Source organism: Vulpes vulpes, unplaced genomic scaffold (genome assembly GCF_048418805.1).
Source record: "Vulpes vulpes isolate BD-2025 unplaced genomic scaffold, VulVul3 u000000663, whole genome shotgun sequence".
Lineage (NCBI taxonomy): Eukaryota > Metazoa > Chordata > Mammalia > Carnivora > Canidae > Vulpes > Vulpes vulpes.
In genome coordinates, this window is record NW_027325794.1 from 183,830 (window position 1) to 447,242 (window position 263,413).

Below are 263,413 nucleotides of genomic sequence, written 5' to 3' on the forward strand. Positions count from 1 at the left end.
AGGGAGAGGGTCCCCAGCTCACAGAGATGCACTCTGTCTGCCATTCAGATGTATGGGACACAGTGCGTCCCACCAGACTGCCTTTGTCATGGGTCACCCCAAACCCGACCCAGTACTCCCCTACTGAGTTCCCAAGACACATGATCCAAATATAAGCAAGGCTTTGCTGCTTGGCAGAGGCAGAGCAGAAGAGAGCGGGTCCGGGGAGAAAGTAAACTTTAAATAGCAAAGCACATGTGATGCCTACACACATAATATCTCCTACTACTATGTCATTGATATGTGAAGAAAACAAGACAAGCCATCACACGTATTTGCCTCTTCTCTCTGATTTCACAACACCCTCCCCCACCTCAGTCTCCAAAGCAGCAGGTGTAACACGGCTGTTCCCGGAACCATCTTTCATTGATTCCCACCGGAGTGTAGTTCCCAACCTGGAGAGTCTTCACCCTCACTACTGCAGTCAAAAATACTCTCCACCCCCCAATCTTTAGGGACACAAGCATGAGCAGCAGGTTATTAGAGAGAGGGGCTCCCCTGTTGCTGCTACTCCAGCTGAGGCCAGGCTCGCTCACCCAGCATCACCCGCTCTTCCTTTGGGTCCTCATCCTTCCTGGGCTCTGGGAACTAGAGCCCTTCAACAGGACAGTGACCACAGTTGCAAACCTTCAGTGACAGAAAGGATCCCCCTTCACCTGGCACTTCCCCATCTCCATGAGATCATGACAGCTCTCATCTGCACACGGATCCACCTGAGATCCCAGCTCTGATGGACACACGCTGGGCTAGGTGGGGTCCAGGTGCAGCCCCTGTGCAGGATCACAGCCATTGCTCAGGGGAGCCATCTGTGGTAATAGAAATCTCCTCTGACTCACTGAATACGGTAGCCTCTGGCACATAACTATCGGGCACTTGAAATGTGGCTAGTGTGACTGATGGATTAACATGCTTCAATTTATGTATATTTAATGAATTGAACTAATTCATTAATTAGTTATAAACAGGCACATCTGGCTAGCGGCTATTCTCCTGGAAAGTGCAGCTCTAGGATCCAAAGATAAGGGAGATGTCATGTCCCTGCCGTGGGGGTTCCCACAGAGGAGTTTGCTGGCCTGATCTGATTGTTATTTGTAGATTGTCCTTGGGCAAGGAGAAGGGTGGGGCAAGACGGCAGAAGAGTAGGGTCCCCCAAGTCACGTGTCCCCACCAAATTACCTAGGTAACTTTCAAATCATCCTGAAAACCTACAAATTCGCCCTGGGATTTAAAGAGAGAACAGCTGGAACGCTACAGAGAGAAGAGCTCGGGCTTCTAACAAGTACAACTTGCTTTTAGCTACTCTGCAGTGAGCAAAATGACTAGAAAGAAGAACTCACCACAAGAGAAAGAATCAGACAGTCCTCCCTCCCACAGAGTAACAGAATTTGGATTACAGTTCAATGTCAGAAAGCCAATTTAGAAGCACAATTATAAAGCTACTGATGGCTCTGGAAAAAAGCATAAAGGATTCAAAAGACTTCAGGACTACAGAATTTAGATCTAATCAGGCCGAATTTTAAAAAATCAATTAAATGAGGTGCATGCAATCCAAACTGCAGGTCCTCACGACAAGGGTTAATGAGGTAGAAGAACAAGTGAGTGACATAGAAGACAAGTTGATGGGAAGGCAGGAAGCTGAGGAAACAATACAAAAACAATTAAAACATCATGAGGAAAGGTTAAGAGAAATAAATGTAAGCCTCAGAAGGAAAAATCTATGTAAACTTGGGGTTCCAGAGAGCGCTGACTGGAACAGAGGACCAGAAAGCGTATTTTAACAAATCATAGGCGAGAACTTCCTGAATTTGGGGAGGGAAACAGGCATTCAGATCAGGGAGATAGAGGTCCCCCCCTAAAATCAATAAAAACAGTTCAACACCCTGACATTTAATAGTGAAACTTGCAAATTCCAAAGATAAACAAAAGATCCTTAAGGCAACAAGAGAAAAGAGATCCCTAACTTATATGGTGAGAAGTATTAGGTTAACAGCAGACCTCTTCACAGAGACATGGGAGGCCAAAAAGGGCTGGCAAGATATACTCAGGGTCCTAAATGAGAAGAACATACAGCCAAGAATCCTTTATCCAGCAAGGCGCTCATTCAGAATAGAAGGAGACATAAGGAGCTTCCAAGATAGGCAGAAACTGAAAGGATTTCAGTGACCACCAAGCCGGCTCTGCAAGAAATATTAAGGGGGACCCTATAAAAGAAAGAGGAAGTCCAAAGAAATAATCCACAAAAACAGGGACTGAATAGGTATTATGATGACACTAAATTCATATCTTTCAATAGTAACTCTGAATGTAAATGGGCTTAATGATCCCATCAAAAGATGCAGGGTTTTAGACTGGATACAAAAAGCAAGACCCATCTCTTTGCTGTCTACAAGAGACTCAGTTTAGACATAAAACAAAAGGTTAGAGGGATCCCTGGGTGGCGCAGAGGTTTGGCGCCTGCCTTTGGCCCAGGACGCGATCCTGGAGAGCCGGGATCGAATCCCACATCGGGCTCCCGGTGCATGGAGCCTGTTTCTCCCCCTGCCTGTGTCTCTGCCTGTTTCTCTCTGTCTGTATGACTATCATAAATAAATAAAAATTAAAAAAAAACAAAAACAAAAACAAAAGGTTAGAGAACCATTTACCACACAAATGGTCCTCAAAAGAAAACAGGGATAGCCATCCTTATATCAGATAAATTAAAGTTTATCCCAAACACTGGAGTAAGAGATGAAGAGGGACACTATATCATACTTAAAGGATCTATCCAACCAGAGGACTTAACAATCATAAATATGTATGCCCCTAATGTGGGAGCTGCCAAGAATATCAATCAGTTAATAACCAAAGTTAAGACATACTTAGATAATGATACTTACACTGGGAGATTTCAACACATGCTTTCTGTAAATGACAGATCTCCTAAACACAACATCTCCAAAGACAAAATAGCTTAAAATAACACACTGGACCAGATGGATTTCCAGATATTTACAGAAATTTACATCCAAACGCAATTGAATACACATTCTTCTCAAGTGCACATAGAACTTTCTCCAGAATAGACCACATACTGGGTCACAAATCAGGTCTTAACCGATACCAAAAGATTGAGATGATCCCTTGCATATTTTCAGACCATACTGCTTTGAAACTAGAACTAAATCACAAGAAGAAATTTGGAAGAAATTCAAACAGGTGGACATTAAAGACCATCCTGCTAAAAGATGAAAGGGTTAACCAGGAAATTAGAGAAGAATTAAAAAGATTCATGGAAACTAATGAGAATAAAGATACAACTGTTCAAAATCTTTGGGATACAGCAAATGCAGTCCTGAGAGGGAAATACATCACAATAAAAGCATCCATCCAAAAACTGGAAAGCACTCAAATACAAAAGCTAACCTTGCACCTAAAGGAACTGGACAAAGTAGAGTAAATAAAACCTACACACAGCACAAGAAGAGAGTTAATAAAGATTTGAGCAGAACTCAATGAAATAGAGACCAGAAGAAATGTGGAACAGATAAACAAAACCAGGAGTTATTTCTTTAAAGAATTAATAAGATAGATAAGCCATTATCCAACCTTATTAAAAACAGAAAAGACACAAATTAATAAAATCACAAATGAAAAAGGGGACAGCACCACCAATACCAAAGAAATACACTGATTTTTTAATTTTTTTAAAAAAATTTTTTTTATTTTATTTACTCATGAGAGATACAGAGCGAGGGAGAGAGAGGCAGAGGGAGAAGCAGGCTCGATGCAGGGAGCCCTGTATGGGACTCAATCCCAGGTCTCCAGGAACAAAGACCTGGGCTTCAGTCAGCAATAAAAACGCTGTGCCACCAGGGCTACACTGATTTTAAAAACATATAATGAGCAACGTAGAAGAAATTACCAAAACTGGAACAGGAAGAATAGAAAACCTGAACAGGCCAATAACCAGGGGGGAAATTGAAGCAGTCATCAAAAACCTCCCAAGACACAAAAATCCAGGGCCAGATGGCTTCCCAGGGGAATTCTATCAAACGTTTAAAGAAGAAACCATACCCATTCTACTAAAGCCGTTCAGAAAGACAGAAAGAGGTGGTATACTTCCAAACTTGCTCTATGAGGCCAGCATCACCATAATTCCAAAACCAAAGACCCCACCAAAAAGGAGAATTAGAGATCAATATCCCTGATGAACACAGATGCAAAAATTCTCAACAAGATACTAGCCAGTACCATCCAAGAGTACATTAAGAAGATTATTCACCATGACCAAGGGGGATTTATCCCTGGGATGCAAGGCAGGTTCAACACTTGTAAAGGAATCAATGTGGTAGATTATATCAACAAGAGAAAAACAGGAATAATATGATCCTCTCAATAGATGCAGAGAAAGCATTTGACAAAATACATCATCCATTCCTGATCAAAACTCTTGAGAGTGTAGGGATACAGGGAACATTCCTCAGCATCTTAAAAGCCATCTACGAAAAGCCCACAGCAAATATCGTTCTCAATGGGGAAACACCAGGAACCTTTCCCCTAAGATCAAGAACACGACAGGGATGTCCACTCTCACCAATTCTATTCAAAAGAGTATTAGTCCTAGCCTCAGCAATCATACAACAACAGATAACATGCATTATTGGCAAAGAAGAAGTCAAACTTGCCCTCTTCACAGATGACATGATACTGTACATAGAAAACCCAAAAAACTCCACTCGAAGATTGCTAGAACTCATAAAAATTTGGCAGTATGGCAGGATACAGAATCAATGCCCAAAATCAGTTGCATTTCTATACACTAACAATGAGACTGAAGAAAGAGAAATTAAGGAGTCAATATGATGTACAATTGCACCCAAAGCATAAGATACCTAGGAAGACCCTAACCAAAGAGGTGAAGGATCTATACCCTAAACACTACAGAACGCTCCTGAAGGAAATGGAGGAAGGCACAAAGAGACGGAAAAATACTCCGTGCTCATGAGGGTTGGAGGAACGAATACTGTGAAAATGTCTATGCGACCCAGGGCAATTTACACATTTCATGCAATCCCTATCAAGATACCATGGACTTTTTTCAGGGAGTTGGAACAAACCATCTTAAGATTTGTGTGGAACCGGAAAAGACCCCAAATAGCCAGGGGACTATTCAAAATGAAGACCACAGCTGGGGGCATCACAATGCCAGATTTCAGGTTCTACTACAAAGCTGTGGCCGTCCAGACAGTGTGGTAGTGGCACAAAAACAGACCCATAGATCAATGGAAACGAACAGCGAATCCAGAAGTGGACCCTCAACTTTACGGTCAACTGATATGCGACAAAGCAGGAAAGACTACGCACTGGAGAAAAGACTGTCTCTTCAATAAATGGTGCTGGGAACATTGGACATCCACATGCAGAAGAAGGAAACCGGACCATTCTCTGACACCACACACAAAGATAGACTCAAAATGGATGAAAGATCTAAATGTGAGACAAGAATCCATCCCAGTCCTCGAGGCGAACGCGGGCAACAGGTTTTTCAACTTGGCCACAGCAACGTCTCACAACATACATCCGCGAGGGCAAGAGAAACAAAAGCAACAATGAAGTATTGGGACTTCATCCAGATCGAAAGCTCCTGCACAGGAAAAGAAACAGTCCACAAAGGTAAAAGACAACCTACAGAACGGGAGAAGATACTTGCAAACGACCGCTCAGACAAAGGGCTGGTGTCCCAGATCTATAAAGAACATACTCAACTCAAGAGCAGAGAAACAAACAATCCGATCGTGAAACGGGCAAAAGACCCGAACAGAAATCTCACAGGGGAAGAGAGAGACACGGCCAACAAGCACATGAGAACATGCCCCGCATCGCTGGCCATCAGGGAACTACCGATCCAAACCCAAATGATGAGATACCACCTCACACCAGTGGGAATGGGGAAAAGTCACAAGACAGGAAACCACAAATGTTGGAGAGGATGCGGACAAAGGGGAACCCTCTTGCACTGTAGGTGGGAATGTGAACTGGTGCAGCCACTCTAGAAAACTGTGTGGATGGAGGTTCCTCAAAGAGTTAAAAATAGATCTTCCCTACGGTCCAGCAATTGCACTGCTGGGGATTTACCCCAAAGGTGCAGATGCAGTGGAATGCGGGGACACCTGCACCCCGATGTTTATGGAGGCAATGTCCACAATAGCCAAACTGTGGAGGGAGCCTCGGGGTCCATCGAGAGATGAATGGATAAAGATGTGGTCCACGGCTACAAGGGAATATTACTCAGCCATGAGAAACCACAAATACCCACCATTTGCTCCGACAGGACGGACCTGGAGGGATTATGCTGAGTGAAATAAGTGCATCGGAAAAGGACAAACTTGATATGGTCTCATTCCTTTGGGGAATATAAAACCTAGTGAAAGGGAATAAAGGGAATGGAGAAAATGAGGGAAAATATCAGTGAGGGTGACAAAACGGGAGACACACCGAACTCTGGGAACTGAACAAGGGGTAGTGGAAGGGGAGGTGGGCGGGCGGTTGGGGTGACCGGGTGATGGGCACTGATAGGGGCACTTGGCGGGATGAGCACTGGGTGTTATGCTATATGCTGGCAAATTGAACTCCAATACAAAAATGTAAAAACAGAAAACATTTTGCTAATATTTAACATGGACTAGTATGTCCAAATGTTAGCTCACAACCCCTCCCATGAAATCTGACCAAATTAGAGTTCTCAATGCGATTTCACAATTTTGGCCACAAACTAATGACTGACCTTTTAAGTTAAAATGTGGACACATGAAACATAAAGAATACGGCTTAGGAGGTTTGTCTTAACAATGGCACATGAGCAAAACTGAATAATGATTCTGTTTTGTGCGTGTGGAGAGAGCAAAAGAGCAAGTGTAAGGAGCAGAGGGGCAGAGGGAAAGGAAGAGAGAATACGAAGCAGGCTCCATGCTGAATATGGGAGAATCTGATGACCTTGTCGTCATGACCAGAGCTGAAACCCAGGAGGCAGAGACTTAGCTGACAGAAACACCCAGGTGCCCCTAGGACAAGATTTCTTGAGGCTATTATTTAATGAATCAATTTTCATGTTACCCTCTGGGCTTTCATCCGTTGGCTGAACTTTTCTGTTATGGAAGATGGCAAATAGCTTTGGCCGTGATCCTGGGCAGGTGTACCCAGGTTGTCTGCTTGATTTCTGTTGCATCGTATTCTCAGCAGCTCCTGGGAAATAAATGGACATAGAAAGAGCTGTTGACTGACAGGTTGTTGTTAGAAGAGCCTCGAAAATTAAGGAGTCAATCCCATTTACAATTGCACCCAAAAGCATAAGATACCTAGGAAGAAACCTAACCAAAGCGGTAAAGGATCTCTACCCTAAACACCACAGAAGGTTCCTGAAAGATATTGAGGAAGGCATAAAGAGGCACAGCTCCCCGTCTGCCCCCCCTCCATGCTTCTCCCTGAGGCCCCGCTTGCTGGGGCTCCGTGCTATCCTGAGCTAGGGCCCTTCCTGTCTTGTCTTGTTAGAAGCCGCCCGCCCCCACCGCCCCCCCCCCCAGCTTCTCTCTTTCTTTGTATCCACCTTCTACCTTTTTAGAAGGGAAAACCCTTCTCTTTAACTCTCAGGTCGCATTGGTAGGTGTCCAGGATGACTGGAAATTTATCTAGGTGGGTTGGCGGATCGGGGGAGTTGAGGACTCTACTCTCTGGCCTTCTTCCCCCTGTTGTCTCCTTTTTGTTTTAAAGCCCTTTCTGCGGATCCCTGGGTGGCTCAGCTGTTCAGCGCCTTCATTTGGCCCAGGGCGTGATCCTGGAGTCCCAGGATCGACTCCCATGTTGGGCTCCAGGCATGGAGCTTGCTTCTCCCTCCTCCTGTGTCTCTGCCTCTCTCTCTCTCTAGGACTATCATAAAGCAGTAGGACTATCAGCAGCAGTATGAGTTTTAGGTAAGACTTTTGTTATACTGTTGGAACTGCAATTAGTGGATGAGAAGGGCTCATACGTACTTAGCTAGTACCGGGCCATCTCTACACCATACTACTGTCTTCTCCACACAATTCCATAACTGCCTCAAAAAAGGAAAGGATATGCCAAACTTTTCTCTTGCTATGAAAAAGTTTTTTTTTTTTTAAGATTTATTTATTTATTCATGATACACATGGGGGCGGGGGCGTGCAGAGACACAGGCAGAGGGAGAAGCAGGCTCCATGCCGGGAGCCCAATGCGGGACCCGATCCCGGAATTCCAGGATCACGCCCTGGGCAAAAGGCAGGCACCAAACTGCTGAGCCACCCAGGGATCCCCTGAAAAAGTTTTAATTGAAAACCAGGATTCTGGGCTGAATACAGCTTCAGCAGATTCCCCATTAAATTAGAAGGGGTTTTTCATTTAAGTCCTAGTGTTGATATGTCACTATGCTCTGTCACTTTGAAAAGCGATAGTGCTTTGTTATCAGCACTGAGCCCTGACAGGCTTTTGATGTAGACTTAGACTAAAATAGATTGCCAGAATGATGAAGGCGCTGCTTACCTTCTAACACCTCCAGGCTGTGGATGTGGGCAAAGGTGCTGACCTATTGCTCTGTCCAGCCCAGTGGGTTTGATCATCTCCAGCTGAATATTTTCACATTTTAGATTGTAAGTTGAAATTGTAGAAGGGTTGATAGGTTTTCAACAGAAGCATGAATGTTACTGATAGCATATGATTTATGCCATCTAGAGACTTAATTTCTTAGGCAAATTGTTAATAATTAATTCTTGCCCTTTAACTTATACATTCTATTTAGAAAGTCTTTAAAGAAAGAAAACCGTACTTGGTGAGTTATAGAGGAAGTTGGCCTGCCAAAAAACATAGTCATTCCTTGAATTAAACACCATGTGCCAACCTTCTGCCAAGCACTGAGTTAGGTGTTGCAAACAGAAAGACAATTAAGAGTACCCGTCCTCAAGCAGAGAGATATATACAGAGGTAGATACTTATAAAATAATGCAGCAAGTGAAATATTATGCATAGAATATTACTGAAGCACAAAAAGCAATTATCTTGATATCTCTTAGGAAACAGGTAACAGAAATAGTGCATGTGTAACCAGTATCCTTGTTCCTAATGACCAGATCAGCACATTCAATGTATAGCTGAATGTTTAGATTGATATGACATTACCTTTCTTGGCTAGGAACAAGATTTCTCTTAGGAGAGGCTGAACACGCATATTCAAATAGAGTTTGCTATCAGAAAAGTGGAAAGGTTTTTGAGGGCTCAGAATTAGTATTTCTTCTTACATTTGCCACCCCACCCCCAGACACGCACACAGTTTAACTCTCTGTACACCATAGTGTCCCATGCCTTTCTGCTGTTGGCCATATAGAAAATAAATACTTTTTGAAAAAGCTTTGCTCTATAACATTTCCAGGCTCCTTCATGTGGGCTCACTTTTCTACTCAGCATGTTTCTCTACATTAAACTCTGGTAGATATGATAAGCAAGTAGCTAAAGAGCATTTAAAAGAGTTTACACTGTGAATGGAAAAATACAGATTTTACTGCCTTTGTTGCCTTTTAAAACTAAACCTCTTCTTGAATGTATTTGTATAGGATTTTCATAGCCCTCCCCTCTGGAGCAATGTTTTAGCAATGCTGCTCTGAGTTTTAATCACTGGATATTTGTTTTTTTCTTCCACACTAATTTCAAATCACAAACTAACATTCAAATTGAAAACAGTAATAGGTTTACAGTCTTTCAATTTACTTTTAACTTCATGCTATCTAAAAAAAAAAAAAAAACTTCATGCTATCTTTTCAGAGCATCTGATCAAGTTTAACACCATTGGATAGTTTAAAACTCAGTTTGCAGTAATCCACAGCCCTCAGAAATATTTGACTTCTACCTAAAAGTAAATAAAGGTAAAAAGTCTCTACATCTTCAATAAAAGTTTTCAAAAATGAATCAGCCACATGTTTTGAGTCCCATCTCTGTGAGCAAATTTCCAGAATAAATCATTTCTGGGCTTGGCTGAATTCCAGAGCACTGCAGGTCTCAGTCCAGAGGGCTGCATATATATGCAGATTGGCCATTCAAAGTTAAGGAAATACCTGCTTTCTATATTTATAGATGCTGCCACTTATATTTTGCATTTTATATGATCATTTCCTTGTCTACCTTAAACTATTAAGTTCATGAGTATGGGAATCTCTTCATTGTATTTCCAGCCATAGCTCACTCAGTACCTAGACCAACAGTAGGCACTCAAGGAATACCTGCTAAATCGCCAAATCCCGTGTTTAGGACTGTGAGTGAATAATGGGAACAGAGTTGTACTCAGATGTTAAAGATGACTTCGTATATATTGATCCCTAGATATATGAAGTCAAAAATAACAACAATAAGGAGGGCTTAGATAACTAAAAGTGTTCCTAGAGTAGTATAGCAAATAGGTTCCAGGGAGCTTCATGGACGCTTTCCCCTACCTCACTTATTAACTGGCATTAAGGTAGGAATGTATAGCACAATGCTTCCTTTAAGCAACAAACTTTCAGAAGTATTGCTCCAAGACACAACTCACATAGCAAATAAAGTATAATGTCTTAGAATGGTCTTTAGGACCTGAATTTCTAATTGAGATCTTGTTTTAACATTTTCCTAACTCACACACACACACACACACACACACACAAACAGGGCATATGCAATATATACTTCTGTGTGTGTAGGTATATATATAAGAAATAGCAATGCTATCTATATACAATTGATACATATACTAATATATATGAGTAACTATATATTTATACATTATATAAGTAACATGTTTGTAATATTTAAATATTACATATGTGATATCTATGTAATACAAACTTATTTATTATAGAAGTCATAACTAAGTTATTAAGCTGTTATCCCTTTTGACAATAAATATCATCTCTCTTGGTCTTACTTACTCTCTATTTCCCAGTTGGGCTTTTAGGCATTTGATGGTGAGAGAATGAGTTAATTTTACCTCTCTAAACAAAGCCAACTGGGAAATGGCTTGGATGCCACCATGGAGGTAATAGAAGATGCCCAATTTTGGTAAATAAAAAACATGTGACTAGATGTCTCCTCATTATTTCAATATTGTATAAATAATACTCTTAAAAATATCAAACAGATCATAAGAATATCTGATAATATTTCAACTCCAATTTTATAGAGAAACACAAATTGTAGCTGTCAGAATGATCCTCTTTCCTAAGCAAAACAACTAACGTAGCAACAAGGTGTATGAGGAGATCAGCAATTTATAAAAGGACTACCTTTTGCTTCTAGTTTTAAATTCTTCACTGGGTCAAACTGTGACTTCATGGCTACTTATTTAATGTGTGTTTGTGTGCATAGGTCTGTGTTTTCTTTCCAGTTATGTTGCCAGTTTATTCAGCAATTTTACCATTTTGACAAAGCTTATGGATTTAAGACGTTTTATAGCAGAATTATTTATTATGAACAAAGTTTCATCTTAATAAAGATGTACTTGTATGGACAAGTACATTTTAATTTTTTCAAGATACATTAATGAAAAAATATTCTGGATCTGTTTTCATTCTTTCTTTTATTCTACACTCCTTCCCCACAAAAAAGTATGCACATATACATAATTATTTTTTACATAATTATTAAGACAAAATTAATATGATTCAGTCAGAGTTCAGGTATGACATTTGTTAATTCATATGGCTAGTGCTCGAAAGGAAATATTACTTATATAAAGGTAGTCTTATAGGGCTAAGCAACAAAAGAAAACCGAATTGAATATGGCAAATAACATGGAATTAAGTACTGTTTCAAGCGTAATTTTTTTTTAAATGTGGTCATTCTGCACTGTTATTCATTCTGTTCAAAGAAAAAGCAACCTTGAGTAATGTATTTTTAAAATCAGCAACTTAATTAGAGGAAAATTTTTAAACAGGCAAAACAAAACAAAACACCCAGAGTATGAAAATCAAAACAGGAAATTATGTTACAATAAGAGGTAATCAAATCATTCCTTTAAGAAGCGTAGAGGCGGCGGCCAAATGGCAGCGCCTGAGGAGCCGGATATAACCCAGGAGCAGACAGAGAAACTGCTGCAGTTTCAGGATCTAACTGGCATAGCAACTATGGATCAATGCTGCCATCCCTTGGAACAGCATTACTGGGACATAGAGGCTGCTGTACAGGACCGATTGAATGAACAAGAGGGTGTGCCAGATGTTTTCAACCCACCTCCATCCTGACCCCTGCAAGTTAATACAGTTGAGCACAGGCTCTACAGTTAGGCTATTGCAAGACCACAGCCAAGGGGGCTGCCTGGATGGGGTTATTACTTAATAATGCTTCCATTCCGATTTACCTACACAATACTTGATATATTTAGGTTTGCCCCTCGCAGCTGGGTCACTGACCCCGTTGGGGACATTGTTTCATTTATGCTCTCTTTTGAAGAGAAATATGGGAGGGCACACCCTGCCTTCCACCAGGGAACGTACAGCCAGGCACTTAACGATGCCAAGCGGGAGCTTTGGTTGCTTTTGGTTTGTCTTCATGGAGATGATCCCCAGGACTCCGATGAGTTCTGTTGCAACACACTCTGGGCCCTGAAGTTACTTCCCTAATAAACACTAGGATGCTTCGCTGGGCATGCTCCGCAAATAAACCTGAGGGATATAGGGTCTTGCAGGGTTTAGGAGGGAACACCTATCCATTCCTGGCCTTGATTATGCTGAAGGATCAGAGAACGACTGCAGTGGGACCCGATGACCTTATTAACCAGCTGACATGTATCATGGATGCAAACCAGACTTACCTCGTGTCAGAACGCCTTGAAAGGGAAGAACGAAATCAGACCCAGGTCCTGCGACAACAGAAAGACGAGGCCTATCTGGCCTCTCTCAGGGCTGACCAGGAGAAGGAAAGGAAGACACGGGAGGAGCCAGAGCTGAAGGGGCGCAAGGAGGAGGAGGAGGTGCAACAGCAAAAGTTGGCAGAGGAGAGAGGTGCGCGGAATCTACAAGAGGAAAAGGAGGGGAAGCTGGAGTATCTGCCCCCAGAGCCTTCCCCTGATGACCCTGAAAGTGTCAAGATCATTTTCAAATTAGCCAATGATTCTCGAGTAGAGAGATGATTCCACTTTTCACAGTCTCTAACAGTAATCCATGACTACTTCTTCTCCTTGAAAGAAAGCCCTGAAAAGTTTCAGATTGAAGCCAACTTTCCCCGGCGGGTGCTGCCTTGCATCCCTTCAGAGGAGTGGCCCAACACCCCCACACTTCAGGAGGCCAGACTTAGCCACACAGAAGTTCTCTGTTCAGGACCTGAAAGATGAATGACATTTTTCTTCCCTCTCCCCTCCTAATCCCTAAACGAAATGGAGAAACAAACAAACAAACAAAAACCGAGAGAGAAATTCATATTATTATTATAATACAATATTTTTTTTAAGATTGCTGTATCCTAAGGGAGGATCAGAAACCATGCAGCCCAAAAGAGTCACCACCTGTGTGTGTGTGTGCGAAGGTCAGCAGTGAACGTTCCCACTGGCAAGCCCACCCTTCCCTACTGCCTCTGCACCACACACCTTCCAAAGAAAGGTCGAAGGACTTCGACCCAGTCATTGTCCCAACTGGGGAAGGGGACATTCCCACTAGTTCTCATTCATCCTTGCTTTTATGAAAAATAAAAGTGGAAAAAAACATCTATCAACCAGCTACTACTGCAGCATCTCCTGACGACTTGCTTCTCCCACCACCAGAGAAGAGGCACAGAAGAGAGATGTTCCTTGAACTTCCCACATTTTATGAATAACTTCTAAATGTTTTTTGTTGCTTTGTAATGACCAAAGGAATGAGACTGACAATGTTGTGCCCCTAAGTAATAAGCAGGTCAGCACAAGGTGGGTGCAGCCCAAAATAGTCAGTCCTGCTCTGCTTGTCCAGGGGTAGGGGGTTTTGTTAAATTTCCTGAGTCCCACAACATAGCTGGGTTTTTTTTTTTTTAACTTTATTTGATAAAGAGCCAATTCTTAAGCCCATGAATTCATGCTCTGGGCTCCTTAGCCCACAAGAGTGTAATAAAGGTGACCTGGGCTGGTTTGTGCTTATTTTTGCCATTGTCCCTCTCACATTCCTAGAGAGGTTGTTCTTTTTGGTCCAACTCTTGCTGTCCTTTCTTACCATCTATGCGCCTCGCTTGGAGTATTGGGAGAAATCTGGAGTTCATTGCCCCACAAAGTCTCTGTACCGATATCCCCATATATGCAGTGTGAACTCTGTGTATACTCATTAACTGCAGTTGTCCCTTGGAATCTGTACTAGATGGTTACTATACAATCTGAACCAAAGGATAGCAGCTCTTCATTCCTCTTCTGATGTGTACGTGCTCTTCCTGCCCAGCCCCGAGTGTTCCTGAATTGCCAATCTTGGTGCCTTATCAAAGGACTAGCAGGGTCAATGGTAGAACCAGCAGAACCCCATGATGGTGCCCTGCCTGTATCAGTGGGAGAAGTGGGTGGTGGTGGTGGTGGTGGTGGTTCAAGGATAGAACTAGAAACCTTGAAGGGAGCCAAGACAGAACTCCAGGTGTGTGTAAACTGCTGGAAGGTACAGTTAGTTTCTGATATAGCCACCTGCTGGAGGCAGGTTTTAATCCTCTCCCTCTATTGCTGTTTTGAGGTAATAGGGGTTTTTTAACCTCTGGATGGATGTCCCTTCTTTGGTTGAGTTTATGGTAATGGGTACATGGGTCATGCCATGTATTATTAACAGATGTCAGCATGAGCTGGCAAATATTCCAAAGTGTTCTATAGCTAGACTGGTGCAGACTTGTAACACAGCAACCTACTGAAGTAACTGGAGCCTAGCATGCTTTGAGGCCAGGCTTCATATCAAGATAAAACATAACGTGGTAGATTTGCAGTCTCCAAAGGCTTTCTCTCTTGCTTCCCTAAAATCTAAGGGCAACTCTTTCTCTTTTAGGTAGCAGTGATGTACGTGGCTTCTCCTCTGCATCCCACAGTGGTTGGGGTAAACATGGGTAAGGGACAGAATAAGGAACCTCACAAGGCACCACCTAGGGAGCCCGGGAATTACCCAGTGGTCTTGGCACAGATGTCTAAAACACCATCTCTAGGAAAATTTAATTTAATTCTGCTCCTCGCTGCCGATTATTCCATTTTGTTTACTGCTGCCTCAAGGCCAGATGAGTGGGAAGTCACTGTCTATTGGCATGAAAGGTAACTGGAATGGATACCAGGATAAAGCATGTTCTCTATTCAGCCTTATGTGAAGTCTGCTTCATGCTTACAACCATGCAAAGAGGAATTTTCCCACATAACTTTGAGTCTCCCTCCCTGTCAAACTCATAGCTATTTCCCCGGCAGTACACAGAAGGGCAGGATATTAAGGGCCTTCTCTAGGTTGGGTATTGTTTTGGGTGTTTTGCCCACACATCTTTGGGAAGTTGTAAAACTTTTTCCTTAATTCAGTCTGCATCTTATTCTACAACGTGCACGTTATGTCTCTTGGCCTTTCAATACTTGTTCAGGGAAGGAGGTCAGATGCCAGACTGTTAAGAAAAAGTGTATGTCGGTACGGTTCTTGGGATGGCCTACCCATTTACTTTAGGTTTCAGGAAGTTTTATCTGAAGCACATGTTCCTTCCTAGTCCATGTGGAAACAAGCCTGCTTTGCTCAGACCCCATTCCTGTCTCCTTACCGTAGGGCTGCTGCATAGGTGTCATCTCCCTTCCTCCTCCAGGAAGGATGCACATTTTGTCACTTAAAGCCAGTACAATCTGTTACTCCCAAGGACCTCGGAACTCCATGGGACCTGCAAGGGAGAAAATACTGAGAAGCCGATGATCTGCAAGGATTCGCTCATTTCCAGATCACCTCCGGGTTATTTCAGCTGTTTATCAAACAGCAAGCCATCAGCCTTAAAAAAAAAAAAAAAAAAAAAAAAAAAAACACTTGTTTCAAGTTCTCTTCTGCATCCCAAAACTGACGTTGTAGATTCAACTGAATGACATGGGAAATGACCAAGCAAAGACACCCAGTTGGAGTCCGTTGAATTTCTGCAGTTAGTGGGGCATTTCTGGTCTTTTCTTCCACTTCTGCAGAATTTCCTGCAGCAAATACTTCTTTTGTCCTTGCTTGCCTCCACTGTGATGTTTGGATAAAAAATGATCAGAGAATATCTCTTAAAAAATAATAAGGAACCTAGAATCTTCAGCTGAGCAGTCATTATGAAAATTGCTAATGGTGCCAAGGCCAAGGAAAGAGTTTCAGAAAATGACTGTGGGAGGAAAGAGTGATAACCCCCAGAATGCAAAATCAGGGGAGTATTACCTGGTGCTTGAACAAGGAGCTCCACTTTGCAACTGTTTCCTTTTTTTTTTTTTTTTTTAGGACTTGTGAGGAATGCAGCAAACAGGAAATCCCTCCACAAAAGATGCAGTGTCCCAACTTGGTACTGCGCCTGAATAGTTTACGTGATAATTTACTGAAGAAATCTAGTGTACTTTAAATTTTTTTCATAAAAGTTCCCATTGTGTTGTAGGTTAACATTAAATGTTTTATACAAAAAAATCATTTTTAATCATTAATGATTAAATCATTCTGGTAAAAGATTAATATCAATGTAGTATGAATAAGCCCATTATAAATAGCATGTTGTCTGAAAATGGAAAGAAGAGTTTAGATACATGAACCTGAAAGTCATCACTAGAAACCATTAAGATACCTAGAATTTTCATCTGAATTCACTCATTCTTAATTGATCATTTATCTATCACCAGTAGGTTGGACTTTTGTGGGGTTTGGGATAAAAAAAGAAAAAAGAAAAAAAACCAAACTCTCCTTAAGTAACTTTCATTCAATCAAGATAAAGAAAAAATATAAACAGGTAATAGCAACATTCTCTATCTGTATACAAAATGCTTATAGATGCTACTTATTTATTATATGCCCATGTCAGAATTTGTTTTTTTTTAATTTTTTTTAATTTTTATTTATTTATGATAGTCACACAGAGAGAGAGAGAGAGGCAGAGACATAGGCAGAGGGAGAAGCAGGCTCCATGCACCGGGAGCCCGACGTGGGATTCGATCCTGGGTCTCCAGGATTGCGCCCTGGGTGTAAGGAAGGCGCTAAACCACTGCGCCACCCAGGGTTCCCCCATGTCAGAATTTGTATACATAAACCAAGTCAGGGATGCTGGCCACCTCTTTGAAGTTTTTCACCATTTTACCCAACTCTTCATTCTTGTTTGATAGTTATTAAACACCTGAGGGGAAGAATCTAGTAAAACCAAAATATTTAAATAGTCACACAATGGTCATTTTGACAGAGATGTTGCTGGTCATAAACCAGTCATGTGGGGATCCCTGGATGGCTCAGCGGTTTAGTGCCTGCCCTTGGCCTAGGGCGTGGTCCTGGAGTCCCGGGATCGAGTCCTGCGTCGGGCTCCTGGCATGGAGCCTGCTTCTCCCTCTGCCTGTGTCTCCGCCTCTCTCTCTCTTGTCTCTGTCTCTGTCTCTAATGAATAAATAAAATCTTAAAAAATAAATAAATAAACCAGTCATGTGAATTACACCAAGTTATTTTGCAGCTGATTATACAGCTGTAAGTACTTCTTTTAGTGATTGCATCAAGAGTACTAATATATACATCTGGATTGGAAGACTGAGATGCAGTATTGAGGTGGAAGGCTTATTTGAAATCCATCTGCTATGGATTTTAACTTCACCAGGGTGGTAAAATGATCTGAACCACATAATCTACTCTAGTATCTTCTCCTAGTTTCATAGGGAACAGCAGGAGAGATACAAAGTTGCGAGAAATCCAAAGTTGGAAACCTTTTCATGTAGTGTTCCTGAATCTCAAGGAAATCCAGCTTATTAGTTTCAAAAGATTCAGCCACTACTGCATCTGTGCTTCCATCTGGGTGGGGACCTAACTGAAATGTGATTCCATGTTGGAAACCAGTATACAGAAAAGTCAGTTCCCAGCTTCAGAGGAGATTGGCAGAATACAGTTTGGATCCAGGTTCAGTAAGTACAATTTGCTAGTTTATTTTAGTTTCCAAAGCCATCCAACTTTCATTTGCCCTGGCTCTTGATTTTTTAGAAACTTGGCAATAGAATGATCTTATTAAATAGATCCTCCCCTCATATAAGCATCTTCAGATTGAAAGGCCACATAAATTTTGTTTTTCAATTCTAAACGCATACAAGATTTTTATCTGTCCCATTATGGATCAGACTTACCTTTCGTTTCTCCCTAGCTCTCCTGTATTTTTTTCTGTATTCATTTAGATTTAATTTTTTTAAGGCAAGAACCATGTATAAGGTGACTTATTCATGTTCAAAATCTTAGTACTTAATACAAAATCTGGCATATAGTCATTAATCAATAGCATTATAGTTAAGAATACATATTATGAGGAAAACATTTTCTATTAACATAGATTACTTTTCAGGCCTATCATATATGACATATATATGTATATACACATGTATACACATATCTGTGATACATATCTCTCTATATGTTACAGTAATAATTGGTATGTGAAGTTGTACCTGCACATATATATATAATCTCTATCAGATTCCCTAGCCATAATATCAACACAGCAAAGAATACATCTTAATAGAAAGATTTATGATTAGTAAATTAAACAGAGAATGGCAATATGACCCAGCAATTTCACTCCTAGGTATCTGCTCAAAAGAATGAAAACTATTACTCAAACAAAAAATTGTATGTAGATGTTCATAGCAAAATTCACAATAGCCAAAAGGTAGAAAGGATGCAAATATCCACCAACTGAGGAACAGATAAACAGAATGTGACATAATACATACAAAGAATATTATTCAGCCATAGAAATAATGAAGTCCTAGCACATGCTACAACACGGATCAAGCTTGAAAACTTTATAATGAGGGAAAGAAACCAGTCATAAAAGTTACATATTATATGATTCCATTTATATCAAAAATCCACCCTGACACATACATAGAGACAGGAAGAAGATCTGTGGTTGCCAGGGGCTGGGCTGGGCACGAAGTGATGGGAAGATAATAGTTGGTTTCTTTCGGGGTTGATAGAAATGTTTGGAGCTAGATAGAAGTGATGGTTTTCACACATTGTGAATGTAAAGTAAATGCTAAATTTCACATTTGAAAGTGGTTAAAATGGTAAATTGTATGTGTATTTTACCATAACAAAAATATTTGTGCCAGAATTGCTGTTTAATCAAACTACATTTTAAAAATTAAAAATCTTGAATTCATTATTTTTTTCTAGAATTATATAGCAGTTATAGCTCACCTGACTTACTTGACTAAAATCATCTTTTTTTTTTATTTTTATTTATTTATGATAGTCACAGAGAGAGAGAGGCAGAGACACAGGCAGAGGGAGAAGCAGGCTCCATGCACCGGGAGCCCGAAGTGGGATTCGATCCTGGGTCTCCAGGATCGCGCCCTGGGCCAAAGGCAGGCGCCAAACCGCTGCGCCACCCAGGGTTCCCTTCTTTTTTTTTTTTTAAGGAAACTTCAGTCTATTGAAATCTCTGTTCTCTATCGATGAAAATATATCAAAATCATTAATTACTTTAGTTCAAATGATTGATTGTTATCCATAGTTCACCTACTCTTTTCTTTTCCATTATAATAACTAATTCAATGCTGTTCCTTTGAGAAAAAGGCAGGTTTTTTTAAATTAAATACTGAAAATCTAAATATTTTTGTGGATACAATTAATTTTTTCAAAGAAAATTATTTTAAAAGTTTTACCTGCCATTGCTTTGTAGTTCATAATCATTAGAATTCATAACATAATCATTACTTTACTGTCTTATGTCACTGGATAGAGATCATCAATATGTAAATTATATATATAATAGATGGAGTTATAAACACTAAAAGTATCGAGTCAATGGAATAATATTACGAAGGAGAGATGATGTTGAAATTATGGTGGTGTAGATGAGCTTCACTGAAAAATATAAACTTTCACATGCATCTAGAAAAATTGATAGGATTTGATAGTTTACCATAGCAGGAGAGAATGATGAACATTCCAGGTGTCCAGGCAAGACAGAAGATGCTTCAGGATTTCAATATCTCCATTGTAAATGATTGAAAATGCCTTGCCACTATTTCCCAGCGTGTAACTGCATCCACTCATACGTGTCCTGTACACTCTGGGATGAGAGATCTTTCTAAAAGACAAATCTATTTGGCCTAATAATTACAATAGCATGCATTTATGCAGTGGTTACTTTGTCCCAGACACTGTTGTGTCTTCACAGTTAAACACTTAATCATCATAACAATTGTGCAAGATTTTTCCTTACCCTGTCAAAATACTTATAAATATTACAAGAAAATCAGATTCTGAATCCTACCATGAGCTGCCTGTATCTTCTGACTCAATGTTCAAACCAAATGACTCAAATACAAGAGAAACAGTAACTTATCCAATTATCTAATAGGTACTTACTGAATGCCACGTCCTCTCACCCCTCCATATGTCTTTGTCTGTGTGATGTCTGTGGACTCAAATGTTCCCTACTACCTTCTTATTTCCTCTGCCTTTTGTATGAATGTACATTCCCTCTCACCTTTGAGCAGTATTCTCTGATGTAAAAATAGTTACACTTTGTTTTTATGCCCAGGTTTTGGCTATTATTTATAAAGCTGTGTTAAAGATTCAAATATAGTTCTTTGTGTAAACATATATTTTCATTTTTGTTGGGTAAGTGCCTATAAGAGGAATTGCTGGATCATTAGGAAAGTCAAGTTTAACTTTCTGAGAAACTGCCAAACCACTCTCCAAAGTGCAGTGGCACATTTCATTTCTTACAATCATTTTGTCCCTCATCTTCAACAAAACTTAGTATTATTGGTTTTATTAATTTCAGCCATTCTGCTGAGCATGTAGTGCTATCATATGTGATCTGGTTTGTGTTTTCCTAATGACTAATGATGTTGAGCGTCCTTTCCTGTGTATTTTCCGTTCGTTTATCTTCTATGGTGAAATGTATGATAAAATCAAAACCCCATTTTAATTAAGTTACTTGGTTTCATACTAAGGAGTAGTAAGTTTATTTAGATATTCAACTTACATGTCCTTTATCACATATATGTGTTACAAATATTTCACTTGAATTTACAACCCTGAGGTCAGGAGTCCCTCGCTCCACTGACTGAGCCAGCCAGGCTCCGTAGCCTGCTTTACTTTTTTATACTACTTTGGACTCTTATTTTTCCTGAATCTGTGTGTATATACTTTTTAGCAACTTGGGAAAATTCTGGCTATTTGTTATTCAAATATTTTGTTCTTACTCTGTGTCCTTCATTTTCTAGCAATCCAATTACATGAATGTATGCTCTGTTAATATACCAAGTCCTTTGTTTTTAAGCTTGGTAAGAAAAGTCTTGGGAAATTTTTATACTTAATTTAGCTTCAAAACTAAGGCAGTATCCTGAGGACTCTACTTAATGCCCTGTGGATCACTAGATCTTTCCACACTGGCAAGTGGACACATGAGTTATCCTCAGCCCTGTGAGAGCTCCAGGAACTTTTCTACTCCTTTCCTGTAGCTCTTTCCAAGGCTTCTGGTATTTTCTTCTCATGAAATGTACAGAGCAATACTCAGTGACAGAATTGGGAGATTCTTTGAGGTTTTACAGAGTTGTGTGTCTCTGCAACTACCCACTCCGCTCTCTTATTCTGACCTGTCAAATCTAGTTTTCTTGACTGCTCCCAAAATTTGGTCTCTATCTCTGCAACTTGGCAAGATGGCTTGATTCCATTACAGCTAACCCTCCTTTGTTGTTTGGTACAATTGAAGGGCTCATCTTTTTTGTGGTTCACTTATGCCAGGGGTCATAGTCCTATGTTGCTTGTTGTCCAGTATTTGAAAAATGTTACTTATGTTTTGTCTGCTGTCTAATTGTTTAACACAGAAGAGGTTTTTTTGTTTTGTTTTGTTTTGTTTTGTTTTTGTTATTTCCTCCTAACCAAGGTTGAAGTTCTAGTCCAATTCCACATGTTGAGTTTAAGGAATTGATGAAACATATAGCAAGGTGTCAAAACAGGCAAACATGGCCTTAGAAAGGAGCTTATTTTTATATTAAATTTCCCAATTATTTTTTAAGTATAAAATTGAAAGTAGAGAAATAAGTGATTCATTGGGAATTACTATATATTATATTCAAAAAGCAGAAGACTAAAGATGTAATTCTTGGGGAGTCATATGTAAGAGAAGAAAGATTTATAAAAGTAAAGTTATATGTTAAATAAAAGCAGACACAATTTTAAGAAATTTGGAGTTATTCTGAAAATTGATTGGTACTTAAAGGAAGAACCATGTTCTGATGTTTTCCCCTAAAATTTCAGCAAGTTCTAAAAAAAAATAAACATAAAAATAAAATAAAATTTCAGCAAGTTCTTGATTGAAAAATTTTAAAGGGATATTATTTTCCAATGAAATGACAGTTGGTATCAGACATTTGTGCCTGCTGACAAGACAGTGACATGGTATCACAACAAGTGCCTACGATTCAAATGGTGTCTAGACAGGAGGGATCATTTTAAACTTCTTATTTTTCACTGTCATCAAATTCTGTACCATACATTTTCTTTTATGCACAGTGATTAGACATAGATTTTACATAAAAGGAACATAGAGGGGACAATACTGTTGTATACTGTAAATAATTAGAGGAGTCAGTTTATTTAAGTAGATTGTTCAAGTTAAGTAGATGTTCAAGAGTATAGTCTATAGCTCTCTCATGAAGATAAAATCAAAACACTGAACTGTGACTTAATTCTTTGATATATACATGTACACATGCGTGCATATGTAAATGATTGAGATATGATACCAAATTAAATCATCTGTCAATCTAAAATAATTCTAGTAGACTAATTTATTGACTATTCTATTTCACTTCGCTTGATAAATATTGTTAGAGTTGTAAAACTAGAACCTTTAGTTTTATAATTACATTAAAATATATCCTTGACTCTATCTTTGATTGGTAGTTCCCTGGGAGATGAAGGAATTTTGTGATAAAAATATAAGTGAACATCTGAATTTAAAGAAACTTGTGGATTTCTAGAGAATTATAAATTATCCTTAAATTACCAAACTTTAAGTGATCAGAAATCATATAGAGCTAATCATGTCAGCTATTCTGAAAAAGTTGAATAATTTCCTAGTTAAGCCCATTTGGAAATGCACAGAGAAAAAATTTTAAATGCTTTAAATAATTTATTATATCTTTTCGGAAAGAAATTTCTGGGGTAAGTACAGTACATTTCAAAGACATAAGAATCATAAACATGAGTGGGAAATATCAGAAAGGGAGACAGAACATGAGAGACTCCTAACTCTGGGAAACGAACAAGGGGTGGTAGAATGGGAGGTGGGCAAGGGGTGGGGGTGACTGGGTGACGGGCACTGAGCGGGACACTTGATGGGATGAGCACTGGGTGTTATGCTATATGTGGGCAAATTGAACACCAATAAAAAATAAATAAACAAATAAAAAACAAAGACATAAGAATCAAATGATCACGTCTTTACTAATTTATTTTGGCATTAAAACCATGTTCATTGTGCGGAATCAGAAAAGACCCCGAATAGCCAGGGGAATTTTAAAAAAGAAAACCATAGCTGGGGGCATCACAATGCCAGATTTCAGGTTGTACTACAAAGCTGTGGTCATCAAGACAGTGTGGTACTGGCACAAAAATAGACACATAGATCAATGGAACAGAATAGAGAACCCAGAAGTGGACCCTGAAATGTATGGTCATCTAATATTCGATAAAGGAGGAAAGACTATCCATTGGAAGAAAGACAGTCTCTTCAATAAATGGTGTTCAATTTACCAACATACAGAAAAAAATTGGGAAAATTGGGAAAAAAGTTGGGAAAATTGGACATCTACATGCAGAAGAATGAAACTGGACCACTCTCTTTCACCATACACAAAGATAAACTCAAAATGGATGAGAGATCTAAATGTGAGACAAGAGTCCATCAAAATCCTAGAGGAGAACACAGGCAACACCCTTTTTGAACTCGGCCACAGTAACTTCTTGCAAGATACATCAACAAAGGCAAAAGAAACAAAAGCAAAAATGAACTATTGGGACTTCATCAAGATAAGAAGCTTTTGCACAGCAAAGGATACAGTAAAAAAAACTAAAAGACAACCTACAGAATGGGAGAGGATATTTGCAAACGACATATCAGATAAAGGGCTAGTTTCCAAAATCTATAAAGAACTTATTAAACTCAACACCAAAGAAACAAACAATCCAATCATGAAATGGGCAAAAGACATGAAGAGAAATCTCACAGAGCAAGACATGGACATGGCCAACATGCACATGAGAAAATGCTCTGCATCACTTGCCATCAGGGAAATACAAATCAAAACCACAATGAGATACCACCTCACACCAGTGAGAATGGGGAAAATTAACAAGGCAGGAAACAACAAATGTTGGAGAGGATGCGGAGAAAAGGGAACCCTCTTACACTGTTGGTGGGAATGTGAACTGGTGCAGCCACTCTGGAAAACTGTGTGGAGGTTCCTCAAAGAGTTAAAAATAGACCTGCCCTACGACCCAGCAATTGCACTGTTGGGGATTTACCCCAAAGATTCAGATGCAACGAAACGTCGGGACACCTGCACCCCGATGTTTCTATCAGCAATGGCCACAATAGCCAAACTGTGGAAGGAGCCTCGGTGTCCATCGAAAGATGAATGGATAAAGAAGATGTGGTTTATGTATACAATGGAATATTACTCAGCTATTAGAAACGACAAATACCCACCATTTGCTTCAACGTGGATGGAACTGGAGGGTATTATGCTGAGTGAAATAAGTCAATCGGAGAAGGACAAGCAGTGTATGTTCTCATTCATTTGGGGAATATAAATAATAGTGAAAGGGAATATAAAGGAAGGGAGAAGAAATGTTGGGAAATATCAGGAAGGGAGACAGAACATAAAGACTCCTAACTCGGGGAAACGAACTAGGGGTGGTGGAAGGGGGGAGGAGGGCGGGTGTTGGAGGGGAATGGGTGACGGGCACTGAGGTGGACACTTGACGGGATGAGCACTGGGTGTTTTTCTGTATGTTGGTAAATTGAACACCAATAAAAATTAATTTAAAAAAAAACATGTTCAATTATGGATCAACTTTCTATACATATTCCTAAGAACTATCCATCATTCCACAAGTTTAGATTAACTTTTAGTAAAATATATACAAAGAAACTGTAGTCTGTATTTTAAAGTTTTTTCCCCAAACCTATAGTAATTTTATTTATGAAGCAAAAATAAAACATTTATCTTTAAATTAAATAGCGTCATAATACCAACATTTTGGGAAGCACTTTATTCTTAATCTACGTAGGACTGGAATAAACATAAACTGTGACCTACTGTATCTTAACCCCTGAGAAACTCATATCCGCATGTACCCAAATGTATGTATAATTTTCAGAAAAGCATTGTTCAAAATAGTTTGACAGTAGGGAGTAATATCCAAACATTTTTCAACAACAGAATGCATAGAGTGTGGTATTATCATTACAATATTATAATTAAGACCTATAACAATAATTTAACCACAACCACACTCAAGAACATAACTGCATCTTATGATAAATTGTGATAAAGATGTAAGACATAGAAATACATATAATGTGATTTTTGGGGGGTAGTTAAGAACAGGTAAATCTAAACTTCATTCTTTGGGATGTACACCTGATAGTAAAACAAACAGAATAAGGAAATTATTACTAAGTTATGATAGGGTTCTTGCAGAATGATGGAAAGTGATTGCTTGAGGGTTTCTTGAGTAAGGCAATGTTCTTTTTCTTGGCCTAGATGTTGTTTATAGGATCACATACATTTTAATTGTTTGCTAAACAATTGTTTGTCAAAGCTGTGTTTGATGCACTTGTGTCTAATAACAAAAAAATTTTAAATATAAAATTTCAGAAATGACCGACCTAACAATATTTGGTATATAACAGGTTTTCAAGCTCTTTACAAGTTTCTGTACAAATGACTTTTTCTCTATGTCAGTTTTATCATTTGCTATGTAAATACTAAGTATCCTCTTCATATTTCTAAGCAGATTAATCTATGATTTAATCTTTTTATTTGAACAAACTTTGTTTAACCGGTGCAGCCCTGTCAATTTCCCCATATGTTGCTTTCATATTTCACTATGAACAATTTATCCCTCTCAAGTTAATATGGAAAAACATGGATTTTATTGATGATACATCTTGTGTTTAATTGTGAAGCACCACTGTGACTAATGAGACTTGTGTTCTTGTTATTTACTTGTAATTTATTAAGATCTGTCTTTGGAAAGGGGCAAATAGAACACATTATGTTGTTGATGACAATATTTGATAGTCAATAATCATTACCTGATTAAAATATAAGAATCAGGGATGGGATACTTATATCTTTTGTAAGTAAAAGCAGGAATATAGGCTGCAGAGAGAAAAAGGACAGAAAATCCAGGCCTATGAGATACTTGGAGATGGATGTCTGAGAGATCCAGATACCCAGATTCACAAAAAACAGTGACATATGGATTATGTGCCATATGTAATTTCTGAAAGAATTCCTATCTACTAAGTATCAATCCAAAAAGCAGTAATTGATGAATAGGATTGAAGTTCTTTCAATAGCCTGCTTTAAATATAGATGGTATAAAATCTGTTTCGTGAGAAACAAGATAATCTGATAGAAAACTAGCTATATGATATTAAGTAAATGGTTCTTATTTCTTCATATAAAAAGCACGTTACCGCCATGTAAAGCAAGTGATTCTTAGGTTGAAAACCTCAACATGCCTGGTTCTTGATGTACAGAATCCTTTCTGCATGAAAGAAAGACCTTGGATCTTTTGGGGTTTTTATTTGAGGATTCCAGTGTTCAGTATATTAGGAGAAAGTCTACCAGTGTAGCTGACGCAATAAGTTCACAATCTCATGTAGGCAGCTGCATCTCTGGGATGGCCAGCCCCAGGCTAATTGCCAACCAAGCAAAGAGTTCATTTTTGCCTGCGTTCTTCCAATGAGGATACAACTAGAATGAGTGCTGGTGTTGGGGGAGGCTAAACTCCACATCTACGCATCTTAGGTTCTCCCCGGGGGGACTCATTACCAAGAGGATATCATCAAAAGAAAAAATTTATAAAGGTTTGCAGTGCACATCACACCGAAGAAATCAAAAATAAAGAGGAACTCAAAGCAGCAGCTTAAAACTGCCGGCTTTATAGCGTCTTCAGCAAAGAACAATAATACATTTGTAGAAAAAATGATAGCCTAAAGAAAAGCAATTTTAGACTATCAAGGGCGGCATACTGGAAAGGTAAATATATGGGAAGACATTAACACTAAGATTTGTTTCTGGATTCCTCTTCCCAAAAATATATATACATATATATTTTGGGGTGGCATATCCCAGCTTCCTTCACAAGGCTTTATGCCTCGCTCTAAGGAATCCCTGCTGAGCCAAGCTCTAGTTATTGGTATTTGAGTTAAATTACAGTTATAGGTGGAATGGGTTTATGAGTCATTTCATTAGAATGTTTTCAAAAGATGTGCCCTTAGTCTCTTCTTTGACCAAAAGTGTGTGCAGAAGCCCCATCCTCTAAGGGATTGTACAGAATGTCTGAAGCTGTATAGAGTTGGGGTGTTTTTCCCCCCTCCTGAGGAAAGCAAGATTACTCTTTAACAGTTAAAAGCGTTGTTCCTATTAGGGATAATGTAACACCACGTCATCCTTCCTATATAGTACAATCATTATGCATACACTATAAAAACAGACTGCATGGTGACTAATTTTCAAATAAACCCATAGACTAAATCACAGCATATATAAATCATTTCTATCTCAACTGCTCACTTAAACCTGAACAAATTTTCTGGAAGCATGTTAATTTTCCTATGATACTCCTTAATATTTCTTGCAGAGCTGGTTTGGTGGTCACATATTCTTGCAGTTTCTGCCTATCTTGGAAGCTCTTTATCTCTCCTTCTATTCTGAATGAGAGCCTTGCTGGATAGAGTTTTCTTGCCTGCATGTTCTTCTCATCTAGGACCCTGAATCAATCCCGCCAGCCCTTTCTGGCCTCCCAGGTCTCTGAGGAGAGGTCTGCTATTAATGTAACAATTCTCCCCATATTCGTTAAGAATCTGCTGCCTCTATCTACTTTACAGATTTTCTCTTTTTCTATAGAATTTGCAAGTTTCACTATTAAGTGTTGAGGTGTTGAACGGTTTTTATTGATTTGGGGGGAGGACCACTCTATCTCCTGGGTCTGAGTGCCTATTCCCCTCCTGAATTAGGGAAGCTCTCAGCTTGGATTTGTTTAAATATGCTTTCTGGCCCTCTGTCCTTCTGGGTGCTCTCTGGAACCCCAGTGATACGTAATTCTTCCTTCTGAAGCTGTCATGTATTTCCCTTAACCTTTCCTCGTGGTCCTTTCATTGTTTTTCTCTGTTTTCCTCAGCTTCCTTCCTTGCCATCAAGGAGTCTTCTGTGTTGCTCATTCTTTCTTCCAGCACCTTATGCCTTGCCATTAGGACCCCCAATTTGGATTGCACCTCATTTAATTGATTTTTAACTTCAGCCTGATGAGATCTTAATTCTGCAGTTGTGAAGCCTCCACCCGCCCCGGGGGGAGGCAGGACCTCGGCCGTGTCCCCCGGGCCCTGGGCTCCGGGGCCTGTGCTGCCTGCACCGCGCTCCCGGGGCCTTGGCGGGCGCCCGAAGGCAGCAGGTGCAGCGCCCCGCCCGCCCGGAGCCCCCGCCTGCCCCCCTGCTTCTCCCTGAGGCCCCGCCGCCTGCGGCTCCAGCGCTGTCCCGAGCTGGGCCCGCGGGCCTGGGGCGCTCTGCCCCGGGCGTGCCTCGTCTGCTAGTGACCCCAGGAACCTGGGGGCTCCGCCGCCCCTCCTGGGGTTCAGCCCGACACCCCTCCTCTCCGGGGCTGGGCTCTAGGGGCGCCCAGGCTTTCCCGCCAGGCTGGAGCCATCTCCTCTGGCCTGCAGCTCCCCACCCCCCCACCTGCCCCAGGCTTCTTCCTTCCTTTCCCTTTCCCTTTCCTTTTCCCTTTCCCTTTCCCTTTCCCTTTCCTTTTCCCTTTCCCTTTCCCTTTCCCTTTCCCTTTCCTTTTCCCTTTCCCTTTCCCTTTCCTTTTCCCCCTTTCCTCCTTTCCCCTTTTCCCCCTTTCTCCTTTTCCCCCTTTCCCCCTTTCCCCCTTTCCCCTTTTCCCCCTTTCCCCCTTTCTCCCTTTTCCCCTTTCCCTTTCTCCCTTTCCCTTTCCCCCTTCCTGTCTTGTCTTGTTAGAAGCCAAAACTTTTCTCTCTGTAGAGTTCCGGCTGTTCTCTCTTTAAATCTCAGGTCACATTCGTAGGTGTTCAGGATGGTTTGGAAGTTCTGTAGGGAAGTTGGGGACCTGGTGAGGTGAGGACCCTACTCCTCCATCTTCATAAATCCCCTCTTTCAGGGTATTTGAAAGACTGCTTTGTCTTGTCCTCCAAATGGTGCCTCGTAAAGTCTGTACGCATATTTCAATGTAATTAAAAAATAGAGCCTTTTCCAGTAGCTGTTAAAAAGAACATCTCAGTTATTTTGTATCAAAGGCAATTTCATGCACTTTTTTTTTTTATAAACTGCTTATTCAGTCAGCATTTTCCAGTGCTCCTGAGAGGGCAGTGAGGTGCCAAGTGATTGGCCTATAAAGCTGCTGGCTAAGGACAAAGTTTCTGCTTGCACTCCGGACAAGTGTCTGGCGCAAAAGCAGATTCCATGGGGATGGATGTGGGGCTGGCCAGGCCGGCCACTGATGTGGGGTGGGCTCTTGTTCAGAGGGGTTTCCAGGTCCCATTCCCCCTTTCTGGTGACCAATGACTGAAATACCCTTTGGATTGTTGGACAGTCCTAACTTTCCTAACTCCAGCGACCTCAACTTAGTTTTACTTAATAGCTGGTGTTTAATATTGTCCTTTGTGGTTTTATGTTTCCTCCCTTTTTTTATTGTATAAGACTCATGGCTTTCACATCCGTTTCCATGTAGAGGAACTCCAGCTGGCGACTAGACTGCGGGCAACCTCACTGAAGGAGAGAAAGCATTTTGGGGGCATTTTTCGAGACCATGTGGTGGATACCCGACAGTACTTGGAACATGTTAGAGAGTCCACGACAGGTATGCTGGCCATTAACGACCCAGCCTGAGGGAATTGTTCACGTGAAACCTGTGCATGTTTGTGTTTAAGAGTGTGTGTAAAACTTCATCCCATCACTGTGAGTGGAGGTAACCTCCCAATCTGCTTACGTTGTTGTAATGGCACCTGATTTTGCAGAAACAGAGACTATTAGAGAGTCCTAGATGGACTCTCCATTTTTCTCTTCCTTTTATAGCCACTAAGACAGAATGACCCAGCTCTTTGAATGCACTGAGACTTTAGATAAAAGAAACCTAAGCATAATTACAACATTTACATTATTCTGGCTCCCCACCCACTCCCCCTGTTGGAAGCCTTGTGTTAGAGATCTTTCTTCTGATCTCTTGTTAAATATTTTAATCTTCTGTTTTAACTCTCTAAATGTCTGCTTGAGTGAGGACTCCTCTAAATGGATGATACATACTCTGGACATCAGCTGTATGTAAATGTTTATGTGTTTGGTGGTTAATATCCTTGTTTGGCCTAACTTTGGCTTTCAGTATTGGGATGTCCACATTATTTAGGTACAGTCAGTCTGCTTGTTTCATTATTGACACGTGAATTCATTTTTGCAGGCACGCTGGGTAGACCTGTAAAGCTATTCACAAACCATTTCCGAGTGACGTCCCGCCCCCAGCAGGTCACATATAAGTACAACATTGACTACATGCCAGACATCGAGGATGGAAAAGTTCGTTCAGAATTGCTTTTGCAGCATAAAGCATTTATTGGAGAGTGCCATATATTTGATGGGAGCTCTTTATTATTACCTCACAAGCTACTGTTGCCGGTTAAGTACTGTTATTGGATGTTTTCTTTTTAAATTTTATTTACTTGATAGAGCAAGAGAGAATGAGCAAGAGGGCGGAGGAACAGGGAGAAGCAGTCTCCCCACTGAGCAGGGAGCACAACTCGGGGCTCAATCCCAGGACCTGGGATCACTACCTGAGCCAAAGGCAGATGCTTAACAAATTGAACCACCCAGTCACCCTAGACATTTTCTTGACCTTTGTTCTCTTCCTCTCACATCTTCACTGTTTTAAAGCAAATACCATTTTTGTACAACGATTTGAGGAGACCTGAAGATCTCTTGCCCATGGGATTTGTAACACCCACGTGCCATGTGTGCTTATCACTGATGTTCCCTCCTGCCTCATGTCAGTGCTTTTTTTTATGTCAGTGCTTAAAATGAATCTGAGAGCAAAATATATACATGTTTTTACATTTTCAAAGGCAAATATGGGTCAAGTGCTGATGAAGTATTGAATAGTTTTTATCTTTCAGCAAAAACATTAGAAGGACTTAATATTTTTTCAATAAACATCTATTTACCAAATGGATAATCTACAGGAGCTCATTTAAGTTAAAAAAAAGTAGTTGTAAATGTTTAATTCTGACTCCTCACTTTAGCCTTATAAGTCTTGTATTGTCCCTGCATGTGTCACACTGGTGTGTTTTATACCCAGGTGACCTATTGATTTGTGGTTCAATAATGAGCTTATTGTCTTCGGAAGGACTGCTAGACCCTCTTGTTTTTTCTTTATCTCAGAAAACGGAATTGGTCAGCCTACTGAAAAACCAGGTTGTGAAGCTGACCATTGAATTCATCAGCGAACTCTCACCCAACTCACCAGACTGCTTACGCTATTACAACATTCTCTTTAGAAGGTGTGTTTATAAGCTTTAGTTTCCTTGAGATATGACTGTGTTCATGTGTCAGTGGCATTGAACATAGACATTTGCTCCTAGAATTTCATGTTCTTGACACCTCCTCATCCTGAGAGGGCAACGGATCTTGGGGATGAAATGGGACTTGACCCTCACCTAGACATGCTTAAGTTCTGTGGCCTATCCTCAGTATTCTCCCTGCCTACCCCCATATCCTGTGCCTGGACCTGCCTGGAAGGAGGAGCATACATCGAGTATGCATGCCTATGCATATTTCTCCCTAGAGCAAATGCACTGGTTTTTTATTTTGTAGTAACAGTGGTGGACAAATATCCCAAATTGGAGGCACATCATCTGCAAAAGATGTTTTGGTTCATTTCTGGGAATGGAGGATATCCTAATGGTCTTTCCATGACAGTTTGTTGTATATAAGGGAAAGGAGGGGAAAACAGAGGATAAATGGACCTTAATATCTACCTCACAATATAATTTACTTGTACCAGGTACATCTGTTTATTATGTGTAATACAAAGTTGCTGGCAGATTTTTCCCCCTAATGTATCCTCATGTGTATTACCAAATGCTTAATATTCATACTATTTCAACAAAACTTATTCTTCAATTTTTAGAATTTTGAAGCAGATGAATTTGAAGCAAGTTGGTCGCAACTATTATAACAAGCAAGAGGCCACTGAGTTCTTCGATCACAAGTTGGTATAAAATAGTTTCATGTAATGTTTGTAATGTATACATCTAAATCCCATAGATTCTCACATGCATACATATGTAGGTATATATGTGTAAGCCTGTGGTTGATGATAAAATGGTTTAACAAAAATTAGGTATAACTAGCACAGCAGGTAAATCTCTATTGGAAAGGTCCTTCAAAAGACCATTTCTTATTAAAAATAAGAGATGAAACGGCTTGACTCTCAAGTGCCTTTTTAGGGCCCTGTGACACTTGCTCTATACTCAGAGCTTGGAGTTTGATAATCCCATCTAACGTGTTCTATTTGCAGGCTGGTCATCTGGCCTGGATACGTTACTTCTATTCTTGAGTATGAAACCAGCATTACCCTCTGTGCTGATGTGAACCATAAACTGCTCCGAATGCAAACAGCTTATGATTTAATAACAGGTCTTCGTGATCCACAAACCAGAAAGGAAGATGTTGAGCAAGTTTCTAAAGAATTAATCGGGTCAATTGTTTTTACACTGTAAGTCTGCTTAAAAAAAAAAAAACAACAACAAACCTATCCCATTACTTTGATCACCACCCCCACCCCGAGAAGATGTTCCCATAGTTCTCAAACCACTCAGTAGTTAAAGTTCAGAAGCTGACCTGGCATGGCAATGGCCAAGTCAGTCCATGCTTTTCTCATCTAGGTCTATTGCATGAGAGAGGGATACGTGTCATTTGTAGACTTCGCTGTTCTTAATTCCTAATGCTGATCCAGTCATCTTGTGGAACCCTGTCCTGCACATAACAGAATATATTCCTTCCAAATTTCTTTTGCTTTGTGTCTAACTAGTTAAAAAAAAATCAGGGCTTAATTAGATAGAACCTATGGGCAAATTTCCACTTGAAGTTAGTTTTTTGCTCTCCCTTTAAACCAGACACTTTGAGTGTGGATTGAAAGTTGTTTAGCAACATCATCTTAAGAGTAAAGTTGAGGACTTTTGCTCCCTAATTTCAAAACATATAAAGCTAGTAATCAAGACAGTGGCAAAAGGACAGATGAAAAGATTGATGGAATAGAATTGAGTCCCAAAGTCAGTTTATAGTCAGTTTCTTTTTTTCAACAAGAGTGTCAAGACAGTTTAGAGAAGGAATACTCTTTCAGCAAATATTGCTGTGACCACTGGGTATCCACCTGGCCCTTCCTGACACAATATACAAAATTAACTCCAATTTCACTCCAAGATAAACTCAAAATAGACCTCAATGTAAGTGTTAAAAGTTTAAAAGTCTTTGAAGAAACTATAGGAGTAAATCTTCTTTAGGTGAGCAAAACCCTTATAGGACACCAACAGAGAAGGGATGACAAAAGAAAAGTATAAATTGTACTTCATCAAATTAAACACGTTTGTTCTTCAAAGTCAAAAGTGAAAAACAATGGATAGAAAGGTGATTTGCAATTGTTTTCTCTCAATCTCCTAACTTGCATCTATTTAAGTAAAGAACAGGTACAAGTCAAAAGATAACTTTTAAAAAATGGGTAAAGGATCTGAATCAACATTTCTCTGAACAAAATATAAAAATGATCCATAATCACATGAAAATATACTCAATGTTATTAGCCATGAGGGAAATGCAGAGTAAAACCACAGTGAAATAGCACTTCGTACCCACTAGGATGGCTAAAATTAAGAAAGCAGATACTAAATGTTGGCAAGGATGTGAAAAATCAGAACCAACCCTCAAACGTTGCTGGTATAAATGTGAAATGGTATGATCTCCTTGGAAAACAGTATGGCACTTCCTCAACATGCTAAATATAGTGTGGCTATGTGATCCAGCAGTTCTATTCCTGGTTATGTACCCAAGAAAAATGAAAACTTATGGCCAATGTACCAATTTTGTAGACCTGACAGCATTATTCATAATAGCTTAAGAGTGTAAACAACTTGAATGTTCATCCGCTGAAACATATATCCCATTATAGATATGCTATGTTTTTATTTGGCAATAAGTAGGAATTAAGTACAAGTATATGCTATAGCAGGAATGAATCTCGAAAGACATTATGCTGAGTGGGAGAAGGCAGTCAGGAAGGGTCACATATCGTATGACTCAATTCCTATGCAACAGGTCAGGTAGGCAAACGTATAGGATGGACTTTAAACTAGCAGTTATCTAAGGACTGGGGAAGTTGAGTGGACATGAGGAGTGACTGCTCGTGGTTGTGGTGTTTGGGTTGTGTTGAAGAGTGTACAACTCGGTGAATATATTGAATATAATAAAGCTGATATATCCTGCAATTACCTGTAGGATTTAAAGCCTATTAATTCTTGCCTGATCCCATGCTATGAATACATTAGGAATAATACCATATATTGTGAATATTCCACAGGTATAACAACAAAACCTATAGGGTGGATGCTATTAATTGGGAGGATAATCCCAGAACCAAATTTAAGAAATCAGGTGGTGCTGAAATCACCTTTGTAGACTACTACAGGGAGGTATGCAATCTTTTATTTCAGTATGTCTAAATATTTTTTCTTATTTAATCAAATATGTCTCCTATGTATAACTGATAGTCACATGTTAGATCATAAGTCAAAATCTATATATTACAGGGTTTCTCTTGGAGGGTATTATAACTTACATGAATTTGTCCATGTATTTGGGTACCTTGTATATATGTTACATAATTAGAATGGCTCCAATAAGACCTCTTTAATGAGTCTTGGACATGGCTATGATAGTTTTAAACATGTTGATGGATTGGTGGGTTGAAAATAAAATATGGCAAAATTTCAGATATGAGGACTTCACCTATGTAGAAGTTTCAGCTCTCTAGGACTTGGTTCAAAATGAAAAAGTGAAAAATTACTATCAGAAATTATGTCATTTGTGTGCTAAATCTCATAACTCATGGATTCCTCAACCTTTTTTTTTTATTTTTTTATTTTTATTTTTTTTTAAAATTTATTTATGATAGTCAGAGAGAGAGAGAGAGGCAGAGACATAGGCAGAGGGAGAAGCAGGCTCCATGCACCGGGAGCCCGATGTGGGATTCGATCCCGGGTCTCCAGGATCGCGCCCTGGGCCAAAGGCAGGCGCCAAACCGCTGCGCCACCCAGGGATCCCGGATTCCTCAATCTTTATTCACAAAGAAACAAGTAAACTTCATGAACAAAGATGCACTAGGTGGTGAGGTTGGTTCTCTAGCTTTGGCAGTTAAGAGAGAATTCAAGGAGTTAGAGATATTTATAGCAAACGGAAAGAACTTAGAAAAGTATAAGCTGGGGTTTTTTTTTCTCTAAATTTTATTAGGAATCCAAAACCTAGCTACTTGGAAGCACTGAGAGTACACAGCCATTCAAGGGTATGGTGCTATTATGGCATCATCCCCACTTGTGCTCCACGCTTAGTACTTACTTGTTTAACCTGAAAGCATGTAATGAGTGCTCATTATACAACTTGGGTATACATTGGTAAGACTACTGAGTTCTCTGTTCTTAAGGAACTTGCATCCTTGTAGCAGGAAGAGAGATGGCAGACAAGAAGAAAGCATGTATTGGGGGAAATCTATGCAGATAATCAAGAGGTGTTATGGAGAATGTCTGGTGGCTTAGACTGCTGGTCATAGAAAGCTCTGAGTAGCTGGCATGTGACTGTCAGAAAGGAGCAAGCTGTGTGCAGATTGGTGAGAAGAATTGTCTCTTACACCACTTTCAGGATGGGCATGATGTATCCAGATCCCAAACAAGGCTAGAGTGTCCTGTCAAGAAATAAACCCAGTTGTGGGTGGGACGTGTACAGGGTTGCAGGATATGACGTCAGAGGAGGACGTGGGAGCCACACTGTATAAAGTTCTATCCACCTACACACATTGGATTTTACCGTTAAGTGAGACTATACAGATAGATGAAATGGGGCACTTTATTTTACAGATGTGGGTCTAATGTACAGGGAATGTATGGGTACAGGGAATATGCGGGTAAAAAGGGAGGCAGGGACACCAGTAGGGAGGTGCTTAAGTCTACTTAGATCAGTGATAATGGTAACCTGGATTAGAAAGGGAATGGATGGGGCAGACAAGAGGACTTTTGATGGCTCAAATGTAGTGAGTAATGGTAAGAGGAGTCTCTGGCTTTATCTGAGGAAGTGAGTGGAGGCTGGCATCACTTATTGCAATGGGAGATTCTGTGTGAGGAGCTGGCTTGGGGATTGTTGGGTTGACATAGCCTATGATGGAGTTGCAGACAGGGATATCAGGCTGATATTTGCTTGATCATTCTCCAGATTTTACTTCAAAAGTCATTGGTTTAGGTGACCTTTGAAATGACTTGAGTAGTCTTGGGATGTCCTGGTGGGAACTCAGTATAATAACAGATGGCAATCTAGTTGTATTGTCATGAGATCTAGAAAAATCCTGAAATCCATAGATGAGCCCTTAAAAGGAAAGCACAATCCTGGCTTGCAGAAAAGCTTTCATAGTAATGCAAAGTGGGACAAGGAAATTCCTGTGGAGATGCAGAAGTTGGTGTTGTAGGAGATCCCTATGGGATATCACAGGACAGCCATGAGAATTAATAGTGTGTTGCTCAAAGTTCTCGACAGAACAGCTTGTACAAAGGCTGTGCTAGTCTCAGTGGTGGGAGTGGTGATTGAGGCCCTAAAATGATGCCATGATTCCGCACACATGTATATACATATACTTGCACAAGCTCCTGCCTTAAGACTCTAGAAGCAGGGGAACGGAGGTGAATCCCAGCTGCCTTTCAAATAACTACAGAGAATTAAAAGTAGTAGTTCAGCTCCAGAGGTAAAGCACCATGAACACTGGATTTGAAGTCTTCTTGTCTCTGGAACTCCTTTGACATTCTCAAGATATTTAACCAATCCCACCAGAATTCATGTGGCTAACTGGTGACTGATGAGGATCTCACTGGTCAGCATGGAAGGATCTATGACAGACCATCACTTTATGTGGGAGAGGAAAGGCACTTTATTGTACAGGAATTGCAGCCTAGGGATAGGAGCTTCTGGATAAATGTCTTGGCAAATGCCTTTTCCTGGCGGAAAAGTTTCGATGATGCAGGAGGCATGTTTGGAATAGCTGTAGTATTGCAGCTGCAAGGAGTGACCAGGTTTGTCGTCCCCCATTAATGTGGGAATCCTCTTCAAAGTTCTTAATTACATCCTTAATTTTTTAAGGCAGTACTATAGTGAGAAATATGTAATTCAAGGCTTGGTCCTGCATTTACCTATAGCAAGTCAAAGAAGGCTGGTACAGTGACCCCAACACAATGTTTATGAGAGTCTTGTTCTCCTGGGCCATGTGTGCTTACAAGGAAAAAAGAGGTCATCCCTGGGACATCTAAATTAAGAGACTATTAAGAGTATCTTTAACGTGTTCTTAAACTTGGGGAAATAGTCTTCCTAGCACACCCCTGGGCCTCTGTTGGTGATCCAGACTTTTTTGTACCTATTTAGGTGACTTGACTAGGCTTTGCTGACAGTCACACCAGTGTTCTTTCTCACCTCTTTTGAGCAGCAGTATAATACAGAGGTTACTGACCTAACTCAGCCACTGTTGATCAGCAAAGGCAAATGGAAAAAGAGCCAACAGGACACACCCCATAAGCCTATAATGCTGGTTCCTGAGCTATGCTACCTGACAGGTACTTCAGATTTATGCAGTCCTCATAGAAGACCACCCCTTTCAAGCCCCAGATGTTATGATGTAGAAGTACATGCTTTTCACAGTACTCCATAATGACCCAGAGCTGTGTTCTCTCCATTGGCTCTTCCTCTTCCAGATAAAATCATCAAGGCTTCTTCACATACATATTTATTTTTGCTTGTTTAGCTATATCTTCTTAACTTTTTAAAGGTCTATCAGATAAAATGCGAAAAGACTACAGGGTGATGAGAGACTTGGCTCTTCATATGAGGTTGGATCCAGAAAGAAGGCAGCACGAATTACGGAAACTGATGAATACTATACAAACGTAAGTCCTATTCTTCTCTCTGTGTCTTTGTGTGTGTGTCCTGAAGATGAGACCCGTGCAGAACTCTTGATATCTCAGATTCTCCAACTAAAAAACAACAGGTTGGAAGAAAACGACCTCTTGTGGGAACAACTCTATTTGTTCCATTGATGCAAAGTTAGAGGAGGTCTGGAGGGGAAGAACAAAATAGAAAGACCCTAAGCACAAATGTGAGAGTAAGGACATGATTTCAGAGTACTAGAAACCCTCTCTCTGCAACATGTCAATACAGAAGACAAACAACAAGGCATCTTAGATTAACTAGAATTTTGCAAATGGATCATCATTTTTGCTTATTTCCTTTGGTTCTATTCTGTGGAAATATTTTAACTTTCAGAAATAGGGAGGTACAACGGGAACTTCAACTCTGGGATTTGAAATTTGATACCAACTTCGTGTCCTTCTCGGGAAGGATCTTGAAAGAAGTAAGAATTTTTCAAGGAAGAAGAGCGGTAAGACAGCTTCAAAATGGTCATGTTCTAGTTACTCTTGCAGTCATTTGGGGCCAAATGAATAATAATGCAGAGGACCTAAGTCAGGTCAGTAACTCACTGCTCTCTCTTCTTGGGCTGTTTGTCCTTTCTCTAGGGGAGAGCGAGCAGGTGTTCAGTTAGAAAGCATGTAACATCCTTGGCATATAGTAAACTCTATAGTTTACCATGTTTGGAGTTGTGGACATCTCTCGTGGCAAAACAATCTGCCAAGTATATCCTTAAGAGTCAAATAGCTAGAATCCAAACAATCCAGAGTAACCCATGATAGAATCCCAGTATTACTTACCACTATCTTAAGGGAAGAGTATGTAATTCAGTTATGACCAAAGTTTAAAATTGTAACGTTTCAGTAGGAAGTAGCAAGAATTTGCAATAGAAAGGCTCTTTGTCGGTATTTCTTTAAAAATTGAAGTCTTATACTATGTCTTCCAGTTTGACTCCCATCCACAGTTTGCAGATTGGTCGAGAGAGACCAGAAGTGGACCCTTACTCAATGTGAAGTCACTAGATCATTGGCTAATACTCTATCCTACGAGAAATTATGGAGCGGCCTCATCCTTAGTACAGAGTCTACGGAAAGTCACACCCACCATGGGCACAGCTATGAGAGAGGCAAAAATGTAAGTAGAGCTGAAATTAAGATCTATAACAACCGATCTTCAAATCGGAGGTAAAGTGGAGTCAGATTATATTAAATTATAGGAATTGGTCACTGTATTAAAACCCTGGAGGTTTGTAAACAAAAAAGCCTAATCTATTCCAATTAACTGTAAAATAGGCTTTGGGGATATATAGTTTGTGGCTATTGGGATACATGCTGAGGAAGCCAAACATTGAACTTATTTTTGTTTTAAGAACAAACTTATCAGGGTACTTGGGTGGCTCAGTCAGTTAAGCATCTGACTCTTGGTTTTGGCTCAGATCCAGCTGGGTGCTCAGTGGAGAGTATGCTTAAGATTCACTCTCTGCCCCTCCCCTTATGTGTGCATTTTACCCCTACGCAAATAAGCTCAGGAGTTATGGAAACTGTCTGATGTACAGGCAGCAGGGCAAGATTTCTAACACGTGCTCAGACCTCCAACAGGACATGGGGTCATAAGAAAGAGCAATTACTGTTTGGTTGCTTTCTAACTATAATGGAAGATCCTCAAAGTATTATTTCTAACATGATGATGCTTCTAGGAAGATTTTTTGGGGATAATCCTCAATCAGACTAGGGAAATTCCTTTCTCATTTTAAAAATTTCTTTTCACATGAATGAATGTGGAATTCTATCAAATGCATTTTGTACTTTTTTTTTTTTACATTTAATCTGCAATTATTTTTCCTATAATTCACCACACTAACTGTTTCTTTTTCTGAAGATTGCATTTCAGGCTTACTGTCACCCTAGGCCCATGGTATTCTACTTTTTTTTTTATGATTTTTAATTTACTTATCTGATAGAGAATGAGAGCTATCACAGGAGGAGAGAAAGAGAAAGAGGCACTGAGCAGGGAGCCTGATATTCTAATATCATTGCTACTTTCAAGTTATTCTTTGGTTTTTGAACGTATATGATTTAATGATTTTACTCTGTCAATGGGACACCTGAGTGGCTCAGCGGTTTAGCTCTCGCTCAAATAAGTAAATCTTTCATGACCATTAGTTAAAAGTAGTTTTTTTTTTTTTTTAACATTGTACCTTGTTTTTATGTGGTGCTCCATTGGCTGCATAAAACGTTTGTTACATACTTAACTTTTGAATACAGATGATATATACTTATTTTCTAGGCTTGAAGTAAGTGATACAGTCCAGTCCTATACAACCGTCTTAGAAAATCATGTTTCCTCCAAAACACAGATGGTAAGTTTCTATTTGATAGCACTTCCTTTTTTTTTTTAAGATTTTATTTATTTATTCATACAGATGCAGATAGAGAGAGGCAGAGACACAGGCAGAGGGAGAAGCAGGCTCCATGCAGAGAGCACGACGTGGGACTCGATCCAGGGTCTCCAGGATCACACCCTGGGCTGCAGGCGGTGCTAAACCGTTACACCACCGGGGCTGCCCCCACCCTTTTTTTTTTTTTTTTACAAAGATTTTATTTATTCATGAAAGAGACAGGAGAGACAGAAGCAGGCTCCATGCAGGGAGCCCGATGTAGGACTCCAGGATCATGCCCTGGGCCAAAGGCAGGTGCTAAACCGCTGAGCCACTCAGGTGTCCCATTGACAGCAGCTTCCTGTCTTACCTTGTAGTGTTATAAATCTCATCTGTTAGATCTTGAGTGTCTACCACTCAAAATTAATCTCAAGTGCCCTTTCTTTGGCAGGGACTTGTCTTCAATTTCTGTCCTTTCCTGTCTCTGAGGCTGTCAGCCTGTTCATGGTCTCTGACCTTTCAGCCATGTTCACTGGAGAGTGGGCAAACACTTTGGGAGAAAGTGGCCTCAATTGCTGAGATCATCTCTCTGGGTCCCTACTTCTTTCCTGTCTTAACCTAATAACTCTTTATGACCTTGTTAGACTGCCTGAGCCCCAAACAGGCACAGTCCCTGTGTTTTCATCAGTTTGAACAGCTCTTCTTAGGAGGAGACTGGCCTATGCTATTCCAGAAGCTGAAATTGTAGGATGCATTAGCTGACCACTCTCTGAATACTCAGAAATCATCACAGAAAAAATTAGAATCTAGATTTTGCAATTGTACTTAAAAGCCTGACTTATTGAGCTATTGAAATATACATAAATACGTATATTTATATATGTGTATATATAAATAAATGGAGGTGTGTGTGTGTGTAATCTGTACCCAAAAGATTAGGTGCTTTAAGAAAAGCATATCTATAAGTTAGTTTAGCCTTCATCTTTAAGTGATCCCAACAGGCATGGAGAAATCCTAAGCCAATAATGGATTGGTGTCCTTTCAAACACACACATTGACTGCAGTCTATTACAATTAGAAATCATTAAATCATATACATTCAAAAACCAAAGAATAACTTGAAAGTAGCAATGATATTAGAATATCAGGCTCCCTGCTCAGTGCCTCTTTCTCTTTCTCTCCTCCTGTGATAACTCTCATTCTCTATCAGATAAGTAAATTAAAAATCATAAAAAAAAAAGTAGAATACCATGGGCCTAGGGTGACAGTAAGCCTGAAATGCAATCTTCAGAAAAAGAAACAGTGTGGTGAATTATAGGAAAAATAATTGCAGATTAAATGTAAAAAAAAAAAAAAAAGTACAAAATGCATTTGATAGAATTCCACATTCATTCATGTGAAATTTTTAAAATGAGAAAGGAATTTCCCTAGTCTGATTGAGGATTATCCCCAAAAAATCTTCCTAGAAGCATCATGTTAGAAATAATACATTGAGGATCTTCCATTATAGTTAGAAAGCAACCAAACAGTAATTGCTCTTTCTTATGACCCCATGTCCTGTTGGAGGTCTGAGCACGTGTTAGAAATCTTGCCCTGCTGCCTGTACATCAGACAGTTTCCATAACTCCTGAGCTTATTTGCTTAGGGGTAAAATGGGGATACTAGTCTTGATCTCAGTAGGTTATTGAAGAATTAACTGAGTCAAGTACAATGCTTGGCAAGTGCTCTCACATAGCACCCATCATGTAAGGGGTGACGTTCCTGATGATGGTACGTTTCAGTCTGTGCTTGTTAACCCTCTGTGTCAACTTCATGATAAACTCCTAGAAACAGAATAGCCAGGACGTAAAGACTTTGCAAGTGCAAGTGATTCATGCATATTGCCCATGCCTGGCTCCTAGGCTCTTTCTTCTTCCATATGCTCACCTTCGCCATTATTGAATGGAATGGGATTCCAGACCCTTTACCCTCCTGGGCCAGCTGTGGATTGAATGAACAGACTCTGTTCCTCCACCTAGGTAGTTTGCTTGACGTGACATCCACTTCTCCCATTACTGTGGTTTCATGTCCTCGGTAGTCTTGTTGCTTTCTTTCAAGGTCCTTTGCGTGCTGTCCAGTGAAAAGAAAGACCTGTATGATGGCATAAAACAATACCTGTGTGTCAAGTGTCCGACCCCAAGCCAGTGTGTCGTGGCACGGACCTTAGACAAACCCCAGACGCTGATGACCATTGCGACAAAGATTGCCCAGCAGATGAACTGCAAGATGGGAGGAGCCCTCTGGAAGGTGGAGACAGGAGTACGTTGGATTTCATTGCCTTCTCTTTATTTCACTTGTGTTCAGTGGAATTTAAGACTCAACCATCTTAAACGCAGTTGCTTAATTGTGCTTCTATTGTGTTCTAACTCAATGTCTTACCTTTTTTAAAAAATTTCAGTTACAGAATGCGATGTTCATTGGTATCGACTGTTTCCATGATACTGTAAATCGGCGGAAGTCAATTGCAGGCTTCGTGTCCAGCATCAATCAGGAATTGACGCAGTGAGTGGGCGTAGGCAGACATTGTGTAGATGGCAACTAGCTGTAGACCAAACAGGAGAGGTGGGCCTAACTAATGTTTGTTGACGAGGGCCATGGGCAGGGTATTCTCTTCCTCTTCTGGCAAAGTTATGCTCCAAATACATTTGATGTGGAAGGGTCTATATCATTTTTCTGTTGCTGCTTAACAGATGACGACAAACATGGCAGCTTAAGAGGACACTCCTGTGTCTGCGCATAGGTCTGTCAGGCAGCCATCAGGTTGGCCATGTTGGCCAAGCCACATTCTCCTCTGGAGGCTTGAGGTCCTATTGCAAGTGCACATCCTTGTGGTAGAATCTTTTTTTTGTTTTGTTTTTGTTTTTGGTAGATGAAGGACAGAGGTCCCCCTTTCCTTGCTGGCTGCCAGCTACAGGCCTGTTTCAGCTCCTGGGACTTCATCCATATTCCTTCTCGAATGCCCTGCTCCCCCAGAGCACACAGTCCTTGTTCTGCTTCAAATCTCTCTTCCCCCTTCTGCTATCTTGCTTTTTCAGGGGGTTATGAAATTAGATAAGGTCCATCTGGAAAATCTTCCCTAAAGCCAACTGTGACATAGGACATAATCACAGGGGCGATACAATAGTCACAGATTCCAAGCGTTAGATTTCTGCTCACTGGGGGCTCTGATGATCAGTGAGTCTCCCCATTAACACACGGGGAAGGACTCAGGCCCCACATGGGGAAGACAGACCTAGGAATACAATCAGAAGCCTATAGGTACAGGATCTGCTCTTCACAGATCTATATGTAATGGATCTGCCGAAGAACATATGCTTCCATATCTCATGCTTCTCCCTTGCTCCAGGGATACTTTTGTTTTCTGTGCTTAGAGTAGAACCTACCTTCAAAGGAGTTTGCACATTCTTCAGTTTAGTTTCTTGAGCATTAGCATGTGTATGACCATCACCAATCACTGTTATGCTTCCTGAGGATTTACTAGCCCCCTTGGTATAATTACAGAGTATTCTTTAAGGGGGTCCATTTTTATTTTCATGAATGGCATCAATTATTCCAGTCTAGTTCCAGTTCTAGTTTAATATAATATTGGTTTGCTTTTATGGTGGGAGGGCATGTGGAAAATAATGTTTCAATCATGGAAAGAAATTAAGCTCTCATTCGGTTCATTTTTAAATTTTTAATTCTTTTAAATTGGAGTTCAATTTGCCAACATAGAACACCCAGTGCTCATCCCGCCAAGTGTCCCCTCAGTGCCCATCACCCAGTCACCCCAACCCCCACCCACCTCCCTTTCCACTACCCCTCGTTTCCCAGAGTTAGGTGTCTCTCATGTTTTGTCACCCTCACTGAGATTTTCACTCATTTTCTCTCCTTTCCCTTTATTCCCTTTCATTAATTTTTATATTTCCCAAATGATTTCATCCAGTTCATAAATAATTTTGAACCCTTGCTTTTTTTTATGGTGAAAAAATTTATATTTAGATTTATAGTTGGCTGGACTCAGTTTAGATGATCCCAATTTTGTTGGCAACATCCAAAGCTCATAATCAGGAGCCAGTCGAACATATGCTTTCTTCTCTCCATCAGACCTGATCAAGGTGTTGACCTTCGCCACATCAGTGTCATAGAGCTTCTTTACAGCCTGTTTTATCTGGTGCTTATTGGCCTTGACATCCACAATGAGCACAAGTGTATTGTTGTCTTCTATTTTCTTCATGGCTGACTCAGTAGTTAAGGGGAACTTGATGGCATAGTGATCAAGCTTGTTTCTCCTGGGGGCTCTCTTTCGAGGATATTTGGGCTGCCTTTGGAGACACGGGGTCTTGGGTCATCGGAATGTAGGTGACGTGCAGATCTTTTTTTTTTTTTTTTGTGACTGCTCGCCTTTCACCACTTTCTTAGCTTTCAAAGCCTTTTCTTTGGCTTCAGCTTTGGGAGGGGCAGGGGCTTCCTTCTTCACCTTCGGCGCCATCTTCATGAAAGGGCGAACCCTTGCTTTTTGGCACAACATTTCCACTGCTCTGTTCTCAGCATTTGAACATACCATGATTTCATCTTGTAGACTGTAAATTCTGGGGAAAAAAAGCAGACAAATGTATTATATCATGTCAGGTCATTGCAATAGTTTGAAGCAATTAAAAAAACAGGGGATAGAAACTTGAGACCAGTATTGCTTGATCTGTTGGGAAGTGGTCAAGTAAAAATTACTGCTCCAAAGCAGGTGGTTCCCATAAAGCATGATTATGGATGAACCATTTTTTTAAGACCTCAGCTTGGAAGCAGGAATCTCCAGGAACACTGGCTATTTATTTTGGGTGTCCACCATGAGACGGCAGTAGTCCTGCACATTGAAAGTGCGTGTAATTTGTACCAATGTTAGTGAATGCTTCCATATTCCTATTTGTGTGCATTCACAATTTTAATAAATGCCTAGGGTACTGGAAGAGACCAATGCTTCGATCTCTGCAGAGGCATCAAAGAATGGATTCCTGATTGGATCTTCAGCTACTCATAGTGACTCCCCCCTCCCCGCCACCAGAGGTCCTAGATTAACTCAGGATGAAAAATAAGGGAATTTTTAAGACTCCTATCTCAAACTGACAGCTTATTTTTCTCCAAACAAGGTGGTTCTCTCAGTGCATTTTCCAGGAATCGGGGCAGGAGCTTGTGAACGGGCTTAAAACCTGCTTGGAAGGTTAGTGTCCCATCAAGATTGGTGTGCCTGACTCCATCTGGGTAGTTGTCTGCAAGTGAACACACTGTCCCCCCGGAGACGTCTGGCAATGCCTAGAGATGCGCTCCATTGTAACAGCTGGGATGGAGGTGCTACTGGCCTCCAACTAGCGGGTAGAGACCAGGCATGCTACAGAAGACAGCAACACCCATTCTGCCCCCACAAAGAATTATCTGGCTCAGAATTTCTGTAGTGGTGCTGTTGAGAAATGCTGAGCTCACGTGAAGACCAAAAGGCAGTGAATGTGTCCTGGAGGCTACAGGATTGAAAGAACATGAACCTAGAAGCTGTTACAAATAGCAGTGGCCAGTTGGTTCTGAGTTACGGCTTATTCACCCATGTTTCTGGTTTCCTTCCAGCTGCCCTGAAGCTCTGGTGTAAACATAATCAGTTTCTACCACAAGCTATCATTGTGTATCGGGATGGAGTTGGGGATGGTCAGCTTCAAGCACTGATGGATCGTGAAGTCCCACAGATTGAGTCCTCCTTAAGATCTGTGTACCCTAAAGACTCTGGGTATATAAATTGTAAAGTGCAGATTTTGTAAACTCTACATTTCAGTCTCTGAAAGGAATATCACAGTTATGATCTGTGAATTAAGAGAGAGAACATGGCACAGAGGGCATCAGTTGCTGGATGGGGAATTCATTCTTTGACTTTCTGGTCCACACCCAAGTCAGAGGACAGAGCAGAACTAAAACGTTCCTGATTGTGTTCTCCCCCATGGAACCGCCTAAGAACCTGTTCCTTTTTTTCTAATCTCCCTGCAAGCCTTGATGTAGGAGGGCTTAAGGTCAGGTACTTATTAAAATCCATAAACACAGCCTGGTGATGGTTTGTGTTTAGGCAACTTCTTTATTCTGGAGTTTTGTAGGTCCTGGGGCTGGGGAATGCCTCTCCTCTGCCTCCTCTGCTTGTCACTGGGGCCTGGTTCCCACCACAGATAGGAGCAGCCCCAACCTTGTGAGGAAGTTCCTCCCCCTAAGATGTGAGTGGCTGTAAATAGAAACCTCTCTTACTGCTTAGGTCAAGCTCATGGAGCTAGGACAGTAAAGTTGGTGTGTGGGGGGACTATACCTTCCACAGATTCTTCTGAAGGAATCCTGTGTGTGTGGTGCTTCAAGTAGTTTGCGTGATCCTAAATAAAGCTGACTTTATTTGAAAAACAAACTTGAATTTTGGGGAATGACAGGTTTCATGGACTAACCTCCTGAATCAGTTTGGATTAGGCCCGTTAAAAAAAAAAAACAACAACAAATTTCAGATGGATGGAAGATAGCAGAGTAGAGGTCCTCATGTCAGCTGGTCCCCCAAAATTAGCTACATAACTATCAAGCCATCCTGAACACCAATGAAATCAAGCCGAGTTGTAAGCAAGAATGGCTGAGTCTACAAATAGAAAAGTGAAAAAATGAAGTGGAGTGTGGAGAAGTAAAACGGAAAGGGATATATCAGAGGATAATGGGTGGGGTGGGGGAGGGAGCACGTGTAAGCCAACTTTAGGAAAGTGAAAGTTCAAATCTGGGCCCTTCAAAGTGTGCTCCTCTAGAGATGTCCCTGCCTGAAAGGGACTCATTGGTGAAAGGGTGCAGAACCACAGGTCAGTGCAGGGTGGCCGGGTCTCAATATTCCTGGAGGCCAGAAAGCATCCAGGTGCCTGAGCCAGCAGAGTTCCCAAGTACTGGTTCAGGGAAATGGCTTCAGATGAGCAAGCCTGCGAGAATGTTCAGTTTGTGGTGCCATCAACCACGATCTCCCGCCGGGCCAGGTGACCCCCGTCCACGTTGGGTCCATACAAGGGCCTGGAACACAGCCTGCACCTTCCTCTGGGAGAGGCAGAGTGGGTCAGCATTGGCCCGGTTGAACGTTCTCCTTGTGGGGGGCCAGCAACCACAGAAAGGGACACACCTCCTGTTCCTCCAGGAAGAGGGGGGGAGGGCAAGAGCGGCAAAGACTGCCTGAGGAAACCTAAACATTGCACATTTCCACGTCCCCCCAGGTCCCCTAGGGGAGAAATGGAGTAGGCAGGCACCATCGGAGTCTGCAGATTGGTCAATCACCACATCGCTCATCTCTGGGGCTGGAGATCGGGGTGTGGTCTTTTTGCCTCTCACCCCCCCAAAAAGACATGAAAGGTTTCAGGGAACAAAACCCTCACAGAGCAAACAGCCTGGCCCCCTGACAAGGTCGGTGCAACACCACCCAGGCACACACACCTGAGAATCTGTGCAGCAGGTCCTTCCTGGGAGGATCAGCTGGAAGGACAGGTGACCAGCACATTTCCTGACCAAACAGAAGTGGAACCTCCAGCACTGGGGAACATAGCACAGCAACTCAAGGTTTTCCTTGTATGATTCGGTTTTCTTTCAAGATACAGTCATCCTCTATTTTTTCCTTTATTCTCATCTCACCTAGTTTCTTGTTTTATCAAGTCTTCTTTTTGGAATCTTTTCTTTTTTAACTTTTATATTTTATTTATTTATTTATTTATTTATTTATTTATTTATTTATTTATTTATTTTAACTTTTATATTTTAATGATGTATTTTATTAAAAAGATTTTATTTATTTATTTATTCATGAGAGACAGAGAGAGAGGAAGAGACACAGGCAGAGGGAGAAGCGGGCTCCATGCAGGGAGCCCAACGTGGGACTCGATTCCGGGTCTCCAAGATCAGGCCCTGGGCCAAAGGCAGGCACCAAACCGCTGAGCCACCCAGGCGCCCCTAATGACATATTTTAATATTACTTGAGAAACGGACAGAGCAAAGGGGCAGACATTTCTCGAAAGAGGACCTACACGTGGCCAAAAGGCACGGGAAAGAATGCTCCACAACACCTGTGAACAGGAAAATACAATTCAAAAGCACAATGAGGTACCACGTTACACTGGTGAGAATGGCTAAATTTAACAACTAACGTTAGCAAGGATGTGGAGAAAGGGAGAAAGGGGAACCTTCCGGCCCTGCTGATGGGAAGGAAACTGGAGCAGCCACTCTGGAAAACAGTGCGAGGGTCCTCAGGCAGCTTAAAATAGAGTTTATGATACAAACTCTACTTATCTAACACTTTGTGATACAAAGTGTCTCCTCTCAAATACCACCCTTGTCTCCCCAGATGCACCCCTGTCTACAGAGCAGAAGTTGGTTGCTGTGCAGCTGCATTCACTTTGAAAGCACTATGAGGATACACGTTGCCCTGGTGACGGGAAACACCTCTGCCTTTCTTCCCACCTATCACTCTTTGAGCTGAGTGAGTGAGGAGTGAGGAGGTGATCAGCTCTCTACCTGGCGTTGTGACAATGGGCAATCTCAATTCTTTACACTGCGATGGTATGTTCCTAAAGATCTGAATGCTCTTTGCTACCAACTGGATGGTTAACTCTTTCTCTGACTATATTTCTCATTGTTTAGAGTTTCCTCTCCCCAAATTGTCATGCAGAGTTATATGTACGCGTTTTCGTTTGTTCTATTGCTCCATTTCTGTTTTTCGTTATTCTGCCAATCTAACTGCCTTGAATATTGTGCCTCCGTTTTGAAAAAATGTCTTACTCCCTATTATATCCTGCAGCCCTCATTTGTCATCACGAAGGACCTCACAGGGGGAAATATGGCCACGTCTATTTTCAGGTTTTGTTAGTGTCCAAAATTACATATTCAAAGTATTCATTTCAGAAATTAAGTGTGAATCCAGTTGATATGGAGGATACTTGTCATTGTTTATCAATGCTTTACAATGTCTTCCTTGCGTTTTTTCCCAAAATGGGGATCGAGTTCCGTATTTGCAGGGGCACGTTGCTACCTTCATCTGAATGGTTGCCCAAAAGTCAGCCTGTGAATGAGTGTCTCTGATTCCATTTATGCCCCAAACACACATTTCCTGTTACCCTTTGGGCATTTTCCAAAATTACACTTTATAGAGAGATCAATTTTATGCTATCCCTCATCCCATTCCTCCCCTCTTAAGGTGTAAGCATGGTGAATATATAATATTATTCTCAGGTATGCAACAAATAGCCAGTCTTTCTACTTGCGTGGATAATTGGTTAATAAACTAATGACTGAGAGATAACCATGTAAACACTTATTAGTCATTCTCAAAGAAAAATAGGTGATGCACACACTTGAGTAGAGAAAGTAAATTTTACAGATGTGGAGAATGGGAAGCATTTGCACCTAGGAATGTCGCTTGAAAACAGAGACTTCATTAGAGTTGTTTTCATATAACGTCTTACTCAGTTCTCCTAAACTGCCCTCCAGAACTCTGTCCAAAAGCTAAGCTGTGGTTTATCCGAGGACATGCCAAGGTCACCAGGCACTGTTTTGAGGCACGTATATTAGTGTGAGGAATAATTAATGCACAGTGACCTTGTCTCACACGTTTTAAAACACAAGAGTTGATACTAGTGACTCTACTTTCCTGCACACTACTATGCATCACATTTGATGTGCTGATCATGACTCAGGAATTGGAACGTCATGCAGGATAGTCAGGATAGATCAAGAGTCCCAAGAGTATATTCGGGGAGGAAGCAAATAGCTTTTTTTTTTTTTCTCAAGGCCTCTAATTCTGTGAATACTAAATGGTGTTAAGGTAAAATACTTGTATTTAGGCAAAGCCAGTTTGCGTTACAAGGCAATGGTCTGGGAAGTCAGATTCCCAGGGTTCAATCCAGCTCTGGAACTTGGGAAATGTGAGATGTCAGACAGGATATTTAGCTTCTACTTAACCTTCCTGATCACTATCCATACCTTTGTTCATTCAATGCTCATCAAACACATATGTGATGTTTTGTTGACACTCCCTCCTCCTCAGGTGGGGAAACAGAGACACAGTGATGAAGTTCATGAACTCTGAATTAAGGAGCCAGGATATGAATCCAAGCTTAGAGTCCCAAAACTCATATTCTAATTAGTGAACTAAACTGAAATGATGACTCAGGCATGGAGTCATTGGTTACTGTGCATCTGTATGTCAGAAAGGACCTGTGCAAAGGGAAATCTCAGCACTGTCTACCATTATGAGGTCACCTCCATGCTTACATAGCCCAGGGAAGCTCTTGAGCCGTGGTGGTACAGATCCTGCCATAGTCACTAGTAGGAAAAGGACATAGGAGGCTGGTCAATTCCAAGTCATAGTTCTGGTCAGTTAAAGCATGATTATGGTCAGCTTAAAGCTATGATAGTGGTAGGTGCAAAGCCATGGTTGTGGTCGGTTTGCAGATTCTGAGGGTTTGGAGGCACCATTAGATAACCTGGTCAAAGTCTGTCAGTGCTGAGCACGTGACCTCGATCCGCTGAGAATCGAGGAGTTTCTTTCATGGTATATGATGGCATTGTCTGTATGATGAGTGCTAGTAATGGTGAAATGAGAGCCTACCCCTGGGACAATGAAGATCAGACTCAAGGGCCAGGTTATGGTTAGCTTGGTATCCATTCCCTGCTCATTGCTATTTGCTTGTACAGCTGAGATACAGAGCTGACCAGTGCCCGACCATCAGTGTCATGGCATGGTCTGACCTCAGGCCATGGCACACATAAAATACAATAAGAATTGGAAGCAGAGTGGAGACTGCCCGGCTGGCTCATTAGTGGAGAATGCGACTCTTGATCTAGAGTCATGTGTCTAGTCTATGTTGAGCATGCAGCCGTCTTAAGGAAAAAAAAATGATGACACACGTGTGGTAGTATGTCTAATAACACATTCACCCTGAGGCCTAAAACATGCTTGAATGTCATGAATTCACATTAACTGTTCAACATGTTTGGTCAGTTGAAGAGAAGCTACTTCTTGGCAGAGCCCTCATGGGACAGTATGTTTGGAAAATCCTGGGTTGTGAGTCCGCTTGGGAGAAGTCCACTGGTCACTGAGGGCAAGTCCACTGGTGCCCAGGAAGGCTTTATGGGAACCAGATGGCAGTGTGAGCGCTGGGGGAAGATAACCACAGTTGGGCTTCCCGTTGCCATTTCCAAGAGCTTGACTTGGGGGCAACTGCTTTGTGTTTTGGGTGAGGGATTGAAACCGGGAGGTGGATGGCTGCGTTAGGATGTGAACTTTACTCTTGGCTCAGGCAGTCCCCCTTGTTGTGGAATGTCTTGCACAGGGAACTTAGGGCAGGAGGATTTGAGAAAGAGACAGCCCTTGGTTCAGGGGTTCAGAGCATGATCTCCGGGACCCTAGGCAGATCTCAAGTGTTCAGGGACCTCTCTCCCCAGGGAACCAACTCATGTCCTGTCTCAGACCCCTTCCTCATCAGTATTGTAATTTTTGGCAAGTCGTCAACACTATTCACTGTGTTCTCAATGACTATGTTGTTCTGTTTTGCATATTGTCTCATCAAAAGAAAGGTATGTCCCCACACAGTGTCTGCTAGCGAATTTCTTGTTGTTCTTTGACAGTAAGGGCATTTGATATCCTCTAATCTCTTCCTGATTTCAAGCATATAATACGGCGTTGCTTATGACAGGCCCTTGGTTGCAGATAGAATTCCAGAACACATTGAATTTGTATCATTGAAGCTTTGTATCCGATCAGCAACATTTCCCCCTTTGTACCTCCTTCTAGCTCCTATTCTCTTTCCTGATGCTGTGTGTTGACTGTGCCAGGTGCACATATAAGTGCCATCATGCAGTATTTAATTTACATGGCCATGCATGTCATCACAATTCTTGAGGTTTCCTTCCTCTTAACTTGCGATAATATTTCATTGTAGAGATAGACTAATCTTTTTATCCTTTTGTTCATCAATGGACATGAAGTTGTTTCTTTTTTTTGGGTGTGCTGAAAGGTGCTGAAAACACTGTGCAGAATCTCTGCGAAATTCAGCTTTCAATATTTTCTGAACTACTTGCCAAAACTCAGATTGCAAGAATATACGTCAGACCTTTTTAAATATTTGGAGGGGTGAGACTCCACATTGTGTTTCATTGACAATTTATCAGTTTATATTCTCAGGAACCTTAAGCATATGGCAACTCCAAAGCCTTTCTGCATTGCATGCTCACTCAGGTTTCTCTGCAAGGCAAATCACCAGTAATAAGATCAAAGTTTGACCTCTGATAAGGTTATCACTCATTTTCAATGCTCTTCTAACAACTGCACCAGTTCACATTCCCACCTACAGTGCAACAGGGTTCCCCTTTGTCCGCATCCTCTCCAACATTTGTGGTTTCCTGTCTTGTGACTTTTCCCCATTATCACTGGTGTGCGGTGGTATCTAATTGTGGTTTGGATCTGTAGTTCTCTGATGGCCAGCGATGCGGGGCATCTTCTCATGTGCTTGTTGGCCGAGTCTCTGTCTTCCTCTGTGAAATTTCTGTGGGTGTCTTTTCCCGGTTTCATGATCAGATTGTATGTTTCTTTGCTCTTGAGTTGAGTATGTTCTTTATAGACCTTGGATAAGAGCGCGCTATCTGAGCGGTCGTTTGCAAATATCTTCTCCCGTTCTGTAGGTTGTCTTTTACTTTTGTGGACTGTTTCTTTTGCTATGCAGAAGCTTTCGATCTGGCTGAAGTCCCAATAATTCCTTGTTGCTTTTGTTTCTCTAGCCTTGGCGGACGTATCTTGCGAGATGTTGCTGTGGCCAAGTTGAAAAAGGGTGTTGCCTCTCGTCGCCTCTCGGATTTGGATGGATTCTTGTCTCACATTTAGATCTTTCATCCTTTTTGAGTTTATCTTTGTGTGTGATGTCAGAGAATGGCCTGGGATCCTTCTTCTGCATGTGGATGTCCAATATTCCCAGCACCATTTATTGAAGAGACTGTTTTTTTTCCAGGGGGAGTCTTTCCTGCTTTCCCGAATATTAGTTGACCATAAAGTTGAGGGTCCACTTCTGGATTCGCTATTTGGTTCCATTGATCTATGGGTCTGTTTTTGTGCCACAACCACACTGTCTTGATGGCCACGGCTTTGTAGAGCAACCAAAAATCTGGCATTGTGATGCCCCCAGCTATGAACTTCATTTTGAAAAGTCCCCTGTCTCTTTGGGGTCTTTTCCGGTTCCACACTAGAATCTTAAGATGGTTTGTTCCAACTCTCTGAAGAAAGTCCATGGTATTTTGATAGGGATTGCGTGAAATGTGTAAATTGCCCTGGGTAGCATGGACATTTTCACAATATTAATTCTTCCTCTCCATGAGCATGGAACATTTTTCCTTCTCTTTATGCCTTCCTCGATTTCCTTCAGGAACGTTCTGTGTTGTTTAGGGCACAGATCCTTTACGTCTTTGGATAGGTTTATTCCTGGGTAGCTTATGCTTTTGGATGCAGTTGTAAATGGGATTGACTCCTTAATTTTCGAGGCTCTTCTAACAACAACCTGTCAGTCAACAGCTCTTTCTATGTCCATTTATTTCCCAGGATCTGCTGTGGAAACCACAGGAACAGAACCTAGCACACAATCTGGAGACCTCCGCCCTCAACAACAGCTGAAAATATACACCCTCTACCGAAGCAGGGAACTGGACTCCCAAACAGAGATCCCAGAGGGTAACATGAAAATTGATTCATTAAATAATAGCCTCAAGAAATCTTGTCCTAGGGGCACCTGGGTGTTTCTGTCAGCTAAGTCTCTGCCTCCGGGGTTTCAGCTCTGGTCATGACCTCAAGGTCATCAGATTCACCCATATTCAGCATGGAGCCTGCTTCGTATTCTCTCTTCCTTTCCCTCTGCCCCTCTCCTCCTTACACTTGCTCTTTTGCTCTCTCCACACACGCAAAACAGAATCATTATTCAGTTTTGCTCGGGGTGCCATCGTAGAGACAGACCTCCTAAGCCGTATTCTTTATGTTTCATGTGTCCACATCTTAACTTGAAAGGTCAGTCATTAGTTTGTGGCCAAAATTGTGAAATCGCATTGAGAACCCTAATTTGGTCCGGTTTCATGGGAGGGGTTGTGAGCTAACATTTGGACATACTAGTCCGTGTTAAGTTTTAGCAAAATGTTTTCTGTTTTTACATTTTTTTATTAGAGTTCAATTTTCCAGCTTATAGCATAACACCCAGTGCTCATCCCGCCAAGTGCCCCCATCAGTGCCCATCACCCGGTCGCCCCAACTACCCACCCACCTCCGCTTCCACTACCCCTTGTTCAGTTCCCAGAGATCGGTGTGTCTCCTGTTTTGTCACCCTCACTGATATATTCCCTCATTTTCGCCATTCCCTTTATTGCCTTTCACTAGTTTTTATATTCCCCAAATGAATGAGACCATATCAAGTTTGTCCTTTTCCGATGGACTTATTTCACTCAGCATAAGTCCCTCCAGGTGCGACCACGTCGGAGCAAATGGTGGGTATTTGTCGTTTCTCACGGCTGAGTAATATTCCATTGTAGCCGTGGACCACATCGTCTTTATCCATTCATCTCTCGAAGGACTCCGAGACTCCTTCCACAGTTTGGCTATTGTGGACATTGCTGCCATAAACATCGGGGTGCAGGTGTCCCCGCGTTTCACCACATCTGCAGCTTTGGGGTGAATCCCCAGCAGTACAATTGCTGGGCCAGAGGGAAGATCTGTTCTTAACTCTTTGGGGAACCTCCACACAGTTTTCCGGAGTGGCTGCACCAGTTCCCATTCCCACCTACAGTGCAAGAGGGTTCCCCCTTGTCCGCGTCCTCTCCAACATTTGTTGTTTCCTGTCTTGTGACTTCCCCATTCCCACTGGTGTGAGGTGGTATCACATGGGGGTTTGGATCTGTAGTTTCCTGATGGCCAGCGATGCGGGCCATGTTCTCATGTGCTTGTTGGCCGTGTCTCTGTCTTCCCCTGTGAGATTTCTGTTCGGGTCTTCTGCCCGTTTCACGATCGGATTGTTTGTTTCTCTGCTCTTGAGTTGAGTATGTTCTTTAGAGATCTTGGACACCAGCCCTTTGACTGAGCGGTCGTTTGCAAGTATCTTCTCCCGTTCTGTAGGTTGTCTTTTACTTTTGTGGACTGTTTCTTTTGCTGCGCAGGAGCTTTCGATCTGGCTGAAGTCCCAATAATTCCTTGTTGCTTTTGTTTCTCTTGCCTTGGCGGACGTATCTTGCGAGATGTTGCTGTGGCCAAGTTGAAAAACGGTGTTGCCTCTGTTCACCTCTCGGATTTGGATGGATTCTTGTCTCACATTTAGATCTTTCATCCTTTTTGAGTTTTTCCCTGTGTGTCGTGTCAGAGAATGGTCTAGCTTCCTTCTTCTGCATGTGGATGTCCAGTGTTCCCAGCACCCTTTATGGAAGACACTGTCTTTATCCAGGGATAGTCTTTCCAGCTTTCGCGAATATTAGTTGACCATAAAGTTGAGGGTCCACTTCTGGATGCGCTACTCGGTTCCATTGATCTATGGGTCTGTGTTTGTGCTACTACCACACTGTCTCGATGGCCACGGCTTTGTAGTACAACCTGGAATCGGGCCTCGTGATGCCCCCAGCTGTGGCCTTCGTTTTGAATAGTCCCCTGGCTCTTTGGGGTCTTTTCCGGTTCCACACTAGAATCTTAAGATGGTTTGTTCCAACTCTCTGAAGAAAGTCCCCGGTATTTTGTTAGGGATTGCGTGAAATGTGTAAATTGCCCTGGGTAGCATGGACATTTTCACAATATTAATTCTTCCTCTCCATGAGCATGGAACCTTTTTCCTTCTCTTGATGCCTTCCTCGATTTCTTTCAGGAACGTTCTGTGGTGTTTAGGGTACAGATCCTTTACCTCTTTGGTTAGGTTTATTCCCGGGTAGCTTATGCTTTTGGGTGCAGTTGTAAATGGGATTGACTCCTTAATTTTCGAGGCTCTTCTAACAACAACCTGTCAGTCAACAGCTCTTTCTATGTCCATTTATTTCCCAGGAGCTGCTGTGATAACAACCGAACCTGAATATAGCAGACAACCTGGGTACATCTGCCCAGGAGCACGGCGAAAGCTCTTTGCAATCCGCCGAAACAGAAGAGTTCAGCCAACAGACGACAGGCCGGAGGGTAACATGAAAATTGATTCATTAAATAATAGCCTCAAGAAATCTTGTCCTAGGGGCACCTGGGTGTTTCTGTCAGCTAAGTCTCTGCCTCCTGGGTTTCAGCTCCGGTCATGACCTCAAGGTTATCAGATTCACCCATATTCAGCATGGAGCCTGCTTCGTATTCTCTCTTCCTTTCCCTCTGCCCCTCTCCTCCTTACACTTGCTCTTTTGCTCTCTCCACACACGCAAAACAGAATCATTATTCAGTTTTGCTCGGGGTGCCATCGTAGAGACAGACCTCCTAAGCCGTATTCTTTATGTTTCATGTGTCCACATCTTAACTTGAAAGGTCAGTCATTAGTTTGTGGCCAAAATTGTGAAATCGCATTGAGAACTCTAATTTGGTCAGATTTCATGGGAGGGGTTGTGAGGTAACATTTGGACATACTAGTCCGTGTTAAGTATTAGCAAAATGTTTTCTGTTTTTACATTTTTTTATTGGAGCTCAAATTGCCAGCATATAGCATAACACCCAGTGCTCATCCCGCCAAGTGCGCCCATCAGTGCCCATCACCCAGTCGCCCCAACCGCCCGCCCACCTCTCCTTCCACTACCCCTTGTTCACTTCCCAGAGTTCGGTGTGTCTCCTGTTTTGTCACCCTCACTGATATTTTCCTTCATTTTCCCCATTCCCTTTATTGCCTTTCACTAGTTTTTATATTCCCCAAATGAATGAGACCATATCAAGTTTGTCCTTTTCCGATGGACTTATTTCACTCAGCATAAGTCCCTCCAGGTGCATCCACGTCGGAGCTAATGGTGGGTATTTGTCGTTTCTCACGGCTGAGTAATATTCCATTGTAGCCGTGGACCACATCTTCTTTATCCATTCATCTCTCGATGGACCCCGAGGCTCCTTCCACAGTTTGGCTATTGTGGACATTGCTGCCATAAACTTCGGGGTGCAGGTGTCCCCGCATTTCACCGCATCTTCAGCTTTGGGGTGAATCCCCAGCAGTGCCATTGCTGGGCTGGAGGGAAGATCTGTTCTTAACTCTTTGAGGAACCTCCACACAGTTTTCCGGAGTGGCTGCACCTGTTCACATTCCCACCTACAGTGCAAGAGGGTTCCCCTTTGTCCGCGTCCTCTCCAACATTTGTTGTTTCCTGTCTCGTGACTTTTCCCCATTCCCGCCGGTGTGAAGTGGTATCTCATGGGGATTTGGATCTGTAGTTTCCTGATGGCCAGTGATGCGGGCCATGTTCTCATGTGCTTGTTGGCCGTGTCTCTGTCTTCCCCTGTGGGATTTCTGTTCGGGTCTTCTGCCCGTTTCATGATCAGATTGTTTGTTTCTTTGCTCTTGAGTTGAGTATGTTCTTTAGAGATCTTGGACACTAGCCCTTTGTCTGAGCGGTCGTTTGCAAATATCTTCTCCCGTTCTGTAGGTTGTCTTTTACTTTTGTGGACTGTTTCTTTTGCTGCGCAGGAGCTTTCGATCTGGCTGAAGTCCCAATAATTCCTCGTTGCTTTTGTTTCTCTTGCCTTGGCGGACGTATCTTGCGAGATGTTACTGTGGCCAAGTTGAAAAACGGTGTTGCCTCTGTTCGCCTTTCGGATTTGGATGGATTCTTGTCTCACATTTAGATCTTTCATCCTTTTTGAGTTTTTCCCTGTGTGTGGTGTCAGAGAATGATCTAGCTTCCGTCTTCTGCATGTGGATGTCCAGTGTTCCCAGCACCCTTTATTGAAGAGACTGTCTTTTTCCAGGGATAGTCTTTCCTGCTTTCTCGAATAGAGTTGACCATAAAGTTGAGGGTCGACTTCTGGATTCGCTATTCAGTTCCATTGATCTATGGGTCTGTTTTTGTGCCACTACCACACTGTCTTGATGGCCACGGCTTTGTAGTACAACCTGAAATCGGGCCTTGTGATGCCCCCAGCTGTGGCCTTCGTTTTGAATAGTCCCCTGGCTCTTTGGGGTCTTTTCCGTATCCACACTAGAATCTTATTTTTTTTTATTTTTATTTATTAATGATAGTCACACAGAGAGAGAGAATGGGGCAGAGACATAGGCAGAGGGACAAGCAGGCTCCATGCACCGGGAGCCCGACGTGGGATTCGATCCCAGATCTCCAGGATCGCGCCCTGGGCCAAAGGCAGCCACTAAACCGCTGCGCCACCCAGGGATCCCCCACACTAGAATCTTCAGATGGTTTGTTCTAACTCTCTGAAGAAAGTCCCCAGTATTTTGATAGGGATTGCGTGAAATATATAAATTGCCCTGGGTAGCATGGACATTTTCACAATATTAATTCTTCCTCTCCATGAGCATGGAACCTTTTTCCTTCTCTTGATGCCTTCCTCGATTTCTTTCAGGAACGTTCTGTGGTGTTTAGGGTACAGATCCTTTACCTCTTTGGTTAGGTTTATTCCCGGGTAGCTTATGTTTTTGGGTGCAGTTGTAAATGGGATTGACTCCTTAATTTTCGAGGCTCTTCTAACAACAACCTGTCAGTCAACAGCTCTTTCTATGTCCATTTATTTCCCAGGAGCTGGAGTGATAACAACCGAACCTGAATCTCGAAGAAACCCTTGGTACACCTGCCCTGGAGCATGGCCAAAAATGTTTTCCATCCTCCGTATCAGAAGAGTTCAGCCAACAGACGACAGGCCGGAGGGTAACATGAAAATTGATTCATTAAATAATAGCCTCAAGAAATCTTGTCCTAGGGGCACCTGGGTGTTTCTGTCAGCTAAGTCTCTGCCTCCGGGGTTTCAGCTCTGGTCATGACCTCAAGGTCATCAGATTCACCCATATTCAGCATGGAGCCTGCTTCGTATTCTCTCTTCCTTTCCCTCTGCCCCTCTCCTCCTTACACTTGCTCTTTTGCTCTCTCCACACACGCAAAACAGAATCATTATTCAGTTTTGCTCGGGGTGCCATCGTAGAGACAGACCTCCTAAGCCGTATTCTTTATGTTTCATGTGTCCACATCTTAACTTGAAAGGTCAGTCATTAGTTTGTGGCCAAAATTGTGAAATTGCATTGAGAACTCTAATTTGGTCCGATTTCATGGGAGGGGTTGTGAGGTAACATTTGGACATACTAGTCCGTGTTAAGTATTAGCAAAATGTTTTCTGTTTTTACATTTTTTTATTGGAGTTCAATTTGCCAGCATATAGCATAACACCTAGTGCTCATCCCGCCAAGTGCCCCCATCAGGGGCCATCACCCAGTCGCCCCAACCGCCCGCCCACCTCCCCTTCCACTACCCCTTGTTCAGTTCCCAGAGTTCGGTGTGTCTCCTGTTTTGTCACCCTCACTGATATTTTCCTTCATTTTCCCCTTTCCCTTTATTGCCTTCACTAGTTTTTATATTCCCCAAATGAATGAGACCATATCAAGTTTGTCCTTTTCCGATGGACTCATTTCACTCAGCATAAGTCCCTCTAGGTGCATCCACGTCGGAGCTAATGGTGGGTATTTGTCGTTTCTCACGGCTGAGTTATATTCCGTTGTAGCCGTGGACCACATCTTCTTTATCCATTCATCTCTCGAAGGACTCCGAGACTCCTTCCACAGTTTGGCTATTGTGGACATTGCTGCCATAAACATCGGGGTGCAGGTGTCCCCGCATTTCACCGCATCTTTAGCTTTGGGGTATAACCCCAGCAGTGCCATTGCTGGCCCGGAGGAAAGATCTGTTCTTAACTCTTTGAGGAACCTCCACACAGTTTTCCGGAGTGGCTGCACCTGTTCACATTCCCACCTACAGTGCAAGAGGGTTCCCCCTTGTCCGCGTCCTCTCCAACATTTGTTGTTTCCTGTCTCGTGACTTTTCCCCATTCCCGCAGGTGTGAGGTGGTATCTCCTGGGGGTTTGGATCTGTAGTTCCCTGATGGTCAGCTTGCGGGGCATGTTCTCATGTGCTTGTTGGCCGTGTCTCTGTCTTCCCCTGTGAGATTTCTGTTTGGATCTTTTTCCGTTTCACGATCGGATTGTTTGTTTCTCTGCTCTTGAGTTGAGTATGTTCTTTATAGATCTTGGACACTAGCCCTTTGACTGAGCGGTCGTCTGCAAATATCTTCTCCCGTTCTGTAGGTTGTCTTTTACTTTTGTGGACTGTTGTTTGCTGCGCAGGAGCTTTCGATCTGGCTGAAGTCCCAATAATTCCTTGTTGCTTTTGTTTGTCTTGCCTTGGCGGACGTATCTTGCGAGATGTTGCTGTGGCCAAGTTGAAAAACGGTGTTGCCTCTGTTCGCCTCTCGGATTTGGATGGATTCTTGTCTCACATTTAGATCGTTCATGCTTTTTGAGTTTTTCCCTGTGTGTCGTGTCAGAGTTGGTCTAGCTTCCTTCTTCTGCATGTGGATGTCCAGTGTTCCCAGCACCCTTTATGGAAGACACTGTCTTTATCCAGGGATAGTCTTTCCAGCTTTCGCGAATATTAGTTGACCATAAAGTTGAGGGTCCACTTCTGGATGCGCTACTCGGTTCCATTGATCTATGGGTCTGTGTTTGTGCTACTACCACACTGTCTCGATGGCCACGGCTTTGTAGTACAACCTGGAATCGGGCCTCGTGATGCCCCCAGCTGTGGCCTTCGTTTTGAATAGTCCCCTGGCTCTTTGGGGTCTTTTCCGGTTCCACACTAGAATCTTAAGATGGTTTGTTCCAACTCTCTGAAGAAAGTCCCCGGTATTTTGTTAGGGATTGCGTGAAATGTGTAAATTGCCCTGGGTAGCATGGACATTTTCACAATATTAATTCTTCCTCTCCATGAGCATGGAACCTTTTTCCTTCTCTTGATGCCTTCCTCGATTTCTTTCAGGAACGTTCTGTGGTGTTTAGGGTACAGATCCTTTACCTCTTTGGTTAGGTTTATTCCCGGGTAGCTTATGCTTTTGGGTGCAGTTGTAAATGGGATTGACTCCTTAATTTTCGAGGCTCTTCTAACAACAACCTGTCAGTCAACAGCTCTTTCTATGTCCATTTATTTACCAGGAGCTGCTGTGATAACAACCGAACCTGAATATAGCAGACAACCTGGGTACATCTGCCCAGGAGCACGGCGAAAGCTCTTTGCAATCCGCCGAAACAGAAGAGTTCAGCCAACAGACGACAGGCCGGAGGGTAACATGAAAATTGATTCATTAAATAATAGCCTCAAGAAATCTTGTCCTAGGGGCACCTGGGTGTTTCTGTCAGCTAAGTCTCTGCCTCCTGGGTTTCAGCTCCGGTCATGACCTCAAGGTTATCAGATTCACCCATATTCAGCATGGAGCCTGCTTCGTATTCTCTCTTCCTTTCCCTCTGCCCCTCTCCTCCTTACACTTGCTCTTTTGCTCTCTCCACACACTCAAAACAGAATCATTATTCAGTTTTGCTCGGGGTGCCATCGTAGAGACAGACCTCCTAAGCCGTATTCTTTATGTTTCATGTGTCCACATCTTAACTTGAAAGGTCAGTCATTAGTTTGTGGCCAAAATTGTGAAATCACATTGAGAACTCTAATTTGGTCCGATTTCATGGGAGGGGTTGTGAGGTAACATTTGGACATACTAGTCCGTGTTAAGTATTAGCAAAATGTTTTCTGTTTTTACATTTTTTTATTGGAGTTCAATTTGCCAGCATATAGCATAACACCTAGTGCTCATCCCGCCAAGTGCGCCCATCAGTGCCCATCACCCAGTCGCCCCAACCGCCCGCCCACCTCCCCTTCCACTACCCCTTGTTCAGTTCCCAAGTTCGGTGTGTCTCCTGTTTTGTCACCCTCACTGATATTTTCCTTCATTTTCCCCATTCCCTTTATTGCCTTTCACTAGTTTTTATATTCCCCAAATGAATGAGACCATATCAAGTTTGTCCTTTTCCGATGGACTTATTTCACTCAGCATAAGTCCCTCCAGGTGCATCCACGTCGGAGCTAATGGTGGGTATTTGTCGTTTCTCACGGCTGAGTAATATTCCATTGTAGCCGTGGACCACATCTTCTTTATCCATTCATCTCTCGATGGACCCCGAGGCTCCTTCCACAGTTTGGCTATTGTGGACATTGCTGCCATAAACTTCGGGGTGTAGGTGTCCCCGCATTTCACCGCATCTTCAGCTTTGGGGTGAATCCCCAGCAGTGCCATTGCTGGGCTGGAGGGAAGATCTGTTCTTAACTCTTTGAGGAACCTCCACACAGTTTTCCGGAGTGGCTGCACCTGTTCACATTCCCACCTACAGTGCAAGAGGGTTCCCCCTTGTCCGCGTCCTCTCCAACATTTGTTGTTTCCTGTCTCGTGACTTTTCCCCATTCCCGCCGGTGTGAAGTGGTATCTCATGGGGATTTGGATCTGTAGTTTCCTGATGGCCAGTGATGCGGGCCATGTTCTCATGTGCTTGTTGGCCGTGTCTCTGTCTTCCCCTGTGGGATTTCTGTTCGGGTCTTCTGCCCGTTTCATGATCAGATTGTTTGTTTCTTTGCTCTTGAGTTGAGTATGTTCTTTAGAGATCTTGGACACTAGCCCTTTGTCTGAGCGGTCGTTTGCAAGTATCTTCTCCCGTTCTGTAGGTTGTCTTTTACTTTTGTGGACTGTTTCTTTTGCTGCGCAGGAGCTTTCGATCTGGCTGAAGTCCCAATAATTCCTCGTTGCTTTTGTTTCTCTTGCCTTGGCGGACGTATCTTGCGAGATGTTGCTGTGGCCAAGTTGAAAAACGGTGTTGCCTCTGTTCGCCTTTCGGATTTGGATGGATTCTTGTCTCACATTTAGATCTTTCATCCTTTTTGAGTTTTTCCCTGTGTGTGGTGTCAGAGAATGATCTAGCTTCCGTCTTCTGCATGTGGATGTCCAGTGTTCCCAGCACCCTTTATTGAAGAGACTGTCTTTATCCAGGGATAGTCTTTCCTGCTTTCTCGAATAGAGTTGACCATAAAGTTGAGGGTCGACTTCTGGATTCGCTATTCAGTTCCATTGATCTATGGGTCTGTTTTTGTGCCACTACCACACTGTCTTGATGGCCACGGCTTTGTAGTACAACCTGAAATCGGGCCTTGTGATGCCCCCAGCTGTGGCCTTCGTTTTGAATAGTCCCCTGGCTCTTTGGGGTCTTTTCCGTATCCACACTAGAATCTTATTTTTTTTTATTTTTATTTATTAATGATAGTCACACAGAGAGAGAGAGAATGGGGCAGAGACATAGGCAGAGGGACAAGCAGGCTCCATGCACCGGGAGCCCGACGTGGGATTCGATCCCAGATCTCCAGGATCGCGCCCTGGGCCAAAGGCAGCCACTAAACCGCTGCGCCACCCAGGGATCCCCCACACTAGAATCTTCAGATGGTTTGTTCTAACTCTCTGAAGAAAGTCCCCAGTATTTTGATAGGGATTGCGTGAAATATATAAATTGCCCTGGGTAGCATGGACATTTTCACAATATTAATTCTTCCTCTCCATGAGCATGGAACCTTTTTCCTTCTCTTGATGCCTTCCTCGATTTCTTTCAGGAACGTTCTGTGGTGTTTAGGGTACAGATCCTTTACCTCTTTGGTTAGGTTTATTCCCGGGTAGCTTATGTTTTTGGGTGCAGTTGTAAATGGGATTGACTCCTTAATTTTCGAGGCTCTTCTAACAACAACCTGTCAGTCAACAGCTCTTTCTATGTCCATTTATTTCCCAGGAGCTGGAGTGATAACAACCGAACCTGAATCTCGAAGAAACCCTTGGTACACCTGCCCTGGAGCATGGCCAAAAATGTTTTCCATCCTCCGTATCAGAAGAGTTCAGCCAACAGACGACAGGCCGGAGGGTAACATGAAAATTGATTCATTAAATAATAGCCTCAAGAAATCTTGTCCTAGGGGCACCTGGGTGTTTCTGTCAGCTAAGTCTCTGCCTCCGGGGTTTCAGCTCTGGTCATGACCTCAAGGTCATCAGATTCACCCATATTCAGCATGGAGCCTGCTTCGTATTCTCTCTTCCTTTCCCTCTGCCCCTCTCCTCCTTACACTTGCTCTTTTGCTCTCTCCACACACGCAAAACAGAATCATTATTCAGTTTTGCTCGGGGTGCCATCGTAGAGACAGACCTCCTAAGCCGTATTCTTTATGTTTCATGTGTCCACATCTTAACTTGAAAGGTCAGTCATTAGTTTGTGGCCAAAATTGTGAAATCGCATTGAGAACTCTAATTTGGTCAGATTTCATGGGAGGGGTTGTGAGGTAACATTTGGACATACTAGTCCGTGTTAAGTATTAGCAAAATGTTTTCTGTTTTTACATTTTTTTATTGGAGCTCAAATTGCCAGCATATAGCATAACACCCAGTGCTCATCCCGCCAAGTGCGCCCATCAGTGCCCATCACCCAGTCGCCCCAACCGCCCGCCCACCTCTCCTTCCACTACCCCTTGTTCACTTCCCAGAGTTCGGTGTGTCTCCTGTTTTGTCACCCTCACTGATATTTTCCTTCATTTTCCCCATTCCCTTTATTGCATTTCACTAGTTTTTGTATTCCCCAAATGAATGAGACCATATCAAGTTTGTCCTTTTCCGATGGACTTATTTCAATCAGCATAAGTCCCTCCAGGTGCATCCACGTCGGAGCTAATGGTGGGTATTCGTCGTTTCTCATGGCTGAGTAATATTCCGTTGTAGCCGTGGACCACATCAACTTTATCCATTCATCTCTCGATGGACCCCGAGGCTCCTTCCACAGTTTGGCTATTGTGGACATTGCTGCCATAAACATCGGGGTGCAGGTGTCCCCGCATTTCACCGCATCTTCAGCTTTGGGGTATAACCCCAGCAGTGCCATTGCTGGCCCGGAGGAAAGATCTGTTCTTAACTCTTTGAGGAACCTCCACACAGTTTTCCGGAGTGGCTGCACCTGTTCACATTCCCACCTACAGTGCAAGAGGGTTCCCCCTTGTCCGCGTCCTCTCCAACATTTGTTGTTTCCTGTCTCGTGACTTTTCCCCATTCCCGCAGGTGTGAGGTGGTATCTCCTGGGGGTTTGGATCTGTAGTTCCCTGATGGTCAGCTTGCGGGGCATGTTCTCATGTGCTTGTTGGCCGTGTCTCTGTCTTCCCCTGTGAGATTTCTGTTTGGATCTTTTTCCGTTTCACGATCGGATTGTTTGTTTCTCTGCTCTTGAGTTGAGTATGTTCTTTATAGATCTTGGACACTAGCCCTTTGACTGAGCGGTCGTCTGCAAATATCTTCTCCCGTTCTGTAGGTTGTCTTTTACTTTTGTGGACTGTTGTTTGCTGCGCAGGAGCTTTCGATCTGGCTGAAGTCCCAATAATTCCTTGTTGCTTTTGTTTGTCTTGCCTTGGCGGACGTATCTTGCGAGATGTTGCTGTGGCCAAGTTGAAAAACGGTGTTGCCTCTGTTCGCCTCTCGGATTTGGATGGATTCTTGTCTCACATTTAGATCGTTCATGCTTTTTGAGTTTTTCCCTGTGTGTCGTGTCAGAGTTGGTCTAGCTTCCTTCTTCTGCATGTGGATGTCCAGTGTTCCCAGCACCCTTTATGGAAGACACTGTCTTTATCCAGGGATAGTCTTTCCAGCTTTCGCGAATATTAGTTGACCATAAAGTTGAGGGTCCACTTCTGGATGCGCTACTCGGTTCCATTGATCTATGGGTCTGTGTTTGTGCTACTACCACACTGTCTCGATGGCCACGGCTTTGTAGTACAACCTGGAATCGGGCCTCGTGATGCCCCCAGCTGTGGCCTTCGTTTTGAATAGTCCCCTGGCTCTTTGGGGTCTTTTCCGGTTCCACACTAGAATCTTAAGATGGTTTGTTCCAACTCTCTGAAGAAAGTCCCCGGTATTTTGTTAGGGATTGCGTGAAATGTGTAAATTGCCCTGGGTAGCATGGACATTTTCACAATATTAATTCTTCCTCTCCATGAGCATGGAACCTTTTTCCTTCTCTTGATGCCTTCCTCGATTTCTTTCAGGAACGTTCTGTGGTGTTTAGGGTACAGATCCTTTACCTCTTTGGTTAGGTTTATTCCCGGGTAGCTTATGCTTTTGGGTGCAGTTGTAAATGGGATTGACTCCTTAATTTTCGAGGCTCTTCTAACAACAACCTGTCAGTCAACAGCTCTTTCTATGTCCATTTATTTACCAGGAGCTGCTGTGATAACAACCGAACCTGAATATAGCAGACAACCTGGGTACATCTGCCCAGGAGCACGGCGAAAGCTCTTTGCAATCCGCCGAAACAGAAGAGTTCAGCCAACAGACGACAGGCCGGAGGGTAACATGAAAATTGATTCATTAAATAATAGCCTCAAGAAATCTTGTCCTAGGGGCACCTGGGTGTTTCTGTCAGCTAAGTCTCTGCCTCCTGGGTTTCAGCTCCGGTCATGACCTCAAGGTTATCAGATTCACCCATATTCAGCATGGAGCCTGCTTCGTATTCTCTCTTCCTTTCCCTCTGCCCCTCTCCTCCTTACACTTGCTCTTTTGCTCTCTCCACACACTCAAAACAGAATCATTATTCAGTTTTGCTCGGGGTGCCATCGTAGAGACAGACCTCCTAAGCCGTATTCTTTATGTTTCATGTGTCCACATCTTAACTTGAAAGGTCAGTCATTAGTTTGTGGCCAAAATTGTGAAATCACATTGAGAACTCTAATTTGGTCCGATTTCATGGGAGGGGTTGTGAGGTAACATTTGGACATACTAGTCCGTGTTAAGTATTAGCAAAATGTTTTCTGTTTTTACATTTTTTTATTGGAGTTCAATTTGCCAGCATATAGCATAACACCTAGTGCTCATCCCGCCAAGTGCGCCCATCAGTGCCCATCACCCAGTCGCCCCAACCGCCCGCCCACCTCCCCTTCCACTACCCCTTGTTCAGTTCCCAAGTTCGGTGTGTCTCCTGTTTTGTCACCCTCACTGATATTTTCCTTCATTTTCCCCATTCCCTTTATTGCCTTTCACTAGTTTTTATATTCCCCAAATGAATGAGACCATATCAAGTTTGTCCTTTTCCGATGGACTTATTTCACTCAGCATAAGTCCCTCCAGGTGCATCCACGTCGGAGCTAATGGTGGGTATTTGTCGTTTCTCACGGCTGAGTAATATTCCATTGTAGCCGTGGACCACATCTTCTTTATCCATTCATCTCTCGATGGACCCCGAGGCTCCTTCCACAGTTTGGCTATTGTGGACATTGCTGCCATAAACTTCGGGGTGTAGGTGTCCCCGCATTTCACCGCATCTTCAGCTTTGGGGTGAATCCCCAGCAGTGCCATTGCTGGGCTGGAGGGAAGATCTGTTCTTAACTCTTTGAGGAACCTCCACACAGTTTTCCGGAGTGGCTGCACCTGTTCACATTCCCACCTACAGTGCAAGAGGGTTCCCCCTTGTCCGTGTCCTCTCCAACATTTGTTGTTTCCTGTCTCGTGACTTTTCCCCATTCCCGCCGGTGTGAAGTGGTATCTCATGGGGATTTGGATCTGTAGTTTCCTGATGGCCAGTGATGCGGGCCATGTTCTCATGTGCTTGTTGGCCGTGTCTCTGTCTTCCCCTGTGGGATTTCTGTTCGGGTCTTCTGCCCGTTTCATGATCAGATTGTTTGTTTCTTTGCTCTTGAGTTGAGTATGTTCTTTAGAGATCTTGGACACTAGCCCTTTGTCTGAGCGGTCGTTTGCAAGTATCTTCTCCCGTTCTGTAGGTTGTCTTTTACTTTTGTGGACTGTTTCTTTTGCTGCGCAGGAGCTTTCGATCTGGCTGAAGTCCCAATAATTCCTCGTTGCTTTTGTTTCTCTTGCCTTGGCGGACGTATCTTGCGAGATGTTGCTGTGGCCAAGTTGAAAAACGGTGTTGCCTCTGTTCGCCTTTCGGATTTGGATGGATTCTTGTCTCACATTTAGATCTTTCATCCTTTTTGAGTTTTTCCCTGTGTGTGGTGTCAGAGAATGATCTAGCTTCCGTCTTCTGCATGTGGATGTCCAGTGTTCCCAGCACCCTTTATTGAAGAGACTGTCTTTATCCAGGGATAGTCTTTCCTGCTTTCTCGAATAGAGTTGACCATAAAGTTGAGGGTCGACTTCTGGATTCGCTATTCAGTTCCATTGATCTATGGGTCTGTTTTTGTGCCACTACCACACTGTCTTGATGGCCACGGCTTTGTAGTACAACCTGAAATCGGGCCTTGTGATGCCCCCAGCTGTGGCCTTCGTTTTGAATAGTCCCCTGGCTCTTTGGGGTCTTTTCCGTATCCACACTAGAATCTTATTTTTTTTTATTTTTATTTATTAATGATAGTCACACAGAGAGAGAGAGAATGGGGCAGAGACATAGGCAGAGGGACAAGCAGGCTCCATGCACCGGGAGCCCGACGTGGGATTCGATCCCAGATCTCCAGGATCGCGCCCTGGGCCAAAGGCAGCCACTAAACCGCTGCGCCACCCAGGGATCCCCCACACTAGAATCTTCAGATGGTTTGTTCTAACTCTCTGAAGAAAGTCCCCAGTATTTTGATAGGGATTGCGTGAAATATATAAATTGCCCTGGGTAGCATGGACATTTTCACAATATTAATTCTTCCTCTCCATGAGCATGGAACCTTTTTCCTTCTCTTGATGCCTTCCTCGATTTCTTTCAGGAACGTTCTGTGGTGTTTAGGGTACAGATCCTTTACCTCTTTGGTTAGGTTTATTCCCGGGTAGCTTATGTTTTTGGGTGCAGTTGTAAATGGGATTGACTCCTTAATTTTCGAGGCTCTTCTAACAACAACCTGTCAGTCAACAGCTCTTTCTATGTCCATTTATTTCCCAGGAGCTGGAGTGATAACAACCGAACCTGAATCTCGAAGAAACCCTTGGTACACCTGCCCTGGAGCATGGCCAAAAATGTTTTCCATCCTCCGTATCAGAAGAGTTCAGCCAACAGACGACAGGCCGGAGGGTAACATGAAAATTGATTCATTAAATAATAGCCTCAAGAAATCTTGTCCTAGGGGCACCTGGGTGTTTCTGTCAGCTAAGTCTCTGCCTCCGGGGTTTCAGCTCTGGTCATGACCTCAAGGTCATCAGATTCACCCATATTCAGCATGGAGCCTGCTTCGTATTCTCTCTTCCTTTCCCTCTGCCCCTCTCCTCCTTACACTTGCTCTTTTGCTCTCTCCACACACGCAAAACAGAATCATTATTCAGTTTTGCTCGGGGTGCCATCGTAGAGACAGACCTCCTAAGCCGTATTCTTTATGTTTCATGTGTCCACATCTTAACTTGAAAGGTCAGTCATTAGTTTGTGGCCAAAATTGTGAAATCGCATTGAGAACTCTAATTTGGTCCGATTTCATGGGAGGGGTTGTGAGGTAACATTTGGACATACTAGTCCGTGTTAAGTATTAGCAAAATGTTTTCTGTTTTTACATTTTTTTATTGGAGTTCAATTTGCCAGCATATAGCATAACACCTAGTGCTCATCCCGCCAAGTGCCCCCATCAGGGGCCATCACCCAGTCGCCCCAACCGCCCGCCCACCTCCCCTTCCACTACCCCTTGTTCAGTTCCCAGAGTTCGGTGTGTCTCCTGTTTTGTCACCCTCACTGATATTTTCCTTCATTTTCCCCTTTCCCTTTATTGCCTTCACTAGTTTTTATATTCCCCAAATGAATGAGACCATATCAAGTTTGTCCTTTTCCGATGGACTTATTTCACTCAGCATAAGTCCCTCCAGGTGCATCCACGTCGGAGCTAATGGTGGGTATTTGTCGTTTCTCACGGCTGAGTTATATTCCGTTGTAGCCGTGCACCACATCTTCTTTATCCATTCATCTCTCGAAGGACTCCGAGACTCCTTCCACAGTTTGGCTATTGTGGACATTGCTGCCATAAACATCGGGGTGCAGGTGTCCCCGCATTTCACCGCATCTTTAGCTTTGGGGTATAACCCCAGCAGTGCCATTGCTGGCCCGGAGGAAAGATCTGTTCTTAACTCTTTGAGGAACCTCCACACAGTTTTCCGGAGTGGCTGCACCTGTTCACATTCCCACCTACAGTGCAAGAGGATTACCCCTTGTCCGCGTCCTCTCCAACATTTGTTGTTTCCTGTCTCGTGACTTTTCCCCATTCCCGCAGGTGTGAGGTGGTATCTCCTGGGGGTGTGGATCTGTAGTTCCCTGATGGTCAGCTTGCGGGGCATGTTCTCATGTGCTTGTTGGCCGTGTCTCTGTCTTCCCCTGTGAGATTTCTGTTTGGATCTTTTTCCGTTTCACGATCGGATTGTTTGTTTCTCTGCTCTTGAGTTGAGTATGTTCTTTATAGATCTTGGACACTAGCCCTTTGACTGAGCGGTCGTCTGCAAATATCTTCTCCTGTTCTGTAGGTTGTCTTTTACTTTTGTGGACTGTTGTTTGCTGCGCAGGAGCTTTCGATCTGGCTGAAGTCCCAATAATTCCTTGTTGCTTTTGTTTGTCTTGCCTTGGCGGACGTATCTTGCGAGATGTTGCTGTGGCCAAGTTGAAAAACGGTGTTGCCTCTGTTCGCCTCTCGGATTTGGATGGATTCTTGTCTCACATTTAGATCGTTCATGCTTTTTGAGTTTTTCCCTGTGTGTCGTGTCAGAGAATGGTCTAGCTTCCTTCTTCTGCATGTGGATGTCCAGTGTTCCCAGCACCCTTTATGGAAGACACTGTCTTTATCCAGGGATAGTCTTTCCAGCTTTCGCGAATATTAGTTGACCATAAAGTTGAGGGTCCACTTCTGGATGCGCTACTCGGTTCCATTGATCTATGGGTCTGTGTTTGTGCTACTACCACACTGTCTCGATGGCCACGGCTTTGTAGTACAACCTGGAATCGGGCCTCGTGATGCCCCCAGCTGTGGCCTTCGTTTTGAATAGTCCCCTGGCTCTTTGGGGTCTTTTCCGGTTCCACACTAGAATCTTAAGATGGTTTGTTCCAACTCTCTGAAGAAAGTCCCCGGTATTTTGTTAGGGATTGCGTGAAATGTGTAAATTGCCCTGGGTAGCATGGACATTTTCACAATATTAATTCTTCCTCTCCATGAGCATGGAACCTTTTTCCTTCTCTTGATGCCTTCCTCGATTTCTTTCAGGAACGTTCTGTGGTGTTTAGGGTACAGATCCTTTACCTCTTTGGTTAGGTTTATTCCCGGGTAGCTTATGCTTTTGGGTGCAGTTGTAAATGGGATTGACTCCTTAATTTTCGAGGCTCTTCTAACAACAACCTGTCAGTCAACAGCTCTTTCTATGTCCATTTATTTACCAGGAGCTGCTGTGATAACAACCGAACCTGAATATAGCAGACAACCTGGGTACATCTGCCCAGGAGCACGGCGAAAGCTCTTTGCAATCCGCCGAAACAGAAGAGTTCAGCCAACAGACGACAGGCCGGAGGGTAACATGAAAATTGATTCATTAAATAATAGCCTCAAGAAATCTTGTCCTAGGGGCACCTGGGTGTTTCTGTCAGCTAAGTCTCTGCCTCCTGGGTTTCAGCTCCGGTCATGACCTCAAGGTTATCAGATTCACCCATATTCAGCATGGAGCCTGCTTCGTATTCTCTCTTCCTTTCCCTCTGCCCCTCTCCTCCTTACACTTGCTCTTTTGCTCTCTCCACACACGCAAAACAGAATCATTATTCAGTTTTGCTCGGGGTGCCATCGTAGAGACAGACCTCCTAAGCCGTATTCTTTATGTTTCATGTGTCCACATCTTAACTTGAAAGGTCAGTCATTAGTTTGTGGCCAAAATTGTGAAATCGCATTGAGAACTCTAATTTGGTCAGATTTCATGGGAGGGGTTGTGAGGTAACATTTGGACATACTAGTCCGTGTTAAGTATTAGCAAAATGTTTTCTGTTTTTACATTTTTTTATTGGAGCTCAAATTGCCAGCATATAGCATAACACCCAGTGCTCATCCCGCCAAGTGCGCCCATCAGTGCCCATCACCCAGTCGCCCCAACCGCCCGCCCACCTCTCCTTCCACTACCCCTTGTTCACTTCCCAGAGTTCGGTGTGTCTCCTGTTTTGTCACCCTCACTGATATTTTCCTTCATTTTCCCCATTCCCTTTATTGCATTTCACTAGTTTTTGTATTCCCCAAATGAATGAGACCATATCAAGTTTGTCCTTTTCCGATGGACTTATTTCACTCAGCATAAGTCCCTCCAGGTGCATCCACGTCGGAGCTAATGGTGGGTATTTGTCGTTTCTCACGGCTGAGTAATATTCCATTGTAGCCGTGGACCACATCTTCTTTATCCATTCATCTCTCGATGGACCCCGAGGCTCCTTCCACAGTTTGGCTATTGTGGACATTGCTGCCATAAACTTCGGGGTGTAGGTGTCCCCGCATTTCACCGCATCTTCAGCTTTGGGGTGAATCCCCAGCAGTGCCATTGCTGGGCTGGAGGGAAGATCTGTTCTTAACTCTTTGAGGAACCTCCACACAGTTTTCCGGAGTGGCTGCACCTGTTCACATTCCCACCTACAGTGCAAGAGGGTTCCCCCTTGTCCGCGTCCTCTCCAACATTTGTTGTTTCCTGTCTCGTGACTTTTCCCCATTCCCGCCGGTGTGAAGTGGTATCTCATGGGGATTTGGATCTGTAGTTTCCTGATGGCCAGTGATGCGGGCCATGTTCTCATGTGCTTGTTGGCCGTGTCTCTGTCTTCCCCTGTGGGATTTCTGTTCGGGTCTTCTGCCCGTTTCATGATCAGATTGTTTGTTTCTTTGCTCTTGAGTTGAGTATGTTCTTTAGAGATCTTGGACACTAGCCCTTTGTCTGAGCGGTCGTTTGCAAATATCTTCTCCCGTTCTGTAGGTTGTCTTTTACTTTTGTGGACTGTTTCTTTTGCTGCGCAGGAGCTTTCGATCTGGCTGAAGTCCCAATAATTCCTCGTTGCTTTTGTTTCTCTTGCCTTGGCGGACGTATCTTGCGAGATGTTGCTGTGGCCAAGTTGAAAAACGGTGTTGCCTCTGTTCGCCTTTCGGATTTGGATGGATTCTTGTCTCACATTTAGATCTTTCATCCTTTTTGAGTTTTTCCCTGTGTGTGGTGTCAGAGAATGATCTAGCTTCCGTCTTCTGCATGTGGATGTCCAGTGTTCCCAGCACCCTTTATTGAAGAGACTGTCTTTATCCAGGGATAGTCTTTCCTGCTTTCTCGAATAGAGTTGACCATAAAGTTGAGGGTCGACTTCTGGATTCGCTATTCAGTTCCATTGATCTATGGGTCTGTTTTTGTGCCACTACCACACTGTCTTGATGGCCACGGCTTTGTAGTACAACCTGAAATCGGGCCTTGTGATGCCCCCAGCTGTGGCCTTCGTTTTGAATAGTCCCCTGGCTCTTTGGGGTCTTTTCCGTATCCACACTAGAATCTTATTTTTTTTTATTTTTATTTATTAATGATAGTCACACAGAGAGAGAGAATGGGGCAGAGACATAGGCAGAGGGACAAGCAGGCTCCATGCACCGGGAGCCCGACGTGGGATTCGATCCCAGACCTCCAGGATCGCGCCCTGGGCCAAAGGCAGCCGCTAAACCGCTGCGCCACCCAGGGATCCCCCACACTAGAATCTTAAGATGGTTTTTTCTAACTCTCTGAAGAAAGTCCCCAGTATTTTGATAGGGATTGCGTGAAATATATAAATTGCCCTGGGTAGCATGGACATTTTCACAATATTAATTCTTCCTCTCCATGAGCATGGAACCTTTTTCCTTCTCTTGATGCCTTCCTCGATTTCTTTCAGGAACGTTCTGTGGTGTTTAGGGTACAGATCCTTTACCTCTTTGGTTAGGTTTATTCCCGGGTAGCTTATGTTTTTGGGTGCAGTTGTAAATGGGATTGACTCCTTAATTTTCGAGGCTCTTCTAACAACAACCTGTCAGTCAACAGCTCTTTCTATGTCCATTTATTTCCCAGGAGCTGGAGTGATAACAACCGAACCTGAATCTCGAAGAAACCCTTGGTACACCTGCCCTGGAGCATGGCCAAAAATGTTTTCCATCCTCCGTATCAGAAGAGTTCAGCCAACAGACGACAGGCCGGAGGGTAACATGAAAATTGATTCATTAAATAATAGCCTCAAGAAATCTTGTCCTAGGGGCACCTGGGTGTTTCTGTCAGCTAAGTCTCTGCCTCCGGGGTTTCAGCTCTGGTCATGACCTCAAGGTCATCAGATTCACCCATATTCAGCATGGAGCCTGCTTCGTATTCTCTCTTCCTTTCCCTCTGCCCCTCTCCTCCTTACACTTGCTCTTTTGCTCTCTCCACACACGCAAAACAGAATCATTATTCAGTTTTGCTCGGGGTGCCATCGTAGAGACAGACCTCCTAAGCCGTATTCTTTATGTTTCATGTGTCCACATCTTAACTTGAAAGGTCAGTCATTAGTTTGTGGCCAAAATTGTGAAATCGCATTGAGAACTCTAATTTTGTCCGATTTCATAGGAGGGGTTTTGAAGCTAACATTTGGACATACTAGTCCGTGTTAAGTATTACCAAAATGTTTTCTGTTTTTACATTTTTTTATTGGAGTTCAATTTGCCAGCATATAGCATAACACCCAGTGCTCATCCCGCCAAGTGCCCCCATCAGTGCCCATCACCCGGTCGCCCCAACCGCCCGCCCACCTCCCCTTCCACTACCCCTTGTTCAGTTCCCAGAGTTCGGTGTGTGTCCTGTTTTGTCACCCTCACTGATATTTTCCTTCATCTTCCCCATTCCCTTTAGTGCCTTTCACTAGTTTTTATATTCCCCAAATGAATGAGACCATATCAAGTTTGTCCTTTTCCGATGGACTCATTTCACTCAGCATAAGTCCCTCTAGGTGCGTCCACGTCAGAGCAAATGGTGGGTATTTGTCGTTTCTCACGGCTGAGTAATATTCCGTTGTAGCCGTGGACCACATCTTCTTTATCCATTCATCTCTCGATGGACCCCGAGGCTCCTTCCACAGTTTGGCTATTGTGGACATTGCTGCCATAAACATCGGGGTGCAGGTGTCCCCGCGTTTCACCGCATCTGCAGCTTTGGGGTATATCCCAGCAGTGCCATTGCTGGGCCGGAGGGAAGATCTGTTCTTAACTCTTTGGGGAACCTCCACACAGTTTTCCGGAGTGGCTGCACCAGTTCACATTCCCACCTACAGTGCAAGAGGGTTCCCCTTTGTCTGCGTCCTCTCCAACATTTGTTGTTTCCTGTCTTGTGACTTTTCCCCATTCCTGCCGGTGTGAGGTGGTATTTCATGGGGATGTGGATCTGTAGTTCCCTGATGGTCAGCTTGCGGGCCATGTTCTCATGTGCTTGTTGGCCATGTCTCTGTCTTCCCCTGTGAGATTTCTGTTTGGGTCTTTTGCCCGTTTCACGATCGGATTGTTTGTTTCTCTGCTCTTGAGTTGAGTATGTTCTTTATAGACCTTGGACACCAGCCCTTTGACTGAGCGGTCGTTTGCAAGTATCTTCTCCCGTTCTGCAGGTTGTCTTTTACTTTTGTGGACTGTTTCTTTTGCTGCGCAGGAGCTTTCGATCTGGCTGAAGTCCCAATAATTCCTTGTTGCTTTTGTTTCTCTTGCCTTGGCGGACGTATCTTGCGGGATGTTGCTGTGGCCAAGTTGAAAAACGGTGTTGCCTCTGTTCACCTCTCGGATTTGGATGGATTCTTGTCTCACATTTAGATCGTTCATCCTTTTTGAGTTTTTCCCTGTGTGTGGTGTCAGAGAATGGTCTAGCTTCCTTCTTCTGCATGTGGATGTCCAATGTTCCCAGCTCCATTTTTTGAGGAGACTCTCTTTTTTCCCGGGATAGTCTTTCCTGGTTTCTCGAATATTAGTTGACCATAAAGTTGAGGGTCCACTTCTGGATTCGCTATTCGGTTCCATTGATTCATGGGTCTGTTTTTGTGCCACTACCACACTGTCTTTTCGGCCTTGGGTTTGTAGTACAACCTGAAATCGGGCCTTGTGTTGCCCCCAGCTGTGGTCTTCGTTTTTAATCGTTCCCTGGCTAATTGGGGTCTTTTCCATTTCCAGAGAAATCTAAAGATGGTTTGTTCCCACTCTCTGAAGAAAGTCTGTGGTATTTTCATAGGGATTGCATTAAATGTGTATATGGCCCTGTGTAGCACCGACCTTTTCACAATATTAATTCTTCCAACCCATGATCACTGAATATTTTTCTGCCTCTTTGTGCCTTCTTGAGTTTCTTTCAATGTGTTCTCTAGTTTTTTGTTTTTTTTTTTTTTTTTGTTATCTAGTTTTTAGGCTCCAGATCCTTTACGTCTTTGGTTAGGTTTATTCCTAGGTATGTTATGCTTTTGGGTACAATTATAAATCGGATTGACTGTAATTTCTTTTTCTTCAGTCTTATTGTTAGTGTCACATGCCTGGTTGTTGATGTGCAGAATCCTTTTCTGCACGAAAGAATGACCTTTGATATTTTGGAGTTTAAATTTGAGGATTCCAGTGTTCAGTGTTAGGAGAAAGTCCACCAGTGTAGCTGATGCAGTAAGTTCACAATCTCATGTAGGCAACTGCAACCTTTGGATGGCCTGCCCCAGGCTAATTGCCAACTAAGCAGAGTTCATTTTTGCCTGCGTTCTTCCATGAGAATACAACTAGAACGAGTTCTGATGTGGCGGGAGGCTAAACTCCATATCTTCCCATCTTGGGTTTTCGGGGGGGACTCATTACCAAGAGGATATCATCAAAAGAAAAAATTTATAAAGGTTTGCAGTGCACATCACACCGAAGAAATAAAAAACAAAGAGGAACTCAAAGCAGCAGCTTAAAACTGTGAGCTTTATAGCATCTTCAGCAAAGAACAATAATACATTTGTAGAAAAAATGATAGCCTAAAGAAAAGCAGTTTTAGGCTATCAAGGGCGGCAAACTGGAAAGGTAAATTTATGGGAAGACATTAACACTAAGATTTGTTTCTGGATTCCTCTTCCCAAAAACATATATAAATATATATTTTGGGGTGGCATATCTCGGCTTCCTTCACAAGGCTTTATACCTGGCTCTAGGGAATCCCTGCTGAGCCAAGCTCTGGTTATTAGTATTTGAGTTAAATTACAGTTATAGGTGGAATGGGTTTATGAGTCATTTCATTAGAATGTTTTCAAAAGATGTGCCCTTAGTCTCTTCTTTGACCAAAAGTGTGTGCAGAAGCCCCATCCTCTAAGGGATTGTACAGAATGTCTGAAGCTGTATAGAGTTGGGGTGTTTTTCCCCCCTCCTGAGGAAAGCAAGATTACTCTTTAACAGTTAAAAGCGTTGTTCCTATTAGGGATAATGTAACACCACGTCATCCTTCCTATATAGTACAATCATTATGCATACACTATAAAAACAGACTGCATGGTGACTAATTTTCAAATAAACCCATAGACTAAATCACAGCATATATAAATCATTTCTATCTCAACTGCTCACTTAAACCTGAACAAATTTTCTGGAAGCATGTTAATTTTCCTATGATACTCCTTAATATTTCTTGCAGAGCTGGTTTGGTGGTCACATATTCTTGCAGTTTCTGCCTATCTTGGAAGCTCTTTATCTCTCCTTCTATTCTGAATGAGAGCCTTGCTGGATAGAGTTTTCTTGCCTGCATGTTCTTCTCATCTAGGACCCTGAATCAATCCCGCCAGCCCTTTCTGGCCTCCCAGGTCTCTGAGGAGAGGTCTGCTATTAATGTAACAATTCTCCCCATATTCGTTAAGAATCTGCTGCCTCTATCTACTTTACAGATTTTCTCTTTTTCTATAGAATTTGCAAGTTTCACTATTAAGTGTTGAGGTGTTGAACGGTTTTTATTGATTTGGGGGGAGGACCACTCTATCTCCTGGGTCTGAGTGCCTATTCCCCTCCTGAATTAGGGAAGCTCTCAGCTTGGATTTGTTTAAATATGCTTTCTGGCCCTCTGTCCTTCTGGGTGCTCTCTGGAACCCCAGTGATACGTAATTCTTCCTTCTGAAGCTGTCATGTATTTCCCTTAACCTTTCCTCGTGGTCCTTTCATTGTTTTTCTCTGTTTTCCTCAGCTTCCTTCCTTGCCATCAAGGTGTCTTCTGTGTTGCTCATTCTTTCTTCCAGCACCTTATGCCTTGCCATTAGGACCCCCAATTTGGATTGCACCTCATTTAATTGATTTTTAACTTCAGCCTGATGAGATCTTAATTCTGCAGTTGTGAAGCCTCCACCCGCCCCGGGGGGAGGCAGGACCTCGGCCGTGTCCCCCGGGCCCTGGGCTCCGGGGCCTGTGCTGCCTGCACCGCGCTCCCGGGGCCATGGCGGGCGCCCGAAGGCAGCAGGTGCAGCGCCCCACCTGCCCGGAGCCCCCGCCTGCCCCCCTGCTTCTCCCCGAGGCCCCGCCGCCTGCGGCTCCAGCGCTGTCCCGAGCTGGGCCCGCGGGCCTGGGGCGCTCTGCCCCGGCCGTGCCTCGTCTGCTAGTGACCCCGGGAGCCTGGGGACTCCGCCGCCCCTCCTGGGGTTCAGCCCGACGCCCCTCCTCTCCGGGGCTGGGCTCTAGGGGCGCCCAGGCTTTCCCGCCAGGCTGGAGCCATCTCCTCTGGCCTGCAGCTCCCCACCCCCCCCCACCTGCCCCCAGGCTTCTTCCTTCCTTTCCCTTTCCCCCTTCCTGTCTTGCCTTGTTAGAAGCCCTGCCCCCCCCCTTCTTTCTTTCTTTGTATCCACCTTCACCTTCTACCTTGTTAGAAGGGATCCTTGGCGGATCAGGTGAGTTGAGGACTCTACTCTCTGGCCTTCTTCCCCCTGTTGTCTTCTTTTTGTTTTAAAGCCCTTTCTGCGGGTCCCTGGGTGGCTCAGCTGTTTGGCGCCTGCGTTTGGCCCAGGGCGTGATCCTGGAGTATCAGGATGGAGTCCCACGTTGGGCTCCAGGCATGGAGCTTGCTTCTCCCTCCTCCTGTGTCTCTGCCTCTCTCTCTCTCTCTCTCTCTCTCTCTCTCTCTCTCTCTCTCTGTAGGTCTATCATAAATAAATAAATCTTTAAAAAAAAAAAAAGCACTTTGCACATGATGTACCAGTGTGTTGTGGTCCCTGTAAGGGCTCCGTTTCCATTTCCATGTATGTTTATGAGTGAGTTCTGCAATTTTGGGTTTAGCTCCACTGACAGCAGGAGAGGAGTTACTATTCCAGCAGCATCGTTTTCAACTCATGAATGAAATGGAAAGTCATTTCCCTGTCTGTCTGGAACTTGTAATTACCTGATTATTTAATTAGTTTCCTTTGTATTTATTTCATTTTGCATGACTCTATTATGGTCCTGTCTTTCTTTATGGTAGTGCATTTTCAGGATATCCTATGCGTAAAAAAAATTTTAAAAAATCATTATTCTAGTTTGCTTGTGTCCCATTCATAGGTCAAAAGTTCTAAGCCATATTCCTACTGTTCTGTGTGAATATTTTAATTTAGAAGGTGAGGCATCACTTGGTGGCCAGAATAGTAAAAATGTTTTTTCCAATCAAGTTAAGTTAATTTTTCAAGATTTAATTAGATAATTAACCAATCAATTTATTAAATTGAGGGAGAGAAAGAGAAAGGGATAGAGGGAGAAAACATGAGCGGGCTGAGGGTTAGGAGGAGGAGTAGGCTCCCCATGTGGAGGGACCCCAACATGTAGCTGAACCCCGACCATGGGATTAGGTCCTGACCCCAGGGCGTACAATTAAGTGACTGATACCACTGGCACCCTACAACTCAAATGTGATTATGGTTAATGATTCTTAGAGTAAAGCTAATATTTGGACATTAATCTATAGCTCAACTTTAACAAAAATAAATCTTCTATTGTTTTTATTCGATAGATGTTATTACCTAGTAAAAACTGATCTTTACTTCTCTGAATGACTTTAGGAAACCAGATGGAACATCATGTTAGAGACCATGGTGCCCAAAGGAAGTGAAAGGATACCTGAAGGAAGTTGTTTGTCCTGAAGGATGTGTCTCTCCAGTCCATTCAGGATGGTGACTACAACATTCCCCAGCCAAGCAGGAGACACCATTGATGAGGGAAAGTACCCCATCACTGTCTTTATAAGCAGCTTTGGTGTCGCCAGTGGTAAACATCCTCTCAGATAAGCTAATGCATGCCAAGAGGCAAGCACTCAGCACCCTTGCCACCAGGAAGATTATGTATTTCATCTCAAATGGACGCTGTCTGATGTTCATCAGAATTTGTGTGGAAAGCAACCGAGAAAGCAACATTCGTTCCTCAAAGATACTGAGCTCACCTTGACAGCATTAACTTGCACTTCTCCTCTGATGTTCTGGAATAGTCTCATGATGAAGGGACCATAAAGTGCTTCTAGAAGGACACAGAGTACCCATCAGCACATGGGTCATGCTGCTCAAGAATAATTCAGGTAGTGGTGCCTGAGTTGCTCAGTCAGCTAAGTCTGCCTTTGGTTCAGGTCAGGGTGTCTGGGACCTGAAATGGAGCCTGATGTGGGGCTCCCTGCTCAGCAAAGGGTGTGTTTCTTTCTCTCCCTCTGCCCCTCTTGCCTCTTCTGCTCTCTCTCTCTCTCAAATACATAAATAATTTCGTGAAGAAAATAAAAGGCTAATGGGGACTGTTGATCAGTATGAACGAAGGCTAGTGAACATGATGGCATTTGGTAACTAAGCATGGGCTGAGCTACCACTGTCGGGCCACTCACGGGGTTAGGGCTGGAAAATATGGTGTGTTAGGATTTTCTTTATTTTGGAGAATGATGAGAGAAGCCATGGTGCAGTGTCAGTGGGACAATGTCCTGGGAAAACTCTCTTATTCTTTCTCTCTCCTTCCCCCTTTCTCTGTATTTCTGTGTCCATAGCTGTCTCTCATTCTCTCTCTCTCTCTCTCTCTCTCTCTCTCTCACTCACAATTCTCTCTCTGTGTCACACACATGCACACACAACTCTGTCACACTCATAGGTTTAAACAAGTCACTCCACCCTAAGAGTCATGCACTTACAACCATACCAAACAGTGAACACACCAGCTCCTAGTATTGTAGAAATGTAGGCATGTTTTCTCACCTGGGAAAGCTGCCTGTCTCACACCCCCAAGCCTCAGGAACATCGAATCGGGTGGCTGTCCAGAAGAGAACAGCAGGTTGCTGCATCTGCCGTACTATTTAGATTTTTTTTTTTCTGCAAGAGAGTGGTTCAAGAATACATACCACTTTCGCTGGTTTCTGAGACGTCTGCACTTACACAAAAGAGTAAACCATGAGGGTCAGGTCATGTGTGTCCTTTGTCATTGGTTCTCCTAGTGAGTATTCAACACCACATGAGCAACAGTAGTAAAACGATAGGCCTCCAAAGGAAGCACAGGTTGCACCCATGAAAAAGCAGGAGCTATTCCTGGGGGATGGATCTCTCGTTTACTGAAGGAGCCACACGAAATTCTTGAGGAAAAACTGCATGTGAGAGAAAGGTCCCTTACTACACTGTTTAAAACATCCCCTCCAAAACCCACAAAAATGGTCCTTACTCCTAAAAAATACACTGTTCCTTGTCATATCTGAATTCGCTCCAAAAAGAGGAAAAAGGACCATTTCTAATTCAGGAAAATGGGTGAGCATTCCATAGAAGTTGGAAACTCATTCACTGACTTTTTTGTGGAAAAACTCCTGCACCACACACTTGGCAAGATTTAGGAGGACACAAAATAACTGTCAATGCATTCATTGGATGTGGTGCTCAGGAATTACTGAGCGATCACTGTTTATATGGGTACAGGGCAAGACTATTGTAGAGAGTGATTAATAAGTATCATATGAGGGTCTGGGGTCCATCCTCCTTGGTGGATGAGGAAAACCTTCAGCTCAGGCCAAGGCCCCAGTGTCCTGCAATCCATCCCCTCCTTGGGGCCTTGTTCAGCCCAGAATGTGCTTCTCCCTTTCCCTCTGCCTTTCTCCCTTGCTTATGCTCGCACTCTCTCTCTCTCTCTGAAATAAATAAAATCTTCCCCAAAAAGTCAATGGCAACTTCAAGTAGCCTGACATAATCAGTGCACAAATAGAACTGATCTGCACATCGATTCCAATGATGACTTCCCATCACTCATGCAGCTTGTTGTGAAACCCAACTAAAAACTCCCACCTTCTGGACATCTGGCAAAATCATTTCTGTCTCTGTAGGTCCACATATGCTGTCCTCTCTTTTGTAAGTTTTTCAACCTGATTTTACCCCTTTTCTTGGTAGGTTTGATTCAATGCTAGACAGTTATTCTCTTTTGTTCTATTTAGTCTAGTGCTCTATTGTATTTATTCACTCACAGGTTTTTTTTTTTAAAGGTTTATGTATTCATGAGAGATACCGAGGCAGAGACATAGGCAGAGGGTGAATCAGGCTCCATGTGGGGAACCCGATGCAGAACTCGATCCCAGGCCCACGGGACCATAACCTGAGCCAAAGGCAGACGCTCAACCACTGAGCCACCCAGGTGTACCAGTAATCAGTTTGGTGAAAATATTCCATCCGGGAGAGGTTTAAATACTCAAAGTATACCATTTACCAATAGCCATAGCTGTGAAGCAGAGTAGGAGGGACAGGCTTCCCGTTATGCATTAAAAAAGATCACGGAGATCAAACGTACAGCATAGGGAATATGATCAGTGGAATTGTAATAGTGCTCTATGGGGACACATGGTATCTACACTTGTGAGCACAGTATTACCCTATACAAGTATCGAATCCATATGTGGTACACCTGAGACTAATGTAACCTTGTGTACCATCTTGATTTCAATTAAAAAAAAAACAGTAGTAATGTGGGCACCAGGCTCATTCCTTTAGTTGGGCATCTACTTTGGGCTCATATCATGATCCCAGGGTCCTTGGATACATAATATTATGTATTTGTCAAAACAGTCAGATGCATAACACAGAGCAGTCCTTAATATATGTGGTCAACTTCAATGATAATAATATCTCTACACTGGTTTGTTCTTTGTGATAAAAATTCCACACTAATGCAGGCATGTATGATTGTGGAAAATATGTGCCAAGGGATAGGGCGATACGGAAATTTTTATATTATATGCTGCTTTATGACACCAGTCTAATCCTAATCTCAATAATAAGGTCTCCTTATTAAAACATAATCAGTGATTTTATGTTGTTAATACTGTACACAGACTAGTGTCCAAATGTTTGCTTCACAACCCCTACCTTTTAATTTGACCAAATTTGAGTGGTAAAAGCAGTTTTACTATTTTGACATAAACTACTGACTGACCATTTAAATTATGAATTTCACATATAAAATGTAAATAATATAGGTTTGTATTTTTGTCTTTAGTGTGGTGTCCTGAGCACAGTAAAAGAATGATTCTTTTTTTTTTTTTTTTAAAGAGAGCAAAAGAGAAAGTGTAAGGGGGAGAGCAGTAGAGGAAAAGGGAGAGAGAATACTAAGCAGGCTCCATCCTAAGCATGGAGTCCAACCTAGGATAATCTGATGACCTGAGGTCATGAACTCAGATGAAACCAGGAGGCAGTCACATACCTGAATGAACCAAACCTGTGCCCCTGGAATAAGTTTTCTTGAATCAACTAAAGGAATGAATTTCCTGGTTGCTTTCAATCGACTCCTTTGCTGGTTGTATTTTGATTTTTCCTCAAGCGTGAAGTAGTTTGGTCCAGTTTTGTATCCACAGAGATCCATAAACATTTTTCACCTAAGGTTTTTGATTGTAGACACTGGGAAACTCATAACCATAGAAAGAGCTGTGGACATCTTGCTCTCAGAAGACCAAGTGGAAATTTTAAAACTTGACACGCACTATCCAGGATGAAAATTCACTGGATAGGCTCAGCAATCCGATGAAGAAACAAAGCAGACAGTGGATGTGTAAACAGAACAAGAGAAAAAAAAAAAAAACAGAACAAGAGAAATCGTACTATCATGAGAGGAGTGCGAAAAGACTGAACAAAAATTGATAGGAACTTAAACATGCATGCCTAGGATACATCAAAAGTGCTAAGTTCCACAGCATGGAGTTTCTGTAGGAAAGCAGCTGGTGTAGAAGGTATGGGGACAAAATGGCTAAAAATTTCACAAATCTGTGACTCAGATCTACAAAGCTCTGAAAACCCTCCTCCGGACACATTGTAACCAATCTGCTGGCAAAGAGGAAGAAAAACCTTGAAAGCAGAGGAAAAGGACACATTCAACCTAACAGAATACAAATTCCAAGGCCCATGACTTCTCAGAAAACAGGTCAGAAGACACTGCAATGGTGACACAAGTATAGAAGGAAAACACCTCTGAGCCTAGGACGTTATGTTCAGGAAAGATAGCTTTAAAGAATGAAGGCAAAAGGTGAATGAAAGTGAAAACAAGACAAAGTCGGCAGACAAGCAGGTGGTAAACAACTGGAAGAATCAGTCATTGAGCCAATATTTATTTATTTTCATTAAAAAAATTTTATTGCAGTTCATGTTTATTATTTTTAATATAGTTTTTGATTGAGGGAAGGCCAATTTGGATATGAATGGGCTGGGGGAGAGGGAGGCAGAGAATCCTAGGAAGGTTTCATGACCAGTGAGGAATCCCAAGAGGGGCCGGATCTCAGGCTCCTGAGAGAATGTGCTGAGCTGAAATCAAGAGTCAGATGCTTCCCTGAATGAGCCACCCAGTTCCCCTCAGTAGGTAACTTGGACATTAAATGATGAGCAAGAACCTTCTACCAAATGGAGTGAAATGACACAGGGAGATGCTTGGAACCTCAGGAACATAAGAACCTCAAAAGGGGTGTTTTCCTGGGTAAATGAGGTCTCCTGTTTTTCTGTCCTTCCAAATTCTGTATGGCTTTTGAGGGCAACAAGGAGACCACAGTCTCAGAGCCTGGGGCTCCCCTCCTTAATCAGTTGATCAAAGAGCCAATCCAGGCAATGCTGGAGTAGGTGCAATGGGCCTGGGGGCCTACGGGTTGGGGTTGCATGTGGCCCTGAGAGTGATATCCCACTGGGCTTATAATGTGACTGCTTTGTGCGTGGGGTGATCTTAGGTACTTGAGACAAACTTAACCTTTATTCTTTTTAAAAAATTTTTATTTATGTTTAGGTAAATTCAGTTTGCCAACATATAGTTTAACACCCAGTGCTCATGCCATCAAGTGCTCTCCTCCTGGAATATAAGAAATAGGAACAAGATAATGAGGGAAAGGAGGGGATTGAGTGGGAAAAATTAGAGAGGGAGACAAACCATGAGACTCCTAAATCTGGGACACACTGAATCTCTGGAACAGCCCATACATGTCGTAGCCCATAGAGGAGATGAATGTGATGCTAGAGGTAAACTATGTTGCCCAGTTTCCCTTAGCTTAAAAGTGGGCTGATGGGGTTTGTACAGCAGGTGAGGCCTCCTCAATACCAGCTCGAGCCAGCATCTGCCCTGATCCCTGGAAGGACTGGGCCATGGGCTCCAGGCAGGCATGAGGGAATGTCCTAGACTGGGCCAACCCTTGACGTGGGGAGCAGGCCCAGCACTGTGTGGCTATAGCAGTGAGATCAGACAGGAGCAGAAATCCTGGCCTCCCTGCCTAGGGCCTGTGTCCTGGGCCTGGTCAGACCAGGAGACTAGTTCTGCAGGACCTTGAGCGCAAGCGTGTGCCGCCAGCCCAGCAGCTTTCACAGATTCCTCTAGATTCCCTGCACCCAGTGAAGGCCTCGATGGCCTTGGCTGGCTGCACTCGATCCCTTCTCACACAGAGGCAAGTGCAGATTTTATTCTTGTCCCAGGACTGAGGATTGTGCAAGGAGGGGAGGAGGGAACTGTGCTCCCGGCACCCCTCCCACCTCACTTCTGCTGGATCCGGGAGGAGGTGCTGAGAGGGACCATTTCAGGGATGCCCATCCCTAGAGTGCACTTCCACCCTTTGGGCAGAACTGGGGGTAGCCCAGCATTGCTACTGTGTGACCTGTAGGTGCAGAGGGAGTGGGGCCCCGGCTGTACCAGCACCTGGCTCCCACGGAAGCAGTCTGTGTGCAAGTTCAGATGGGCGTGGCACAGCTGTGTATCAAGAGATTGGCTCCATCCAAGACCAAAGGCAATAACCCGAACCAAAAGGTCTCCTGCTCTATTCCCAAGAGATGCCAACCAAACATCAACAAGGGCTTTGATGCTTGCCAGTGACAAAGGGGGTCAGAGCTGGTCTGCAGAGAATGACCATCAAATAAAAAGAAGAATATGACCAACTGCACAATCCAATCCCAGGGCAGAATTCTTATTTTATCCAAATACCCTACTGTTTATGATGGAATAGACCAGAGAAGAGCACCTTCGTGGCTCAGTAGGTTAAGTGTCTGACTGCAGCTTGGATCATTACCCAGGACCCTGGGATCAGGCCTGTATCAGGCTCCCTGATCGGTGCAGGGTCTGAATATCCCTCTCCCTCTGCCCTTCCCATTCTCCTCTCTCAAATAAGTAAACAAATGAAAAACAAAACAATTGCATTCCTATACATCATCTTCTTTATTTCATCCCGCCCACTCTCAGTCTACAAAGTAGCAGGTATACTCCAACTGCACCAGGGACTCCCTCCTGTTGATTCCCGCCTCATTGTGCTTCCGGACCTGAGGTTTCTTCCTCTTCAGGAATTTCATCCTCAATATTTTCCACCGCCCAATCTTTAGAGATACAAACACGAGGATGAGGTGATTAGACAGTGAGGCCCCGTGTTCCTGCTACTCCAACTGAGGCCACTTTGGAACACCTGTCGACACCTGCTCTTCCTTGGGATCCTCAGACCTTCCCTGGGCTCTTGGGAGTTAGAGCCCTTCACCAAGACATTGACCACACTGGCAAACCTTCCTTGAGAGAGAGAGAGAGGATGCCCCTTCACCTGGCATTTCCCCATTTCCACAAGATCATGATAGCTCTCACGTGGACATGGATCCACCTGGATCCACCTGTGATGGGTGGTGGACACCTGCTAGGTTAGATGGGGTCCATGTGCAGCCACTATGCCAGACTCAGAGCAGCTGCCCAGGAGAGCCATTCATGATGATGGAAATGATCTGTGTTTTCAACATGCTCTACTGGGCTCTGGCACTGTGGTTGGTATGATGAGGGATGAAATGTGTAACTTCATTGACTGTAAGGAATTTCAACATATGCAGGCATGTCTGGCTATCGGCTGCCTCCTTGGATAGCTCAGGTCTAGGATCCAAAAATGAGGAAGCTGTGACCTCCCTGCCCTAGGCCTAGGGGTTCCTGCAGTGGAATTTGCTGGCCTGACCTGACTTCATTTCTGTTGGTCTCTGGGCTCCTATCCATGAGGCAGGCACTACAGGAGGTCCTGGCATCACTCAGACAGGAAGGTCTGCACTCAGGTCCTAGAGGAATCCTAGCAGGGGCTGCTTCTAAGCAGAGGAGAGGACCCCATACACATGGGCTGGTAATGAGGCAGAGGGGGCACACCTCATCCTCTTCAGAAGCTCACACTTTTCCTTCCTGATGCAGGCTAGAGCCTAGGTAGGTACTGGTTTAGTGTGGGGCCCCACACCCCAGACATGCTGAGCAGGGACCTTGCCAACCCAGAAGTGGATCCCAGTTTTTGAGTTGCTGAACTCACTGAGCCCTGGCGTCCACGTATCTCTACTTCCCGCTATCTCTATGGACACAAACTCCTTACCTGAATTCTACCCCTTTGCTTGTGAAAACATGTCCATGGGTCTCCACCTGGAAGACCCGTTTTCTGGTTTTGGTTTTTGTTTATTTCACTACACCTGTGATTTTCATTCCAGTGAGGACCCAGAATCAGATTGGCGCTCCTGACTAAAGACAGGAAGAGACTGCTTCAGGGTATGTACCGCTGTCACTAGTTCTGAGGCCACCTGCAGGTACAGAAGAGAGAACACCATGAGGCTCAGCTCCCTCTTACTCTGCACTGATTTTACTGCTCTCAAAAACTTAAGGAAGCCAGATGGGAGGGACATCATGTTTGACACACTGGTGCCCAAATAAATGACAGGACACCTGGAGGAAGCTGCTTTTCCTGAAGGATGTGTCTCTCCAGCTCATTCAGATGCTGACTACAGGATCACTCAACCAAGCAGGAGAAACCACTGCTGAGGGAATGTACCCCATCTCGCTGTTTATTTCCAGCTTTGGTGTTGCCAATGGTAAACATCCTCTGAAATAAGGTAACGGTTGGCAAGGGGCAACCACTCAGCCCTTTTCTCAAGAGGAAGATTATGTATTTCACCTCAGAGAGCCACTGTCTGATTTTCATCATCACAATTTGTGTGGAAAGAAACCAAGAAAGCAACATTCATTCCTCCGTTAATGATACTGAAGCTCACCTTGACGATACTGATTTGTTCTTCCTCACTGATGTTTTCCATGAATTTTGTTATGAGGAATGAATCCAAGGATGAAACTAGAAGGACACAGAGAATCCATCAGTACATTCGTCATGCTGCTCAAGAATACCTCAGGTAGAGATTCCTGAGTTGCTCGGTCATTTAGGAGTCTGCCTTCAGCTCAGGTCAGGCTGTCTAGGACCTGGAATTGAGGCTAGTTTGGGGCTCCCTTCTCAGCAAATGGTCTGTTTCTCTCACCCTCCCTCTGCCCCTCTCACCTCTTCTGCTCCCTTTCTCTCAAATAAATAAGTAAAAGCACAGAAGAAAATAAGAGAGTAATTTTGGGACTGTTGCTCATTACGAATGGAGGGCTAGAGAACATGGAGGCACTAGGTTAGCAAGCATGGGCCGATCTGCACTGTTGGGCCACCCACGGTCTGAGGACTCTAAGATGTACTGTGTGAGGAGGTTCTGTTTTTTGTTATTTTTTAAGAATGTCGACTGAGTCCATCTTGTGGTGTCGGTGGGACATATCTGCTGGGGAGTCTACCTCACTCATTCTCCTCCTCACTTTCTCTGTATTTCTCTGTGTCACTGTCTCTATCCTCTCTCTCTCACTATCGGTCTGTCTCTCTCTCACACACTGCATAGAGTCAACAAGTCACCTCCCCCAAGCCTGTTGCACTCACAGCCACTCCACGCACAGAGAATACATTGGCTTCCTAGGAATGTAGAAACACGGACCTCTTTTCTCACCTGGGAAAGCTGCCTATCTCACACACTCCCAAGCCTTAGGAACATGGAATCTGGGTGCCTGGACAGCAAGGGTGTCTGGGTGTGAGGACAGCAAGGTTGCCCCATCTGCCTTACTATTTAGAGTTTTTCCTAAGCAAGAGACTGATGATTCCAGAATACACACCAGTTTCGCTGCTTTCTGAGGCGACCTGCAGTTACACAAAAGAGGAGAAGATGGGGGTCAGTTCATGTGTATACTTTGTCATTGATTCTCTGGTGAGTACTGAACACCAAATGAACAAGTGTCGTAAAGTCAAAGGCCCCCAAAGGAAGCACAGATTGCACCCACGGAGAAAGCATGAGCTTTTCCTGGGAGATAGATCTCCCAGGTTGACTGAAGCAGCAATTCCAAATTCAGAATTCAAGGCGGAAAAGTGCTTCTGAGCAAATGTCCCCTACTGCACAGTTTACATCCTCCCCTCCCAACACCCCACCAAGATGGTACTTACACCAAAAAAATACACTGTTCCTTACCATATGTGCATTCCCTTCAAAAAGAGGAAAACCAAGAGAGCAACATTTCTAATACAGGTAAAATGGGGCAGGCTTCCCATAGAAGTGGGTGGAGAGTCTTTCAAGGATTCTTCAAACTCAGACGCCACAGCCTTGGCAAGATCTAGGAGGACACAGAATATCAGTGCATTGGTTGTGGTGCTCAGGGATTAGTGAGATCAGTGTTTACATCCATACAGGGGAAGCCTGCATGGTAATGAGGCTACTGCTAGGCCGTCATTGGTGGATGAGGAAAAACCTTCAGCTCAGGCCAAGGTCCCAGGGTCTGGGATCCATCTCCTCTTTGGGCACCCTGCTCAGCGGGGTTGTGCTTCTCCCCTTCCCTCTGCCCTTCTCCCTTGCATATGCTCTCTCCTGCTGTCTCTCTGTCTCTCTCAAATAAAAACTTTAAAAAAGGCAATGGCAACTTTAAGTATCATGAAATAATCAGTGTAAAAGAGAACTGATGGGCACATCGATTCCAATGATGGGTTCCCTTCTCTCATAGAGCTCGTTGTGAAACCCAGCCCCATGTTCCTACCTTCTTGACCTCTTCCAAAACCATTTCTGCCTCTGTAGATCCACATATGCTGTCATGTCTCTTGAATGGTTTTGCACTTGATTTCAACCGTCAAAAGACGGTGGGCTTGTGCAATGTTGGGCAATCCTTCATCTGTTCTTTTTTAGTCTATTACTCTGTTGTTTTTATTCATTAATCTGTCGTTATCAAAATCAACCATTATGGGAGAGATTTAAATACCGAATGTGTACCATTTACAAATAACCATAGTTGTGAAAAAGAGCGGAGAGGGCAGGCTTCCACATGTACATCAAAGCAGTCACAGGGTGAAAGGTCCAGCATAGGGAATATGATCAATGGAATGGTATTAGTGCTCTATGGGGACCCAAAGAATCTATGCTTGGGGTGAGTGCAGTTTCAATGAACGTAAGTGCCAATCATAGGTGGTACACCTGAAACAGATGTAACCTTGTGGGTCATCTTCACCCGAATTTAAAAGCCGTAATAATGTGGTCAGCGGGGTGGTTCCTTCGGTTGAGCATCTCTCTTTGGCTCGTGTCATGATCCCAGGGTCCTGGGTTACAAAATATTATGCATATGTCAAAACACACCCAAATGCAGCGCAGTTCTTAATAGAAGTGGTCGACGTCAATGATAATAATATCGCTACGCCGTTTTCTTGTAATAAATGTTCCACACTGATGTTGGTGAGAATAACTGTGGACGTTTTGTGCCAAACGATAGGGTGACGGGTTTTTATAGTATATGCTGCATTATGATATCAACCTAACCTTAACGTCAAGAATATGCTCTATTTCTTAAAACACAATAAGAGTTTTATTTGCTAATATTAAACACGGACAAATATGTCCAAATGTTAACTTACAACACTTCCCATTAAATCTGACCAAATTAGAGTTCTCAATGCGATTTCACTATTTTGGACACAAACTAATGACTGACCTTTTAAATTAAGATGTGGACACATGAAACATAAACAATACGGCTTAGGAGGTCTGTCTTTACTACGGCACCCTGAGCAAAACTGAGTAAGGATTCCTTTGTGTGTGTGTGTGGAGAGAGCAAAAGAGCAAGTGTAAGGAGGAGAGGGGCAGAGGGAAGGGAAGAGAGAATACGAAGCAGGCTTCATGCTGAATATGGGTGAATCTGATGACCCTGAGGTCACGAACAGAGCTGAAAACCAGGAGGCAGAAACTTAGCTGACAGAAACACTCAGGTGCCCCCTGGATAAGATTTCTTGAGGCTATTTAACGAATGAATTTTCATGTCACCTTCTAATGATGCCACGGACGGTTCCAACTTCTGTGTGTGCCACAGGGGATGTTAAATTAAGTATTTTCACCCACGTTCCAGGGCGGGTGTCCCCAGGTTGTCTACACGGTTCTCGTTCTGGCGTTTCCACAGTAGATCCTGGGAAATAAGTGGATATAGAAAGAGCTGTTGACAGGTTGCTGTTAGAAGAGCCTCGAAAATTAAGGAGTCAATCCCATTTACAATTGCACCCAAAAGCATAAGATACCTAGGAAGAAACCTAACCAAAGAGGTGAAGGATCTATACCCTAAACACTACAGAACGCTCCTGAAGGAAATGGAGGAAGGCACAAAGAGACGTAAAAATACTCCGTGCTCATGAGGGCTGGAAGAACGAATATTGTGAAAATGTCCACGCGACCCAGGGCAATTTACACATGTCATGCAATCCCTATCAAGATACCATGGACTTTCCTCAGGGAGTTGGAACAAACCATCTTAAGATTTGTGTGGAACCGGAAAAGACCCCGAATAGCAGGGGACTGACTATTCAAAACGAAGACCACAGCTGGGGGCATCACAATGCCAGATTTCAGGTTGTACTGCAAAGCCGTGGCCGTCCAGACAGTGTAGTAGTGGCACAAAAACAGACCCATAGATCAATGGAACCGAATAGCGATACCAGAAGTGGACCCTCAAGTTTACGGTCAACTGATATGCGACAAAGGAGGAAAGACTACGCACTGGAGAAAAGACTGTCTCTTCAATAAATGGTGCTGGGGAAATTGGACAGCCACATGCAGAAGAAGGAAACTGGACCATTCTCTGACACCACAAACAAAGATAAACTCAAAATGGATGAAAGATCTAAATGTGAGACAAGAATCCATCCCAGTCCTCAAGGAGAACACGAGTAACACCCATTCTCAACTTGGCCAGAGCAACGTCTCACAAGATACATCCGCGTGGGCAAGAGAAACAAAAGCAACAATGAAGTATTGGGACTTCACCCAGATTGAAAGCTCCTGCACAGGAAAAGAAACAGTCCACAAAAGTAAAAGACAACCTACAGAACAGGAGAAGATACTTGCAAAGGACCTCTCAGACAAAGGGCTGGTGTCCAAGATCTATAAGGAACGCATTCAACTCAAGAGCAAAGAAACAAACAATCCAATCGTGAAACGGGCAAAAGACACAAACAGAAATCTCACAGAGGAAGACATGGACACGGCCAACAAGCACAGGAGAACATGCCCCGCATCGCTGGCCATCAGGGAACTACCGATCCAAACCCAAATGATGAGATACCACCTCACACCAGTGGGAATGGGGAAAAGTCACAAGACAGGAAACCACAAATTTGGAGAGGATGCGGACAAAGGGGAACCCTCTTGCACTGTAGGTGGGAATGTGTACAGCCACTCTAGAAAACTGTGTGGATGGAGGTTCCTCAAAGAGTTAAAAATAGATCTTCCCTACAGCCCAACAATTGCACTGCTGGGGATTTACCCCAAAGGTGCAGATGTGGTGGAATGCGGGGATACCTACACCCCGCTGTTTATGGCAGCAATGTCCACAGTAGGCAAACTGTGGGAGGAGCCTCGGGGTCCATCAAGAGATGAATGGATAAAGAATATGTGGTCCACGGCTACAATGGAATTGTTACCGAGCCACAAGAGATGACAAATACCCCCCGTTTGCTCCGACGTGGACGGACCTGCAGGGACTTATGCTGAGTGAAGTAAGTCCATCGGAAGAGGTCACACTTGATATGGTCTCATTCATTTAGGGAGTATAAAACCTAGGGAAAGGGAATAAAGGGAATGGAGAAAATGAGTGAAAGTATTAGTGAGGGTGACAAAACAGAAGACAGACCGAACTCTGGGAACTGAACAAGGGGTAGTGGAAGGGGAGGTGTGTGGGCAGTTGGGGCGACCAGGTGATGGGCAGTGATGCAGCGGAGGGGCGGGGCGGGGGGGCGGGGTCACATGGTGGGATGAGCACTGGGTGTGATGCTATAAGCGTTCAATTTGCCGGCAAATTGAACTGCAGTGAAAATGTTTAAAGAAAGAAAACATTTTGCTAATATTTAACACAAACTAGTATGTCCAAATGTTGTCAGCCTCACAAGCCCTCCCACTAAATCTGACCAAATTAGAGTTCTCAATGCGATTTTACTATTTTGGCCAAAGACTAATGACTGACCTTTTAAATTAATATTTGGACACGTGAAACAAAGAATACGGCTGAGGAGGTCTGTCTTTACTACGACACCCTGAGCAAAACTGAGTAAGGATTCCTTTGTGTGTGTGTGTGTGTGTGTGTGGAGAGAGCAAAAGAGCAAGTGTAAGGAGGAGAGGGGCAGAGGCAAAGGAAGAGAGAGTACGAAGCAGCCTCCATGCTGAATATGGGTGAATCTGACAACCTTGAGGTCATGACCAGAGCTGAAACCCAGGAGGCAGAGACTTAGCTGACAGAAACACCCAGGTGCCCCTAGGACAAGATTTCTTGAGGCTATTATTTAATGAATCAATTTTCATGTTACCCTCTGGGCTTTCATCCGTTGGCTGAACTTTTCTGTTGTGGAAGATGGCAAATAGCTTTGGCCGTGCTCCTGGGCAGGTGTACCCAGGTTGTCTGCTAGATTCTGGTTGGGTTGTATTCACAGCAGCTCCTGGGAAATAAATGGACATAGAAAGAGCTGTTGACTGACAGGTTGTTGTTAGAAGAGCCTCGAAAATTAAGGAGTCAATCCCATTTACAACTGCACCCAAAAGCATAAGCTACCCAGGAATAAACCTAACCAAAGAGGTAAAGGATCTGTACCCCAAACACCACAGAACGTTCCTGAAAGAAATCGAGGAAGGCATCAAGAGAAGGAAAAAGGTTCCATGCTCATGGAGAGGAAGAATTAATATTGTGAAAATGTCCATACTACCCAGGGCAATTTACACATTTCACGCAATCCCTATCAAAATACCGGGGACTTTCTTCAGAGAGTTGGAACAGACCATCTTAAGATTCTAGTGTGGAACCGGAAAAGACCCCAAAGAGACAGGGGACTATTCAAAACGAAGGCCACAGCTGGGGGCATCACAAGGCCCGATTTCAGGTTGTACTACAAAGCCGTGGCCATCAAGACAGTGTGGTAGTGGCACAAAAACAGACCCATAGATCAATGGAACCGAATAGCGAATCCAGAAGTGGACCCTCAACTTTATGGTCAACTAATATTCGAGAAAGCAGGAAAGACTATCCCTGGATAAAGACAGTCTCTTCAAAAAAGGGTGCTGGGAACATTGGACATCCACATGCAGAAGAAGGAAGCTAGACCATTCTCTGACACCACACACAAAGAAAAACTCAAAAAGGATGAAAGATCTAAATGTGAGACAAGAATCCATCCAAATCCGAGAGGCGAACAGAGGCAACACCGTTTTTCAACTTGGCCACAGCAACATCTCGCAAGATACGTCCGCCAAGGCAAGAGAAACAAAAGCAACAAGGAATTATTGGGACTTCAGCCAGATCGAAAGCTCCTGCGCAGCAAAAGAAACAGTCCACAAAAGTAAAAGACAACCTACAGAACGGGAGAAGATACTTGCAAACGACCGCTCAGTCAAAGGGCTAGTGTCCAAGATCTATAAAGAACATACTCAACTCAAGAGCAGAGAAACAAACAATCCGATCGTGAAACGGGCAAAAGACCCGAACAGAAATCTCACAGGGGAAGAGAGAGACACGGCCAACAAGCACATGAGAACATGCCCCACATCGCTGGCCATCAGGAAACTACAGATCCAAACCCCCAGGAGATACCACCTCACACCGGTGGGAATGGGGAAAAGTCACAAGACAGGAAACAACAAATGTTGGAGAGGACGCGGACAAAGGGGAACCCTCTTGCACTGTAGGTGGGAATGTGAACTGGTGCAGCCACTCCGGAAAACTGTGTGGAGGTTCCTCAAAGAGTTAAGAACAGATCTTTCCTCCGGCCCAGCAATGGCACTGCTGGGGATATACCCCAAAGCTGCAGATGCGGTGAAATGCGGGGACACCTGCCTCCCGATGTTTATGGCAGCAATGTCCACAATAGCCAAACTGTGGAAGGAGCCTCGGGGTCCATCGAGAGATGAATGGATAAAGAAGATGTGGTCCACGGCTACAAGGGAATATTACTCAGCCATGAGAAACCACAAACACCTACCATTTGCTCTGACGTGGACGCACCTGGAGGGATTATGCTGAGTGAAGTAAGTCCATCGGAAAAGGACAAACTTGATATGGTCTCATTCATTTGGGTGATATAAAAACTAGTGAAAGGGAATAAAGGGAATGGAGACAATGAGGGAAAATATCAGTGAGGGTGACAAAACAGGAGACATACCCAACTCCGGTAACTGAACAAGAGGTAGTGGAAGGGGAAGTTGGGCTGGAGGTTAGGGCGACCCAGTGATGGGTAATGATGTGGCCCGGGGGGGGGGGGGGGTGGTGTGCGGGGGCGCGTGGCGCACTTGGCGGGATGAGCACTGGGTGTTTTGCTATAGCGTTCAATTTGCCGGCAAATTGAACTGCAGTAAAAATGTTTAAAAAGAGTACATTTTGGGGGATCCCTGGGAGGCGCAGCGGTTTGGCACCTGCCTTTGGCCTAGGGCGCGATCCTGGAGACCCGGGATTGAGTCCCACATCGGGCTCCCGGTGCATGGAGCCTGCTTCTCGTCTGCCTGTGTCTCTGCCTCTCTCTCCCTCTCTCTGTGACTATCATAAAAAAAAAAAAAGAAAAAAAAAAAAAGAAAAAAGAGTACATTTTGCAAATATTTAACACGGACTTGTATGTCCAAATGTTAGCCCCACAAGCCCTCTCACTAAATCTGACCAATTTAGAGTTCTCAATGCGATTTTACTACTTTGGCCACAGACTAATGACTGACCTTTTAAATTAAGATGTGGACACATGAAACATAAACAATACGGCTTAGGAGGTTTGTCTTAACAATGGCCCCCAAGCAAAACTGAATAATGATTCTGTTTTGTGTGTGTGGAGAGAGCAAAAGAGCAAGTGTAAGGAGGAGAGGGGCAGAGGCAAAGGAAGAGGGAATACGAAGCAGGCTCCATGCTGAATATGGGTGAATCTGATGACCCTGAGGTCACGAACAGAGCTAAAAACCAGGAGGCAGAGACTTAGCTGACAGAAACACTCAGGTGCCCCCTGGACAAGATTTCTTGAGGCTATTTAACGAATGAATTTCCATGTCACCTTCTAATGATGCCACGGACCGTTCCAACTTCTGTGTGTGCCACAGGGGATGTTAAATTAAGCATTTTCACCCACATTCCAGGGCGGGTGTCCCCAGGTTGTCTACACGGTTCTCATTCCGGCGTTTCCACAGTAGAACCTGGGAAATAAGTGGACATAGAAAGAGCTGTTGACAGGTTGCTGTTAGAAGACCCTCGAATACTAAGGAGTCAATCAATCCCTTTTACAATTGCACCCAAAAGCGTAAGATACCTAAGGAAGAAACCTAACCAAAGAGGTGAAGGATCTATACCCTAAACACTACAGAACGCTCCTGAAGGAAATGGAGGAAGGCACAAAGAGATGGAAAAATACTCCGTGCTCATGAGGGTTGGAGGAACGAATACTGTGAAAATGTCCCTGCGACCCAGGGCAATTTACACATTTCATGCAATCCCTATCAAGATACCATGGACTTCCCTCAGGGAGTTGGAACAAACCATCTTAAGATTAGTGTGGAACCGGAAAAGACCCCAAATAGCCAGGGGACTATTCAAAACCAAGACCACAGCTGGGGGCATCACAATGCCAGATTTCAGGTTGTACTACAAAGCCGTGGCCGTCCAGACAGTGTGGTACTGGCACAAATGTGATCCTGGGAAATAAGTGGAAATACAGATCATGACTTCTAGAATTGTCCTGTTGTATGTAACCTCATTCCTTCAAAAACCCAGGAACCCAGAGAGGATGTACATTTCCAAAGTAAAGTTTTTAAAGGATTATTTTGAGTGCACTCAGCTGTGCACCCAAATACTCTAGGGATAGTGTCCTGAAGAGGCAGAAAATCAATTATGTAAAACCAACAACTTTTTAACAGCAGCTTACTTAAGAAAAACATTTGGTGCCATTACAGAGCAATTACTTTTTATCATATCTGATATAAAGTGATTTAAATTGGCAGAAGTAATGATTACAGAAATGTCTCTAAAATATTCTTGGCCCTAAAGGGAGGGAAAAACAAAACAAGACAAAACCAGAGAGGGAGACAAACCAGAAGAGAGTCTCAACTTAGGAAGTAAACTGAGGGTTGCTGCAGGGGAAGTGGGCTGGGGGATGGGGTGACTGGGTGGTGGGCACTAAGGAGGGCACATGATGTACTACTGAGTCCTTGTTATAGACAACTGAGTCCGTAAACTCTGCCTCTCAAGCAAGTAATACGCTACATGTGTATTGGATTTTAATTAAAAATAAGTAAAATACACTTGGCCCTAGATGCCCTAAAATTTACATCCAAATATCCTAGTCTAACACCTGAAAATCACGTCCTCTAGGTATTCTAAGACATCGGCAAGCGTAACTGTTTTGTAGTTTAAGTGACACGTTTGCTTAATTAAAAGAAGATGTCTACCTAAGAGAGAAAGGGGATTTTTAAAATCCTGGATGGAGGTTTCATTAAATAGCCTAAGTACTTGTCACTTAACATTCAGATGACTAATCCTTACAGATTCCTTAGAAGGCTGAGAAATTATTAACCATCCCTGTTAATACAACATTTTTCATGGCTCTTAGGTCATTAATAGGAGTTTTAAGTTCTTGGGGTACCTGGGTGACTCAGTCTGGCTAAGCCTCTGCTTCAGCTGGGGTGACCTCCAGGTCCAGGGGTCAAGCCCCTTCCAGCAGGCGGCGCGCAGGGCAGGGGGTGGAGGCTGCCCCGTCGGAGACTGCGGGGGCTGCGGGGGCTGCCGGGGCCGGGGCTGCCGGGTCGGGGCTGCGGGGCCGAGGGGCGGGGCCTCGGAGGGGCGGGGCCGCGGGAGGAGCCCGGAGCAGCGGGTGGCCCAGCCCAGGCAGCCTCCCAGGAGCGCTGAGTCAAGGCAGGAGGTCGCCCCACCGGGCCAGTGCGGACGAGGAGCGGGAAGAGCGAGGCGCTGGCGACCCCACCACGGGAGTCGCTCCCTTCCACGCACGGGGCCCGCTTCTGAGATGAGCTCTGCGTGTTATGCCGTATGTTGGCAAATTGAGCTCCAATAAAAGTAAAAGAAATTAGATTCTTTGTACCTGAACCTAGAATATAATATTTCAACCTGTAGCTTCTTTGTTTATTCTTCTTTCCAATCTTCTAGAATTCTCATAAAAAGAACATGGGTCTAGAACACAATGAAGAAAAATGAAACTCGTGTGTGTGTGTGTGTGGAGGGGGTTAATAATTCTGGGGAGTTCTTAAAGTAAGGTAATATTACTCATTTAATATATGTTGATAGCATCAGTCTACACCCTGGTCACTGGTGGACATGTTCCTTAACAAGTGTTGAAATTCCCAAAATGTTTTAACTAGAGTAACCAGTTATTACGTAGCACTTTATAAGTTTTTTTTTTTTACTTTATAAGTATTAATACAAATGAATCATTGAGTTTTAGGGAAAATCAGTAATACCTGAAAATCATCTATATTTACTTTGAATTTCTTTAAAGAAATAGAGTGTGGACTCTACATACTGATTTATTGAAGATGACACTAGTAGGTAAGGAACTAAAAAACATCAGTGGCCAGCACCCTTGAGTTTATTGTTGCTTTGCATTTCTGTGTCAGAGGTAATGCAATCACAGTTGGACTAGGGACTTCAGGGACTCCTGGCTTTCTGAGAGCGATGATCCCATGGTAGTCTCCGGCTTCACTCAAAAGGCAGCCAAAATTAACTAAAGAAAATCTCTTTAGAAAGAAATGTGAAACAGTGTATGTTTTAATCAGTATCTGTTCTAGGGACATTTCAGTGGAGATTTTCTTCCATGTGACTGGAATTTCCAAAGAACAAGACCAATCAAAGCCTCTAGCTCTAGTAACACAGTATATTTTAATGACCTAGAATTTCTAACATATTTATCTAATTCAGCATCTTTACTGATCCAAATTTTCTATTTTTCTTTTTTCTTTCTTTCTTCTTCTTTTTTTTTCCTCCCAGCTAAATATCTTTTCCATTCCCCTTCTTCTTCTGCATTTTGATCAGGTCCTAAGAATTACATCCACAAAATATGGAAATCCTTCCATATAAAACAGATAACTTAGTAACTGGATAACCAATTGATTCAGAACTAAGAAGGAAGATCTTATTGAAAACTTTGGAACTTTTGTTTTGATTCCAGAGATGCTGGCATGAGTACAGAAAGGGAGTCATCTCAGATAAAAATGATTTATAGATTTTTCTAACAGAAGTTTTTTGAGGTCCTTTCATATGCAAATTTATTCAAATAGCACTTACATTTAGCCATCTACCTCTCTATATTTGACCATTTAATTCTCAGAGAGCATCTATTTTCTTTTCTTTTTTAAGATTTTATTTATTTATTCCTGAGAATACCCAGAGAGGAGAGGGAGAGAGAGAGAGAGAGAGAGAGAGAGGCAGAGACAAAGGCAGAGGGAGAAGCAGGCTCCGTGCAGGGATCCTGACGTCCTCCGGGATCACGCCCTGGGCTGTAGGCGGCGCTAAACCGCTGAGCCACCGGGGCTGCGCGAGAGCATCTATCTTCTGTGAAAGGACCCGGGTGTTGGAACGCAGGAACAGAAGACTAAGTGAGCTATCATTCCAATATTGTGATTATACGATTTGTTAGAAAATAAGAATTTATTTATTTATTAAAGATGTATTTATTTATTTATGATAGACAGAGAGAGAGAGAGAGAGGCAGAGACACAGGAGGAGGGAGAAGCAGGCTCCATGCTGGGAGCCCGACGTGGGACTCAATCCCGGGACTCCAGGATGGGGCCCTGGGCCAAAGGCAGGCGCTAAATCCCTGAGCCACCCAGGGATCCCCAAGAAGAATAATTTAAATATGTAGTATTGCCTTCTCTGTATATCTGTACTAAGCAGGTGGTAGGAGTAAGCCTATGCAGCTATCTCTGCATTTACTTGTAGAACCAATTATAGAAATAATTATGAAAGCGAATGCAAATAGGTATTCACTTGGCATAGAAAATTATTTTAGCAATGAAATTCTTGAGTTTCCATAATACCACTGAAATATATACGCGCATATATAATACATACATACCATGTATGTATATGGTATGTATATGGTATGTATACCAAGCACACACACACACACACACATATACATATATACAAATATATGTTTAAGTGGTCAGAGGGATTCTCCTCTTTTCTAATTTTATCAGCTTTCTTTCTTTTGGCATTTCCTTTTCTTTATTCAAAAACTCCAGCTTTCATTTCAGTCATGAGCAAGTCTAGGAGTTGAGCTAAAGTGGCAGGAGATGAGTGATAGTAATAGGGAGAGAAATCAAGAATGAAAGGGAATTGGTATGACTAAGCCTCACCCATAAACGGCCCCTGCACCAAAGTCCAGAATAGTCTCGTGAGTGTGTGTATGTGTAAAGAAAGAAAGAAAGGATAAACATTAGGTCCAACATTATTAGTACAAACGTGAGATAAACATAAATCAGAGAAAGACATTAAGCAAATCTTCAGTGGCCAAAATGAGGGGAAAAAGTGGAGTCACTCATCTTTTGGGTACTCTGGGACACGTAAGAATCTCTGCCAAAAGACTCGGTATTTCAAGGACAAGAGATTGAAGAGCCTAACGTGAAAATCTCTTACGTAGGTCTGGGGGTTGAAGTTAAACTATTGATAAGAACAGAGAAATTCCACAGAAAGAATTTAACCAAACAACCGATTTCTGGTTTCGTACCTTCACATTCAGGGTCCAGAGTTCTCTAGAAAGGCACACCCCCAACAAAAGATTTAGAGAGTCTGAATATAAAGCCTTGCTAAGCAGTTATTCAAATCATACTTATCAAACAAATGAATAAATCTCGAGTGAGAGTCAACAGAAAGCCAAAGAACAAGATTCTCAATAATAACAATAATACTAATGATTAATAATAATAGAGCAGCTATCTCGTAATATCGCAGGGTCACGCCCCCAGCGGAAGGCAGGTGCCAAACCGCCGAGCAACCCGGGCGTCCCATATTCTGTCCATTTTAGAGATGAGAACACTGAGGCCCAGAGAGCGTCAGGAACAGTCCCACCGGCTCCCGCGGCCGCCTCCAGCCTGGCACCGAGCGGACGTCCAGGAAGGGACGCAGCCCCGCCCCGCCCCGCCCCGCCCCGCCCCGCCCCGCAGGGGGTGGGACTGCGGCGCCGCGCGTGGTGGGCGGGGCTGCCCGCGGGGGCGGGGCGGGGCCGGGCGAGGCCTGGGGCGTGCGCGCGGCCCGGAGGACCCTCCCGCTGGGCGCCCGGCCGCGCGGCGGCGGCTCGGGAGGGGCGGGGCGGGGCGGGGCGGGGCGGGGCGGCCGCGCGGGGGGCCCTGACGTCACCGGGCCCTCGGCCCCGCCCCGCCGCGGCTGCTGCAGCCGAGCCCGCGAGCGAGCGCCGCCGCCGCCGCCGCCGCCGCCGCCGCCCGGTCGGGAACGCAGCGCGCGCGGCCATGGCCTCGGGCCCCGCGGGTAAGCGGGTGAGCGGGCGCGGGGCGCGGGGGCGGCGGGAGGGCGGCCCGTGCCCCCGCCCCCAGCGCTCGGCTGACCCGCCGTCCCCCCGTCTCGTCCCACAGAGGCGGACACGCGGCAGAGGCTGCTGCGCACTGTCAAGAAGGAGGTAGGTGCCGGGGGTGGGGTGGCCGGGGGCGCGACCCTGCGGAGGGAGCCGCCGGAGCTCCCCCGGGGGAAGGGTCTCCAAAGGGGTGGGGGCCCGTGGCAGCGGGGCGGCCACCTGAGCTGTGGGGCTCACCTGGTAGGACTGGAGGCGGGTGAGTTGGGGGTGGGGGCCTCAGGTACGGGGTCGATGCTTGGCTGCTGTGTGTAGGGGCGGACGCAGCGGGAGGGCCGCCCCCGATGGGGCACACCCGGGCGTGTCTGGGTAGGACCCCCTCTTGTGGAGGAGCAGGTGGGTGGGTCTCATTAAGGGGAGGCAAGCACCTGGGGGCTGACTGGACTTACTGGGAGGTGAGGGGCTGGGTAGGGCTGCAGAAGGAGGACCAGACTTCGGGAAAAGGGAACGGTTCACTTTGGGTAACACCCCCCATCTCCCCTTCCCCACAAGTCTCAGTCCTTAGAGCCGCCCCCAGGAGCTTGGGGACTCCCTCCCCGAAAGTCCCTGGTCATTGGGTTGCACCATCTGTGGGCCTGTGCCAGGGCGTCTTGGCAGGCGAGTTCCCCTCGCCCACCCCTGCCCACCCCTGCCCACCCCCCCACCCCCGACACGCAGTAGGGTGCGAATCAGGCAGGGTTCACCTGCCCCTCCGCCCCCTTCACTCTCCTTGGGGCCAGCTGGGAGCCCAGTCTAGCCTTTAGCGAATAGCCCTCGACTTCCCGGAGAGGGGCGAACCTGCAGTGGTGGGTTCCTGGGAAGCATGTAGATGCCCGGACTGTGTGTGGAGCACGCTCACTCCTGTGTGGGCGCCGACATGTGCTGTGAGTGTGTGTCTGAGGCTGTCTGTGCATCTGCCTGGAGGTAACCAAGTGTGTCTCCGTATTGCGTGTACATGTGTCTGTGTGTGGATCTGTTTTTGTGAGTATGGTGTGTGACCGTGTGATGCGTAAGTCTCTGCGTGCGTGAGTGAGGCTGCGACCAGGTATGTGTGACTGTATGTGTGTGTGCTGCCCTCCTTATGCTGCCTCACATCCCTCACCTGGGACCCGATCGCTGTTGAGCGGCATCACCTCTGTACCTTGAGTCCTCAGCCCGAGATCACAGATGGCTGTAGACCTTGGGGCTGGCCTGATTGCGTGTGTGTGTGTGTGTGTGTGTACGCATGCGTGTGCACACACGAGGAGGGTGTCAGCCTGGTGTCAGCACTGAGCACCCAGAAGCCCCTCCCTGCATGGTGGCAGTCAGCCATCAAAGACAGCCTGGAAGAGGGGACCTGTGGCTGCCCCTCCCTCCTCAGAAAGCATGGGCGCATGTTGTGCGTAGGTCTCTGTGTGGCATGTCTCGTGTTGTTCAAAGAATCAGCTCTAGAGCTAGTTGTATATTCTGGCATTTCTGAATAAGGATCCGTAATGAGGGATGTGGAGTTCCTCAGAAAGGTCCAGAACTTTTCAGTTTGGCCCTCTTAGAGGCATTGTGGGACCTGAAGAAAGCTCTATCTAGATAGACCATCTTTCCAACAAAACCTGCACACCTGCAATTTTCTGATGACGAGTTGGTGGAGGGTGTCTTATAGAAACTCTCTCAAAAGCCTTCAGGTTAAAAGCCTGTATGTAGTCTCTTTGTTCATTGTTTAAACCTAGATGTAATTTGTACTCCCCGGAGATTGTCACATGGAATGGCTGTGTTTTCTTTTCTTTTGAAGCGTTTAGTTATTATTCATGAGAGACACACAGAGAGAAGCAGAGGCACAGGCAGAGGGAGAAGCAGGCTCCCTGTGCAGAGCCTGACGCAGGACTCGATCCCAGGACCCCGGGATCAAGCCCTGAGCCAAAGGCAGACACTCAGCCACTGAGCCACCCAGGCATCCCTGGAATGGCTGTTTCTCAGGAAATGGCTTGCTGGTTCAATGGAAGGGGTCTACAGGTAGAAGAGCCTGGGAGCAAGGCGTCAGGGAGGGCAGTGCCTCTCGGTATCTGCTTCTGGGCAGGGCTTCAGCTGGGCCTTTGGCCTGGTTCTGCCAGGAGCTCCCTTGGTGCCCTGGACAAGTCCTTTCCTCTCTCAAGGACTCAGTTTCCACAGCTGGAGAAAGAGGCATTGGTGCAATGCTCCTGGAGGTCCTACCCATGTCAGTCTAGTTTGGAATATCGGCAAGCTGTGGAGGACACGTTGCCTCCAGTGACCAGAGTTGTCAGCTTGCATCCTCTGTCCTGGGAGCAGCCGAGTTTGGGGCTTAGAATGAGCTTTCTGCCTGGCCTAAGGCTGAGGCCATCACTTGATCAGAGGGACCCCTTGGCATCCTGCTTGGTGCCTGAAGGGGTCAGGGACAGAACCTCGCAAGTTTGGGCAAAGGTCCTTGACCCTGGATCTGCAGTCAGAAGGCAGGTTTATAGCCACAAGTTGGTGGCTGATTCTAAATTCTGCATTTCTCAGGGCACATCATTTCAGTAATCAGAGTTTCCATAGAGTGGGTACTATTCTGTGCCGTATCCTGTGTACACGGTGACTTTATGAGGTGACTGAGGCTGCCCCCATTTCATGGACAAGGAAACCAAGCCTGGAGACGAGGTGTGGATTGCTCAAGAGAACACAGCCAAGAAGGTGCAAAGCCGGGGACTTAACCCCCCAGATCTGTCTGACATCAGAGCCAGGCTCTTACCTCTATATCCTAAACGTGCTCATCCGTGTCTCCACGGCACCACAGTCTCAGCTGTGGATGGAATGATTTCCATCTTACAGAGGTGAAAAATGGCCCAGACGGGATAAGTGATTTCTCAAGGGCACAGAAGCAGTCAAGGGAAGACAAGTTCAAGTCTTCTATGAACCCCTTGTTCAGCATGGGTGCCCCTAAGGGCGTGGCGATGAGTCCATGCCCCACCGAAGCAGACCTCCTCTCTCCTTGCCTTCCTCTGCCCACCTCTTGGGAGAGCATCTTGTCCCAGTATCAGAGAGCCAGTCTTCAATGGAATGGTGGAGGCAAACTCTTTGCGTAGAAATCTGGGAGTCAAGTCTGCTCTTCCTTCTCCTCATCTTTTGGGTTCAGAGAAGTCACATCCCTGCCTGTCATAGCCTCATCCAAAGGTACCTCCCGTCATTCTTCCTGGAAAGGGTGGCTTAACAGTCAGTTTCTTTAGACAAGGTTTGCAAGCTTGGGCTGAGCCACAGAAGCCAGAAAAGCCAGCAGCGGCTATGGGGCTGGAAGCTCTGTCCTGTGCTGACTCTGGGAGCCAGTACGACTCAGAACCATGAAGCAGGTCAAGAAAGGAGCATTGGGCTCACCCAGAGCTGGGTTCAAATTCTGACATGTTTATTTACTGAAGGGTGTCTGTGTGCCAGACACAGGACTGGGCTCTGCGGATGCAGCAGTGAATAAGAGAAGTCCTGCCCTCTTAGGGCTGACATTCCCATTTTGGTACACAGATCCTGATAGACATTCTGAGTGTAATTCAGAGGATTATGACAGCCTTTGCGCCAAGGTGTGAAGGAGAGGTACTTGGCACCACAAGAACATACAACAAGGTCAAGGTGGCCCAGGAAGGCGCCCTGGAGGAAGTGATGTTAAGAAGATACGTGAAGGGGATCCCTGGGTGGCGCGGTGGTTTAGCGCCTGCCTTTGGCCCAGGGCGCGATTCTGGAGACCCGGGATCGAATCCCACGTCGGGCTTCTGGTGCATGGAGCCTGCTTCTCCCTCTGCCTATGTCTCTGCCTCTCTCTCTCTCTCTCTCTCTCTCTGTGTGTGTGTGATTATCATGAATAAATAAAAATTAAAAAAAAAAAAAAAGAAGATACGTGAAGGATGAGCACACCTTTAAGATGAAGGCAGGAGGTGGGAAGACAGAGGAGAACCATTCCTGGCAGAGGGAACTGCATATACAAAGACTTTGTGGCTGGAGGGAGCACCGTGAACTTGAGTGATGAGAGGACTCTGAAGTGGCTGGAGGACAGAGAGGAAGGAGCATGGTGCCAAATGCAGAGGGGCAGAGCAGGAAGTCCTATCCTAAAAGCACAGGGAAAACGGATGGGGAGGACAGGAGCTAGGTGGAGGAAGAGGGCGGAGCTAAACTTGATGGCTTGTAATTGCACAGCCTTAGAGGGGCATCTGTCTGTACCTTCACAAGGGTCTGAGTTTCAGTTTATTCCCAGTGAGGATGAAGATCACTTGTCAGGATAAGCGATGTGAAAACACCCACCACATTAGCCTGAGCTGCCTCTGGGCAGGCATCTTATTTTTTCTGTCTCCCCAGTGTCGCCCAGGAGATAGGGTGGCCTGGGTGAGATTTCCTGCAGTTAAACCCAATCAGCTCTATTCTGGCTCCACCCTGGCTCGCTTTGCCCTCCCCTCCTTTCTCCTCCCAGCCTCCAACCCTTAATTTTGTTTTGGTTCCCAGAGTGGCAGCTGCGGGGACTGGCTTCTTGTTGCCATGACGACTGCCATTAAAGGAGCCAGCCACTTGAGCCAGGTTGATAACGGAAGCCAAGTGACTAACTGCCTTGTTTTCTTGCCTTGGGCTAGGCCTGGGAGGCCTCTTAATTGGAAGAGACAAAAGCAGGTGCTTGAGGGCAGGAGGACAGACCCCCGGGGGAAGGAGGCAGGGGGATGAGGCCAGTGCTGGAGAGGAGGCTCTTGTGGACCTCTGCAAACTGGAGCTGGTATGAGAGCTGCCATGGGGAGCCCTTGCCACAGCGGCTGAGCTGGGCGCGTTTGGGGAGCTGTGCCTTCCAGCCTTGGGACAGGGTAGGGGTGTGACGGGATGGTGGAGGAGGGTTTCACATCCTAAGAAGATTGGAGGAAGTGAGAGAATCAACTGATGTTTCTACTGAGATCCCTGTGGTGCTTCCACTTGGATCTACTTCTTCTCAATAAAAGAGGGGCAACAGTTTTGCCCCCCAGGTGAGGTTGCTGGACAACGTATAGGTCATCGAGTTAAATTCGAATTCCAGATAAACAGAAGTAAAGTGCCTAGTGCTAAATCTGGCAGCCCTAGCCCAGGGGACATTTGGTAATGTCTGGAGCCATTTCTCGTCAAAAACGAGGGTGTGACTGACATCTAGTGGGTAGAGTCCAGAGATGCTGCTCAACCTCCTGCGATGCAGAGGACAGCCCCCCTCCCCCCCCCCCCCCCCCCCCACCAAGAAGTGTCAGCCCAGACTGGCACTGTGGTTGAGACGGAGAAACCTCTGTGCTGGAAAACTCCTTCACTTCTTCATGACGGCCCAAGGAGGGAGGATACTTGTCTCCTTCGCTCCATAAAGGAGGAGCTGGAGGCACAGAGGGGTTAAGCAGCTCACTTTAAGGTCACACAGCCAGTCTGTGGAGAAGCCAGGATTCAAATCCTGCTTTGTCAGCTCTGAAGGGTGGCCTCACAGAGGTCCAGCAGAGTCCCCGGAGACATGGCTTGAGGTCAGGCGTATGTAGGGGAAGAGATGGGGCAGCAAAGGCCCGCTAGATGCACCCTGCTTGGGGCTTTGCTCCATTAGATGACAGGGAGCTGTAGAAAATTTATGAGCAAGGAGGGTCTTGCTTGGACTTGGACTTCAGAAAGTATCAGCTGGTAACAGGTCCAAGATGGAGCTTTTTGCCACTTTTAGAAGAAAGCTTCCTCCTTTCTTTCCTGCCTCCTTCCTTCCTTTCCTTCCTTTCTTCTTTCCTTCCTCTCTATCCCACCTCCTCTCCCTCCTTCCATTCCTGACGTTTTTTGCTGCCTCCTTTCTTCCAGGAATATTTATTGAACATCAACTATGTACCAGGTACAGCTCTAGGAACTGTAGAAAAGGTGCAAAGCGACATCCCTGCTCACATGCTCTCATGAAGCATAGGATCTAGTTGGGGGACAGATAGATAAACAATAAATATATGCAGGCACCCCTTGGAGATATCGTGGGTTCAGTTCCAAGCCACCAGAAGAAAGCAAATATTGTGATAAGTCAAATCGAAGGAATTTTTTGGTTTCCCAGTGCATGTAAAAGTTGTGTTTACACTATAGTGTAGTCTATTAAGTGTGTGAAAGAATTATGTCTAAAAAAATAATATAATTATTATATTTTTAATATAATCATCTTAATCTAGAAATACTGTGTTATGTCACATATTACAATTAATTTTATTTTTATTTTATTGTACATATTGTATACATGTTTTAAGGGGAGTGGGAGGTGAAGGCTTCCAAAAAAAACCATTTTACTGTTAAAAAAAATGCTGACCATCATGAGTTTTCATAATCACTGATCACAGATCACTATGACAAACATAATAATAATGAGAAGTTTTGCAATATTGTTAGAATTACCAAAGTGTGACACAGAGTCAGGAAGTGAGCAAATGCTATTGGGAAAATGGTGCTGATACAGACTTGCTTGATGCAAGATGGCCACAAACCTTCAATCTGTAAAAAGAAAAAAAAGAAAAGAAAAACAAAAGTAGTGTCTGCAAAGTACAAGAAAGCAAAGTATGCCTGTGTTAGAAGTCACAAATGCTGTGAGGAAAATAAAGCTAGAAAGTGGGTGGAGAGTATCTGGGTAGCTCAGTGTTTGAGCATCTGCCTTTGGCTCAGATCGTGATTGCGGGTTCTGGGATCAAGTCCTGTATCAGGCTTCCCGCAGGGAGCCTGCTTCTCCCCCTGCCTATGTCTCTGCCTCTCTCTGTGTGTCTCTCCTGAATAAATAAATAGAAATCTTAAAAGAAAAGAACGAAAAGAAAAAGAAAGTGAGTGGAGCGGAATGGGCAGTGCTTTCCAGAGGAGGTGGTCAGGCATGGCCTCTGATACTATGACATTTGAGCAGAGACCTAAAGGGAAGGAGGGAACCCTGCTGACCTCTGCAGGAAAGGTGTTCCTGCCAGAGGGAACAGCATAGGCAAAGGCCCTGAGTCAGGAACGATGAATAGCAAAGAGGTCAAGGAGCCTGGAGTGGAGTGAACAGAAGGGAGGAGGAGACAGGTCAGAGAGGGAGCAGGAGGCCATTCCTGCAGGGTCTTGTGGCCCCCCCGGAAATGAGACGGGACCCGTGGGAGAATTTTGAACAAGGGGAGAAGCATGAATTCATCCATGTTGCGGACTGCTCTGGCCACAGCCGAGCAATAAATGCAGGGCACAAATCGGGGGCACAGAGTCTTTAGGCAAGAGAAGAAACTTCGCTGTTCTCTTCTGAGCTTTCAATTCTTAGGCTAGAAACCACAGCGCCTTACTCTGCCCCACTCCCCCACTGGCCAAATAGGGGTTCCAGAAATACTTGCCAGTCAAGTAGATGCAGGAATACTGGGTGTGGATATTTTGGGGTTCTCTGATGCTTATAGGGTTGACTCAGATCAGTTCACGTGTGTCGTGTTTTCAGGCTTAAGCTGGCAGAAATTCTCCTCGTGAATAATGCAGCCACATCCGTGCGGTGTGTTTTGATGCTTTTTTCAGGTCTCTGGCAATGCGGCTTCCAGGAGCTTTTGCTAGCACAGGGCCTGGTGGGCTTTAGCACCCTGGTTTGATGTGAGGAGGGTGGCAGGTGGGGCCTAGCTTTCCGGCTGGGTTATGTCTCCTGTGCAGTCTGGCTGGGTCTTCCCTGCAGTAACCTCTTGAAGGGCTCCGGGAAATGGTAGTGTAGCATTTGTTGCTGGTCGGCAGGTAGGAAATGGCATTTGTGCACCCCACTTGCTGGCTGCAGACCCCAGGATGGGAAGTGAGGACACCAAAGACCTTGTCCCAGCGCTGCCCCTAACCACCTGTGGCCGCCCGCAGTTTCCTTCTGCCTATGCCATTCTGCTTTCCAAGTGGACGCAGTTGGACAGCTCCAGGATTCTAAGAACCTCAAACCATCAGATTTGGCCAGCATCCCTCCCCGAGAGCCAGGTCTCTCGCATTTTCTCAACAAGGAATTTGCCAAGTCTGTATTTAAGACCTATTAAAACTCGGTCACTGATAAGACCATCTGGGAATCTTCGTTCTGGTCAGGAAAAGCAAAGGCTCAACTAAAGGCATTCTAACAGGATAAAGATTTTTTTATTTCTTAAACAGTATTTACTGAGCATCTTATGGTGATGGCCTCATTTAATTGTCATGAAGCCACACAAAGTGGATAAAACACTGTCCCTTAAAGGTAAGGATAGTGACACACGGAGATGGCAAATAAGTCACCAAAGGTCACCGACAGTGTCAGTGGTACAGCTTGGATTCTGGCTCTGGAACCGGGCTCCGCATCACTCCGGAGCTGAAACCAATGACCTATCACATATGGTGATGAGCTCCTCTGAGCACGTGGAGTTGGCAAAAGGTCCAGGCTTTGGAATCGGACAGCCTTGTGTTCCAAGTTTGAGTCCTGCCATTTAGTGGATGCTTGGACCTTTCCAGCTTTGGTGTCCTCGTGCATCAGGTGGCGAGGGTATCCTGTACCGCGCAGCACTGCTGCGATGCTATCACTGCCAGGTATTCACCAGTATTTATGAAGGGACCAGGCAGAGTGCTTGGCTTACCCATTTAAGAGCAAGATAGAAATCAGTCGCAGAAGGACATTGTGCTGCCCTGTCTGGTCAGTCACATGAACTTGTAGATGTTCTCAGTGTAGGATCTTGCTCTCTTTGGGTAAGCCCCAGGCTGGGGGTGCTGCTGCCACAGGAGCAGTGCCGCAGACTGGGAAGAGGGTATTTGTTGGGGTCCAAAGGAACGAGCCCTTGAGCGGGGGTGGGGAAGGCTGAGTCTTGCCTGGCTGCCTCAACATCCTGAGGTGGGCAGTTGGATCTTCCCTCTGGGTCTGCTTATTCATTGGCCTCTTGGCAATAATCCCTCAGCTGAAGAAATTCTGACGCCCTTGTGAGCTTGCGGGTCTTGTCACTTAGCCACCGCGAGGCCCTGGATGAGCAGCTAAGTGCTGAAGGCCAGGGGGAGGCAGTGTACTTTTCCTTGAGTAGTAGAGGAAGACAAGAAATAAATAGATTCTTGTGCTTTTTCATTGGATAAACTTGAAAGAACTCAGTTTTGTAAAGGACAATAACCGTTCCTTTGGCAGTGAGTCTCCTACTTAAAAATCAGAGAACGGAAGCCTCAAGACTTGAGACTTGATGATACCTGGGACCTTGACTGGATTCTTCTTTAATTTTTAATTTTTATTATTTTTAATTTTTATTATTTAATTTTTATTATTTAGTAAATTACATTTAATTAGAATTATAGCAACTATCATGCATTTGTTTCCTTCTTTTTGAGAACTAGACATCTTTACAACCACCATTTATTAAATGCTGCTCTAACTTGCTTTGTTTGATCTCATTTAGTGCTCAAAGCGAGCTTCCTATAGAGCAGGTACAAATAGCGACTCTTCTTTACTGATGAGAGAAACTGAAGCTCAGAGAGGTTAAGAAACTGGACCAAGGTCACACAACTGAGACGTAGCACGGCGCGGTATTTTAGCCGGCTCCACCCATTTCAACTTGGATGATAACTTGCTAACAAAACCAGCTCAAACAATGAATAAATATATGAAGATCAAGCCAAGAGGGAAAGAGAGCCTTAAGAAATCGACGTTATGGTTTCAGGGGTTTGGGAAGTTTGGAGTGAGGCCAGCTTCAGGTACAGCTCTATCCAGGGGTTCCAATGATGTCATCAGGACCCTCTGTGTTTTCTGGTCTCTGCACTGATTTTCTCTGTGCTAGCTTTCTGCTTTGTTGGTCTCTGTGGGGAGGGAGAATGTTGCCCAGCTCTCAGGTTACAACCTGCCAGCTTGGCATCAGCAGACAGAGAGCTTCGCCTTCCCCCCCCAACCCCCCTGCTGTGGTTCTCCTGGAAGATTCAGGATTAGGTTTCATTGGACCTCCGCCCCAGTCACATATGGCTTTTGCGCCAATCACTCTGGGACTCATCGCTTAGATCTGTCAAGCTGGAGGGATGCTGTGGGGTCAGCCCAGTGAGAGGGAGGGAGGGGACCCAGAGGAAGTCCAGGTGACATGACCAGGCAGGGACATGGGAACGAACTAGGCAGACAAGACACAGATGCCTGCCTGGGCAGGGTGAGGGCCCCAGCATCTGGAGCTCAGCCCCGCGGTGCGGAAGTGACCTCCTGGGTGCTAGGTGTCTGTGGGATCTAGGGGCCTGGGCAACCCTGAAGTTATGCAGACACTTTGTACTTGTTGTAGGGAGAGAGTATCCTCAGTACGTCTCTGAGGTCCACAACCCCAAAACCCAAATGCGGTTCGGAACCGCTCAGCAAGATGCTGGAATTTGAAGATGAATACAGTTTCCCCGATCTCGGCTTGCTCAGAAATGAAATGCTCCCTAGTTTGTAACCCAGTGAGCCCTCCAAAAACAACCACCCCTAACAACAATCATAATTAGCATTTACCGGGCACCTACTGTGTTCCAGACCTGCACCATCCAATTGGAGCCACTAGTGTTACATGTTTATATTTAAAGGAAGTAAAACTCAAATAAAAAAATCCTGTTGCTCAGTTGTCCCAAGTTTCAAGTAGCCGCATGTGGCTAGGGATCCCGTTTTGGACATTTTAGGCACAGAGCATTTTCCAGAAAGTTCTGTTGTGTCCTAGACATTGTGCTAAGTGCTCTACATCCATGAACATATTTCAGTCTTAAAACAGCTCAGAGGGGTAGGTCCTATTTATTATCCCTTTTTATAGAGGGGAGTAAATTGAAGCACGAAGGAAGTGAAGTGACTTACCCAAGGCCACACAGCTGGTGAGGGAGCAGAGCCAGGGTACTCACCCAGCCCTTGGATGTGATGCTTGGCTGCTTTTCCTCCCAGTGTAGGCTAGAGGTGGCTAATGTGTTTTCTGGCTCACCCTGTGCTGTTTGAAGCAACCATCTGGAATTCGTGTTCTTATCTCCTGTAGCTGCCCAGACCCCCAGAGAGAATTGAGGCCGCTCCAGCGTCTGTGCGTGCCTTCCTGATCCACGAGGCCCGTGGGTCTGAGGAAGTGGGGCGTGTTGCCAGGGGAGCCGCCTCACACAGCAGCAGAGCACCCAGGAGAGGGCTGGCCGGTCTCCAGGGCGTGGGCTGGGAATGTGAGACACGCAGGCTGTTTTCTCCGGGAATGGAGGGGCGGGGGATTGACTGTCTTCACAGTTCCATCATCTCCCTGAGTGGCTGTGTGCGGGAGGTGTAGCTGGGGGGACCTTTTTGCCAAAATGCCCCCAGGTGAATGCCCCAGAACCAGGCACTTGCGTGACCTTCTCGTCAGGGGGTGTCTGAGCACCTGTGCAGGGCACCTGTGTGAGGGAAACCCAATCTCAGCGCCCAGAACGCCCGCTTCCAGGTCAGGGCAGGTTGGCCAGTCCCTATACTCTGAGGGAACGATGCGTGGTGCCTATTTATAGCATCCCAGAAAAGGGTTAACTGGGGCTGTCCTAGCAGCAGCCCACTGAGAAACAGGCTTTTGCTTCCCTTGTAAGGCCCACAGCCATGTTTAGGGCAGGTGCTAAGAGGGAAGACTTTGCTAGCACTAGGACTCTGAAGATCCAGGTGCCATGGCTTCATCACCTATGTCCCCGCCCCCCCGCTCTCTCCCACAGGCACAGATGGGGCTGCAGAAGGACCGTCCTGTGTCTCTGCTTTCATTATCCATCTGTGTGGATGTGGAGGGCAGGGTGGAAGTGTGTGGGTGGGAGGGTGGGGCAGGGCTGTTCTGGAACCGTGTATGAGAGAGAGCAAGAGTCCAGGAGAGGAAGCTTTGATCCGTTCACCAGCGGCTACTGGGCTCTCGCTGTGTGCCAGACGCCTTCAGACCCCTTCTCTGAGAAGGCCCCAGCCCTGTGCAGGCTGCGATGGGCTGAGGGCAGGGAGGAACCCATCTGGAAGGAGGCCCTTTGCCTATGTGCTGGAGCGTTGGGATCCCTGCTGACATCCTACAGTAGCAGCAGAGCACAGACAAGATATTTCCTTTTTTACTTTCTTCTTTTTTAATAATAGACTTTATTTTTTATAGCACGTTTAGGTTCACAATGAAACTGAACAGAAAGTACTGAGATTTCCTATACATCTCTTTATCTGCCCTAAAAATCCTCTGCGCTCTGCTGTTCATCCCTTTCTGCCCCCAACCCCTGGCAACCACTGATCTTTTTGCCGTCTCCATGGTGTTGCTCTTTCCAGAATGTCCTGCAGCTGCATTTGGACAGCATGTAGCCTTTTCAGATTCTTTGGTTTCAGTAATACGTGTTTCAGGTTGAAGGTTTCCCTCTTGCTACCATGATTCTCCATTGGAGACCTATGTGCAGAGGGGAGAGGGAGCTGGGTGGTACTGGGCACACCTGGGGAGGTCAGTGGTGAAAAGGTTTGGCAGGGCAGAGGTGGACCTGGCTGGTGCTGCAGGGCCAGGACTTCAGGAGCAGGGAGTTGGCCACCTGGGACTCCGAAGCTGGAGATGATTCAGATCCCAGCCTCTTCACGGACCAGATGGTCTCCATCCCTCCTAGCTCAGCTGCCTCATTGGGAAAATAGAGTAGTAGCAATGGCACCCACATGGCATGCTTGTTATGAATCTTTGGGGCTCATGGATGTGAAGCACCCACGTAGCTTGTGGGATGCACCAGTACGTATTGAATGAATAAATGGACCTACTGTGTGCCAGGCTCAGTGCAGGGCAGATGGTCGTGGGTTCGAGTCCCCACTCTGCCATTCAAAAGCCATGTGCACGGGCAGCCCCGGTGGCGCAGCGGTTTAGCGCCGCCTGCAGCCCAGGGCATGATCCTGGAGACCTGGGATCGAGTCCCACATCAGGCTCTCTGTGTGGTGCCTGCTTCTCCCTCTGCCTGTGTCTCTGCCTCACTCTCTCTCTCTCTCTCTGTCTCTATGAATAAATAAAATAAAATCTTTAAAAAATAAAATAAAAAAATAAACTTAAAAAAAAAAAGCCATGTGCAAAAAAAAAAAAAACAAAACAAACAAACAAAAAAAGCCATGTGCTCTTGGGCAAGTATTTGACCTCACCAAGACTCAGTTTCCTCATCTGTAAAAATATGCACCCACACCCATCTCACCTAATTACCCTGAGGATTCAATAAAATAATGCCCCAAGCATGGTGCCAGGCTCAGCGAACACCTCATAAATAAGTGTGTAAAGCACTTACTGTGCGGCTACCACTGTGTTAAATGCTTTTGATGTATTATCTTATGCCTGTGAGGCAAATACAGATACCCATTTTACTGATGGGAAAGATTTGCCCAAGATTCTGTGCAAGAGCTGGGGTTTGAATTCTGGAAGTTTGACTCTAGAGCCCAGTGCTCATAGCTGACCATTGGAGCTTGGAAGTGGAGGAGGTCCCATCAACTTTGCCTAGGGGGTGGGGGGTGGGGGTGGCTCGGGAAGGAGGGCAGAGGACACCTTAGTGAGTCCCAGAAGATGCAGTGGTTTTGCCAGAGCTGGAGATGGAGGTCGGAGTGGGTGAGGATATCAGGTGCAGGGGACTGCACAAAGCACAAAGCAAAGGCAGGGGTGGGAATCCTACAGAAGGAATGGCACAAGTGACCGAGCTGGGCGTGGGAAGGGGCGGGGAGGGGACAGGATGTGGCAGGAAAGGAAGGTAGGGCCCCATGGTAGAAGCAGTCACAGCTCGCAGCCCTGTTCCAGGCCTTCCCAACTCACCTCCTGTGCGCCCCCTCCCCCATAAGAAATTAAAAAATAAAAAGCCGCCAGCTATTTCCATGTCGTGCCTTTCCCTGCCACATTGTCCTTCCATCTGTTCCTTCCTTTGAGCTCTAGGGTGGCTGGGGGGGGGGGGGGGGGCAATTGCAGGGGCAGCATTTTCCTCCTCTGGTTTAGAGTTGGAGAAACCAGAGAGTTCAGTTCTGTTTGCACCTTAGATCTTGAGCATCACCTCCTCCAGGAAGCCCTCCCTGACCGCTAGACCTACCTCATCAGCTCAAGTTCCTTTGTTATTCTCCAAGAACTAAATTCTTTTGCTGCAGGGAACTGGCCTACTTTTTTGTTGTCATGTACCCATTTGTTGTACTTGGTTAGTATCTGTCTCTGTAGACTGCCATGTCCAAAGGGCAGGGATTCTATCTGCTCGTCATCTTGTACCAAACTCCTAGGAGGTGCTCCATAAATGTTAAGTGAATGAGGGACAGCTGTGGTTCTTGTGAAGGGAAGTGCTGGGAAGGCAGGTGTTGGCAGAACATGGAAGAGGTACATTTATCCCTGCTTGGGTATGGAGAGTCCAGGAAGGCTCCCAGAAGGAGGTGACACCTGGGCTGAAGCCTGAGTTGCACTTAGCTAGCTGCAGCATGTCGGGAGGGACCCTTGGCAGAAGGCATATGTGGGCAAAGGCACACCCACGGCTGGGTCTGAGGGCCCGCGGTCCGAGGCGGGGCTGGACATGCTGGCCTGCTAGGGCATGTGCATCTCGCGCTCAGCATCCAGGAGGCCCACCCGGGAGGCAGAGCTGACCTCTGCTCATTCCCCTCTCCTCCTCACTTTGCCCAGATGCTGCGAGCTATTTTTAAGTCACCCTGAAGGCGGTCCAGACACCCTAAATGAACCGGCCTTTCCACTGTGAGTTTCTCGCGGCCGGGAGAGGCAGGGGGCCTCCATCTCATTAGCTCCTGCTGGCTCAGCATTACTCACCCAGCTGCACTGCCAGGCGCCAACCACCCAGGACCCCAGCTGGGGTGAGCTGTGCTCTGAGCCAGCACCGAGGCAGCAGGACTTGGAGGAGCAGGTGGCAGCTCGGCTGGTTTTTTTTTTTTTTTTTTTTTTTTATTTCGGCTGGTTTTTATTTTGGCCTAATGTGAGCCACAGGCACAGTGCTGGGTGCTTTATGCCAGGGGTCCCTGTGGCCAAATCCAGCCTGTGTGTGCACTGCCCTTAAGCCAAGAATGGTTTTTACATCCTAAAAAGGGGTGTGAAAACGAGAGAGGATGGGACATAGACGGTATGTGGCCTGAAAATAGGTTTGACAGATTTAGCAAATAAAAATTCAGATCGCCTGCTGAAATTTGAATTTCAGAAAAACCAGAGAATCTTTTAGTATAAGCCTGCACAGTATCTGGTACATACTTAGACTAAAAGAAATTCCATATGTATTTGAAGTTTAGATTTCACTGGGCAGCCTGTGTTTTTATCTGGCGGTCCTGCTGTAAAACCTGAAGTGTTTGCTCTCTGACCCTTCACAGAAAACGTTTACCCACCCTGGCCTTGAACACAGAGCAAATGAGATCAGGTGCCAGAGGGCCTTAAAGACACTGGAACCAAACCTGATGAGCATGAGCTGCTGGCGTGTGTTACTAATATAATCATAGTGATCGATCACCCAACATAGATTGAGCACCTCCTGTTTTCCCAGCGCTGTCCTAGAGATGGACAGTACACACATAAGCGTGCAGGTGTATAGTGAAAGTCAGGCCGTGATAAATTCTAAGCAAAAGTATACAGCAGCAGAAGGGGGTAGAGAGTGACATGCATGAAGCTTTTACACTGTGTGGTTCTGAGCTCCTGCTCCCATTCTGAGCGCTGTGCATGCTTTTTTCATGAAATCTGCACATAGCAGCCCTGACAGGTGGTATATCATCTCCATTTCACAGATAAGGAAACTGAGGCCTGAGGTCATCCAGCCAATGGCAGAATTGGAATTTGACCTGAGCCTGGTGACTCCTGATCTCCTATTCTTACTGGCTTTACTAAGGTGCCTCCCTTTATAGGATGCCAGCTGTATTATGCTGGGTCCTGTTAGAGGCCCTCTGCTGATACTTTCCATAATCCTTATGGGAGCCTTGCACGCTGGGCTGTATTATTCCGATCCAGGCATAAAAGCGGTGAGCACGGCACTGTGTGGAGAGGCAGCCGGGAGTAGTGAGTTGATCTGGAACCTAGCAGGGTTCCAGGTGGGCCGCGTGAGGCTATCTGGGTATCAGTGGGCAGGTGGCAGGAATGGGGTGGGGAGAAGGCACGGCAGGCCGGGGAGCCCCCACGAGTCCCGTCTTCCTGCTTTTCGGATTGGCCTCGGTTTCCCTGCCTGCCTTCCTCCTGAGATTGATTACTTCTCCTGTGTGCTATTGAAATATTTGCAGGTGGAGGGTGGGAGGGCGGGGCTGGTTCCTGAATTTGCAGGGTGGGGCTGACAGGGGTTGATGGTCTGAGATCCCACGAGCAGGGGTGGGGCCAGGCCACTGCCCCAGAGGCCAGTGAGGTCCTAAATAGCCCCTGGATGGGAAGCTGGGGTAAGTGCATCGAGCTGAAGGGCCCCATAGCTCACACTCATGAATATCTACTGTGGGCCGGCCCTGAACTAGGCAGTCCCTATCCTCTAAGACTGGCTCCTGTTTGTAGAATTCCTACCATGTGCCAGGCACTGTCTCCACAGGGCTCTTGCAAGGCTCCCGTTACCCAATGAGGCAGGGACACTATGATCATCCACCCTATTTGACAAGTGAGGAAGCTTGTCCAGCATCATGAGTGGTCAAGGATTCGATGTCAGGTCAGTGACTCCACATTCTGGCTCCTAGCCTCTCCACTGCCTCCTAACATCCTGTCGTTAGAGCTAACAAGCTGGTTCTGAAGGAAGTGAGCTCCCCATCACTGGGGGAATGCAAGCAGATGTTGGAGGACTCCTTAGAATGGGTGCTAGACAGGGATGAAAGCTTCCTGACCACTGTGACCTTTGAGGTCTCCCTGCCCTGAAGAGGCCCCCACAGGACATGGGTGGCAGAGTCCGGTCCGGGTGACTCAGGACTCCTGACTTGCAGTTAGTGCTTCTTTGGTCTCCATGTTGGGCGAGACCTAGGAATCCCTTTCTCATAGGTTTCTCAGCACTTTGGGATTTTAGAGGGCCTGACCCCTTTCTGGGCAGGGCTGGAGGCATTGCTGACTGTGAGACCTAAGTTCAAGAGGTCCTGACCATGCCCTTTCCTGGTTTTGTAACCTTAGGGCAAATTGCATAAACTCTTGTGAACCTCAGTTTATGCAGCTTTAAAATGGGGATGATGATGTTCCTGTGAGGATTAAACAAGGTATTCTGTACAGAGACCCCGGCACATAGTAGGTGCTCAGTAAACATACTCTCTCACTCTAAGCTGGGCAATAACAAAAGCATTTTGTTCAAAATGGCCTCCAACTTCTGCTATGAGACAAAGTATTTGTTAGAATAAAGGCCCTGGGTCTGATCGTGCCTCCTCTGCATGACCTGGGGTGGTTATCGAACAGCTCCCTGCCTCAGTTTCCCCATCTGGGAAAAGGGAATAATTCAGTAATCCACTTCATTTGGGTTGTCACGCTATATACAGTTCCAGGAACACAGTGAGTGCTCAAAAAATAAAAAATGGCAGCAAGCTTTAGCATCATGAAACTTCTACTATGTCCTAGCCAGGCCTGCCCTTTTGCAAACAGCAGCCCATTTAACCGTCGCCCTGGACACGAGGGGTTGAGCCGGGATGCAGATGGAGGTCTGTGGGCCTCGAGTCCCAGCTACCACAGCCACTGCCTCTGTGCTGCCTGAATCACACATGATCCCAGGGCTGAAGATTAGAGAAATCACAGAGGCTGGGGAGGGGCCGGGAGGCCACCTGCCACTGCCACCATGCCCAGACCACCCCGAGGTCCCTCACATCTGTCAGCTTTCACAGCCGACCGAGTCCAAGCTCATGCCTGGCGCCTGAGAAGGGAAAGGTGGTTGAACTGAATTTCAGAGGCCTTCTGTGGCCCTCTCCCTCACCCCCCCAGGTCTGGCCAGTTCCCTGGGGATGGGGCCCGCCCTCGAGGGTGTGGGTCACAGCCTCTTCCTGCAGCCCTTGCTCTCTCCTGGGAGGCTCTCAGCGTCCTTCCCAGGGAGACTTCCGCCCCACCCCGCTGCCTTTTTAATTTCCTCTTCTGGCCTCAGGCTGGCAGCCTGTTACTAACTTCTGGAGACGGGTTCTAGCCCACAGCTGGGAGCCAGCAGAAGTGGGGGGCACCTCACTTGTCAGGGCCCCTCCCCAGGCTGAGCACTACCCACTACCCACGGGTGCTGCATTTGCACCTCCACCACCCACCCCACCCCAGATCCATCCCCAGGACAAGAGTCCTGGAGCCAGCCTTCCCTGGGGATTGCCCTTCCTGAGTTTCAGAGTCCACAGCGATAAACGGACAACCTTCTCCACTCTGCAGAGTTTGGACTTGAGACAGCGCGTGTGTCCAGTCTGGGTAACGATAGGAAACAGAGGATTCCCCCAAAGGGAGTACAGTAAGGTGAATTTAATAAAGGCACTACTGACCAAGGCAGGGTGGGGTGCGCCAAGGATGCAGCACCCTGTGGTGGTAATAGTGAGGAAGCCGCAACTGTTACCTCCCCTGGTCTGACATGGGGCCCAGGAGAGGTGGCCAGAAGGGGCTGGCTGTGTGGGGAAGGTCCCAGACAGGAGCCGTGACTGCTGAATCTCTTCCTAAGGATTTTGGGACAGCTTCCTGTTTTCTATCCTCTCGCACCTCCTGCTGCCATCTGAGCTTGCGTGCGATTTCCTTGGAGAGCTTGATAAACATCCTGGAGTTGCTGATTCCATGGGTCGGAGGCCAAGCATTTGTGTCTCTACCAGGTCCCACCTGGTGCTGGTGCTGCTGGCCCTGCTGGGCAATGTCACATTTGCCCTGTGCTTGTCCTACCTTTTGGCTCATTGGAGTGAAAGGTCGTCCTGGGCAGGACTGTTTGACTCCATCCCTGCTGCTCTGTGCCCTCAGTGCGAGGGCCTCCTGCCGAACTGCATTCATGAGCATTTGAACTGTTTACGACGACGTCTCCCTGTTGACTGTTGCTCACATGTGTGCATGCTTTGGCTTGGCGGTACCTGAGTGGAGGCCATTGTGGAGATGGAGGTCAGCATGCAGGCTTATTTGGGTATGCCTTTGGGATTGACACCCGGGGAGCAGAGTGAAGCAAGCAGGAGAGGGCCAAAGGAGAAGATGGGCCACGGGGCTTTCATGGAAGCGCCACGGCGAGTTCCCAGGGAGCTTTGTGGCCCTTCAAAGCTGTCCCAAGCTGGGGCGAGGATGCCAAATCTTCAGGGCCCGCCTGCTCCAGTCTCTGGGTGAGGGCCACCCTGGGAAGCAGTGAGACCTTGGGGCAGGCTCTCCCTGTGGCTGAAGTAGTCCCCTGTCCTCTAAGGGACTGGCAACCCCTCTAAGGGTTCTCCAGCACCCCCCTAAGCAGCCTCCAGTCCTGAAGGGTTCTGTGGGGCACACTGTGATACCTACCATGTGATCAGCTCTTCTCCAAGGGGCCAAGGAGGGGCCAGTAGCCTTCCCTGGACTCCGTGCCCCAACCTGGAAAGCCCTTTTGCTCTCCCTCAAGCACACAGGAACCCCCCCCTCCCAAGAACTCTACCCATGGTTTTTGCCAACAGCGGACTTCTGAATCTTAGTTTTGCTGGGCCAGGCCATCATGTAGCAGAGAGAGGCCGAAGCCCCCAGACTCCACCCCGGCTTGAGCTGAGCTGGGAAATAAGAGCACCAGTGTTGCTATGAACCACAGACAGTGGTTAGGGGGTCCTCCCGGCCTTCTGGAGAGAGGGAGAGTAAGAGGAAGGGGTTGTTTCCTCTGTTGTGTTACGGAAGGGCGGTGACCCCAGTAAGTGCATCTGACCCCTGTTTCTGGAGTGGAGTGGAGTGGGCAGAGGCTCCCCTTGGAGTCAGATTGCCCAGCGTAGAAACCTCAGCAGGATGACCTTGGATGTTCTGACCTTGGCTAGGTAGTAACCGATACCTCTGCATTTCATAATTTTCTTGTGAATGAAGTGGGTGGTAGGGGCCACCTGGGAACCATGCTGTGGGTATTATGTGGGGCTTGCCGCGTGCCTCTGCTCAGACTGGCGTAGCAGAACACCACAGATAGAGTGGCCTAAACAGACCTTTATTTCTTGCAGTTTGCCAGCTGAGAAGTCCGAGGTCAAGGTGCTAGCAGATTCAGCTCCCGGCGAGGGTTCTCTTCCTGGCTTGCAGGCAACCACCGTCTCACTTTGCTCTGATTTCTTCCTCTTCTTTTAAGGACACTAGGCCCATCCTGAGGCCCTTGCCTTCAGGACTTTGTGTAACCCTGATTACCCCCCCCCCCCCGAGGCCCCACCTCCAAATACCATCACACCAGGAGGGGGAGAATAGGGCTTCAGCATGTGACTCCATAATACCATGTGTGCTTACCACAGTGCTGTGCAAGTGTGTGTAAGCTAGAGCAGCATTATTATTTTCAGAGACAAGCCATTGGCTGAAGCTTCTAGAGTAGCATCAAGAGCCTGGGTTTCTGCTCCTGCCTCCTGTACACTGTGTGACCGTGGGCTGGCTGCTTAGGCTCTCTGATCTTCATTCTCATAAAAATAGGCCCACCCCGCACAGGGCTGAGGAGAGGGTACAGTGAGTTAATACAGGTAAGCCTAGAACTCATTCACTCGTTCACTCATTCCTCCTCTGGCAGAGAAGTGCTCCGCTGGGGGGATGAGGACGTGGAGCGTGATGGTGAGGATGCTGACGGTGGGTGTGTCTGTCTGCCCCGGCTGCCATGACAAGCTACCACACCCGGGGGGACCTGAATGCCAGATATTTACGTTCTCACACTTCTGGAGGCTGCAAGTCCAGTATCATGGTGTTGGCAGAATTGACTCCTTCCGACGTCTGTGAGGGAAAGCTCTGTTCTGGGTGTTCTCGTACATGGCCCTCTTCTCCCAGGATGGCGGACTCTTCCCTCTGTAGTGCTCTGTGCTCAGACTTCCTTTTATAAGGACACCAGTCCTACCAGGTGAGCGCCCACCCTAATGACCTCATTTTAACATAATTAGCTCTTGAAGACCTTGTCGACAAATAGATGACATCCTAAGGTACTCGGGGTTAAGGTTTCAGCGTATGAGTGGGGGGCAGGGATACAGTTCAGCCCCTAACATCAGGGAGGCCACAGTTTGCAGGCTCTGAGGCAGATGAGGCCCTGCCCTCAGAGCATTTATATCCCAGAGGAGGGAGACGGTACGCAAAGAAACAGGACAGGAATAGTGTAAGTACCCTGAAGGAACTGTAAAGAGGAATGGATGGAGTCACGGGGAGGGCTGTCTCAGATAATGGGGTCAAGGAGGGAGATGACATTTCGTGTGACATCTGAAAAGTGCAGAGCAAGCACCCGAAAAAATGCTTCAGGAGAATGTGAAGTGTGGAGCTCTTCTAGGCCACAGGCCTCAGACTTAACAGAAGACGGGGTGAGGAGGGTATGAAAGGAAAGCAGTTATCAAAACACTGTGGACGGCCTGAGAAGCCCAGGAGGAGCGACACAGCCCTTTGGGGTGACCACACCCGGGTCGCATTTGGGTCTCCCGTCCAGCTGCCTCTGCCTTCCAGGTGAAGCAGATCATGGAGGAGGCCGTCACACGGAAGTTTGTCCACGAGGACAGCAGCCACATCATCTCCTTCTGTGGTGAGCCCGTGGCCTGTGGCCTTGAAAGTGGCTTCTTTCTCTGTGGGCTGACCTGGGGGAGTGGCATCTTTGTGCAAGCAAGGGTTCTTAACTGCTTTTTTGCTTTGTAACTCCAACGTTATTTTCAGATTTCCAAGGGGCCCCATTAGGGAATTTGGAAATACAACAATGTCTCCAGAAGACATTAAGAATGGCCCCCGTGCAACCTACGAAGGGTTAATCACTGTTGATGCCGGAGGGCCTGCTTTCCCCTCTCAGTTCACAGCCACCAACCCACACCCCTAGTGATGTGGGTCTCGCTTCTGAGGAATGGCTCCATCTGAGGAATGGCTCCGTGCCCCTTCCCCCGCCCTGCCTATGGCTGTTGCTAAATAATGGGAGGGGATGGATGGGCTTTAAAAATTCAGGGAGTGAGGAACCATCACACCGTCCTGAGGGATCATGTCCAGCTGGCTCAGCGCAGGAGGCAGGCCCAGGGCTCAGAGCATGACTCAGACGTCTCTCCTTGAATCAGCTTTGCTTGCAAGGCTCCAGAAATAACCATGCTGCCAGGTTGTTACTATACTTCCACCTCGGTTACAGGCTACAGACGCAGGTTTTGCGTGTCCCCGGAGTCAGGATTCTGTTTCTACGTATCAGTGTGTACGTATAAGTGGGGGAGTTTCTTTCTCCCTAAAAACCTTTATTATTTCATGACTGGCATGTGTTGGGGTGAAGGACGTGCTGTAATCCCCCTCTCGTGGCCTTGGTCTCATAGAGAGGCCCGAGCGAGGAGACCTGACTGGGCCCTCGGCTTCATCCAGATGGCTGGGCGTACCACCTGTGGGAACACACGTCATGACCTGGGAGCCTGCTGACGTCAGTTTGGGCCCTTTGCAGCCAGGCCGACCTGGGTTCACATCCCTTCTCTGCCACTTGTGTGTTGGGTGACCTTGGCAAAATTTTATGTTTTTTGAAGTGAGATCTGTTTAAGCTACATATATATGTATATTTATATACTTGCATATTTATGTATATATAGAGGAGTCTGTATGCACATAATTACATGAACGTGTATGTATATGAAAGGACACATACACACAAATGTAAATATGGGAATGTATTTACCTATATTTTTTTCTCCCGGACATCTTTATTTGCAAAGAAAATAATCGGCATGCCCATTTCAAAATGTGCTACGATACCTACCCATTAAAGACTTAGAGGAATAGAAAGTGATAAAAATCACAATAATCCTCTAACTCCAGCCACAGTTTGGGATGAGGGAAGAAATGTGATGGCACTGAGTAAGGCCTACAGGGTCTCCCTGAGGGGTCTCTGATCCACCGTTCCTTAGGATTCATTGTCAGAAAGAGTCAACCAAGCTGCCAATACCTGGATAGTTACTTAACTTCTTGAAGTATAAATGGATGAAAAGTGTTGTGTGTGTAAGCAAAAATGAAGGTGTTTAATAGATGCTTATCCAGACTATTTTAAGCCCATAAGCAAATTAGGCAATAAGTGGACATTCATTCAAAGCCAAGCAATTACTGGGGCACCTGGCTGGCACAGTTGGTAGAGCCCACAACTCTTGATCTCAGGGTTATGAGCTCAAGCTCCATGGTGGATGTGGAGCCTATTTTAAAAAATTAATTAAAAAAATAAAAGCCAAGTAATTGCTAACAACAACAACAACAACCCAAGACAAGAAATTAAACCAGAACTTCTCAGTATTTGTCCTTGCACACAACATGACCTTGGCCGGGCTCTTAACCCTTGGACTGTTGGCGTTCTCCTTCTTTGGAGTGACGGCGACTAGCACACTCACTTCGTGGGCTTTTTCCACCAGGATTGAGTAAGCTAAAACTACACACTGGTCTCACTGTGTGAGATAGAAGGTAGGAAAACACTAATAGAGGCCTGCTGAAAGTACCAGAAATAAGATTGGGGTCATCAGAGTGGCCTCCACAGGGACTGTCTCCCAGCAGGGAACACTAAGTCCCAGAAATGGAAAGTGATTTGCTTGAGGTCACACAGCAAGTTAGAGGTAGAGCCCAGACTACCACCCAGGGCAGACATAGACACGGGAAATGATGAGTGAAGCCTCTCTTCAAATCCTTCATGGAGACACAGGTGTTGTGAGCACACCATGGGCTCAGGTCTGGTTTTTTTTTTTTAAAGATTTATTTTTATTTGTTTATGATAGACATAGAGAGAGAGAGAGAGGCAGAGACACAGGCAGAGGGAGAAGCAGGCTCTATGCCGGGAGCCCGATGCGGGACTTGACCCCAGGACTCCAGGATCGTGCCCTGGGCCAAAGGCAGGCGCGAAACCACTGAGCCACCCAGGGATCCCCCTCAGGCCCAGTTTTGAATCCCAACTTGGTCACTTTTTTCCAGGTGGCCCTGGGCAATTCGGTTTGCTTCTTAGAGCCTCAGTTTTCACATCTGAAAAATGGGGATGGTTGTCCTTTCTTCCTTGGCTGTGGCAGAGGGAGAATGAGATCTGTAACGCTAGCTGTTACTAGAATCACAGTAGTGACGTTTATGTCACTTTTATCTTGAGCCCAGACAAAGCTCAACAGTCCTGTGGTCTGGTCCCTCCTCTCTCCCTGGCAGGAGCAATAGCTAATGTTCCTAAAGCGCTTACTGTGTACTGGGCTCTGTGTGAAGTGCTTTCCATGCATTTTTTCCACCTCATTCTAACAGCAACCTTTTAAGATGCACATTCATGCTCTCCCCACTTCTCAGATGAAGAAACTGAGACACAAGGAGGGGAAGTAGTTGCTGGAGGTCACACGACTTCTTAGTGTCTGGGAAAGGATGTGGGCAGATAGTCTGACCTTGGGCAGCGAGCATAGGTTAACTCCTCAGCTGTCTTGCTCCCTTTCGAGGGAGTGGAAGGGAGAGAGGCATATGCGGTTTTCCCATGTGAGGCTCTCATGAATTCTGAGATGCTGGGCCCGCAGCTCTCCAAGGCGCCTCTGTGTGACTGAAGTCCTGGGCTGGGTGCATGGGAGTGTGGGCAGGGCAGGGCCTACTGACTGTCATGTCCCTACAGCGGCTGTGGAGGCCTGCGTCCTGCATGGGCTGCGGCGGCGGGCAGCTGGCTTTCTGTGCTACAACGAGATTGCAGCTCTCTTCATGAAAGTGGGCAAGAACTTCCCGCCGGCCGAGGAGCTGAGCCACAAGGTGCAGGACCTGGAGCAGCTGATTGAGAGCACGTGAGTATGGAGCATGGGGTATGGGCAGGGCACGCCCTGCAGAGGACAGTCCCCCTGACTCCACGTTCCTCCCTGAGCTCTGCAAGAACCCATGCCTCCTGCCAGTTCCTCTCTCCGGTTTCCTTTCTGCTCCCCAAACCTGCCAGATTGTTTCCTACCCCAGGGCCTTTGCACATGTTCTACCCACCACCCGGTTCCCATACTTCATTTTCTGTGGCTAGTTTCTTGTCATCTCAGGCTTTGCCCCAGTTAAGGATAAATTCCAACCCTCACCCAATTTTTCTTTTAGATCACTTATTTACTTACTTCCCTGTGGTTATCACCACCTCTAATTACTCTTTCATTTGTTTCCTTGATTCTTGTCTATCTTCCCCGCTTAACTCTGAACTCCTGGGAACAGGCAACTAACATCTGTTACTCCCCATCCCAGTGCCTGGACAGTGCCTAGAAATGTTCAAGACACGATTGTTGAATGCATAAAGTGGCTTTTGGGAGCCAGACCCCATTCTGAATGCAGGAAGACCAAAGTTTAATCAAAGCAGTATGGTCTCTGTCTGCATGGACCAGGTGTCACATTGAGGCCACCATTGAAGGGGAGCCTTGACTTCACTCACATGTCTTAAGAGCTGATTATGTTTGCTGGGGGAGGCTCATGGCCTGAGTATGTGTACCTGAGCACCTTCCACCAGAGCCTCGCCAGAGTCCTAATTGTTCAGCCAAAGCCTTGATCTGGAGCCTGGTCAGGGATGCCAAATAGGTTTCAGCTCCAGTTGTTGCTAGAGGCTGCCCAAAGGACCTTGTTGTGAAAGATTCTAGAGCTACTCTTGGGTTTCACAGGAAAGAATGCTCAGATTGATTAGATGGCACGAGACAGGAGAAAGAAGCACGCATGCCATGTTTGCCTTCTCTGCCATGGGTGTTCCTTCCACTTCACTGGATGGGCAATGGCCCTTGCCTTGCCTTTCAGGCCATACCAGCCCAGAGCTGCTGGCCAGAACTGTGTGATGGGCAGGGCTGTGGATTTTACATTGCCAACTCCCATTAGGAATCCCAAGTGACTCCTCAGCCACTTGGTTTTCAGGTGTCTTCCAGTCCATCTGCTAAATTTCCAGGTGTTTGCTGAGAACTTCTTAAAGGGGTGGATGTCCATCGGCCTTCCATGATATTGGGAGTGACTTTCTAATGGAGGAATTAGAGATACCCATGCCAGTTGGTAAGGGAGAGCCATTCCTTCATTCATGCAACCACTTATCCATGACAGGGAGAGGGGAGAGAGGGGGAGGGAAGAGAGAGAGAGAGAGAGAGAAGAGAAGAGAAGAGGAGAGGAGAGGAGAGGAGAGGAGAGGAGAGGAGAGGAGAGGAGAGGAGAAGAGAAGAAGAGAGAGAAGGGAAGGGAAGGGAAGGGAGGGGGAGGGGAAGGGAAGGGAGGGGGAGGGAAGGGTAGGGTAGGGTAGGGAAGGGTTTTCCCATGTGAGGCTCTCATGAATTTTGAGATGCTGGGCCCACAGCTCTCCAAGGTGCCTCTGTGTGACTGAAGTCCTGGGCTGGGAAGGGAAGGGAAGGGAAAGGGAAAGGAAGGGAAGGGAAGGGAATCACTATGAGAATCCGGCTTACCCATCAACAGTGTATGAAAGTGTATTTCCCTGCATCTTCATGCTTGTTGGGTATTATGATTCCTCCAACTCTTTGCCCACTTGCCAGGAGCAATAAGGGCTCTTTTGTTGTTTTGGTTGCCATTCCCTTCATTTCCTTGAGAGGTTGCTGTTTGCATATTGGTCCTGTTGGATTTCCTCTTTTGTGAATATTCATCCTTCTTCTTTACTGGTCTTGAAGGTGAAATCAGATCCAGGGCCTCCAGGAGAATGTGCGGAAGCTGCCGAAGCTGCCCAACCTGTCCCCACTAGCCATCAAGCACCTGTGGATCCGCACTGCCTTGTTTGAGAAGGTGCTGGACAAAATTGTGCATTACCTGGTGGAAAACAGCAGGTGAGCCAGAAAGACCAGACGCCTGGGTGTGCTCTGCCGCCACCTGCTGGCCTTCTTGGAAATTGCGCCCTGTTGCACAAAGCACCTTTCGTTTCTCCCCCTTGATATGCACTTGACTTGGAAGAAATTACATGAAGGCCATCTGGATGTTCGTCTCCGAATTAGCCTAGTTTAGGACCTTGGGACAATTCAGGTGCTTACTGGCAACGCCGGATCTCCAGATTAGGAGTGGGGTGTAGGATCCTGCAATCTTAGGCATCTTTCTTCTCCCATGAATTAAGCCTACTGTCTTCTTACTAACCATGGCCCTAGAGGAGTCATTTAGCTTCTCTGTGTCTCTCCTCTCATTTGGTAAGTGGGACAGGGATCGCTGCCATTCTGGAGAAGAGGTGAGAAGGGAAGATAGTGAGTCCACAGCATTTTGGAAATTTATAATGATACTTTCTTACATTTTTTTTTTCTAGCTCAGATCAACTTGGTGTAAATGTTTTGTAGTATGAGCCCTCTTGGCAAGCATTTATCCATCCATTCATTCTTCCAACAAATATTTAATGAGCACCTAGCAAGTGCCAGGCACTAACCTTAGATGTTGGGGATACATTGGTCTTTTTTTTTTTTTTTAATTTTTATTTATTTATGATAGTCACACAGAGAGAGAGAGAGAGAGAGAGAGAGAGAGAGAGGCAGAGACAGAGGCAGAGGGAGAAGCAGGCTCCATGCACCGGGAGCCCGACGTGGGATTCGATCCCGGGTCTCCAGGATCGCGCCCTGGGCTAAAGGCAGGCGCCAAACTGCTGCGCCACCCAGGGATCCCGATACATTGGTCTTAACTGTCATGTTCAAAGCTTGGATGTTATGCTAAGGGATAGGGAAGCTGGGGAAGAATGTAAAATCTGAGACTCTTCACGACCAGTACTCCTTTCCAGCCAGAAGGAGAGGGAGAGAGAGAATATCAAGGAAATACATGAGAATCTCCTCATCTCTTGGTATATGAAAGTGCCTATTTAACCACATCCTCACATAAAATGGGTATTATGATTATCTTTCATTCTTTGCCTGTTTGCCTGGAAAACATATCTGAAAGTATAGAACAAATCCTTCTCTTCATGAACCTCACATCGTAGCAGGGAAAACAGGTAACTAGTAATTGGGATAATATATGATGAATATTCCAAACTAGGTGGGTGGTGTTTAATTTACTCTGGGTGGTCAGAGAAAGTGTCCTGGAATACATGGCAGTTAAGCTTCCATTTGAAGTGCCTGTAGGCATTAACTGGGTAAAGATGTAGGGGAAAGAGTGTTTCTAGCAGAGGGAAGCAGGTGCAAAGGCCAGGAGACAGGAGAGGAACTGGAAGAAATCCAGGCTCTGGAGTCCAATTACACCTTCTCGTGAATTATGACAAGTCTCTGCTCTGTGCCCTAACGTGGGTTCAGGGCCTCTGTAGTTACTGCCTTTGGTCTATGACCTTGTGTTTTCCGCTGAATAAATCAGTCAAAAGGAATTAGTGATTTATTTCAGCAATAACGCCAACCTCTTTATTTATTAAACTTCTTATTTTTTTTTTTACATTCACACAGAAGTTGTAACATTAGTACAGAGTCTCCCCTACCCTTAGTGATAACATCCTCCATAACCTGCACTGTACCTTCATAACCTATGAAGGTATGTTCTGTGTTATATGGAAGAGGTTTTGGTTCAAGAAAAATTCAGGTCTCTAGGGACACTAGAAACAACACAAGTGTTTCTTTTTCAATTTAAACGTTTTTATTCCAGAGCAGAGGTTGATAAACTATAGCTCGTAGACCTAATCTAGCTTTCTTCACGTTTGGCAAACAAAATCCTATTGGACCCTAGCCTTACTGATTCATTTGCCAGTCATTTATGGCTGCTTTTGTGCTACAGTGACAAACTGAGTACTTGTGACAAAATCTTACGCTCTTCAAAACTGAAAATATTGTCTAGCCCTTTACAGAAAAAGGTTCTTGACCCGTGGTTTAGAGAAAAATCTCTTCATCACTGTCCATCACAGTCCTGGCTCTCTAATCAAGCCAGCAACATGATATACTTGACTCTGTTCTAACTACAATTAACTGTTCTTTGCTCTGATCTTTCTTCAAATAGAACCTATCCTGCCATTGCCTTTGAAGAAACTTCCCCAGATGGCCTTGTGAGTTCTTTGCCTCTCTTAGTTATTGTGGCCCATGCCAGGCATACAAAACTAAGACATTTCTTGTGGTCATGTGGAATGGTGACTACCTCAGACTTTGAACTCTAACCAGTTTAACATTTCTCTTGATTTGAAAACAGGTTTTCTTTTAAAAGAGTATTTGGTCAGAAAATCTCTCTACTAACTCAGAGATTAATATTGTAATGGAGACTAACCAGGGAGCCAGAGCTGCTAAGGTAAAAAAATTGGCTGAAGGTCTGACAGCCATTCCTGCTGCAGTGCCACCGCCTACTTCTGGCCAGTCTGACAGGCTCCTTCAGGCTTCAGAGAATCCTGTGCGTTCACATTTCAGCAGAACCTGGACACTGGCCAGCCGGTGCCACTTGTTCTTGTTCTGCCTGAGATCTATTAACTACAGCATGTGCTCCTTCTTCCCTGTCCACTTCCATATTCTTGGCAATTACCCCCGTCCTGTTTATAAACCACTGTAATTCATCTACAAGCTTAGGAAATGTTTGAGAGTGGAAAGTATACTGACGAGAATTGAGTAAATGCAAGTCAAGACACACTGCACTCTATTAACTGGGTGACTTCAAATAATTTGATTTACTTTTCTAGGCCTAAACATCACCACCCTGCATTTAATAGTCATTTAACAATAACGGTTATATCTTGGCTCCATTAATCAGCAGGAAATAGGCAAGTGTTTATTTTTCTTCCTTGCAATGATTCTTTAATACTGCATGACTAAATTTTAGAGAAAAGCAAAGAATAAGTAAATAAGGCCACTCTGCTAATTACCAACAGAGCTGGGATAAATATCCACTCCTCCCAGCTTTAAAATCCCTACTCCACCACCACCACCCCGATCCATCCAGTTTATCTGTAGCAACTGACCCTAAAACAACATGATCAGAGTTCTGATATCTGAGACTGCAGGAAGGCCCCAAGTGTAGCCCTGACTCAGTCTCACTGAGACAGCAGGGAGAGAGCAAGCAAACTGGGCTCTTTACCTCTGGATTAGGTCTTTGTAAACTGAACTCTGTGTCACAAAACAGTTATAATAATTAAACGAGTTGCAAGAATATCAAGTAATAGAAATGGGAAAGGAAAATAATACATCATTTTTAAGCATGAATGTAAGTAAGCCAGTGGCAGTCTATAATTTAATTGACTGGGACTTGGTTTTTCCACTACTGGGAATACATATTTTCATATTCTACATAACCATGGCTAAATGAGGACAAAAATTGTTCCTTGATTTATGACTCCAGGTCATTTGTAGATTCCTGTCTGATTTTCTCTAATGATTAATGCTTTTCACAAGGATGGGTTCCCAGAAAGACTGTTTTTTTATGAAGTCCTAGACCCAAAAAACTAGTTCACCATTTACCTTGGTTTAGAATTTTCATTTACATGTTGTTCTTAGTTTTCCATTTGTCCTGAATTTTAGTCTTACCCAATCTATAACTAAGAGAAATTGCATAGAGAAAATACTGTAGAAAGATTAAAAGAAAGGATGTTTTTTTAATATGATTTTTTTAAAAATCCATCGACCTGTTTTTGCAAGATTGTCAACTTATTGTGCAATGCTTTTCTGACTTCAGTATCCATGAGATTCTAATTCAGTAAGTCTGGGATTGGGCCCAGGAATTTGAGTTTTTAACAAGCATCCAGATGGCAGCAGGCAGATCATTGGACCACACTGTGGAATAACCTTTAATTGATTACTGTATCGTTAATATCCTACAGGGTGGCACGGTGCTAGGTACTTAGTAATAAATTAATTGAATGGATAATCAAAAGGGCTAAGGAGAAATGAAACAATGTGAGGTGTTCCTTTATTCACTCAGTGATTCATTTTTCAGCCCTCAATGAGTGGCTATCATGTACTGAACTTTATAGTATTGTTTGTGTGTGTGCATAGATACAATACATGTATGGACACTATAACTAGAAAAGGCACTTTATGCATACTCTATGCTTCCAAAGAGCATGAGATCTAGTGAAGGTTTTGAGAAACAAAAAATGTCATCTCAAGGTAATATTTAGGTGTTATTAAGGTGATGAGTGTGCAGAGAAGTTACAACAATAAAAATAGAAAAAAATAATGTCTTACCTTTTATATAACTGTTATATTAAATGAGCTATGTGAAAATAAGCTGGTAAGTTGTGAAAGGCCATATATATGGAAATAATAAGATTTATAAATCTCTACCCCCTTTATAGAGATGGCAAGGTCTCCCCATCCCCATTGAGTGTGTTGACCAGATGCCTCAGCTTATCTTCCTTACTCCGCAGGGTAGCGAATTAGATATCTCTGTCTGAATTTCCATCAAACGAAGTATATGTTGCCTGTTTCTGAGGCTTGAAATCTGCAGGACTGAGGCTCTGTGCTAATGATGTGCAACCTGAACTTTAAAATGTTTTACAAACTATAGTAGCTATTAAATAATTACTTGAACTTCTGGAAGTAATAAAAACCCCTGTCTTGAGATTCCTGAACAGAGTTTATCTCTTTACTAAGTATGTAAAATAATACTGTGGTAGGATAATCCTTAAAAATTGCTTCACTGTATCCTTGTTATTTGAGCACTATACATATATTTTTACCAATATTCAGAAAAGAGTGTATGAACTTTTTTCCTAGATTCCTGCAAGATCCAAACTTTACATGACAGTGGACTTCAATAATATTCATGAACTTGCATGAGGTTCATGGAAAGCAGCACATTGAAAATTCTGTGATGAATTACTAGGAGTTTTGGTTGACAAATACTTTCGTACATTTTTCCCTTTGAGATGTAGTATTATTTGGTTTGTGCGATATGTGATTCAAAATAATGAGAAGTGAAAGAAAAAAGGTGAATCCTCTATGTATTAATCAAGGGGTCATCTAGACTATATATCCAACATGACGTTTCCCACACAGTGTGTCTAGTTCTTCAATTGCTACTTGATTTCTTGGTGAGTGTGTCTTCATGTGAGAAAATACAAAAAGCAGAAAAAAAAACTATTTATCTTGGCAGCAAGTACCGTGAACTATGAATTCAGTGAGTCCTAAATATATAGAATCAGAATTGAATACAGCCAACCTAATGGTCTGTTTTGAGAAACATCAGTCCTTTTGTCCCTTATCCTATACGTAAGGCACACTAAATTATTCGGTGTCTCCAAATACTTTCCATGTAGAGTCTGTATTTTGAGACACTTGATGGCTAGGAGATTTTAGGAGCCTTTAACAGGAATATGATGTAAAAATAAAACAAATTCAAGTTAGGAAAATGTTGGGAGTCTGCTCAGAACACCATCAGCATCGCATCCTGTCCTGGCAGTCCGCGTGGAGCTGCAGCTGAGTCCACTGCATGGAAAAGCTCCTTAGTCCAGGCATGCTCCACTTCCAACTTAAACTAAATGTATTAGAACAATATAATGCCTCTAAAAGCAGATTGCACCTTACAGTCTTCGTTCTCAAGGAGTTTAAACATGTCTTAAGAAAGGGTGATGCCTCTTTGGGATTTATGATTATTACTCGTGGGCTTTATTGCTCATTCTGGTTTCCCACTGAACACCCGCATCACATCCACCGCTGAGCATCCAGAGGCAGGCTCGTCGCTTCAAGTTGCTTTGACAATCATTAATCCTAGAGTCTGACTCCATTGTTCTGCATGTATTACATAGAACTTCTATGGAACATCAAACATATTTATTGATAGGAGAAAATTGTGTCTTTATGAGCGTTTCTGTAATGAAACAGGATGAGGGATGTGGAAAGTCACTGGCAGTTTCAGTCCAAGAGGCTCTCTTCAGGAAGAGAAAAATGGAAATGTTTTTATGAACGTGAAATAAAACTCTAAAAATGATGAGATGCTCTTCTAATACCCACTATTCAATAATAGATAGTCATAGTGTCCTTTGTGAATGAAGAGGGCACTACAGATTCTTTCTGGTTGCCGCAAGTGTTAAGTGTTCACAGTTAGAAGCAATGAACATTACACACCTCTCCCCGTGTTTCCTCACAGCCTGGACAGTGACTACTCTCACAGATGTTAAGACCCTTTCTGTGGTTGTTAGAAGGATACTGATTACTGATTTAGGGAGAAGTTCTTAATCTCTTCCTGCATCCCGGTCCCTTCCCTTGACAGACATCAGTGCAAGTGAAACAGGGTCTTAAGTTTAATACCATTGACAAGATAACCCTCCCTCTCTGGAGCAGTGGCTCACCATAAGGCTATTACCTTGTTGGCCATGTACCATATCTCTTTGCTGCCTGCTAATGCTTTGCTCCTTTCTTTTCTTTTCTCTTTTAATTTGCATTTAGAAGAGCTAGCAACCTCACTTGGCAAAGCTAACTGCTGATGTAGCTAACGATAAAGCACTATGGCATCACTTGAATGTCAAAAATTAGAAGAAAATAAAGAGCTAACATGTATTACCGTATTACTTATTTTTCCAAAAGCCAGAGCCTACTTTAATTTTGCCAAAATTGTGTTGGAGAGTTACCTCAGTGTGGGCTAGGTCCTAGCATTTGAATTATATGGAAAGGTCAAATTAGAAAACTACAGGGGGTCCGAAGGAGTTGATTGAGAATAAAGACTGTCAATGCGAAATATAGGGACACTTGGAATACACCACAGCAAGAGAGGGCTTAATATTTTACTTTGCTTAGTTTAAAATCGGAAGAAATCAGTTTAGATAGACACAGCTTTTCTATAAAGGATGTTACGGAAGCCAAACCTCCCAATATACTAGGTAAGGATGAGTATGGTTATGTAAGTATCCTAATTATGTACCTGCCCAAAGTGAAAGATTAGGTTAGTTAATGGACAACAGAGTGATTTCACATAGTTCTTCCCTTTAAGGGACTTATAGTCTACTTCAATCCTTTTGTGTTCTGAAATATGTACATCCTTCTTTCTCTGCAGTAGGCCTTGCTAGTCTAAACATGTCTATGAATTCAGCAGCTTCTTCTCCCTAGAGGACTGGAGAATATGACACAGAGTAGGAATCTGAAATTCCAAAGATGACTTTATAGCTCCCAGACAAATGGAGCTTTCTACTAGAACTTTAAAATTAAGGAAAACCGGGATCCCTGGGTGGCGCAGCGGTTTGGTGCCTGCCTTTGGCCCAGGGCGCGATCCTGGAGACCCGGGATCGAGTCCCACGTTGGGCTCCCGGTGCATGGAGCCTGCTTCTCCCTCTGCCTGTGTCTCTGCCTCTCTCTCTCTGACTATCATAAATAAATAAATAAATAAAATTTTAAAAAAATAAAATAAAATAAAATTAAGGAAAACCATGCAAGGCTGATGATGCTAACTCTATTTGTTGAAAACAAGCTATCTCTTCTCCTCCCCATCCCCCCTTTCTCTATGTGTATGATTCAGGTAAGATTAGTGTCAAAATCAGTGAATGTCAACGTTGATGTAAAAATCTTTAAAACTAAGAATTATTTTAATTCACCCACCTTATATGCTCTCTATACTTCCTGCCTCCTTGAGGATTTTATCATTCATTTCCCTTCTATATCTTAAACATTAAGTTCTCAGAATGTTGCAACTTCAACATTTTCAAGTCTCTCTCATCTTATGGGAAATAACCCAAAATACCACCTTGGCCCTACATATCTTCACAGAAGTCCTCTTCTTTCCATTGTCAAGTATCTTAAAGAGTTGTTTTACTCAAAGTTTATACTTCTTTACCTTTTGTGCATTCATCTCAGTATAATATGGAATTTAGGCCCACCAATTTCACTCTTCCAACCATTGACCTCTATGTTGCTAAAGCCAAAACACACATTTTTCATCGTCCTTCTTGTTTTCTTTGTGATGTTTCGTTTCTGAAAATCTCTTAGCTTCCAGTACACTATACTTTCTTGCTTTTTTTCTACTGTTTCTTTTCCTCTGTTCTTTATTTTTTTCTCTGTTTCAGTGGATACTTTTATTGATTTAATAGATCACCAACTTTGTCTCCCTACCTGCCTACAATTGGAATTTCATCTTATTTCCATGCTGAGTAGTGAAACAATGACACAGCTGTAGTCAGAATAAGCTACTTCAAAAAGAGAAGCCAACACAGCTCATTTTCTTCTAGCAAGCAAAATATAAATATATGCACTCTAGAATGCACAATGGTTTAGTCACTAAGAAATTCAAATGGGATCCTGAAGAATGTAGGCAAATCCAGGGTGCAGTAAAGAGGAGCTGAGATGCTGTGCGCCTCTTTAAGGGTTCCTGGTACTGCATCTCTTGGCCACTAGCTGAATTTTGACATGAGGGAAGATTTTAGCTAATGCCAAGGAGAGATGCAGCAAGTGCTAGGTTGACTTAGGGGCTGTGCACAGGAACCAAAAGGCAGGAAAGTACTAAACACTGCTAAGAGCATCCACCCCAGGAAGGACTGGACCTTCCAAAAGCTCTAAACTCGCACCACCCCCAGTGCTCACATGGCTGACTTTATCCTCTGTGTTCCATTTGGCACAGCAAGTGGCAGTGTCTCCACCACCTATGATGGTGATGCAGCCCCTGGCGGTGGCTTTCACCACCTCATCCATGAGGGCTTTGGTTCCTCGGGCAAAAGCTTCCCATTCAAATATGCCCACAGGTCCATTCCCCATGGTCTGCTTAGCCTGAGCAACTGCCTCAGCATATTTCTTGCTGCTCTCAGGACCATGGTCCAAGCCCATCCAGCCAGCAGGTATGCCAGAGGCCACAGTGGCTTGGCCAGTGTTGGCATGCTCATCAAACTTTTCAGCAGTGACGAAGTCAACTGGCAAGGTAATTTTCACACCATTCTTCTCAGCTTTGGACATCAGGTCTTTGACGATCTTGGCTCCCTCTTCATCAAACAGAGGAGTCCCAATCTCCATGTTGTTGAGCACCTTCAGGAAGGTAAAAGCCATTCCACCACCAATAATCATCTCATTGACTTTGTCCAGCATATTACTGATCAGCTGGATCTTGTCTGCAACTTTAGCTCCACCCAGGATGGCCAGGATGGGTCGCTCTGGGCATTCCAAGGCCTATTTCAGCTCCTCCTTCATCAAGAAACCTCCGGCCTTCTGTGGCAGACTGACTCCCACCATGGAGCTGGGGGCTCAGTGAGCAGTGCCAAAAGCATCATTGACATAGACATCTCCTAGCTTGGAAAGTGAAGCTTGGAAGGCTTCTATTTTGACTGACTCAGCTTTAATCTTATTCCCAGAAGCATCTTTTCCCTTCCCTTCTTCCTCCACATGAAAGCAAAGGTTCTCCAGCAGGATGACAGACCCAGCAGCTGGGTCAGCACAAGCTTTCTCCACTTCTTGGCCCACACAGTCCTTTAAGAATAAAACATCCTTGCCCAGCACAGACTTAAGTTCTATAGCAGCTGGCCCCAAAGAATACTTGTCTGGCATGGGGACACCATCAGGCCGGCCCAGATGGCTCATAAGAACTGACTTGGCTCCATTGTCCAAGCAGAATTTGATACTTGGGATGGCAGCCTTGATTCTCTGGTTGGTTGTTATCTGGTGGTTCTTCATAGGAACATAGGCTCTTCATAGGTTGAAGTCCACTCTCATGACGACCCACTTGCCCTTCACGTCGAGCTTGTTCAGAGTCAGCCTGTTAGAAAGTGACATCCTGGCAATAGAAAGGCTGCGAGGCTGAGAGCTTAAACAGCGGAGAAGAAAGCAGCCTGCGTGTGCTCCAACCTCGTGCGGAATGCCGAGAGCTCCTCTGTTCTTTATTTTTTTTTTTTTAAACATTTTATTTTTTTATTTTTTTTTTTAATTTTTATTTATTTATGATAGTCACAGAGAGAGAGAGAGAGGCAGAGACACAGGCAGAGAGAGAAGCAGGCTCCATGCACCGGGAGCCCGACGTGGGACTCGATCCCGCGTCTCCAGGATCGCGCCCTGGGCCAAAGGCAGGCGCCAAACCACTGCGCCACCCAGGGATCCCTCCTCTGTTCTTTAAATGTCAGTGTTTTCCCAGGTCTTCTCCAAGCCTGTTAACTTTTTTTTTTCTTTTTTTTTTCTCCATTCTCCTTGGGTGATTCTATTTATATTCATGGCTTCAAGCATAACCTGGAAAGCTATGATATCCAAATATGTATTTTACGTTCTATCTGGATAATAAACCCATAAGATCCTATGTTATCAATCATTCAGAAAAAAATAAGATATTCGTGGACATTTTAGTTGACTTTTATGGTGTTTAGGAGTTAAGATAGTAGTGATAAGCACAATGATAGTATTGAGAGAGGACTCGTTTTAAGTCTTGAGTCAGTCATGACCTTGAGTAAATTGCTTTAATTATAAGCCTTGTATATACTTCATTTGTTTGTTTTTTTAATTTTTATTTATTTATGATAGTCACAGAGAGAGAGAGAGAGAGAGGCAGAGACATAGGCAGAGGGAGAAGCAGGCTCCATGCACTGGGAGCCTGATGTGGGATTCGATCCCGGGTCTCCAGGATCGCGCCCTGGGCCAAATGCAGGCACCAAACCACTGTGCCACCCAGGGATCCCTATATACTTCATTTGTAGAATGAAGTACGCACTTCATAAGATTTCCATGAGGATGAAGTGAGATCATAATTGTGAAGAGCCTGGCACATAGATAGTTCACAGTAAGTAGTAGCCCTTATTGTAATAAAATGATCTCTTGAACAAGTTTCACTTCTAATTGTAGAAAGCCAAAGTAGCACTCTGAGCCCAATCAGGAGACAAAAACAAAACAAAACAAAACAAACAAACAAACAAAAACATGTAGTAGGTTAAAGCAGAACAGTTTAATACAAAGAATTACTGACTCTGACAAACATAACTATAAGATATAAAGAAATTCTGTGTGGTAAAGCAGAGAAAGAGTACCTAAGAAAGGGTAAACTTGAAAAGGGTATTAACAGATACAGAGATAATCCATAAATCACAACACTGTAAAAATGTGTTCAAATACTGGAGAAAATGTAGTTTGGCTCCTAGAGAGCAGAGCTGACCACTGGAATGGCCAGGCCAGAACTGCTGTGCAAACAACAGCCACCTCCGGAGGTATAGACAAAGATAAGAAAATGACATGTGACAAGAAAATGGTTGCTGGATCTGCAGTGGGAATCCAGGTGCCAGTAGGGGTGAAAGGTTGTTAGAACTTACTCTTTGAAGGACTGACTTGGTGTGTGACCTTCTGGACACAAGTAGCTTTATGCAGGCTGTACTAGGCTTGTCAGAGGAGTCCAGGCTGTCTGTAGAAATATCATTGCCAGGATGAGGCTGAAAGGTCAAAGGACCTTCATCCTAGGCTTGTGACTGCTAAGTAGTAGTTCCTTACCAGATGTCCTTATACCCACACTGCCTATCCTCCTGGATAGTGCTGTGAATTGGAGGAAGTCTCTACCTCCTGCAAAATCTCCCCTGCTGCCCTCTACTGAGAAACTTAACAGTGTGCATTTAAAAAGAGAAATGCTTAAGCCAATTCTGTTGTTTACCATATTGGAGGTACATTTGGAAATGAAAGGCAATGAATTGATAACTGACACAACAGATAGGCTTAACAAATACAGAGATAATCTAGAAATCACAACACCATAAAAATGTGTTCAAATACTGTGTTTTGCTCTATAGTTCTTTCAGTTCCAAGCTTTTTGATATGAAAAATTGGTGTATATATGTATAACTTTCGTTCATGATTTAAATATGAATACCCATTAGCATCATGATAGCTATGCATGTGCTAGAAGATAATTTAATGAATTACAATATAGCACATCGAAGAGTTGCTATGGTCTATTGAATCAAAAATCCAGTTCTTGAAAACTGCCTAAACATAATTTACCTATCCAATGTCAGTTTAAAATTTGCATAATAAGCCACAGTGAGTTTTAAAAATCTCATACAAATAATGATCCATTTAATATGTTCCACAAAGAAATATATTTTAAACATCTTTTATACATATATACATATTTTAAACAGTCTTTTATATATCTTTTATATATTCTAAGAGAGGGCTCATTTTCCCCCCATTACCTAAAAATGTTTCTCAGAAAAAAATAATATAAAAAATTACTATGTTGATCATAATTCCAGGAGAAAACTAAGAATCCTTGAAAATATAAGCTTAATTGAACTGGTAAGAATTGCTGTTATAGCAAAGTGGCATGGCATTAGAATAACTCCCATCAGTTATCAGGTTATCTTTAATTCACAATTTACAACTAACCATTTTGTAACCTCAAGAGCTGTTCCTTTTCTCTAATTTATCTCTAATCATAATTTTTATTCACAATTGACCATTTATTATACCTCAGTGATGAGTACTTTTTATTTTTTTATCACACTTCATTTTTATATTTAAATTACGTTAGCTAACGTATAGTACATTATTAGTTTCAGCTGTAGTTTTCAATAATTCATCAGTTGCATATGACATTTCTTAATACAGCAACAAGGTCTTATTTTCATCATTGCATCGATGGAGAAAGAGGAGAAATGTTGCATTACCTGTTCAAGAGAATCACTTCAGAAGCAGAAGGGCTGGGATTTGAAAATTTTTTTGTTTGTCTCAAAAGCTCCTACTGATTTTAGGCATGTTTCTAACTCTAGGTCAAAGTGGAGACTTATATTTTATAATCAGAGGTGTTAGAATTGATGGCACTGCTTCTCAGACTTTCATGTACACATCGATTGCCTGAGGACTTTCATCAAATACAAGCTCTAATTTAGTAGGCCTGGAGTGAGACTTGAGATTCCAAAAAGCTCGTATTTGGTGCCTATGTTACTAGTTCATAAACCATACTTGGCATAGAAAAGGTAAACGGCAATGGGATTGGAACAGACCAAGATATTAGTGACATCTGGATAATCTGAAGATTTCAGTTCCTTGGCATTTATCTGAAGGACCTGAAAACTTATGCTCACACAAAAACCTGCACATAGATGTTTATAGCAGCTTTTGTTCATAGTTGCCAAGACTTGGAAGGAACCAAGAAGTTTTGCAATACGTGTATGTGATAAATACAAACAAATATTATTGAGCACTAAAATAAAAATGAGCCATCAAGCCATAGAAATACATGGAGGAAACTTCAATGCAAATTACTAAGTGAAAGAAGCCAAAGTGAGAAGGTCACATACTATATATAACTTTAACTATATGATGTTCCAGAAAAGAAAAAGAAACTGTGTTAACGATAAAAAGATGAATAGTTGAAGGGAATTTAGGGAGAAGATGAATCATTTTCCTTTGTTTGTGTTAGGGCACTGAAAATATGCTATGATATTATAATAGTGAATAGATGTTATTGTAAATTTGTCCAAACCCATAGAATGTAAATATCGAGTGGACCATAATATAATCTATGGACATTGGGTGATTACGATGTGTCACTGTAGGTTTATCCTTGGCAAAAACTGATAAAAATAATAATTTATATTTATAGTATAAGTATGTAAATAAAAATAAATATATTTTATATCCATATTAATTTAATAACAATTATTATTTTTAAAAATACCTCTTGGTGAATGACTTTGATGATGGGAGAGAAGCTATGCCTGTGTAGAGCATGATGTATATGGAAATCTCAATACTTACCTCTTGATTCTGTTGTGAGCCTAAGACTACTCTAAAACAAAGTCTAAAAGTCAAATAAGAAAAAATGTTGACATGGGCAGCGCAGGTGGCTCAGCGGTTTAGCACCGCCTTCGGCCCAGGGTGTGATCCTGGAGACCCAGGATCGAGTCCCACATCAGGCTCCCTGCATGGAGCCTGCTTCTCCCTCTGCCTGTGTCTCTGCCTCTCTCTCTCTGTCAATTGTGAGTAAATAAATAAAATCTTTTAAAAACATTTTTTTAAAATTCAGCATCAGTCAATAAATATGCACATGTTATCACATAAGGAATATATGAATGTGTCAGTGAATGTACAGTTAATACACATGTATGTGCATATGTGCATGTATTTTGAAATGTTGATTAAGATACAATGAATAATTAACTATATAGCAAAGTCTATAATGTGTCTGTGTTTCTATATATGCTGATTAGAAGAGATCAAATATTATATACATTGGATTTCTGTTAAATTTTTAAACAATAATATTTCCATTTAAAGGTAATTTTATTGACATACACAAAAAATATATAGTGTTAACAGTTGTCAAGTAACTACAAATCAAAACAATTAGATACCATTTATTTTTCCTATAAAATTTTCAAAAATTATAATGATCAATATAAAGACTCAGTTCATGAGTCTGGTATACCAGATATTTATACTAACCAGTTTTATGTGGAAAAAATGCTTGCAGAAGCATTTTGGTGTTAGTGATAATTTGGAAACAACCTAAATATTCAACAATAGAAATTATGGCATATCTAGCCATTTAAAAAACTACATTGTTAGAACACTTAAAGACAAAAATGCTCACAATAAGAACTCAAATGAAAAGACACAAAATAAAAAGTACAGGGCAGCCTGGGTGGTATAGCGGTTTAGCTCCTCCTTCAGCCCGGGGTGTGATCCTCAAGACCTGGGATCAAGTCCCACGTCGGACTCCCTGCAAGGAGCCTACTTCTCCCTCTGCCTGTGTGTGTGTGTGTGTGTGTGTGTGTGATGAATAAATAAATAAAATCTTTGTAAAAAATAAAAATAAAGCAATAGAACTCTAATTCTGAACACACATGTTCAGTCAATATCCACCAAGTGCCTACCTTTTTTTTTTGTTTTAGTAAGCACTGTGTAGGTATTTGGATATATTAGTGAGCAGAATAGAGGCTCCTGATCCATATACATCTTATGGTTTAGCAGCAAAAAGACAAGAAACAAAAGGATTGAAACTTTTATTTATTTTTTTTAAGATTTTATTTATTTATTCATGATAGACATAGAGAGAGAGAGAGAGAGGCAGAGACACAGGCAGAGGGAGAAGCAGGCTCCATGCCAGGAGCCTGACGTGGGACTTGATACCAGGACCCCAGGATCACGCCCTGGGCCAAAGGCAGGCGCCAAACCGCTGAGCCACCCAGGGATCCCCAGGATTGAAACTTTTAATAGTAAAATATTGATAGTAAGATTATAGGTGAGCTGTATTTTATTTCTTCCATTCCCCCTTTTCTAATCACCTACATGGAGAGTGAGTTACTTTTACTGGAACAAAAATGCAAATATTTAAAAATGCAAAGAATCTATCAGAAAAATTATTATACTACTTAAAATGTTGCTTAACTAGTACTTTAGTACTAGTTAGTACTTGTGCTAACTAATCCTTAGTCCTTTTCGACTATTCAACCATTCCCTCAGGACTCTAACTTTAGACAATACTCATATCCTTTTTTAAAACTTTTTCTTCTCTATTCCAAAGAAGCATACTGGTCTCTCTAATTTGTTCTTTAAAAAATCAATGAAAATGTAATTAGTTGCAATTAATATATAAATATGAATCTTTGGTCCTGGAATTGGTTTGCCTGACCCAATTTAGCTCTGTAATTCTACGTGATTATCCATCCATTTAGAGTAGTGCCTTGATAGTGCACATCTCGTTTGAATTCTCCTTGTAACATAACTCAATACTAATTTACCTACGACTATATGACCTGTGATTTTGTCATTTAACCAAATCACTTTTACATTTGCATCTGATATTTTTTAAAATATCATGGTTAATGGCTGCATAATGTTATAGTTGTTCAAGTACTAAGTAGGTAATTATTCTCATTTGCACCATGACTATTATTATATTGAAATAAGCTACATTATAAAGCCTATTGATGGATTCCTAACCTACCTTTACCGGGCTTGTCAGATTGTCAGATTTTAGCACATCATCCCTTGACATCTCTACGTCAGTGGTCCCAAGCACAAATGTATATACAAAGACTAGCCCACCAACATGAATGAATGGAGAGGGTTGGGAACAAGGGGAACAAGGTCTTTGGAGAACATGGGCCTTTAGTACAAGGGACAGCCGGTATTCAGCTTCAGCTAATTTTGCCAATCAAGAGTATTAGCCTAAATTTTCTGATTTTTTGAAATGAATTAGAAAACTACTTTTATTATTTTATTTATTTTATTTTTTATTTTTATTTTTTATGGGAGTTCAGTTTGCCAACATATAGCATAACACCCAGTGCTCATCCCACCAAGTGCCCCCCTCAGTGCCCATCACCCAGTCACCCTAACCCCCCGGCCACCTCCCCTTTCATTACCCTTCGTTCGTTTCCCAGAGTTGGTGTCTCTCATGTTTTGTCACCTTCACTGATATTTTCACTCATTTTCTCTCCTTTCCCTTTATTCCGTTTCACTAATTTTTATATTCCCCAAATGAATGAGACCATATAAGGATTGTTCTTTTCCAATTGACTTATTTCACTCAGCATAATACCAGAAAACTACTTTTAAATGTAAAATTTCCCAATTACATAAAACACCAACCAAACACAACAGTCTAGCCAACTGGATTTGGTTTTCAAATTAGAAGAGTTCAAATTTATGAAACTTGTACATTGTCACTTGTTATAACCATCCTGAGATAGACTTTTTTGTTTCTGTTTCTGATTTTTGTTTTTTAAATATAGCATAGGGAAAAACTTTAAAGAAAGACATACAATTTCCTTATAAGTATATAGAAACACCCTCACCCTGAATTGTCAGATTGTCAGATTTATTGATGTTAAATTAGATGATTCTATTTAAAGTTTATTATTTTAAGTGCATCTTGCTTTTTTAAATTGTTAGGCTTTTTAAACTTTCATTTGATAATAAATCAACATAGGTTCATAAATGCCATGGATAATCATGACAAGAATATACGGAAATTAAGTGTATGTGTACAAATCACACGTCCAGTCTCTTGCTCCTTAAGCATTGTTTACTCTTAGATCTATAATCTAATTTTTTAAAGAAAATGCAATGTATAATAAATCTTGAGTTTCGAATACTATGTGCAATCACGATGCTCTAGCATCTCAAAAGTAGACAGGGAAAATAAAGAATCAGAACAAAGGGAAACTATTTGTTTCCAAATCAAGAACAAACAATAAACCATGTCTTAGTGGCTATAAACTCAAGGCATCAAGCCATAGAACAGGGTAATTTTTACGAAATATAGAATAATCTACCATGCATCAAGCAAACTGTATTGAATCTAATAAATCTAAAACTCTTAATAAAGTGCTTGGCAGGAAATCATCGAGCAGATCCAGTGTTCTGAGCTCATGTGCCACAGCTGTCACCAGAGGACCGGGGTGAAATTCTGAGTAGCTACAAAGGCAAAAACACAGAAAGTAGAGGAAAATTTCATGTCATTAACACTGTGAAGCAGTGTTTGCTCAGCTCAACAGCCTCAATGATTACATTTTGTTTTTCTGCATATCTACATTCTATTCACGTAATACCCATATGGTTCAAGTGGTGTCCCTATTATTAGTCTTCTGACAGGAATGTCCCTTGCAAAAGACCATTGTTTGCTTTATGGGGAAAAGAGATATTTAGAGAGACGTTTGTCTTGAGGATCCACCCAGCTTTAAGAAAGGGTAATGCCCATGACTGGACAACTTTAATTCAAAAACATTAGTACTATATTTTAGGTAAATGTTTAAGGAAGAGGAAGTATTACTAAACTCAGATTCCATTCTCCAGATGCTATAAAATGGCATGTGTTACCAATTTTTGAAAATACATATAAATTATTATTTTAATAGAACAACAATAGTAGTAACTAATTGTTGGTAAGCAATATGCCAAGAAATATATTGTGTATCTCACATGACTTGATTAATTTATCCTCTGTCACTCTGTGAGGTAGCTACTATTGTTACATCTATTTTCAGATATGGAAATAGAGTAAGTGGCAGAGCTGGGATTTCAATCTGATCAGTTTGATTCAGGAGGTAGTTTTACCTCTTTGAGTGTCATTATGGTGAGATATTTGCCTGGTAGGCAGTCAAGTATGATTCTAACCCCATACTTAGTCCAAGTCTTCAAAATGGAAAGTCTATTCATTTTGCCAACCTGCCTTTGATTCAAATGAGGAATCTGCAGGATGCAGCTGATCACTACAAACCCCGAGAACTCCCTCATTCACTTCAAGACTGGCAGGGTTTATATACCCTTATTTAATCAAATTGTAACTGAACCGAGTGAGAGTTTGTCCCCTCAATGCACAGAGAGCCAATAAAAACTGACACTGAGCTTTTGCAGTGAAGAAAGATAAGCTGTTAATGGTGTGGTCTCACCCATGAGAACAGTACCTAATGCTCAAAAGTCCTGTACCCCCTCATGGTTTGCAAGTGAGGATTTTTAAGGTCAAAATTTGGAGCAGGGGGCTCCTGAGAAGGTGGACGCTGTTGATTGGAGGCCCATGATGTCATGCTAGCAGATGCTCCGATGCCATTTCATTAAGTCCCACAGCGGTCTTCTCCGTCTCAAGAGATTTGGAATCTGAAAGACATCTCGATTCCTTATGTTAAAAATTTCACTAAGTACATCTGGTGATCATATCTATTTGTAAGCTAGTGGGGTTGCATTCTTACAGGTTTCTTGGCTAGTTCAGTTATGCCTGGGGATGATATGACCTCTATTGATCATTCTTTCATCTGAACTGATACGATGGAGGCCAGCTTCAAATATGATTGGATTACTTGTGATTTGTTTAATTTATGCTGTAAATCTAAAATCATATTGCTAATTCTTCTTTTTAAAAAAATATTTATTTATTTGTTTGAAAGAGGGAGAGAGTGAAAGAGAGAAAGTGGAAGAGAAGGGAAGAGGGGGAGGGAGAGAGAGCCTGACAAGAGGCTCGGTCTCACGACCTGGAGACCATGACCCTGAGATCATGACCTGAGCCAAAACCAAGAGTCGAGTGCTTAACCAACTGCAGCACCCAGGTGCCCCATATTGCTACTCTTCTAATGTTTGCTTTAGTAGGGAGGGATTTTTTTTTTTTCTTAACTTACTGGATGCTTTTGGCTGGTCTACTAATTAAATTGGTTAACATCTAATTTTGTACTTATGAGAGCCCCACAAAGACATGAAAAGCTTCAAGACAGGCAATTGAGGCTTAATATGCCATTCTGAGTTAAGGAGTTAGGGGTAGGGATCTGGGGCTTCAAAAGGAAGGAACACAATTAACAGAAAGATGATAAGAGCAAATAATTGGAAAACAAATGTTTGTCATGACCTGCAGAGACAGTGGGACACAGAGGAAACTGAACAAACGTATCTTGCTGAGTTCCCCTTAGCTTGGCACACCTAGCCTGTACTTTTTGTAGATATTTCTGGTGGTACCTCTCTTCCAGGACCAGACCTCCTCTGAATTCTCAGAGACAAATAAGGGGGAGGGGAAAGTTTTTGAATCCGTTGGATCTTGATTGCCTTCAGCTCAAAACAGTCCACATGACAAAGTGACACATTTTGTGGCAGCCTATTCTGATTCCCTTTAATTTCAAAGGGATTTAATATGCATAAGTGAATAAACCATTACGTTCAGTCTGTATAAAGGGTGTTATCAGTCATCTGCTTTGCATTGGGGAAGTTTTCCTCTGAGGGTAAATTCCTCTGAATTATGCTGCCCTATGAAAGGCAGCTATGCTTAGCACAACATCACTAGTGCTGCACTCTGCTGCACTATGATATGGCAGAAACACATCCTTTATAGCAGTGCCGAGGAATCAGATCTCCCCACCAAAATGAGCTTTCCAGATAGTTCTGTGTGCCTTAAACATTGAAGAACAGCATTCAAAAGATTTTATTTTAATTTTAATTTTTTTGAAGATTTTATGTACTTATTTGAGAGAGAGCAAGAATGTGTGCGTGAGTGGGGGAGGGGTAGAGAGAGAGGGAAAGAGTGAATCTTAAGCAGACTCAGAGCTGAGAGCAGAGCCTGATTTGGGGCTAATCTCAAGACTCTGAGATTATAACTAAGCTGAAACCACGAGTTGGATGCTAAACCTACTGAGCCACCCTGATCAGAAACTCTTTCGCTTAACATACAAGTTCATAGCTTTTCTTTTTTTCTAAAATTGCCAGATATTATCAGGAGCATAGCCTCCCAAATAATGGAGGAACTTCATCCTAGCCTCATGATGTACCAATTTAGTAATGGAGAATATAGAAGCAGGCAGGGATAGAGGGAGGAAATAATTGAAAGCTATTTGGGCAGCCCTGGTGGCACAGCGGCTTAGCACCGCCTGCAGCCCAGGTCGTGATCCTGGAGACCCCAGATCGAGTCCTGAGTCGGGCTTCCTGCATAGAGCCTGCTTCTCCCTCTGCCTGTGTCTCTGCCTCTCTCTCTCTCTCTCTCTGAATGAATAAATAAATCTTAAAAAAAAAGTAAAAAATTGAAAGCTATTTGTAGTTTCAAAAAATTCCCAGATTTCACTCTATCATACAATAAGCTTTAAAGAAATTGCTGTTGTATTGAGACCAAACCTATTATAATGAGACAGGTCCAGATAATGATAATGTGCTGTGATTTTAAAATGAAATTCAGGACATAGCTCCAGGGTCTGTTTTTAATGACACCTCCATTGATAAAGGATGTAAAATTTTCCAAGTCTGTTAGCTAGTCATTCAGTAGTAAATTTGACCAAGTGTAATGACACCCACATTTTCTTATTAGAGTGCTTATGGTTATCTACATAGCAAATGGCAAATTGGAGATTTATATGCCATTTAAACTAGGTTACATCTAGGAAAATTCATTCTGGGTCATTATGGGAAGACTGCTCTTAAAACAGTCTAGTGGAACAGTTTTAGATGGTTTTGTGTAGTACCAAGAGTCATTAATATAACAAGAGATTCCTTTTTAGCAGAAGAGTTATTTGAATAGACAGCTGGGCATTGTAGTGCAAAACAGGCATCAGCTTAGTTTTGCACTTTGGCCTTATAACATAAAACCGTGTCATTACGACAAGCCCTATTATGGCAGGAAATCTGTCTAATGTAGCTCATTCTTGCTCTTAGTCCAGGGAGGTTTAATTACCAGAAGAATTAATCTCACCAATAATGGGGGATCCCTGCGTGGCCCAGCAGTTTGGCGCCTGCCTTTGACCCAGGGCGCGATCCTGGGGACCCGGGATCGAGTCCCATGTCGGGCCCCCTGCATGGAGCCTGCTTCTCCCTCTGCCTGTGTCTCTGCCTCTGTGTGTGTGTGTGTGTGTGTGTGTGTGTGTGTGTGTGACTATCATGAATGAATAAATAAAATCTTTTTTAAAAAATCTCACCAATAATAATAAGTAATATTTGTAAGGACTTTGAAGTTTACAAGGATTTTCACATATAGTTCCTGCCCTTGTATCATTGCCCATACTTCCTAACTGTTCTTCCTGACACCAGTTTCAACTCCTTCCAGTACATTCTCTGTATTTATGATCAAAACACAAATTTCATCACATTATTTTCCTGATTATACATTTACAGAATTTCCTTATTGCCTACATGGTAAAGTCTAGGTCATTAGCAAATCATACAGTGTAGTAATATTGCTTGTGTGGAATCAGATTTTCCGTAACACACGCACACACACAAACACACACAAATATACCAAAATGTATTAAAAAGGTAGTGACAACATAGAGAGGAGTAGATGCTGCAGATCTTTGCTAGTCTTGTTTCCTAACATTTTCCATTGTAAAGAGTTCACAGCTTCCGGTGGCATAGATAATACAGGTCAGGGACCAGATAGATTTCAGACAAAATTTTAATAGCTCATATATATTAAACATTTTATACAACATGGCATAGTACTTAATACATAATAACCGCTCAACAATAATTTTCTAAACTTTATTTCAATGTGGCAAGTACTGCAGTATAATACATCCTCTACTATGGAATTTCCACAGACTGAGGATGTTGTTATGGTAAGGTTCCAGTGTATAAATTATGTGAAAATACTGGGCAAAAGGGAAGGAAATATTTTGCCAGCTGATAATATAATGTTGCAAAACTTCTATTCAAGGAGATTTTTAAAAATCTGAGTTTACTATTGTATATTTCACAGTTGAAAATAAGCTCTGGCCCATGAGATTTTACCTACACATTGGGGACAACATCTTGTTAAAACAAGATTGTGAAGTTTATAAGAAAGTAGTAAAGTCTGCCTTTCGATATAGACTTACATTTTTGTTCTTCCTGTTTCTTTTGGAATCTGCATTTTTCTGTGAATGATGAGTATTTCTTGGTCACCAAATCCTCTCTTAGTCTACATTCATTTGGTAGTACACTGGAAAGCTGAAGAAAAGTGATTAAAGACCAGGAATGTCAATGTTTTTGGCATGGAAATGGATCATATTTGACTTTTTCAAATATATGCTCTTGAAAATTGGCCATTCGTATGTACAGACGTTTAAATTTCTAAATATAATAAGCTGTGTAAAAGGAGATATGATTTGAGGAAATGAGTATAGTAATGGTCATTACGGGAAGCACCAGTGCAAAATTACCAGTTCAAGAACACTTTATGGAACATAATGAATTGTCATAGTTGTTTTTAGAGTTAGAAAGATTCTTTGACTAAATGTTAGAACATCTTTGTTTAACAGCATTCATTCTAAGAAAGACATACAAATACACTGATATAGTGTCACTGATCTCTCTTATTTACAAATCATTTAAATTACAAAGAACAAACATTCCCTTCAAAAAATCTGAATATACCCTTCCTTAGCTTGAACTTTAATTGAACTTGATAAAAGTAATTTGATTTTCAGGGTTGTTCCTATCATATCTTAATGAATTAAAGAAATATAGCAAAGATTCCTTGTGTGTATGTTTTTTGTAATAATGAAAAAAATCACAGTTACACATTACCTATAAAGAAAAAGAAGGAATATGATGTAGGTTGAATTGACTTATATACTACATCATTTAATTCCTACAAGTCTTTTGTTTTGTTTTATTTAAAAATTTTTTTAAATTCCTACAACAGTCTTTTGAAAGAGGAATTACAATCTTCACTTTAGATGTAAAGTACCAGTGCAATACTATCTTATATAGAATAAAGTTACAGTTGTTTATAATGAATTGAAGATTATTGTTTCACTGTGTTTAACATTTTCTGGATGATGCTGTTTTTAAAGAAAAGTAGTGTAAATGTAAAAATTCAATGTATTGGTGGGATCAATAATTGTGATCACATTCAACATTTATAAATTCATTTTCTCTCTAAATTGAAAAGAACTGGAATTTTTTTTAAAGAGTTATTTATTGGGCAGCCCGGGTGGCTCAGCGGTTTAGCGCCGCCTTCAGCCCAGGTCGTGATCCTGGAGACCCGGGATCAAGTCCCACGTAGGGCGCCCTGCATGGAGCCTGCTTCTCCCTCTGCCTGTGTCTCTGCCTCTCTCTCTCTCAATCCTCTCTGTGTGTTCTCATGAATAAATAAATAAAATCTTTTAAAAAAAGAGCTACTTATTGATTTATTTATTCATGATGGACATAGAGAGAGAGAGAGAGAGGCAGAGACACAGGCAGAGGGAGAAGCAGGCTCCATGCCGGAAGCCCGACGGGGGACTCGATCCCGGGACTCCAGGATCACACCCTGGGCCAAAAGCAGGCGCTAAACCGCTGAGCCACCCAGGGATCCCCAAAAGGACTGCAATTAAAGAAGAGACCAGAATTATTTATATCATTAACTTTATTTTTTCAGTGTTCAGAATAAAAGTCAATATCAACATGTGTAATAACAACAGTCTTTTCCAAAAAGTCTATCTCTCACAATTATTTTTAATAAACGCAAAGATAATAGGAAAGAAGTGTTATCTAGTTATCTAATTATAGATATCTATGTTATCTAGTTTTGTGAAAACACATAATACTGAGAATGTCAGAATTTTTTGTTTAGGAACATGATCTCTTTAAGAGTGTGATGAAAATAATAGATCATCTTCTCAGAAGAAGAACTACATATGCATACACACTAATCCTCCAATCCTCAATCAATTAAAATCCCTTTTATGTATGCAGTAGTATGAAATATAGAACCCACAGATTTATGATGACCCAAGATCCTACAATTATTTACTCCCTGCAATGTTCATGCTTACCCCCAAGGATTTCAAACCCCAATTACCCTCCACTGTTTGTTTTCCCTAGCATTTTCACCATCTGACGACACATGATGTAATTTACTCATGCATTGAGTGTCCATTGCCTGTTCCACTTTCCAGAATGCAGCTTCCACCAGGGCAATGACCTTTGTCTATTATGGTCAACAGTTCACCTAGAACAGTTTCTGACACAAAACAGTCCCTCATTATTTCCTGAACCAATAAATAGATTTATAGTGACTGTATATGTCGTATTAAGAATATAAGCCTCAAATTTGAATTCAAGAACCTTTTATTGAATTGTTGATCTGCATATCCCTAACTTCATCCTTTTAAAAGTAATAGACCATGCATGTTGTTGTAGTGTTTTTAGGATGAAATAACAAATATATAATCTTATAATAACCATCTATCACTTATATGACTGCACAGATTGTTCCCTGAATTAGCCATAGAATGTGGAGGCCAAAGCCACCACTTCTTATAGGATTATCAAATGTCCATATTAAGTGTCAGTTTTGATTGAAAGTTTCTTTAAGGGTAAGTTGATAGTTTACAATGTCTTAATGACCAGAAAAATTTTATCAAAAATAATGGTAATTCAAATATTATTATAGCAAGTAAATTATTAAATTCGGAATTACACCCATACTGACACCCCCACACACACACACAATTAGACATTTTTCCCCAGTGTATTTACCTCGGATGATATCTGAGGTACCTCAGATGATGTTTCTTTGATTTGTTGATTGGTTTTCATTATTTTATTTTGTTTTCCAGCATTGTGTCCTTACTCTCATATTTTTGGGCCATTCTTCAAATAGAATATCCAGGTTTCATTACCAATGGTAAGATGAAACCATGAACTTAAAAAGTCACCTTAATAACCAAATGTATCATAAAATGTACAAGTAGAAAAAAAGTCTATGGCATCGCTAGCCAATATATCTTTATCACAGCTACTACTGAGAAGACAGACTGATAAAATGTGGGAAGATAATTTAGATTTTGTGAGGAAGGAAAACATGTTCTTACACTTAGGGACTATTCATTACATTTTAGTACAAAGGAAATTTTTTATATAGCTGAGTTATCAGCCAGTGAATGAAAACAGAAGGATGAACAGTTCTATATAATTGTTGTAGAATACTCGCCAAGTCTTGTGAGATTCAGCCTGAGGATAAGTGGGGAAGAAAGAATAAAGGGAGCTCATCAAATAGTTGATACTCTTTGTAGGGAGGGCCTCTTGGTTGTTGGATAGGAGGAAGCAGGCAGATGTCAAAACTATGTTCATAGCTCCTTCCTCTACAATGACACAGGTTCTGTTAGATACTTCTCACACTGAAATAAACGACTCTGTTCACACACCCGTGTGCAAGATTAGAATATTTATTCTCCGTGATATGACTACTCCTTAAAACCCAGGCCGTCTGGCAAACTATGCGTGAATGAATGGATGAATGAATGAGATCTATGAGTCACCTGCCACAGAGAATGAGAGTTTATTGTGTTTGTCTAGATAAAGAACATACTGGGGTGTAAGTTTTGTTGTTGTTGTTGTTCTTTTACCTAAACTTGTCAATTATACTCCTTCTTACCATTATTCAGTTTTATCCTAAATTTCATTATTATCTTCTTAAATAATTTGTGCTATAAACCAGCAAGTCCCCTTGTTCCTGTGTTTTCTCGTACTGCTGTGATACCATTTTTTTTTGTTGGATTAGTCTGTATGTCACACACATAAGAACACAGCAATTGAGATATTAACAATGTTAAACAATTTTATTAATAGAATATATCTCTCCATTTCTTCAGGTCTTCTTTAATATCCCTTCATTGGGTTTCACAATTTGCTACATAAAATCTGTAAATATTCTGCACTTAACAACTATATATTTTGTAGCATTTTCTTTCTTGTGAATGGTAGCATATATTTGGCTATATTTTCTAACTTATTGCTATGTAGAGAAATGTGCTGATTTTACAGAAGGTCTGAAATGCTGATAATAATAACTGGAACTTCAGAAATATGGATTAAAACAGAGAAAAACAAAGAGAAAAATAGTAAACTAGATAATGAATTTGATGAAATCACTCAGAATGAAGTGCAGAGAAATAAAGATAAGAATAGAAGAAGAAGAGAGGTGCCTGGGTGGCTCAGTCAGTTAAGTGTCTGCCTTCAGCTCAGGTCATGATCAGCCCTTCCTTGGGCTCCATGCTCAGAGGAGAGCCTGCTTCTCCCTCTTCTCCCCATTTATGCTCTCTGTTGCTATCTCTCTCTCAAATGAATAAATAAAATCTTTTAAAAAAAGAGGGAGAGAGAATATAAGAAGAAGAGATTGAGATAACTGAAGGAGAAAGTGAGGAGACCCAGTCTATAGTAACAAGTTCTAGAAGGGGATACCGTAGATATTGGAGGGAGAACTGTATCAAAACTTGGCCCAGGAAAGCTCAGGACTGTTCTGGTGGCCTTGGAGAAGCCCACTAGGGCATGATGCATCATGGTTAATGACATGGACTTTAGGTTTAAATTAGTATCAGTTAAAGTCACAGCTCCAACATTTACGAAAAGTGTGAGTGCCCTTGTATATGGGCATCACGTGAGCTCCTACTTTATCATATTGTCAGTGAGACAATACAAGGGCACTGTTCAGTATTGTACCTGACACATAACACCCAGAGAATGTTACCTCTTATAGGATTCTAAAAGTGTAATGCTACTCACATTAATAGAATAAACTGATGAATGATAAATCAATGTATTAATATATTGTATAGAATTATTTAATTATTAATGTATTAATAATAATGTAATGATTTATATATTGCTATATTATATTAATATTAATTATATGGAGGTGTAGAGGTGCTAAATAATATCTTTAAGACCTAGCTATCATGGAATTAAATACATTGTTCCTTAGAGATGAAAACACTTGTCATGCATATCTAGTGCTGCTATCATTCCAATAGTAGTATAATTTTATTCTCATTTTTCAGCTCAAAAGATTCCAGTTTGGCGGGATTAGGAACTAAGAATTGTGGGGAGCTAAATTTTGGGCTAGGGGGCACTTTAGATAAAAAAAAAAATACTAAAGCTTGGATCATTTGTCAAAATGACACACCTGAGTAGTGATGAAGCCAGGATTCAAACCCATGGTGCACCCCTGTGCAAATTTCTGTCTAATAAGCCACTATGAGACACACCGAGTCATTGAAATGCAGAGTAAGTGATAGGGGAAGCATTCACATTATGTTTACCAATAATGTAGGGAAGGAAGGAAGGAAGGAAGGAAGGAAGGAAGGAAGGAAGGAAGGAAGGAAGGAAGGAAGGAAATACTATGAATACATTTTAAATAGGATACAAATTTGTACAGAGCTTGTAACAAAAAAAATAAAAGACTTCTTTTAATAGAAGTTTAAAAAGGTCTGGGAAGGAGTTAAACAAAAGATTTGTATTTACCTCTAAAAAAACTCCTTATTGCTTTCCATACTCTTCTACCATGAAAACTTTTACTTTTTAATAATTTTATTTAAAAATGACTTTTTAAAACAAAATATAGTCTCAAGAAAGGCAAGAAACCACATTTGGAGTTAGGAGTTTGAAGGGAAGCAGTAGTTTCTATTTATAATGAATTCAGAATATAAAAAAGTAGTAAAGGACAGGCTTCCACCTCCTCTCCTTCCTCTCCTCCCTCTCATATTGCCCTCACTCATTTTCCCTTTGATTTTTCCTACATTTATGGTAGTTCAGGGTGCATATTGCACGAGAGATCCAGTCTAACAGGATGAAGGAGGGCTTCAGTCCAGTGCTAAGATACCACTGCATCCACCAGAAGAAGAGAGAGCCGTTTCTTACTTGATAACCTTTCCACTCCTATTTTTGTATGTCTGTGCTGTGATCAAAGCACGGGCCTTAGTTGTGAGGCTCTTGATATTGAGGGCAGAGTGGGGGAGTTTGGGGGCATACGCCCGAACAGTCATCTGTTCACCTAAGCCAAGTGGAGCTGAAATCCTGCATATGTGCCAGAATGCCATTTTTTTCTTTCTCCTTTTCTCTGTTGCTTATCATACCCTGGACTATTCAGGACAATCAGCAATTGGACAGAATACTCAAGGAGGGGGATATTAAGCTCTACTTTTTTTTTTTAAGATTTTATTTATTTGAGAGAGAGAGAGAGAGATCACCAGCATGAGCAGGGGCAGGGGGAGGTCAGAGGAAGAGAGAAACAGACTCTCCCCGCTGAACAGGAGCCCAACTCAGGGCTCCATCCCAGGACCCCAGGATCATGATCTGAACCGAAGGCAAACACATAAACAACTGAGCCCCCAGGTGCCCCTGAGCTCCACTTTTGAAGGGAAGAGTATCAAATAATTTTTAGACACATTTTAAAATGAAAACTTTTTTTATATTGTTTGCATAAAAATGCCAAGAAGAATTACAGTGTTACGTATACAGAGATAATTTAACAAAGAATCTCACACTCTAGTTTTTGAATACAAGAGAACAACACTATAATTTGTACTGGTTATTACAGAAAAAATGTATATATGCTAATTTTAAGACAAATTCTCAAATTTAGAATATCTTAACCAACTCTTCCAATTTATAATTTGAGTAAATATTGCTATGCTACATTCAGTATTTAACTCAAAAATATTTCTGTACTCAGAACTCTGTAGAATACCAGATTGTTATAGATTGTGAACAAATCTATATGAAAAAATACATCCCAGGGTTCCTTGGGTGGCTCAGTGTTTAGCGCCTGCCTTCAGCCCAGGGCATGAACCTGGAGTCCCAGGATCAAGTCCCATATTGGGCTTCCTGCATACAGCCTGCTTCTCCCTCTGCCTGTGTCTCTGCCTCTGTGTGTGTGTGTGTGTGTGTGTGTGTGTGTGTCTCATGAATAAATAAAATCTTTAAAAAGAAAGAAAAAGAAAAAATACATCCCAGACTAAGTTCAGGTATCATTACTATTGTAGCAAACCATATTCTATATTTAAATGGTTTCTAATTTGGTAAGCAAATATAGAAAACTTGGAGTGGATTTAATTCAAAAATGAATTATAAAGCAACAAAATACGCTTCTGTAAAATCTGATTTCTAAGGAAGTTAATTGAGATTTTCTTAGAACAGTAAAATCCTGAAGTTCTGAGTATATAATCATTTTCAGGAAAAATATCTTTAATCTTGATACATGGCTTTTGTGCACAAACTTTATATGAATAGGAGGGATGGTGTAAAATATAAGATGATGGGATCCCTGGGTGGCTCAGCAGTTTAGTGCCTGCCTTTGGCCCAGGGCATGTTCGGGGAGTCCCAGGATCGAGTCCCACATCAGACTCCGGCGTGGAGCCTGCTTCTCCCTCTGCCTGTGTCTTTGCCTCTCTCTCTCTCTCTCTCCCTCTCTCTCTCTCTCTCTCTGTCTCTCATGAATGAATAAATAAAATCTTTAATAAAAAAATATATATCAGATGCTGACAGGGGTTCCTGAGTGACTCAATCGGTTAAGTGACCAGCTCTTGATTTCAGCTTGGGTCAGGGTCTCTGTCTCAGAGATCTTAACCAAGCCCTGCCTCTCTCCTCAGAGAGTCCGCTGGAAATTCCCTCTCTCTCTCTCTCTCTCTCTCTCTCTCTCTCTCTCTCTCTCCCCCCCCACCCCCCTGCTCTGCGTGTCCTCCTGTTCATATGCACTCTCTCTGTCAAATAAATAAATCTTTCTTAAAAAAGAAAAAGATATAAGAATCAATAGATTAAAAATATTAGTTATGCTAACAAGGAAAATTAGAACAAGATTAAAATATAAAGATCAAAATTATTAGTTATGCTAACAAGGAAAATTAGAACAATCTTTTATCAACACTGCAAATTTAGTATTTGGCATATTTTTTTTAAAGATTTATTAATTTATTTATTCATGATAAATAGGCAGGCACTAAACTGCTGAGCCACCCATGATAGACATAGAGAGACAGAGAGAGAGAGAGAGAGAGAGAGAGAGAGAGAGAGGCAGAGACACAGGAAGAGGGAGAAGCAGGATCCATGCCGGAAGCCTCACGCAGGACTCGATCCCAGGACCCCAGGATCGCGCCCTGGGCCAAAGGCAGGCACTAAACCACCGAGCCACCCAGGGATCCCCAGTATTTGGCACATTATATTCTATTTAACATTCTGAAATTTCCCTATTTTGCTGCCAATTTTTTCACATATCTCTTTATCTTCCGATCTATTCCTTTCCACATGCCTCTTCCTGTCCACTTTTACTACTGAACTGAAACTACTTTCTCCATTACCATCTATGACACATCATTCTATTTTCTATTTTTCACAGATCATTGATCTTTTCATTTTTCCTGTTTCTTGACTTTCTGTACTGTTGAATTTCTCTAGTTTTATAAGATTCTTTACACGTTAATTTTTGCACCTCTACAGTATTTTTGTTTTTCAGTAATTCTTTAAGGATGCACATTTCTGTAATTATCAGGTCAAACAATACAAAATATTGTTAACTCAGTACAATTAATATGCCATTATCAACTAGTGATAGCATTTATAGTTTTCTTTAAAGTTATGGTTTTTTTCATTTCTTACTCTAATAGGCTGGAAACCTGCAATGGGGGTGGTTACATGTGTTTGCCTTTGTCCACTTCTTTGCTTTTAACTATGATTTTGATTCTCCTCGTTTTCCTCCCCTCTCCATGTTAGAGTTACAGAGATGTTTAAGGGCCTATTTCCTCTCTCTTATTATTTCCCTTAGTTTCTCAGACACTGGGAGTTTCCCACCTACAGTTTCTTTGACACAAGCCAATGTATCTTCATTCCTGCTCATTACATCTTTCTCAGTCTCAAAGCCTTCTTTCTCTGACCCATCCAGTTTCTTCATCGTGGAATAGTCTTGCCAAAACAAGAGACCCCAATTTTATTAATGATAAAGTTTATATACTTACTTGTGTGATTTGTAAATAAAATCATACATATAATTTGTACTTCTGAAAGACATTTTAAATTGAGGGCAGATTGTCTTTTATATTTCTTTTTTTTAATAAATTTATTTTTTACTGGTGTTCAATTTACCAACATACAGAATAACACCCAGTGCTTATCCCGTCAAGTGTCCCCCTCAGTGCCCGTCACCCATTCACCCCCACCCCCCGCCCTCCTCCCCCTCCACCAACCCTAGTTCATTTCCCAGAGTTAGGAGTCTTTATGTTCTGTCTCCCTTTCTGATATTTCCCACACATTTCTTCTCCCTTCCCTTATATTCCCTTTCACTATTATTTATATTCCCCAAATGAATGAGAACATACACTGTTTGTCCTTCTCCGATTGACTTACTTCACTCAGCATAATACCCTCCAGTTCCATCCACGTTGAAGCAAATGGTGCGTATTTGTCGTTTCTTATGGCTGAGGAATATCCCATTGTATACATAAACCACATCTACTTTATCCATTCATCTTCCAATGGACACCGAGGCTCCTTCCACAGTTTGGCTATTGTGGACATTGCTGCTAGAAACATCGGGGTGCAGGTGTCCCGGCGTTTCATTGGATCTGAATCTTTGGGGTAAATCCCCAACAGTGCAATTGCTGGGTCGTAGGGCAGGTCTATTTTTAACTCTTTGAGGAACCTCCACACAGTTTTCCAGAGTGGCTGCACCAGTTCACATTCCCACCAACAGTGTAAGAGGGTTCCCCTTTGTCCGCATCCTCTCCAACATTTGTTGTTTCCTGCCTTGTTAATTTTCCCCATTCTCACTGGTGTGAGGTGGTATCTCATTGTGGTTTTGATTTGTATTTCCCTGATGGCAAGTGATGCAGAGCATTTTCTCATGTGCATGTTGGCCATGTCCATGTCTTCCTCTGAGATTTCTCTTCATGTCTTTTGCCCATTTCATGATTGGATTGTTTGTTTCTTTGGTGTTGAGTTTAATAAGTTCTTTATAGATTTTGGAAACTAGCCCTTTGAGCGGTCGTTTGCAAATATCTTCTCCCATTCTGTAGGTTGTCTTTTAGTTTTGTTGACTGTATCCTTTGCTGTGCAAAAGCTTCTTATCTTGATGAAGTCCCAATAGTTCATTTTTGCTTTTGTTTCTTTTGCCTTTGTGGATGTATCTTGCAAGAAGTTACTGTGGCCAAGTTCAAAAAGGGTGTTGCCTGTGTTCTCCTCTAGGATTTTGATGGAATCTTGTCTCACATTTAGATCTCTCATCCATTTTGAGTTTATCTTTGTGTATGGTGAAAGAGAGTGGTCTAGTTTCATTCTTCTGCATGCGGATGTCCAATTTTCCCAGCACCATTTATTGAAGAGACTGTCTTTCTTCCGATGGATAGTCTTTCCTCCTTTATCGAATATTAGTTGACCATAAAGTTCAGGGTCCACTTCTGGGTTCTCTATTCTGTTCCATTGATCTATGTGTCTGTTTTTGTGCCACTACCACACTGTCTTGATGACCACAGCTTTGTAGTACAACCTGAAATCTGGCATTGTGATGCCCCCAGCTATGGTTTTCTTTTTTAAAATTCCCCTGGCTATTCGGGGTCTTTTCTGATTCCACACAAATCTTAAAATAATTTGTTCTAACTCTCTGAAGAAAGTCCATGGTATTTTGATAGGGATTGCATTAAACGTGTAAATTACCCTGGGTAGCATTGACATTTTCACAATATTAATTCTGCCAATTCATGAGCATGGAATATTTTTCCATCTCTTTGTGTCTTCCTCAATTTCTTTCAGAAGTGTTCTATCGTTTTTAGGGTATAGATCCTTTACCTCTTTGATTAGGTTTATTCCTAGGTATCTTATGCTTTTGGGTGCAATTGTAAATGGGATTGACTCCTTAATTTCTCTTTCTTCAGTCTCATTGTTAGTGTATAGAAATGCCATTGATTTCTGGGCATTGATTTTGTATCCTGCCACGCTACCAAATTGCTGTATGAGTTCTCGCAATCTTGGGGTGGAGGCTTTTGGGTTTTCTAGGTAGAGTATCATGTCATCGGTGAAGAGGGAGAGTTTGACTTCTTCTTTGCCAATTTGAATGCCTTTAATGTCTTTTTGTTGTCTGATTGCTGAGGCGAGGACTTCCAATACTATGTTGAATAGCAGTGGTGAGAGTGGACATCCCTGTCTTGTTCCTGATCTTAGGGGAAAGGCTCCCAGTGCTTCCCCATTGAGAATGATATTTGCTGTGGGCTTTTCGTAGAGGCTTTTAAGATGTCGAGGTTAGTTCCCTCTATCCCTACACTCTGAAGAGTTTTGATCAGGAATGGATGCTGTATTTTGTCAAATGCTTTCTCTGCATCTAATAAGAGGATCATATGGTTCTTGGTTTTTCTCTTGCTGATATGATGAATCACATTGACTGTTTTACAAGTGTTGAACCAGCCTTGTGTCCCGGGGATAAATCCTACTTGGTCATGGTGAATAATTTTCTTAATGTGTTGTTGGATCCTATTGGCTAGTATCTTGTTGAGAATTTTTGCATCCATGTTCATCAGGGATATTGGTCTGTAATTCTCCTTTTTGGTGGGGTCTTTGTCTGGTTTTGGAATTAAGCTGATGCTGGCCTCATAGAACGAATTTGGAAGTACTCCATCTCTTTCTATCTTTCCAAACAGCTTTAGTAGAATAGGTATGATTTCTTCTTTAAACGTTTGATAGAATTCCCCTGGGAAGCCATCTGGCCCTGGACTCTTGTGTCTTGGGCGGTTTTTGATGACTGCTTCAATTTCCTCCCTGGTTATTGGCCTGTTCAGGTTTTCTATTTCTTCCTGTTCCAGTTTTGGTAGTTTGTGGCTTTCTAGGAATGCGTCCATTTCTTCTAGATTGCCTAATTGATTGGCGTAGAGCTGTTCATAATATGTTTTTAAAATCGTTTGTATTTCCTTGATGTTGGTAGTGATCTCTCCTTTCTCATTCATGATTGTATTAATTTGAGTCTTCTCTCTCTTCTTTTTAATAAGGCTGGCTAATGGTTTATCTATCTTATTAATTCTTTCAAAGAACCAACTCCTGGTTCTGTTGATCTGTTCCACAGTTCTTCTGGTCTCGATTTCATTTAGTTCTGCTCGAATTTTAATTAACTCTCTTCTTCTGCTGGGCGTAGGGTCCATTTGCTGTTTTTTCTCTAGCTCCTTTATGTGCAAGGTTCGCTTTTGTATTTGAGTTCTTTCCAGTTTTTGAACGGATGCTTGTATTGCAATGTATTTCCCCCTCAGGACTGCTTTTGCTGCATCCCAAAGATTTTGAACGGTTGTATCTTTATTGTCATTAGTTTCCATGAATATTTTTAATTCTTCCTTAATTTCCTGGTTGACCCTTTCATCTTTTAGCAGGATGGTCCTTAACCTCCACGTGTTTGAGGTCCTTCCAAACTTCTTGTTGTGATTTAGTTCTAATTTCAAGGCATTATGGTCTGAGAATATGCAGGGGACGATCCCAGTCTTTTGGTATCGGTTCAGACCCGATTTGTGACCCAGTATGTGGCCTATTCTGGAGAAAGTTCCTTGTGCACTTGAGAAGAATGTGTATTCAGTTGAGTTTGGATGTAAAGTTCTGTAGATATGTGTGAAATCCATCTGGTCCAGGGTATCATTTAAAGCTCTTATTTCTTTGGAGATGTTGTGCTTAGAAGACCTATCGAGGGTAGAAAGAGCTAGATTGAAGTCACCAAGTATAAGTGTATTATTATCTAAGTATTTCTTCACTTTGGTTATTAATCGGTTTAAATATTTGGCAGCTCCCACATTCGGGGCATATATGTTGAGGATTGTTAAGTCCTCTTGTTGGATAGATCCTTTGAGTATGATATAGTGTCCCTCTTCATCTCTCACTACAGTCTTCAGGGTAAATTTTAGTTTATCTGATATAAGGATGGCTACCCCTGCTTTCCTTTGAGGACCATTTGAATGGTAAATGGTTCTCCAACCTTTTATTTTCAGGTTGTAGGTGTCCTTCTGTCTAAAATGAGTCTCTTGTAGACAGCAAATAGATGGGTCCTACTTTTTTATCCAGTCTGAAACCGTGCGCCTTTGATGGGGTCATTAAGCCCGTTCACGTTCAGAGTTACTATTGACAGATATGAGTTTAGTGTCATCATGATATCTATTCAGTCCTTGTTTCTGTGGATTGTTCCACTGGACTTCTTCTTAAAGGGGAATTTTAAGAGTCCCCCTTAAAATTTCTTGCAGAGCTGGTTTGGAGGTCACATATTCTTTCAGTTCCTGCCTGTCTTGGAAGCTCTTTATCTCTCCTTCCATTTTGAATGAGAGCCTTGCTGGATAAAGTATTCTTGGTTGCATGTTCTTCTCATTTAGGACCCTGAATATATCCTGCCAGCCCTTTCTGGCCTGCCAGGTCTCTGTGGAGAGGTCTGCTGTTACCCTCATACTCCTCCCCATAAAAGTCAGGGATTTTTTGTCTCTTGCTGCTTTAAGGATCTTCTCTTTATCTTTGTAATTTGCAAGCTTCACTATTAAATGTCGAGGTGTTGAACGGTTTTTATTGATTTTAGGGGGGGATCTCTCTATTTCCTGGATCTGAATGCCTGTTTCCCTACCCAGATTAGGAAAGTTTTCAGCTAGGATTTGTTCAAATACATATTCTGGCCCTCTGGCCCTTTCAGTGCCCTCGGGAACCCCAATTCAACGTAGGTTTTTCTTCCTCAGGCTGTCGTTTATTTCCCTTAATCTGTCTTCATGGTCTTTTAATTGTCTCTTTTTTCCTCAGTTTCCCTCTTTGCCATCAACTTGTCTTCTATGTCACTCACTCGTTCTTCCACCTCGTTAAGCCTCGTCGTTAGGACTTCTAGCTTGGATTGCATCTCATTCAATTGATTTTTAATTTCTGCCTGATTGGATCTAAATTCTGCAGTCATGAAGTCTCTTGAGTCCTTTATGCTTTTTTCTAGAGCCACCAGTAGCTGTATAATAGTGCTTCTGAATTGGCTTTCTGACATTGAATTGTAATCCAGATTTTGTAACTCTGTGGGAGAGAGAACTGTTTCTGATTCTTTCTTTTGAGGTGAGGTTTTCCTTCTAGTCATTTTGCCCAGTGCAGAGTGGCCAAAAACAAGTTGTATTGGGAAAAGGAGAAAAAGAGAGAGAGAGAAGGAAAGAAAAGAGAAAAAGAAAGAAGAAAAAAAGGAAAAAAGAGAAGAAAAAGAGAAAGAAAAAGAAAGGTGGAAAAAAAGGGGGGGGGTGGGGGAAGCAATCAGAAATCAGAAAGAAAAAAAAAAAACAAACTCGGGGGAGTATCTTCTGATTCTGTACACTTTAAGTCCCTTGACTTCCCCTGGAACTGGTCCGTGTTGCTGGTCTTCTGGGGGAGGGGCCTGCTGTGCTGATTCTCAAGTGTTAGCACTTGGGGGAGCTGCTCTGCCCCCCGCCTGGTGCAGGGCTCAGTGGGGGCTGTTTACCCCGTGAGGCCCCAGGAGGAACAGCCACAGTGGGGCGGCAGCTCTGGGAACCGGGATTCAGCCCCCGCAGTAGCTCCGGGGCTCTCCGTCTGCAGGGCCTGGAGGCTCCGGGGCGGGGCCGCTGATCTGCTCAGCTCTGGGCAGGAGCGTCCTTGCTGTCCTGGGCCCTCTGGGTCTCTGCCTGTCCCGGGGGAGGCCGGATCCTGGGCTGTGTCCCGGCGCCCTGTGCTCCGGGGCCTGCGCTGTTGGATTCGCTCCCGCCCCGCAGCCCCCTCCGCGGAGCCGCCGCCCGAGCCCCTCCGAGCTGCTCCGGGTCCCGCTGTGCGAGCTGCCGTCTTAGGGAGCTCGGGGCACTCTCCCGGGGCGCAGGTGCCTGTTAGTGTCCCAGGGAGCCCGAGGGCATCCCCGCCCTCCTGGGTCCTGCTCTAACTCCCTGCGAACCCCTTTCCGCCCGGGAAGGTTGGTGCAGCTCCTGCTCCTCCAGGACGGGGCTCTCCTGCCCAGCTCCTCGCGGGGCCCCTCCCCCTTGGAGGCCTTTTGCTTCTTTATTTCTTTTTCCCCCCGGTCTTCCTACCTTGATAGAAGCGCGAACTCTTCTCACTGTAGCGTTTCAGCTGGTCTCTCTTTAAATCTCAGGCCGAATTCGTCGATTTTCAGGATGATTTGAAGGTTATGTAGGTAATTTGGTGGGGACAGGTGATTTGGGGACCCTACTCTTCCGCCTTCTTGCCCCTCCCCTCCATCAGTTACAATTTTGAAATGAACATTCAGCAACATAAAGATCAAAATTTGACTTTAACTCTTAATGTACTATGATAATTTATTTCCAGCATATATTAAGTGAAGCCTGCAAAATAAATAATCTACAGAATCATTAAAAAAAACTCAGAATTTAGTCTTAGCATTCAAATAAAATTAATAAAATGTACTTAGTTGTCTCCAAAATATCACGTTTCATAAATTGCATAAACACATAACAGCCATGATAAATATAGTCTAAAGGATTAACTACAGAATATTATGTACTACATTGAGATTTTATTTGCCTTGAGATTTATGTATAGACATGTATATGTATAAAGTTTTCCATGACACGGAAGTTCATCGCATACCTGTTTGGTGCTTGATAGGAATAATAGTGTAAAAATCAGTATTAAGTCTTCCTTAAGATTCGGAGTCAATTATGCAAATGTGTATATGCTTGCCACAGACTGTTTTGTTCTATTGTGCATGGTTTGAATTGCATGTGAAGAAGTATTCATCTTGATTTAAATACCTTCAACTGTCTCCAGAATAGTTGAAATACTTAAGAAACGTAATGAGACATAATTGGATAATCACTTAAAATGGAAAGTTCGATAATTTCATATTCACGTACCCAATTTTGACCATTTAAAAAAAAAATCTCTGGGTCCATAATACAAGCCATCATTAACTTTGGAGTAACTCCTAAGCAATGAAAGTATGAAAGAAACCATATATATAATAGGTTGTTTTTAATAATTAGCAATCATTTAAAAATCTTTATAATAGTGAAAAATCTGATGAGAAAAATATAGGGCTTATTGGTTAAAATCCTTAAGGCTAAAAATTGTATTTTATTTACTTTCATATATTTGGAGAGTGTGGTGTTTGTATCTGTTTTTTTTTTTTAAAAAAAGAGCTTTTTTTTTCTTCTTTTAGATCTGCTTGTCTATTTTAGATAGCCAAAGATGATGAAATATGGAGTGTGTGCTAATTAAAAGCTAATTAGGTGATTTTTACTTTTACTAAGTTACTGATCTATGTGGGGTAATTAGAGCAGGGGGAGCAGTGGTGAAACCAGAAAGGTATCTTGATGATTGGTACAAAGACTGTATGTAGCATTGATAGGTTTGATCCTCCACTAGCCATTTCAAATAGTTAAATAACAAGTTTATTAATGTTTACCTGTGAAATACAGCATGGTTTACACAAATACTTCAGGATTTGATTTATGAAGCCATCCCTGAAGGTAAATGATAGTTAAAGGGAACAATGCGGTAGAGACATATCACAGATACAAGTAATTGATGCCAGTTAAATACTGGCACTTGACTTGATTTTCACAGAGATTTCAGCGCTTGGGGGCAAAAGAGTTCAAAGACGTGTAATTAACATGCTACATGAAGGAAAGTGGTATAAACTAAAGAATTATACACATGTACATTGTTTTATTATGCATAGTCTGAACTCAAAATTAAAAGATTGAATAATACAATAAAATTATAATCTGAGAGCACGAACACCCTTTAAAAAGACCAAAAAGAGATAAAGTCTGAAAAAATATATAACAAAAAATCTTTGGTACATAAATGAAGAATGAACTTCAGGATAAAATGATTGGACACACGAAATAGTCTATTTTTTCTTTTATTTCTGTTGACCTATTCAATGGTATATTTATTTCACTGAACTCCTAAAGTAACGTTAGAGTTCCCCTATGAAAAACAGAAATATTTTCTAGTTCCTGGCACAACATCTGGCAGTAGCAGATACCCTGTAAATTTTTGCTATCTAGAAAAACAATTGTATATGAGCTAGACAGATTACCGGGTTTCTTTTGCTAAATCAAACATTTGTTTCTCAAACACATTCCTTTTCCAACCATCTCTCTCTCCATCCTTTCTTTTCTCTCTCTTTCCTTCTTTCCATTAACAAATTTAGGAAGAATTCACTCTGTGCTGAGAAAATGTCTAACTTATCTCACAATGGCAGAGCTGACAAAGTTTTTATCTTACTTATTTCACAGTTTAATGGGGGAAAAAGAATTAAACGTGCAAAATAAATCTCACCTTTGATAAATGTCATGAAGGAAAATATTCTCAAATGTAGAATAATGAATACAGAAATTGATAATTAATAACTTTACTCATGAAAGTAAACTCATGAAAGATGAGCTCACTACATGAAGAAATGGAGATAGAAAGACAGTATAATGGGACTTCTAGATTCTGAATTAAGGAGGAGCTTGGAATGTCCAAAGAAATAAAAGAATGTTAGTGTAGCAGGAGCATAGTACGTAAAAAGGAGAGGGGCTTGAAATGAAGTAAGCTTTGTAGTCCATAACAAGTGTATTGGATTTCATTGTAAATGCCATTGGAAGCCACTGGATGCTTTTAAGCAAAAGTGTGTGGTAATTGCATTTATGTTTTAAGATAAGTGCTTTATGGAGAATGAATTAGTGGGAAGTAAGACTAGAAGTGGAAAGAGCATTTAGGAGGAGACACTTGAAGATTTCCAAGAGAGAAAGATATGATGTCCTAGACCAGGATGGGACCACTGACATGGATTTGCAATCTATTGGAGGCAGAATCAAAAGGACTTAATAACTGATTGAATGTAGAGGGTGAGAGAAAAAGAGACAACAAACATGAGTCCTAGATTAGAGCAATTGATTATATAGCAAAAACATTCACAACTGAGTTGGTCAAGATGAAATTGGGAGACAGGCGCTAGTAAAAGAATCAATAACTCAGGATGCGTGGGTGGCTCAGTAGTTGAATAAATAAATAAATAAATAAATCTTTTAAAAAACATTTTATTTATTTATTTATGAAAAACAGAGAGAGAGAGAGGCAGAGACACAGGCAGAGGGAGAAGCAGGTTCCATGCCGGGCGCCCGACGCGGGACTCGATCCCGGGACTCCAGGATCGCGCCCTGGCCAAAGGCAGGTGCCAAACCGCTGATCCACCCAGGGATCCCCTAAATAAAATATTTTTTAAAAAAGAATCAATAACTGCTTTTGGGATTGAGAATGTATTGTTTTACTTTCTTCTACTCAGAGTATGGATTTGGAGTTATTACTTTAGATAAAAACCAAATTAGAAGTGGGGAAGAAAGATTAAATACTAGACATTCCAGGGATTCATTCAAGCCAATGATCTAGCAACCCAATTGTAGCTAATTGTTCTAGGTTGATATGTGTAAATATATGTATGAATTGACACTGCAAAGACATATGGTAACCATTGAGACCTCTGCATTCTACGGGGTTGAGATTAAATCTATTTTTATACAACAGACTTCAACAGTATTTGGGATTATAAAATGAGTCTACAGTGTGATCAGGGCAGTGACAAATGGAAAGGAGTAGCAATGGCTGGTATTCTTAAATAAACAATTGGGGAAAAATAGGAAAAGTTTATTTTATTGAGCAAAGAATTTCTAACCTTCACATGACCTTTCGCAGTTGAACATAAGCACAAGTAAGAACAATATAGAAGGAGGAATTTACTAGAATAAGTGAAAATTGAAAGAGCTCTATAAACTTCTGTCATTACCATCATCGTCTCTAGAAAACCACATCTCAAAACGAGAGAATCTGATAGAAGAGAAATGAAAATGGACCATTTTTCCTCATTAACTTGCAAGGAAGTTTCTATACATTTGTATCTTCCTTTTTTGGCAAGGTTGAAAACATCGGCAATCAAAAATTTCCTGTCATTCCTCAAATCTGTTTGTGAAGGTGGGACAGCTGATTGCCTTGCAGTTGTGTTTGTAGCATGTCGTCCCTGATGCCTCATTTCATTTATTTAATAGCATAATTATATCATAACTTATATCTATCTGCACTATCATAAACTGACGTGTATTCTCACACATTCTATCTGAAATTTTGCCCATAAGAATTGTTTGCATTTACTTCAGACCATCCCACTCCATTTTTGTCCAGCATATCCCTAGTTATAATCTTGAGAACAGCATATCAGATTAGTCATGATTAATAAATACAGAAAAACTTGGAATTTAATCAAATGGCTTCTCATTCAAAGATCTCCTTTTTTTTACCCATAATAACCATAATTTATGTCTGCAACAGAAGAATATGGTAATATTAAAACCCTAATTATCTCAGAATTCATTATACGCATATGATACCCTACTTGCAATCGTGTGAACGCTATACACATTGAATAAAAACCATACTTCAGATTTTGAATTTGAATCTTTCCCCAGGCTGATAGTATGTAGCACAGTCCTCTCCCCCAATGCCAGGGAGTAGCAGTGAGCCACAGCTCCTGGCCCGTAATGCCATCACAAGAGTAAACAACTGACACACTGACAACCATTCTTATGCCGCATGGCCAATCTCTTTCACTTTCAGTACAGTATTCAATAAATTACATGAGACAATCAACATTATTAAAGGATTTTATCCAACTATAGACTAACGTAAGTGGTCTGGGCACATTTAAGTTGGGCTAAAACTAAGCTATAGTGGTCAGTAGGTTAGGTGTACAAGTGCGTTTCAACTTACGACATTTTTAATTTATGATGGGTTAATCAGGATATAACCCCATCATAAATCAAGGAAGTCTGTCTCGAAATTTTGATTTCAGAGTCAAATAAATAAGCTAAGCATGCTTATTTGAAATGTATTGTTACTTGTTATAATCATTCACTGATTAGTGAGTTTATTTCAATGTATAATTATTACAAAATTCAAATATACTATATTTAATAGAATGCATTCCAGAATATGAATTCATTTCAACTACGTCATCTTATTCCAATCTGGTGGGCTACAAAGAAAGATAATGTCATTATGAATACCTTGTTATCTCAAAATAAACTTAAGAGTAAGAGGTGCTTTATTTCTTTTGCTGTATTCAAAGAGGTCAATCTATTTTTAAGTTAAATCAATAAGTCTCCATTGTGTGCTTAGAGTAAGACCACGAGCATTTAGCTCATAAGTAAAGTGTTAAAAGAAACCACAATGTTATCATTAAGAATTTGACTTAGAAATTCTTCTGGTTTCCTAACATTCTTGCTAAGTACTCTGGAACGGACAATAATCTGCACTATTGTAAAATGAATGGAACAAGTTGGAGGATGGTGAAAGTCTGAGGAGACTGAGGAAAACCTATTATTATTCCAAAATATATAGCAACTTTAAAAGATACGGTAATTATTATTCTGTTGATACTTCTATTGTGCTGGATATTTATACTTATAGGAGATAATTGTGTGTGTGTGTGTGTGTGTTTGTGAGAGAGAGAGAAAGGGGGGGGAGAGAAATTACGAATGCTCTAAATATTTTGAAGCAGCATAAATGAGATCCACCTTCCCGTTACCCTTTCTGCCAACTTGAAAACGCCATTTCATAATATCTGAATCAATGAAGAAATCACAAGCTAGGAGCATCTATAATTTAGGGGCAATGCTAATTTTCTTTTTTGAGTGTAGATCTTTAAAATGAGCTTTTTTGCCCCTGCTCTAAAATCTGTAAAATGCATTTACCTAAGGTAGACTATCCCTGAAAGTATTATATGAAAATTTTTAGCTAAGGGGGGCTTTTTATTTTGATAAGTCTCTGAAGCCAAGAAGTTGAGTTTCCTCTGTTATAAGTGATAACATTTATAATCAACTAATACCTAATTCAAACAAAAATCTTTGTGAAGTTTGTTTCTAACCTGAAGAGGTTCTAACGTGTCTCTCTTTTTTTTTTTAATTTTTATTTATTTATGATAGTCACACAGAGACAGAGGGAGAGGCAGAGACACAAGCAGGCTCCATGCACCGGGAGCCCGACGTGGGACTCAATCCCCAGTCTCCAGGATCGCGCGCTGGGCCAAAGGCAGGCGCTAAACCGCTGCGCCACCCAGGGATCCCTCTAATCTGTCTCTTATTAATAGCATTGGGTTCCTGTGTTCATAGGATCTGTATGACTACCCAGATAGAAGTCTGTGATAGAGATGGGTTTCCTACGGCATCATAATTTTACAGTAAGTCTGTAACAGAGTAAACATGTTTATCCTTGTGAATATTGATTTTTTTCACATCATAGATTATTTTCAAAATTGATAATTATAACAGCATGTTTTATTATATTTAAGTATGCGTTTATCTATTAACTGAATCATTAAAGTAAGATTCTTTACTTCAAATTATTCTAAAATAGAATTTTATTCATGAATTTTCATAGTTCCTTAAAGATATCATTAAGTAAGGAAGTCAATTATTCTTCTAATGTAAATTTCAAGCATGACAGGTAAAATGTTCTAGAAAAAGCTTGCCATGCAAAATTGTTTTGAATACTATGGCTAGAGCATTTGCCCACGCATGAAATAGAGATATAACTTCAATACTTTCAGGTCAAATCACAGCATCAGGAAAAGGTTGAATATAAATTAAGGATAAAATCCAATATATTTGGGTGGGACTACATTTTCTTCTTGAGAAATCATAGAAGGACACATTAATTATACTTGGTATGAAATTTCTCAAGTAAAACAGAAAATCCTGACTTTGCTAAGGACACACATAACCAAAGCACTGGCTTATTCTATGTTTTATTTTAAACTTTTGGAAATAATTTTGATTAAGGGATTAAATGGCATTGTGCCTATTCTGAAGGATATATGACAGAGAAAGGATTTTATGAGGGACCAGGCATGTAAGAATATTCATTCTTCAAAAAAACAAACAAAAAAAGCAAAACAAAACAAAACAAAACAAAGATTCATTCTTTAACATGTTCAATGCAGACTTCTTGAGGGTAAAGTGTGCACCACCCAGTGCCAGTCACTGGGCTACTGACCAAATAAGAGCTCATTTTGGAACTCCCCAATTAGTGAAAGGGAAGGACATGTGGATACGTAAATTAGCCTGACAACACTAAGATTTGTTGAGCATGCATGATGTACCAGGAAATGTGCTAAATCCTTTACAATGATTATTTATTTTAATCCTTATAGTATCCCCGAGAGAGGGACTGTTGCTTATTGCAGTAAAATTGAGATTAAGATATGAAACTCGCTCAAGGTTTCACAGCCAGAGAGGTGTACCAGAGATGATAGATCGTATTAGAAGGATATGAAACAAATGTTATAGGAGAGGCCAGGGTAATAATAAGTGCCTGTGGGAGTCAATGAAAGTGTCCTACCTCACAGATAGAAAATTTGAACTAGATCTTAAAGAGAGAATACGAGGTTTGCTAGTAGTGAAGGCAGATAAGGGGAATGTTTCCATCTAGTAAGATTTTCTAGAAGTATAGCCTTCTGGTCTTCATTTTATCATTTATAAATATGTGATAGTGGAATAATCTGATTTCTAAGTTTTTTTGAGTTCTGGAATTTTAGGATGATGTTTTGTTTACTCTACATAAAAATAAAAGAGACTTCTGAGTAAATGCTGAAACATCTGAGACTTTTGACAATATATCACTGACCCTCCAGAAAGAAGAAAGATTTCTTTTATCCTGCACATGGATAAAACATCATCTGTTTTCTTCAAAGATAGCTAGTTACATGTGGAACTTCTCCTCCCTTAAAAGAGATGGGAGAAAGTACGATATGACATATGGGGGGACAGCCTAGCCAGTCTGTAGTAGCTGATAATTAGGGTTCTGTATTCCATAAACCCAACTGCTTCTGGTTAGGGCTCTCTTATCTTTTTTTCTAGTTACTTTAGGAAAACTTAATGTTTTAGACCTCAAAGGATTTCCTTTTGTTGTATGAGAAAAGCCAGGATATTCCTGGCCCCTAGAGAGGTGTTGCACAGTGCTGGGGGGTGACAGCCACTTAAACTCCCAGGAAAAGCCAATGGAGATGGGAAGATAGCAAAGGAAACACATACAAAATGGCCTTGATTGTACATAGTTTCTGAGAAGGGGAAACTGGACAGTCAAAATGTAATACTTCTTTTTTTCATAGTCAGCATCAGTGACTTTAACTGAAACAAAAATGATTTTAAAATATTGCTAGCCAAGTGTGTTTCACTCATTCATTTGAAGCCCTATGATCTTCCTAGAGAAAATAATCATGTAACTGAAGACACACACAATATTCTGATATAATTTTTAAAAGTTATCCTATGGAACTATACTCAACATACCCATGTGTTTTCATACACCAATAATTGAATTTGTGGTTTGAAATGACAAACCACATGTCATGCTGTCTTACTTCTACTATATGAAGCAGTTTATTTCATCTATAAAAAACAAGCAGTGAGAAATATTCAGGAAACTCTTTTACAAATTTAAAGAAATAAAAATATTTATTATATTGTCACATTGTCATTTAAATGCTCAAATTTTCAGAGAAGAGTGACAAAATTGTCTTCTTACCCATAAACCCTGTCCTTTATGATTTCTGTACTATATTACGATATTTTTCTTCTAAAATTAGGATATAGGAGGGAAAGAAAAGATGAATAAGCAATACATTTATTAGTATTTAGTAACATGTAATACAAGGAATCCAGAATGACGATCAAAAATCACAAAAGGAAGAGTCAGCCACAGGTTTCTGGTGAGTTATTCAAGTGAGTGCAGTGCTCCCACAATCATCTCCGTCCAGGTTGAACTGTTGCGAAGGGCAATTAATTCCATTTCCCACTTTTAGTTTTTCTTATGTTAAATTTAGAAGGCAGCCTGCCAGCTATGATTAAGATTTTCTCAGAAAATAGTTTCTAGAACCTAATACAAGACTGTTAAACCACTGCGTAAGCATAATGGTTTAGATCAGTTGTATGCAACTTCCATGTGCACATTTCCCAAAGCAAGCTTATGAAAGCACACATTTCCAGGTACCCATACCATCCAAGGTGTCTGATTTGGTAAGATCTAGAGTAAAACCTCGGAAGTGAAATTTTCATCAAGCGTCCCAAGAGGATTCTGACACAGATTTGTGTTTAGAATACCGTTTGGGAAATTGTTTTGGAGCAGAATGAAGAACAAAGTATATTTTTATATGTAAGCACAATGGGAAGGAAACAAGGAATTTAAAACGTGAAGGAGGAAAAGGGGACTCTCGTATTGTACATAGTTAAAAGTCTGTGATTCTCAGATAATCATAACTTTTCCATATGTTACCAGCATGATAGCCTCCAAAGCTTATGCTGTCTTCACTATACCAAATGAAGCTTAAGGAGTGAGTGAGACGGGGAAAAAAGAAATTATTTAAGCAATAGCTCAGGGAGAAGCTAACGAGTTTTTGTTAGCTTCCAAAAAGGCAAGTGCCCATAGTATGGTCAGGAATAAGAAACGGGGGGTGGGGGGGGCGAAAATAGACAAGAAAAAAGCAAAAGAATGTAATTGTTCGTGTGACCCATTGTGTGCATGTGTACACACACGTACCACAACATGCCACCTACCACAACATACCACTTACCACAGCACACTACAACCCTTCACCACCTGGAAGCTGATGGCTACAGTACAGTCATTATGTGCATTATGTCATGCTCCCAGAGGTTTTCCTAAATCCAGTGTTATGTACTTTCTCTTTAACACTTTGCACACATAATGCCAACAAATCCAGCTCCTTAGGAAGTGCTCACCTTGATATTCTGAATATTTTATACAAAAAATACTTTTATTTATTTTTTTAAGACACTTTTATTTTGACCAAAGTTTCCATTTATATTCACATGGTGAATTACATGTTGAGCTACTTAGCCAATGATCATGAGTCAATTATGGTTTATGGAAATTCACTTGGAATTGTCTATCTGAGAATTATGAAACTTTAAAAATTGTCACTTCCAATTGCCTGAATTTAGAATGGGGAAAACTGAGGCTTCTGCTGTTCTACTTCTCTTCTATTCTTCTTTTGAACTTGTAAACCTCTTCTTTGTAGAAATTTATTAACAAGTACCGTTATATAATGCTTTCTCCAATAAATGAGAAATACACACACATACACTCACACACACCTTTTCATTTCTATTATCCATGGCAAAATTTTATCTTGGGTAGTATACTTACTTCCTGGTATCCTCTTTCCCCACATCCTCCTCTCTGCACTCTTATCTAGTAGTAGGTGTTAGAATATTGCTACTTGATGATTAATATTTTCAATGAAAGAGATTAAAGTTGGAAATCTTGCAGAGCTTTTGTATTTATATTTCTATTCTGAGATTTTGGAAATAGACACAAATTCTCAAGTTTCATTTGAAAAACGTTTTAATCATGGAATAAAGACAAGTGTATCTGAGATTATGGTCTTACTATTCAGTAATAAGAATACTCTTAACTATCTGATGGATGAAAACTAGTATTCTAACTCAACATATTTATAGTACAGAGTTTTACTTATTTCTTTACTGATCGCTATGCCAAATCCTGAACTCTGTTCCAGTTGTTTTACTGTGTAATGACTCTTAACCTTTCTACTAATTGGACTGGCTCATATGCTTTTTAGCCTGTCTTCCCTCAGATCCTCATAGCACACTTTTGGAAGCCTGACACTAACAGAGGTCATGTAAAATATGTTAGGTAACTGGTGGTGATATAATCCTGCATAGCCAAACTGAACAATACGTAGAAAAAATGGAATTTAACTTCAATTACCATTTATGAAAATCTGGTTCATTGATGTTTACTTATAAAATACCTCCTCCAAATCCTTTAGTCTGAATATGGACAATCACCTTTTTACACCTTTAAATAGATTCTTCCTATCTGGATAGCTCACACCTGATTCTGATTAAAAAAATTATCCATCTGTGAATTCTACAGGTGTAACTTTTAATACTTACCCTTTATTATTTAATACTTACCCTATATTATTTCCAGCAGTCTCCTCCCTGCTCCCAACGTGTCAGAAACAAGTAATTTAGTTGCTATGACTTTTCCATTTGTCTAAAGGCAAACCTATCAACCCCTATAAACATGTGTGTTTTATCTTGCTCCCTGTTTGGTATACCATGGATATGTGGGAGAATCAAGATTAGACTTTTGTTGATCTGACTTCTTGATAATAAGGTGTTAGGAAAGCAATAAATGTATTGGAAAAAGAACTTTAAATCATATTTAAGCTTACTAAAGCCTTTCAATAGAACATATTTAATTCTGGTAGTAATAAAATGGATGGGATTTCATTGTAAAGCAGAGCAGAATTCAGCATATACTGTGTCAGCTTTACATGACAGATTATTAATAAACTGCCACTGTTACCACTCGATGCCAGTCTTTGGTGTTGGCATTTTTTTAAACTTGAAACTCAAATGTATTTTTTTAATCTTATTAAAAGATTAGATGTATTTTTTAATCTTATTTTTAAAAGATGTATTTTTTAATCTTATTTTATGAACCAGTTTCTTCTTTTCAATACATTTTTTTCTCTTCTCTGTAGAATTATTGTGTGATTCAATTAATGGTTCCAATTTCATTATACTTATATGTTCTAAAAAACCCTAAGGCATTGTATAACTTCACATAGATCAACTTTAGTTATTTGTTTGTTTGTTTGTTTGTTTGTTTGTTTTCATTTGATGAAGGTGAAGACAAGGCAGAGTAAGAATTAAGAAAGAGGATGTACTTTCAACTTGGTACCTAACAAAAATGAGCCATTTGGTAGAATTCATTTTCTCAACTAACTTTCCCCAGTATGTTTGCCTTTTTCTCTCTTTTCTTCTCCTATCCCTGTTCTAGATACACTTTTTTAAAAGATTTTATTCATTTATTCATGAGAGACACAAGAGAGAGAGAGAGAGGCAGAGACACAGGCAGAGGGAGAAGCAGGCTCCATGCAGGGAGCCCAACTTGGGACTCTATCCCGGGTCTCCAGGATCACGCCCTGGGCTGAAGGCGGCACTAAACCACTGAACCACCCAGGGACCCCCGATACACATTTTATATTGTCCATTAATTCAACAAAACACTTAAATATTTGTATGAAATAGTCATTTTGCTAGTGTTGGAAAAATAATAAGTAGTGGGCAAAGCCTACAGGAAATAGACAGTTCAAGAGAGCTTATAGGGTCTAAGGTTATCCTTTAGATACAAAAGGGCCATTTTGTATCTAAAATTTTTTATGCTTTACAACTCCTTGTCACTCCATCAAAACTTTAGCTATCTATCAGAGAGAAGTTAAGAGTTACTTTAAAATAAGTTGCAATCAGTGGGTTAAAGGACATAGCATCTGATGATGGGGTAAAAAGTGTGTATAATGTCATAGAGAGGGCAAAATGAATAGCAAAACATGCAGGTGATGCGCTGAGTTTTATCTAAGTAGTATATATTATCCTCATTGTCTTAATTGGACGGGTAATGTCAAACCTTTGGACAAAGCTGAAAAAGATTCATACCTAGTAAGGTATGCACTGGTATTTACTGGAAATAAAAGAAATAGAGACTAGAAGAACAATAAAAAATGATCAATCAATGAAACTAAGAGCTGGTTTTTCAAAAAGATAAAACAGGCGTGTCTGGCTGGCTCCATCAGTAAAGCATATGACTATTAATCTTGGGGTCATGAGTTTGAGTCCCACATTGGACATACATATTACATACATAAATAAACATATATATATATCAGGGCACCTGGGTAGTATAGTCAGTTAAGCCTTTGACTCTTGGTTTCAGCTCAGGTCATGATCTCAAGGTCATGAGTGCAGAGCCTGCTTGAGATTCTCTCTCCTCCCACCTGTGTGCTCTCTCTCTCTCTCTTTCTCTCTCAAAACAAATCTTTAAAATGTACGTGTATTTTTGAAAGATAAAACTCTCAAACCTTTAGCTACACTAAACAAGACAAAAAGATTTCAATAAATAAAATTAGAAACTAAAGGAGCCATTACAACTGACACTACAGGAATGCATATGATCAGAAAATAACTGCCATATACAATTATATGCCACCAAATTTGATAACCTAGAAGAAATGAATACATTTCTAGAAGCATAAAACCTACCAAGAATGAATCAAAAAGAATAAATAATATGAATAGGCACCAATGTGTTACACATTAATACTCCATAATGAACAGTGGGCACTGGCTCAAATGTCCCATACTGGTTTTTGCCTTTGAGTCATTCTACATGGTGTTCCTTCTGCCTTATAGGGTTTACCACTTCCCAGCAGTGGGTCCTGGGCAAGTTTCTCAGGCTCATTGACCTCAACTATCTCCCATAGAGAATGGGAAACACATTGGTTGTGATGCTTACCTCATAAGGACATCACAAGGATCAGATGATGTGTGAAAGCATTTTACAAACTGCCAAGTCCTCTGCCCATATGAGCTAATAGAATATAAAACAATGGATGCCAAGGAGTTAAGACAGGGAGGGAACTTAGAAGATAGAAATAACTGCTGTGTGGAAATGGTAGACGTGATTTTTGCTCAACATTCTGGCAAGAGAAACTTTATAAAAGTACAAATTAATTAATAGAGCAAATTGGGGTAAGGGATAGGGAAGAAGGTAATTGAGAAGGGGAGGCCTGGATGTGTTTGGATCCTCTGAAGTCTAGAGAGAGGAAAGTGTTTGTTATCCAGCAGACAATTCCTGCAAGCAACCTGGAGCAATTTTTGCCTGACCCAGACAGATTCAAATCTGGCCTGTGCCGTTTTGACATTAAGATTCAGTTTCCTCACCTGTAAAGTGGACATAATAATGGTACCAACCTCAGAGCATTGTGGAGATACTTTAATTCATTTTTTTTGTCACTCAAAAAGATTTCTTAATAATACGGCATTGGACTATAACCAAAATATGAAATAAATATACACAAGTTTATATTGATATAAACAAATGAACAAATAGGGGAGAAAAGGCTAATTTTGCTTTAATAGAATTCCAGATAGGGGCACCTGGCTCAGTGGTTGAATAACTGCCTTTGGCTCAGGTCATGATGCTGGGGTCCTGGGATTGAGTTCTGCATCAGGCTCCCCACGGGGAACTGGCTTCTCCCTCTGCATATGTTTCTGTATCTCTCATGAATGAATAAATAAAATCTTAAAAAATAAAAAATAAAAGAATTCCTAATAATAGACTCCTCACTTCAGGAGGTGAAGGAAAATCCTCCCCACCCCCTACCCCAAAGGTGGGGTAGATTTAGAGCACACTTCTAAACAACAGAGTGTAGAGAGAGGGAAACAGTGACTTGGGGCAGCAGACTGGCACACACAACTTTAACTGAGTGACAAAAGTCAGTGATGAAAGTCAGCAGTAATGCTGTGTGAATCTCATGCACCCCCAACTGAGATGGGATGGAAAGGCACAGAAGCACTTCACCACTGTGGTAGTCTTTCCAAAATTCCATATTCCCAGCCTACTCATGACAGAAATATCAGACACACCCAAATTGAGGCTCCTGCAACAAAGTAGCTGACCATGGGATCCCTGGGTGGCGCAGCGGTTTGGCGCCTGCCTTTGGCCCAGGGCGCGATCCTGGAGACCCGGGATCGAATCCCACGTCGGGCTCCCGGTGCATGGAGCCTGCTTCTCCCTCTGCCTGTCTCTGCCTCTCTCTCTCTCTCTGGGTGTGACTATCATAGATAAATAAAAAAATAATTAAAAAAAAAACACAAAATAGCTGACCAACACATCCCTTCAAAACTGTCTATCGAGGTCACGGAAAACAAGAATGAGAAGCTGTCCCGCACAAGGCTGGTTCAACACTTGTAAAACAATCGATGTGATTCATCATATCAGCAAGAGAAAAACCAAGAACCATATGATCCTCTCATTAGATGCAGAGAAAGCATTTGACAAAATACAGCATCCATTCCTGATCAAAACTCTTCAGAGTGTAGGGATAGGGGAACATTCCTCGACATCTTAAGCGCCATCTACGAAAAGCCCACAGCAAATATCATTCTCAATGGGGAAGCACTGGGAGCCTTTTCCCTAAGATCAGGAACAAGACAGGGATGTCCACTCTCACCACTGCTATTCAACATAGTACTGGAAGTCCTCGCCTCAGCAATCAGACAACAAAAAGACATTAAAGGCATTCAAATTGGCAAAGAAGAAGTCAAACTCTCCCTCTTCGCCGATGACATACTCTACATAGAAAACCCAAAAGCCTCCACCCCAAGATTGCGAGAACTCATACAGCAATTTGGTAGCGTGGCAGGATACAAAATCAATGCCCAGAAATCAATGGCATTTCTATACACTAACAATGAGACTGAAGAAAGAGAAATTAAGGAGTCAATCCCATTTACAACTGCACCCAAAAGCATAAGATACCTAGGAATAAACCTAACCAAAGAGGTAAAGGATCTATACCCTAAAAACGATAGAACACTTCTGAAAGAAATTGAGGAAGACACAAAGAGATGGAAAAATATTCCATGCTCATGGATTGGAAGAATTAATATTGTGAAAATGTCCATGCTACCCAGGGCAATTTACACATTTCATGCAATCCCTATCAAAATACCATGGACTTTCTTCAGAGAGTTGGAACAAACCATCTTAAGATTTGTGTGGAATCAGAAAAGACCCCAAATAGCCAGGGGAATATTAAGAAAGAAAACCATAGCTGGGGGCATCACAATGCAAGATTTCAGGTTGTACTACAAAGCTGTGGTCATCAAGACAGTGTGGTACTGGCACAAAAACAGACCCATAGATCAATGGAACCGAATAGAGAATCCAGAAGTGGACCCTCAACTTTATGGTCAACTAATATTCGACAAAGCAGGAAGACTCTCCCTGGAAAAAAGACAGTCTCTTCAATAAATGGTGCTGGGAAAATTGGACATCCAAATACAGAAGAATCAAACTAGACCATTCTCTGATACCATACACAAAGATGAACTCAAAATGGATGAAAGACCTAAATGTGAGACAAGATTCCATCAAAATCCTAGAGGAGAACACAGGCAACACCATTTTTGAACTTGGCCACAGCAACTTATTGCAAGATACATCCACGAAAGCAAGAGAAACAAAAGCAAAAATGAATTATTGGGACTTCATCAAGATAAGAAGCTTCTGCACAGCAAAAGAAACAGTCCACAAAAGTAAAAGACAACCTACAGAATGGGAAAAGTTATTTGCAAATGACCTCTCAGATAAAGGGCTAGTATCTGAGGTCTATAAAGAGCTTATTAAACTCAACAGCAAAGAAACAATCCAATCATGAAATGGGCAAAAGACATGAACAGAAATCATACAGAGGAAGACATAGATATGACCAACAAGCGCCGCATCACTGGCCATCAGGGAAATATAAAACCAAACCACAATGAGATACCACCTCACACCAGTGAGAATTGGGGAAAAGTCACAAGACAGGAAACAACAAATGTTGGAGAGAATGTGGACAAAGGGGAACCCTCTTACTCCGTCAGTGGGGATGTGAACTGGTGCAGCCACTCTGGAGAACTGTGTGGAGTTTCCTCAAAGAGTTAAAAATAGACCTGCCCTACGACCCAGCAATTGCACTGTTGGGGATTTACCTCAAAGATACAGATGCAGTGAAACGCTGGGACACCTACACCCCAGTGTTTATGGGAGCAACGTCCACAATAGCCAAACTGGGGAAGGAGCTTCGGCGTCCATCAAAAGATGAATGGATAAAGAAACCGTGGTCTGTGTATACTATGGAATATTACTCAGCCTTGAGAAACGACAAAGACCCACCATTTGCTTCGACGTGGATGGACCAGGAGGGTATTATGCTGAGTGAAATAAGTCAATCAGAAAAGGACAAACATTATGTGGTCTCATTCATTTGGGGAATATAAAAAGTAGTGAAAGGGAATAAAGGGAAAAAGAAAAAAAATGAGTGGGAAATATCAGAAAGGGGACAGAACATGAGAGTCTGCTAACTCTGGGAAACGAACAAAGGGTGGTAGAAAGGGAGGTGGGCAGGGGTGGGGGTGACTGGGTGACGGGCAGTGAGGGGGGCACTTGATGGGATGAGCACTGGGTGTTGTTCTATATGTTGGCAAATTTAACACCAATAAAAAATAAAATAAATAAATAAATCATCCTTTTGTTCCAAGGATGGAACACACACACACACACACACACACACACACAAAAGGACAAACATTATATGGTCTCATTAAGTTGGGGAATATGAAAATAGTTAAAGGGCATGAAGGGGAAAGGAGAGAAAATGAGTGGGGAAATATCAGAGAGGGCAAGAGAACATGAGAGACTGCTAACTCTGGGAAACGAAGAAGGGGTGGTGGAAAGGGAGGTGGGTGTGGGGGTTGGGGTGACTGGGTGATGGGACCTGAGGGGGGGCACTTGATGGGATGAACACTGGGTGTTATGCTATATGTTGGCAAATTGAACTCCAATAAAAAGAAATTAAAAAAATAAACAAACGAAACAAAAGAAAAAAAACCAAACAGCAGGTTTCCCTTTTTAATGGCTGAATAATATTCATATATTTTTTCTTTATTCATCTATTTGTTTATGTATAGTATGTTGTTTCCATGTCTTAGCTATTGTAAATAATGCTTCAATAAACATGGAAATACAGAAATCTCTTTCAGAGAGGGATTTTATTTTATTTTGGTTATGTAACCATAGGGTGGTTGCTGGATCATATGGAGTTCTATTTTTAATTTTTTGAGGAACCTCCATCCTCCATATTGCCTTCCATAGTACCCATATTGAATTACATTCCCAACCAACTTGCACAAGGATTCCCTTAACTTCAAATCCTTGCCACCAGCACTTGTTATCACTTATCTTCCTGATAGCCATTCTGACAAGTATGAGGTAACATTCACTGTGATTTTGATTTGCACTTTTGTGATGATCAGTAATGTTAAGGACATTTTCATGTACATATTGGCCATTTGCATATCTTCTTCAGGGAAAACAGTCTATTCAAATCTTTTACCCATTTTAAATCAGATTGTTTTTTGCTGTTGAATTTTCTTATATATTTTAGATGTTAAGTGCTGTTTGCAAATACCGTTTTCCTTGCCATGGGTTGCTTTTCATTTTGTTGTGCAAGAGTATTTTAAGTTGATATTATCTCACTTTTTTTTTGGTTTTATTGCTTATAATTTTGGTGTCATATATAATGCGTCATTGCAAAGACCAATATCAGGGATATTTTTTCCCTGTTTTTTTCTAAAACTCTTACGGTTTTAGGTCTTGATGTAATTGTTAATCACCTGAAACTAACTGGAATTTAAATAAAACCTTTAAGAAAAGATACCCAAAAAACGAAGCTTGTTTTAAGATATATGTTTCAAGAAATTCGTTTAAGGAAAGTGCAAGTGAGGGACGCCTGGGTGGCTCGGCGGTTGAGTGTCTGCCTTCAGCTCAGGGCGTGACCCAGGGTCCCGGAATCGAGTCCCTCATCGGGCTCCCTGCGGGGAGCCTGCTTCTCCCTCTGTCTGTGTCTGTGCCCCTCTCTCTCGCTCTCGAATAAGTAAATGAAATCTTTTTTTAAAAAGGAAAGTGCAAGTGAGAAACACCATTAAATAAATAAATAAATAAATAAATAAATAAATAAATAAATGTTTAATTATGTCAGCACGTTGATGTTATCCATAGTTCTCCACATTTAAATTTTAGCAATATTGTAGCTAATATAAAAGACTAGGTGGGCATATTGCAACTCTACCCCTTAATGGGTGTGTGACCATACAGAAGCTGCTTAATTACTCATGTGCTTCTTTTTCTGTATGAACAAAACATGAAAATAGACATCTACATTCTATACCTTAGTAGGAATGAAATAGCATAGGTAATATTTACATGAAATAACATAGGTGAGAGCCCCTTCCCCTCCCTATACTGATAGTACTTGGCACAAGCAGGTAGTAAGTAATTGATATATTGTTCCCCTTTGTCTTCTTATGCTCTGTGTCAGAAAAAAACATTCATTGAAGAAAAGTTGTGTTGAGAGAAAGGATCTTTTCAGCAGTATGAGTTTTAGGTAAGACTTTTGTTATACTGTTGGAACTGCAATTAGTGGATGAGAAGGGCTCATACGTACTTAGCTAGTACCGGGCCATCTCTACACCATACTACTGTCTTCTCCACACAATTCCATAACTGCCTCAAAAAAGGAAAGGATATGCCAAACTTTTCTCTTGCTATGAAAAAGTTTTTTTTTTTAAGATTTATTTATTTATTCATGATACACATGGGGGCGGGGGCGTGCAGAGACACAGGCAGAGGGAGAAGCAGGCTCCATGCCGGGAGCCCAATGCGGGACCCGATCCCGGAATTCCAGGATCACGCCCTGGGCAAAAGGCAGGCACCAAACTGCTGAGCCACCCAGGGATCCCCTGAAAAAGTTTTAATTGAAAACCAGGATTCTGGGCTGAATACAGCTTCAGCAGATTCCCCATTAAATTAGAAGGGGTTTTTCATTTAAGTCCTAGTGTTGATATGTCACTATGCTCTGTCACTTTGAAAAGCGATAGTGCTTTGTTATCAGCACTGAGCCCTGACAGGCTTTTGATGTAGACTTAGACTAAAATAGATTGCCAGAATGATGAAGGCGCTGCTTACCTTCTAACACCTCCAGGCTGTGGATGTGGGCAAAGGTGCTGACCTATTGCTCTGTCCAGCCCAGTGGGTTTGATCATCTCCAGCTGAATATTTTCACATTTTAGATTGTAAGTTGAAATTGTAGAAGGGTTGATAGGTTTTCAACAGAAGCATGAATGTTACTGATAGCATATGATTTATGCCATCTAGAGACTTAATTTCTTAGGCAAATTGTTAATAATTAATTCTTGCCCTTTAACTTATACATTCTATTTAGAAAGTCTTTAAAGAAAGAAAACCGTACTTGGTGAGTTATAGAGGAAGTTGGCCTGCCAAAAAACATAGTCATTCCTTGAATTAAACACCATGTGCCAACCTTCTGCCAAGCACTGAGTTAGGTGTTGCAAACAGAAAGACAATTAAGAGTACCCGTCCTCAAGCAGAGAGATATATACAGAGGTAGATACTTATAAAATAATGCAGCAAGTGAAATATTATGCATAGAATATTACTGAAGCACAAAAAGCAATTATCTTGATATCTCTTAGGAAACAGGTAACAGAAATAGTGCATGTGTAACCAGTATCCTTGTTCCTAATGACCAGATCAGCACATTCAATGTATAGCTGAATGTTTAGATTGATATGACATTACCTTTCTTGGCTAGGAACAAGATTTCTCTTAGGAGAGGCTGAACATGCATATTCAAATAGAGTTTGCTATCAGAAAAGTGGAAAGGTTTTTGAGGGCTCAGAATTAGTATTTCTTCTTACATTTGCCACCCCACCCCCAGACACGCACACAGTTTAACTCTCTGTACACCATAGTGTCCCATGCCTTTCTGCTGTTGGCCATATAGAAAATAAATACTTTTTGAAAAAGCTTTGCTCTATAACATTTCCAGGCTCCTTCATGTGGGCTCACTTTTCTACTCAGCATGTTTCTCTACATTAAACTCTGGTAGATATGATAAGCAAGTAGCTAAAGAGCATTTAAAAGAGTTTACACTGTGAATGGAAAAATACAGATTTTACTGCCTTTGTTGCCTTTTAAAACTAAACCTCTTCTTGAATGTATTTGTATAGGATTTTCATAGCCCTCCCCTCTGGAGCAATGTTTTAGCAATGCTGCTCTGAGTTTTAATCACTGGATATTTGTTTTTTTCTTCCACACTAATTTCAAATCACAAACTAACATTCAAATTGAAAACAGTAATAGGTTTACAGTCTTTCAATTTACTTTTAACTTCATGCTATCTAAAAAAAAAAAAAAAAAACTTCATGCTATCTTTTCAGAGCATCTGATCAAGTTTAACACCATTGGATAGTTTAAAACTCAGTTTGCAGTAATCCACAGCCCTCAGAAATATTTGACTTCTACCTAAAAGTAAATAAAGGTAAAAAGTCTCTACATCTTCAATAAAAGTTTTCAAAAATGAATCAGCCACATGTTTTGAGTCCCATCTCTGTGAGCAAATTTCCAGAATAAATCATTTCTGGGCTTGGCTGAATTCCAGAGCACTGCAGGTCTCAGTCCAGAGGGCTGCATATATATGCAGATTGGCCATTCAAAGTTAAGGAAATACCTGCTTTCTATATTTATAGATGCTGCCACTTATATTTTGCATTTTATATGATCATTTCCTTGTCTACCTTAAACTATTAAGTTCATGAGTATGGGAATCTCTTCATTGTATTTCCAGCCATAGCTCACTCAGTACCTAGACCAACAGTAGGCACTCAAGGAATACCTGCTAAATCGCCAAATCCCGTGTTTAGGACTGTGAGTGAATAATGGGAACAGAGTTGTACTCAGATGTTAAAGATGACTTCGTATATATTGATCCCTAGATATATGAAGTCAAAAATAACAACAATAAGGAGGGCTTAGATAACTAAAAGTGTTCCTAGAGTAGTATAGCAAATAGGTTCCAGGGAGCTTCATGGACGCTTTCCCCTACCTCACTTATTAACTGGCATTAAGGTAGGAATGTATAGCACAATGCTTCCTTTAAGCAACAAACTTTCAGAAGTATTGCTCCAAGACACAACTCACATAGCAAATAAAGTATAATGTCTTAGAATGGTCTTTAGGACCTGAATTTCTAATTGAGATCTTGTTTTAACATTTTCCTAACTCACACACACACACACACACACACAAACAGGGCATATGCAATATATACTTCTGTGTGTGTAGGTATATATATAAGAAATAGCAATGCTATCTATATACAATTGATACATATACTAATATATATGAGTAACTATATATTTATACATTATATAAGTAACATGTTTGTAATATTTAAATATTACATATGTGATATCTATGTAATACAAACTTATTTATTATAGAAGTCATAACTAAGTTATTAAGCTGTTATCCCTTTTGACAATAAATATCATCTCTCTTGGTCTTACTTACTCTCTATTTCCCAGTTGGGCTTTTAGGCATTTGATGGTGAGAGAATGAGTTAATTTTACCTCTCTAAACAAAGCCAACTGGGAAATGGCTTGGATGCCACCATGGAGGTAATAGAAGATGCCCAATTTTGGTAAATAAAAAACATGTGACTAGATGTCTCCTCATTATTTCAATATTGTATAAATAATACTCTTAAAAATATCAAACAGATCATAAGAATATCTTATAATATTTCAACTCCAATTTTATAGAGAAACACAAACTGTAGCTGTCAGAATGATCCTCTTTCCTAAGCAAAACAACTAACGTAGCAACAAGGTGTATGAGGAGATCAGCAATTTATAAAAGGACTACCTTTTGCTTCTAGTTTTAAATTCTTCACTGGGTCAAACTGTGACTTCATGGCTACTTATTTAATGTGTGTTTGTGTGCATAGGTCTGTGTTTTCTTTCCAGTTATGTTGCCAGTTTATTCAGCAATTTTACCATTTTGACAAAGCTTATGGATTTAAGACGTTTTATAGCAGAATTATTTATTATGAACAAAGTTTCATCTTAATAAAGATGTACTTGTATGGACAAGTACATTTTAATTTTTTCAAGATACATTAATGAAAAAATATTCTGGATCTGTTTTCATTCTTTCTTTTATTCTACACTCCTTCCCCACAAAAAAGTATGCACATATACATAATTATTTTTTACATAATTATTAAGACAAAATTAATATGATTCAGTCAGAGTTCAGGTATGACATTTGTTAATTCATATGGCTAGTGCTCGAAAGGAAATATTATTTATATAAAGGTAGTCTTATAGGGCTAAGCAACAAAAGAAAACCGAATTGAATATGGCAAATAACATGGAATTAAGTACTGTTTCAAGCGTAATTTTTTTTTAAATGTGGTCATTCTGCACTGTTATTCATTCTGTTCAAAGAAAAAGCAACCTTGAGTAATGTATTTTTAAAATCAGCAACTTAATTAGAGGAAAATTTTTAAACAGGCAAAACAAAACAAAACACCCAGAGTATGAAAATCAAAACAGGAAATTATGTTACAATAAGAGGTAATCAAATCATTCCTTTAAGAAGCGTAGAGGCGGCGGCCAAATGGCAGCGCCTGAGGAGCCGGATATAACCCAGGAGCAGACAGAGAAACTGCTGCAGTTTCAGGATCTAACTGGCATAGCAACTATGGATCAATGCTGCCATCCCTTGGAACAGCATTACTGGGACATAGAGGCTGCTGTACAGGACCGATTGAATGAACAAGAGGGTGTGCCAGATGTTTTCAACCCACCTCCATCCTGACCCCTGCAAGTTAATACAGTTGAGCACAGGCTCTACAGTTAGGCTATTGCAAGACCACAGCCAAGGGGGCTGCCTGGATGGGGTTATTACTTAATAATGCTTCCATTCCGATTTACCTACACAATACTTGATATATTTAGGTTTGCCCCTCGCAGCTGGGTCACTGACCCCGTTGGGGACATTGTTTCATTTATGCTCTCTTTTGAAGAGAAATATGGGAGGGCACACCCTGCCTTCCACCAGGGAACGTACAGCCAGGCACTTAACGATGCCAAGCGGGAGCTTTGGTTGCTTTTGGTTTGTCTTCATGGAGATGATCCCCAGGACTCCGATGAGTTCTGTTGCAACACACTCTGGGCCCTGAAGTTATTTCCCTAATAAACACTAGGATGCTTCGCTGGGCATGCTCCGCAAATAAACCTGAGGGATATAGGGTCTTGCAGGGTTTAGGAGGGAACACCTATCCATTCCTGGCCTTGATTATGCTGAAGGATCAGAGAACGACTGCAGTGGGACCCGATGACCTTATTAACCAGCTGACATGTATCATGGATGCAAACCAGACTTACCTCGTGTCAGAACGCCTTGAAAGGGAAGAACGAAATCAGACCCAGGTCCTGCGACAACAGAAAGACGAGGCCTATCTGGCCTCTCTCAGGGCTGACCAGGAGAAGGAAAGGAAGACACGGGAGGAGCCAGAGCTGAAGGGGCGCAAGGAGGAGGAGGAGGTGCAACAGCAAAAGTTGGCAGAGGAGAGAGGTGCGCGGAATCTACAAGAGGAAAAGGAGGGGAAGCTGGAGTATCTGCCCCCAGAGCCTTCCCCTGATGACCCTGAAAGTGTCAAGATCATTTTCAAATTAGCCAATGATTCTCGAGTAGAGAGATGATTCCACTTTTCGCAGTCTCTAACAGTAATCCATGACTACTTCTTCTCCTTGAAAGAAAGCCCTGAAAAGTTTCAGATTGAAGCCAACTTTCCCCGGCGGGTGCTGCCTTGCATCCCTTCAGAGGAGTGGCCCAACACCCCCACACTTCAGGAGGCCAGACTTAGCCACACAGAAGTTCTCTGTTCAGGACCTGAAAGATGAATGACATTTTTCTTCCCTCTCCCCTCCTAATCCCTAAAAGAAATGGAGAAACAAACAAACAAACAAAAACCGAGAGAGAAATTCATATTATTATTATAATACAATATTTTTTTTTAAGATTGCTGTATCCTAAGGGAGGATCAGAAACCATGCAGCCCAAAAGAGTCACCACCTGTGTGTGTGTGTGCGAAGGTCAGCAGTGAACGTTCCCACTGGCAAGCCCACCCTTCCCTACTGCCTCTGCACCACACACCTTCCAAAGAAAGGTCGAAGGACTTCGACCCAGTCATTGTCCCAACTGGGGAAGGGGACATTCCCACTAGTTCTCATTCATCCTTGCTTTTATGAAAAATAAAAGTGGAAAAAAACATCTATCAACCAGCTACTACTGCAGCATCTCCTGACGACTTGCTTCTCCCACCACCAGAGAAGAGGCACAGAAGAGAGATGTTCCTTGAACTTCCCACATTTTATGAATAACTTCTAAATGTTTTTTGTTGCTTTGTAATGACCAAAGGAATGAGACTGACAATGTTGTGCCCCTAAGTAATAAGCAGGTCAGCACAAGGTGGGTGCAGCCCAAAATAGTCAGTCCTGCTCTGCTTGTCCAGGGGTAGGGGGTTTTGTTAAATTTCCTGAGTCCCACAACATAGCTGGGTTTTTTTTTTTAACTTTATTTGATAAAGAGCCAATTCTTAAGCCCATGAATTCATGCTCTGGGCTCCTTAGCCCACAAGAGTGTAATAAAGGTGACCTGGGCTGGTTTGTGCTTATTTTTGCCATTGTCCCTCTCACATTCCTAGAGAGGTTGTTCTTTTTTGTCCAACTCTTGCTGTCCTTTCTTACCATCTATGCGCCTCGCTTGGAGTATTGGGAGAAATCTGGAGTTCATTGCCCCACAAAGTCTCTGTACAGATATCCCCATATATGCAGTGTGAACTCTGTGTATACTCATTAACTGCAGTTGTCCCTTGGAATCTGTACTAGATGGTTACTATGCAATCTGAACCAAAGGATAGCAGCTCTTCATTCCTCTTCTGATGTGTACGTGCTCTTCCTGCCCAGCCCCGAGTGTTCCTGAATTGCCAATCTTGGTGCCTTATCAAAGGACTAGCAGGGTCAATGGTAGAACCAGCAGAACCCCATGATGGTGCCCTGCCTGTATCAGTGGGAGAAGTGGGTGGTGGTGGTGGTGGTGGTGGTTCAAGGATAGAACTAGAAACCTTGAAGGGAGCCAAGACAGAACTCCAGGTGTGTGTAAACTGCTGGAAGGTACAGTTAGTTTCTGATATAGCCACCTGCTGGAGGCAGGTTTTAATCCTCTCCCTCTATTGCTGTTTTGAGGTAATAGGGGTTTTTTAACCTCTGGATGGATGTCCCTTCTTTGGTTGAGTTTATGGTAATGGGTACATGGGTCATGCCATGTATTATTAACAGATGTCAGCATGAGCTGGCAAATATTCCAAAGTGTTCTATAGCTAGACTGGTGCAGACTTGTAACACAGCAACCTACTGAAGTAACTGGAGCCTAGCATGCTTTGAGGCCAGGCTTCATATCAAGATAAAACATAACGTGGTAGATTTGCAGTCTCCAAAGGCTTTCTCTCTTGCTTCCCTAAAATCTAAGGGCAACTCTTTCTCTTTTAGGTAGCAGTGATGTACGTGGCTTCTCCTCTGCATCCCACAGTGGTTGGGGTAAACATGGGTAAGGGACAGAATAAGGAACCTCACAAGGCACCACCTAGGGAGCCCGGGAATTACCCAGTGGTCTTGGCACAGATGTCTAAAACACCATCTCTAGGAAAATTTAATTTAATTCTGCTCCTCACTGCCTATTATTCCATTTTGTTTACTGCTGCCTCAAGGCCGGATGAGTGGGAAGTCACTGTCTATTGGCATGAAAGGTAACTGGAATGGATACCAGGATAAAGCATGTTCTCTATTCAGCCTTATGTGAAGTCTGCTTCATGCTTACAACCATGCAAAGAGGAATTTTCCCACATAACTTTGAGTCTCCCTCCCTGTCAAACTCATAGCTATTTCCCCGGCAGTACACAGAAGGGCAGGATATTAAGGGCCTCCTCTAGGTTGGGTATTGTTTTGGGTGTTTTGCCCACACATCTTTGGGAAGTTGTAAAACTTTTTCCTTAATTCAGTCTGCATCTTATTCTACAACGTGCACGTTATGTCTCTTGGCCTTTCAATACTTGTTCAGGGAAGGAGGTCAGATGCCAGACTGTTAAGAAAAAGTGTATGTCGGTACGGTTCTTGGGATGGCCTACCCATTTACTTTAGGTTTCAGGAAGTTTTATCTGAAGCACATGTTCCTTCCTAGTCCATGTGGAAACAAGCCTGCTTTGCTCAGACCCCATTCCTGTCTCCTTACCGTAGGGCTGCTGCATAGGTGTCATCTCCCTTCCTCCTCCAGGAAGGATGCACATTTTGTCACTTAAAGCCAGTACAATCTGTTACTCCCAAGGACCTCGGAACTCCATGGGACCTGCAAGGGAGAAAATACTGAGAAGCCGATGATCTGCAAGGATTCGCTCATTTCCAGATCACCTCCGGGTTGTTTCAGCTGTTTATCAAACAGCAAGCCATCAGCCTAAAAAAAAAAAAAAAACACTTGTTTCAAGTTCTCTTCTGCATCCCAAAACTGACGTTGTAAATTCAACTGAATGACATGGGAAATGACCAAGCAAAGACACCCAGTTGGAGTCCGTTGAATTTCTGCAGTTAGTGGGGCATTTCTGGTCTTTTCTTCCACTTCTGCAGAATTTCCTGCAGCAAATACTTCTTTTGTCCTTGCTTGCCTCCACTGTGATGTTTGGATAAAAAATGATCAGAGAATATCTCTTAAAAAATAATAAGGAACCTAGAATCTTCAGCTGAGCAGTCATTATGAAAATTGCTAATGGTGCCAAGGCCAAGGAAAGAGTTTCAGAAAATGACTGTGGGAGGAAAGAGTGATAACCCCCAGAATGCAAAATCAGGGGAGTATTACCTGGTGCTTGAACAAGGAGCTCCACTTTGCAACTGTTTCCTTTTTTTTTTTTTTTTTTTTTAGGACTTGTGAGGAATGCAGCAAACAGGAAATCCCTCCACAAAAGATACAGTGTCCCAACTTGGTACTGCGCCTGAATAGTTTACGTGATAATTTACTGAAGAAATCTAGTGTACTTTAAATTTTTTTCATAAAAGTTCCCATTGTGTTGTAGGTTAACATTAAATGTTTTATACAAAAAAATCATTTTTAATCATTAATGATTAAATCATTCTGGTAAAAGATTAATATCAATGTAGTATGAATAAGCCCATTATAAATAGCATGTTGTCTGAAAATGGAAAGAAGAGTTTAGATACATGAACCTGAAAGTCATCACTAGAAACCATTAAGATACCTAGAATTTTCATCTGAATTCACTCATTCTTAATTGATCATTTATCTATCACCAGTAGGTTGGACTTTTGTGGGGTTTGGGATAAAAAAAGAAAAAAGAAAAAAAAACAAACTCTCCTTAAGTAACTTTCATTCAATCAAGAGAAAGAAAAAATATAAACAGGTAATAGCAACATTCTCTATCTGTATACAAAATGCTTATAGATGCTACTTATTTATTATATGCCCATGTCAGAATTTGTTTTTTTTTAATTTTTTTTAATTTTTATTTATTTATGATAGTCACACACAGAGAGAGAGAGAGGCAGAGACATAGGCAGAGGGAGAAGCAGGCTCCATGCACCGGGAGCCCGACGTGGGATTCGATCCTGGGTCTCCAGGATTGCGCCCTGGGTCTAAGGAAGGCGCTAAACCACTGCGCCACCCAGGGTTCCCCCATGTCAGAATTTGTATACATAAACCAAGTCAGGGATGCTGGCCACCTCTTTGAAGTTTTTCACCATTTTACCCAACTCTTCATTCTTGTTTTATAGTTATTAAACACCTGAGGGGAAGAATCTAGTAAAACCAAAATATTTAAATAGTCACACAATGGTCATTTTGACAGAGATGTTGCTGGTCATAAACCAGTCATGTGGGGATCCCTGGATGGCTCAGCGGTTTAGTGCCTGCCCTTGGCCTAGGGCGTGGTCCTGGAGTCCCGGGATCGAGTCCTGCGTCGGGCTCCTGGCATGGAGCCTGCTTCTCCCTCTGCCTGTGTCTCCGCCTCTCTCTCTCTTGTCTCTGTCTCTGTCTCTAATGAATAAATAAAATCTTAAAAAATAAATAAATAAACCAGTCATGTGAATTACACCAAGTTATTTTGCAGCTGATTATACAGCTGTAAGTACTTCTTTTAGTGATTGCATCAAGAGTACTAATATATACATCTGGATTGGAAGACTGAGATGCAGTATTGAGGTGGAAGGCTTATTTGAAATCCATCTGCTATGGATTTTAACTTCACCAGGGTGGTAAAATGATCTGAACCACATAATCTACTCTAGTATCTTCTCCTAGTTTCATAGGGAACAGCAGGAGAGATACAAAGTTGCGAGAAATCCAAAGTTGGAAACCTTTTCATGTAGTGTTCCTGAATCTCAAGGAAATCCAGCTTATTAGTTTCAAAAGAATCTTTCAGCCACTACTGCATCTGTGCTTCCATCTGGGTGGGGACCTAACTGAAATGTGATTCCATGTTGGAAACCAGTATACAGAAAAGTCAGTTCCCAGCTTCAGAGGAGATTGGCAGAATACAGTTTGGATCCAGGTTCAGTAAGTACAATTTGCTAGTTTATTTTAGTTTCCAAAGCCATCCAACTTTCATTTGCCCTGGCTCTTGATGTTTTAGAAACTTGGCAATAGAATGATCTTATTAAATAGATCCTCCCCTCATATAAGCATCTTCAGATTGAAAGGCCACATAAATTTTGTTTTTCAATTCTAAACGCATACAAGATTTTTATCTGTCCCATTATGGACCAGACTTACCTTTCGTTTCTCCCTAGCTCTCCTGTATTTTTTTCTGTATTCATTTAGATTTAATTTTTTTAAGGCAAGAACCATGTATAAGGTGACTTATTCATGTTCAAAATCTTAGTACTTAATACAAAATCTGGCATATAGTCATTAATCAATAGCATTATAGTTAATAATACATATTATGAGGAAAACATTTTCTATTAACATAGATTACTTTTCAGGCCTATCATATATGACATATATATGTATATACACATGTATACACATATCTGTGATACATATCTCTCTATATGTTACAGTAATAATTGGTATGTGAAGTTGTACCTGCACATATATATATAATCTCTATCAGATTCCCTAGCCATAATATCAACACAGCAAAGAATACATCTTAATAGAAAGATTTATGATTAGTAAATTAAACAGAGAATGGCAATATGACCCAGCAATTTCACTCCTAGGTATCTGCTCAAAAGAATGAAAACTATTACTCAAACAAAAAATTGTATGTAGATGTTCATAGCAAAATTCACAATAGCCAAAAGGTAGAAAGGATGCAAATATCCACCAACTGAGGAACAGATAAACAGAATGTGACATAATACATACAAAGAATATTATTCAGCCATAGAAATAATGAAGTCCTAGCACATGCTACAACACGGATCAAGCTTGAAAACTTTATAATGAGGGAAAGAAACCAGTCATAAAAGTTACATATTATATGATTCCATTTATATCAAAAATCCACCCTGACACATACATAGAGACAGGAAGAAGATCTGTGGTTGCCAGGGGCTGGGCTGGGCACGAAGTGATGGGAAGATAATAGTTGGTTTCTTTCGGGGTTGATAGAAATGTTTGGAGCTAGATAGAAGTGATGGTTTTCACACATTGTGAATGTAAAGTAAATGCTAAATTTCACATTTGAAAGTGGTTAAAATGGTAAATTGTATGTGTATTTTACCATAACAAAAATATTTGTGCCAGAATTGCTGTTTAATCAAACTACATTTTAAAAATTAAAAATCTTGAATTCATTATTTTTTTCTAGAATTATATAGCAGTTATAGCTCACCTGACTTACTTGACTAAAATCATCTTTTTTTTTAATTTTTATTTATTTATGATAGTCACAGAGAGAGAGAGGCAGAGACACAGGCAGAGGGAGAAGCAGGCTCCATGCACCGGGAGCCCGACGTGGGATTCGATCCTGGGTCTCCAGGATCACTCCCTGGGCCAAAGGCAGGCGCCAAACCCCTGCGCCACCCAGGGTTCCCTTCTTTTTTTTTTTAAGGAAACTTCAGTCTATTGAAATCTCTGTTCTCTATCGATGAAAATATATCAAAATCATTAATTATTTTAGTTCAAATGATTGATTGTTATCCATAGTTCACCTACTCTTTTCTTTTCCATTATAATAACTAATTCAATGCTGTTCCTTTGAGAAAAAGGCAGGTTTTTTTAAATTAAATACTGAAAATCTAAATATTTTTGTGGATACAATTAATTTTTTCAAAGAAAATTATTTTAAAAGTTTTACCTGCCATTGCTTTGTAGTTCATAATCATTAGAATTCATAACATAATCATTACTTTACTGTCTTATGTCACTGGATAGAGATCATCAATATGTAAATTATATATATAATAGATGGAGTTATAAACACTAAAAGTATCGAGTCAATGGAATAATATTACGAAGGAGAGATGATGTTGAAATTATGGTGGTGTAGATGAGCTTCACTGAAAAATATAAACTTTCACATGCATCTAGAAAAATTGATAGGATTTGATAGTTTACCATAGCAGGAGAGAATGATGAACATTCCAGGTGTCCAGGCAAGACAGAAGATGCTTCAGGATTTCAATATCTCCATTGTAAATGATTGAAAATGCCTTGCCACTATTTCCCAGCGTGTAACTGCATCCACTCATACGTGTCCTGTACACTCTGGGATGAGAGATCTTTCTAAAAGACAAATCTATTTGGCCTAATAATTACAATAGCATGCATTTATGCAGTGGTTACTTTGTCCCAGACACTGTTGTGTCTTCACAGTTAAACACTTAATCATCATAACAATTGTGCAAGATTTTTCCTTACCCTGTCAAAATACTTATAAATATTACAAGAAAATCAGATTCTGAATCCTACCATGAGCTGCCTGTATCTTCTGACTCAATGTTCAAACCAAATGACTCAAATACAAGAGAAACAGTAACTTATCCAATTATCTAATAGGTACTTACTGAATGCCACGTCCTCTCACCCCTCCATATGTCTTTGTCTGTGTGATGTCTGTGGACTCAAATGTTCCCTACTACCTTCTTATTTCCTCTGCCTTTTGTATGAATGTACATTCCCTCTCACCTTTGAGCAGTATTCTCTGATGTTTGTTTTTATGCCCAGGTTTTGGCTATTATTTATAAAGCTGTGTTAAATATTCAAATATAGTTCTTTGTGTAAACATATATTTTCATTTTTGTTGGGTAAGTGCCTATAAGAGAAATTGCTGGATCATTAGGAAAGTCAAGTTTAACTTTCTGAGAAACTGCCAAACCACTCTCCAAAGTGCAGTGGCACATTTCATTTCTTACAATCATTTTGTCCCTCATCTTCAACAAAACTTAGTATTATTGGTTTTATTAATTTCAGCCATTCTGCTGAGCATGTAGTGCTATCATATGTGATCTGGTTTGTGTTTTCCTAATGACTAATGATGTTGAGCGTCCTTTCCTGTGTATTTTCCGTTCGTTTATCTTCTATGGTGAAATGTATGATAAAATCAAAACCCCATTTTAATTAAGTTACTTGGTTTCATACTAAGGAGTAGTAAGATTATTTAGATATTCAACTTACATGTCCTTTATCACATATATGTGTTACAAATATTTCACTTGAATTTACAACCCTGAGGTCAGGAGTCCCTCGCTCCACTGACTGAGCCAGCCAGGCTCCGTAGCCTGCTTTACTTTTTTATACTACTTTGGACTCTTATTTTTCCTGAATCTGTGTGTATATACTTTTTAGCAACTTGGGAAAATTCTGGCTATTTGTTATTCAAATATTTTGTTCTTACTCTGTGTCCTTCATTTTCTAGCAATCCAATTACATGAATGTATGCTCTGTTAATATACCAAGTCCTTTGTTTTTAAGCTTGGTAAGAAAAGTCTTGGGAAATTTTTATACTTAATTTAGCTTCAAAACTAAGGCAGTATCCTGAGGACTCTACTTAATGCCCTGTGGATCACTAGATCTTTCCACACTGGCAAGTGGACACATGAGTTATCCTCAGCCCTGTGAGAGCTCCAGGAACTTTTCTACTCCTTTCCTGTAGCTCTTTCCAAGGCTTCTGGTATTTTCTTCTCATGAAATGTACAGAGCAATACTCAGTGACAGAATTGGGAGATTCTTTGAGGTTTTACAGAGTTGTGTGTCTCTGCAACTACCCACTCCGCTCTCTTATTCTGACCTGTCAAATCTAGTTTTCTTGACTGCTCCCAAAATTTGGTCTCTATCTCTGCAACTTGGCAAGATGGCTTGATTCCATTACAGCTAACCCTCCTTTGTTGTTTGGTACAATTGAAGGGCTCATCTTTTTTGTGGTTCACTTATGCCAGGGGTCATAGTCCTATGTTGCTTGTTGTCCAGTATTTGAAAAATGTTACTTATGTTTTGTCTGCTGTCTAATTGTTTAACACAGAAGAGGTTTTTTTGTTTTGTTTTGTTTTGTTTTGTTTTTGTTATTTCCTCCTAACCAAGGTTGAAGTTCTAGTCCAATTCCACATGTTGAGTTTAAGGAATTGATGAAACATATAGCAAGGTGTCAAAACAGGCAAACATGGCCTTAGAAAGGAGCTTATTTTTATATTAAATTTCCCAATTATTTTTTAAGTATAAAATTGAAAGTAGAGAAATAAGTGATTCATTGGGAATTACTATATATTATATTCAAAAAGCAGAAGACTAAAGATGTAATTCTTGGGGAGTCATATGTAAGAGAAGAAAGATTTATAAAAGTAAAGTTATATGTTAAATAAAAGCAGACACAATTTTAAGAAATTTGGAGTTATTCTGAAAATTGATTGGTACTTAAAGGAAGAACCATGTTCTGATGTTTTCCCCTAAAATTTCAGCAAGTTCTAAAAAAAAATAAACATAAAAATAAAATAAAATTTCAGCAAGTTCTTGATTGAAAAATTTTAAAGGGATATTATTTTCCAATGAAATGACAGTTGGTATCAGACATTTGTGCCTGCTGACAAGACAGTGACATGGTATCACAACAAGTGCCTACGATTCAAATGGTGTCTAGACAGGAGGGATCATTTTAAACTTCTTATTTTTCACTGTCATCAAATTCTGTACCATACATTTTCTTTTATGCACAGTGATTAGACATAGATTTTACATAAAAGGAACATAGAGGGGACAATACTGTTGTATACTGTAAATAATTAGAGGAGTCAGTTTATTTAAGTAGATTGTTCAAGTTAAGTAGATGTTCAAGAGTATAGTCTATAGCTCTCTCATGAAGATAAAATCAAAACACTGAACTGTGACTTAATTCTTTGATATATACATGTACACATGCGTGCATATGTAAATGATTGAGATATGATACCAAATTAAATCATCTGTCAATCTAAAATAATTCTAGTAGACTAATTTATTGACTATTCTATTTCACTTCGCTTGATAAATATTGTTAGAGTTGTAAAACTAGAACCTTTAGTTTTATAATTACATTAAAATATATCCTTGACTCTATCTTTGATTGGTAGTTCCCTGGGAGATGAAGGAATTTTGTGATAAAAATATAAGTGAACATCTGAATTTAAAGAAACTTGTGGATTTCTAGAGAATTATAAATTATCCTTAAATTACCAAACTTTAAGTGATCAGAAATCATATAGAGCTAATCATGTCAGCTATTCTGAAAAAGTTGAATAATTTCCTAGTTAAGCCCATTTGGAAATGCACAGAGAAAAAATTTTAAATGCTTTAAATAATTTATTATATCTTTTCGGAAAGAAATTTCTGGGGTAAGTACAGTACATTTCAAAGACATAAGAATCATAAACATGAGTGGGAAATATCAGAAAGGGAGACAGAACATGAGAGACTCCTAACTCTGGGAAACGAACAAGGGGTGGTAGAATGGGAGGTGGGCAAGGGGTGGGGGTGACTGGGTGACGGGCACTGAGCGGGACACTTGATGGGATGAGCACTGGGTGTTATGCTATATGTGGGCAAATTGAACACCAATAAAAAATAAATAAACAAATAAAAAACAAAGACATAAGAATCAAATGATCACGTCTTTACTAATTTATTTTGGCATTAAAACCATGTTCATTGTGCGGAATCAGAAAAGACCCCGAATAGCCAGGGGAATTTTAAAAAAGAAAACCATAGCTGGGGGCATCACAATGCCAGATTTCAGGTTGTACTACAAAGCTGTGGTCATCAAGACAGTGTGGTACTGGCACAAAAATAGACACATAGATCAATGGAACAGAATAGAGAACCCAGAAGTGGACCCTGAAATGTATGGTCATCTAATATTCGATAAAGGAGGAAAGACTATCCATTGGAAGAAAGACAGTCTCTTCAATAAATGGTGTTCAATTTACCAACATACAGAAAAAAATTGGGAAAATTGGGAAAAAAGTTGGGAAAATTGGACATCTACATGCAGAAGAATGAAACTGGACCACTCTCTTTCACCATACACAAAGATAAACTCAAAATGGATGAGAGATCTAAATGTGAGACAAGAGTCCATCAAAATCCTAGAGGAGAACACAGGCAACACCCTTTTTGAACTCGGCCACAGTAACTTCTTGCAAGATACATCAACAAAGGCAAAAGAAACAAAAGCAAAAATGAACTATTGGGACTTCATCAAGATAAGAAGCTTTTGCACAGCAAAGGATACAGTCAAAAAAACTAAAAGACAACCTACAGAATGGGAGAGGATATTTGCAAACGACATATCAGATAAAGGGCTAGTTTCCAAAATCTATAAAGAACTTATTAAACTCAACACCAAAGAAACAAACAATCCAATCATGAAATGGGCAAAAGACATGAAGAGAAATCTCACAGAGCAAGACATGGACATGGCCAACATGCACATGAGAAAATGCTCTGCATCACTTGCCATCAGGGAAATACAAATCAAAACCACAATGAGATACCACCTCACACCAGTGAGAATGGGGAAAATTAACAAGGCAGGAAACAACAAATGTTGGAGAGGATGCGGAGAAAAGGGAACCCTCTTACACTGTTGGTGGGAATGTGAACTGGTGCAGCCACTCTGGAAAACTGTGTGGAGGTTCCTCAAAGAGTTAAAAATAGACCTGCCCTACGACCCAGCAATTGCACTGTTGGGGATTTACCCCAAAGATTCAGATGCAACGAAACGTCGGGACACCTGCACCCCGATGTTTCTATCAGCAATGGCCACAATAGCCAAACTGTGGAAGGAGCCTCGGTGTCCATCGAAAGATGAATGGATAAAGAAGATGTGGTTTATGTATACAATGGAATATTACTCAGCGATTAGAAACGACAAATACCCACCATTTGCTTCAACGTGGATGGAACTGGAGGGTATTATGCTGAGTGAAATAAGTCAATCGGAGAAGGACAAGCAGTGTATGTTCTCATTCATTTGGGGAATATAAATAATAGTGAAAGGGAATATAAAGGAAGGGAGAAGAAATGTTGGGAAATATCAGGAAGGGAGACAGAACATAAAGACTCCTAACTCGGGGAAACGAACTAGGGGTGGTGGAAGGGGGGAGGAGGGCGGGTGTTGGAGGGGAATGGGTGACGGGCACTGAGGTGGACACTTGACGGGATGAGCACTGGGTGTTTTTCTGTATGTTGGTAAATTGAACACCAATAAAAATTAATTTAAAAAAAAACATGTTCAATTATGGATCAACTTTCTATACATATTCCTAAGAACTATCCATCATTCCACAAGTTTAGATTAACTTTTAGTAAAATATATACAAAGAAACTGTAGTTTGTATTTTAAAGTTTTTTCCCCAAACCTATAGTAATTTTATTTATGAAGCAAAAATAAAACATTTATCTTTAAATTAAATAGCGTCATAATACCAACATTTTGGGAAGCACTTTATTCTTAATCTACGTAGGACTGGAATAAACATAAACTGTGACCTACTGTATCTTAACCCCTGAGAAACTCATATCCGCATGTACCCAAATGTATGTATAATTTTCAGAAAAGCATTGTTCAAAATAGTTTGACAGTAGGGAGTAATATCCAAACATTTTTCAACAACAGAATGCATAGAGTGTGGTATTATCATTACAATATTATAATTAAGACCTATAACAATAATTTAACCACAACCACACTCAAGAACATAACTGCATCTTATGATAAATTGTGATAAAGATGTAAGACATAGAAATACATATAATGTGATTTTTGGGGGGGTAGTTAAGAACAGGTAAATCTAAACTTCATTCTTTGGGATGTACACCTGATAGTAAAACAAACAGAATAAGGAAATTATTACTAAGTTATGATAGGGTTCTTGCAGAATGATGGAAAGTGATTGCTTGAGGGTTTCTTGAGTAAGGCAATGTTCTTTTTCTTGGCCTAGATGTTGTTTATAGGATCACATACATTTTAATTGTTTGCTAAACAAATGTTTGTCAAAGCTGTGTTTGATGCACTTGTGTCTAATAACAAAAAAATTTTAAATATAAAATTTCAGAAATGACCGACCTAACAATATTTGGTATATAACAGGTTTTCAAGCTCTTTACAAGTTTCTGTACAAATGACTTTTTCTCTATGTCAGTTTTATCATTTGCTATGTAAATACTAAGTATCCTCTTCATATTTCTAAGCAGATTAATCTATGATTTAATCTTTTTATTTGAACAAACTTTGTTTAACCGGTGCAGCCCTGTCAATTTCCCCATATGTTGCTTTCATATTTCACTATGAACAATTTATCCCTCTCAAGTTAATATGGAAAAACATGGATTTTATTGATGATACATCTTGTGTTTAATTGTGAAGCACCACTGTGACTAATGAGACTTGTGTTCTTGTTATTTACTTGTAATTTATTAAGATCTGTCTTTGGAAAGGGGCAAATAGAACACATTATGTTGTTGATGACAATATTTGATAGTCAATAATCATTACCTGATTAAAATATAAGAATCAGGGATGGGATACTTATATCTTTTGTAAGTAAAAGCAGGAATATAGGCTGCAGAGAGAAAAAGGACAGAAAATCCAGGCCTATGAGATACTTGGAGATGGATGTCTGAGAGATCCAGATACCCAGATTCACAAAAAACAGTGACATATGGATTATGTGCCATATGTAATTTCTGAAAGAATTCCTATCTACTAAGTATCAATCCAAAAAGCAGTAATTGATGAATAGGATTGAAGTTCTTTCAATAGCCTGCTTTAAATATAGATGGTATAAAATCTGTTTCGTGAGAAACAAGATAATCTGATAGAAAACTAGCTATATGATATTAAGTAAATGGTTCTTATTTCTTCATATAAAAAGCACGTTACCGCCATGTAAAGCAAGTGATTCTTAGGTTGAAAACCTCAACATGCCTGGTTCTTGATGTACAGAATCCTTTCTGCATGAAAGAAAGACCTTGGATCTTTTGGGGTTTTTATTTGAGGATTCCAGTGTTCAGTATATTAGGAGAAAGTCTACCAGTGTAGCTGACGCAATAAGTTCACAATCTCATGTAGGCAGCTGCATCTCTGGGATGGCCAGCCCCAGGCTAATTGCCAACCAAGCAAAGAGTTCATTTTTGCCTGCGTTCTTCCAATGAGGATACAACTAGAATGAGTGCTGGTGTTGGGGGAGGCTAAACTCCACATCTACCCATCTTAGGTTCTCCCCGGGGGGACTCATTACCAAGAGGATATCATCAAAAGAAAAAATTTATAAAGGTTTGCAGTGCACATCACACCGAAGAAATCAAAAATAAAGAGGAACTCAAAGCAGCAGCTTAAAACTGTCGGCTTTATAGCGTCTTCAGCAAAGAACAATAATACATTTGTAGAAAAAATGATAGCCTAAAGAAAAGCAGTTTTAGGCTATCAAGGGCGGCAAACTGGAAAGGTAAATATATGGGAAGACATTAACACTAAGATTTGTTTCTGGATTCCTCTTTCCAAAAATATATATACATATATATTTTGGGGTGGCATATCCCAGCTTCCTTCACAAGGCTTTATGCCTCGCTCTAAGGAATCCCTGCTGAGCCAAGCTCTAGTTATTGGTATTTGAGTTAAATTACAGTTATAGGTGGAATGGGTTTATGAGTCATTTCATTAGAATGTTTTCAAAAGATGTGCCCTTAGTCTCTTCTTTGACCAAAAGTGTGTGCAGAAGCCCCATCCTCTAAGGGATTGTACAGAATGTCTGGAGCTCTGTAGAGTTGGTTTTTTCCCCCCTCCTGAGGAAAGCAAGATTACTCTTTAACAGTTAAAAGCGTTGTTCCTATTAGGGATAATGTAACACCACGTCATCCTTCCTATATAGTACAATCATTATGCATACACTATAAAAACAGACTGCATGGTGACTAATTTTCAAATAAACCCATAGACTAAATCACAGCATATATAAATCATTTCTATCTCAACTGCTCACTTAAACCTGAACAAATTTTCTGGAAGCATGTTAATTTTCCTATGATACTCCTTAATATTTCTTGCAGAGCTGGTTTGGTGGTCACATATTCTTGCAGTTTCTGCCTATCTTGGAAGCTCTTTATCTCTCCTTCTATTCTGAATGAGAGCCTTGCTGGATAGAGTTTTCTTGCCTGCATGTTCTTCTCATCTAGGACCCTGAATCAATCCCGCCAGCCCTTTCTGGCCTCCCAGGTCTCTGAGGAGAGGTCTGCTATTAATGTAACAATTCTCCCCATATTCGTTAAGAATCTGCTGCCTCTATCTACTTTACAGATTTTCTCTTTTTCTATAGAATTTGCAAGTTTCACTATTAAGTGTTGAGGTGTTGAACGGTTTTTATTGATTTGGGGGGAGGACCACTCTATCTCCTGGGTCTGAGTGCCTATTCCCCTCCTGAATTAGGGAAGCTCTCAGCTTGGATTTGTTTAAATATGCTTTCTGGCCCTCTGTCCTTCTGGGTGCTCTCTGGAACCCCAATGATACGTAATTCTTCCTTCTGAAGCTGTCATGTATTTCCCTTAACCTTTCCTCGTGGTCCTTTCATTGTTTTTCTCTGTTTTCCTCAGCTTCCTTCCTTGCCATCAAGGAGTCTTCTGTGTTGCTCATTCTTTCTTCCAGCACCTTATGCCTTGCCATTAGGACCCCCAATTTGGATTGCACCTCATTTAATTGATTTTTAACTTCAGCCTGATGAGATCTTAATTCTGCAGTTGTGAAGCCTCCACCCGCCCCGGGGGGAGGCAGGACCTCGGCCGTGTCCCCCGGGCCCTGGGCTCCGGGGCCTGTGCTGCCTGCACCGCGCTCCCGGGGCCATGGCGGGCGCCCGAAGGCAGCAGGTGCAGCGCCCCGCCCGCCCGGAGCCCCCGCCTGCCCCCCTGCTTCTCCCCGAGGCCCCGCCGCCTGCGGCTCCAGCGCTGTCCCGAGCTGGGCCCGCGGGCCTGGGGCGCTCTGCCCCGGCCGTGCCTCGTCTGCTAGTGACCCCAGGAACCTGGGGACTCCGCCGCCCCTCCTGGGGTTCAGCCCGACACCCCTCCTCTCCGGGGCTGGGCTCTAGGGGCGCCCAGGCTTTCCCGCCAGGCTGGAGCCATCTCCTCTGGCCTGCAGCTCCCCACCCCCCCACCTGCCCCAGGCTTCTTCCTTCCTTTCCCTTTCCCTTTCCTTTTCCCTTTCCCTTTCCCTTTCCCTTTCCCTTTCCCTTTCCTTTTCCCTTTCCCTTTCCCTTTCCTTTTCCCCCTTTCCTCCTTTCCCCTTTTCCCCCTTTCTCCTTTTCCCCCTTTCCCCCTTTCCCCCTTTCCCCTTTTCCCCCTTTCCCCCTTTCTCCCTTTTCCCCTTTCCCTTTCTCCCTTTCCCTTTCCCCCTTCCTGTCTTGTCTTGTTAGAAGCCAAAACTTTTCTCTCTGTAGAGTTCCGGCTGTTCTCTCTTTAAATCTCAGGTCACATTCGTAGGTGTTCAGGATGGTTTGGAAGTTCTGTCGGGAAGTTGGGGACCTGGTGAGGTGAGGACCCTACTCCTCCATCTTCATAAATCCCCTCTTTCAGGGTATTTGAAAGACTGCTTTGTCTTGTCCTCCAAATGGTGCCTCGTAAAGTCTGTACGCATATTTCAATGTAATTAAAAAATAGAGCCTTTTCCAGTAGCTGTTAAAAAGAACATCTCAGTTATTTTGTATCAAAGGCAATTTCATGCACTTTTTTTTTTTATAAACTGCTTATTCAGTCAGCATTTTCCAGTGCTCCTGAGAGGGCAGTGAGGTGCCAAGTGATTGGCCTATAAAGCTGCTGGCTAAGGACAAAGTTTCTGCTTGCACTCCGGACAAGTGTCTGGCGCAAAAGCAGATTCCATGGGGATGGATGTGGGGCTGGCCAGGCCGGCCACTGATGTGGGGTGGGCTCTTGTTCAGAGGGGTTTCCAGGTCCCATTCCCCCTTTCTGGTGACCAATGACTGAAATACCCTTTGGATTGTTGGACAGTCCTAACTTTCCTAACTCCAGCGACCTCAACTTAGTTTTACTTAATAGCTGGTGTTTAATATTGTCCTTTGTGGTTTTATGTTTCCTCCCTTTTTTTATTGTATAAGACTCATGGCTTTCACATCCGTTTCCATGTAGAGGAACTCCAGCTGGCGACTAGACTGCGGGCAACCTCACTGAAGGAGAGAAAGCATTTTGGGGGCATTTTTCGAGACCATGTGGTGGATACCCGACAGTACTTGGAACATGTTAGAGAGTCCACGACAGGTATGCTGGCCATTAACGACCCAGCCTGAGGGAATTGTTCACGTGAAACCTGTGCATGTTTGTGTTTAAGAGTGTGTGTAAAACTTCATCCCATCACTGTGAGTGGAGGTAACCTCCCAATCTGCTTACGTTGTTGTAATGGCACCTGATTTTGCAGAAACAGAGACTATTAGAGAGTCCTAGATGGACTCTCCATTTTTCTCTTCCTTTTATAGCCACTAAGACAGAATGACCCAGCTCTTTGAATGCACTGAGACTTTAGATAAAAGAAACCTAAGCATAATTACAACATTTACATTATTCTGGCTCCCCACCCACTCCCCCTGTTGGAAGCCTTGTGTTAGAGATCTTTCTTCTGATCTCTTGTTAAATATTTTAATCTTCTATTTTAACTCTCTAAATGTCTGCTTGAGTGAGGACTCCTCTAAATGGATGATACATACTCTGGACATCAGCTGTATGTAAATGTTTATGTGTTTGGTGGTTAATATCCTTGTTTGGCCTAACTTTGGCTTTCAGTATTGGGATGTCCACATTATTTAGGTACAGTCAGTCTGCTTGTTTCATTATTGACACGTGAATTCATTTTTGCAGGCACGCTGGGTAGACCTGTAAAGCTATTCACAAACCATTTCCGAGTGACGTCCCGCCCCCAGCAGGTCACATATAAGTACAACATTGACTACATGCCAGACATCGAGGATGGAAAAGTTCGTTCAGAATTGCTTTTGCAGCATAAAGCATTTATTGGAGAGTGCCATATATTTGATGGGAGCTCTTTATTATTACCTCACAAGCTACTGTTGCCGGTTAAGTACTGTTATTGGATGTTTTCTTTTTAAATTTTATTTACTTGATAGAGCAAGAGAGAATGAGCAAGAGGGCGGAGGAACAGGGAGAAGCAGTCTCCCCACTGAGCAGGGAGCACAACTCGGGGCTCAATCCCAGGACCTGGGATCACTACCTGAGCCAAAGGCAGATGCTTAACAAATTGAACCACCCAGTCACCCTAGACATTTTCTTGACCTTTGTTCTCTTCCTCTCACATCTTCACTGTTTTAAATCAAATACCATTTTTGTACAACGATTTGAGGAGACCTGAAGATCTCTTGCCCATGGGATTTGTAACACCCACGTGCCATGTGTGCTTATCACTGATGTTCCCTCCTGCCTCATGTCAGTGCTTTTTTTTATGTCAGTGCTTAAAATGAATCTGAGAGCAAAATATATACATGTTTTTACATTTTCAAAGGCAAATATGGGTCAAGTGCTGATGAAGTATTGAATAGTTTTTATCTTTCAGCAAAAACATTAGAAGGACTTAATATTTTTTCAATAAACATCTATTTACCAAATGGATAATCTACAGGAGCTCATTTAAGTTAAAAAAAAGTAGTTGTAAATGTTTAATTCTGACTCCTCACTTTAGCCTTATAAGTCTTGTATTGTCCCTGCATGTGTCACACTGGTGTGTTTTATACCCAGGTGACCTATTGATTTGTGGTTCAATAATGAGCTTATTGTCTTCGGAAGGACTGCTAGACCCTCTTGTTTTTTCTTTATCTCAGAAAACGGAATTGGTCAGCCTACTGAAAAACCAGGTTGTGAAGCTGACCATTGAATTCATCAGCGAACTCTCACCCAACTCACCAGACTGCTTACGCTATTACAACATTCTCTTTAGAAGGTGTGTTTATAAGCTTTAGTTTCCTTGAGATATGACTGTGTTCATGTGTCAGTGGCATTGAACATAGACATTTGCTCCTAGAATTTCATGTTCTTGACACCTCCTCATCCTGAGAGGGCAACGGATCTTGGGGATGAAATGGGACTTGACCCTCACCTAGACATGCTTAAGTTCTGTGGCCTATCCTCAGTATTCTCCCTGCCTACCCCCATATCCTGTGCCTGGACCTGCCTGGAAGGAGGAGCATACATCGAGTATGCATGCCTATGCATATTTCTCCCTAGAGCAAATGCACTGGTTTTTTATTTTGTAGTAACAGTGGTGGACAAATATCCCAAATTGGAGGCACGTCATCTGCAAAAGATGTTTTGGTTCATTTCTGGGAATGGAGGATATCCTAATGGTCTTTCCATGACAGTTTGTTGTATATAAGGGAAAGGAGGGGAAAACAGAGGATAAATGGACCTTAATATCTACCTCACAATATAATTTACTTGTACCAGGTACATCTGTTTATTATGTGTAATACAAAGTTGCTGGCAGATTTTTCCCCCTAATGTATCCTCATGTGTATTACCAAATGCTTAATATTCATACTATTTCAACAAAACTTATTCTTCAATTTTTAGAATTTTGAAGCAGATGAATTTGAAGCAAGTTGGTCGCAACTATTATAACAAGCAAGAGGCCACTGAGTTCTTCGATCACAAGTTGGTATAAAATAGTTTCATGTAATGTTTGTAATGTATACATCTAAATCCCATAGATTCTCACATGCATACATATGTAGGTATATATGTGTAAGCCTGTGGTTGATGATAAAATGGTTTAACAAAAATTAGGTATAACTAGCACAGCAGGTAAATCTCTATTGGAAAGGTCCTTCAAAAGACCATTTCTTATTAAAAATAAGAGATGAAACGGCTTGACTCTCAAGTGCCTTTTTAGGGCCCTGTGACACTTGCTCTATACTCAGAGCTTGGAGTTTGATAATCCCATCTAACGTGTTCTATTTGCAGGCTGGTCATCTGGCCTGGATACGTTACTTCTATTTTTGAGTATGAAACCAGCATTACCCTCTGTGCTGATGTGAACCATAAACTGCTCCGAATGCAAACAGCTTATGATTTAATAACAGGTCTTCGTGATCCACAAACCAGAAAGGAAGATGTTGAGCAAGTTTCTAAAGAATTAATCGGGTCAATTGTTTTTACACTGTAAGTCTGCTTAAAAAAAAAAAAAAAACAACAAACCTATCCCATTACTTTGATCACCACCCCCACCCCGAGAAGATGTTCCCATAGTTCTCAAACCACTCAGTAGTTAAAGTTCAGAAGCTGACCTGGCATGGCAATGGCCAAGTCAGTCCATGCTTTTCTCATCTAGGTCTATTGCATGAGAGAGGGATACGTGTCATTTGTAGACTTCGCTGTTCTTAATTCCTAATGCTGATCCAGTCATCTTGTGGAACCCTGTCCTGCACATAACAGAATATATTCCTTCCAAATTTCTTTTGCTTTGTGTCTAACTAGTTAAAAAAAAATCAGGGCTTAATTAGATAGAACCTATGGGCAAATTTCCACTTGAAGTTAGTTTTTTGCTCTCCCTTTAAACCAGACACTTTGAGTGTGGATTGAAAGTTGTTTAGCAACATCATCTTAAGAGTAAAGTTGAGGACTTTTGCTCCCTAATTTCAAAACATATAAAGCTAGTAATCAAGACAGTGGCAAAAGGACAGATGAAAAGATTGATGGAATAGAATTGAGTCCCAAAGTCAGTTTATAGTCAGTTTCTTTTTTTCAACAAGAGTGTCAAGACAGTTTAGAGAAGGAATACTCTTTCAGCAAATATTGCTGTGACCACTGGGTATCCACCTGGCCCTTCCTGACACAATATACAAAATTAACTCCAATTTCACTCCAAGATAAACTCAAAATAGACCTCAATGTAAGTGTTAAAAGTTTAAAAGTCTTTGAAGAAACTATAGGAGTAAATCTTCTTTAGGTGAGCAAAACCCTTATAGGACACCAACAGAGAAGGGATGACAAAAGAAAAGTATAAATTGTACTTCATCAAATTAAACACGTTTGTTCTTCAAAGTCAAAAGTGAAAAACAATGGATAGAAAGGTGATTTGCAATTGTTTTCTCTCAATCTCATAACTTGCATCTATTTAAGTAAAGAACAGGTACAAGTCAAAAGATAACTTTTAAAAAATGGGTAAAGGATCTGAATCAACATTTCTCTGAACAAAATATAAAAATGATCCATAATCACATGAAAATATACTCAATGTTATTAGCCATGAGGGAAATGCAGAGTAAAACCACAGTGAAATAGCACTTCGTACCCACTAGGATGGCTAAAATTAAGAAAGCAGATACTAGGGATCCCTGGGTGGCGCAGAGGTTTGGCGCCTGCCTTTGGCCCAGGGCGCGATCCTGGAGACCCGGGATCGAATCCCACGTCGGGCTCCCGCTGCATGGAGCCTGTTTCTCCCTCTGCCTATGTCTCTGCCTCTCTCTCTCTGTGTGACTATCATAAATAATAAATAAAAAATTTAAAAAAAAAAAAAAAAAAAAAGCAGATACTAAATGTTGGCAAGGATGTGAAAAATCTGAACCAACCCTCAAACGTTGCTGGTATAAATGTGAAATGGTATGATCTCCTTGGAAAACAGTATGGCACTTCCTCAACATGCTAAATATAGTGTGGCCATGTGATCCAGCAGTTCTATTCCTGGTTATGTACCCAAGAAAAATGAAAACTTATGGCCAATGTACCAATTTTGTAGACCTGACAGCATTATTCATAATAGCTTAAGAGTGTAAACAACTTGAATGTTCATCCGCTGAAACATATATCCCATTATAGATATGCTATGTTTTTATTTGGCAATAAGTAGGAATTAAGTACAAGTATATGCTATAGCAGGAATGAATCTCGAAAGACATTATGCTGAGTGGGAGAAGGCAGTCAGGAAGGGTCACATATCGTATGACTCAATTCCTATGCAACAGGTCAGGTAGGCAAACGTATAGGATGGACTTTAAACTAGCAGTTATCTAAGGACTGGGGAAGTTGAGTGGACATGAGGAGTGACTGCTCGTGGTTGTGGTGTTTGGGTTGTGTTGAAGAGTGTACAACTCGGTGAATATATTGAATATAATAAAGCTGATATATCCTGCAATTACCTGTAGGATTTAAAGCCTATTAATTCTTGCCTGATCCCATGCTATGAATACATTAGGAATAATACCATATATTGTGAATATTCCACAGGTATAACAACAAAACCTATAGGGTGGATGCTATTAATGGGGAGGATAATCCCAGAACCAAATTTAAGAAATCAGGTGGTGCTGAAATCACCTTTGTAGACTACTACAGGGAGGTATGCAATCTTTTATTTCAGTATGTCTAAATATTTTTTCTTATTTAATCAAATATGTCTCCTATGTATAACTGATAGTCACATGTTAGATCATAAGTCAAAATCTATATATTACAGGGTTTCTCTTGGAGGGTATTATAACTTACATGAATTTGTCCATGTATTTGGGTACCTTGTATATATGTTACATAATTAGAATGGCTCCAATAAGACCTCTTTAATGAGTCTTGGACATGGCTATGATAGTTTTAAACATGTTGATGGATTGGTGGGTTGAAAATAAAATATGGCAAAATTTCAGATATGAGGACTTCACCTATGTAGAAGTTTCAGCTCTCTAGGACTTGGTTCAAAATGAAAAAGTGAAAAATTACTATCAGAAATTATGTCACTTGTGTGCTAAATCTCATAACTCATGGATTCCTCAATCTTTTTTTTTTATTTTTTTATTTTTATTTTTTTTTTAATTTATTTATGATAGTCAGAGAGAGAGAGAGAGGCAGAGACATAGGCAGAGGGAGAAGCAGGCTCCATGCACCGGGAGCCCGATGTGGGATTCGATCCCGGGTCTCCAGGATCGCGCCCTGGGCCAAAGGCAGGCGCCAAACCGCTGCGCCACCCAGGGATCCCGGATTCCTCAATCTTTATTCACAAAGAAACAAGTAAACTTCATGAACAAAGATGCACTAGGTGGTGAGGTTGGTTCTCTAGCTTTGGCAGTTAAGAGAGAATTCAAGGAGTTAGAGATATTTATAGCAAACGGAAAGAACTTAGAAAAGCATAAGCTGGGTTTTTTTTTTCTCTAAATTTTATTAGGAATCCAAAACCTAGCTACTTGGAAGCACTGAGAGTACACAGCCATTCAAGGGTATGGTGCTATTATGGCATCATCCCCACTTGTGCTCCACGCTTAGTACTTACTTGTTTAACCTGAAAGCATGTAATGAGTGCTCATTATACAACTTGGGTATACATTGGTAAGACTACTGAGTTCTCTGTTCTTAAGGAACTTGCATCCTTGTAGCAGGAAGAGAGATGGCAGACAAGAAGAAAGCATGTATTGGGGGAAATCTATGCAGATAATCAAGAGGTGTTATGGAGAATGTCTGGTGGCTTAGACTGCTGGTCATAGAAAGCTCTGAGTAGCTGGCATGTGACTGTCAGAAAGGAGCAAGCTGTGTGCAGATTGGTGAGAAGAATTGTCTCTTACACCACTTTCAGGATGGGCATGATGTATCCAGATCCCAAACAAGGCTAGAGTGTCCTGTCAAGAAATAAACCCAGTTGTGGGTGGGACGTGTACAGGGTTGCAGGATATGACGTCAGAGGAGGACGTGGGAGCCACACTGTATAAAGTTCTATCCACCTACACACATTGGATTTTACCGTTAAGTGAGACTATACAGATAGATGAAATGGGGCACTTTATTTTACAGATGTGGGTCTAATGTACAGGGAATGTATGGGTACAGGGAATATGCGGGTAAAAAGGGAGGCAGGGACACCAGTAGGGAGGTGCTTAAGTCCATTTAGATCAGTGATAATGGTAACCTGGATTAGAAAGGGAATGGATGGGGCAGACAAGAGGACTTTTGATGGCTCAAATGTAGTGAGTAATGGTAAGAGGAGTCTCTGGCTTTATCTGAGGAAGTGAGTGGAGGCTGGCATCACTTATTGCAATGGGAGATTCTGTGTGAGGAGCTGGCTTGGGGATTGTTGGGTTGACATAGCCTATGATGGAGTTGCAGACAGGGATATCAGGCTGATATTTGCTTGCTCATTCTCCAGATTTTACTTCAAAAGTCATTGGTTTAGGTGACCTTTGAAATGACTTGAGTAGTCTTGGGATGTCCTGGTGGGAACTCAGTATAATAACAGATGGCAATCTAGTTGTGTTGTCATGAGATCTAGAAAAATCCTGAAATCCATAGATGAGCCCTTAAAAGGAAAGCACAATCCTGGCTTGCAGAAAAGCTTTCATAGTAATGCAAAGTGGGACAAGGAAATTCCTGTGGAGATGCAGAAGTTGGTGTTGTAGGAGATCCGTCTGGGATATCACAGGACAGCCATGAGAATTAATAGTGTGTTTCTCAAAGTTCTCGACAGAACAGCTTGTACAAAGGCTGTGCTAGTCTCAGTGGTGGGAGTGGTGATTGAGGCCCTAAAATGATGCCATGATTCCGCACACATGTATATACATATACTTGCACAAGCTCCTGCCTTAAGACTCTAGAAGCAGGGGAACGGAGGTGAATCCCAGCTGCCTTTCAAATAACTACAGAGAATTAAAAGTAGTAGTTCAGCTCCAGAGGTAAAGCACCATGAACACTGGATTTGAAGTCTTCTTGTCTCTGGAACTCCTTTGACATTCTCAAGATACTTAACCAATCCCACCAGAATTCATGTGGCTAACTGGTGACTGATGAGGATCTCACTGGTCAGCATGGAAGGATCTATGACAGACCATCACTTTATGTGGGAGAGGAAAGGCACTTTATTGTACAGGAATTGCAGCCTAGGGATAGGAGCTTCTGGATAGATGTCTTGGCAAATGCCTTTTCCTGGCGGAAAAGTTTCGATGATGCAGGAGGCATGTTTGGAATAGCTGTAGTATTGCAGCTGCAAGGAGTGACCAGGTTTGTCGTCCCCCATTAATGTGGGAATCCTCTTCAAAGTTCTTAATTACATCCTTAATTTTTTAAGGCAGTACTATAGTGAGAAATATGTAATTCAAGGCTTGGTCCTGCATTTACCTATAGCAAGTCAAAGAAGGCTGGTACAGTGACCCCAACACAATGTTTATGAGAGTCTTGTTCTCCTGGGCCATGTGTGCTTACAAGGAAAAAAGAGGTCATCCCTGGGACATCTAAATTAAGAGACTATTAAGAGTATCTTTAACGTGTTCTTAAACTTGGGGAAATAGTCTTCCTAGCACACCCCTGGGCCTCTGTTGGTGATCCAGACTTTTTTGTACCTATTTAGGTGACTTGACTAGGCTTTGCTGACAGTCACACCAGTGTTCTTTCTCACCTCTTTTGAGCAGCAGTATAATACAGAGGTTACTGACCTAACTCAGCCACTGTTGATCAGCAAAGGCAAATGGAAAAAGAGCCAACAGGACACACCCCATAAGCCTATAATGCTGGTTCCTGAGCTATGCTACCTGACAGGTACTTCAGATTTATGCAGTCCTCATAGAAGACCACCCCTTTCAAGCCCCAGATGTTATGATATAGAAGTACAGGCTTCTCACAGTACTCCATAATGACCCAGAGCTGTGTTCTCTCCATTGGCTCTTCCTCTTCCAGATAAAATCATCAAGGCTTCTTCACATACATATTTATTCTTGCTTGTTTAGCTATATCTTCTTAACTTTTTAAAGGTCTATCAGATAAAATGCGAAAAGACTACAGGGTGATGAGAGACTTGGCTCTTCATATGAGGTTGGATCCAGAAAGAAGGCAGCACGAATTACGGAAACTGATGAATACTATACAAACGTAAGTCCTATTCTTCTCTCTGTGTCTTTGTGTGTGTGTCCTGAAGATGAGACCCGTGCAGAACTCTTGATATCTCAGATTCTCCAACTAAAAAACAACAGGTTGGAAGAAAACGACCTCTTGTGGGAACAACTCTATTTGTTCCATTGATGCAAAGTTAGAGGAGGTCTGGAGGGGAAGAACAAAATAGAAAGACCCTAAGCACAAATGTGAGAGAGGACATGATTTCAGAGTACTAGAAACCCTCTCTCTGCAACATGTCAATACAGAAGACAAACAACAAGGCATCTTAGATTAAAGGAGAATTTTGCAAATGGATCATCATTTTTGCTTATTTCCTTTGGTTCTATTCTGTGGAAATATTTTAACTTTCAGAAATAGGGAGGTACAACGGGAACTTCAACTCTGGGATTTGAAATTTGATACCAACTTCGTGTCCTTCTCGGGAAGGATCTTGAAAGAAGTAAGAATTTTTCAAGGAAGAAGAGCGGTAAGACAGCTTCAAAATGGTCATGTTCTAGTTACTCTTGCAGTCATTTGGGGCCAAATGAATAATAATGCAGAGGACCTAAGTCAGGTCAGTAACTCACTGCTCTCTCTTCTTGGGCTGTTTGTCCTTTCTCTAGGGGAGAGCGAGCAGGTGTTCAGTTAGAAAGCATGTAACATCCTTGGCATATAGTAAACTCTATAGTTTACCATGTTTGGAGTTGTGGACATCTCTCGTGGCAAAACAATCTGCCAAGTATATCCTTAAGAGTCAAATAGCTAGAATCCAAACAATCCAGAGTAACCCATGATAGAATCCCAGTATTACTTACCACTATCTTAAGGGAAGAGTATGTAATTCAGTTATGACCAAAGTTTAAAATTGTAACGTTTCAGTAGGAAGTAGCAAGAATTTGCAATAGAAAGGCTCTTTGTCGGTATTTCTTTAAAAATTGAAGTCTTATACTATGTCTTCCAGTTTGACTCCCATCCACAGTTTGCAGATTGGTCGAGAGAGACCAGAAGTGGACCCTTACTCAATGTGAAGTCACTAGATCATTGGCTAATACTCTATCCTACGAGAAATTATGGAGCGGCCTCATCCTTAGTACAGAGTCTACGGAAAGTCACACCCACCATGGGCATAGCTATGAGAGAGGCAAAAATGTAAGTAGAGCTGAAATTAAGATCTATAACAACCGATCTTCAAATCGGAGGTAAAGTGGAGTCAGATTATATTAAATTATAGGAATTGGTCACTGTATTAAAACCCTGGAGGTTTGTAAACAAAAAAGCCTAATCTATTCCAATTAACTGTAAAATAGGCTTTGGGGATATATAGTTTGTGGCTATTGGGATACATGCTGAGGAAGCCAAACATTGAACTTATTTTTGTTTTAAGAACAAACTTATCAGGGTACTTGGGTGGCTCAGTCAGTTAAGCATCTGACTCTTGGTTTTGGCTCAGATCCAGCTGGGTGCTCAGTGGAGAGTATGCTTAAGATTCACTCTCTGCCCCTCCCCTTATGTGTGCATTTTACCCCTACGCAAATAAGCTCAGGAGTTATGGAAACTGTCTGATGTACAGGCAGCAGGGCAAGATTTCTAACACGTGCTCAGACCTCCAACAGGACATGGGGTCATAAGAAAGAGCAATTACTGTTTGGTTGCTTTCTAACTATAATGGAAGATCCTCAAAGTATTATTTCTAACATGATGATGCTTCTAGGAAGATTTTTTGGGGATAATCCTCAATCAGACTAGGGAAATTCCTTTCTCATTTTAAAAATTTCTTTTCACATGAATGAATGTGGAATTCTATCAAATGCATTTTGTACTTTTTTTTTTTTACATTTAATCTGCAATTATTTTTCCTATAATTCACCACACTAACTGTTTCTTTTTCTGAAGATTGCATTTCAGGCTTACTGTCACCCTAGGCCCATGGTATTCTACTTTTTTTTTTTATGATTTTTAATTTACTTATCTGATAGAGAATGAGAGCTATCACAGGAGGAGAGAAAGAGAAAGAGGCACTGAGCAGGGAGCCTGATATTCTAATATCATTGCTACTTTCAAGTTATTCTTTGGTTTTTGAACGTATATGATTTAATGATTTTACTCTGTCAATGGGACACCTGAGTGGCTCAGCGGTTTAGCTCTCGCTCAAATAAGTAAATCTTTCATGACCATTAGTTAAAAGTAGTTTTTTTTTTTTTTTTAACATTGTACCTTGTTTTTATGTGGTGCTCCATTGGCTGCATAAAACGTTTGTTACATACTTAACTTTTGAATACAGATGATATATACTTATTTTCTAGGCTTGAAGTAAGTGATACAGTCCAGTCCTATACAACCGTCTTAGAAAATCATGTTTCCTCCAAAACACAGATGGTAAGTTTCTATTTGATAGCACTTCCTTTTTTTTTTTTTCAGATTTTATTTATTTATTCATACAGATGCAGATAGAGAGAGGCAGAGACACAGGCAGAGGGAGAAGCAGGCTCCATGCAGAGAGCACGACGTGGGACTCGATCCAGGGTCTCCAGGATCACACCCTGGGCTGCAGGCGGTGCTAAACCGTTACACCACCGGGGCTGCCCCCACCCTTTTTTTTTTTTTTTTTACAAAGATTTTATTTATTCATGAAAGAGACAGGAGAGACAGAAGCAGGCTCCATGCAGGGAGCCCGATGTAGGACTCCAGGATCATGCCCTGGGCCAAAGGCAGGTGCTATACCGCTGAGCCACTCAGGTGTCCCATTGACAGCAGCTTCCTGTCTTACCTTGTAGTGTTATAAATCTCATCTGTTAGATCTTGAGTGTCTACCACTCAAAATTAATCTCAAGTGCCCTTTCTTTGGCAGGGACTTGTCTTCAATTTCTGTCCTTTCCTGTCTCTGAGGCTGTCAGCCTGTTCATGGTCTCTGACCTTTCAGCCATGTTCACTGGAGAGTGGGCAAACACTTTGGGAGAAAGTGGCCTCAATTGCTGAGATCATCTCTCTGGGTCCCTACTTCTTTCCTGTCTTAACCTAATAACTCTTTATGACCTTGTTAGACTGCCTGAGCCCCAAACAGGCACAGTCCCTGTGTTTTCATCAGTTTGAACAGCTCTTCTTAGGAGGAGACTGGCCTATGCTATTCCAGAAGCTGAAATTGTAGGATGCATTAGCTGACCACTCTCTGAATACTCAGAAATCATCACAGAAAAAATTAGAATCTAGATTTTGCAATTGTACTTAAAAGCCTGACGTATTGAGCTATTGAAATATACATAAATACGTATATTTATATATGTGTATATATAAATAAATGGAGGTGTGTGTGTGTGTAATCTGTACCCAAAAGATTAGGTGCTTTAAGAAAAGCATATCTATAAGTTAGTTTAGCCTTCATCTTTAAGTGATCCCAACAGGCATGGAGAAATCCTAAGCCAATAATGGATTGGTGTCCTTTCAAACACACACATTGACTGCAGTCTATTACAATTAGAAATCATTAAATCATATACATTCAAAAACCAAAGAATAACTTGAAATTAGCAATGATATTAGAATATCAGGCTCCCTGCTCAGTGCCTCTTTCTCTTTCTCTCCTCCTGTGATAACTCTCATTCTCTATCAGATAAGTAAATTAAAAATCATAAAAAAAAAGTAGAATACCATGGGCCTAGGGTGACAGTAAGCCTGAAATGCAATCTTCAGAAAAAGAAAGTGTGGTGAATTATAGGAAAAATAATTGCAGATTAAATGTAAAAAAAAAAAAAAAGTACAAAATGCATTTGATAGAATTCCACATTCATTCATGTGAAATTTTTAAAATGAGAAAGGAATTTCCCTAGTCTGATTGAGGATTATCCCCAAAAAATCTTCCTAGAAGCATCATGTTAGAAATAATACATTGAGGATCTTCCATTATAGTTAGAAAGCAACCAAACAGTAATTGCTCTTTCTTATGACCCCATGTCCTGTTGGAGGTCTGAGCACGTGTTAGAAATCTTGCCCTGCTGCCTGTACATCAGACAGTTTCCATAACTCCTGAGCTTATTTGCTTAGGGGTAAAATGGGGATACTAGTCTTGATCTCAGTAGGTTATTGAAGAATTAACTGAGTCAAGTACAATGCTTGGCAAGTGCTCTCACATAGCACCCATCATGTAAGGGGTGACGTTCCTGATGATGGTACGTTTCAGTCTGTGCTTGTTAACCCTCTGTGTCAACTTCATGATAAACTCCTAGAAACAGAATAGCCAGGACGTAAAGACTTTGCAAGTGCAAGTGATTCATGCATATTGCCCATGCCTGGCTCCTAGGCTCTTTCCTCTTCCATATGCTCACCTTCGCCATTATTGAATGGAATGGGATTCCAGACCCTTTACCCTCCTGGGCCAGCTGTGGATTGAATGAACAGACTCTGTTCCTCCACCTAGGTAGTTTGCTTGACGTGACATCCACTTCTCCCATTACTGTGGTTTCATGTCCTCGGTAGTCTTGTTGCTTTCTTTCAAGGTCCTTTGCGTGCTGTCCAGTGAAAAGAAAGACCTGTATGATGGCATAAAACAATACCTGTGTGTCAAGTGTCCGACCCCAAGCCAGTGTGTCGTGGCACGGACCTTAGACAAACCCCAGACGCTGATGACCATTGCGACAAAGATTGCCCAGCAGATGAACTGCAAGATGGGAGGAGCCCTCTGGAAGGTGGAGACAGGAGTACGTTGGATTTCATTGCCTTCTCTTTATTTCACTTGTGTTCAGTGGAATTTAAGACTCAACCATCTTAAACGCAGTTGCTTAATTGTGCTTCTATTGTGTTCTAACTCAATGTCTTACCTTTTTTAAAAAATTTCAGTTACAGAATGCGATGTTCATTGGTATCGACTGTTTCCATGATATTGTAAATCGGCGGAAGTCAATTGCAGGCTTCGTGTCCAGCATCAATCAGGAATTGACGCAGTGAGTGGGCGTAGGCAGACATTGTGTAGATGGCAACTAGCTGTAGACCAAACAGGAGAGGTGGGCCTAACTAATGTTTGTTGACGAGGGCCATGGGCAGGGTATTCTCTTCCTCTTCTGGCAAAGTTATGCTCCAAATACATTTGATGTGGAAGGGTCTATATCATTTTTCTGTTGCTGCTTAACAGATGACGACAAACATGGCAGCTTAAGAGGACACTCCTGTGTCTGCGCATAGGTCTGTCAGGCAGCCATCAGGTTGGCCATGTTGGCCAAGCCACATTCTCCTCTGGAGGCTTGAGGTCCTATTGCAAGTGCACATCCTTGTGGTAGAATCTTTTTTTTGTTTTGTTTTTGTTTTTGGTAGATGAAGGACAGAGGTCCCCCTTTCCTTGCTGGCTGCCAGCTACAGGCCTGTTTCAGCTCCTGGGACTTCATCCATATTCCTTCTCGAATGCCCTGCTCCCCCAGAGCACACAGTCCTTGTTCTGCTTCAAATCTCTCTTCCCCCTTCTGCTATCTTGCTTTTTCAGGGGGTTATGAAATTAGATAAGGTCCATCTGGAAAATCTTCCCTAAAGCCAACTGTGACATAGGACATAATCACAGGGGCGATACAATAGTCACAGATTCCAAGCGTTAGATTTCTGCTCACTGGGGGCTCTGATGATCAGTGAGTCTCCCCATTAACACACGGGGAAGGACTCAGGCCCCACATGGGGAAGACAGACCTAGGAATACAATCAGAAGCCTATAGGTACAGGATCTGCTCTTCACAGATCTATATGTAATGGATCTGCCGAAGAACATATGCTTCCATATCTCATGCTTCTCCCTTGCTCCAGGGATACTTTTGTTTTCTGTGCTTAGAGTAGAACCTACCTTCAAAGGAGTTTGCACATTCTTCAGTTTAGTTTCTTGAGCATTAGCATGTGTATGACCATCACCAATCACTGTTATGCTTCCTGAGGATTTACTAGCCCCCTTGGTATAATTACAGAGTATTCTTTAAGGGGGTCCATTTTTATTTTCATGAATGGCATCAATTATTCCAGTCTAGTTCCAGTTCTAGTTTAATATAATATTGGTTTGCTTTTATGGTGGGAGGGCATGTGGAAAATAATGTTTCAATCATGGAAAGAAATTAAGCTCTCATTCGGTTCATTTTTAAATTTTTAATTCTTTTAAATTGGAGTTCAATTTGCCAACATAGAACACCCAGTGCTCATCCCGCCAAGTGTCCCCTCAGTGCCCATCACCCAGTCACCCCAACCCCCACCCACCTCCCTTTCCACTACCCCTCGTTTCCCAGAGTTAGGTGTCTCTCATGTTTTGTCACCCTCACTGAGATTTTCACTCATTTTCTCTCCTTTCCCTTTATTCCCTTTCATTAATTTTTATATTTCCCAAATGATTTCATCCAGTTCATAAATAATTTTGAACCCTTGCTTTTTTTTATGGTGAAAAAATTTATATTTAGATTTATAGTTGGCTGGACTCAGTTTAGATGATCCCAATTTTGTTGGCAACATCCAAAGCTCATAATCAGGAGCCAGTCGAACATATGCTTTCTTCTCTCCATCAGACCTGATCAAGGTGTTGACCTTCGCCACATCAGTGTCATAGAGCTTCTTTACAGCCTGTTTTATCTGGTGCTTATTGGCCTTGACATCCACAATGAGCACAAGTGTATTGTTGTCTTCTATTTTCTTCATGGCTGACTCAGTAGTTAAGGGGAACTTGATGGCATAGTGATCAAGCTTGTTTCTCCTGGGGGCTCTCTTTCGAGGATATTTGGGCTGCCTTTGGAGACACGGGGTCTTGGGTCATCGGAATGTAGGTGACGTGCAGATCTTTTTTTTTTTTTTTTTTGTGACTGCTCGCCTTTCACCACTTTCTTAGCTTTCAAAGCCTTTTCTTTGGCTTCAGCTTTGGGAGGGGCAGGGGCTTCCTTCTTCACCTTCGGCGCCATCTTCATGAAAGGGCGAACCCTTGCTTTTTGGCACAACATTTCCACTGCTCTGTTCTCAGCATTTGAACATACCATGATTTCATCTTGTAGACTGTAAATTCTGGGGAAAAAAAGCAGACAAATGTATTATATCATGTCAGGTCATTGCAATAGTTTGAAGCAATTAAAAAAACAGGGGATAGAAACTTGAGACCAGTATTGCTTGATCTGTTGGGAAGTGGTCAAGTAAAAATTACTGCTCCAAAGCAGGTGGTTCCCATAAAGCATGATTATGGATGAACCATTTTTTTAAGACCTCAGCTTGGAAGCAGGAATCTCCAGGAACACTGGCTATTTATTTTGGGTGTCCACCATGAGACGGCAGTAGTCCTGCACATTGAAAGTGCGTGTAATTTGTACCAATGTTAGTGAATGCTTCCATATTCCTATTTGTGTGCATTCACAATTTTAATAAATGCCTAGGGTACTGGAAGAGACCAATGCTTCGATCTCTGCAGAGGCATCAAAGAATGGATTCCTGATTGGATCTTCAGCTACTCATAGTGACTCCCCCCTCCCCGCCACCAGAGGTCCTAGATTAACTCAGGATGAAAAATAAGGGAATTTTTAAGACTCCTATCTCAAACTGACAGCTTATTTTTCTCCAAACAAGGTGGTTCTCTCAGTGCATTTTCCAGGAATCGGGGCAGGAGCTTGTGAACGGGCTTAAAACCTGCTTGGAAGGTTAGTGTCCCATCAAGATTGGTGTGCCTGACTCCATCTGGGTAGTTGTCTGCAAGTGAACACACTGTCCCCCCGGAGACGTCTGGCAATGCCTAGAGATGCGCTCCATTGTAACAGCTGGGATGGAGGTGCTACTGGCCTCCAACTAGCGGGTAGAGACCAGGCATGCTACAGAAGACAGCAACACCCATTCTGCCCCCACAAAGAATTATCTGGCTCAGAATTTCTGTAGTGGTGCTGTTGAGAAATGCTGAGCTCACGTGAAGACCAAAAGGCAGTGAATGTGTCCTGGAGGCTACAGGATTGAAAGAACATGAACCTAGAAGCTGTTACAAATAGCAGTGGCCAGTTGGTTCTGAGTTACGGCTTATTCACCCATGTTTCTGGTTTCCTTCCAGCTGCCCTGAAGCTCTGGTGTAAACATAATCAGTTTCTACCACAAGCTATCATTGTGTATCGGGATGGAGTTGGGGATGGTCAGCTTCAAGCACTGATGGATCATGAAGTCCCACAGATTGAGTCCTCCTTAAGATCTGTGTACCCTAAAGACTCTGGGTATATAAATTGTAAAGTGCAGATTTTGTAAACTCTACATTTCAGTCTCTGAAAGGAATATCACAGTTATGATCTGTGAATTAAGAGAGAGAACATGGCACAGAGGGCATCAGTTGCTGGATGGGGAATTCATTCTTTGACTTTCTGGTCCACACCCAAGTCAGAGGACAGAGCAGAACTAAAACGTTCCTGATTGTGTTCTCCCCCATGGAACCGCCTAAGAACCTGTTCCTTTTTTTCTAATCTCCCTGCAAGCCTTGATGTAGGAGGGCTTGTTAAGGTCAGGTACTTATTAAAATCCATAAACACAGCCTGGTGATGGTTTGTGTTTAGGCAACTTCTTTATTCTGGAGTTTTGTAGGTCCTGGGGCTGGGGAATGCCTCTCCTCTGCCTCCTCTGCTTGTCACTGGGGCCTGGTTCCCACCACAGATAGGAGCAGCCCCAACCTTGTGAGGAAGTTCCTCCCCCTAAGATGTGAGTGGCTGTAAATAGAAACCTCTCTTACTGCTTAGGTCAAGCTCATGGAGCTAGGACAGTAAAGTTGGTGTGTGGGGGGACTATACCTTCCACAGATTCTTCTGAAGGAATCCTGTGTGTGTGGTGCTTCAAGTAGTTTGCGTGATCCTAAATAAAGCTGACTTTTTTGAAAAACAAACTTGAATTTTGGGGAATGACAGGTTTCATGGACTAACCTCCTGAATCAGTTTGGATTAGGCCCGTTACAAAAAAAAAAAACAACAAATTTCAGATGGATGGAAGATAGCAGAGTAGAGGTCCTCATGTCAGCTGGTCCCCCAAAATTAGCTACATAACTATCAAGCCATCCTGAACACCAATGAAATCAAGCCGAGTTGTAAGCAAGAATGGCTGAGTCTACAAATAGAAAAGTGAAAAAATGAAGTGGAGTGTGGAGAAGTAAAACGGAAAGGGATATATCAGAGGATAATGGGTGGGGTGGGGGAGGGAGCACGTGTAAGCCAACTTTAGGAAAGTGAAAGTTCAAATCTGGGCCCTTCAAAGTGTGCTCCTCTAGAGATGTCCCTGCCTGAAAGGGACTCATTGGTGAAAGGGTGCAGAACCACAGGTCAGTGCAGGGTGGCCGGGTCTCAATATTCCTGGAGGCCAGAAAGCATCCAGGTGCCTGAGCCAGCAGAGTTCCCAAGTACTGGTTCAGGGAAATGGCTTCAGATGAGCAAGCCTGCGAGAATGTTCAGTTTGTGGTGCCATCAACCACGATCTCCCGCCGGGCCAGGTGACCCCCGTCCACGTTGGGTCCATACAAGGGCCTGGAACACAGCCTGCACCTTCCTCTGGGAGAGGCAGAGTGGGTCAGCATTGGCCCGGTTGAACGTTCTCCTTGTGGGGGGCCAGCAACCACAGAAAGGGACACACCTCCCGTTCCTCCAGGAAGAGGGGGGGAGGGCAAGAGCGGCAAAGACTGCCTGAGGAAACCTAAACATTGCACATTTCCACGTCCCCCCAGGTCCCCTAGGGGAGAAATGGAGTAGGCAGGCACCATCGGAGTCTGCAGATTGGTCAATCACCACATCGCTCATCTCTGGGGCTGGAGATCGGGGTGTGGTCTTTTTGCCTCTCACCCCCCCAAAAAGACATGAAAGGTTTCAGGGAACAAAACCCTCACAGAGCAAACAGCCTGGCCCCCTGACAAGGTCGGTGCAACACCACCCAGGCACACACACCTGAGAATCTGTGCAGCAGGCCCTTCCTGGGAGGATCAGCTGGAAGGACAGGTGACCAGCACATTTCCTGACCAAACAGAAGTGGAACCTCCAGCACTGGGGAACATAGCACAGCAACTCAAGGTTTTCCTTGTATGATTCGGTTTTCTTTCAAGATACAGTCATCCTCTATTTTTTCCTTTATTCTCATCTCACCTAGTTTCTTGTTTTATCAAGTCTTCTTTTTGGAATCTTTTCTTTTTTAACTTTTATATTTTATTTATTTATTTATTTATTTATTTATTTATTTATTTATTTATTTTAACTTTTATATTTTAATGATGTATTTTATTAAAAAGATTTTATTTATTTATTTATTCATGAGAGACAGAGAGAGAGGAAGAGACACAGGCAGAGGGAGAAGCGGGCTCCATGCAGGGAGCCCAACGTGGGACTCGATTCCGGGTCTCCAAGATCAGGCCCTGGGCCAAAGGCAGGCACCAAACCGCTGAGCCACCCAGGCGCCCCTAATGACATATTTTAATATTACTTGAGAAATGGACAGAGCAAAGGGGCAGACATTTCTCGAAAGAGGACCTACACGTGGCCAAAAGGCACGGGAAAGAATGCTCCACAACACCTGTGAACAGGAAAATACAATTCAAAAGCACAATGAGGTACCACGTTACACTGGTGAGAATGGCTAAATTTAACAACTAACGTTAGCAAGGATGTGGAGAAAGGGAGAAAGGGGAACCTTCCGGCCCTGCTGATGGGAAGGAAACTGGAGCAGCCACTCTGGAAAACAGTGCGAGGGTCCTCAGGCAGCTTAAAATAGAGTTTATGATACAAACTCTACTTATCTAACACTTTGTGATACAAAGTGTCTCCTCTCAAATACCACCCTTGTCTCCCCAGATGCACCCCTGTCTACAGAGCAGAAGTTGGTTGCTGTGCAGCTGCATTCACTTTGAAAGCACTATGAGGATACACGTTGCCCTGGTGACGGGAAACACCTCTGCCTTTCTTCCCACCTATCACTCTTTGAGCTGAGTGAGTGAGGAGTGAGGAGGTGATCAGCTCTCTACCTGGCGTTGTGACAATGGGCAATCTCAATTCTTTACACTGCGATGGTATGTTCCTAAAGATCTGAATGCTCTTTGCTACCAACTGGATGGTTAACTCTTTCTCTGACTATATTTCTCATTGTTTAGAGTTTCCTCTCCCCAAATTGTCATGCAGAGTTATATGTACGCGTTTTCGTTTGTTCTATTGCTCCATTTCTGTTTTTCGTTATTCTGCCAATCTAACTGCCTTGAATATTGTGCCTCCGTTTTGAAAAAATGTCTTACTCCCTATTATATCCTGCAGCCCTCATTTGTCATCACGAAGGACCTCACAGGGGGAAATATGGCCACGTCTATTTTCAGGTTTTGTTAGTGTCCAAAATTACATATTCAAAGTATTCATTTCAGAAATTAAGTGTGAATCCAGTTGATATGGAGGATACTTGTCATTGTTTATCAATGCTTTACAATGTCTTCCTTGCGTTTTTTCCCAAAATGGGGATCGAGTTCCGTATTTGCAGGGGCACGTTGCTACCTTCATCTGAATGGTTGCCCAAAAGTCAGCCTGTGAATGAGTGTCTCTGATTCCATTTATGCCCCAAACACACATTTCCTGTTACCCTTTGGGCATTTTCCAAAATTACACTTTATAGAGAGATCAATTTTATGCTATCCCTCATCCCATTCCTCCCCTCTTAAGGTGTAAGCATGGTGAATATATAATATTATTCTCAGGTATGCAACAAATAGCCAGTCTTTCTACTTGCGTGGATAATTGGTTAATAAACTAATGACTGAGAGATAACCATGTAAACACTTATTAGTCATTCTCAAAGAAAAATAGGTGATGCACACACTTGAGTAGAGAAAGTAAATTTTACAGATGTGGAGAATGGGAAGCATTTGCACCTAGGAATGTCGCTTGAAAACAGAGACTTCATTAGAGTTGTTTTCATATAACGTCTTACTCAGTTCTCCTAAACTGCCCTCCAGAACTCTGTCCAAAAGCTAAGCTGTGGTTTATCCGAGGACATGCCAAGGTCACCAGGCACTGTTTTGAGGCACGTATATTAGTGTGAGGAATAATTAATGCACAGTGACCTTGTCTCACACGTTTTAAAACACAAGAGTTGATACTAGTGACTCTACTTTCCTGCACACTACTATGCATCACATTTGATGTGCTGATCATGACTCAGGAATTGGAACGTCATGCAGGATAGTCAGGATAGATCAAGAGTCCCAAGAGTATATTCGGGGAGGAAGCAAATAGCTTTTTTTTTTTTTCTCAAGGCCTCTAATTCTGTGAATACTAAATGGTGTTAAGGTAAAATACTTGTATTTAGGCAAAGCCAGTTTGTGTTACAAGGCAATGGTCTGGGAAGTCAGATTCCCAGGGTTCAATCCAGCTCTGGAACTTGGGAAATGTGAGATGTCAGACAGGATATTTAGCTTCTACTTAACCTTCCTGATCACTATCCATACCTTTGTTCATTCAATGCTCATCAAACACATATGTGATGTTTTGTTGACACTCCCTCCTCCTCAGGTGGGGAAACAGAGACACAGTGATGAAGTTCATGAACTCTGAATTAAGGAGCCAGGATATGAATCCAAGCTTAGAGTCCCAAAACTCATATTCTAATTAGTGAACTAAACTGAAATGATGACTCAGGCATGGAGTCATTGGTTACTATGCATCTGTATGTCAGAAAGGACCTGTGCAAAGGGAAATCTCAGCACTGTCTACCATTATGAGGTCACCTCCATGCTTACATAGCCCAGGGAAGCTCTTGAGCCGTGGTGGTACAGATCCTGCCATAGTCACTAGTAGGAAAAGGACATAGGAGGCTGGTCAATTCCAAGTCATAGTTCTGGTCAGTTAAAGCATGATTATGGTCAGCTTAAAGCTATGATAGTGGTAGGTGCAAAGCCATGGTTGTGGTCGGTTTGCAGATTCTGAGGGTTTGGAGGCACCATTAGATAACCTGGTCAAAGTCTGTCAGTGCTGAGCACGTGACCTCGATCCGCTGAGAATCGAGGAGTTTCTTTCATGGTATATGATGGCATTGTCTGTATGATGAGTGCTAGTAATGGTGAAATGAGAGCCTACCCCTGGGACAATGAAGATCAGATCAAGGGCCAGGTTATGGTTAGCTTGGTATCCATTCCCTGCTCATTGCTATTTGCTTGTACAGCTGAGATACAGAGCTGACCAGTGCCCGACCATCAGTGTCATGGCATGGTCTGACCTCAGGCCATGGCACACATAAAATACAATAAGAATTGGAAGCAGAGTGGAGACTGCCCGGCTGGCTCATTAGTGGAGAATGCGACTCTTGATCTAGAGTCATGTGTCTAGTCTATGTTGAGCATGCAGCCGTCTTAAGGAAAAAAAAATGATGACACACATGTGGTAGTATGTCTAATAACACATTCACCCTGAGGCCTAAAACATGCTTGAATGTCATGAATTCACATTAACTGTTCAACATGTTTGGTCAGTTGAAGAGAAGCTACTTCTTGGCAGAGCCCTCATGGGACAGTATGTTTGGAAAATCCTGGGTTGTGAGTCCGCTTGGGAGAAGTCCACTGGTCACTGAGGGCAAGTCCACTGGTGCCCAGGAAGGCTTTATGGGAACCAGATGGCAGTGTGAGCGCTGGGGGAAGATAACCACAGTTGGGCTTCCCGTTGCCATTTCCAAGAGCTTGACTTGGGGGCAACTGCTTTGTGTTTTGGGTGAGGGATTGAAACCGGGAGGTGGATGGCTGCGTTAGGATGTGAACTTTACTCTTGGCTCAGGCAGTCCCCCTTGTTGTGGAATGTCTTGCACAGGGAACTTAGGGCAGGAGGATTTGAGAAAGAGACAGCCCTTGGTTCAGGGGTTCAGAGCATGATCTCCGGGACCCTAGGCAGATCTCAAGTGTTCAGGGACCTCTCTCCCCAGGGAACCAACTCATGTCCTGTCTCAGACCCCTTCCTCATCAGTATTGTAATTTTTGGCAAGTCGTCAACACTATTCACTGTGTTCTCAATGACTATGTTGTTCTGTTTTGCATATTGTCTCATCAAAAGAAAGGTATGTCCCCACACAGTGTCTGCTAGCGAATTTCTTGTTGTTCTTTGACAGTAAGGGCATTTGATATCCTCTAATCTCTTCCTGATTTCAAGCATATAATACGGCGTTGCTTATGACAGGCCCTTGGTTGCAGATAGAATTCCAGAACACATTGAATTTGTATCATTGAAGCTTTGTATCCGATCAGCAACATTTCCCCCTTTGTACCTCCTTCTAGCTCCTATTCTCTTTCCTGATGCTGTGTGTTGACTGTGCCAGGTGCACATATAAGTGCCATCATGCAGTATTTAATTTACATGGCCATGCATGTCATCACAATTCTTGAGGTTTCCTTCCCCTTAACTTGCGATAATATTTCATTGTAGAGATAGACTAATCTTTTTATCCTTTTGTTCATCAATGGACATGAAGTTGTTTCTTTTTTTTGGGTGTGCTGAAAGGTGCTGAAAACACTGTGCAGAATCTCTGCGAAATTCAGCTTTCAATATTTTCTGAACTACTTGCCAAAACTCAGATTGCAAGAATATACGTCAGACCTTTTTAAATATTTGGAGGGGTGAGACTCCACATTGTGTTTCATTGACAATTTATCAGTTTATATTCTCAGGAACCTTAAGCATATGGCAACTCCAAAGCCTTTCTGCATTGCATGCTCACTCAGGTTTCTCTGCAAGGCAAATCACCAGTAATAAGATCAAAGTTTGACCTCTGATAAGGTTATCACTCATTTTCAATGCTCTTCTAACAACTGCACCAGTTCACATTCCCACCTACAGTGCAACAGGGTTCCCCTTTGTCCGCATCCTCTCCAACATTTGTGGTTTCCTGTCTTGTGACTTTTCCCCATTATCACTGGTGTGCGGTGGTATCTAATTGTGGTTTGGATCTGTAGTTCTTTGATGGCCAGCAATGCGGGGCATCTTCTCATGTGCTTGTTGGCCGAGTCTCTGTCTTCCTCTGTGAAATTTCTGTGGGTGTCTTTTCCCGGTTTCATGATCAGATTGTATGTTTCTTTGCTCTTGAGTTGAGTATGTTCTTTATAGACCTTGGATAAGAGCGCGCTATCTGAGCGGTCGTTTGCAAATATCTTCTCCCGTTCTGTAGGTTGTCTTTTACTTTTGTGAACTGTTTCTTTTGCTATGCAGAAGCTTTCGATCTGGGTGAAGTCCCAATAATTCCTTGTTGCTTTTGTTTCTCTAGCCTTGGCGGACGTATCTTGCGAGATGTTGCTGTGGCCAAGTTGAAAAAGGGTGTTGCCTCTTGTCGCCTCTCGGATTTGGATGGATTCTTGTCTCACATTTAGATCTTTCATCCTTTTTGAGTTTATCTTTGTGTGTGATGTCAGAGAATGGCCTGGGATCCTTCTTCTGCATGTGGATGTCCAATATTCCCAGCACCATTTATTGAAGAGACTGTTTTTTTTCCAGGGGGAGTCTTTCCTGCTTTCCCGAATATTAGTTGACCATAAAGTTGAGGGTCCACTTCTGGATTCGCTATTTGGTTCCATTGATCTATGGGTCTGTTTTTGTGCCACAACCACACTGTCTTGATGGCCACGGCTTTGTAGAGCAACCAAAAATCTGGCATTGTGATGCCCCCAGCTATGAACTTCATTTTGAAAAGTCCCCTGTCTCTTTGGGGTCTTTTCCGGTTCCACACTAGAATCTTAAGATGGTTTGTTCCAACTCTCTGAAGAAAGTCCATGGTATTTTGATAGGGATTGCGTGAAATGTGTAAATTGCCCTGGGTAGCATGGACATATTCACAATATTAATTCTTCCTCTCCATGAGCATGGAACATTTTTCCTTCTCTTTATGCCTTCCTCGATTTCCTTCAGGAACGTTCTGTGTTGTTTAGGGTACAGATCCTTTACGTCTTTGGATAGGTTTATTCCTGGGTAGCTTATGCTTTTGGGTGCAGTTGTAAATGGGATTGACTCCTTAATTTTCGAGGCTCTTCTAACAACAACCTGTCAGTCAACAGCTCTTTCTATGTCCATTTATTTCCCAGGATCTGCTGTGGAAACCACAGGAACAGAACCTAGCACACAATCTGGAGACCTCCGCCCTCAACAACAGCTGAAAATATACACCCTCTACCGAAGCAGGGAACTGGACTCCCAAACAGAGATCCCAGAGGGTAACATGAAAATTGATTCATTAAATAATAGCCTCAAGAAATCTTGTCCTAGGGGCACCTGGGTGTTTCTGTCAGCTAAGTCTCTGCCTCCGGGGTTTCAGCTCTGGTCATGACATCAAGGTCATCAGATTCACCCATATTCAGCATGGAGGCTGCTTCGTATTCTCTCTTCCTTTCCCTCTGCCCCTCTCCTCTTTACACTTGCTCTTTTGCTCTCTCCACACACGCAAAACAGAATCATTATTCAGTTTTGCTCGGGGTGCCATCGTAGAGACAGACCTCCTAAGCCGTATTCTTTATGTTTCATGTGTCCACATCTTAACTTGAAAGGTCAGTCATTAGTTTGTGGCCAAAATTGTGAAATCGCATTGAGAACCCTAATTTGGTCCGGTTTCATGGGAGGGGTTGTGAGCTAACATTTGGACATACTAGTCCGTGTTAAGTTTTAGCAAAATGTTTTCTGTTTTTACATTTTTTTATTAGAGTTCAATTTTCCAGCTTATAGCATAACACCCAGTGCTCATCCCGCCAAGTGCCCCCATCAGTGCCCATCACCCGGTCACCCCAACTACCCACCCACCTCCGCTTCCACTACCCCTTGTTCAGTTCCCAGAGATCGGTGTGTCTCCTGTTTTGTCACCCTCACTGATATATTCCCTCATTTTCGCCATTCCCTTTATTGCCTTTCACTAGTTTTTATATTCCCCAAATGAATGAGACCATATCAAGTTTGTCCTTTTCCGATGGACTTATTTCACTCAGCATAAGTCCCTCCAGGTGCGTCCGCGTCGGGGCAAATGGTGGGTATTTGTCGTTTCTCACGGCTGAGTAATATTCCATTGTAGCCGTGGACCACATCGTCTTTATCCATTCATCTCTCGAAGGACTCCGAGACTCCTTCCACAGTTTGGCTATTGTGGACATTGCTGCCATAAACATCGGGGTGCAGGTGTCCCCGCGTTTCACCACATCTGCAGCTTTGGGGTGAATCCCCAGCAGTACAATTGCTGGGCCAGAGGGAAGATCTGTTCTTAACTCTTTGGGGAACCTCCACACAGTTTTCCGGAGTGGCTGCACCAGTTCACATTCCCACCTACAGTGCAAGAGGGTTCCCCCTTGTCCGCGTCCTCTCCAACATTTGTTGTTTCCTGTCTTGTGACTTCCCCATTCCCACTGGTGTGAGGTGATATCACATGGGGGTTTGGATCTGTAGTTTCCTGATGGCCAGCGATGCGGGCCATATTCTCATGTGCTTGTTGGCCGTTTCTCTGTCTTCCCCTGTGAGATTTCTGTTCGGGTCTTCTGCCCGTTTCACGATCGGATTGTTTGTTTCTCTGCTCTTGAGTTGAGTATGTTCTTTATAGATCTTGGACACCAGCCCTTTGACTGAGCGGTCGTTTGCAAGTATCTTCTCCCGTTCTGTAGGTTGTCTTTTACTTTTGTGGACTGTTTCTTTTGCTGCGCAGGAGCTTTCGATCTGGCTGGAGTCCCAATAATTCCTTGTTGCTTTTGTTTCTCTTGCCTTGGCGGACGTATCTTGCGAGATGTTGCTGTGGCCAAGTTGAAAAACGGTGTTGCCTCTGTTCACCTCTCGGATTTGGATGGATTCTTGTCTCACATTTAGATCTTTCATCCTTTTTGAGTTTATCTTTGTGTGTGGTGTCAGAGAATGGTCTAGCTTCCTTCTTCTGCATGTGGATGTCCAGTGTTCCCAGCACCCTTTATTGAAGAGACTGTCTTTATCCAGGGATAGTCTTTCCTGCTTTCTCGAATATTAGTTGACCATAAAGTTGAGGGTCCACTTCTGGATTCGCTATTCGGTTCCATTGAGCTATGGGTCTGTTTTTGTGCCACTACCACACTGTCTTGATGGCCACGGCTTTGTAGTACAACCTGAAATCGGGCCTTGTGATGCCCCCAGCTGTAGCCTTCTTTTTGAATAGTCCCCTGTCTCTTTGGGGTCTTTTCCGGTTCCACACTAGAATCTTAAGATGGTTTGTTCCAAATCTCTGAAGAAAGTCCCCGGTATTTTGGGGTTTTTTGGGGTTTTGTTTTTGTTTTTGTTTTTGTTTTTTTAATTTTAATTTATTTATGATAGTCACAGAGAGAGAGAGAGGCAGAGACACAGGCAGAGGGAGAAGCAGGCTCCATGCACCGGGAGCCTGACGTGGGATTCGATCCCGGGTCTCCAGGATCACGCCCTGGGCCAAAGGCAGGCGCCAAACCGCTGCGCCACCCAGGGATCCCTCCCCGGTATTTTGATAGGGATTGCGTGAAATATATAAATTGCCCTGGGTAGCATGGACATTTTCACAATATTAATTCTTCCTCTCCATGAGCATGGAACCTTTTTCCTTCTCTTGATGCCTTCCTCGATTTCTTTCAGGAACGTTCTGTGGTGTTTAGGGTACAGATCCTTTACCTCTTTGGTTAGGTTTATTCCCGGGTAGCTTATGTTTTTGGGTGCAGTTGTAAGTGGGATTGACTCCTTAATTTTCGAGGCTCTTCTAACAACAACCTGTCAGTCAACAGCTCTTTCTATGTCCATTTATTTCCCAGGCGCTGGAGTGATAACAACCGAACCTGAATCTCGAAGAAACCCTTGGTACACCTGCCCTGGAGCATGGCCAAAAGTGTTTTCCATCCTCCGTATCAGAAGAGTTCAGCCAACAGACGACAGGCCGGAGGGTAACATGAAAATTGATTCATTAAATAATAGCCTCAAGAAATCTTGTCCTAGGGGCACCTGGGTGTTTCTGTCAGCTAAGTCTCTGCCTCTGGGGTTTCAGCTCTGGTCATGACCTCAAGGTCATCAGATTCACCCATATTCAGCATGGAGCCTGCTTCGTATTCTCTCTTCCTTTCCCTCTGCCCCTCTCCTCCTTACACTTGCTCTTTTGCTCTCTCCACACACGCAAAACAGAATCATTATTCAGTTTTGCTCGGGGTGCCATCATAGAGACAGACCTCCTAAGCCGTATTCTTTATGTTTCATGTGTCCACATCTTAACTTGAAAGGTCAGTCATTAGTTTGTGGCCAAAATTGTGAAATTGCATTGAGAACTCTAATTTGGTCCGATTTCATGGGAGGGGTTGTGAGGTAACATTTGGACATACTAGTCCGTGTTAAGTATTAGCAAAATGTTTTCTGTTTTTACATTTTTTTATTGGAGTTCAATTTGCCAGCATATAGCATAACACCTAGTGCTCATCCCGCCAAGTGCCCCCATCAGGGGCCATCACCCAGTCGCCCCAACCGCCCGCCCACCTCCCCTTCCACTACCCCTTGTTCAGTTCCCAGAGTTCGGTGTGTCTCCTGTTTTGTCACCCTCACTGATATTTTCCTTCATTTTCCCCTTTCCCTTTATTGCCTTCACTAGTTTTTATATTCCCCAAATGAATGAGACCATATCAAGTTTGTCCTTTTCCGATGGACTCATTTCACTCAGCATAAGTCCCTCCAGGTGCATCCACGTCGGAGCTAATGGTGGGTATTTGTCGTTTCTCACGGCTGAGTTATATTCCGTTGTAGCCGTGGACCACATCTTCTTTATCCATTCATCTCTCGAAGGACTCCGAGACTCCTTCCACAGTTTGGCTATTGTGGACATTGCTGCCATAAACATCGGGGTGCAGGTGTCCCCGCATTTCACCGCATCTTTAGCTTTGGGGTATAACCCCAGCAGTGCCATTGCTGGCCCGGAGGAAAGATCTGTTCTTAACTCTTTGAGGAACCTCCACACAGTTTTCCGGAGTGGCTGCACCTGTTCACATTCCCACCTACAGTGCAAGAGGGTTCCCCCTTGTCCGCGTCCTCTCCAACATTTGTTGTTTCCTGTCTCGTGACTTTTCCCCATTCCCGCAGGTGTGAGGTGGTATCTCCTGGGGGTTTGGATCTGTAGTTTCCTGATGGCCAGCGATGTGGGGCATGTTCTCATGTGCTTGTTGGCCGTGTCTCTGTCTTCCCCTGTGAGATTTCTGTTTGGATCTTTTTCCGTTTCACGATCGGATTGTTTGTTTCTCTGCTCTTGAGTTGAGTATGTTCTTTATAGATCTTGGACACTAGCCCTTTGACTGAGCGGTCGTCTGCAAATATCTTCTCCCGTTCTGTAGGTTGTCTTTTACTTTTGTGGACTGTTGTTTGCTGCGCAGGAGCTTTCGATCTGGCTGAAGTCCCAATAATTCCTTGTTGCTTTTGTTTCTCTTGCCTTGGCGGACGTATCTTGCGAGATGTTGCTGTGGCCAAGTTGAAAAACGGTGTTGCCTCTGTTCGCCTCTCGGATTTGGATGGATTCTTGTCTCACATTTAGATCGTTCATGCTTTTTGAGTTTTTCCCTGTGTGTCGTGTCAGAGAATGGTCTAGCTTCCTTCTTCTGCATGTGGATGTCCAGTGTTCCCAGCACCCTTTATGGAAGACACTGTCTTTATCCAGGGATAGTCTTTCCAGCTTTCGCGAATATTAGTTGACCATAAAGTTGAGGGTCCACTTCTGGATGCGCTACTCGGTTCCATTGATCTATGGGTCTGTGTTTGTGCTACTACCACACTGTCTCGATGGCCACGGCTTTGTAGTACAACCTGGAATCGGGCCTCGTGATGCCCCCAGCTGTGGCCTTCGTTTTGAATAGTCCCCTGGCTCTTTGGGGTCTTTTCCGGTTCCACACTAGAATCTTAAGATGGTTTGTTCCAACTCTCTGAAGAAAGTCCCCGGTATTTTGTTAGGGATTGCGTGAAATGTGTAAATTGCCCTGGGTAGCATGGACATTTTCACAATATTAATTCTTCCTCTCCATGAGCATGGAACCTTTTTCCTTCTCTTGATGCCTTCCTCGATTTCTTTCAGGAACGTTCTGTGGTGTTTAGGGTACAGATCCTTTACCTCTTTGGTTAGGTTTATTCCCGGGTAGCTTATGCTTTTGGGTGCAGTTGTAAATGGGATTGACTCCTTAATTTTCGAGGCTCTTCTAACAACAACCTGTCAGTCAACAGCTCTTTCTATGTCCATTTATTTACCAGGAGCTGGAGTGATAACAACCGAACCTGAATATAGCAGACAACCTGGGTACATCTGCCCAGGAGCACGGCGAAAGCTCTTTGCAATCCGCAGAAACAGAAGAGTTCAGCCAACAGACGACAGGCCGGAGGGTAACATGAAAATTGATTCATTAAATAATAGCCTCAAGAAATCTTGTCCTAGGGGCACCTGGGTGTTTCTGTCAGCTAAGTCTCTGCCTCCTGGGTTTCAGCTCCGGTCATGACCTCAAGGTTATCAGATTCACCCATATTCAGCATGGAGCCTGCTTCGTATTCTCTCTTCCTTTCCCTCTGCCCCTCTCCTCCTTACACTTGCTCTTTTGCTCTCTCCACACACGCAAAACAGAATCATTATTCAGTTTTGCTCGGGGTGCCATCGTAGAGACAGACCTCCTAAGCCGTATTCTTTATGTTTCATGTGTCCACATCTTAACTTGAAAGGTCAGTCATTAGTTTGTGGCCAAAATTGTGAAATCGCATTGAGAACTCTAATTTGGTCAGATTTCATGGGAGGGGTTGTGAGGTAACATTTGGACATACTAGTCCGTGTTAAGTATTAGCAAAATGTTTTCTGTTTTTACATTTTTTTATTGGAGCTCAAATTGCCAGCATATAGCATAACACCCAGTGCTCATCCCGCCAAGTGCGCCCATCAGTGCCCATCACCCAGTCGCCCCAACCGCCCGCCCACCTCTCCTTCCACTACCCCTTGTTCACTTCCCAGAGTTCGGTGTGTCTCCTGTTTTGTCACCCTCACTGATATTTTCCTTCATTTTCCCCATTCCCTTTATTGCATTTCACTAGTTTTTATATTCCCCAAATGAATGAGACCATATCAAGTTTGTCCTTTTCCGATGGACTTATTTCAATCAGCATAAGTCCCTCCAGGTGCATCCACGTCGGAGCTAATGGTGGGTATTCGTCGTTTCTCATGGCTGAGTAATATTCCGTTGTAGCCGTGGACCACATCAACTTTATCCATTCATCTCTCGATGGACCCCGAGGCTCCTTCCACAGTTTGGCTATTGTGGACATTGCTGCCATAAACTTCGGGGTGCAGGTGTCCCCGCATTTCACCGCATCTTCAGCTTTGGGGTGAATCCCCAGCAGTGCCATTGCTGGGCTGGAGGGAAGATCTGTTCTTAACTCTTTGAGGAACCTCCACACAGTTTTCCGGAGTGGCTGCACCTGTTCACATTCCCACCTACAGTGCAAGAGGGTTCCCCTTTGTCCGCGTCCTCTCCAACATTTGTTGTTTCCTGTCTCGTGACTTTTCCCCATTCCCGCCGGTGTGAAGTGGTATCTCATGGGGGTTTGGATCTGTAGTTTCCTGATGGCCAGTGATGCGGGCCATGTTCTCATGTGCTTGTTGGCCGTGTCTCTGTCTTCCCCTGTGGGATTTCTGTTCGGGTCTTCTGCCCGTTTCATGATCAGATTGTTTGTTTCTTTGCTCTTGAGTTGAGTATGTTCTTTAGAGATCTTGGACACTAGCCCTTTGTCTGAGCGGTCGTTTGCAAATATCTTCTCCCGTTCTGTAGGTTTTCTTTAACTTTTGTGGACTGTTTCTTTTCCTGCGCAGGAGCTTTCGATCTGGCTGAAGTCCCAATAATTCCTCGTTGCTTTTGTTTCTCTTGCCTTGGCAGACGTATTTTGCGAGATGTTGCTGTGGCCAAGTTGAAAAACGGTGTTGCCTCTGTTCGCCTTTCGGATTTGGATGGATTCTTGTCTCACATTTAGATCTTTCATCCTTTTTGAGTTTTTCCCTGTGTGTGGTGTCAGAGAATGGTCTAGCTTCCGTCTTCTGCATGTGGATGTCCAGTGTTCCCAGCACCCTTTATTGAAGAGACTGTCTTTTTCCAGGGATAGTCTTTCCTGCTTTCTCGAATAGAGTTGACCATAAAGTTGAGGGTCGACTTCTGGATTCGCTATTCGGTTCCATTGAGCTAAGGGTCTGTTTTTGTGCCACTACCACACTGTCTTGATAGCCACGGCTTTGTAGTACAACCTGAAATCGGGCCTTGTGATGCCCCCAGCTGTGGCCTTCGTTTTGAATAGTCCCCTGGCTCTTTGGGGTCTTTTCAGTATCCACACTAGCATCTTATTTTTTTTTATTTTTATTTACTAATGATAGTCACACAGAGAGAGAGAATGGGGCAGAGACATAGGCAGAGGGACAAGCAGGCTCCATGCACCGGGAGCCCGACGTGGGATTCGATCCCAGATCTCCAGGATCGCGCCCTGGGCCAAAGGCAGCCACTAAACCGCTGCGCCACCCAGGGATCCCCCACACTAGAATCTTAAGATGGTTTGTTCTAACTCTCTGAAGAAAGTCCCCAGTATTTTGATAGGGATTGCGTGAAATATATAAATTGCCCTGGGTAGCATGGACATTTTCACAATATTAATTCTTCCTCTCCATGAGCATGGAACCTTTTTCCTTCTCTTGATGCCTTCCTCGATTTCTTTCAGGAACGTTCTGTGGTGTTTAGGGTACAGATCCTTTACCTCTTTGGTTAGGTTTATTCCCGGGTAGCTTATGTTTTTGGGTGCAGTTGTAAATGGGATTGACTCCTTAATTTTCGAGGCTCTTCTAACAACAACCTGTCAGTCAACAGCTCTTTCTATGTCCATTTATTTCCCAGGAGCTGGAGTGATAACAACCGAACCTGAATCTCGAAGAAACCCTTGGTACACCTGCCCTGGAGCATGGCCAAAAGTGTTTTCCATCCTCCGTATCAGAAGAGTTCAGCCAACAGACGACAGGCCGGAGGGTAACATGAAAATTGATTCATTAAATAATAGCCTCAAGAAATCTTGTCCTAGGGGCACCTGGGTGTTTCTGTCAGCTAAGTCTCTGCCTCTGGGGTTTCAGCTCTGGTCATGACCTCAAGGTCATCAGATTCACCCATATTCAGCATGGAGCCTGCTTCGTATTCTCTCTTCCTTTCCCTCTGCCCCTCTCCTCCTTACACTTGCTCTTTTGCTCTCTCCACACACGCAAAACAGAATCATTATTCAGTTTTGCTCGGGGTGCCATCATAGAGACAGACCTCCTAAGCCGTATTCTTTATGTTTCATGTGTCCACATCTTAACTTGAAAGGTCAGTCATTAGTTTGTGGCCAAAATTGTGAAATTGCATTGAGAACTCTAATTTGGTCCGATTTCATGGGAGGGGTTGTGAGGTAACATTTGGACATACTAGTCCGTGTTAAGTATTAGCAAAATGTTTTCTGTTTTTACATTTTTTTATTGGAGTTCAATTTGCCAGCATATAGCATAACACCTAGTGCTCATCCCGCCAAGTGCCCCCATCAGGGGCCATCACCCAGTCGCCCCAACCGCCCGCCCACCTCCCCTTCCACTACCCCTTGTTCAGTTCCCAGAGTTCGGTGTGTCTCCTGTTTTGTCACCCTCACTGATATTTTCCTTCATTTTCCCCTTTCCCTTTATTGCCTTCACTAGTTTTTATATTCCCCAAATGAATGAGACCATATCAAGTTTGTCCTTTTCCGATGGACTCATTTCACTCAGCATAAGTCCCTCCAGGTGCATCCACGTCGGAGCTAATGGTGGGTATTTGTCGTTTCTCACGGCTGAGTTATATTCCGTTGTAGCCGTGGACCACATCTTCTTTATCCATTCATCTCTCGAAGGACTCCGAGACTCCTTCCACAGTTTGGCTATTGTGGACATTGCTGCCATAAACATCGGGGTGCAGGTGTCCCCGCATTTCACCGCATCTTTAGCTTTGGGGTATAACCCCAGCAGTGCCATTGCTGGCCCGGAGGAAAGATCTGTTCTTAACTCTTTGAGGAACCTCCACACAGTTTTCCGGAGTGGCTGCACCTGTTCACATTCCCACCTACAGTGCAAGAGGGTTCCCCCTTGTCCGCGTCCTCTCCAACATTTGTTGTTTCCTGTCTCGTGACTTTTCCCCATTCCCGCAGGTGTGAGGTGGTATCTCCTGGGGGTTTGGATCTGTAGTTTCCTGATGGCCAGCGATGTGGGGCATGTTCTCATGTGCTTGTTGGCCGTGTCTCTGTCTTCCCCTGTGAGATTTCTGTTTGGATCTTTTTCCGTTTCACGATCGGATTGTTTGTTTCTCTGCTCTTGAGTTGAGTATGTTCTTTATAGATCTTGGACACTAGCCCTTTGACTGAGCGGTCGTCTGCAAATATCTTCTCCCGTTCTGTAGGTTGTCTTTTACTTTTGTGGACTGTTGTTTGCTGCGCAGGAGCTTTCGATCTGGCTGAAGTCCCAATAATTCCTTGTTGCTTTTGTTTCTCTTGCCTTGGCGGACGTATCTTGCGAGATGTTGCTGTGGCCAAGTTGAAAAACGGTGTTGCCTCTGTTCGCCTCTCGGATTTGGATGGATTCTTGTCTCACATTTAGATCGTTCATGCTTTTTGAGTTTTTCCCTGTGTGTCGTGTCAGAGAATGGTCTAGCTTCCTTCTTCTGCATGTGGATGTCCAGTGTTCCCAGCACCCTTTATGGAAGACACTGTCTTTATCCAGGGATAGTCTTTCCAGCTTTCGCGAATATTAGTTGACCATAAAGTTGAGGGTCCACTTCTGGATGCGCTACTCGGTTCCATTGATCTATGGGTCTGTGTTTGTGCTACTACCACACTGTCTCGATGGCCACGGCTTTGTAGTACAACCTGGAATCGGGCCTCGTGATGCCCCCAGCTGTGGCCTTCGTTTTGAATAGTCCCCTGGCTCTTTGGGGTCTTTTCCGGTTCCACACTAGAATCTTAAGATGGTTTGTTCCAACTCTCTGAAGAAAGTCCCCGGTATTTTGTTAGGGATTGCGTGAAATGTGTAAATTGCCCTGGGTAGCATGGACATTTTCACAATATTAATTCTTCCTCTCCATGAGCATGGAACCTTTTTCCTTCTCTTGATGCCTTCCTCGATTTCTTTCAGGAACGTTCTGTGGTGTTTAGGGTACAGATCCTTTACCTCTTTGGTTAGGTTTATTCCCGGGTAGCTTATGCTTTTGGGTGCAGTTGTAAATGGGATTGACTCCTTAATTTTCGAGGCTCTTCTAACAACAACCTGTCAGTCAACAGCTCTTTCTATGTCCATTTATTTACCAGGAGCTGGAGTGATAACAACCGAACCTGAATATAGCAGACAACCTGGGTACATCTGCCCAGGAGCACGGCGAAAGCTCTTTGCAATCCGCAGAAACAGAAGAGTTCAGCCAACAGACGACAGGCCGGAGGGTAACATGAAAATTGATTCATTAAATAATAGCCTCAAGAAATCTTGTCCTAGGGGCACCTGGGTGTTTCTGTCAGCTAAGTCTCTGCCTCCTGGGTTTCAGCTCCGGTCATGACCTCAAGGTTATCAGATTCACCCATATTCAGCATGGAGCCTGCTTCGTATTCTCTCTTCCTTTCCCTCTGCCCCTCTCCTCCTTACACTTGCTCTTTTGCTCTCTCCACACACGCAAAACAGAATCATTATTCAGTTTTGCTCGGGGTGCCATCGTAGAGACAGACCTCCTAAGCCGTATTCTTTATGTTTCATGTGTCCACATCTTAACTTGAAAGGTCAGTCATTAGTTTGTGGCCAAAATTGTGAAATCGCATTGAGAACTCTAATTTGGTCAGATTTCATGGGAGGGGTTGTGAGGTAACATTTGGACATACTAGTCCGTGTTAAGTATTAGCAAAATGTTTTCTGTTTTTACATTTTTTTATTGGAGCTCAAATTGCCAGCATATAGCATAACACCCAGTGCTCATCCCGCCAAGTGCGCCCATCAGTGCCCATCACCCAGTCGCCCCAACCGCCCGCCCACCTCTCCTTCCACTACCCCTTGTTCACTTCCCAGAGTTCGGTGTGTCTCCTGTTTTGTCACCCTCACTGATATTTTCCTTCATTTTCCCCATTCCCTTTATTGCATTTCACTAGTTTTTATATTCCCCAAATGAATGAGACCATATCAAGTTTGTCCTTTTCCGATGGACTTATTTCAATCAGCATAAGTCCCTCCAGGTGCATCCACGTCGGAGCTAATGGTGGGTATTCGTCGTTTCTCATGGCTGAGTAATATTCCGTTGTAGCCGTGGACCACATCAACTTTATCCATTCATCTCTCGATGGACCCCGAGGCTCCTTCCACAGTTTGGCTATTGTGGACATTGCTGCCATAAACTTCGGGGTGCAGGTGTCCCCGCATTTCACCGCATCTTCAGCTTTGGGGTGAATCCCCAGCAGTGCCATTGCTGGGCTGGAGGGAAGATCTGTTCTTAACTCTTTGAGGAACCTCCACACAGTTTTCCGGAGTGGCTGCACCTGTTCACATTCCCACCTACAGTGCAAGAGGGTTCCCCTTTGTCCGCGTCCTCTCCAACATTTCTTGTTTCCTGTCTCGTGACTTTTCCCCATTCCCGCCGGTGTGAAGTGGTATCTCATGGGGGTTTGGATCTGTAGTTTCCTGATGGCCAGTGATGCGGGCCATGTTCTCATGTGCTTGTTGGCCGTGTCTCTGTCTTCCCCTGTGGGATTTCTGTTCGGGTCTTCTGCCCGTTTCATGATCAGATTGTTTGTTTCTTTGCTCTTGAGTTGAGTATGTTCTTTAGAGATCTTGGACACTAGCCCTTTGTCTGAGCGGTCGTTTGCAAATATCTTCTCCCGTTCTGTAGGTTTTCTTTAACTTTTGTGGACTGTTTCTTTTCCTGCGCAGGAGCTTTCGATCTGGCTGAAGTCCCAATAATTCCTCATTGCTTTTGTTTCTCTTGCCTTGGCAGACGTATTTTGCGAGATGTTGCTGTGGCCAAGTTGAAAAACGGTGTTGCCTCTGTTCGCCTTTCGGATTTGGATGGATTCTTGTCTCACATTTAGATCTTTCATCCTTTTTGAGTTTTTCCCTGTGTGTGGTGTCAGAGAATGGTCTAGCTTCCGTCTTCTGCATGTGGATGTCCAGTGTTCCCAGCACCCTTTATTTAAGAGACTGTCTTTTTCCAGGGATAGTCTTTCCTGCTTTCTCGAATAGAGTTGACCATAAAGTTGAGGGTCGACTTCTGGATTCGCTATTCGGTTCCATTGAGCTATGGGTCTGTTTTTGTGCCACTACCACACTGTCTTGATAGCCACGGCTTTGTAGTACAACCTGAAATCGGGCCTTGTGATGCCCCCAGCTGTGGCCTTCGTTTTGAATAGTCCCCTGGCTCTTTGGGGTCTTTTCAGTATCCACACTAGCATCTTATTTTTTTTTATTTTTATTTACTAATGATAGTCACACAGAGAGAGAGAATGGGGCAGAGACATAGGCAGAGGGACAAGCAGGCTCCATGCACCGGGAGCCCGACGTGGGATTCGATCCCAGATCTCCAGGATCGCGCCCTGGGCCAAAGGCAGCCACTAAACCGCTGCGCCACCCAGGGATCCCCCACACTAGAATCTTAAGATGGTTTGTTCTAACTCTCTGAAGAAAGTCCCCAGTATTTTGATAGGGATTGCGTGAAATATATAAATTGCCCTGGGTAGCATGGACATTTTCACAATATTAATTCTTCCTCTCCATGAGCATGGAACCTTTTTCCTTCTCTTGATGCCTTCCTCGATTTCTTTCAGGAACGTTCTGTGGTGTTTAGGGTACAGATCCTTTACCTCTTTGGTTAGGTTTATTCCCGGGTAGCTTATGTTTTTGGGTGCAGTTGTAAATGGGATTGACTCCTTAATTTTCGAGGCTCTTCTAACAACAACCTGTCAGTCAACAGCTCTTTCTATGTCCATTTATTTCCCAGGAGCTGGAGTGATAACAACCGAACCTGAATCTCGAAGAAACCCTTGGTACACCTGCCCTGGAGCATGGCCAAAAATGTTTTCCATCCTCCGTATCAGAAGAGTTCAGCCAACAGACGACAGGCCGGGGGGTAACATGAAAATTGATTCATTAAATAATAGCCTCAAGAAATCTTGTCCTAGGGGCACCTGGGTGTTTCTGTCAGCTAAGTCTCTGCCTCCGGGGTTTCAGCTCTGGTCATGACCTCAAGGTCATCAGATTCACCCATATTCAGCATGGAGCCTGCTTCGTATTCTCTCTTCCTTTCCCTCTGCCCCTCTCCTCCTTACACTTGCTCTTTTGCTCTCTCCACACACGCAAAACAGAATCATTATTCAGTTTTGCTCGGGGTGCCATCGTAGAGACAGACCTCCTAAGCCGTATTCTTTATGTTTCATGTGTCCACATCTTAACTTGAAAGGTCAGTCATTAGTTTGTGGCCAAAATTGTGAAATCGCATTGAGAACTCTAATTTTGTCCGATTTCATAGGAGGGGTTTTGAAGCTAACATTTGGACATACTAGTCCGTGTTAAGTATTACCAAAATGTTTTCTGTTTTTACATTTTTTTATTGTAGTTCTATTTGCCAGCATATAGCATAACACCCAGTGCTCATCCCGCCAAGTGCCCCCATCAGTGTCCATCACCCGGTCGCCCCAACCGCCCGCCCACCTCCCCTTCCACTACCCCTTGTTCAGTTCCCAGAGTTCGGTGTGTGTCCTGTTTTGTCACCCTCACTGATATTTTCCTTCATCTTCCCCATTCCCTTTAGTGCCTTTCACTAGTTTTTATATTCCCCAAATGAATGAGACCATATCAAGTTTGTCCTTTTCCGATGGACTCATTTCACTCAGCATAAGTCCCTCTAGGTGCGTCCACGTCAGAGCAAATGGTGGGTATTTGTCGTTTCTCACGGCTGAGTAATATTCCGTTGTAGCCGTGGACCACATCTTCTTTATCCATTCATCTCTCGATGGACCCCGAGGCTCCTTCCACAGTTTGGCTATTGTGGACATTGCTGCCATAAACATCGGGGTGCAGGTGTCCCCGCGTTTCACCGCATCTGCAGCTTTGGGGTATAACCCCAGCAGTGCCATTGCTGGCCCGGAGGAAAGATCTGTTCTTAACTCTTTGAGGAACCTCCACACAGTTTTCCGGAGTGGCTGCACCTGTTCACATTCCCACCTACAGTGCAAGAGGGTTCCCCCTTGTCCGCGTCCTCTCCAACATTTGTGGTTTCCTGTCTCGTGACTTTTCCCCATTCCTGCCGGTGTGAGGTGGTATTTCATGGGGATGTGGATCTGTAGTTCCCTGATGGTCAGCTTGCGGGCCATGTTCTCATGTGCTTGTTGGCCATGTCTCTGTCTTCCCCTGTGAGATTTCTGTTTGGGTCTTTTGCCCGTTTCACGATCGGATTGTTTGTTTCTCTGCTCTTGAGTTGAGTATGTTCTTTATAGACCTTGGACACCAGCCCTTTGAGCGGTCGTTTGCAAGTATCTTCTCCCGTTCTGCAGGTTGTCTTTTACTTTTGTGGACTGTTTCTTTTGCTGCGCAGGAGCTTTCGATCTGGCTGAAGTCCCAATAATTCCTTGTTGCTTTTGTTTCTCTTGCCTTGGCGGACGTATCTTGCGGGATGTTGCTGTGGCCAAGTTGAAAAACGGTGTTGCCTCTGTTCACCTCTCGGATTTGGATGGATTCTTGTCTCACATTTAGATCGTTCATCCTTTTTGAGTTTTTCCCTGTGTGTGGTGTCAGAGAATGGTCTAGGTTCCTTCTTCTGCATGTGGATGTCCAATGTTCCCAGCTCCATTTTTTGAGGAGACTCTCTTTTTTCCCGGGATAGTCTTTCCTGGTTTCTCGAATATTAGTTGACCATAAAGTTGAGGGTCCACTTCTGGATTCGCTATTCGGTTCCATTGATTCATGGGTCTGTTTTTGTGCCACTACCACACTGTCTTTTCGGCCTTGGGTTTGTAGTACAACCTGAAATCGGGCCTTGTGTTGCCCCCAGCTGTGGTCTTCGTTTTTAATCGTTCCCTGGCTAATTGGGGTCTTTTCCATTTCCAGAGAAATCTAAAGATGGTTTGTTCCCACTCTCTGAAGAAAGTCTGTGGTATTTTCATAGGGATTGCATTAAATGTGTATATGGCCCTGTGTAGCACCGACCTTTTCACAATATTAATTCTTCCAACCCATGATCACTGAATATTTTTCTGCCTCTTTGTGCCTTCTTGAGTTTCTTTCAATGTGTTCTCTAGTTTTTTTTTGTTTTTTTTTTTTTTGTTATCTAGTTTTTAGGCTCCAGATCCTTTACGTCTTTGGTTAGGTTTATTCCTAGGTATGTTATGCTTTTGGGTACAATTATAAATCGGATTGACTGTAATTTCTTTTTCTTCAGTCTTATTGTTAGTGTCACATGCCTGGTTGTTGATGTGCAGAATCCTTTTCTGCACGAAAGAATGACCTTTGATATTTTGGAGTTTAAATTTGAGGATTCCAGTGTTCAGTGTTAGGAGAAAGTCCACCAGTGTAGCTGATGCAGTAAGTTCACAATCTCATGTAGGCAACTGCAACCTTTGGATGGCCTGCCCCAGGCTAATTGCCAACTAAGCAGAGTTCATTTTTGCCTGCGTTCTTCCATGAGAATACAACTAGAACGAGTTCTGATGTGGCGGGAGGCTAAACTCCATATCTTCCCATCTTGGGTTTTCGGGGGGGACTCATTACCAAGAGGATATCATCAAAAGAAAAAATTTATAAAGGTTTGCAGTGCACATCACACCGAAGAAATAAAAAACAAAGAGGAACTCAAAGCAGCAGCTTAAAACTGTGAGCTTTATAGCATCTTCAGCAAAGAACAATAATACATTTGTAGAAAAAATGATAGCCTAAAGAAAAGCAGTTTTAGGCTATCAAGGGCGGCAAACTGGAAAGGTAAATTTATGGGAAGACATTAACACTAAGATTTGTTTCTGGATTCCTCTTCCCAAAAACATATATAAATATATATTTTGGGGTGGCATATCTCGGCTTCCTTCACAAGGCTTTATACCTGGCTCTAGGGAATCCCTGCTGAGCCAAGCTCTGGTTATTAGTATTTGAGTTAAATTACAGTTATAGGTGGAATGGGTTTATGAGTCATTTCATTAGAATGTTTTCAAAAGATGTGCCCTTAGTCTCTTCTTTGACCAAAAGTGTGTGCAGAAGCCCCATCCTCTAAGGGATTGTACAGAATGTCTGAAGCTGTATAGAGTTGGGGTGTTTTTCCCCCCTCCTGAGGAAAGCAAGATTACTCTTTAACAGTTAAAAGCGTTGTTCCTATTAGGGATAATGTAACACCACGTCATCCTTCCTATATAGTACAATCATTATGCATACACTATAAAAACAGACTGCATGGTGACTAATTTTCAAATAAACCCATAGACTAAATCACAGCATATATAAATCATTTCTATCTCAACTGCTCACTTAAACCTGAACAAATTTTCTGGAAGCATGTTAATTTTCCTATGATACTCCTTAATATTTCTTGCAGAGCTGGTTTGGTGGTCACATATTCTTGCAGTTTCTGCCTATCTTGGAAGCTCTTTATCTCTCCTTCTATTCTGAATGAGAGCCTTGCTGGATAGAGTTTTCTTGCCTGCATGTTCTTCTCATCTAGGACCCTGAATCAATCCCGCCAGCCCTTTCTGGCCTCCCAGGTCTCTGAGGAGAGGTCTGCTATTAATGTAACAATTCTCCCCATATTCGTTAAGAATCTGCTGCCTCTATCTACTTTACAGATTTTCTCTTTTTCTATAGAATTTGCAAGTTTCACTATTAAGTGTTGAGGTGTTGAACGGTTTTTATTGATTTGGGGGGAGGACCACTCTATCTCCTGGGTCTGAGTGCCTATTCCCCTCCTGAATTAGGGAAGCTCTCAGCTTGGATTTGTTTAAATATGCTTTCTGGCCCTCTGTCCTTCTGGGTGCTCTCTGGAACCCCAGTGATACGTAATTCTTCCTTCTGAAGCTGTCATGTATTTCCCTTAACCTTTCCTCGTGGTCCTTTCATTGTTTTTCTCTGTTTTCCTCAGCTTCCTTCCTTGCCATCAAGGAGTCTTCTGTGTTGCTCATTCTTTCTTCCAGCACCTTATGCCTTGCCATTAGGACCCCCAATTTGGATTGCACCTCATTTAATTGATTTTTAACTTCAGCCTGATGAGATCTTAATTCTGCAGTTGTGAAGCCTCCACCCGCCCCGGGGGGAGGCAGGACCTCGGCCGTGTCCCCCGGGCCCTGGGCTCTGGGGCCTGTGCTGCCTGCACCGCGCTCCCGGGGCCGCGGCGGGCGCCCGAAGGCAGCAGGTGCAGCGCCCCGCCCGCCCGGAGCCCCCGCCTGCCCCCCTGCTTCTCCCTGAGGCCCCGCCGCCTGCGGCTCCAGCGCTGTCCCGAGCTGGGCCCGCGGGCCTGGGGCGCTCTGCCCCGGGCGTGCCTCGTCTGCTAGTGACCCCAGGAACCTGGGGGCTCCGCCGCCCCTCCTGGGGTTCAGCCCGACACCCCTCCTCTCCGGGGCTGGGCTCTAGGGGCGCCCAGGCTTTCCCGCCAGGCTGGAGCCATCTCCTCTGGCCTGCAGCTCCCCACCCCCCCCACCTGCCCCCAGGCTTCTTCCTTCCTTTCCCTTTCCCCCTTCCTGTCTTGCCTTGTTAGAAGCCCTGCCCCCCCCCCCTTCTTTCTTTCTTTGTATCCACTTTCACCTTCTACCTTGTTAGAAGGGATCCTTGGCGGATCAGGTGAGTTGAGGACTCTACTCTCTGGCCTTCTTCCCCCTGTTGTCTTCTTTTTGTTTTAAAGCCCTTTCTGCGGGTCCCTGGGTGGCTCAGCTGTTTGGCGCCTGCGTTTGGCCCAGGGCGTGATCCTGGAGTATCAGGATGGAGTCCCACGTTGGGCTCCAGGCATGGAGCTTGCTTCTCCCTCCTCCTGTGTCTCTGCCTCTCTCTCTCTCTCTCTCTCTCTCTCTCTCTCTGTAGGTCTATCATAAATAAATAAATCTTTAAAAAAAAAAAAAGCACTTTGCACATGATGTACCAGTGTGTTGTGGTCCCTGTAAGGGCTCCGTTTCCATTTCCATGTATGTTTATGAGTGAGTTCTGCAATTTTGGGTTTAGCTCCACTGACAGCAGGAGAGGAGTTACTATTCCAGCAGCATCGTTTTCAACTCATGAATGAAATGGAAAGTCATTTCCCTGTCTGTCTGGAACTTGTAATTACCTGATTATTTAATTAGTTTCCTTTGTATTTATTTCATTTTGCATGACTCTATTATGGTCCTGTCTTTCTTTATGGTAGTGCATTTTCAGGATATCCTATGCGTAAAAAAAAGTTTAAAAAATCATTATTCTAGTTTGCTTGTGTCCCATTCATAGGTCAAAAGTTCTAAGCCATATTCCTACTGTTCTGTGTGAATATTTTAATTTAGAAGGTGAGGCATCACTTGGTGGCCAGAATAGTAAAAATGTTTTTTCCAATCAAGTTAAGTTAATTTTTCAAGATTTAATTAGATAATTAACCAATCAATTTATTAAATTGAGGGAGAGAAAGAGAAAGGGATAGAGGGAGAAAACGTGAGCGGGCTGAGGGTTAGGAGGAGGAGTAGGCTCCCCATGTGGAGGGACCCCAACATGTAGCTGAACCCCGACCATGGGATTAGGTCCTGACCCCAGGGCGTACAATTAAGTGACTGATACCACTGGCACCCTACAACTCAAATGTGATTATGGTTAATGATTCTTAGAGTAAAGCTAATATTTGGACATTAATCTATAGCTCAACTTTAACAAAAATAAATCTTCTATTGTTTTTATTCGATAGATGTTATTACCTAGTAAAAACTGATCTTTACTTCTCTGAATGACTTTAGGAAACCAGATGGAACATCATGTTAGAGACCATGGTGCCCAAAGGAAGTGAAAGGATACCTGAAGGAAGTTGTTTGTCCTGAAGGATGTGTCTCTCCAGTCCATTCAGGATGGTGACTACAACATTCCCCAGCCAAGCAGGAGACACCATTGATGAGGGAAAGTACCCCATCACTGTCTTTATAAGCAGCTTTGGTGTCGCCAGTGGTAAACATCCTCTCAGATAAGCTAATGCATGCCAAGAGGCAAGCACTCAGCACCCTTGCCACCAGGAAGATTATGTATTTCATCTCAAATGGACGCTGTCTGATGTTCATCAGAATTTGTGTGGAAAGCAACCGAGAAAGCAACATTCGTTCCTCAAAGATACTGAGCTCACCTTGACAGCATTAACTTGCACTTCTCCTCTGATGTTCTGGAATAGTCTCATGATGAAGGGACCATAAAGTGCTTCTAGAAGGACACAGAGTACCCATCAGCACATGGGTCATGCTGCTCAAGAATAATTCAGGTAGTGGTGCCTGAGTTGCTCAGTCAGCTAAGTCTGCCTTTGGTTCAGGTCAGGGTGTCTGGGACCTGAAATGGAGCCTGATGTGGGGCTCCCTGCTCAGCAAAGGGTGTGTTTCTTTCTCTCCCTCTGCCCCTCTTGCCTCTTCTGCTCTCTCTCTCTCTCAAATACATAAATAATTTCGTGAAGAAAATAAAAGGCTAATGGGGACTGTTCATCAGTATGAACGAAGGCTAGTGAACATGATGGCATTTGGTAACTAAGCATGGGCTGAGCTACCACTGTCGGGCCACTCACGGGGTTAGGGCTGGAAAATATGGTGTGTTAGGATTTTCTTTATTTTGGAGAATGATGAGAGAAGCCATGGTGCAGTGTCAGTGGGACAATGTCCTGGGAAAACTCTCTTATTCTTTCTCTCTCCTTCCCCCTTTCTCTGTATTTCTGTGTCCATAGCTGTCTCTCATTCTCTCTCTCTCTCTCTCTCTCTCACTCACAATTCTCTCTCTGTGTCACACACATGCACACACAACTCTGTCACACTCATAGGTTTAAACAAGTCACTCCACCCTAAGAGTCATGCACTTACAACCATACCAAACGGTGAACACACCAGCTCCTAGTATTGTAGAAATGTAGGCATGTTTTCTCACTGGGAAAGCTGCCTGTCTCACACCCCCAAGCCTCAGGAACATGGAATCGGGTGGCTGTCCAGAAGAGAACAGCAGGTTGCTGCATCTGCCGTACTATTTAGATTTTTTTTTTTCTGCAAGAGAGTGGTTCAAGAATACATACCACTTTCGCTGGTTTCTGAGACGTCTGCACTTACACAAAAGAGTAAACCATGAGGGTCAGGTCATGTGTGTCCTTTGTCATTGGTTCTCCTAGTGAGTATTCAACACCACATGAGCAACAGTAGTAAAACGATAGGCCTCCAAAGGAAGCACAGGTTGCACCCATGAAAAAGCAGGAGCTATTCCTGGGGGATGGATCTCTCGTTTACTGAAGGAGCCACACGAAATTCTTGAGGAAAAACTGCATGTGAGAGAAAGGTCCCTTACTACACTGTTTAAAACATCCCCTCCAAAACCCACAAAAATGGTCCTTACTCCTAAAAAATACACTGTTCCTTGTCATATCTGAATTCGCTCCAAAAAGAGGAAAAAAGGACCATTTCTAATTCAGGAAAATGGGTGAGCATTCCATAGAAGTTGGAAACTCATTCACTGACTTTTTTGTGGAAAAACTCCTGCACCACACACTTGGCAAGATTTAGGAGGACACAAAATAACTGTCAATGCATTCATTGGATGTGGTGCTCAGGAATTACTGAGCGATCACTGTTTATATGGGTACAGGGCAAGACTATTGTAGAGAGTGATTAATAAGTATCATATGAGGGTCTGGGGTCCATCCTCCTTGGTGGATGAGGAAAACCTTCAGCTCAGGCCAAGGCCCCAGTGTCCTGCAATCCATCCCCTCCTTGGGGCCTTGTTCAGCCCAGAATGTGCTTCTCCCTTTCCCTCTGCCTTTCTCCCTTGCTTATGCTCGCACTCTCTCTCTCTCTCTGAAATAAATAAAATCTTCCCCAAAAAGTCAATGGCAACTTCAAGTAGCCTGACATAATCAGTGCACAAATAGAACTGATCTGCACATCGATTCCAATGATGACTTCCCATCACTCATGCAGCTTGTTGTGAAATCCAACTAAAAACTCCCACCTTCTGGACATCTGGCAAAATCATTTCTGTCTCTGTAGGTCCACATATGCTGTCCTCTCTTTTGTAAGTTTTTCAACCTGATTTTACCCCTTTTCTTGGTAGGTTTGATTCAATGCTAGACAGTTATTCTCTTTTGTTCTATTTAGTCTAGTGCTCTATTGTATTTATTCACTCACAGGTTTTTTTTTTTAAAGGTTTATGTATTCATGAGAGATACCGAGGCAGAGACATAGGCAGAGGGTGAATCAGGCTCCATGTGGGGGAACCCGATGCAGAACTCGATCCCAGGCCCACGGGACCATAACCTGAGCCAAAGGCAGACGCTCAACCACTGAGCCACCCAGGTGTACCAGTAATCAGTTTGGTGAAAATATTCCATCCGGGAGAGGTTTAAATACTCAAAGTATACCATTTACCAATAGCCATAGCTGTGAAGCAGAGTAGGAGGGACAGGCTTCCCGTTATGCATTAAAAAAGATCACGGAGATCAAACGTACAGCATAGGGAATATGATCAGTGGAATTGTAATAGTGCTCTATGGGGACACATGGTATCTACACTTGTGAGCACAGTATTACCCTATACAAGTATCGAATCCATATGTGGTACACCTGAGACTAATGTAACCTTGTGTACCATCTTGATTTCAATTTAAAAAAAAACAGTAGTAATGTGGGCACCAGGCTCATTCCTTTAGTTGGGCATCTACTTTGGGCTCATATCATGATCCCAGGGTCCTTGGATACATAATATTATGTATTTGTCAAAACAGTCAGATGCATAACACAGAGCAGTCCTTAATATATGTGGTCAACTTCAATGATAATAATATCTCTACACTGGTTTGTTCTTTGTGATAAAAATTCCACACTAATGCAGGCATGTATGATTGTGGAAAATATGTGCCAAGGGATAGGGCGATACGGAAATTTTTATATTATATGCTGCTTTATGACACCAGTCTAATCCTAATCTCAATAATAAGGTCTCCTTATTAAAACATAATCAGTGATTTTATGTTGTTAATACTGTACACAGACTAGTGTCCAAATGTTTGCTTCACAACCCCTACCTTTTAATTTGACCAAATTTGAGTGGTAAAAGCAGTTTTACTATTTTGACATAAACTACTGACTGACCATTTAAATTATGAATTTCACATATAAAATGTAAATAATATAGGTTTGTATTTTTGTCTTTAGTGTGGTGTCCTGAGCACAGTAAAAGAATGATTCTTTTTTTTTTTTTTTAAAGAGAGCAAAAGAGAAAGTGTAAGGGGGAGAGCAGTAGAGGAAAAGGGAGAGAGAATACTAAGCAGGCTCCATCCTAAGCATGGAGTCCAACCTAGGATAATCTGATGACCTGAGGTCATGAACTCAGATGAAACCAGGAGGCAGTCACATACCTGAATGAACCAAACCTGTGCCCCTGGAATAAGTTTTCTTGAATCAACTAAAGGAATGAATTTCCTGGTTGCTTTCAATCGACTCCTTTGCTGGTTGTATTTTGATTTTTCCTCAAGCGTGAAGTAGTTTGGTCCAGTTTTGTATCCACAGAGATCCATAAACATTTTTCACCTAAGGTTTTTGATTGTAGACACTGGGAAACTCATAACCATAGAAAGAGCTGTGGACATCTTGCTCTCAGAAGACCAAGTGGAAATTTTAAAACTTGACACGCACTATCCAGGATGAAAATTCACTGGATAGGCTCAGCAATCCGATGAAGAAACAAAGCAGACAGTGGATGTGTAAACAGAACAAGAGAAAAAAAAAAACAGAACAAGAGAAATCGTACTATCATGAGAGGAGTGCGAAAAGACTGAACAAAAATTGATAGGAACTTAAACATGCATGCCTAGGATACATCAAAAGTGCTAAGTTCCACAGCATGGAGTTTCTGTAGGAAAGCAGCTGGTGTAGAAGGTATGGGGACAAAATGGCTAAAAATTTCACAAATCTGTGACTCAGATCTACAAAGCTCTGAAAACCCTCCTCCGGACACATTGTAACCAATCTGCTGGCAAAGAGGAAGAAAAACCTTGAAAGCAGAGGAAAAGGACACATTCAACCTAACAGAATACAAATTCCAAGGCCCGTGACTTCTCAGAAAACAGGTCAGAAGACACTGCAATGGTGACACAAGTATAGAAGGAAAACACCTCTGAGCCTAGGACGTTATGTTCAGGAAAGATAGCTTTAAAGAATGAAGGCAAAAGGTGAATGAAAGTGAAAACAAGACAAAGTCGGCAGACAAGCAGGTGGTAAACAACTGGAAGAATCAGTCATTGAGCCAATATTTATTTATTTTCATTAAAAAAATTTTATTGCAGTTCATGTTTATTATTTTTAATATAGTTTTTGATTGAGGGAAGGCCAATTTGGATATGAATGGGCTGGGGGAGAGGGAGGCAGAGAATCCTAGGAAGGTTTCATGACCAGTGAGGAATCCCAAGAGGGGCCGGATCTCAGGCTCCTGAGAGAATGTGCTGAGCTGAAATCAAGAGTCAGATGCTTCCCTGAATGAGCCACCCAGTTCCCCTCAGTAGGTAACTTGGACATTAAATGATGAGCAAGAACCTTCTACCAAATGGAGTGAAATGACACAGGGAGATGCTTGGAACCTCAGGAACATAAGAACCTCAAAAGGGGTGTTTTCCTGGGTAAATGAGGTCTCCTGTTTTTCTGTCCTTCCAAATTCTGTATGGCTTTTGAGGGCAACAAGGAGACCACAGTCTCAGAGCCTGGGGCTCCCCTCCTTAATCAGTTGATCAAAGAGCCAATCCAGGCAATGCTGGAGTAGGTGCAATGGGCCTGGGGGCCTACGGGTTGGGGTTGCATGTGGCCCTGAGAGTGATATCCCACTGGGCTTATAATGTGACTGCTTTGTGCGTGGGGTGATCTTAGGTACTTGAGACAAACTTAACCTTTATTCTTTTTAAAAAATTTTTATTTATGTTTAGGTAAATTCAGTTTGCCAACATATAGTTTAACACCCAGTGCTCATGCCATCAAGTGCTCTCCTCCTGGAATATAAGAAATAGGAACAAGATAATGAGGGAAAGGAGGGGATTGAGTGGGAAAAATTAGAGAGGGAGACAAACCATGAGACTCCTAAATCTGGGACACACTGAATCTCTGGAACAGCCCATACATGTCGTAGCCCATAGAGGAGATGAATGTGATGCTAGAGGTAAACGATGTTGCCCAGTTTCCCTTAGTTTAAAAGTGGGCTGATGGGGTTTGTACAGCAGGTGAGGCCTCCTCAATACCAGCTCGAGCCAGCATCTGCCCTGATCCCTGGAAGGACTGGGCCATGGGCTCCAGGCAGGCATGAGGGAATGTCCTAGACTGGGCCAACCCTTGACGTGGGGAGCAGGCCCAGCACTGTGTGGCTATAGCAGTGAGATCAGACAGGAGCAGAAATCCTGGCCTCCCTGCCTAGGGCCTGTGTCCTGGGCCTGGTCAGACCAGGAGACTAGTTCTGCAGGACCTTGAGCGCAAGCGTGTGCCGCCAGCCCAGCAGCTTTCACAGATTCCTCTAGATTCCCTGCACCCAGTGAAGGCCTCGATGGCCTTGGCTGGCTGCACTCGATCCCTTCTCACACAGAGGCAAGTGCAGATTTTATTCTTGTCCCAGGACTGAGGATTGTGCAAGGAGGAGAGGAGGGAACTGTGCTCCCGGCACCCCTCCCACCTCACTTCTGCTGGATCCGGGAGGAGGTGCTGAGAGGGACCATTTCAGGGATGCCCATCCCTAGAGTGCACTTCCACCCTTTGGGCAGAACTGGGGGTAGCCCAGCATTGCTACTGTGTGACCTGTAGGTGCAGAGGGAGTGGGGCCCCGGCTGTACCAGCACCTGGCTCCCACGGAAGCAGTCTGTGTGCAAGTTCAGATGGGCGTGGCACAGCTGTGTATCAAGAGATTGGCTCCATCCAAGACCAAAGGCAATAACCCGAACCAAAAGGTCTCCTGCTCTATTCCCAAGAGATGCCAACCAAACATCAACAAGGGCTTTGATGCTTGCCAGTGACAAAGGGAGTCAGAGCTGGTCTGCAGAGAATGACCATCAAATAAAAAGAAGAATATGACCAACTGCACAATCCGATCCCAGGGCAGAATTCTTATTTTATCCAAATACCCTACTGTTTATGATGGAATAGACCAGAGAAGAGCACCTTCGTGGCTCAGTAGGTTAAGTGTCTGACTGCAGCTTGGATCATTACCCAGGACCCTGGGATCAGGCCTGTATCAGGCTCCCTGTTCGGTGCAGGGTCTGAATATCCCTCTCCCTCTGCCCTTCCCATTCTCCTCTCTCAAATAAGTAAACAAATGAAAAACAAAACAATTGCATTCCTATACATCATCTTCTTTATTTCATCCCGCCCACTCTCAGTCTACAAAGTAGCAGGTATACTCCAACTGCACCAGGGACTCCCTCCTGTTGATTCCCGCCTCATTGTGCTTCCGGACCTGAGGTTTCTTCCTCTTCAGGAATTTCATCCTCAATATTTTCCACCGCCCAATCTTTAGAGATACAAACACGAGGATGAGGTGATTAGACAGTGAGGCCCCGTGTTCCTGCTACTCCAACTGAGGCCACTTTGGAACACCTGTCGACACCTGCTCTTCCTTGGGATCCTCAGACCTTCCCTGGGCTCTTGGGAGTTAGAGCCCTTCACCAAGACATTGACCACACTGGCAAACCTTCCTTGAGAGAGAGAGAGAGGATGCCCCTTCACCTGGCATTTCCCCATTTCCACAAGATCATGATAGCTCTCACGTGGACATGGATCCACCTGGATCCACCTGTGATGGGTGGTGGACACCTGCTAGGTTAGATGGGGTCCATGTGCAGCCACTATGCCAGACTCAGAGCAGCTGCCCAGGAGAGCCATTCATGATGATGGAAATGATCTGTGTTTTCAACATGCTCTACTGGGCTCTGGCACTGTGGTTGGTATGATGAGGGATGAAATGTGTAACTTCATTGACTGTAAGGAATTTCAACATATGCAGGCATGTCTGGCTATCGGCTGCCTCCTTGGATAGCTCAGGTCTAGGATCCAAAAATGAGGAAGCTGTGACCTCCCTGCCCTAGGCCTAGGGGTTCCTGCAGTGGAATTTGCTGGCCTGACCTGACTTCATTTCTGTTGGTCTCTGGGCTCCTATCCATGAGGCAGGCACTACAGGAGGTCCTGGCATCACTCAGACAGGAAGGTCTGCACTCAGGTCCTAGAGGAATCCTAGCAGGGGCTGCTTCTAAGCAGAGGAGAGGACCCCATACACATGGGCTGGTAATGAGGCAGAGGGGGCACACCTCATCCTCTTCAGAAGCTCACACTTTTCCTTCCTGATGCAGGCTAGAGCCTAGGTAGGTACTGGTTTAGTGTGGGGCCCCACACCCCAGACATGCTGAGCAGGGACCTTGCCAACCCAGAAGTGGATCCCAGTTTTTGAGTTGCTGAACTCACTGAGCCCTGGCGTCCACGTATCTCTACTTCCCGCTATCTCTATGGACACAAACTCCTTACCTGAATTCTACCCCTTTGCTTGTGAAAACATGTCCATGGGTCTCCACCTGGAAGACCCGTTTTCTGGTTTTGGTTTTTGTTTATTTCACTACACCTGTGATTTTCATTCCAGTGAGGACCCAGAATCAGATTGGCGCTCCTGACTAAAGACAGGAAGAGACTGCTTCAGGGTACGTACCGCTGTCACTAGTTCTGAGGCCACCTGCAGGTACAGAAGAGAGAACACCATGAGGCTCAGCTCCCTCTTACTCTGCACTGATTTTACTGCTCTCAAAAACTTAAGGAAGCCAGATGGGAGGGACATCATGTTTGACACACTGGTGCCCAAATAAATGACAGGACACCTGGAGGAAGCTGCTTTTCCTGAAGGATGTGTCTCTCCAGCTCATTCAGATGCTGACTACAGGATCACTCAACCAAGCAGGAGAAACCACTGCTGAGGGAATGTACCCCATCTCGCTGTTTATTTCCAGCTTTGGTGTTGCCAATGGTAAACATCCTCTGAAATAAGGTAACGGTTGGCAAGGGGCAACCACTCAGCCCTTTTCTCAAGAGGAAGATTATGTATTTCACCTCAGAGAGCCACTGTCTGATTTTCATCATCACAATTTGTGTGGAAAGAAACCAAGAAAGCAACATTCATTCCTCCGTTAATGATACTGAAGCTCACCTTGACGATACTGATTTGTTCTTCCTCACTGATGTTTTCCATGAATTTTGTTATGAGGAATGAATCCAAGGATGAAACTAGAAGGACACAGAGAATCCATCAGTACATTCGTCATGCTGCTCAAGAATACCTCAGGTAGAGATTCCTGAGTTGCTCGGTCATTTAGGAGTCTGCCTTCAGCTCAGGTCAGGCTGTCTAGGACCTGGAATTGAGGCTAGTTTGGGGCTCCCTTCTCAGCAAATGGTCTGTTTCTCTCACCCTCCCTCTGCCCCTCTCACCTCTTCTGCTCCCTTTCTCTCAAATAAATAAGTAAAAGCACAGAAGAAAATAAGAGAGTAATTTTGGGACTGTTGCTCATTACGAATGGAGGGCTAGAGAACATGGAGGCACTAGGTTAGCAAGCATGGGCCGATCTGCACTGTTGGGCCACCCACGGTCTGAGGACTCTAAGATGTACTGTGTGAGGAGGTTCTGTTTTTTGTTATTTTTTAAGAATGTCGACTGAGTCCATCTTGTGGTGTCGGTGGGACATATCTGCTGGGGAGTCTACCTCACTCATTCTCCTCCTCACTTTCTCTGTATTTCTCTGTGTCACTGTCTCTATCCTCTCTCTCTCACTATCGGTCTGTCTCTCTCTCACACACTGCATAGAGTCAACAAGTCACCTCCCCCAAGCCTGTTGCACTCACAGCCACTCCACGCACAGAGAATACATTGGCTTCCTAGGAATGTAGAAACACGGACCTCTTTTCTCACCTGGGAAAGCTGCCTATCTCACACACTCCCAAGCCTTAGGAACATGGAATCTGGGTGCCTGGACAGCAAGGGTGTCTGGGTGTGAGGACAGCAAGGTTGCCCCATCTGCCTTACTATTTAGAGTTTTTCCTAAGCAAGAGACTGATGATTCCAGAATACACACCAGTTTCGCTGCTTTCTGAGGCGACCTGCAGTTACACAAAAGAGGAGAAGATGGGGGTCAGTTCATGTGTATACTTTGTCATTGATTCTCTGGTGAGTACTGAACACCAAATGAACAAGTGTCGTAAAGTCAAAGGCCCCCAAAGGAAGCACAGATTGCACCCACGGAGAAAGCATGAGCTTTTCCTGGGAGATAGATCTCCCAGGTTGACTGAAGCAGCAATTCCAAATTCAGAATTCAAGGCGGAAAAGTGCTTCTGAGCAAATGTCCCCTACTGCACAGTTTACATCCTCCCCTCCCAACACCCCACCAAGATGGTACTTACACCAAAAAAATACACTGTTCCTTACCATATGTGCATTCCCTTCAAAAAGAGGAAAACCAAGAGAGCAACATTTCTAATACAGGTAAAATGGGGCAGGCTTCCCATAGAAGTGGGTGGAGAGTCTTTCAAGGATTCTTCAAACTCAGACGCCACAGCCTTGGCAAGATCTAGGAGGACACAGAATATCAGTGCATTGGTTGTGGTGCTCAGGGATTAGTGAGATCAGTGTTTACATCCATACAGGGGAAGCCTGCATGGTAATGAGGCTACTGCTAGGCCGTCATTGGTGGATGAGGAAAAACCTTCAGCTCAGGCCAAGGTCCCAGGGTCTGGGATCCATCTCCTCTTTGGGCACCCTGCTCAGCGGGGTTGTGCTTCTCCCCTTCCCTCTGCCCTTCTCCCTTGCATATGCTCTCTCCTGCTGTCTCTCTGTCTCTCTCAAATAAAAACTTTAAAAAAGGCAATGGCAACTTTAAGTATCATGAAATAATCAGTGTAAAAGAGAACTGATGGGCACATCGATTCCAATGATGGGTTCCCTTCTCTCATAGAGCTCGTTGTGAAACCCAGCCCCATGTTCCTACCTTCTTGACCTCTTCCAAAACCATTTCTGCCTCTGTAGATCCACATATGCTGTCATGTCTCTTGAATGGTTTTGCACTTGATTTCAACCGTCAAAAGACGGTGGGCTTGTGCAATGTTGGGCAATCCTTCATCTGTTCTTTTTTAGTCTATTACTCTGTTGTTTTTATTCATTAATCTGTCGTTATCAAAATCAACCATTATGGGAGAGATTTAAATACCGAATGTGTACCATTTACAAATAACCATAGTTGTGAAAAAGAGCGGAGAGGGCAGGCTTCCACATGTACATCAAAGCAGTCACAGGGTGAAAGGTCCAGCATAGGGAATATGATCAATGGAATGGTATTAGTGCTCTATGGGGACCCAAAGAATCTATGCTTGGGGTGAGTGCAGTTTCAATGAACGTAAGTGCCAATCATAGGTGGTACACCTGAAACAGATGTAACCTTGTGGGTCATCTTCACCCGAATTTAAAAGCCGTAATAATGTGGTCAGCGGGGTGGTTCCTTCGGTTGAGCATCTCTCTTTGGCTCGTGTCATGATCCCAGGGTCCTGGGTTACAAAATATTATGCATATGTCAAAACACACCCAAATGCAGCGCAGTTCTTAATAGAAGTGGTCGACGTCAATGATAATAATATCGCTACGCCGTTTTCTTGTAATAAATGTTCCACACTGATGTTGGTGAGAATAACTGTGGACGTTTTGTGCCAAACGATAGGGTGACGGGTTTTTATAGTATATGCTGCATTATGATATCAACCTAACCTTAACGTCAAGAATATGCTCTATTTCTTAAAACACAATAAGAGTTTTATTTGCTAATATTAAACACGGACAAATATGTCCAAATGTTAACTTACAACACTTCCCATTAAATCTGACCAAATTAGAGTTCTCAATGCGATTTCACTATTTTGGACACAAACTAATGACTGACCTTTTAAATTAAGATGTGGACACATGAAACATAAACAATACGGCTTAGGAGGTCTGTCTTTACTACGGCACCCTGAGCAAAACTGAGTAAGGATTCCTTTGTGTGTGTGTGTGGAGAGAGCAAAAGAGCAAGTGTAAGGAGGAGAGGGGCAGAGGGAAGGGAAGAGAGAATACGAAGCAGGCTTCATGCTGAATATGGGTGAATCTGATGACCCTGAGGTCACGAAC

General features: G+C 42.8%; 4 protein-coding genes, 1 long non-coding RNA gene and 3 pseudogenes across 10 annotated transcripts; 6 read left to right on the top strand and 2 right to left on the bottom strand.

The window, feature by feature from the left end:
- The first annotated feature begins 11,787 nt into the window (after positions 1 to 11,787).
- Positions 11,788 to 14,139, top strand: LOC140597422 (FAS-associated factor 2 pseudogene; annotated as a pseudogene).
- A 15,283-nt stretch (positions 14,140 to 29,422) lies between these two features.
- Positions 29,423 to 49,604, top strand: LOC140597411 (piwi-like protein 1). Of its 6 annotated transcripts, XM_072745670.1 has the most exons (16): positions 29,426 to 30,320; positions 30,915 to 31,129; positions 31,889 to 32,007; positions 32,637 to 32,717; positions 33,027 to 33,224; positions 35,082 to 35,193; positions 38,238 to 38,364; positions 38,577 to 38,694; positions 39,071 to 39,185; positions 39,660 to 39,847; positions 41,000 to 41,072; positions 43,188 to 43,388; positions 43,528 to 43,631; positions 46,253 to 46,323; positions 46,722 to 46,878; positions 49,480 to 49,566. In XM_072745670.1, exons 2-16 carry the CDS (start codon positions 31,007 to 31,009, stop codon positions 49,544 to 49,546), a joined length of 1,854 nt encoding a protein of 617 aa, XP_072601771.1. In that variant the 5' UTR covers positions 29,426 to 30,320; positions 30,915 to 31,006; the 3' UTR covers positions 49,547 to 49,566. The 6 variants fall into 6 exon arrangements, with proteins under 6 accessions (XP_072601776.1, XP_072601771.1, XP_072601773.1 ...); XM_072745672.1 differs by lacking the exon at positions 33,027 to 33,224; XM_072745671.1 differs by lacking the exon at positions 46,722 to 46,878 and having other exon boundaries at positions 29,428 to 30,320; positions 49,480 to 49,576.
- Positions 49,562 to 92,313, top strand: LOC140597415 (uncharacterized). The gene is made up of 10 exons (XM_072745676.1): positions 49,562 to 49,694; positions 54,721 to 54,849; positions 59,841 to 59,969; positions 62,297 to 62,425; positions 64,958 to 65,086; positions 67,415 to 67,543; positions 70,076 to 70,204; positions 72,533 to 72,661; positions 75,193 to 75,321; positions 81,143 to 92,313. The coding sequence occupies exons 1-10, from the start codon at positions 49,664 to 49,666 to the stop codon at positions 81,190 to 81,192; spliced, it is 1,113 nt and encodes a 370-aa protein (XP_072601777.1). The 5' UTR covers positions 49,562 to 49,663; the 3' UTR covers positions 81,193 to 92,313.
- Positions 92,314 to 102,382: 10,069 nt separating this feature from the next.
- Positions 102,383 to 233,254, top strand: LOC140597410 (piwi-like protein 1). The gene is made up of 20 exons (XM_072745669.1): positions 102,383 to 102,430; positions 102,958 to 103,352; positions 103,457 to 103,500; positions 208,394 to 208,522; positions 209,117 to 209,331; positions 210,091 to 210,209; positions 210,839 to 210,919; positions 211,229 to 211,426; positions 213,491 to 213,602; positions 216,646 to 216,772; positions 216,985 to 217,102; positions 217,478 to 217,592; positions 218,067 to 218,254; positions 219,409 to 219,481; positions 221,596 to 221,796; positions 221,936 to 222,039; positions 224,663 to 224,733; positions 225,132 to 225,288; positions 227,887 to 228,101; positions 233,127 to 233,254. The coding sequence occupies exons 1-19, from the start codon at positions 102,383 to 102,385 to the stop codon at positions 227,951 to 227,953; spliced, it is 2,562 nt and encodes an 853-aa protein (XP_072601770.1). The 3' UTR covers positions 227,954 to 228,101; positions 233,127 to 233,254.
- LOC140597421 (uncharacterized) lies at positions 109,521 to 112,238 on the bottom strand. The gene is made up of 2 exons (XR_011999246.1): positions 110,724 to 112,238; positions 109,521 to 109,875 (listed from the first exon to the last, which is right to left on the bottom strand). It is a non-coding gene; the product is annotated as an uncharacterized lncRNA (long non-coding RNA).
- LOC140597419 (small G protein signaling modulator 1-like) lies at positions 124,181 to 178,562 on the top strand. Its single transcript, XM_072745689.1, has 5 exons — positions 124,181 to 124,833; positions 127,873 to 128,035; positions 129,869 to 132,189; positions 172,429 to 172,557; positions 173,125 to 178,562. The coding sequence occupies exons 1-3, from the start codon at positions 124,770 to 124,772 to the stop codon at positions 129,870 to 129,872; spliced, it is 231 nt and encodes a 76-aa protein (XP_072601790.1). The 5' UTR covers positions 124,181 to 124,769; the 3' UTR covers positions 129,873 to 132,189; positions 172,429 to 172,557; positions 173,125 to 178,562.
- LOC140597413 (FAS-associated factor 2 pseudogene) lies at positions 130,245 to 192,391 on the top strand (annotated as a pseudogene).
- LOC140597416 (phosphoglycerate kinase 1 pseudogene) lies at positions 138,122 to 142,224 on the bottom strand (annotated as a pseudogene).
- Positions 233,255 to 263,413: the final 30,159 nt, after the last annotated feature.

Excerpts from the sequence above, each read along its gene's own strand:
- LOC140597411 (XM_072745670.1), top strand. The coding sequence starts at position 31,007 with ATGCCAGACATCGAGGATGGAAAAGTTCGTTCAGAATTGCTTTTGCAG. Across the intron at positions 33,225-35,081 it reads GGGTCAATTGTTTTTACACT|GTATAACAACAAAACCTATA; the intron begins GTAAGTCTGCTT and ends AATATTCCACAG. Across the intron at positions 39,186-39,659 it reads TTTTTCAAGGAAGAAGAGCG|TTTGACTCCCATCCACAGTT; the intron begins GTAAGACAGCTT and ends TATGTCTTCCAG.
- LOC140597415 (XM_072745676.1), top strand. The coding sequence starts at position 49,664 with ATGGGCAATCTCAATTCTTTACACTGCGATG. Across the intron at positions 67,544-70,075 it reads AACAGACGACAGGCCGGAGG|GAGCTGGAGTGATAACAACC; the intron begins GTAACATGAAAA and ends TTTATTTCCCAG. Across the intron at positions 75,322-81,142 it reads AACAGACGACAGGCCGGAGG|GAAACCAGATGGAACATCAT; the intron begins GTAACATGAAAA and ends GAATGACTTTAG.
- LOC140597410 (XM_072745669.1), top strand. The coding sequence starts at position 102,383 with ATGAGGGGAAAAAGTGGAGTCACTCATCTTTTGGGTACTCTGGGACAC. Across the intron at positions 102,431-102,957 it reads TTTTGGGTACTCTGGGACAC|CCTGGCACCGAGCGGACGTC; the intron begins GTAAGAATCTCT and ends GGCCGCCTCCAG. Across the intron at positions 209,332-210,090 it reads CTCACAAGCTACTGTTGCCG|AAAACGGAATTGGTCAGCCT; the intron begins GTTAAGTACTGT and ends TCTTTATCTCAG.
- LOC140597419 (XM_072745689.1), top strand. The coding sequence starts at position 124,770 with ATGGAGGAGGCCGTCACACGGAAGTTTGTCCACGAGGACAGCAGCCAC. Across the intron at positions 124,834-127,872 it reads CCACATCATCTCCTTCTGTG|CGGCTGTGGAGGCCTGCGTC; the intron begins GTGAGCCCGTGG and ends ATGTCCCTACAG.